Genomic DNA, 207,291 nt, shown 5'->3' on the forward strand with positions numbered 1-207,291 from the left:
TCTACTTTCGAGATTTTTACGCGGTTCGTTAGACGTTCAACGACGGCTTGATTTTTCCAGGCAAACCCGAGACAAGCGAAAAACGTGGACGAAACGGATGAATAATGGAGAACGAGGGGCGGCCAATGGCGCGCGAATCGATGTGTCGCGGATAAACATACATATAAAATTGACCGTAATAAACGTAGAAACGTTTTATCAGGTTTCGCGGCGCGGCGAATTGAATTGTAAACCGAAACGAATCCGTGCGGCGCGCTCTGATCCTTTTCTCTCGCTCTCTCCCTCGTTCTACCCTTCTTTGTTGCTCGTTGTGTGTTTGTCGATTCCTGGGACGTCGCTGCGCTTCGGAAAGCGAATATTGCACCGAAATAAACTGAAACAAATAAATTTTCGCCGTTTATGTAAATAACTGGAGAAGCCGCTGGTCAGCTGCGAATTACGAGGACAATCATAAATTCGTTGACACGTCCGTGTACTAGTATTGATCTCGCTGACGAAGTTACAACGTGTTACGTTATCGAGGATTATTTTATAATAGAAAAGAATGGCGTGAAATTGTGTTTAGAACGATTCGTCGTCACTTCGTTATTGTGTCTGATCGATCATCTGCAGTACAATAAAACGTTATGCAATTTGTACTACTTACACGCTGATTTTTCATTCCTACGGTTTAATGTTTTCCAGCACGAAATATTTTCAGTCATCTCGGGAAAATTTTTGGCGTGTTATATCCACAACAAAAATTGTGTATATGATATTTATATGTTGCTTGATCTCGGAAATCTAACCAGGAGAGATTCGCAATCGGGAAATTCAAAAAATTATTGAACTATAAGGATATGTAGAGCATATGTAGGGTTGTATTAGGTTGTCCGAAAAGTTTTTTTCGTTTTATGAGGAAATAATAAACGCGCAACGTTTCTTGTTTTATATTATTTTGTCGAATTACGTACGATCCATTTTGCGCTGTTGTGATAAACACCGCGACATTTCACAGACTTGGTTTTACGTTTACATGAAGGTGCACTGTTGTAAAAAAACACGTTGACGAAAAAAAGACACTTTCCGGACAACCCAATATTACGTAATCATTTTTCTTGCCCAAATTCGCTCCAAGGGGGTAAAATTGTCGCCGAAAAATTCGACTATTTTTCGATTTTGTGTTATAGCTCGCAAGTTATAACAGACAGAAAAGAAGTTCTCAGACAAAAGTTGTTTCTGTTAACGAGGGCTATTGTTTGGTAAAAGATTTGTGTGGACAAAAAAATGAATAATTCTCTGAAGAATTCGTTTTTCGACGAAAAATCTCAATCAGTGGTTTGAATAATTATGAAACAGCATAAAAAAGCAAATACTTTCTAGAAGTACAAATACAAGCTTTTCTGAATTGTGGCTGTGTTGTTGAATTGTGTCCCTAGACAATCGAAGAACTTCTCGATCTCACTGTACATATCATATGATATGCTGCACACGCAATAGGAAATACCCATGATGCACGCACACGTATGCATCATCTGACGCGAATGTGTTATGCGAAACGAGGAAAAACACGCGTACTTATGAATAAAACATATTATGAATTCTGTTTTCGCTACGACCAAGTAATAAATGATTCTACTCGTTGTTATTGTCGATAGTATTGGAGGTGTGTGATCGACTAGCGAAGACTCATCAATGGAGAAATATTAGGTAAAAAAATGTTAGTTTCTTTGTAGTACACTATAGGCATTTATAGACTAACAATAAGTATATCTTGACTCTGTAACGATCGCATAAAAATCGTTAGCATAGATTTTGCAATTATTAATTCTTTTACTTATGGTTACATTCAAAATTGTGGATAATGATAATAATGAGATACCTACTAATGACAGAGAAATGGAGTTACGTGATAGAATAAAAGATATGCTTATTAAATTGCATGGAAACGCTTCCTTCTGCATGAGAAGTTGCGAGTTATAATACAAAATCGAAAAAAAATCCGCGTTATTAGGGGCCAACTTTGCCCTTATAGAGTAAATTTGGACAGTAAAAAAAATTGCGTAACATGCACCTATATATGCTCTACATGTTCCTGAAATTTCAAAATTTTTTTACTTTCCGGGTTGAGAATTTTTTTTCAGTAAGTAAAAGTTTCTGGCTATTGTTAGCGCACACGGCTCAGCTTTGGCTATATTATTAGCTTGAAATTGTACGCGTCCTAAATTTCAACTATTCTTTTGATATCGCTGGAAGAATTGTAAGCAGTGGTGTAAGTAGTCATATTAAAAAGAAATAATAAGCAAACGAAGAACCAAGGCACAACAAATTTTTTATTATAAAATACACATTTCTGACGCGTGTAATAAATGCACCAGCGCATAACGTACACGCTGTACGGAACCTGTTAAAAGCAGAAACTCGTAACATAGATGGGAAACTTGAACAACAATTTCTCATACCATCTCTTGCGTAAACTTTCGTCTCGCGTTAAGCACAAGCCGGATGAATAAATCCGCGACACCGGATCCCGGTAAGAAGAGAATCGCCAATTAACAAGCGAACGTTGTTACGGAAATGGTTTTGCGTCCCGATTACGCGTGTCACGTTGCTTCGAATTACTGGACGATATTAGCAGGCTGACACGTATGCCGAGCATGTGGCCTACTATAAACATAATCGCGCGTGTAGATACTTGAGTGCATGCCGCGCGTCTGGCACTCGAAATGGACGATTCAATTGCCCCGTAAACGTGTAAGTGAGTCGTACAACGATATGTTAACTGTAAGGTTTGGCGCAGATGAGCTTCGCAGCATTGTTATAATTTCAAACCGGTGACGTTATGCGATTGAAGAAATTCAGATGAACAATACGATGTTGTTGTTTAGCACAGTCGATGCTAATTTGTAAGATTCTCGCTTTAACAATAAGTCAGTTAACAATAGTGAAAACGGTGAAAGGTTCGCGGATCTAATCCGAGTGACACAACGACCGAGTTCTCTCGTGACGTTTCGCGGCGTGACGCTCGTAAAAAGTCGCGGAATGCAAACGTTCGATTGAAAGAAAGGCGCGTTGATCGTAAAATTCGTGGGGAAACAAGTCACGAATGTCGCGAGGAATCGTTGGTGCAGCCATGAAAGAGGATAAACTTTTGCCAACAAAACAAGGAGAATCCGATGGAACAGTTCTCTCGTCGCTGGACTATTGGTGAAATGTTAATGGGCGAACGGGCGCGGCACGCGAAACAAATCAAATTTTATAACGGAGACGATATTTCGCGGCAGTCACGGTAGATTAAACGCACGAGGGTCGAATAAGCTGCGCGCGATCGGGCGCCCGTGAAATTGAGCTATGCCGCGATAAAATTCGACGCGAGTTTGGCCGCGATTAAAATCGATTGATGTTTGATCGATGACACGTTCAGAGCCAGAGCCGACCTGTGTCAGCCGGTACTAGTTATGAAATAGCGACTGTGTTTTATCGGAAAAATTCTCGTCATACTCTGTTAGGATCGGGTAATCGAATGCTAGAGACGTATCGTCGAGAGAGAAAAAGAGAAAGCTTGTTTTAAGGCGTGCCACCAACAAACGTGTTCACCGATCATTTTATGACCATTCCGCTATTTTGTCGCCCTCGATTATAGCTTGTAACAAACTCACGAACAGTACTGCAAACCTAGAAAAATATTTGATGTACCTATTGTACCGTGTTCAAAGAGCTTTGCAGTAAACGCCAACTGCATAGACGAGCTATAACACCTAAAACGTATAGTTTGTGAAATTTCATATTTTTACGAATATAATTTACAAAGTCCAATCTGTATAGAAATTTATTTCATCCACTAACCACTAACGCAAGTAACTGTATACTTTTGCATTTTTTAATTTTCTATAATTAAACGACAGTTAAAAAACGAACTGTTCGTAAACACCAAGACGTACAGACAAAAAGTTTCGAGACAGCCGTGATTCCGGTGTAGTCGTAAAAAGCAGCGAAGAGAAGGATTAGTTCTCTTCATGGTCGTAAGGTTTCCCTGGAACTGTAGTCCCTTTTCATCCAGCAGAAGCAGGAACGCCGGCGCGATTATTGTAGTATTTTCCAAACATGACCCGTTGGAGTCCCATAAAGTCGGCTTTCGTCTCACACATGGAAGGCTTTACCAAAACAAAGCCGTCTCTTCAGTCGAATTCCACGTTTTAAATACTCTCCTTGCGAGGCCCATCCCTCGTAGACGAAACTTTTCGAAGCCAACTGTTTCACGTTTCGTTCTGTTCCTCTTTTGGGATAGCAACCTCCGGCGCGGCAGCCGGTTGAACATCGACGACAAATATTCAGGTTCTCGTATACTCGTGTAACTGTCGCGATTTACATAGCGACGGGCTTGTCGAGGCACACGAATCGCGCGAAACCCTCGTAAATCTCCAGCCTGGCCGCGAGGAATCGTCGAAAAGACATAACGATTATAAACGCGCGCATTGCACGAGGCTGTCCCCGCGCTCGAAGGGACCACGAGCACCCAAGGGATGCATCAGTCATGACTGAACGCACGGCTATTAATAAAAGTGGTTAATTGCACGGCCAGAACAACGTCGCTCTCATCCAGACTCGCGTAGAAATCACGCGATTTAACGTTAGGCGTGGTCCCCCTTATAACATGGATTTTCATTTTCTCGGCCGTTGGGATTTTAAATCTACGTACACACGAGAATCACACGAAATTTTCTTTCATCGCGAACGGAACATTTGTACGTCGCTTCTTTGATTCTTAAATGATCCACGTGAACCGAAGTCAATCAATTTTAACGATAAGCGTAGCTTCTTTTTTATCAAATAAAAGTTTTCTTCGCCACTTGGTGACGGTTTTCCCCAAAGTTCACGTGGTCCAAGATCAAACGATTTTAACTATGAACATCATTCCCATTGTAAATAAAATAACGTGGCTTCCAGGTTTACGAGAACTGGGGTCACGCAATTTAATAATAGGTGAAGTTTTAATGTATTGCGAATCGTATGTTTCTGTAAAAATTAACAGTTTTTGACGTATACCTCAATTTTGTCATAAATGTTACATTCTAATCTCTTTGGTACAAGTTTCATCGTCATCGTTAATTTTAGTGTTAATGGCGGATGCGCTTAGTTTGAAAACTTACTCCATTTAGTTTCTAAGTCCACATAGACCAAAGCGATACGATAGTTACGATAGGCGTAGCGACCGTTTATCGCGAATGTAAGCTCCCTCTTGATTCGTTAAGCGAACCAGCTTGATCCGGATGCTTGTACGCGCGTATCCCGCGCGGACACTTTTTGTCCGCGCCAGTAATTTATCGTTGGGAAAGTATATTAACTGGCGACTCTCCAACTAGTGACATAGTAGAGGATTTGTTGGATTTGATACGAGCTGGTCGCGGTTTAGTCGTGCGAATAGTTTGCGAGGGTGGACCGACTGCGGAGAAGCAGAAGGATGCCCTTGAGGTCGTTGTTTTAGATAGGGTTGAACTCCAGGGCGATATATATCGTTTTTCTCCCGGTTGTCTCTTCATCATAACGCATAAGTGCAAATTCATGCGGTTTTTATACAGAGCGATACAAATTTAACGCAACTTTAAGTTTCAATAATTGCATATAAAAAATTGGGATTTATTCGTGGAATCGATATTTAATTCCCTCCTTTATGATGTGTTTAGCTATTTAAATGAACGTTAGCTGTTCGTTGTTTCAACATCATGTCGATATATAACATAAATCATTTTTATTCAATAAATTCTTGCTCTAAATAGATTCATTTAACAATTGAATTCACTGAACAGTTCTACAACTCTCGGTATAATTCTCTTCTATAAATCTCAGGTCAAAACTATAATTCCTATGTGTTTCGAGATCGTACGACAAGAGGTTAATTTCAATTAATTAAAATTCTACTGCAAATGCTGGAAAAAGACCAATCGCTTCAAATTACAAAACTGTATCCGCCAAATTAATACCGTATGGCGAGAAATCACACCGCTGCTCACCACCGCTATGATTTCGAGACCGTACCCTGTGTATTCTCCGGGGTGAAATATTTCTCGCCTTATCTTCGTTCATTTCCATCCGTATGAGAGGTGTGGGGTTCCAAAAAGGCGGAGCTGTCCGTGTTTCCACACGTGTCGGTCGGAACGAGCTATACTCCGGAACATGTGGCTCATCGTTCGCTTAAGCCGACACTTCTGTGCCCATGCATTGGCCAGTAACGTATTAAAACCGTAGCACGCGGCGTCGTAAACCGCTTCTTTTCGATTTTCCGTTGGGACCAACGATGCCTCGTTGCTTCGTTCTCGTTTACACGTTTACACAAGTATTCAGAGACTTGCTAACACTTTCTATGAATATATCATTCGTAAAAAAAACCAAATATGTATATAAAAATTACAAGATATTTAGTATTTAAACAGTCGATTATCCGTTACATTTAATGAGCCTCGATATTTAGTGGGATCATTTTTAACATTTATAGCAATATGCTTAAGATATCTGTTCATGCTAATTTTTTTCCAAATATATATTTGCGGTGAATATCTTGTAGGTTTTCGGACCAGTCTAAGATTCGATTAATATAATCATGACAATCGTGTCTCGTAATTGTTGTAATAAAGTTTCAAAATACTTTATATAATACCCACGGTATATACAATTATTGCATGGCTAGTGTTGGAATAGTTTCATGATCCACACTATACGTGTAGAACATGGCTGGGTCGTAGCTTGTCGTCCAATTGGAACAGCTGTTGTCGTTACCTTTGTTCCTCGCCTTTCTCGTCTCCGCCCCTTTCGTTCGATGAAATTAGGGAAATAAAATTTGCAGCTCGACACCGTGGCTGCAGGGTTTCCTGCAGCAAAGTGGCTCGGCGATTTAACGGTGGCGTTCTTCTCTTGTCTCCTGGCGGAAGCAACGCGTTAACTGTTCAATTTTCACCGTCGTCGATCGACTTTGTGCACCGCTCCAAGTTTTTTAATTAATTAGACCATGGAGAGACAACGAGCGAGAAAGTGGCAGCCGGTCGCTCCTCGAAGAAGGAGGCGACAGAGAGCTTAACGAACGTCTGGTAATATCTGGAAAAGCGAAGGAAGCCAAACAAAATTAACTTTTCACAAGGCGTTCGATGGTGGTGCACGTGGGCTGCACGCGATCACAGCCAAGGCTTAAGTAGCGCCGTGTACTTGTTCGTCATTCCCCTCCCAGGCTGCACCTGCGAAAACATCAAAGACATTGGGAAAAGGTTTTGTAGAGAACCTTACTGTCCCTTCCGTTTAATAATCGATCTACGAGAGTCTTCCTCCCGCACTGTCTTTCATTGCCAATTATCCGTCTACGGGCAAACTTTTTCTTGCTCCTCCTCGCCCTCAACCGATGTAAGATAATCGAAATTTTTGACACTTAAGCAAGCTATATAATAATAATGGTATTTACTATATAGTATTATTATATAACTTTTATCATATAATAATATCGTTTGTCCTATGGGCACAAAAAATATTCAATCACTTATACGTCCATTCGTGTGGACATTGAACAATTTCAAAATTGAACAGTAGAGTAGAGTTGATTATATTACAGTCATTTTTTAAACTTCTCTTGCAACTTACTATTATATTTATGATTTACATAAGTACATAATCATCTGCTTTTGAGAATCGAAAATCAACCATTTATGTAGATAATAAAATTGAGAAATTAAAAAAAAGTGGAATTGATCAGTTTGATTTTGAAAAGCATATATAATGCTTTGTCTTAATCCATTGGAAACCGGTAACGCATTCTATGCGTCATGCAGTATCTATACCATCTATCCGGTGACGCACTGTGTGCGTCATATAAAAAGATTGTCACGCTTAGTCAATACTAGAAGAACAGAAGACATTGCATGAAATTAAAGGAATGCTATTAATTCCGGTATAGAGGAGAAATAAATAATCGAAAATCAGAACCACGGGGGCTGCACGATCGAACTAACGTGATTAATGAAATTTCACAAATAGCAAGTTACTAGTCACCGGCATTAATAAATACCCTGACGGTTGGTTCCGGAGAAGTCGCGTGTCCTATCGGGCAGATAAACGAACGTGGCTTTAAATACTGGCGGAAATCAGGTTCGACCGTTATTAAATTTCCGAATGCGCAGACTAGTGCAATATCCCGGACGGCGAAAGGGTGCGGCGGAGGGTTGAACGAGCTCGCGCTAAAACAGCCAGGTGGGTAATATTGCCAACTTGTTCATATAGTTACGAACACGCGGCGCTGTTAATCACATCGAATTACAACACATGCAGGCAGTGCATTTTGAGATATGCGAATCTAGTTAGCCGACCGCTGGTGTTAATGCACGTTGCGCTGCAAGAAGGAAAATGGGATAAATGGGCGGCCGCGAATCGAATAATGCATAAACGATCGCCGCTCCCAGAAGATATTGCCCCGGTCGCCACTGTTTACATGGAAAACGTAACTGGAAATCGGTGCTGAATCTCGATGCTGTTTGCCGTTACGGAGACCAGACATTGACTGGCTGTCTTTATGGCAACGTTATATCATCATTATTGCTAGTCATGATTTGATAGGATCCGCCATCACGGATCGTAAGAGAATTCGAAATTCCTATCGTTACTTTATCCTTGGATTAGATAGAGTCAATCATTGGTTATTTGAAAGTTTTGCTTACTATCGTCACAAGATGGAAAGTTTTTCTTCAAATTTTCTACGAATATCTGAGATATTCGCGTTCTAATTTTCTGATGAAATTAAGAATTAATATTCTGGTTGACGTCATCAGTAACGTAAATCCTCGGCGAAAGAAGAATACGATAATCTTCAAGGTACGTAGAACGGTATATCGTTGATAATGCAACCTGGTATTTTCCCAAATGTTCCCATGAACATCTGCAGTCGCAGCGACATACAGTTCTCAACGTCGAAATACGCGGTGCATCACAAAGAACGAAAGGGTAGTAGGATTGAGATACGGATTTCCAACAATCGGCACAGTCGTGTAGCGATTCGATCTCCGACGAGGTTCACGGTAAATCCATTATATAAATAAGCGATGAAAAAAGCAGAGTCGTATAGAAAGCTGGCCCCGTGTTCCTTTGGCCCGTTTCCTCGGACCGAGGCAAAGGACTTGGGTTGGAACGCGGACCTGTCTACCGCAAATACACTGCTCCTCTCCCCTCAAAGGCTGGCCGGGCATAACTCTATTAAACTTTGAAATATCCTCAAGGTATCGAGCTTACAATGGTAGCGAAGGAACGCGTCTCCTGTGTCAGCGGAACCGCCACCCCCGGACCACCCCTTTCCCTCTTTCCCTTTCAAAACAAACTGTCACATACTTTCTGTATGGCAGAAGCTTTAAAAACAGCAATGAACTATGTTGCCGCTAGGGCAGAATCGGCCGAATGGGGAAGGCAAGGGCTTGCCGCGAAGGGGGATGAAAATAAAGGGCGAAGGAAGAAAGAATAGAGTGGGAGGGGTGGTCGCGGGAGGACAGGCCGCCGCATCGCGATGATAGAGAACCAAAGTATAGTCGTAGTGTACGTGGGTACACGAATGAATGTACACGTGTGTACATTCAGACGAGACGGTCGTTCGTGAAAGCACGAGGCTCGACTACCCCCTTTTCGCGTGTCACCCCTTGCCAGTGCAGGGGTTGCGCGATTTTATCTCCGGCATTCTTCTAGCCAGAGGGTCTCTGGATCCGCGGGCGGCTTGTCGTCGGATGTACGCACACGAGGCTACGTGCGTGCATCCGACGACGAAGATTCAACGCGCGACACGACATAGAATAAATGGGACGAGCAATAGTGTGCGCACACTTTGGACCGCTATCGTCCCACGGCTGTCTTTCAACCGAACCAAGGAAATCTCGAGACGCAGAGCAACCCCTTCTTCTTTTTCCTTTCTCTCCGTGTGTTGGCGATTTAAGCCTTATTCCTGAACGTTTGTCTCCCTCTTTTAAGTAACCCCCACCCCTTTACAGTCGATTCTTCTCCGTTTTAGTTGACGTATAGGTACCTTTTCAATTCTCCGTGGGCGACATCCGTCTTGCTGCGTACAAATATAAACCGAGCGGATCAACGATTAGATCTCTCATCTGATTAGTCTCAGGGACTGCGTTAAGGGCTCCAGGGATGCATGCACGCTCCGTTTCCCCACGAATCCTGACCCAGTCCTTCTATCCCGGAGGTGAGTCGAGATAGTTGGCCAGGTAAAGGACAGAGCTCATTGTCAACGATCATGGGACATGGTACTACGATCGTGCGACAGAGAGTTTAAAGGATCAAGGGTTGAAGCCTGCGGCTCTCTCTGAACGGGCCTCAAGGGAATCTCTTCGAGACGGAGCCTCACAGATGTTAATGCGATTTGCCGTAATCTTCTTCGATTCTCCAGACGACTGTGTTCATTTTTTTCACCTCGATTTTGTTCGCCTTCGGAGAAGATGACTTCTAGGATGGATCTTAAGAAGGATGCTACGCATCGGTCGTATTAGAGTCGCCGGCAATAAGCCTTTGGTTCTCACGAGTCATATTCATATAGAATACGAGGTGATTCATCTTTAACGGGAGAAATACCAGAAAAATTGTTTTCTTGAATATCTTTCCTGGATATATTTCTTTCATCCCGTAAAGAACAATTTACTATTATTGTAAAGAAAATTTCCACCGTAGCCGGCTTGATTTTCACGAAACGAACAAACAAGAGGTGTTCGCTTTTACGAGAGAAGATTTACTACGAGGAAGGCAGGCTTGTTCTTCCGGGCGAAAAGAAACCGTTTTGGGTTGCACGCTACAATTGCAACCGCGGTGCAATTGGAACGGCGTACAAAGCGGTACGAGGAGAACAGGAAGGAAACGGTGGCGAGGAAAAATTGTTGGCAACTTTTGATTTCGCGACATGGTCGAATAGGGGTGATGCGGATTTTTTCTTCTCTTTTCCACCGAGCCGCCGAGTAAATTCAAATTCTGCGCGATGAAAAACCGTAACCACGGACAAAGGTACCATTTACTCGCGACTGAGGTTTTCAACCATTCGGCAGAAACGCGTTTTACCGCCTTGTGCGCCGTCCTCGCGTCTCTCGTCCAACTCTTTCTGTCCAAAAGACGGAAAAAGCTCAGAACAGATCCTGAGAATTTGGCCATTCGTTCACCGAACCAGCTCCAACCTTGTTCTGTCTAATTAGAACTCGTGTCACTTCCCTTTGGATACTTCAGCCCTCTCCAATTAACCCTTAACTTGGCTGTAACTACATAGTTTGATGATCGTCACAGAGCAAAATCTGTCCAGAATATTAGTTTTCATATTCCTCTTGATGACAGGTATCAGAGTCGATGGAACAGTTGATTTCACTCTCCACTCTAAATTTACACGCAGATCGCGTTGCTAATAGGCAATCATGGAGAGTGGGCATCCCTCGAGCAGGGTGTATAAAATTTCAGCGCGAGACCGAAAGACAAATCAGTGTAGAAGCTGCGTATACAGCGGCACGTATCATCGGAGCTTGTAACCGGGAGCTGGCTAGAGGAGACTGAATAATGCATGAAGAGCGTTTCATTTTTCTATACCGCCGACCGATACAAAGTTTCTCGTCCCGAAGGACCCAAAACAAGCTGCAATCTCCGGCAGTCGATGCTTTGTAATCCCGCTGATTTATGGCGTCAGATTTCGACCAGAAAAACGACAAAAAGGATACTACGTATGCACAGGTAGACACAGGTATACAGTGCGAAGACGACGAGAAAGAAATGGCAGAGGCGTAAAAGGAAGTCAAAAAAAAGGAAGAAGAGGAAAAAAAGAGATAGAGAGAGAGAGAGAGGGAGAAAAGAAAGAAATGGAATAGGAGCAAGGTTGAACGAAACGAAAGGGGAAAGAATAAGACGGAAAAGTAAGTATGTCTGTTCGATGCTCGAGCACGATAAGCCACGAATCCTTTCCAAGGAGAGAAGGTCCTGCTGTGAGATTATCGGCTGAACCTCTATAGGGAATTCTCGATGACCTTGCGATTAGTATCGAAACTCGTGAATGGAAGAGATTTTAGCCACCACCTGCCGTGCCGAAAGGAGTCTAGAATCGGAGAGCTAGCGAAGAGAAACACGTCGCTCCGGACTCGCCGTTTTCAGCCTCGGGACAGGTAAATCCTCTTTCCAGCAACATCGAAACGAATTATCGTAGTCCTGCTGTTGTAATAATAGGGTTACAGATAAATGCTTTTAAGTTAAGCGCATTTGAAATTACGTGACTCCTCCACTCGCTGGAAAATATGCGACCGGCGATGCGTGCACGCGTTCTTTCACTGCCTGCTTTTTTCTTTTCGCGAAACAAGGATAAGAAGATCAGTAATACAACCTGAGCCATGTTTGAAACGTTCTGTGGTTACACGGCCAGTTGATTTTTAATGGAGTAAATAGAGGAGGAAAGACGTTTAAACTCCAACTTCCGATTTTTTTCTTGTCGCTACATTCGGATTACAAGCATGGAATTGCTATATATTCGACGAAACGCAAAAATTTGGAAACTTACTATGGAAACGCTATCTTAGGACACAGCTGTCCTGGAAAACTTTCATCAAATATTCGTGGAATTAGAAGAAATTATCATTGACACGTGGCAATAGTAATTACAATTATTTAGTAATAACATCAGAGTAATTAGCCGATCGATCGTGCACTTCCGTTCACCGAGCATGTTTATTCGATTCTTCGAGCATGAAACATTTCAAGCTCTTATATGCGTTAATGAATCCACGTACGAGTATCAGCTTCTCGTACAAACCGATAATTCCAACAATTTCGCTCGACCGATAAAACGATCGATATCGTCCGAACCGAAAGAAAAGGATGCGCAAAGTGGCGAAACATTGATGAAAAAAAGACACGATGAACCCGGAGAATGATGCTAATTGAGCGTTTAATAAAGACGATTTAGTTCCCTTTAATCCGGTCATGATAAACGTCACTTCGAAAAGAGTAAAGTAAGAGCGACGGTAATAAACGGATTAGAGAGTACTACGTATAATTGCGGTGGATAAACGGCAGCAATTAAGCGAATGCCGGGGAGGGCCATTAAGAACATATTATTAAAGAAGTGGTAAACGGGAGTGCATCCCGGTGACGCAATTAAGCGGCATTTACGTACGCCTCGTTGCTAAATATTTGCAAAGAAATAATTACAGTTGCGTCCGGTGGAAGACGAAGGAGATCGAATTAAGGGCGGGTGGGGGGAGGGAGGAGAAAGCACGAGGTGAAAAACAATTTCGCGGATGAATCTCCCGGTTTCTTTTCCCTTTCTCCTCTCTCTCTTTCGTTCCATTCTTTACTTTCGTTGCCCGCCGTTCGGTTCGTTCACCGCGTGCCGCTCTCACTTGTTCGTTTTCTCTCCCGTTTCGGGCTCGGCTCGTCGGAATGAAGAGGTTATAAGGCAAGCGGCGCGGAACGATACGTCATTCGTTATAGCTTTTTTCGATGGTCGATCTGTACTTTTTATCTCCGGCCACGTAATAAATTTGGCAACAAATTGCGAGAACACAGCTTGCCTCTCGGTCGCGCGAGCGAAGGCAACTTTCGGCCGTGACGAGGGAACGAAGTCAAAGGACGTAGAGGAAAAGGGAGGCGAAAGCGTCGAGATGAGCCACGAGGCGATCCGTTGCCACGGTTTAACCGGCACGTAAGAGCCAGGCATTCTGCTCTTGCCGCGATTAATGGCCGAACCGGCGCAGATGACGGCATTAATGGCAGAGTAAGTGTTCTAAACTGACTTGATTTTTGCTCGGAGACCCGTGTACGCAACAAGCACACGCTGATTCTCTAACCGGGCACGTAGCCGCTCGAACAAGATCGAACGGCTTCTTACCTTCGCCCTTCCCTTCTATCTCTTCACTCCCGTTTTTATCCTGTCGACCATTTTTTAGCGGCGCCGTTAGAGACGCGCGTAGACGCGTGTTTAAGACACGAACCAACTCTCGCTGGTTCGATTATCCGTGGTAACGAGCGGTCGGGACCAACTCCAGGCAAAGAGGTTTTCAGATAATCGATCAACGAAATGGAGTGAACAGGAACGTTAATTAGTACGAGGGATGTATATTTATTGCACGAGGGGAAGGTTGTCGAGTTTTTCGTACTCTATAGTCTTTTCCTTTCCCATCGACTTAAAACTGTTTCAGCACACGATTTTTAAGCTCTTTCGAGGTGTATGTCGCAGGAAGATGGGGGGGTTAGGTAGTGCCATAAGTGCTATTCAGCAGTATGTCTTGGCAATTTCTTGCACACCTAGAAGGAACTTGATGTCGTTCGAACAATTTCAAATTCAATGAGTATCTTTTCTTGCAGATGGTGAGTGTCGTTAGTACGTGTCACGCGCATGAAAGATTCCAAACGAGCTCGAAAATAGCGAGTAGATCACGTGATTCCCGTTGAATTTGCAACAATCCTAAAATCATTAGTCTTTTTCCCAGTGGTGATTCGTTAAATTTATTAAGCCCTATTAACACTGCCATCTCGTTTCACGATAAGCCACGTAACTTCGTTCCGGTGTAAGTCGATCGTAACGAAGTGCACACGCTAAAAAGCTGCTCATAAAACGGCCGAAACAATAAGAAATCTCACGGCGCGAGCATTGTTCTTCCTGGAATCCCTTTCTGGCGTAATTAGCAACGTGACTTCGCCCCTCACGACCTCGTTAGCCATTGTTCCTTTTCATATCAGGGATGATTAATGTCGACTAATCATAACGATCGATCTTGACGCTTCGGAGAGTACATTTAATTCTCTTAGACGAGAAACTCCGTTAAGACCAGCGTTGCACCTTACTCTTTTTCAACTTCCGCCTGTTTCTTGTCCTGTCTTCCCCCTTTAGATCCGCTTGTCAGTAATCGCGTGTCATCGCCAACTGTATCGTGAAGCTTCTTTTTGATTTACCACATAGTATCATATATATCATTTTTTCATATATTTCCTTTAACACTTATCTTAGTTGTTGATTTGAGTATCTGTTAACTGCTAGAATAAAAAGAATATCAGCTTGTAGATTTAACAGAAATATCTGAATGATTTGTTAAGCGATGGATTTCGGGCTGTACCATTCGGACGATTTAATACCATCATCGGTGAGTTTGTTTGCGTACGAACGATTAATTGACTCGTAAATCAACGGGATACGACAGCCTGGAAGTATCGTATGATTAAGATTTTTAAAATACCGGCTACACGGTACTAAGCCGATTAAGAGACAAGATCATTGTACGATGCGGTGGATATTGGCTTTTATACGAACATCGTTTTCTAATTGGATCTAATGGGATATTTGTAAAGCGTAATAGGTATCGATAAGAAACAATCGAGCTTCTAGATTGCTTTTGGTCACAAAGAATGTTATTAATCAAAGACTACGAATTTTCATACATTTACACGATAAATCGCGTTGAGAGGAAAACTTAATAAACGCAGAACCTACAGTTTCGTTTTAATGAAGTTGGATATCAGGTAGAGTGGCGACAATGACGGAGTTTAATCGTAAACTGAGCGCAGTAAGTGTTCGCCAGGAGTTTCATTTAATGCCGTTGTGACACAGGGCGGCGTTGGGTGGCGATGGTGGAACTAGACGAGAGAAAAAAGTAAATAAAAGATGAGAGCGAGTACGAATTACCTTGAATCGCGCTCCGTTGCGCATCGTCGTGTAATTGCATTTACGTAATTCGATTCTAAATCCTGGCAGATTCGCCGGCGTAATTAATTCTCCGCCAACTAAATAGAACATCGGCATCGATCGTCACGGCCACCGATCGTTATTACCGATCTCGGCATGTTACGCGCATACCGTGTTATTTATTGCCAATTAGGATTCTATCGTTCCGTTCCTTTAGCCAGGTTCGAATGATCTGTCGCGTAGGAGATGTCTGATTGCCACGTAATTCTGCGATCGAGTCGACTTGGAGGTTCGAGTGAATCGACATACAGTATCGTTGGAAGCGAGGATAAAATCTAAGGGAAAAGAATTTCTTTAATAAATTGCAACTCTGAAATTATTTAAGAGATTAAGTAACGGTCGTAAATTTTTTCTTTTAAGAATTTTTTATTTTTAGGTATCCAGTGAATATGTGTAACGTGAGCGTGTAAAATTCTCAGAAATCAAATTGGCTAATTTCACTTTTTATCTGTTTCTATATGAACGCGTGAAACGTGATAAATTTCCAAAGAAACGAATTATTTGCAACCTTAAGTTCATTTATAACAAGAAGACGAGAAAGATAATCGCAGATTCCAAGGAAATTCTTCAAAAATTTGAACATTTAGCACAATCTTCTTTATCTTAAATTACAAAGCTTGTCGACAAAGAGTTCCTATTACATGATACACTAATATACTATAATCCAATTAAAACGCATCCGATTTTCTGCAATTTTCTCGAATGACCAATTGCCTGAAGCTGACCTTTAAACTACAAACTGTCTCTTGACCGAGTACCTGTTATGGACAGCGTCACTCTGTGGTCTGTCAGTGGTCACTAGTGTTCACTTTCTCCGAAATCATTCCTAGTCACTACTTGACCATTGCCGCACACCGCGCACATCTCTGAAAGTATCTTTGCAATTCTAACTATTGTATCTTGTTATATTCTACAGTTTGGAATTTATTTGCTAATTTAAATAAAACTTCCAATCATTTTCTCTATATAACGTGAGTGTAGATTATACAGCAAGTTGTTTGAATATTCTAAATTCACTCGATAAAATCGGTACAAGGAAGAATGTAGTTTAATAAAAATGTCGTTTCTCGATTGAACGTGTAAAATTGTAGGAAGAAGGATAGGTTCGAGCTGCAATCTGCTCGGCGTTCAATCGATACGGTTCGTATCAGTAAACTGCCAGGTTCAATCCTCGCGCAATTAATAAAGCGGCATCGTTAATAAATAATACGCAGGTAGAAGAGAAGAATGGATATCGCGGTCGCCATGATTTCCTTGTCGTATCCCGTCACGAATAGCAGGTCGATCGGACCGAAGAAAAATGGCGGCAACAAATTGAAATCCGGATGGAAAAACGGAGCATAATGACGTATCGAGCGCTCCACTCGCAATATAACGAATTAATAAACGAAACGGAACACGAGATACGCGGATATATAGTCGATCGGTTGCACAGTGTTAAAAATAGTCGGGCAAAACAACACATGGACGAAATACACGGGCCGTGATAAAAACCAATTATACGCAGCGAACATGGTAAACCGAAAAATGCTTATTACCGGTCGACTAAAAAACGGGTTAATTACTGAACCATCCAGACAAGATTATCCCCGAATACGTTCCATAATATTTACGAATTCCGCTGTTTTCCTTGCCTCGTGTTACGGCCACTCTAGTTCTTTCGCTCGAATATTCGACGCGGCACACCTAAAATATCAATAAAGCCAGAACGGACGGGGAAACGAAGAAAAGAGAGAAAGAAACCAGAGAGGGAGAGAAAAAAGGGAAGCGATGAAAACGATAAACCGACCGTGATAAAGGTGGACAAGCTTCTCTTATTGGCTGGCAAGCCACGGGCTTTCCGAGCGGCTGTTTTTATTACCAGCCGCCACGCTATTGTTGATTATTAAATACGGCTAATAAATCGCGGTCTCAGCGAAAGGGCCCCCAGAGACTGTCGAACCGACAGCTTTCTTGGTTACTCGAGTAACCGGGCGTTAAGGGGAAGATCGATCGACGATTACGATCTACGGATCCGAGTCGCTACAGTTCCACATCGATATCTCGTGGTAGAAGAACGTGCGGCTCGTGTTATGGCCGCGAGTCTCGCAAGCTTTACAAGGCTGACCACTTTGTCATGGAGGGCGGCATTGACGTTCCGCGAAACGAGCCGACAATAATTTATAAGAAGGCAATGCCGGGCCGATGCGTGCCGCAATCATCTATGAGAAGAGAGCAGCAGAAACGTTTACCAATAGCATGTTTCACGGGGCGCTAATGACACCATGAATATGTATATACGCACCGTGGGGTGGAACGAGAGCGAGAGTGGTCCATCGTGGCCGTGTATACAGGGTGTCCTCTATCGTTCAACCGGCAACGAGAACGATGCTGAACGACAAGGGAGAGAAAATAGAGTGGAAGCTTTTTGGTCCGGGCAAAAGGTGACGGTCGCCTCGTCAACGGGATAACGAGCGCCGTCCCTTCCTCTCTCTCTCTCTCTCTGTCTGGTGCGTACACGGTTCATGGGAAAAAGCAAATAAAATAAAATATTCGCCGGTTGACCGGCCACTTTGTGCCATGAAAAATTGCATGCAGATTGCGTGACGTTTCGTGACTTTCCACGTGGATGAATAATTTATGACGCGGCGGATAAACCGTTTCTAATTAGAATGCAGATGAATATCGTTTGAACAATGTCCAGTAAATATTTGCGCCGAATAATCAACGGATTATGAGGGGTTAGCTAATTTATGCACACAGTATTTTTTCTTTTCTTCTTTCAGGAAATCCCTACTCTGAAATTTATACATCGTTTACGAAAATTTTGAAACTCAACGAGAAATATAATATTTCTAATTCTACGTATCTAATTCTTAACGCCTTCCCTGCAAACGACTCGCAGGAGCGCGTCTACGCAAAAATCACAGCGAAGCCTCAAAGCGACCACTGTCCAAAGCGGCGAGGTTGCAACCGGAAGGGTTTCTAGAGTTGAAATTGAAGCGGCTCGAAGCAAACGACACACCGTGTAGACAGAGTCGGGGAGATCAAGGGAGGGCACCGCTCGAAGCTTGGCTACGAAGGATCTGAAGAGAATGACGAGGAAGTGGGCGTGTCCTTTCTACGCTGTAAAACAAACAAGACCCGTTAATGATGCGAGCTGCTAGTTAGACGCAGGACCAAGCCAGTCGGCTCTTTTCGTTGTCTCTCTCGCTCTCTCTCTCTCTTCCTCGCTCCCTCCTTCCCATCATCTCTCTCTTTCTCTCTTTCTCCCTCTTCCTCTTTCTCTTGTCGCTTTGCATAGGAATTCGTTTCACGTCATTCACGTGCATTCTTAATACATCGCCCGAGGGTTGGTTTCAGACACGGCCCTGCTAACGTTCCGTGCTATTCCTAGCCGTTAACTGGATTTCTGTCCTGTTGGATCAGCCTCCGACGATGACTCGAAGCTTAGTGGTTTTCTCGGATGAGATTTAATGCGTGTTAGTCGAGTAAGGAAGAAGGATATATCCCGGGTATAAATTTCCTTGAGGAACCTCAGAGAGGATTCGGAGTTTGTTGAATAACGTGCAAGTGAAATAGAAATGTCGTGGATGTAGAACTGATATTCTATGAGATATTTCGTACCAAAAACAGTAGGACACCGTAACATAAAGCAATAGAAGGATAATTTTTGTTTAAAATTCACTATATCCAAACGTATCGGTACACCGAATGTGCCTGCGGAATTATTTAGCCTGGCGAGAAGGCGGTTCCCAAGCGGAAGCTAATCGTCCAGACGTCGAAGTTACCCGTTCCTCCGGATGAATCGTGTCTCTGCATCGTCGAACAATCGCGGTTACCGTAACTAGTTTGCGTCTAATTACACTGATATCGTCGTATAGACGCTCCATTGTTCCACATTGCCGTGAAATGCAACGTCCTTCATTTACTTCCGCCAATAGTCCCAGCTTTCAATACCATCGGCGTTTCAATACCAAAAATTTTCCAATTTACAGTCGAGCAATACTTCGATGAAAGATGACTATATCAAGCCACAAAAATTCTCTAAAGAAAAGACTGAAATCTCCTGAAAAGTCATCCCACTGGGAGAAGCAATAAAGGCTAATGGAAGACACATCACTGATTAAATAAATCGATATGGATATGTATATGTTAATACAATAAAAGCACACGAACTTCGACCTTAAATATCAGGGATGGATGAAAGGATAAATAACGAGTGGCGAAAAAGTATGGATGGGCTGGTTTGGAAAACTGGTGGCTGCTGGTGAAATAATTTAAACGAGGCGGCCGGCGATGTGCGTCGGTCAGGTGACCAGGGTTCCGAATTACGGCCGGAGCCGCGGTCGTGCTATTTATTAGCATAGTTTCTTATCGATTACCATATTCCCGCCATAAATTTCGATTAGAAAGCGTATCGTAAATCCTGGGAATCAGGTTATTAACCGACAGACCCCGGGCTGCCGACGCTTCTCTCATAAATCGACCTGCAATTTATGTAATCGAGTGCACTCGTACGAACGTTCAAGTAGTCGTTCACAACGCTCTTCTTAATATTCGCTGATAAGACGCGGCCAATAACTACGCCCCTCGATCTCGTATCGATGCTTCACGGATCGTTGCCTCGCTAGCAAGCAAGCACATAGTCAAGATTAGTATAACCACAACCGATACTATTCGCCGTAAAGTTGCGGCAGAGATCGCCGGAACTCCGGGCCATGTCATCTCCTGATCCAGATTAGCAAATTAATCGTCGCGTCGAATACGAGATAAGCCGATACCTGGATCTCTCCTCGCGTTTGTTTCTTATGGGTGTTGCTATCGACTTGCGAGTATAATTCAGGGGGAGATCTTTGAGGTGAAATCCTTTCTAATCTTTTTAATTTTGTAGAAATTGATTATTAGAAGGATATTTATACATTTTTCTACAGTGGCCACAGAAAGTATATTTATCGTTGTGATTAATGAAATTTAAATATGTTAAATTTTACATTATTTAATAATACATACTTTCATACGACTAGAAAAATTTGATTTTGATTATGAATAACGGTATATGAGAATACTTTTGGTAGACATTATTTTTATATTTTATATACATATTTTCACGCATTATACAGCGTACTTTTACGTTTTTAGATTTCCCATCAATTCATAAACACGTACCACCATTAACGATATTTCTAGAATTTCAATTTCTTACATTCTACTTCTATAGTCATAACTGTCCTGTCTAATGACGCATGCAATATAATTTCTTGCTAATAACACACGAAAACCCCGGATCGTCTACCTGCGACGTCTATTAACACGACACCAGCTCGTTCTAAAAAAAAAATCGTAGCTATTAGCCTACGCGTATAATTAATGTCGGCAAAACAACAATTACTCCGGCGCAATTACGCGCGAATGGCGAGGGCACACACGTGCCGGAAGAGGCGGCAGGCCACAGGGTAAGCGCGAAGCGGTCAGAAGAGCAGAGAAATAGAGATGGAGAGAGATGGAGAGGAAAGGGGCACGAATCGGGACTCGTTAGTTACAGATTCGCGAAACTAGATTAACTGACTAATTGTCTTGGCAGAAATCTCCGGTCGCTCGGCCTTGGTCCAGCTTGGGCACACAGGACTCTACGTTGAATTCACGGAACAAAGGCCGTCCAGGCGATCGTAATAATCCGAACTATGCGTTCCACTGGCCCCCGGTCGTGTAAATTCATTGTACGTTCCCTTCCATCCTCTGTTTCACGCTAATTGCGAGAACGCGTGTGTCTATTAACTCTTGCACGCGCCAATAGAAGATGATAAGCGTATTGAAGCGTTGGTTAAGTTCTTCTAGCAGGTTTAATACAAGCTATATGTTGGTCGCGAAGTTTTACCACAATGCTACACAACACGCAGCGTATTATCGCGCTGATTTTTCGCCGCTGGTTACCCTCTTACCATCCTGACTATTTTCCACGATAAGTTTTGATGGGACGCGTCACGTTTCGCCACGCTGATGACGGTACGCGGCAAGGTTTAATGAGAACGGCACCGGATTTCGCTGGAAAATTAGCATTTTTTCTGTTGCGCTTATTTTCTGTTATTAATACAAGTACACATGTACGCTTGCCGCTGCTAGAAATTTTGTACATACACATTCCCTTTGTGATCTTCCGCGATAATTTCGAAGTTGTTTCTCGGAAGAGACGAGTGTGGACCCAGTGAAAATTGCAAAGATAGAACTAATTAACCCGCCAAGTGTGTCCCCGTACCTCTGACCTGGTCGCAAAAGTAAAGAAACATAAAAAGCCCGGCGAATATCGTTCGTGAAGCGGCGAACGAAGCGAGTTTACCGCACAATGGTCACCAAGGGTTGCTCGTAAAGCCGGACTTTTCATTGGTCCTACGACGGTTTGTAAATTTATCGCTCGGCCTGGTCCATGGCGACGTCTAATCATTAGAAGAGAAGCTAGGGGTTATTTAATGAGGCGCGCTGTAAGCTTGCTCTCTCTCTCTCTCTCTCTCTCTCGCTCTCACACACACACTCTCTCTCTTCTCTTCTTCTCGATTTCTCTTCATGGACCATCACCGTGGCTCGATCTCGTTTTATACGAGATCCCTTTCTCGGCTCTTTGCTCGGTTCTCGTCTGTTCTCTTCTTTTTTCGTTATCGCGGAGGAACCGCTGTCAACGCTGACAAATTACGGCCGGACGCCGCGCCACTTCTCCGGAACGGATATTCATAAGGCGGCTGCGCGCGTACGTTCCGTGGAATTTGCAAATTACTTTTTCCACCGAGTCCGAGAGACACTCGACCTTCTGTCTCTCGTTGCCCCGACCACCGTGGAAACGTGGAGGAACCGACAGATCGTTTTCGTCTCGTACGAGCCGTCGAGCTATGGCCACGAGCATGCGCCAGGCACGGAGGATCGATCCTGATGTGCACGCGTGCCGTAACGAGCCCAACGTGTTCCGTGAGCGTGAGTCTCGGATCATTGATTGTTCAAAGGATCATCGTTTAGTATGCAGGAACCAAGCCAGTAGCCCGCTAGGTTAGGTGTACGTACATCTGCTTAAATCCGGCTTACGAATGTCAGTAACCGATGGGAAGGGGAAATGTTTGCCGCTGGACAATGGAAAACTCGTGACATCCCTCTCTCTTTCGTACTCGGCTCTTTAATTATGCACTACGAGCCGACTGGCGAACCTTCTTTTCGAAACGAAAGAACCAACTGTGGACGGACACTTTTGCGCTAACGAAGAATGATTATTATGGTGGATTATATAGAGAATTTAGGTGGGTTCGCTTTGTCGAGTAAAGTTTTTAAAAAAGTTTTACCAGCATGCTCGATTTACTTGAGAATCCGAACGATTTCCATGGATGGAAAGCGACTTGGTAGATAGCCGGCAACTTATAGCGTTTTCTGCGAATACGAACTTTAGATGAGCGAAGTTGCATCCGTAATAAAGTAAATGAGAGTAGATATAAGCGGGTTGAAGAGATAGGGGCTGTGGATGAAGATGAGCGGAATTTGTTTCGCGTAATTGTGATTAGAGCTTGGAACTGAATCCTCGGCAACTTCCTAAACGTTGCTCGCGTATTTTATACGGTCGGTAATCTGGTCGCCGGAATGGCGAAACAGGTTTTACCTTGCTCGTTCGAATGAAGACGTTTCCGGTACTTTCTGAAAACCGCGTGGACATTTTTATTTACTCATTTATACTCGCCGCGGAAGTTAGAGACCTCGTGGAACGATGTGCCTCGCAAATCCAGATTTACGGGAAAGAACCGGAAGGTAGCATTGAACCGAAAGAAAGTTGTGTTTTTAATAATGCTGGGATACTTTCTTTAATCTTCCGGAAAATTAAATTCTACTGCCATTTGAGAACTTCATTTCCATTAGTTATTATTTCGTCGCTAGAATACTTTCGTATTTATGTGAACATTTTTAAGCGCGCAACACAACATACAATGTGTATAAAAATATTTAAAATGTTCAGAGTAGAGGGATATTTTTATTTGTTAGGATATTTAAAGCGTATATTTACACGTAGATTATATTCATAAAAAATATAATAGTTTAGTTACATCGATATTTGAAAAAATTTGCCGTAAAAATGATTTACTTCGATGGAATTGTCATAATAGCTCGATAAGAGTACACTGTTTAATATGTTGCAATTCAAAATACAGCTATTCTAAGCTGTTTTAAATAATAACTAACATGTACTTAAACAATTTATTATTAGACACCCTCGATATCCAAGAAATATCAATTCAACTTAAAATAAAAATAGATAATTTAAATATTTTTAAACGATTGTGTAATTGATAATTCCGTATTTCGAAGCAATATTCCAAAAAAAATATCGTACTCCTAGCGAACAGGCAACATGAATCTCTACGTAAACATACTTTGAGTTGATGCATCGCAAAATTGAGACCGAATTCATTCGTGTTACAACAATAATACGAAACCTCCCCACTTCGACCTCCGGCTGTTATCGAATCGTCGACGAGGGCTCGCCGACTTATATACATTCAGTTTCGTGCGACGAGTCACAAGGGACGGCAAACGATTGTTAATTAGCGTCCGAAAAGAGCGACGATTTCACAGTGTACCGTGAGCGGGACCGTTCAACGAATCGCCATCGAAATCGATAATAACACAGCGCACGATGTTGTCGAGGGGGCGGGAGGACAACATCAAAGGGTGACGAAGAAGATTCAAATTCGCAATCAACGTGCAACGAATTGCGGGCGGTTGATGCGCAGGGAATCGCCTGTGCATAGCGTGTTCGCGCGCGTGTAGCACGCGGAGGACCGCGTTATTCGTGTTGGGACTTGCGAGCCCTCGTTTCGCATAGAAACTAGCTGGTTCGGATAGCGTTACCCGTTCTACGTCCCTAATTCGATGTCAGTGAAGTTTAATTCGCACTTTAAGTTCTTCGTGACGTGAATTTCAGCGGACCAGAGAATTCGAACCATCTGCGCCTCGGATGAACGATATTTCGAGTAATTAAGACTGTCTTCGAGAACCAGTATCAGTCTCCAATTACGCATTCGTCTCGGTAAGTCAAAAAGTATTATTTTTTCTCTTGGATCTTTTCACCTTTCCTGTCTCTCTCTTTCTCTTTCTTTCTTTCTTTTTCTCCTTGAGAATGTTTGAAAAATTATCCTGAAAGAGATGTTTGAAGTAAGGCGTAGAATTTTTCCATCGCTACAACGACAAGTCCAGAAAAGTCTGCTTGAGAAACACTTATTATTTTATACAGGCTTGTCTGTCGTTTTTAACCGGTGCATTTTCACGAGACACTTAACGCTTCTTACCTTTGGTCTGTAGATACTCGTCTTACGTTTCTCGAGCGGGTGAATTCTTTTTACGCATAGTTGTCGGGAGTTTGTCAATGATTCCTTTTAGAAGCTTTTTGTGTCGTTTTGTTAGGTATCGTTACGTTAAACGGGAAAGCTTAGGAAGAAATCCGTTTGACGTAGAAAATCGCCGATTACATAAATTTTCATTGCTTCTCGGCTTGCCTTTTCACGGATTTTACGACTACTTACGACCAGTTAAAGCGGAAAATCGCGGTAAACAGCGCGATCCCGATTTCAAGAGGACACGGGGAGGGGGCGACACAATAAATTGCAGTCGTTAGACGGAAACACGAATTTGCGTTTCCGTCGAGCCACGTTCCACCGTACTTTCGCAACTTTCTCGCTCTCTGCGCGTTTGCGGCGCGTCGCATCAATCACGATCGTTATCGCGCCGCGAAATTGTGCCGGCGCACCTTTGCAACGCGCGGAAATTTTCGCCCCGTGTTGATAAATCGCGTTCCCCGTGATCGATTCTACGTAGGCAAGCTGTTTTCTGCATTCGATTCGAAAGTATCTATCCGAGAAGAAATACAGGCCGATGCAATGATAACTCGATTCAAAATTTATTTCTCTTCCTATCGGTCAATGTACAATTTTATTCTTCTTAACAATTCTTTGCCACGAGTCGAGAAATTTATCACTGTGTTGCTTTTGTGCTACTGAGTGGTCGCAGTAAAATTCGAAGATTATAATTGATGAAAAGTGCGTGTTGTATAGGATTTGTTCTGCCGAATAATTTATCGACTAAGAATATTACGTTGTCTCGAAAGTTTCTTTTGTTTTAGAAGGAAATAATGGATGCACAACATATTTTGTTTTATATTATTTTATTCAGTTATATACGATCCATTTTGTTTTATTTCTATTATTATGATTATACATAATTCACTAATATTAAGTTGTCCCAAAAATTTCTTCCGTTTTAGAAGGAAATAATGGATGCACAACATATTTTGTTTTATATTATTTTATTCAGTTATATACGATCCATTTTGTTTTATTTCTATTATTATGATTATACATAATTCACTAATATTAAGTTGTCCCAAAAATTTCTTCCGTTTTAGAAGGAAATAATGGATGCACAACATATTTTGTTTTATATTATTTTATTCAGTTATATACGATCCATTTTGTTTTATTTCTATTATTATGATTATACATAATTCACTAATATTAGGTTGTCCCAAAAGTTTCTTTCATTTCATAAGGAAATAGTACATGTGTAACCCTTTTTCGTTTTGAGGTGGATTCAACGTGTAGGTTTTTTTGATAAGAAACGAGTGAATGAATTTGTAACAGTCAGTGTATTAAAATTCGTATAAATACAAGAGATAGTGTACGCCTCAAAGATAACAATTCAACTGTCCACGTTCTTACATTTATATTTTAGCACAAAAAGTAAAAAGTTCTTATGTAACTGTGGTTGAAGATTACAAATAACGGCAATAACAATCTGTCCAGAGTTCGTTTATCTTTAGACCTTATAAACCAAAACAATCGTTAGTGTTCAAAAGTACAATAATATGGGAATTTTCTGTTGGCTTTTTCTTCGCTCATGTGCCGCTGCAGTTTTATATTATTTTATTGAATTTTGTACGATCCATTTTATTCTACTTCTATTATTACGATTATACGTAATTCAATAAAACAATATGAAACAAACAATGTTGTATATCCATTATTTCCTTATAAAACGAAAGAAACTTTTGGGACAACCTACTATTAGTGAATAGACAAGTTACAGGTTGTAGGCTATAGACTAGTCTTCCATAGCTTTAAACTTATACGTCGAATAGAGATTACTGTCGCGTATAACATAGTGTACATTAACCAGCCTAATCATACCTAGATAATGTCTTAAATACAAACACACGAAACTCAAACGAGAACAGTAGATAAAACATGAAATATAAATAAAGACTTTCGAATTTATCGTGTTCGATATGCAACCGAAAATCATAGTTTCTATCCAAGAAATAGAAACTTCTTTTTTCCACTCTTCCCTGTGTTGAATCCTAGAAAAATCCTAATTATTTTTCCACATTCGGAGCTATTATCTAATCGTAAGTGTATCGCTGGCTCACTATACATCATTCGAAAATTCCATCGCAAGCAGAGAATTGGAAAAACAACGAGGCGTTGCTTGGTGGCGGACAATATTTCCGCCAACAGGTGCCGAACGATAATTACCGAAGTGGTAGAGCCGAGAGATGCGTGCGGAAGATATACGATGCAGATGTTTCGTTGGTCGGTTCGGCTGACAAAAAGAGAACACGTGGATCATCGACAAGGACAAGGGCAAGGCGGCTTGTCCATAGAAGAAGAGCAAGAAGCAGAAGAAGAAGAAGAAGTACTAGAAGAGAAAGAAGACAAGAGATCGAGGGGAAGAAGAAAAAATGGGCGGGCGTTAGTTTACGAGCAAAAGAAGAATGAGAAGGTTAGTGTGCTCCGGTCGGTGGTTAGAAAGGTGGGACGATGGGGCAGGTAGAAACGAAGATGGACCATGAAGAGACACAAGAAGGGGCGTGCGAAGGGGAAGAGCAGAGGAAGGAGATGAAGAAGAGGCGAAGGAGGAGCAACACGACCCTCTGCCGACCTAATGAGCTCCGAGCTCCGGGACTAAAATAATTATAGAAATTTCCTGCCGATGAACGAAGCACCTTAAGAAAGATTGCCTCCCATTAATAAGCCACAGACGTATTTGCCTCCAGAATTATAATCAGCCTGGTCTAACAGGCCGTTCGTGTTTCCGTGAAATTCGTGTGGCTGTCGTGGCTGGCAGCATAGGATCGGCAGCACGAAACGATTTAGTTTAGATTAATATGCTACGTCGGTGTTCTGAGTACCGAGAGATCATGGCTAGACGGAGAAAGATACAGAGGGAAAGAAGAAGAGGATAGAAAAGGAAAGAGGAAGAAGACTTCGCCTTTCGACTTTATTGATTTTCCTCTCTGCTTGTTCTTCGTCTCTCGTGTATTCGCTGTCCCCCTTTTTTCTCTCATTCCCCGTCCAACCTGCTTTTCTTGCCTCTTCACTTTCTTCCTAGTCGTTCGTGCACCAACTGGAAGAAAGTAGACACTCGTATAGGAAGAAGGGCCAAGCAGAAGTTAAACAGCGCGCGTAAATCGAGCACGAATTAGTCACGGTCCATTGATCAACGTAAGAATCGACGTGTCGTCGATCGATCGTCATGAAATTAGCGCTTATATTTTTGTAAGGCATAGGGAGTAGGTGGATGGACAGGGCAAAACGGCGTGGTTCAACGGAGAATGAGTGGTTCGTGGATGGTAAAAAAGTTTTCGGTTGAAGAGAGGGGTAGCTTAAAAGAATATTAAATCGTGAAGAAGTAAGTAGAAGTACCATTGTTGGAGGAAGTACTTGGGTGAAATAAAACGAGAAGAAAAAGATGGTTCATCGCGAATCTGCTAGTAGGTTCGTGAAGTGTTCATTGAACTTTTAAAGTTCTTTATTCTTCGTCGTTACACTACGGTTATTTGGGAATTTTGAGCATATAGATTTATCAATTCATTCGATATATCTCTTTTATCTAATTCATAAATTAGAGATTTCAAAGGTGAACTCGGTCAACGAGAAATAAAGTAAAGAAACATGTTCGTGATTGGACACCAAATATTGGCAGAAATGACGTTTCCAATGAAATATAACTCGTATAGACAAGGTGACGTTTTAATCATCTCGCAACATGGCGACGAAACGATCAACGAGAGATCACGTTAATAGGGCGCGACTTGGAACAATCGCGGTGAGAAAGTGAAAAGGTCGCAATTACGAGACGCGCGTGCAGATTTTCGGCTGTAATTAATTACCGGGCGCGAGTTTATTTATCGGTGGCCGCGTGGCGACGCGATAATTTTCTCCTGACGATTTATCCGAAATCCCATCCGATAAATAGCGAGCTTTTCGATTAATCGACCCAACATTTGCTCAGGCGTCACGCGTCGACTAAATATTTTTACTAATTAATACCTCCCCTTTCGTTTTTCCGCTTCAACGAGCCTTTCGCTTACAACGATCGATTCGCTCCTTCGGAATAACCAACATGCCAGATAGAAATTTTAATCGTAGAATTTAAATGGAGGTTTCCCTGTGGCAACGTTTATATTCCATGTTTGTTCAGGTTAACTCGACATAGCTGAAATCAATCTTTGAAACTCCTTTCCTCAACCTACATTTTTAATCCGGTCTGCGTTCAACAAAATCAAATCCTGCCCCAGTTTTAATTGCCAAATATACGCCGAGATACCACCATTGTAATGATCGTACTCGATATTCGTTTAATTTGAAATCAATCGATGCTCTAGCTTAGCATAATCCCTTGAAACTAGCTCCCGTTAGCTTTGTGTTTAATTCACTCAGTCGTTATTCAGCCAAATTAAATCCAGTTTCAACTCTAATTGCAAACTATTAACCGAAGTACACAGTCTGAAAAACCATACTCGATATTCGTTCAAGTTAAAACACTTTGACTGCCACGCCGAAATCACATGTTACGCTCAGGACGCCACAGTGTTCTAACACAGTGCACCGTTAGATGCAACATTCCTCCTCATTTTTTTTTTTTTTATTGATCTAATAAAAATGTTTAATTGTTCAGTGGGGCACTTTTTATTTCAAAGTATCTTCTATTTATCGGTTATATTTAAAATACCCTAACTGTCAATTTTCATTCAATATTTACAATCCTAAGAAGTTTAAGCGCTCCAGTCATCAATGACCACCGTGGCGTCACAGGAGAAACCGTGAGTGGTCACATATGATCCACGTGGTAGCCAAAGTGTTAATCTCCGATCGAAGGGCAATTTCTATGAAAAACTATCGACACGAAGCTCGTAGCAAAGATAATTGATATTTCCACGTCGTATTTCCACGAATCGGAGAACTGAAGATTGTTATAAATGTCGTTCACGATCTACTTTTTGTTTATTACAAAGAAACGTATTTGCTCGTAACGCTTAATTGTTTTTGAAAGTGTGCTTCGAAATGGGAATTGATCAAGGCGTTCGTTGAAGTACGATGCAACTTAATGTAGTCACAGTGGCAGTCAAACTAATCATTCCAGCTTGAAACTCCTTTCGTCGTCGTTATCCTTAATCCAGTCATCGTTCAGCTAAAACAAACGCAGTTTCAATTCATTCCTCTTCGCTAGCCAGCTCCACCGCGAGTTCCACCCTTCTTCATTCGCCGACCAAATCGTCTAATCCACTGCCCTTATTGAGATATGTATAATTTTGTGTGCTAGACTAGATTAGCCGCGTAGTAGTAACACACGTATGTGAATATGAGTGTGTGGAAGTATGTGTGTGAGCGGTGTCTCGAAAAACAGATGAATGTAACTGTTCCGTTGGCAGTCTGGTATGGAAGATGGTGAGACAAAGGAAGTGCTGAGACACGTGCAAATGCATACCAACGAAGATCCTGGAGATCGTTTATTAAATAAATCTTAAACTATTGTAATATGAATTCTATGTGTAATCTTAATGTTCCTTTACATTTATTTCGGCAATTAAAATCCACAATTATCAACAGCCCTATCAGTCAACTACCATCATTCAACTACCATCCCATCGATTGATCGAACGAAACGGATCATACTTTAACCTCTACTCGCCTTGTTCGCCGTCAAATTGGGCCAGGCTGTTCATCACGGGGGGAAGGGTTAATGATTCGCAAGACAGCCGCGCTGAAAACGGCCAGGCGAGGGCAGAGGAAGGAGCGCGAACAAGTTAGCGGCGCGAGGGGCGAGCTGCGAAGCGTATCGATTGTCGGCGAGATCATTTTTCACTGGAAGCGAGAAGCCGGCTGCTCGGGACAGGGAAAAGGCTCGCGAAACGTGTGTTGGCGCGGACCCGCGATTTGCATATGAAAGCCAACCTCGACTCCTGCCGCTTGTTGTCGCGCCGTTGTTTGATTGGCAGAGAACTCTCGCGTTTCATTCCATCTTCGCGTCTTGTCGTTTTCGAAGGAGCACCGTTGTCTAGCTTGTTTCGCCAGAAACGAACGAAGGTGCGACGACCGTGTTCGCGTGGCGACTCCTCGACTTGTCGAGAAACGAAGACTTGAATTCTTCGTGCCGGTTCCAGCCTCGCGTGTTTGCCTGCCGGCACCATTTGCATATGCACAACTCGGTGTTTCGATGTTCGTTCGATGTTTTCGGTGTCTTCTCATGTCTATTCCTCTTGATTGCGATTGATCTCGTTGCATTGGAATGAGAACTTTCTTGTTCAATACACGCGGTTACGTAAATAGGTATTATGCAATTAATTCGATTTCGAGCTTTGGGGCTTCGATTTAGAGATTATTTGGGCAAGAGTTTGTTATATCAGGTTATTCGAAAAGTTTCTTTCGTTTTATGAGGAAATAATAGACGCGCAACGTTTTTTGTTTTGTATTATTTTGTCGAATTACGTACGATCCATTTTGTTCTGTTGAGATAAACACCGCGACATTTCACAGACTTGGTTTCAGGCGCACTGTTGTAAAATACACGTTTGCGAAAGAAAGACACTTTTCCGATAACCTGATACTTTAAACGAGTAGATTGTATAATACTTGATGCCCGAAAAAATGTATACATTGTTGGATAAATTTACAAATCCACCGAAGATCCTTTGTGGAACTAAGTTAAACAACGCATACTTATTACACAATAAATTTACAATCCAACGATCCGAATCATTAAAAGTGTCACAACGTGGTCCTTCTTGGAATATGGAATTCCTATGAATATATCATTGCCTGTGTGAAATGTATATTTCAAAAAGGAAGGAAAGCGCCGCCAAGAAAAGGCTAGTCGTTGGAAGTAAGATAAAAGTTGCAGTGATGCCCAAGTGGCAGTGAAGCAGGAACGCGACCGCCGCGCCGACGAGGCAAGATACTCTGTTCATGCTGAAAGCTTCGGAGTAGCTTGCTGATATTTTTTTCACCAGTCGAATAAATCTATCTTCAAAGATGACGCACACAAGAAGATAGAAACTCTCACGTTGGAACTGAAAGTAAGTTGGACGTTTTTCATCAACAGGAGAACTGGGTCATCTTTAATGAGTTGTTCGCAACGCGTCGTGAAATTTAGACGTTTACCACGGTGTCGAGTACCTTCTCGCGACAAAAATTACTCCAACAGTTTGCGGCCAGATTTTTTAACCACACCCTGTACTTTCCTCGGGATAAATGTTACGCGCGTACGGTAATTGGCCCGAAATTACGCCCGGCCGGTTTATGGAGATTAAGATCGAGCCGCGCGCCGACGATCACGCTTCGAGGAGCCAAGAAGAAGAAGAAGAAAAACTTACCTCTCGAACAAGAAGAGGAAGAAACCTTCTCGAAGAAGAAGAAAAGCCTTCCTCTCGAAGAAGAAAAGGGAGGAACTCTCTTCCGAAATAAGAAGAAAGTTTCTATTAGAAAGAAAGAGAGAAACACGATGAAGTAGAAGAAGAATCGCCTACAGCTCGATACGAGGCGAAGATAAAACCAAGAAGAGGCCAACTGGTCGACGTAAATGCGATTTAACGGGGATTCGTAGGCAGCTCGTTGTTCCAAGCTACAATGCCGCGCAATTTCTCGTAATTGATCGGTGGAACGGCGTAAATGGCGTGATCTATGGTTTTGGAAGGAGAACTGACGCTCATCGTCGACTCGCGAATCGATTAAACGCGGCTGTTTTGCCCGGCGCACGTCTGATTTCACGCGCCATAATGAACGTGCCTCGCGAAGGGTTTGGCAACGTATCTTCGACTCGTCGCTGTGGCTACTTCGGAGTTTCTTCGTGTAATGACACAGTGTACAATATTGTAGAAACTCGTAGCACGGTGTTATCGATTTCTCTGATTTTCGTCCATTTTCATGAAAATGTGGTATCTTGAGACAATTACCTACTTAATTACATTTTCTATTATTTGCTTCAAAACTGGCAATATCAAGCAATTTTAAAGGACATTTTACCAGACATGAAAGTTTCATTGAAATTGAAACCTTCGAGTGAAAATATTATTGAGATATGTATAATTTTGTGTGCTGGACTGGATTAAACGCGTAGTAGAGATACTTGTGTGTGGGTGTCAGTGTGTGGAGATATGTGTGTGCGTGGCGTCTCGAAAACAGATGAACGTAAACTGTTCAGTCGGTTAACAGTCGGGTATGGAAGAAAGTGCTGAGACGCGTGCAAGCGTGTATCGATGAATATCTTAGAAATCGTCCATAAAATAAATATATAACTATTCTAATATTAATTCCAAGTGTAGATTTAGTGTTCCTGTAACATTATTTCGGCTATCAAGATCCACAATTCTCAACAAATATAATCTGGCATTAGATGTCCTCTTGGTACGAAGTAATCGAGGCTGATGGAAGCTGTTAAAGAAGATCGCTCGAGAATCTACGCTTCGTAGAATTTTACGGACGAATGTCTTACACGATTCTCATTCCTATTCAACCTGCCAGTCTCTGCCATATCTCTGGTGCGCGTCAGTTACCAGAAACCACCCGTCCTTATTGGTTTGGCCAAATTAGCAGAAGGAGGCCCGTGATCGTCGCAAAAACTCGTATCTTCATTCGTTTGAAGAACAACCGGGCCAGTCGAGCGTGGTTGCCAGGGTAGTTAATCAACGAACGAGGACGATGCATTAGCCGCTAGGTATAATTACGAAATTTGTCAAAGAACGTTGGTCCGCGCGGGTCTCGGCACGACCAAAGGAAAGAACAAAGGGCAAGATAGGAGGAAGACACAGCGGCATTGACAAAAGGGCGGAGGGGTCATAGGTCGTATCGTGGATATGAAATTCCTGCATTATCAAGGTCAAACGTTGGGGAACGTGACTTTTAGCGGGGCTGTTAGCCACGTCACGCACGACTGGCCATGATAACCGACGACACTGGATGTTCTCGGAAGCATCAGTCTTGGTACAATGTCCACCAGGCACCCGGAGGAAAAGATGCACGAGGAAAGAAAGAAAGGAAGAAAGAGAGTCCGCTTTCTCGTGCAGACCACGTCGGGCAAAAAACGATTAAGCCGGCTATTGACATTCCGGAGCGCAAGGCGGAACGCGCGGCAGATATCGTTTGATATCGTAAAATAAATCGAGCTTAAGTGATATCGGGCACCGAGACCGTTCTTTCTGTCTCACGTCGTTGCAAGGTACCATTCCATGATTCGATCCCGGAACTGGAATTCAACGGGAACGAATTTCGACGATCAACTCCCATAGGTTTTTCTCCTCGCTTTTGCTTCCAAGCTTCATCTCGCTTCTCTTGCTTTTTGTTCCTTTTGCCCTATCGTCGCCGCGTGCAACGCTAACGCTCGTAATTCGTTCTATTCGATTTTATCTGACTGTTGGATAATTATTTACACTGGTTAATCGACGATTTCACGTGTAATTACGTTTTAATTTTCAATCGTCGCGTTCGACTCGATTTCGACGAGTTTCGTGGCGGCTGGTTATGTCGGCTCGCGACTTCCACAACCGCTTGTCCGACTGTTGAATTATTGGGAGAACGATCGCGTCCTAGGATCGAACGACGAGGCTGCTGCAGCTCTATGAGGACGGAACTACCACCAGTCATGCGTACAACTTTTCCCGTTCAATTATTCAGAAACGTTAGTTTCTGTTCTCGTGATGTTCTCAATTTTACCAACCAGACAGGTAATTAGAATGGTAAACGACAAGCGACTTAGTTTCATCAATTTATTTATTACGCACAGATGATAAGAAAATCGTAAATTCCAAGAACGTTGCAGAAAGTAATACGTGTGTTTGTAGTTTCACCCCGAGTTTCAATCTATCGACGATGTCAGCATCCGTAAAAGAAACTTTAAGCGCAAGTGAAAGAACAAAACTAAAATACATAAATATAGTGGGCAATATCTGTAGGCATAATTCCTTTAAGAAAAATTATCTCTCGATCAAAAATTAAAGGAATCTTACCCAAAATTTTCTATAATATTACCATCAGCTTTCTCAATATATTTATCCATGTATTTTAAAGCGTCAAATTCTCGAAACTTCCATAATCATGCTAAAGCAATATATCAAAGAATATCTCCATTCTTCCAACGAAAGCGTTATACATATTTTCCCCAACTAATCACAGCATCCCACGGACCGCGCCAAAGGGGCGCATTAACCGAAACCTGCTCCAGAATCTCCTTATTACTCTTTTTAGCGACACTCACCTGTTATCTACCTGGAGCCATCCGGTATATCCTTAACGAGGAGCCAGCGTTGAAACCGAATACACCCGCGTACGTCAGAAGCCCGAAAATATCGTGTGTCCCTCTCGATCGACCAATCGCCTCGCAACCATCTCCCATTCCACCGCAGAATCCTCGTACCAGCTAAAAGGAGCTTTTTACGTTTGCGGACCGCGCGGCGTGATGGCGGAATGCAAGGAGCATCCAGGCGGCGTTACACTTGCTGTATGGTGGTTTCCGATCAGCTCCTTGTGTCTTGTGGCAGCATGTGCAACGAAGAAACAGCGAAAAAGGTAGGAACGATCGTATCAGCGAAACGAGTAACCGTTTCAACAAGGGGTAGGGATAGAAAGAGAGTGGAACGAGGAGAGAAGAAAAAAAGAGCGAAAAGAGGAACAGAAAGTTTCGCTACACCGTCGGCTGAGATATTACCGCCCGTAGAATCCATTATGCCAGGCAGCGAATCGTTTTCGTGCTTTTTCTTCGACAGACTCGTTCGACTTTATCGGCCTATCGGCTTCTAGAAATAGAGCGACGCCGTTTCACGGGTTTTTTGCCTGACTGTCGGTTCGATCGAGTTCCAGGTAGAGATTCGCGAGGAGACGAAGGGACTCTGAAAAGTAACGGATATTTATCGAATGGATCCGTATATTCGGTTGTTTACCAAAGGGAGCATAGCTTGGCTAGGGTGTTTGAATATGCAGGGTGGTTATAACCGTGAGGATAGATTTATGGAAATTGGATCAGCAGGAGGTGGAAGACTCTTCTAGCCGAGTTATCTAGGAATAGGTGAACCTTCCCTGCGGCGCTGAATTGCTTGTGGATTCCTCGGTTTTTAATTTGTTCGACGAGTAATTTGAATGAAAAGCTGATTTACCGTAGCCTCGTTCGTTGGTGCGAGTTATTGCGGTAAAATATTGATACTGCTCGAGTGCCTCGTTAGCATTTAGAGGAGATTTACCTGTTTCACGATCGTACCCCATATCATGAATTTAACACTGTCAAAATGACCAATTCGTAATTTTTCATTGAAATTTTGTGGATTTAATGGAATGCCTCGTACGTGTATTATAGCCATCGGTAATTATGACGTCAACTTTTTCTGTCGCTTAAATTCTCTGTCAGCATGCGTTTTGGAGTTAGGCTTAGGTTTTTTATATCGTTATGAATCGCTTTCTTGTTCTTGGGAGTCATACGGATCGACATTACACGATTCAAGATTTATGTCTAATATTTCGTAGAAACGTTATAATTTTAAAAGTCTAAACAATTTTTCTTAAAATACATTTTCAACGAGAGCTTGCTTTCTTTTTTGCCTTCTATTATGTATTTTACTTTAAATCGCTTTGGTATACATTTTATCAGAATACACCAGAGTACTGTTACGAAGCTCAACTCGTTCCGGCTGAACAACTACACAGTTCCGTTGCAAACATCTCCGGACCATTCCTACGAACCAAATCAAACTGCATCAAAGATCATCCGATCGATATCCAGTCTATCGGGAAAGGAACTGGAGCAATCTCGTCTTCCCACATGCAGAAGGTATCGATTTCCGTGTCCAGCGGAAGTATGTCACAGCGATAAAGCATGCGTCGCGCGCGAGCCCACCAAAACTCTAGGGCACTCGACGATAAGACCGTCTACGGCGTGGGTGCGTCGAATTGAAGTCTTAAATCGCGCAACTTCACGACCGTGACGGAATCGACGCTGTAAATAGGAAAACTGCAAAACTCAGGCTGTCCATCGCGGTGAAACGAGCCTGCCGACTAATGTTGCACGCTTATCGGCGCTGATTCTACTTTGACAAGCGCGGAGGATCGCGTTCCAGCTCGCGTAACTACAAACCGCTCCTTTTCTCTTTCCTCTTCTTCCTTTTATCTGCAACACATTGTTGCTTGTCGACGTTACAGGTATCACGGAGAAGACGGTTTTAGTCTCGTCGAAAGAGGCGAGAAGTCTCTCGCCGGTTAGGCGAGCAGTGATTGCTGGCGGTTTATCGAGGCTGCATCGGCCGTTTCGAAAAATGAGAGGTTGTAATGGAAGAGGAGCGTGAACAGATGTGATCAATTGGTTGCGAGATAGATGGTCGGCGTTCGTGGTGTTTTTTTTTAATTGGCAGATCGAGGGTTTAAGTAGACTGTGATCGGTGAGGTGAATAGGCAAATTGACTCTGATAGATTGCGCGCACCGATCACAGAACCGTGAATAGTCGGCCGATTTCAAGACAAGTTTAAACAAAGTTAAGCGTCCGAGCTTTATCGAATAAATGGGTTAAATCGTTAATCGCCAACTATTCGATAAATCTAATGAGATTACGGGGATGGCAGTACGCGCGTAGTCCACTTATCCGCGAGGAATTTCCGCAGCCGCCGTGTATCAAAGGGATTTTTGAAGCGCTTCGTTCCCGCGGGAATGCCTCGAATCGTTGGTAATACGCGAATTTCGAGAAACGCTCTGATAAATACGTCGATCGATGGGGTTCTCGAATCGTGTCAGCCTCGACAGAGAGAAAGAGAGAGAGAGATTGAGAGGGAGGGAAAGGGACAGGTCATGGAACATCGAGGGGCCGGAAATTACTAGATACCTTGGAGCCGCTAATGTTTATCGTAATACCCCCATTTTCTCGGTGGGTGCTTATTTTTTTCACCTCTCCACCCGCGTGTGTTCTCTACCTCCGCAAGAGAGTGGAACGATCCGGGTTGGTTCGGTCGTTACGATACGCCGGCTGGCAAATATGAATTATTAAATTTGGACAAAGGTTCACGCCTCGACCGATGTATACGAAGCACCGAGTGGTCTGCAATAAGACAACCGAATGCAGCCAGACTCCCTGTAATCAAGCGCAATCACGGCGACTGCTTATTTACACCTCCTGGGACCAGTGAAAGCTGCGTGCAACGAGCCACCACGATGGGACTCGTCTGCAAAAATCGTAAACACCGTGTAGAAGCGGACGAGGCACAAGAAGAGTTCCGGCCACGACTCTAACCGCCGCCGGACGAATTACTTTTTAGCCGTGCAACGGATCGGTATCCGACGCCCGTCGTTGGATCTCGTCGACCGGCAAAAGGGGAAGAACGTCCCGATCACCGGGTTTCGTGTTAGACGGGGAATCGAGGTTGGTGGAAAATTGCAAACTCTTGCTGAGTGCCGGTGTCCGATGGTGCGCGATTTATAGTTTGCGATACTATGGAGCATTAGAAAGTTGAAGAACGAAAGCATACGCACGGTGGTGGATCGAGAAGATAAGGAAGGTCGAAGATTAATTTTTGAATTGTAGGAAAGTTGAGCCGATCATGAAAATTTTCTTCCTCCCATTTCGTCTTGAACTTCGATGGCAATTTTCAAAGTACATGTCTGTTGGCGGATGAAGAGGAGGGTTTAATTTCTGAATTCTTTGAAAGCCAAGTGAACCGTGAAAATTTCCTTGTTTCGACTTGGACTTCAACGTGGATGTTGAAAAGTAACTTTCGTATTCTTATCTCCGTTGTTCCTCTTCTTTCTGCCTGTTCCTCCCTGATGCCTTTAATTTCGACGTATGCTGGTTGCATTTATGATTCGCCACGATGCGCCGTGCCACAACCTCGAACAAGAAACCAACCGGTTTTTGAAACAAAGAAACGACCGGTGTCGCAAGGGCACGAACCACACACCGTTGTGTCTCGTCGTTAGCCGAACAATGGTTGGGCTGTGCGCCGATTCAATGAATCGGTCCTTACGTGTTAATCGAGATTTACATCGTAACCGCGTAATAATACGCTTCGTTCTTGAATGGAGCGTAGTTGATGCCTCTCCGGTTTCAATGATACCTTCGTAGAGGAACTCTCTCTTTCTCTCTAGCCCGGACTTATGGACTTTGAAGATATTTTTAGTGAAATATAAAACGCTTCGATTCGAAGGTGAAGATATTCTTAAATTCCATGAAATCTTTTAACATCAAGTTCTTCGATGTTGATATCAAAATTCACATAATAATAATAATAATAATAATCCTATAAAATAGTTTTGTAAACCTTAAAATTCTATATCCAAATAGGCTCGAAATTCGATAGGAAGCGACGCGTCATTTGCACGAGACAAACCTTTCTATATTCACGCGAGAAGACCGCGCCAGACGATGAAGTTCGTTTCAGACAGAAGTGTATGTACGTATACGTCGACTTGGTAGTTCAGCCGCGATCACGAGCAGACACGGCCGACACGAAACATTTGTATCCGCGAATTACAAACTTTTAAATTGCTCGGATAGACGTGTAGGGTCGGACTTGTCCGTGTAATCCGTTCGACCTGTCGAAGATCGGTTAGTTGTTAGACGAGAAAAGGGGGAAAAAGTAGAAAAAGCTTGGCTTTCTCGGAGGAACCAGTCAGTCCTAGTAGTCGGCCAATCTGTCTGTCCCTGGCCCGGAACAAATTTTTTTTCTTGCTCTTCTTCAACCCCTAACCCGATCTCTCTCCGGTGAACCGCAAACTTTTCTATATCCGGTTCGATGGAGCACTCTTTGGCTCGATATTCCTTCCTTGGCGTTCGATTGAAATCAATTATACGTACGCCGCTGTGGCCAACTCTTATACCGATCCTTCTTTCACCGCTACCACTTCCTTTCGGTTGGTAACCATGAAATATTCATTTGTTTGCTCTGCTGCAGAGAGCATCGCGCGATGCAAGGAAACAACGCCAGATACAAATTGATATATTTACGATTTCATTGTAATACGGAAAGGAAACGTCGGAATTAGTTGGCAGAACATTTGCATTTTTAGTCTTTTAATATTTTCCAGGGTGGACGCAATTCTTGGTACAATTAGCGTGCGGAAGATTTTACGGTTTCAAGGGAGTTGAAACGATGAAACGACTCTTCGCCATAAAAAGCTTCGTTCTATCCTCAACGCAATCAAATATAAAATATAAATCTGACCTATCTTCAAGTTATTTTTCCAAGAACCGAATTCTTCAGCAGAAACTTGCCCTATTCGCTTATTTTGAATCGTGGAATTTTTCTTGCCCAGTTTCAACCACGATCATCCGGTTTACTATCCATAATTTCCAAAGTAATTACAAGAGCACGTAAAAGGATTTCAAGTAATAACGTTGCAACAGTGTGAAACGGTAGTCACTACACGATAAAGTGTAACATTAGTTTCGTTTGACTAACGAAGAACCCGAAGCATTAAAGTGTTCGCTGAAACCTTACAAAATTTCCACTAAAACCATGAAATGCCAGTACAATAATCTTCGACGCAGCAGCAGCTCTTCAGCTCTTCCTCGAAAATTCACGCAGAGGAAACTTACGTGTTTCCCGCGAGCAATAACCGTTCCCTACGTCACGAAGTTTGTCGGAGAGTGGTGGCCCTTGCTGCAGAGCAATAATTATTCGCGAAAGGAGGGGGCGGAATTCGCGAATCGAGCTCATAACTCAGACAGTTTGAACGGAGCAGTCGGGCAGAAGTCGTGTCTTGGAGCCCCCCGCGGAAAGTTGCAGATCTCCGGGCTTCCGGAAGTTCCAACTCCCCGAGTGACGTGCCCCGTCTGCCACGAGTCCCGGTTCTACCTGGCGCTGCGTTGTTTGCCCAAGACGTTTACAACGTGCCATGCGGTCGATCCGTTCGTCGACAAACAGCGCCGCGATAACGACGTCGACGATATATTGCTAATAGCGGATTCCGAGTTCCCAGGCGGATCAACGACCGGAGATTAATTTTAATGCCCGTTATCCGCGGCACCGATTTATGCGCTTCCTGTTTCTCCTTTTTGCTCCAACTTTCGGACACCAGGAGAATGAAAAGAATTGGTTTAAATATTAGACATGGAAGGTAGTTGCTCAACTATAGCAATACGCCGGAATTATATTTGCCAGAGCATGATCCGTTAAAGATAAGGATAAGGTTTGCGAACTGCTGATCAAACAGGGATGATATGCAAAAGGATAGTTTAGCGATAGAAACTTTATACCTCGGTGAAAGTTATAGTTTTTAGTAATCATTTAAGCTGTAGTTAAGTCTCTTATACGAGCCTTGCACAGGCCAAAGTGGTTAATTCCACTTGCTGAGATTTTGGAAATTTTGGAAGTTTTAATGAAAAGCACTCGATCGATGCTTATCGATATTAAATTATGTAACTTCGTAAGTTTTCTCTAATTGTTGTTTCGTACTGCTCATAGATACCGTATTTATCGTAACCTTACTTCCGTTTCCTTCTTCTGCGCTAGCTACTTTCCAATTGTCGATTGTTTAACCTTTCAAACAATTAGGGGAGAAGTCGCAGCATCTCGAACGGAACCCATTTATCTACTCGGTATAACAATCTAGACCCGAAATCATAAAGTTCTAGGTCCCGATTCACGCACGGGGTATCCCGCGCCGATAGCGAAATCCAGCGACTTAGTCCAGCTCGGGCATCGCAAAGACCTTAATCTCCGCAAAGTGAAAACTAATTTCCCGGCAGGCGATAAATCCGGCGTGACATCGGTGGAATTTTTGCGGTCGCGCCACGTTCCAACGATTACGTAACGACGAATCGATTTCGGCTCGAATGGAGGGATAATCGGGGCAGCTGTGGGGCTGGGATTAATTATTGAGAAGCAAAAGGTCGGCTGCTGGAAGGCGGTTCGCCGGTAGTCAGCAGTTCGTGAGCCATGGCACGCCACGTTGCTGGACCGATCTGCAACGCTCGCAGTTCCCCGCTCAGGTGCAATTAAATCCAAGAGATTCCAGGTTGGATGTGCTAGTCTCGATGACGAAACCCAAATATGCGCCATGTCGCGTCGATCCAACGCGAGGAACGGGAACACGAAACTGGGGATACGAAGTCGAGCGTGCGGGGATCGAACACGACTCTCGTGACGTTGGTCGACGAATTTCGGTTCTCGTTCGAGACGCCTACGCGACGAGACGGATAGACGTGTTCGCGCGACGACGACGCGTTCTTTGAAGTACCTTGTTATTCCTCCTTATTTGCGCATTCGTTTGTTCGCGTTTTCGAAGACTTTAGATTTATTGGAGAGCTTGTTGGAACGGAATTTACTGGAAAATTGTTGGATGACGAGACCTGCCGCATCGCATGACAAGGCTGCTGGAGATTTGAATGTGGAACTTTATTGAAAAATATAGCGGAGGCTTGTATCGATAGTTGAAAATGCCATCGTCTTTCTATCGCGAATGGTACGGGCAATTTTATCGAAAAGTGTATAAAACGTTTCTATTGAGAGTTCAAAATGTTTACTGTCGTCTTCCTCGTATCGCAACATTTTTCTACCATTCACAGTAATTTTCTTCCTGTCTCCGAGAAACAAAAATTTGAAACTAGTATAGGCAAGTTTATTGAAAGATATTCAGAACGTTTCTATCCAGGGAACAAAATATTGACATCTTTCCACCGCAATTTTCTTTTACTACTTAAACAAATTTTTCTTCCGTAGCAAAGAATCGAAGGCTGTATCTCTTTCAAATCACTCTACATATTTTGTTCACAACTTTGTAACTGAGGATTTACTACGGTACGAGAACGAAGTCATCTTGAAGCATCGCGTCGTCAGACGGGAACACGGCTATTAAATCGGCCCATTGTCTAGGTGAATATGCGAGCCGATTAATTACGGCAGCGTGATGCGATGGCGGTGCAACGTTGACATTTTCTGAAAGTAATCTGAGCCAAGCGCTGCGTAATGATCGGCGTGGAGGAATTTACGACCAGACAGGATAATAACTTTGCCCTGGTTACGATGAAGGTTCACAAAACTATCGGCGATCACTTGCATCCGCCAGTATCCGTAAAAAGAAAAAATGGAAAACTTTGGTTAGTCATAATTATGATGATGAATTTTTACGATAATTAATAGATATTTTCTCACAAAAACAGTTTTGATATTTAAATTGAACGGTTGTAAAATAGAAAAATTCCGAACGATCGTAATTCTAATCGTGTTATTTCAACGATTGTCAATTAGTTTTTCTACCACAAAAAGAACTTTGATATTTCATTTGGACAATTTTAATCTAGAATACAGTTGTAAAACAGAAAAGCTCGTGGTTCTAATCGTGAATTTTAATGATTGTCAATAGATGTTCTTTAGTAAAAAGTTCTTTAATATTTAATTTGAACAGTTGCGCACTTTCAACGTGGAATAACGAGATTTGCTCGCGAAGTGTCGGAATTACAGAGTCGAGGATACGTTTCGCGAGGTAGACTCGTGATTAATTACGTTGAAACGATAGGAATTAGATAATTGAAATTGACTTTAGCTGCTCGCCGGTTAAAAGCAATTACAGAATACTCGAAACGCGTCGTTTAAATATTTGTTTCGGAGCGCGCCGGTGGAAGCGCTACGTGCAAGCGAAGATTCCCCTCGTCGAATTATGAAGATTACACGGAAACGACGCTCCGTTTCCGGAAACCGTGTGCCCCGCGATTGAAACGTTCACGCGAAGTCGGCGCGCCAAGTAATAATTTTCTGCATACTTTAACGGAATACCAGGTTTTAGAGGTTCGGTATTAGAGGAGTCAGAATTTCTATGGGAACCGCGGAAAATGGGATACTGTGCGTGAAATTGTTCCTGTTATCAAAACCACAGAATTCGAAACTATACTAGAAACGATCAAGATCGAATTGGATTTATGAAAATTACCATCAACTGCCATTCTGCGTTTCCACATCGCTTTCAAACACTATTTCACGAAATAGTTAGTTCGATAATCGAAAAGATACCGGAATTTCTTCAAACCGAATCTTCCTTCAAATTCAGTTCATTGCGTTTAGAAATCGTTTCCAATCGACATTTATTTCAGGGCATAGTCGGTTTAAGAAGTATTAGAATTGAAGAAATTTTATAATTTTTTACAAATTCAAAGGTAAAATACCTAAAATACTCGTTAGAATATTTAGTTGATGAAACAAATGTTTGTCCAAGTTCTATGTCTTTGCTTGTGTTCGTAAAGATATAAATCTGCATAAAGATTTGCAGTCTATTAACGAGATACAATATCTACGCGTTTAGTTCCCGTTTCTCAAATTGATTTTTCATCGCGCGTAAAAATTATCGTAGTTGCATGTACCTTTGCTTAACTTTGAAAAACTTTGGAAAACATTCACTATAGACGCGTTCCGTATGAAAAGCGCCGCGAGAGTTGGCAACCATACAGCGTATAAAGTATTCGGGCTGTACAATACGCGAAATCCGATCGAATCGACGAAGGAGAGACACGTCCGACGGTATTTTATACGGCAAGACGATAACGTTCAGGTGGAAAAATATTTTAGCGAATCTAGCCAGCAGATCCACGCCACTTCGATCTCTACCTTGAATATTAATTCGGTGGTCGATTTATTCGAAGATCGATATCGAGCTGAGCGAAATCGCTTCTCGAAATCTAAGCGTTTTAGTTTCTAGCCGCCATCGATTCTTTACGGATTTTCTTTTTTCTTATGAAATCGTACAATTCGATGCCAAATCACGTCGTTGATACCTAAATGAAGATTTTACGGACGATATCACAAATTTCTGAAAGTAGTCAATTTCAACGTCAGATTTAGATTGGTTTAAAATGATCAAACCAGTTTAATCAGTTAAAGTGGTGATCCCGTAGTAGCTTGAATCTCAAGAATCTCCTCTTCTCTCACAGTAATGGAAAGCTGGTACACGTTTCTCTACGTTTTGCTTAATGTATTCCGATTCTTTCGCCTGTTATTTAACCTATTTACTCGGTAGCCGCGTTCCTTTAGCAGCTTACACTTTGTCAATCGTTTTTTTTTTATTCGCCGCGTCCGCATTCAGTCTCGTTCCGCATTGCTTCCGTTCGCATCTTGAAACGACGAAGAGAGCACAATTAGGTATTCTATTTCTGTGAACCACCTCACACCAGGAAATTAGGTTGCGCGTCTGAAAAGCAACGTCTCGTGTCGCATCTTTTCACTCCTCCTCGTTCTCCCGCTCTCGAGCTTTTTGTCTCGCGATACAAGAATCTTTTCTCTACACACACGGCCCTCTCTCTCTCTCTCTCTCTCTCTCTTTGCATGCATCTTAATTACTCGAAGCTTCCACAGCGTCGAAACAAGCCCGGCACTGTTTCTCAAACGCGACGAATCGCGCTTGCTCTACAATAACCCGATCCTTTCTCTCTCGTGGAAACTTTCGAATTCCCAACCAGAGCCGCTGTGCAACGCAATAAATCACTTTTACCCCGCGACAAAATACCGAAGCAGCAATCCCCTGTAACAGCAAGCGCGAATTTCGCTTGGAATATCAATATGCGACTCGCACTTCGCCGCCACCTTTTCGCGCCCCCCCGCTTTACACACAGAATTTTTACCCATTGTCTCCCGCGCGTGTAGAAATAATTCCGCGGAAGGAATAATAAAAAAAAGAAAAAAAGGAGAGCGGTGTAAAGAAAAAATAGAAACCGGGTGTGTGCCAGATTTTTTTATTAAAACCCAGCGCACGCTTCGAACAGCTTCAATTGTACCTACTGGCGCGTGTTCGTCTGCTGCTGGTCGTGCAATTATCGCGCAGCTGAAACATTTTAAAAGGGGAAATTGTTAAATTACACGAAGGGGAGGTGTTCGACGTTTAACCCAGTTTTCTACAACGGGCCGAGAGACCTGGTTTTTCTTTCTCTAGGTTATGCGCGTGTGCATGTATATGAAGAGTGTGGAGGAACAATACGATAGGTGATACTTTCTAATCTTTACCAGGAAACACTTTCAACATTCAGTTGCTAAATAGTTGCTAATGTGCCTTGATAATTAATTTCATGTTACCAAAATTGTGTTTTTATTTTTTAATCTGCCCTTTTTCCTCTCAATATTTGCACAGTAATTATTACTCATCATAACATTGCAATATCGCGGACATTAAAACATTGTTTGTCTTAATCATCATATCTATGGCTCCTATCTTGCAACTTTGTACCTGACAGATTTTTTCCATTTTCAATTGTATCAAATTTGTTTATGTCACAAAGTTTCATTAAAGTCAAACAGACGACAAAAATGTACTATATCGACATCGACTATATGTGTACGGTTATATGTTTAATGAGAAACACAGTACCGCGATAATAGAAGGATGGTAAAGGTTCGAAAAATGGACAGAGGTGAAAGGGTACGCGTGTAATTCGAACGGAACCGCGCGAAACGCTGAGCGAAAATTGTCGGCATTCGCGTAATATCCTGGCAAATTATAGCCCGCATCGGAATGGCCGCGTCGTTCCAGCGGCTTCGCGCAGCCGCGCCAGTATGCATACAATCTTAAATGCTTTAAGATGGAAATTAAGCGAAGATTGCGCGCATTGTGTAAAGCCACGTCGAGAGCTCTTGAATACATAATAGAACAGTGTCAACACCTGTTTCTGATTACTTTTGCGAACGGTTCTCTCTTCCCTCCTCACCGCTGTCGCCAAATTTCTTTCTCTCTGCTTCGCTTACAAATCGAACTTTGTCGTTTATCTGAAACTAAAAATGGAAATGGTCTCTTTCTTGCTTTTCCAACAGTATGGTGGAGTTCTAATTGTATCTACCGAGGAGGAACAACAAATTGACAGTGAAAAGGTATACTTTGATCATTGAGCGACATTTTTGTCAGAGACGAGTTAATTAAATCCGAGTGTTGCTAATTGGAAACAATCGTGTGCTTCATACAATCGCGCTGAAAATAGTTTTGTCAGTTTATAGGTACGTATACATTAAATTATCTAATTAACTATCTGAGAGTATAAAATTTGATTTACAAAGAGAAACGCTTGACACTTTGTCTCATGTCAACGAAACAATTACGATATCTTAACAGCTTTGATTCCCTTTTTATATTTTGCAAATAATCTTCGATCTTGAATATTGATTCCATAGTTGGTGGAGTTTCTCTAATCTACATAATTCGCTTCTTGTCGACGGTTATATGTGTCCGCCTATAACAAAACAACATCTCATTTGAAGAACCTCGGTGTCTCCTCTCATCGACAGCTAATTAGCTAATTACCCGATGACGTTTTCCCCAATCGTCGTAGCATCGTGTCAATTATTTCCGATATTATTCTTCTGGAGAAGACTTCGAAAACTGACAACATCGTCAGACGTACCAAAACCATCCACGTTCGACTGCTTCGTCGAAAATACTCAAACTAATCGAATCACTCCATCTTCGATCACGCAGCATCGATTGAATTTTTTTATTGGACGAGAGATCGGAACTTGTGAGAAAAACCATCTTTTCGTTTGTCACGGGAACTCTGGTAAGATACTGAAATTTCAGAGACGATTTATCTCCAAGGTAATGGAGCACACCCGTTATTATTTCATGCGACAGGCGTAACTCGATTTCGCGAGAAGCTGAGGCCTGCGAGAAGAAACCGATCGACTAATTCATTCAAATTGTTCCATCACGTGCAGCCTATTTTTCTTCGAACCCGTGGAAACGGGAACGTACCGTTTCCATTGTTTCGGTTCTTCCGAGGTTTCGCGAACGCTTCTCCTTCCGAAGATGCTTCGTCCGATAAATGTTCGAAGCAAAGGCTTAAAATACTATGGAAGAACGACCGTGAAAGAACGACGTGGGCGTAATGACCGCGCATTTATTGGAAATTATGCCGCGTTCGATGAAGAGATGCGTCAGACGTGCGCACGGGAAACTTCGTCCCTGATCATACGATTGGAGTAATTGTCAATCGTGGACACGAAAGTTAGTAGACGGTGGTAATTGTAGCTAACTGGTTAATCGATAGTTGCACATGCGAGTTTTGATCGAATGGAAGCAGAAAAGCAAGTTTGAAAAAGTTAGCGTAATTTGCTACCTCTTCTGCGAAATTCGCCGGAAGTTAAACAAACCAGCTACGCTTCGTGGAAATTTCTCAATTTTATGATCCTAGTTCGCGACTAGTGTTCAAGTTCTCAAATGAAAAATAACTTCCATTCGTCGTAAGGAGACGCCATAAACTATTATATATTTTCAGACAGATTAATCCTTCGAGGATCGAATTTTTTTAACCTGTACAGTAAATATAGCAAAGTAAATTGTACCTTTACCAATTATTGATGGTAGAAACTCATCTCTTCGCGCGTTTTGTTAAAAAAAAGACATAATTCTGCTACAATTCCAAACCAGTTTCACTAAGTACAAGTACATTTATCATTCGCTTAATCAACAATATATTAAACATAGAAAGATTAAAAAGTAATATTCGTAAGATTATCGGTTTTTCCTATTCGTCAATTTATACAATCGATCAACGTATCTTGTGAGTGGCTTGTATTAGTACAGGATATTGTGCCAATCTTATCGGTAGAACGAGTTACGACAAACCAAAGGTACTTTATTCCTTTCTATCTTTTCCGCGACGATAAACAGAAACGGACCGCGGCCCCGCTTTTTCGAATTCTGCCAATCTTCCACCGACTTCAATTAAACCACGAGCTCTGAAGCAGAAAAAATTCTTCAGCGGGAGCAAAACCTGCGCGAGGTTTTTCTCGTGAAATCACCTTCGCTCTCGGAGGAATGCTACCGTGCAGTCTCCGGCTGCCAACGTTTCCCCCGGTTGCTGTTCGTGGAATCGTTCGGCGCGCAATTGCCGCGAGACCAGAGCATCGCGATTAGCCGGGATGGTGCGCGCGCGGACGAGCCGACAGCAGGAATCTCGATCGACCAGGGCAAAATTACCAGCGGCTAAAGAGGCCTTGGCCGTGTACGAAAGTGTTAACTGGCCCGGGTAGTCCTTCATCGTGGCGATTTTTACACACTCCGAGGCGTGTGCGTGTCGAAAGCGGGGAACAGAGCGAGAAAAGCGAAGAGCAAGAAGGAAGGAACGCGACGGAGCCGCGCTCTCGCGCCGAGAGAACGCTTCTAGCGCGGCAAATTATTAACAATCAGGCAGGTGTTTGCGCGGTTCTCGCAAGATTTGCTAACGAGCCGGCATTTTCGAGGTGCCGACTCGAGGCATATAATTATATGCTCGCCTCCCTGCTCGTATGCACGCCTCGATACAGTCGGTTATCTATAGGGTGTTCCAATTACGTAAATCGATCGTTGGTTAGACCGGAGGCGAACAATCGTAGCCAGAGTATACGTGTTAGCCACGGAGAGGCGTCGAAGGTGCGAGCGTATTCGCGACCGGTAGGCAGAGGCGAGCGAACGTTTATCGCCGGACGTCGGGCTAACGTTACGGCCGTGGAATATTTTGTTTGAACGTTTCGGTGAATTAATTCGAAATTATTCGTATTCTTCGCGCCACGAAGATCTGGCTTCCTGTTGGGTCTGCCGATGAAAGCTCTGCCGATGCTATGGGTTCCTGGGAGCGATCTTATCGAGGATTGGTTACGTGATGAAATGGACTTCCTTGGCGGTTAACGAGTAATTTCGTCGCTTTTGTTTTGTTTTTTTTTTATTATTATTGTATTATTAAATGGGGTATACGACATTCGATAGCGGGCATTGTAAAATAAAATACAGTGGATATTTCCCAATTAATAGCACCGTGTGCAAAAAGAAATCGTTAATCTGCAACCGGAGCCAGGAAACGTTTCAAGGATCCTTTAGGACGCAATTGAAACGCCGCTCCATTAGCTTCTAAAACAATCTCTTGTACCTGGAACCGACGATACTTTGCGTCCGCAGAACCAGCAAAGTAACACTCGTAGATGGTTCCCTTGCAAATCGTTTCTGTTCACGTCATTACCACGAGGATCCTACGCCGTTGGCGGTGTCGAGAATTTTCTACTGCCTCGAAAACGGTGCTATTCGACAAGCGTGTACGAGTTCCTGGATTGTGGCTAGCGGTGATCGTGGTTTGGTCGCGGAAAACTCGAGCGAAATGCGACGTAGGCATCGTTTAACTTAGCCACCCTGTAGATGAGGCGGCTGAATGGCCGCGGCGTGAAACCGGTGGGTATGATTACCCACTTTAGTTAACGATCTTCGCAGCCCCGTGGCTGTTCCGTAAGGTCAGAAAGAAAACCGCAAGAAAGAAGCAAGAAGAGCCGAGCGAAACGCCGGACCTTCGAGAGCAGCTCTCTCGCATCCGGCCTGGCAAACACAGCTCGAGAATTCCGAGACGCACGAGACGTCTCGTGATGATACGAGCATGATTTTGATGTGCCACGACAAATGGGTGCTACACCATCGATGGCTAATCGAAAATGAGGAAATTTTGTTGAATACTACGACGATTGAAGGTTAAAGCCGGTTGCTGGACAAAGATCGTTTCTTCTTTGTTGCGATTGAAAAATGCAGGATTTTTGTGTGGGGGAATTTCGTTTAGTCGAACAAATGTTTAGTTGGTAGTGGATTCAACGAACTCGTATCTCAAGTCGTCTGCTGTCTGAATCGAGGCGACTGAATCTATTTGTTTGTACATGAGACAGCATCGTGTGCACGAAAAATTGTGAACGGAGGAGAGGAATCAGTGAATTCTTATTATATAAACAGCTTTTTCTCCGATAAGTTTGTATAAACGAAGTTCCACTGTGCTTAAATATTGGCGAAGTTGTGATTAAAAATTGAAGATTCGATTTGAACATTCAAATCAATGTCCTGCATGATTAAAAAACAGATAATATTTAGATTCCGAAGAAGGAAACAACTGTGTAGGAGATGGTAGGAAAATATCCTTTATCGAAATTGGTCTACTAATTTTGAACGATCCTGTATAACGCACAAGAATATTCATACCGTATAATATATCATCAAGCACGAAGCGAAGATGCGAAGGAAGGATTCAGACGTGTCCCGTGTCCTTTCCAAGAATCCCACAGTGGCTCGAACAAGCCAAAGGATAATGAAGTGCATACATCGGAAGCGTGCACGGGGTGTTTTCGTATCTCGAAAAAGTGAGCGGCAACACACAACGATAATGTTTAATTATACGCTCTCTTTATACATTATACCGCATAATCCTCTGGTATACTCTTTGACTCCGCAAGCTACCGCGAGATCCTTTCTCGGTCTCCGGGAACGCTTTGACTCGGCGCCAGTCTAATTCCGACTGTTCACTTTTTGATCTCTCTGTGATTTCTCTATAATTACATTATCGCGATTCTGTGTTGCAACCGGCATACACACGTTACCCCGAAAATCCTAAATAAGAAATTAGAAAAATAAAATAAAATTCTCTCGCAACGAATCAGCCAAGTTTACGCGAAACACGTTCGCTCAGAAGCTTTTGGAGCGCGAAGTGTGTTCGACTTTCGGGACGCGGCGACATGGTAAATATCTTCGAGTTTCGCCATTTTTTCACCTGCTTCAGAGAGCAAAAATTACCGGCTGAAAATTAACGCTAAAACGCTTTACCCGTGTTCCATCGACGAGGTAAGAAGTCGAGAGGGTCGCGTTATTCGACTTTCCTGCTCTCCATCACTCTCTATCTTCCTCTACCACGTTCTCCCTGTTTCCCATCGTCGGAAAGGCTTCAATTAAGAGAAGCGAAAAGAAACCCGTTCGATCGAGCCGCGGGAATAGCACGGGGAAACGCGAGTTCGAAAATAGAAAGCTTAATGCGACGACCGGAGCGAACATGGAATTTCAAGCAAACCAACGAACCGCGCAAACATTTGTGTTGTCGTAAATAAGTCGACAAAGTTTCGAGGAATATTTTGCCTTGCTTTTTAGCTGCAAATTTAATTTCTTTCAGCAAAACCGAAGACGCAGGAAATCGGTATCATTTTTTTAGAATGCTAATCTTGTTTTTCGAGAAATGTTTTGCAAAGTAATTTAAGAGCAGTAGATTCCAAATGTTTGAGAGCGAGGTTGTTAGGAGAAAGATGATTTACGAGGGAGGAAGGAGGAAAATAGGCGATATTGGGATAACGAGTGGCGGTCCCTTTGGAAAAGAGTCGTAGCAAAAAGTTGAGAAGTCGCGTAAGATTCCATCCAAAAGTAGCAACTTTTTTATTACGGCCACCCGCTCCCGAAGGACGCAAGTTTCGACGATAAAGAAAAACTCGCTGGTCTGGCGATCGACACGCGTGGAAAATTCGAGGGTTACTTTCGATGAAAGAGTGTTATTATCGGACGTCATATCCGAGGGACGAAATATCTCGAGAACTGTCGGGAAAAATAACTATAAAGAGAATTTTCTCAGATTCTTTATTTACAGTAGTCATATATAACAACGCTAAAAAGAGGTTCGAATACAGCGTTTAAAGTATCAAATAAGTACAGAAAATGATACTTTAAATTTCGACTTGCTGTTCAAAAAATTTTATTAAGAATTTTAAGACAATCGTTTCTATTTTCCATCGATAGAGGAAGATACCATAATTAGCTGTAAATGAGACATATCTTCTTTCCAGAAAATTTTCTCCGGACAAACGATCGGTTCATTCTTCTTCGTGATGTTGAAGATTGAAGAGTATAACGAAATATTTTCTCCATTTGTTTCTTATACATCCCTCCACATGTTATCGTTTTTGCCCTACTTCTACAATCCCTCAACCTATACCAACAAAAAATTTGCCATCAGAATTCCTATTAAGGTCTTCCATCTAAGATTTCACGAACTAATTCTCGGAAATTAATTCATCTGGCAATACCTTCGTCGAAAATCGTCTGTTTCCTCTCGGCGTGATGTATTCCTTTCCGATGACGTATCGCTCGTGGGGTATAGCAGGCGTGCAAGTTGACGCGAGTACGCGACACCACGCTCGATCTCCGTCGTATTTCAGAGCAACGCGACAGCGAATATGCAAAACGCGTGCATGTTCGTAAGCGTGAAATTACACGGCGTATGCACGTTAGTAAAGCCGAGTGAGCGTAGTACAACTGCGCGCGAGGTGAAGAGGAAGGCCGAGGCTCGCGATCAGCGAGCTCGGCCACGAGCCGAAAACCCTTATTTTGGAATTTCGTAGCTGCCAGCAACGGCTCAATTAGCGTAATAAAGTGGCTAAATGTGTTGCTGGAATCGCCTACTCGATGCGTACCAACTGACTCCTTTAGACGTATACGAGTATGTACATGTGTAGAGCGATCGATCCAGCTCTTCAGATATTGTCAGGCAATCGATATTCTTAGCGCGAAGTGGTTTATGCGGATGATTTGAAGAAATCCGAAGACTGATGTATCTGTAGGAAATGACGGATAGAAGTAGGGGCGAGTAGAAGGAAAGCAGGGGTGAATATGATTTCTCTAAGACTCTTTTGATGATTCGATTCTGGATATATTCGCTTACTGCTGATTCTTACTTTTCTCCATCTTTCGTTATTATTTCCAGTTAACCTGCAGGTCTTCGTATACTCTATGAGGAAACCATTTTTAATAGGAGAAAATGCTAGACAATTTTTGTGGCAAAGTGGTATATTTTATGTTAAGACGAGTTAAAAATACTTTACCGTTGCGTCTGTGGTTAGAAAGTAAATACGCTATTGTATGGCGTTACAGACTTCTGCGAGTAAATACATTTTGTAATTAGATAAAAGAGAATGGGAATTCGTTTGTTACTTTGCACTCCTCTTGCACATAACTAAAGATACTAGATAAAACTTGTATAGTGCATCGGTATTTTTGTTGCAATTCGATCGATATATTTTGCACTGGATTTCCATATAGCCAGATCTGACTGACGATTCCCATACTAAAACGTCACGTTCCATTAACATTTCACGGTTGGTTTGCTCAAAAAGGAGTGGAAACCAAGAAGCTGGTTGGCCAAGTCCGTTCGCGTAGGATATCTTCCGGGTCTCTTTCAGGTGGCTCCGATACGACGACTTTGAATGATAAATGTTTGGCGCAGCTTGCGTACCGTGACCTGATGCACGCCGTGTATACGCGTGTACATTTATTAAATGAGATTTATGCGGTTAAAGTATGGAATCGGTAAACGGATCGCGAATGCCGTTGCCGCGGCGCAGTGGGCTGGGCTTTCAATGGGGGCTTTCGAAGAAAAGCCCCAGCCCTGATATCTCGCGCTCTGCTCTTTTAATACTTTATGGCGCTGCGACGTGGCGCGAGCATTTACATCGAATACCTCGATGGCTGTGTGTTCTCCGGGAAAAACCTGGACGCCTAGGATTTTTTCACGGATCCTGGCGAGGTCGTTGAATCGGACACCGTCGATTCATCGTGGCGGCGTTTTCGTTTTTCCACGAAAAAACGATCCCTCGTCGCGCGTTAATCACGATCCGTGTCGTTGACGAGGAAAAAAGTGGAAAAGAAAATGAAAATAGATCGGAAGTAAAAGTAAACGCGTTACGTGTCAATTAAACGTTATTCTCTCGCCGAGACACGGTTTTTGCCCTTTTGCTCGCGTGTTACACGCCCGATAATTAATCCTGTCGATCGAACAACGTTTCGTATAATTTTATCATTACATTCGACTTGATGCGTACACTGGCATGAGACGCATTCGACGCTAATAATTAAAATCTCTCGGATCAGCGAACCGAGGGCGGTGGACCGAGCTTCCAGCATGGAACGTCCCGTGTTATCCACGCGATTCGACAACACCTTCCTGCTGAAATTCTGTTACCGATCGCCAACGCTTTTTCCACATCGACGAAATAGACTGAACGATCGCGGAATAGACTGAGTGAGATTAACGGCGGCCAACCGAATGGAATTCCTCGCGTTAACGTTCGATTCCTCTCCTCCTTTTTTCTTTCTCTATTTGAGAAATGATACAGTTTTCTCTTTTACACTATATACGTCAAGGCTTAAATAAAAATTGTAAAATAGTTTGAGAGAAGAATTATGCATATTGATGGAAATATAAAACGTGTAACTGTTGACGGAATTATAGGGATTGTTACAAATGTAAGACATTGCACAGGCGTGAAAGGTATCTTGGGATCTACGTGGTTTACGAATCGAATATTACATACAAAGCAATTTCCTTTTTTTCAAATAACAAAGAAAAATAAACGCTGGAGAGAAATTCGTCGAAGCATCGCGCAATTGCCTGAAATCCGTCCCGATAACGGCATTATCTACGGCTCGTTTAATTAAACGATCCGATAGGGTCGGGGAACGGAAAAGCTCGCACGATTTTCCGGAAATTAAAATAAACACGAGGGTTCGGTGTCTCGCGTTCGTCCACAGGAAAGCGTTTGAAAAATCAATTTTCGATCCACCTGCCCATAGATCTCTCGATCCCAATACCAGAAAAAGGGAGAAAAAGTGGAGCAAACATAGAAGAAACAAACTAAAAGTGAAAAATTGGCTTTTGATGCTAAAGCTACGAATATCTAAAATGAAAACCTTTCGTCAAAGAAATCAAAACAAGAGATATATAGAAAAATATATAATGTATTAATAAATCGCTGTAATGCCTGCGATCTATGCAAATTTCTATGAACACTTACAAAATATGGGGGGAGAAATGATATTTTACTAAAGATCACATTTTATCTTAAAATCTATACAATCTGTCTGGAAAATTAGAAAAATCACGGATTTCCAAAAAATTACATTTTATCTGCTCTGTCAATTCTAATATTAAAATAAAAACTCTGGAGACTTTCGATTTCTTCCAAACTTCCAAACGTCCCATTGATGAATTAGAAAAACAATGATACCACCAAAAATACAAAGACTTCCGGTGTTATGAAAAAGTTACAAGCCACAGGGCGTGAAAAGACGAATCGCGAAGGCTTTACATGCGATGCATCGATACGAAACATTCACGAAGGAAATAACTCGAGGTGTATGGCGTCGCTAAAAGTCTCGTGTCTGGCATATTAATGCGTTAGAGATATGCCGGTTGCACGAGCCACTCGCCGAATTGTTGCGGTGTATCCTGGACGTGAAACGGAGAGGAAGGGGACATGACAGATATTGAAGAATCGCGATCGACGTCGAGGACTTCGATCATTCAAGGTTGCTGATCTCTTGCATTAGCCTGGTCGTTTCATTTCTTTTATCTCACACGTACGTATGTCTAGCTACACGCGTGAAGTTTGATCTTGTTTGTATTTCGTATTTAATCGAGTGTCCTGTGATTTTTTAAAAAGATGTTGAAATATTTGTTTTCATTTTTTAATGAAAAGGTAAATAATTTATTTGAAAACCGGGAACATGAATTTATTTCATTAAGGTTAATAGAAAAAATAAATCAAAGGTGAGACAATATCGATGGTTTATGACGAAATCAAAGAGATAGTTCGTTTTTAATCGACGCATAATTGAATTATGATATCAGAAAGTAAAGGGTTACAAGTATAGCAACGGCTTTTGTTATCGATGTTATATTTAATTTAACCCGTTTATACACTAACCTCTAATTATTCGTAAAATTACAGTCATCTAAAATTTCATTTACGAATAATCATCATCGATTAAATATAGATAATACATTATTATCAACTATGAGATTAACTAATCACGTGTCCATAATCAGTATACATCAAAAATCGAAGCGAAATTTAGAAGTAAATTCGATAACCGATGAAATCTGAAATCATAGCATGAAGTGATGGAAATTTCACGTTATTAAACCCTTGTTAAAGCGAACATTCGTTTACGTTGCCACTGATTATCGATAGAAAATCGTTGATCGTGTAACGTCAACGAATATCTACAACCGACTCAGGAAACCTGAACCGCCTTACACACGACACCAACTCCTAAAACAAGGGAATATGAATTCGGCACGTAGGCATAAGATAAACGAACATCTAGAAGGGCTGGGTCTTGATCGAGGCTTCAGTCTTTCGGTAATGGTCTAATCGCAAACTTGTAATCTTATTATAGAATGAAGGTATCTCGAACTCTGGTTCAAGAACCTAACATTTTTTTATTATTATTTTCCTGTCATTTTTTTTACGTGACAATCGCAACGTTACGTATCATTAGTGTGATTATCGAATTATTATCTTTACATTCCTATAGCACGATCACATTATTATTCAAACTTTTTAAAAAATACGTAACATCTGCGTTAACTTCAAACGCTCTGCCATATACGAATCCCTCAAATACCAAGTTGATATCATTTTTTACGAACTTTCTAATTCACGAACACGCATCATTTGTTTCAAAATAATACAAACTAATGCATTTTCCAACTTTCATAAACTCGTCCCCGACGATATTGATTCTACGGGGAAAAAGTAGAAAAATAAGCAAGGGAAAAAATGAAGAGTAATCGCGATGCAGCGATTTTCCAGTCGATCGGACCCTCCTTTGTATTGACTTTCTCCGATCTGGATGCGCCGGAATAAAACGATTCCGCTCGATTCCGCGCCGGCCATTATTACAGGCTTTTGGGTCCAATAACTCTTCGACTCTCACTTGTTGCTGTGGCGGCGTCGCAATGCCCTTCGCCACAACGATTCCCCTCCCTTCCTCGTCTTTTTTTTCTCTTCTCCCTCTTCGTTCCCCTCTCGTCACGATTTTTCATCGTCGAACGAGCAACGAAAGAGCGAAACGAGAATCGATTGGATTCTCGCCTCGTAACGCGAGAAACCGGAAGTTGGACAGGACCCACAGAGAAATTCGCGGCGGCCCTTTAATTGCGCCGTCCTTCACCGCTCGGAAATGAAAGTTTACGAGTGAGGTTCCGGAGAGTTATACGAAGCTGCTGGCTCGCGACGTAATAACCACGCTGTAATCCCCGCGATCCTGTTTTTCCGACTGCTTCCTGTTCTGCCTTCATAGTCGGAGACGCGGCAAAGTTTCGACTAGACACGCCAGGATTAACGTTGAACGCTTGAAAAATGGGCGAGGAGTTTGGATGGCGCGTGAAGAGTAGCTGTAATTATTTTCTCGAGCGTGTCTTTCTAACGTATGTTACCATATAGTTTGTTGCTATGTCGATTCGCAATTGTCCAAATTTTACAATATCGTACGTATGCCAAGAGTATACGAGAGGTGTTCTTACTAACTGCTTGATCTGACACGAAAAACTTGTTGCCAAAATGTCGTTGAATTTTGAAGTTACTTATCATGTTTTCTGCGATCTTTGTACATGCGCGCTCATAAGCTGCGATTAAAAGATTATCTCTTAGAATTTACCTTGGAATTTCTGATTATTTATACGATCCTCTTTTGATAAATGAGTCATCAAAATATGTACGTGACATTCGTTTTTCGATGTATGGGATACCTGGACTTCGTAAAAACGTCATCAATATAAAAATGATTGGAATAATCTATTGGACTAAGAATTTTACCAATCTCGATTCTAACCACGAAACCTGTTCTCTACAATAAACTGGCGAAAATATAGAAATACTTTTCCTGGAGATAGTGAATTATTTATTCGAATCGTTTCTCTCCAATCAAAATAGAACGAACATTTTACGCCAGGCAGTTCGATAGATCGCGATATTTATCCGGCATCGTGGAAGCGGCCACGATTCCTGGTGAAATATTTAACAAAGAGGAGGGTGGTATCGTGGAGGAATTAATTTTTCAAAAGAGTCGATTAGGTAGCCGCTTCATCTCCGTAAATGCTATAAAAATTCCAGGATGGCCGGCCGGCCGGCCAGTTCGATAGCCAACGTTCTCGATATCGCGACCCCGGTCATCCATACAAATCGGATTTTACCAAATTGGAGTACAATTTTCACGAACGTGGCCTCGAGTTTTCGTGCGCGAAAACGCTTCGCGTGAAGGGTAACATAGACTACAGGCGGGGTAGGAAGGTGGAAAAAAGAAATGGAAAATGGGAAAAGACGCTTCTACGCGAACTACGCCGGATGATGAAGCGAATCAAGTAACGGTGGTGGCTTACGTGCGATGCAGCCTTAAAGCATCGGGCCAGCAAGCGAGTTTCCTGGAAACGCGTTAGCAACGAAACGTCTGTGCTTCGAATTTTCAAGCGCCGCCGAATTACACCTCCGTCACGGAATCAATGGTAGCTGAGAAAATACGTAAGCGATGACAACGAGGAGGAACAGGACGATGTTGTTCCGCGCGTTCACAAGCTCGCCCGTGGGAATTCTAATTTATTCCCTAGAGGGCCGGAGAAACGTTCAGCAAAAGGGTAACTAAATAGCAGGTTCTCGCTAGCTACATCGCAATTGCTCGAGATTAGGAACGGTCGATTCGCGAAATGTGGATCCTTTGCATTTCAACGAATCGTACGTCAACATCCTAGACGTTATATAATGAAAAGTTACTATAGACCAACTAAGCGAAGTTTGCAGTTAAGTACTAAGAAGATAGAGTTGATCGAAAGATAGAATTTGCGAAATGCGAATCGTTTGCATAATAACAAATCGTAGATCAACATCGTTGATGTTATCTAATGGGAAGTTAATATATTGTAAGAAGTTTAGAATAAAATATTAATTACTGGCCTTGTCGATAGAATGTTGAAGTTGATAAAATAGTTACAATTTATTTAATTAATTGTAATTTATTTAAATATATGGAATCTTTATCAATTAACAGAATTAAATAATTATGTGGCTTATTATTAAATAATTACGAAGCTGGGAATAGAATATTAAAATGTTATATAAACACTTTTATCAGATCGTTAATACGAACATTACTTGGCTGACACGAAATTGAAAAATGTACGGAACACATTAACAAAAAATTGAAAATCGTAGCAGCTAACTGCTAATTTTCATTGTCCCGCTTATTGTCTCGTGTCAATACATTCAATGTAGAACATTTCCATCACACTGCACCAAGTATTGATACAGATATTTTATCAGGACGCCAATGTAAATGGATAGTAGGTCCAGTTGTGGAGATATTTGTTGGTTTGGTGTTATAGCTCGCTGCTTATATGGTTAGTATAGGGGTAGTTGATTTGGAAGTGATTGATCTAATGCTGCTTGATCCAGTGCTGGGTGGTTCAGTGCTGATTGGTCCAGTGGTGCTAGATCCAATGCTGCTTGGTTCAGCGCTGCTTGATCCAGTGCTGGGTGGTTCAGTGCTGGATGGTTCAGTGCTGATTGGTCCAGTGGTGCTAGATCCAATGCTGCTTGGTTCAGCGCTGCTTGATCCAATGCTGGGTGGTTCAGTGCTGATTGGTCCAGTGGTGCTAGATCCAATGCTGCTTGGTTCAGCGCTGGTTGGTTCAGTAGTGGTTGATCCAGTGCTGGATGGTTCAGCAGTGGTTGGTTCAGTAGTGCTAGATCCAATGCTGCTTGGTTCAGCTCTGCTTGATCCAGTGCTGGGTGGTTCAGTGCTGATTGGTCCAGTGGTGCTAGATCCAATGCTGCTTGGTTCAGCGCTGGTTGGTTCAGTAGTGGTTGATCCAGTGCTGGATGGTTCAGTAGTGGTTGGTTCAGTAGTGCTAGATCCAATGCTGCTTGGTTCAGCTCTGCTTGATCCAGTGCTGGGTGGTTCAGTGCTGATTGGTCCAGTGGTGCTAGATCCAATGCTGCTTGGTTCAGCGCTGGTTGGTTCAGTAGTGGTTGATCCAGTGCTGGATGGTTCAGTAGTGGTTGGTTCAGTAGTGGTTGGTTCAGTAGTGGTTGGTTCAGTAGTGGTTGGTTCAGTAGTGGTTGGTTCAGTAGTGGTTGGTTCAGTAGTGGTTGGTTCAGTAGTGGTTGGTTCAGTAGTGGTTGATGTGGAATTGCTCGCGTCTCGAGAAGGAAAAGCGTAAGCGATAACCTCCATCAGAAGAGGCCAACCTGGTTTTCCAATGCCCAACAGGACGATCGACTGTTCTCCAATATAACCTTTTATAGGAACGACGTTTATTACCTTCGAATTCAAGTTGATTACACTGACGAATGAGATTACGTAGTTGGGTGGTGCAGTTACGTCAATCGTGACTGTGTGACTGACACCTGGCACTGGCGGCTGAAAATAAAAAATACATATATTACAATTTCCAGTAATTAATATTTCATGTTAAAAGCAGCAGCACTCTGACTAATAGCAGTTTCAGATTTTAAAAATCTTGTTTCGATTCGAGTTACTGCAGCTCAAATACAATTGAATGATATTAATTCAACGTGGATTAAATATAAATCTATTACTGTCATTGCTCACCTTAAAGATGGGTCGAGATTGGACAAGAACATCACCAGACATACGTATGCCAAGAATCAAGTTGTTACCCCATGCGGAGGCAATCAGCGATAAACAGGCGAAGAGAAAAACGAAGGTACGCATCTTGACGATTATCTTCGGTATTGATCAGTTCGATCGATTTCGTAAATCTGCCGTAAAACTGGCGACGACATCATATATAGTTCCCCCTTATCAACAGTCGGACACGGTTCCTCGAAGATCGGACAATCCGTGTTAAGTAAAGATATATCGCTGAATCGTGATAACAATTTACGTAACGATATTTGCTTATCATTGTTTCATCGGACACTTTTCGAAGGTGACTGATACTTCTAACCATCTTCTTCTTTCTTTTCGTTGCACTTCGTCCTGCTGTCTTTGAATATACTTTTTGTACAACAAAAGATAGCAATGCCGATATTTTTCCACCTAGAAGAAAAGAGAAACAGATAGAAGTAGGAAATGGAAAAAGGCAAAGGTAGATTGTTTTGTTCAAAGATTTCCTTTACTTAAAATATTATCCCCGGGGTTACCTATACTTATATATTTATCTTTTGACATGTTCGGTTGATGCTCGGCCTTATTTAATCACAAAAGAACATATAATTTACAACATAAAAAGTGGAAAATTTGTTTTTGGATTAACGCAGAAGTCACAGCTAAGCTTGTGTAATATGATGTGCGATTTTTATCTCCGGAGGCAAACACGGAGACTCATCGTCCTAGTATTGTTCATTGTAAACTTATTGGTGGATCTAATAACCCGAAATATATGCGATATATGGTGAACTTTGCAATGAATTAAGAGTCACTTTTGAGGTTGTGACGTCGAAAGATGACAAGGCCACATATCCTGCTTATCGTAGTTAAAGAATACCAAAAAAGAGAGAAAAACAATATAATTGAAGAGCGATATTCGAAATTACATAAAATATGTAACTTAAATGGAATATTTCGACAAGCGCGGAATCTAATTAATAGAGGCTTGTCAGAATGATCGATCACTGATAGGGAAGCAATAAGTGAGATATATACATCCTGCTTCTTTTTTATCGCAGATCGCTTATACCTGTTACTTTTCGCGATAATCGATTCTCTCTCATTCTCTCTCATTGCCTTACGATCTCCTCTGATTATAAGTGATATTTTCAATATTCTAACTATCAAAAATTATCGATTGAAACGCTGCTAATATCTAAGAAGTAGATCTAAATTTTAATACAGTTCAATATATCTTAGCTTCAATTTAATACAATATATCTGACAATTTACTTAATCCATCATTTCATTTTCGATATATGTCCCCCAGGAAGCTCCTCATTTGCAAAGAAAGAAATTCTGGAATTCGTAATTTTCAGTAATTTTAGCGTAACAAAAATGTAAAATATTCTTAAGCCACAATTTGCTTGGAAATCAAATTTTGTTATCGACTTTTCCGTCGCGTACAAAGAGAACGAATACGCGTTTAGTAATTTCCAAATGATCGAACGCCGACGAATTCGTGGATATCGAACGGAAATCGATCAACGTGAACGCATTTTGTTTATTTCTTCGACAAACTTCCGTTTACGAGACGCTTCTTAAAATTCAGTTCTAACGCTCTGCTTAGAATTTGTATTCACGACGTCCTCTTCGGCAAACAGCGGCCGATCGGTAGCGTTCCGCTGATCTTTTCAGCGGTTAACTAAGGCTGTGCTCCTTAACTAGGCATTAATTAGTTGCACCTATACTACGAGGACGTGACTTGAAGAATTTTTTAACGTTATCTCACACAAACTTTGGGTTTCCCTTATTTCATGAAATTTATTAAAAAAAAAAAAAAATAAATGACGAAACAGAAAATCAATCCTATACGTACTTAGAAGTGTGAATGACAATCAGTAGAAGTAATATGATAAAATAATCAAAATGATAAAATAATCGTCAAGGATCTCATCTACAAATTCGAATTAATCAATTAATTTTAATCTTATCTCTATTGGATATTCGGTTCGATTAAGTTTTCGTTCTTGAAATGCTACCTAGTTTCTTTTGTACGATTAGAAGCGTTACCTGAAGTAAATCACCCTCTCATCTAACAACTAATACATTTACATCGAGCCATATCACATTTTCCAATTGCAGAACAAATCAAAATATCGTTTCATTAGTGTAGAAGCAGTTGTGCACCTACTACATATTTAGCGCATAGTTCAATTTTTAAATGTGCTGGTGATCGCTACGAGTAATTGCAGTGAAAAGTGTGTTTTAAAAAGTAGGTATTTCGGTCTAGACTGGCATTGTTTAGATATCTTTTGGATATCAGTAAATAGCAGAATCATGTTAACCAATAGAACACTTATTTTTAAAATATTAAAAAATATTATAGTAATTAAAGAAAACTTATTTAAATTTCAGTTACATAATGGAATATAACTGACGCAATTTTAATTAGTTTCAGTCAAAAATAATGCTGGATGTTCTCGGATTATTACTGAATGTGTGCGCAAAATCTGATACAAACGAACCACACAGTTACTTCGAAAAAAATCCTAAAAGATATATAAAAAATGGCATTCTAAACGAAACGTGACAGAAACAAAAAACAAAAAGGATTCTTTAAAGTTTCAAATTTGTCGACGACACAACGATTAATATTCATCGTGCGAAAAACATTGCTTTCTAAGGAAATTCTCACCCTTTTGAAAAATAATCGAACAGAAGCAGAAGCAAATGCAAGAAAAGCGGAAGCGGGTCTGTCCCCGTAAATCTTCCTGGCGAGGGCATTAAGACCGCTGACATTTTGGCTCTGTGAAAGCACGGGAAACGTGTAACCGATGTTGCAGGTCGTACACGCATCCCCGTTATTACGCGTGGCACACGGGCTCAAAGCGGTCGGGCTTGCATAAATCTCTGGAGAAATTAAAGTGCACCGCTCGGCCGCTCTACAAAACGGAATTGTGTAGCCGTATGAAAGAAAAATAATTTGTGTACACCAGGAGTCGCGGCACCGTATTTCCCAGCGTTACCAGGCGTCCTTCTATCTCTAGTAATCGGTTTTCGTGTATTCAACGTACTCGTTGTTCGACGATACATAGTGACAAATATCTAGCTAAATTTTACGTTGAATAGGAAATACCGGGACTTCGGATTAAAGGAAATAAAGTATGGTAAAATATTAATCGCACTGTTTTCATCTTGCTTCTTATTTTATTTAAGTTTTTTTATGCTACTGTTAAAAATTTACGATCTTTATATTTTCTATGCTCTGTATATGATTTTTGAAATATATCATTCGTAAGTGTTCAACTTCCATGGTGCAAGAAGTTTCACTATGTAGTCCCTAGTCGCTGGTTCGGTGGATGTAATGGTTGATTGAGTGTCCTTAGTCGGTGGCTTGGTGAAGATAGTGGTTGATTGAGTGCTCGTAGTCGTTGGTATGGTATAGGTAATGGTTGATTGAGTGCTGGTAGTCGTTGGTTTGGTGGAGGTAGTGGTTGATTGAGTGCTCGTAGTTGTTGACGAAGTAGTACTAGTTGTTGTGGTACTAGGGTGTTTGGAACGAATAGCGAAAGCGGTAACCTTCATCGCAAGAGCCCAACCTGGTCTTCCAGTAGCTAGTAAGATCATCGAGTCTTGTCCAATATAACCCTTTGTAGGTCTGATGTGTACTACCCTCGGATTTCGATTGATTGCACTGACGAATGAGATCACGTAGCCGGGTGGTGCAGTTATGTTAATCGTGGCTGTGTGACTGACACCTGGCACTGGTGGCTGAAAGTAAAAAATACATATATTAAAATTTCCAGTAATTAGTATTTCATGTTAAAAGCAGTACTATTCTGACTAATATCAGTTTCATCGTTATTATCACTATCAGATTTTAGAAATCTCGTTTCGATTCGAATTATCGCGGCTCATAAACAATTTGTTACGTTGCGTGATATAAGCCGTGCGACGCCCCTCGTTATTTGACCGCTGACCGTTATTCAGATCCTCAATAAGCCTAAGGACCCACCATTAACTTAGACTTTTAACTTAAATAGTTTTAGGTGCGCCTATTCATCTTTAACGTGCAAATCCTTAATTCCGTAAATGTTTTCGATTTATGTATGTAGTATCGTGAGCTGCTTAGCGCTGTAGATGTCGCTGCTGGGTACGCCGCTTTTCTTCTCATTTTTTGTATCGTGGAAGAAAAATTGGACTCCGTTCATCGGGATTTGAACTCGGGTTCCGAACGTTCGCAACCTAAGGCGCTAACCACTGCGCTGCCGTCGTTCTTTTTTTTTTTAATGATGTTTATTTAACCCAAGATACAATTTTAAATACATTTTGGTATTCACAATAAACTGTGAATTTTGGTAATGATGTGTTAGGCAAAGGTACCGATACGCGACGGTACGACGTAGCCATACTACATTATGCGTCGGTGTAACCACTGCGCTGCCGTCGTCCGACACTGGTTAGTGTCGAGTGGTGGTATTTGCTATCGAGTGCCATCACAAGCCTTTTTTCCACGATACTACATGTATGGTCCTTAGAAAAGTCCTTAGGTTTATTGTGCGTTCTTAGAAACTATGGAAAAAGCTGATAGTTATATAACGGGGAAAAACGTACATTTACCTAATGGAAAATGCTGGGTATTTCCATGAACAAGGTCACCCGTGAGCCACGTTGGTAGAAGGCTTCCTCCTCCTATCTTCATTCATTAACGCTGGTCATAACCAATGGGTATCGCGGATCGTTACCCTCACTTTTCATAACGAAAAGTGTGAACAACGAATCCGCTTCCTCCGTTCAAAAAATACCTACACACCGAGCTTTCCTCCTCGTAATTACACGAGAACGGAAGTTATCTCTCAGTTCTAACAGACTCAACACCTCAAGACTTCTTCGACGACAACATATCTACCAGGACTCGAGCTCTGTCTTCAGATCAGTCATCATCTCTACAGTGATTCTCTGATCTAAGAGTAATCCATTTATTCTTCACTTACATCTTACGCATAGGCGTTACTATCTTGTGTCAAGTTGTTGGAAATACATAGTTTATAACCCTGTTAATCGCAGCGTTATACCACTACAACCACCCCTATTATCTCAACGGAAATCAAGGGATCGATCTGTTCGCGGCATCGATTATTACAATCGTAATGGGAATTTACGACTCCCGTTGACCCGTTTCCTCGCGAACGCGTCTCCCCGCGACTGGTCGAAAATACACGATTGAATGATATTAATTCGACGTGGATTCAATATAAATCTATTACTGTCATTGCTCACCTTGAAGATAGGTAGAGATTCGACAAGAACATCACCAAGCAGACGTCTGCCAAGAATCAAGTTGTTACCCCATGCGAAGGCAAACAACGATAAACAGGCAAAGAGAAAAACGAGAGCACGCATTTTGACGAGTATCCTCGGTATTGAACGGTTCGATCGACTTTTCAAAAGTCGCAAAGCTGGTACCTTTATATATAGCTTGCCGCTATCGACAATCAGAGATCATTCCTCAAAGATCGGACATTCCATGCTAAGTCAAAGATGACTATCGCCGAGACGCGACAACAACTTGCGCAACTTACGTTCAACCTTTATGGTGCAAGAAGTTTCTGAGATTACATATCTCATTGGATGAAGATAAAGGTCACTTGAACGATAATGATTTTAATTAGACTTGTACGATATATTTGTTCTAATTGTCTCTGTTTGTCTCTGATGAAATCAATTTTTCCGCCTATAAACGGCAACAATGACAAACAGAAAATTTATTCTGACACTTCCGAGCGTGTGAGTAATCTGTCAAGTCAGCAGGGTTCGAAAGACACAGGTTGGGGAAGATTCTTTAACGAAGAACGCTATTTCGAACGGCTATAGCTGATGGAGGCCGGGTACATTTGCATGAAAGCCCCGTCAAACTCCGTCAACCATCGTCAAGATCTTCGTGGATGTTGGGGTGACGCGACAGACTTACGAAATTCTTCCCTTCGCGACAAATAATCCAATCAAGTCAACCCCAAGATGGTTACAAATTTGGAAAGAAAAATATGGAATTATAAAAATCTAATAAAAATCTTCCTTAAAAGAAATGTTATAAATATATATATGTCGGGTTAAGGTTGGAATTTTGGGCGTTTAACGAACCTCCACTCGAATTTGTCATCGCGGTTATAGCTGATATTTGTTGGTACAAATGTGGTTATTACAAGTAATAGCGGCGATCGGATGGTCGAGATATTGATGACAACGAATTCAGGTTCGATAACTAATCCACGGTCAACGGGATGACGAATGCGATGTGATACACGTATGACTCAACGTACAAGTAAAACTTATCTGAATGAACTGATCCCGCAGTCCAAGTGGAACTGCCCTTATATATTCTTCTCCCCACCTCTCGGATCAATCTTTGTTTTTAAAGAGAGTTATATAATTATACCATACCTCTGTTAGGTACACGTCCCTCCCGTGGCCGTAGCTACGTTCAGTGACCCGTTATATCACTTCGAGCCCAAGCCCATCGTCATAAAATCGGATTAGAACATTAAATTAATTATTATAATAAATATAATATAATATAATTATAATAAATATAAATATATTATAAATAATAATTATAATTAATTATTTCTTAGTTTTATTACTTAAGTGTAACTATAGTAAAAGTCTGGACTAGGGTATTGGAGTGTTTCTCAACATTCCAAAAGGGAAGCCCCGATGTCCTTTCATCTCCGACATATATATGTCGAGTTGTCTTTAAGGTTGGGGGCGTGTAACGAATCTTCTTTTGGATTAGTCATTGTTGTTATACAACATAGATGATATTTACTGGTACAAATATGATTATTACAGAACTTGACAAGTAACCGTGACGATTAGATACTTGAGATACTAATAAGAATGATCACAGGTTCAATAACGAATCCACGGTCAACGGGATAGCAAATGCGCTTTCTTCCAAAATCTAAGTCGAACTGAACTTACTTGTCCGCAATTCAAGTATACCTCAACTTACTTGTCCACAGTACAAATAGAACTCAACTTACTCAGTCCAAGTGGAGGAACTGTACTTATATACTCTTCTCTGTAGCTCTCTGCACTCCTCGGGTCAATTATATTTTTAAGGAGAGCTATACAACTACTCCATAGCTCTGTTAGGTAAAAACGTCCATCCTGTGACCGTGGTTACGTTTGGCGACCAGTTGTGTCACTTCGAGCTCAAGCCTACTGTCATAATTCTCGGGCAAACATAATCGGATTAAATCATAAACAACTACTCCTAAGTTTTATTATTTAAGTACAGCTATAATAAAAAGTCCAGACTAAAGTATTGGGGATCTTCCCAAAAATTACAAAAGGTCCCGATGTTCTCTCATCTCCGAGATTTATATGTGGGATAGTGTGACATCAGGGAAGGACGTGGCGTGAGGGATAATTGTTTATTAGCGTTGTCAAGATATGTTGACGTTGTCAAAGAGTGTTGTGAGCGATGCCAAGGTATGTTTAAGAAAAAAGTGAGCATGGGAAACATTGTAACTAGAGTTGAGAGAGTCAGAGTTGAATTTATCGTTGTCGTGTGAAGATCATTGTGTTGTTGTGTCGTAGAAGTAGTGAGTAACGAATACGTGAAACGGGGTATTATATTCGATTTCGTGTGAGTGCAAACGACATTTATATAAAAAAGAGAGAAACGAAAATAGTAAAAGATAAGGATATCCTCTCTCTCACTTGTCGATCAAGGAATTCATTCAATCGATTTGCTACTCGGCAACAGTATTGGTAGATAGATTAGATTATCAATTTGCTTATCTACTAAGTCTGCTTCATCCTTACTCGTGATAATCGTTGTAACGTCAAACATAATCAATCTAATTAGCATTGCTAGTGACCGTACAATCTACCTTAGTTAGAGAATTGCACGTTTCACTTCCATTTTCGTAGGGAAAGAGCTGGCTGGTGAAACACCAAAGGGTTGGACGTTTTCCCGGTTATTTTCTGCCTGCTTCTCATTACGCCGGGTCGCATTAATCCGTCGAGTTTCCGGCTGACGACTATTAAAAATCTTGCCGGTGTAGTCCGATGCGTAGTCGAGTATCGCTCATATACAGGGTGAAGCAATAAGTTTGCTCACTTACCGATACCGTCACTAATTTTTCCAGAAATACAAAAACAGAAAGAAATGGTATTTACTATTGAAAGAAAATATTTCTTTCGTATTAGTAGGTTAGTGATAAGAAAGTATTTCTGTTTCTTCTTTTCTATCGGCAAACTAAAATTTTGTACGAGTAAAGCAACATCGGAGATGCTGAGATTATTTCTGTGATTTTTTAAATATAAAGAACAGGTAAGAAAATTGTGCGATATCAAGGAGAATATATCTTTAATCGTCATGTGATCGAAAGCATACCGAAGATTATTTTCGAGATTTTTAAAAATTCGACATATGTGGAAATAATTCTTCAGAAAGTATTCAGGATATTTTGAGGTCTTCGTCGCTATTCCTACGAGTACAAAAAAATATTTCTAAAATTATACAATAAAATACAAACAACGAAACACCGAAGATTTTAACATATCCACCGTTATGTTTGCAAATAGTTAATCATACAATAGAATATTTGTCAAAATATGGTACTCCATCGGCAATTTTTTAACAAGCGGCAAACTATCGAAGATTATAAAGTCGTCTTCCTTTTTTTCTAATCGATGTTGTTCTACTCTCGGCAATACCTAGCATTTAGGCAACCCTGTATATAGCCACGCGTGCACATGCACGCTCGTACCGGTAATTACTCACGTCACGTGGCGACGCGCGACGTGGCGCGGGCCGTTGCGCTTTTTCGTTTTAGTCCCGGCGGCTGCCTGTTGGCGTGAAGAGCTGACAGAACACGTAGGAACATGGTAAACCAGCTTAGAGTGGATAATATCGGTCAGCGGTTTTTTATGACCGCCGGACCGGAGGAAAGTGAAAAACGGAGGGACGGCACACAACCGGGGGAAATGCTCGAGCACGTGTGCATACATGAAATTTTCAGCGCGACCGGAGTGATATTTACGAGTAGTTGCGCCAGGCAAACGGACGCGAGACGGTCACCAGGCTTTCGTGGAATTTTTAAAACTAGGATGCACGTGGCGTTTCGTATCAGGTAAATTTTGATCAACGTGATTCTGTTTTATTCTTCTCGTAAAGAAGTACACGTGCATTTTTTACGCTTCGATTTCAATTCGGGGAGGTATCGGTAATTATCGGATTGAATTTTGATCGAGACTTCGATCGAAGTAGAATCTCTGCTTCTATTTCTTTGAGACACGCGTGACATCACACTATTGCTTGCCAGTGTGCTACCGTGCAGTGCTAGAAAAAGATCCTCTGAAAGATTGTTAGGATCTGAATAAGAAAACGTGAAAACTGGCAAAACTATTATACTTTTGGTAGTAATTTATAGACTAGATGAGCATGGTTTCCAAATGGTGTTAAACTTGTCCCTAGATCTTGAACGTTAAGAGAAAAGTGTGAGAGTATTGAAGAAAGAGTAATTGATATAATAAATAATAATATAAATAGAATAGAATAAACGATAGGAATAAAAGAATAAAATAAAATATTTAGACAGGAGTATTGGCTAAAAGTTTCAAATCTATAAATAAAACCATATATCATTCTTTCTCATTGTTACGGATAAAGGATTCAAATAAATCGAGGAATATTCAAAAACCCAAAATACTGAAGAAGTCACGTCACGAAGTTATACTACCATAATCAAGAGAGTAACCTTTGAAGCATCGATCGAATCAAGGGTCAGCCTGGAAATCCCATGAACGCAGCATCGTCACGTTGTGAATCGAGAACAATCCTGGCGAAGGTAAAATCCTCGAGATCTCTTCTTTCATTAAGCGACACGCACGTTTCACGCACGGTCCCTTAATTATGGAGTGCGGCGCGATGAAAAGGACCGAGGGTGTCTTCCAGACGAATCTTCGGCTTAACGTCGAACGTTTTCCCAGGACAGAAAATCGTGATATAATCGCACGACGTGAGTCGCCTTGATCTTTGTTCGTCGAATCTCGACGTTGTCCCTCAGAAAGAACTCGATTCGTTCCACGAATCGTCTATCCAATCGTCAAGTTTTCCACTCTCCACCTTCGACTGCGTCAGAACTCGGAATGCTGTAATCGGTAGGTAAAGGGGAAGGAGCAGAAGGTTGGAAGAAAGAAAGAGTTCGATATTGAATTTCTCATTCGACTAATTTCTAAATTAGGTAACTGTTTAATTATCTATAACTTCGATTCTTTATACGAAGAGTTCGTTATCGAATTTCTCAATTAAATAATTGTCTAATTATTTATGTCCCTGCACCTCGATTCTTTCTTGGCATTCCGACAAGCTTATCGAGCGACCAACAAACGGTTCAATTGAGCATCTAATGAAATCGACTGGTAGAACGATGTCATCAAACGAAACAGTCACCTTTGATCCAACACCGCGAGCAACCCTCTACCTCACCGATGACGTCGATACGAGCTCGTTCGTCATCATTACCGCCCGCACTGCTAGTAATTAAAACTCTTGCCGGTGACAAACGAGCGTGAACTGATTTTTCTCTGTGAAGGAAGATGGATCGCGCGCGATCCGGCCTCGAACTCGCGGCCCTGCCATTGCCCGGAGAATTATTACAGCCGATATGATTTCTCCTGCTTCCGAATGCCGGGAATTCTCGACGTTGGCCGCATTTGTCAAAGCTAATCCGTAATTCCCGGCGAAGTGGGTCGGTCAATTGGGAAATATTGTAAGTCAACGCTGACGTCGAACGAATCGACGGGGAGGTAAATTCGAGACACGTTCCTAGCTGGATTAGATCGCTGCCAGTTTTTTGCTGTTCCTCCCTCTTTCTCCTCTTCTCTTTGGATCTGTCTTCCTGTAAGGAAATCTAATGACAGCCAGCCGAGTCGTGCGTGAGGGTCCAGGAAAGGAGTTTTGTTTATTGGACCTGGCGAGGGTTGCTGAGGATCGCGTGAAACGTTACGTGGAGATAAATTTCTTGAGCGTGTGCGATTCGCGAAGAATTCGAGAGAAATTCGAGAACTTTGGCGAAAGAGAATTATTTGGATTGTGAAATTCACTTGGTGGATTTATTAAGGCAAACATAGCACGAGTAGTTGGCGATTTCGGAGATTAATTTCAAAGTTCAGGGTCCTCGTCGAATATTAGGACAGGTATAACGACGCGCTCGTCACGAATGTTTCCATAAACATGTCAGCATCGTGGCAAATATCGAATATCGATCAGGGAACATTGGTCCGCCGTGTTTGCGGTCGAGTCGAGCGAGGATAATTAATTCAGTACCGGGTTACGTTTACATCGCCTGGCCGCGGGACGTTCTTTCCCCGATGACGACCACAGATAGATGCCATTTCTCCGATCACTAAACACGCGAGTGCTTTATGACCACGACACGACATTTAATTTTATACGTATGTATAAATTATTTGTTGTACAATTTATTCGTTTCTTCATAGAATTGAACTAGAATGTCGAAAGAACCAAATGCATTAAAGTACTATAACATTAATCGTTATACCTAAAAATAACAGGTAGATAATACTTACATACGAACTGCTCAGGCAAAAACATCCAACCTAATTAAATAAAATTCTAATTACGTCGATTTTATCAATAACGCATATTTATTTTGTAGAAGCCGCAAACAAAAAAATGTATCGAAATTTGAATCTCCGTGTCCTTAATGGACTCTGTGTATACTTGCAATTTATTTTTCCATGCAGTCTCGCACAATAAATCAATCAGATTATCCTCAACACTCGATCTGATGATTTCCCTTTCAAAAACAGCTTTGACGAAGTAATCCGATTTTCCCACCATTTGGGAGACGACTTGTGTTCAGAGAAGTAGTCTTTCCTCCTTTCCTCAATTCAAGGCCACACATTTCTGCCCGGTCTATCGAAAGCCATCGAGCATGCCACCCGTGCGTGCACAAAGTTCGCCAGTCGGTAAGCGAGACGCGTGATTTCGAGAAATATCGTAGATTATACATCAGCGTTTCTCGTTGAATGGCTTCGTGTTCAGTGATTCGTGAACCGCTATCTGGTCCACGTGACCGCACGACCCTTGGCCAAACCAGCACAGTGCCCCGATAATAGTTCTAACCGTGCAACTATATACGTATGGAAATGCCAGTACCTACGCAACCACGTGTACACGGTGTTCGCGAATTTTCTGCTAATTTCCCCATTATTTGCACGATCTCGTAGCCATTCAGGCGATTAAAATTGAAAACAACCCCTGTTCGTGGGGAAATCAATTTACATTGACAAATTAGAAGAAAATCCTTATCACGAAACAATGAAAATAATTGAGTGCGAGACACGAAATATTACAGAAAGGGAATTGTTTGATATGAAGGAAGAAGGTTAGCTTCTTTTCTATTTCAACTATTAACAAATAGTATGATGTTCAATGCGAATCAAATATTTTAGAAACACCCCGTAGCTACGAGTTCGCGTGTGTTCACCTGGAAACGCAAATCGATGCGCATGCATATGTATATGATGCGGTTATTATTAGATTTCGATGCGTAAAGGGCGATGGTGTTCCCCGTGAAAATGGGTTTTCTCCAAATCCCCGGATAGCCGTTACCTTTTCTCCACGAAACGAATTCAGCGCCTCAACAAGGATGTTTCTTCTATCTCGAGCTATCTCTCAAGTATAAGACGGGATGGTGCTTTTACACGAAATTCTGGACCAGGACATGTATGCACGTACATTGTGCCACCGAATAGAAGCAGCGGGGTTAACGTATCAGACTTGGCAAAGATTTAAAGGACCACGCGTCGCTTTTATCGGTATAAAATAGAATCGAGCGGTTCGGTTATTGTTTGATATTCAATTAAATCGCCAAGCTTCGATGTTTACCCGCGGATGAAAGCGGTGAATTAAACGTGCGACTGTACATGTATCGATATACGAACCCAGTGAACAACGAATCGGTCATGTAACAGTGGCGCGTTTCAATGTTGGCTTTGAGCTTCATCCGAATTCTCCCGTAACTCAGGCAAGACTACAATATCGTCGAAATAAAATCAAAATGGGGAATTATCTTCAGAAAGCTGTTATGAAACTTCTTCGAAAATAAATTACTTATTTCCGTGAGATTATTCATTACAAGTAGAGTAGGTAAATCGTATTGTAGAATCTAAACGAGATAATTCAGTCGACACGTGTATCGATAAGGTATAGCGATTGTATTAAGGCATCGAAACGATTAAACGCATAGAGAATCAGAATGAACGATATACGACAAACTTTCTCATCAAAAAACTCTACTTTATCTCGTCTGCTAGCCTCCATTGGAAATCCTTCATTTCGAAACTTCCACTCGAAACCAACACCAAGCTTGCTCCATCGTTCTCTGTAAGCAGCGCTAAATTAAAAGCGATAGCAGGCCAGGCGTAGCGTGAACGCGAGAGAAAAGCCCGCATTCGTATCACCGTCCGTGTGCACCCGGCCATTTCATTACCGCGAAATGGACAAAAAGCGTATCTGCTTACGGAGGCGGTTCGGTTAAGATCGATGATCGCCAGTGCAACGCAGTTGGGATGATGCATCGGGACCGGTGACCTGAATCCGTGAGATTAAAGGTTTCCGTTTGGCCATCGGCCGTAGTCTCCGCTGGGACGATACAATTTTATCGACTGCTGTCTCGCTCTGTGGCGAACGTTTTTCTGCATTACGCGGCCGCACCCCACGGGGCATAGTGCTCGGCGAATCTTTGAGCCGCTCTCTCGCAGAAACCGATCGTTCTCGCTCGTTTCGTGGATTCCATTGTTCAATTTGCGCGGCTTTTGTGCGCTCGTCGCCGTTCTTTCGACGATCCCATCGCGACGGAAAATACTCAACAGCAACGAGAGGAGGACAGAGACACGCGATCGTGGTCGTCGGCGAATCGTCGTTGAACGAAGTGTTTCGTTAATTGTACGAGCCGGAGGTCGAATCGCGACCTGGATATACTCCGATTCCCCGCGAACGCTGTTTGGGAACGTCCTGCACTGCCTGGGGTAGGTATGGAATATGGAGCTCGCTATTATACCGTTTGAAACAACAATCGGGAGACCAAACTGGACCGTGTTCAACATTCAAACGGACAATTTCCATATATTCGTTTAATGGTGAAAGATGGTGTTGAATATCGAGACTGAACATTCTATTTTTTCTTCCTTTTTTTTCTTTGAAGTTTTATTATTTTTATCTATTAGACTGATCGATGTACTGATAGGATAGTGGTTATCGCGTCTCTTCAAATGATTGCTAATCATGTTTTTTAAAAAATTTGTTCCTTTTGCGATTAAATAAACATCGACGAAAACCAAGATACGAACTCACTGATCAGATTCGAAAGCTCAAAAGTTGTCAGTATCGTAAAGACGTCAATGAAATAGATGTCAATGAGATTGTAATAATTAGAACACACGCAGACAATCTTAATGTGAAATCTGCTGACAACGCGTTGAATTTAAGAATCACTCTTTTATGAAAGATAAGAAGTCTGACTTATATTTTTTACCTGTCAACGAGTCAACGTTCTTATGTTTCTTACCAGTGCGCTATCTTAAATGCCAATGCTTCCTAGCGAAGAACAGCAGTTAGTGGCTAGAATTCCAATATTCTGATCTAGACGAAGGTCCGAAGTTGGAAACGGTGGGTGGAAAAAAATTCGTTCCTTCGATTAGTGTTTCGTGGAATTGGGAAGGTTTATGGAGGTAAACGTGGGAAGAGGAATACATTAAGAGCGAACTTCAAACTAGATTTCTCTTTTAGGGTCTTCAGAAGTTTTAGGATAGGAAACGCCCCCTGTCAAATCTTGCAGGTTCCGTCTACCTGCAGCTAGCTAATATACAAATGGTCAGACTTGCGTGGTCACGCACCAAGGAAACAGCACGTAAAGTTTGGTCGCGTTCGAACCAGTGTTTGCACCCCAGGGGACGTCGCCGAGGGTTTTGAACAGTCTGACAGGTTCAGCGATTATTAAATTGTGGAACAGTGTTCGGAATATTCCGTTAATAGTATGCTATTATTCGTCGGACAAATTTAAATGTATCTTGATAAGTTTGTATAAAAGTAAATCGAATATTAAAATTCATCGTTTGCGCAATGGAGACCATTTCTGTAGCGATACATTTTTTGGTTTATCAATACATAGATCGACCAATATCGACATACTTAAATTTTCAATATCGACTGAATCATTTCTATAGTATCAATCTACACAAGTACATTATGCTATATCTTACGAGTTTCTTACCTCGCCAATTCACATATTTCAAATTGTGATGCAATACGGAAATCTGATTAATTTGTATAGCAATTGATATAAAATAGCCTCTAAGAGTTTATTGTCTTATTTCTTCTTACAAATTACAAAACACTTTCTATATTCCATTATCATTAACCTCGTATTTTTACATAGATTTGCATCTTGCCTTTCCAATGAAACTAGTAATCCAAGTCGTTTCTCGAGTCACGGCATGCTACAAATTTTCTTACATGATATTGAAAGATGGCGTATGCGACTATCTGTGTATGTGTAATGTATAAAAATCGAAGGATTAAAACAAATTTAGGAGAATACAAGAATGTATTTACCTCTGTATTCGTCCCTCTCCTCCTATACATTCTCTTCTATTTTTTTTCACTCAGAGAAGTCTCCTCCTACCTCGCTCGAACGATTCAGAATCTCGCGATTCCCGTGAAATTCGAAAAGGACTCAGGGCAATCTCCAGCCTGCTCCTTGCAATGATATCTCGTAAAACGGAACAGAGAGGAAAGGTGGAGGCATCGAGCGGCCGGCGAGTCTCTTCAAAGAACAAGCGAAAATCAAGCACGCGTGTATCAATCTCGAGTGCCAATCTCGACGAGAAGCCTCTCTTATCTTCCTACCTTTGATATCAGAGGTCCGCCGTATGGTAGCGATGCTTTCTCATCTTTGGACTTTCGTCTGAAGCTGACTAGGGGTCCCGTATGTAGCGAACCCTCTCTTCATCTTTCTCGCTTTCTCCCCCTACGAGTTTAATATCCGAGCTTGCAGATCAAATTTCTTGCGTGTTTCCGTGTTGTCGAGGATTTCTTCGCCCGGCAATTTTACCCGCCAGTTTCTACGCGATTTTTTCACCTTTCTCTCCTTCCCCCTTTTTTAAGGAGAGGAGGACTAGAGGGTACTTCGTCACTTTTGGATAACGTGACACGCGAGTATTACGTCGGCTGAAAAATTTGAGGGTTCGAAGTACCTACGTATCACGTTTTATATAAAATCGTTGTTAAAGGTTGTCGTAAGTTGTTTGGAAGAATTTAGGAGTTGCAGTGATATTATATATAGTGCGGAGGTGAAGATTTTTATATAAAATATTGTCGGATTGTTTAATTTCACAGTTTCTGGTATTTCCACCTGTTTAAGTCAGACTGAAGTTAGAACTTGGGATTACGAAATAAAGACTGGGATATAGCTAATTATTTATACAAAATAATCCTCAGATATATCTCGCAGATACGAGGTATCTGTATCTTATGAACTCTTTTTATCTGGTCGATAAAATCGATGGAACGTAAATCTAGAAGTAGCAGGTACTTGCGCACTCTCAGGAAGGCCAATATCTGATAAGGCAATGGAAACGTAATCGGTAAACTTTCTAACTGATCTCCATGTGACGAGGCTTTCGAGCTGAATTGGAAATTTCCTTGTGCTGGAAACTTTGCTCGTCGAAACGTCCACAACTGACCGCGAATTCATTCGTTCCGAATCAGAACACGCACGCTTCGCAACAACAGTCGTAACGTTTTCGATCAACCGGCGAATCCACTGCAACAGCTAATAATTCCAAGTTTAATCGCTCTGAGAGTGAAAATTCTTCAAAGTTCCGAACTATCAGAGATCTATTATTCCCTCATTATTTAGTCTAGGTTAAAACGCTGTGAGCGGTCTAGGATGGGTGACCGCTCCGTGAGGCGTTGCCTAGGACGAGACGCGCCGAAGCCATTTTTTCGCCCTGGAGTTGGGCCACTCTGGGAAGCTGGATGGTCGAAGCACACAAGGCAAGCCTCCCTTGAATATCAATAAGGAGAGACAGCGCTAAGGGCAATGGCCCCCTAACGCCAATTCAATAGTCAGGAAGTATCAGGACTGGCTAGAACATGAGAACGCGAGAAGGGGTGCAACAGAAAGTTAATTCATAAGAGGTTCCTGGAGCACCCCTATCATACGCGTAGGATAGTCATCGTGGAGTTTTAGTCGGTAGCAGTCCGACACTACTCTGCTGTTACGCAATTATTGCAACAGCGGAGTGTCTATGAGGATTTCTCCACGTACAAAAAAAAAAAAAAATAAAAAAAAGGTTAAAACGCTCTATGTACCATTCTAGAACCGAAGCAAACTGAAACTTTATCATTTCCTTTGGCGTGGTCTCTCTTTTTCTTCGTTAAAAGAAATATCTTTAGTCGTTGATTCAACATAACTTTGCCTTAACTCATCCTATAGCATACCGAATATATTTAATTATCTCGATCACGTCCCCACAAAAAAAGTCCAAACGTTCGACAAAACAAATGCAACGTAGAGAAGAACAATGGGTCGTAAAAGATTAAAATTCTTCGACGAAGACAGTTCACAAGGCCACGAAGTTCGCGAAACCTTCGTGTCCAAGTGCAAAGCCTCCGGTCGAACCGGAAACGAGCAATTGTCGCGAGGCGTTCACGCGGTTCTTTCCGCCCTTTCTCCGCCTAAAGTGGAAGAAGGAAAGGGTCGAGGTCGAGTCGTGGCTGCATGAAAATTCAAGCGTCCATCGACGCAACTCCGTTCATTAAGTCTCGAACCCGCGTTGCTGCGTTACGAGGTCCGTTATCAGTACGATCCATAGCCCGTGAAATTACGATGAAACAGGGGACAGCGCCTTGTAATTTTACGACTCGCGGCCTACTTAACACCAGGACACAGGCAACGTGCGTTTCTCATAATCGTTCGTGATCTATTCGCGCTATTGCGGAAGGGCTAAACGATTACCACCGGTCGACGGGGACAAAGTCGTGCAGGAGAATACAATGCTCGTCCGTTGCACGATCTGATACACGACCGGCGACAAAATGACGGGTCTGTTTCGTGACCGGCCGACAAATGTTCTGAAAAACGGACAGGATCGTTCTGCGCGATGAACGACCGGCTGGGAACGTTTTTGCCACACCGACCACGGTGCGGTGTCCGTGTGTTTTGTCCGCGTGAAAAAGTAGATGTAACGTGGCTAGGAAGATGGCTGTTTCCGGAAAAAGTGGATCATTATAAGGTCTGCGAACAGGGATAGATCTGTTCTTAATTTGGAAATGATTAATTGTTCTCTTCCTTTCTTTTTTCTTTTTTTCTCTCTGGTTAAGCGTTTGGGATTTTTCTTTATTGATATCGCACTTCGACTATGGGCGTACAATATACGAGATATTCAAAGTAAAGTGCTCATTATAATATCGGAGAGGTGAAATTAATTTTCATAGCTGCAAAATTTGTTTTGTTTCCTATAGATGTGTTTATCGCTCTGTTTTATCAGTAGCTCTAATAAACTTGTATATAGTATATGAGAGTGCATATAATTTTTAGTATGCTTGTTCACAATTGAATATTCTATTTATTAGCTGCTATTTGTTTCACCAACTATTTAGTCGCATTACGTTTCATTGTGACAAAAATTTCTTTCATTTGAAACGTTAAACGTATTCGTTAGTTTCTAATTTATCTTCACTTGAATAATTCATTTCTTAATTCTGTCCCCGCGATTAGACGTTCAACTGCATTCTCTTTCGCTATAATATACTGATTGGTTCGAAAATCTGTTTTACACGTTTATTATGTTACAGATTCCGGTAGATGTATTCGGTGCAGATCCGGTAGATGATATGAAAATTCACGGTTTACATCGCCAACACAATTCGCACTTAACCACCGTTTCGAAAACGATGTCACAATGTCGATCGCATTTTTCTCCGCAACGGCGAGACGCGGTGAGTTAAGAGTGAATTATAACGGAGTGGAAAAACAAAGGGCAGACCGACGATAGGGTCGAGGGAGGGAGGGCGTCGAGGCGTGTACAGAGTAAAGATCCCTCGCGAACCTTTGTTTCTAGCTGGCTTGTCGCCTGTTTGCTTCCGCGACAGGAAATTAACAGCTCGGTTCCGCTCTCTACGCATCCCGTACCGTATTGTTCGCCGTGAAAGTAATCTGGGATTTGTCACGCTCGTGTGTGCCCCGATATTAGACAATCGTGCGACGACTCGACGATTCGACGATCGCTTCGCGACAGAAATTCACCGATTCCTTTGCAAGTTAGCGTGTTCCGTAGCCGCAATAATTCTCGCGAGTAAGTAGCAATTAAGTTCCGACAAGAACTTCCTTGTAATTGGCGTTCGGAAATTTCGCTACTTCGTCGCTTAGTAGTTCATTGGAAACCAGATAAAGGGATGATAAACAGAGTTTGCCTTGTTTTACAAGATCCAAGATTAAAACGGAACTGCGTGAAATGGAATAAATTCCGAAGTGAGAACGTCGTCGGTTAGGAAAATTGAATTTCAACCATTGATCGAATTATAAAAAGATTGACATTTTTACGTACGTTCCGTTAGAAATAAATTTTGGGTAGTTAACGCTAGAACTACCACACCAATCAAATAGACCGGTTTTACAATTCTATTTTAAAATTCCCACTTCATGTTATATTTTCTTTGCTCAATAATGTAATGACTTTCGCAACGATAACTAAAAGAATAATAGAATGAATTTTATTTTGTTTTTTATGTATTCGAACACTTATACCAATACCAGTCAAAATGACTGCTACTTGTCAAAGTGTAAAAGGATCCTGCAATCTGTTTATCGAAGCCCAATTAACTAGTTTCCTCGTTTTACGCAACTTTCCACACGTTTTTTTAATTTTTACCGCGTATCATTCAATATGATGATATCAGTTATCAGGAAAATTCCGGATCGATCGCCAGATGCTAACACTAGAAATACCACAGCAGTCAAAATGACTGGTTCTACAATTTTATAAATGTGTCAACCTTCGTTTAGGGATCATGGTCCCAGGTGAATTAATAATACCAAAAATCTACTACGTAACATGGAATTCCTTTTGTAAGAAGGTAATAAATCAATAAATATAAAAATATTCTATTATTACGTATTTTTTAAAGACCAATCATCTCGACTGGTTTTGGTAGAAATAGCTTCGTGTTAACTGTCGGTAGTTCTAGTGTTGATTAATTTTCTTTTTAAATTAGACGTAGTTTAGATATTTAACGTTTTCTTTTTAAATAAGACGGTAGGTAAGATTCTCGATAACGCAAGATCTTTGAAACACAATGTTAGTTCTTCGATCTAAGGTACTTTTACGCCAATTAACGATTCAAAGACTCTTACACCATGTATCGATTATCTTGCGACCAAACACTCTTCGGATCAGCAACTATTAATAACGCCATAATCTACGCACAGACTTGTGTTTCAAGCCAATAGACCGTAATAACGCGCACAACAACAACGATGAAAAATAACCGTAGCTCAAAATCTAGACGTTTCGTTTGTAGGAACAGAAATAATTCGAATCAAATTTATCGTACGACGTAAAGTGTAATCGTTAGATTATCTAGATTATCGCAACGTAGTTCCTATCGATTCAAAGCGAGGCAGAGTCTCTTAAATTCTCTCCCTCAGATTCGTAAAACAAATTTCACGCTACAAGAAAGCCAAAAAGCGCGTGTTACATTGGGAAAATATGCCGGCTGCTGGCCAAAATGACTGCGACGCGTTGGTTCCAATCAGATAATGGCCAACCGGCCGTAGAAAAATCGTGCTGGAAAATTAATCGTCGCGTTTATATCCCGTTTAACGTCTTCCTGGACGAACGAACCCGCGTTTGGCACCGTGTCAGCCTATCTTGCCCCCGCGTATTTTCATTTCAGATGCGTATTCCACGAACAGTCTCGATTCGTGGTTACCTTCCACAAAAGTATTTTGAAACACGGTTTTTAGATTAGGGTAAGTTTACAAGAAAAACAGAACAAATGCGTTTTACGGCAGACACGACGGAGTACTTCCGGTTAGGGAATCGCACGTTGCTGGTAGAATTTTGGGAAATGTTGACATGAAATTTATATTTCCTTTCATTCACGCTTTTACTGTGTTAGACGATTTGTCTCGTCACTTGGATTCTTAATCTTTTAATTGTAATAATTCCTTAATTTATGGACTCGTATGATTTTAATGTCATGATTTCTGTCATGATGATTGTCTTTATGATTGGACATTCAGTCGAAAATTATAGAAACTTCTAGTTGGGGTGGTTAGAGGTGGAAGGTTAAGCTCTTTTCCTTCTAAGAGATGCCGCGAAATTTGACGATACTGTAAAGAAGATTTGTGGTCTGTGAGATCTTCTAGATCTTCGCAAGTAGAAGCAAGAGTGTTAAGGGAAAAACTTGTTGCACAATAGGCAGCTTTGCTCTCATGAATCCATCACGGGGCGCCATGCTGACAGTTAATGTTTTTAAATCGCAATATTATCCTTTCCTTTGCACGCGATATCATGCGAGTACAATGATTTTGAAATATACTTTCTGATCAGCCATTCATGAGACGCGGCAACTTACACCTCACAGAATATAAATATAAGAAAATATTTTCCATAATTCTTTCCTTCTTTTTCCATAATTTGGAAAACTGAATTCCATAAAGCTTGCTCCTTATCAACGCCGCAAAGTAATAACTAACATTATTAACTTTCGCGTTTTTCACGTTAGTACAAAAATATCGTGACACAAGTTGCTTAATCTCCGATCGAAAGACAATTTTTATGAAAAACTAAGCTCGTAGCGAAGATAATTGATATTTCCACGTCGTATTTCCACGAATCGGAGAACTGAAGATTGTTTTAAGTGTTGTTCACGATCTACTTTTTGTTTATTACAAAGAAACGTAGTTGCTCGTAACGCTTAATTGTTTTTGAAAATGTGTTTCGAAATGGGAATTGATCAAGACGTTCGTTGTAGTACGATGCAACTTAATGTACTCGAACTATAGGACAGATACGGAATTTTAATCCCGCAAAGTAGGTCGATACCGGGTGAGCAAGTTTTAGAGTTATGTATTCAAAGTGAGCAGTTTGGTGTCGGGACCTTTTAGACTTGGTTCGCGAAACGGACTAAGAATTTATTGTCGGCGAACAATAAGAGAACAAAGTTCCGTTGTTAATTTGTGAAAACATTTTGATTACTCATTACTTTACCAGATTTGTACACGGAATATTAAACACTGGCATAATAAATATGCACGACGAAAGTATAATCGAATCCAACCGAAGAAATAACAATTAAACAAGAAATTAATTAAAGAACAAAATGAAGTAAGAAATAAAGAAACACGTATCCTTTGATATTCAATTTAACGTTCAGCTTAGGGGAATCAAGGATTATGACTGGAAAAAATAATAGAAAATTAATTAATTAATTGATACATTCGGTGCATCAAACATAGGATGATTCACGAAAGTATTTCAATACTCATAGAATACTTTATGAAAATACGAGATTGTGTAAATTTTAAACGAATCTGAAATATGTATAGAAATTGCGAGATATTTATTGCAAAAATTCACTTTGCAGAGATGACCGATTCAACAGTAAATTATTTGCTATATTAACCTGTTTCTAGCATGAATCTATTTCTAGACGCCGACCATTAAAAACTGAACTGATAGCAGATTTTAACGAGTTATAGTAAGCTCACTTAATATCCTACTGTTTCAAATAATCTTACGCAATTTCTCTCGCAATAAATTCATTACATTTACAATCTCCATTAAATTTTACTCAAAGTCAACCGTACGACCACCAAACAAATTATCAAATCTTCCGCTACGCGAATCTTAGTTGATTTACTATGGCCACGAATTGCCAAACAGAGAAGAGTCACTCTCGCAAACAGTCGGGATTATCAGTAGCAACGTTTGCCAACGTTGGAACACCCAGTAAAGAAGAGATCAGTCTCGTTCCGTGAGTCTCGTATACACGTACTCGTTCCCTTTGCAGCCGGTGGCGCGGTTTCAGCGAGCTAATTAACGTAAACACGGGGCCTTGGAGTCCCAAGAGGAAAGTTGGAGAAAGAGAGGAAGCCGGATGTTGGTCGCTTTGAAACGCTCACCAGCTACTTGATCACTTTTCGTCGAGAATGGACATCAGAGACGAGGTGGTTTCTCCTCGTGAAATTTTTTCCTCGGATATCTTCCGAGAACCAGCCTCTTGATTGTCACTTCCGGGGAACGTTTCACATCGTAGAACACGTTCCGGAAGGATGCAAGAAATTTGGACCAGATTCTCAGCTCAATGTAGGTACTCGACGGTTTGGTTAAGGCTTTTCTTTGTTTATTAGAGGATTTCCAAGAGACAGAAGAGCCGCCCTGGCTTTTGATCTTCCTTCTTTGCTATCCTCTGTTCTGTTTATGTGCCACGATTCAGGGGAACATACTCGGTAAACTGCAGTTGCACGATGAATGCCTCGTGTAAGAGAAGAAGATACATAAGTGTGGTAGCAGTGTTGGCTTTTAGTGAACAGCTTTTTTTCATGAATGAGGTGGTTTTTTGAGGAATAGGGCCATTTACGTTTCTAGAAGAGTGAAAAAGAAAAGAAAGATGAAAACCTTTGTGGGGTGTATGATGGTATAAATATTCAAACCCTCTGTTCTCTATAGATCAATTTTCCTTAAACTTTTTTAGCAGCATTTAAAAATATTTTTGGAATTGTTACTAGTTTTACTACAATTATTATATCTATTATGAAGATATTCATATTATCGCTGGATAGAGTAATTTCTCATACAAGTGCTTAAGAAAAAATACGTTTACGACAACACTTCAATCATGAAAGGAATATTTAAAACAATGTAATCAACATACACTGCTATGATTTATAATCCGCAATTAATATCCGCACGTCCTTCCAAATTAAAACTGACATCGAACCCTCAAAACCTAACTATAAGGAGAGATCAGGAAAACAAATATATCGTTAACCCTTCAACGATCAGCCCTTGAACAAGGAAACTATCGGTTCGCGAGTTTGCTCGACGGTAGAAACCTTGCTGGTTTCCGAAATTCCTATTGTTGGTCGTGTCTTGACGACGTGGCTCGTATAAATCCAGAGGGAAGAGGGTGATGGTAGACCGCCCCCGTCGGGTTTCACGCGTTAATGCCCCGGGAAAGTGCGGAGCTGAGGTCTGAAACAGATTCGTGTGACGAGGGTAATGAAAGGTTGCCGGAAAACACGAAGGGACCTCCGTCGTGTTGATGGAAAATATCTCACCGCGGTGGAGTGCCTTGATGGAAAGCGTTCCGCTGGACGATCCTTCGTTGTCTGACACGATTTTCGGCTTGCAAACGGAAGAAGGATAACGGCGAGAATGGGCGAACCTCTTCTGACCCATTATTCTTTGATGCTCTCGAACCTTTTTGCGTTACTTTGTACTTGTTTCTTAAATAGATCATTCTCGTTCTCTCATATTAAGCTTCCCACAAAAACGGAATCCCTTTCTGTTATAATTAGTTACCAGTAAATGGTACAAACGATGTCTTCAGGTTGTGATCGAGATTGTCATTTTCTATGCTGTCACATTATACATCGTTAACAGTTATTCGTTTATTTTTATAAATTCGGTTAGTAGTTTACTGTGAGTGCAAGTGTATTCTGAAAAATTATCGATACGTATGTCATTAACAAGAATTTCCATCGGGACAAGGTTCGCGTGTGCAAAAGGGATTAAGGAATTGTACAAGGAAACTTTAATTATCATTTATTCAGATTATATTACGGAATGGTTTAAGTAGAAATAAATTCGAAACCTATAAGAAGATTAATAATATTAGTCGAGCTTACCTCGTATTCAAGTAATCAAGTTCTCATAAAGAAGGATACAATAATTTCCCTACCGATTCAATAGAATTATTCGTAATGAATTTAATTGAAGACAGTAAGTTATTAAATACTGAAATATTTATTCAAAAAGTTAAAGTTTCCACGACACGAAAATTGATAATGTCGATACAAGAATAGAGCTCCATATGGTATCGGTGGATCGATTACCCAGATCCGGATCGGTGACTTTTCGAAACTCACCTAACCTCGTGAGGCAGCGCGCATCGAGACACGTCTATTTCCAGAGCTAGCATACCCGGTGGTAAATAATGGAAAGGATTTCCCTTCCGACGACACGTCTCGTGTCTTCATTTTACTTGGAAAACCGACTGGCTCGATCGATTTCTCGTCGCCGTGAATCGGATCCCGCCGACAACGCAACGTCTGAAATCTAGGTCGGCCGCCTCTTATCGAGCTTTTTTTCTCAAGAATCGACGGAATTGAAATATCTCGGGGACTTAGGAACATCATTTCGATCCCAAAAGTGGGCGAATACGTTGCAAAAAGTTCCTTTTCACTTAAGAAGATCAGCAATCGAGTCGCAGACATAATCGCCAGTATTTTTACCGAATACCGTAATTTTATTAATCGTGGAAATTTTTATTCTCAATCCTTTTTCTATTGTGGAACTTTCTGGGGAACGCATTCATAAGACAAAATTGTGATTTGTATGAATTGTGTTGGGAATCGGAATCCTTTTAGAAATCTCGGTTTTCACGTCTCAATCGATAGTTATAACGTATCAAATGTTACAATATCTGAGGCTCTTAAAAAAGAAAGAAACCTTCGTCTTTTTACGTTTATAAAATGAATCGAAACTTTATAACAATTCCGCCATATAATTAGAAGATACATTAGATTCCACGTTGTGTTTACCACAAACGCGTATTAGCAATTTTTCCAGGAAGCTTTTCGATCATAAGCGATATTATAATTGATGAGGGTCGGAAGGAAGCTGAACTGAAAATTTAATTACACTATGTAAATAAATATGTTGTTCGATCTAATCGTCAATTAAATTCCGCATGCATACATCGTTTTCCACGCACGCGTAATTTAAACTTACCCAGCCATTGCGATTCGATTACATCCCGCGCCGATATTTTACGGGTTTAATTAATATTTCGCGAAAAAGAAGGAGACACGAAATGGACGAAGGGGGAGTGGGAAGCAAGCAGGAAGTCGTCTATTTCAAATTGTATCGATTCGAATAAAGTTGGCCGTACGTTGGCCGCAGCCAAAATTATGTTTACAACTATCGGACGCAATTTCCGTGGAATAATTACGGTTTAATCGATATACCAACACGACCGTAGCCGAAACTTTTCCCGCGGACGTTCCACGCCACCATCGTATTTGTATTTACGCTGACGCACAATTAATAAGCGTACGTCATCACTTTTCACGCGGAACGTCGAACGTCGATACCATTAATTGGCCCGAATTCCCTTTGACAAATTGCCCTCGTCACTCTCGTTCGATTCTCCGAGGTAAACGATCCTGGAATAACGGGCAACTCTTTTCGTTCTTTCGAAATTCGATCTTAATGCTTTTTCGATAACAAAATCCTGAATTTTTCACGTTTTCTTTTTTCTTTTCGCGACATTTTCATTTTTAATTCCGAACTATTTAACTTCAAGCGAAATTTCAAGGTGAAATAGAAATGTGACGAATCTTCTAACCTTCCATCTAGCACATTGACAGAACGTTTTTTGACAACGTTTCGACATTTAAGCACGATATGAAGTTTCTTCGGTGGCGTCAGTCGGTCGAGTCTGGGGGATTTACGAGATTCGGAAAGAATCGCTCGCATTATCCAAGCACTTTTACGTTACCTGACCATCTGTCTCGGGCGTACGCGTCATAAACGCGAGACCTTACCACGCCTTCTGCCGCGTACGAATTTTATTATACATCTTATGGCGCCATTTGTTGCTGGGACCTTTTTATTGGTCACGGTTCGTAGCACTTGGGAGACTTGTTGCGGAAAGATTGAAATTGCATGGATGTGGATGAAAAAGCAAATTTCTAATCTTATCGTCTACTTCGGCAGACATTTTCGAGTTCCGAAGAATTCTACGTGTTGATTTTGTTACAATCGTTTACGTGGCGAATTTCATGGCTGAATGAGCTACTATGAGTCACAGTGCGTATCGTTTTATGAATCATATTAAATCTTTTTTTCGACTAGTCTATCATGATATCATAAATTTCTTAGAATCAGATAGAAAAAAACAGTATCGTTTTCTGAGAAAATAAAATTATTTTTAATTAATTCGAGACACTCGAAGAACCAATATTCTCTGCTCGTGATTATTCGGTAGTCAATGCACGTTGCTTGAATGATTAGAGTTTGGAACACATACCGAGTAACTTTTATAAAACGATCGATTAAGATTTCTCCAAAGCGGGAAGAAATAGGAAAAAGTCGATCGAACAAAAAATACACCGTTCCAGAAGAGAAATCTTTTCATGTATACGGCGACGTCGTAGGTGGCGGCGTCCAGGTGATCTCAAAGCTAACTCAATCTTCTTCAGTGGAACCGTATATTTTTTATACACCATCCTATTCATTCTTTATTTCTCTGAAAAATCGTATTAAGATACTTGGATGGAAAAAATGTTTGGTTTAAAAGACATTTTAATGTTAACGTTGAAAAACTTATCGCATGAAAGACAAGGAAAACGTAATCAAGAAAAGTATATACCGCGCTGTCTTTCTAACAACCATCTGTCATCCCCAAAAAATGATATAACGGAAACGAAAGTGCGCATTGCTCGAATAAAGCAGCATATATTTTACAAATAGCAAGAAATCCTTACTCGTCTTTTACAGCCGAAGTTAGGTACAAACTTATGTAATAAGAAATGCATCGTTCGAATAATTATGAGCAGTAGAGTACAACTACATCACTCACATCATTTTCAGCAATAAATTACTACCAACCAACGTTTTACACGAGAGACACTATTGTCAGAATAAAGTACGTACAAAACGTATGTAGGCGAAATTCGCGTTCCCATTCAACGTTTCATATTCCACGGAATGAAAACGTTCTTGTAACGAGGTCGTATTACGAGTCAGTTCTCGAGCGTGCACACGCGTTCGTTTGTCAGAGCCACTCGGCGAGTAATATTGTCGCGAGCTCTTCGCCGATCGAAGAACTTTTTAATCTTACCGCGGCGTGAACGAGCAGATGCTTTCAAGCTTTTTGTTCGACTCGACTCAACGCCGGCCCGCCTCGAGCTTTCGATCGAGAATTTTTCCTCTTTCGCCGCGAACTTTCGCTCGAGAGATTTCGAGCAGCGCCATTCGATTTTCCTCTTTCCCCTCATCTTCCTTTCTTTCCTTTCTTTTTTACTCAACTTCCTTCTTCTTCTTCCGAATGGCGACGTATTAACGACGAGTTAACCGAGATGAACTTCTCGCTTTTTTCATCCGCACCGTTTAATCGAGTCGTGCCACCTGTCTCGCACAAGGAAGCAACGAGCGTCTTCAGCTTCGAACAATTTACACTCTGCTTTCTTCAATTCTTTAACTTGGATTAAAAATACCATAGGAATATTCCGTACAGAAATTGATGTAAAAGAAGACCTTATCAGCGGGTTGTTCTTAACCATTGAGTTATGATTTCTTTAAACATTTCGACCTAACGCCGGGTCGTAACTATCAATCGAATCTCGTATTCGGTTCTTGTCGTTCTGACATAAATAATCGTACAGTGTATTGTTTGAACGATATCGTATGACAAAACCTATATATGTGTGTACAAGTGACGCCTCGCACAAAGATTCTCTCCAATATCACCGATTCTCAATCACAAACAAAACCAAAATGGACCTACAAAGCAAGAAATCCACAAAGGGATCCATCAAATCCCTTAAAACCTTGGTATCGTCAAAGAGAAGGAGGATGCACGTGTAGAACAATATCTGGAGAAGCGAGGCCACGGTCTGATCTCCGGTTTCCGGCTGCAATCGAACAGGGCAGCTTTCGTCGAAAAGCGGAACGTCAATTTCCTCGAAGCAACGGCGACTAGCGACTGTCCATCCATTGCAAGAAACGCCTGAGACACGGAATCTTGCTCTGGCGCGATTTTCACGCTGGATTTGTCGATTCCGTGAACGCGTCGATTGTTTCATCGCGTAAAAAGTTTTTCGGTAGTCGGGCCAGCCGAAGTGGAACCAGCCGCCAGACACCGGAAGGGGAGGAATGCGGGCCACTGCGAGACGGGAGACACGGTTTTGCCCGTGGAAGGAAAAAGTTCGGCCCGATTAAGTCGAAACGAGCGACGCGAGTCGACGTCTCTTTGGCTACTTTGCCCCGAGACGTCGGCGAACTTTCGGTTCGGCGAGGAAGGATCCCGGAAGCAACGACGTGGCGTGTCTCGACGAGAAATCTCGCGTCCAAAGCATCCTCCAAAATGCCGTTGCGCTTCACGGATTAAAAAACTTCCGGCCCCGTGTAAACGCTTGGAATGACAAGTTCTTGCGGCCGACCAGGAAAACTGGCTTCCGTGCTACGCTTGCGAATTAATTCGCCGATTAATACCTTGACTCGTGCAAGCTCAGTCGTTTCTGCTTAGCCAAATGTTTCCGATATTGAACGAAATTGAGTGTATCGCGAGAAATTGGATGATTTACGGCATGTTGCGACGTAATATAGAAAGTTTGTCACATGGGAACTCGGTTTACGACACAAGTTTATTCAATGTATGAGGAGATGAGCATTGTTGGAGGTTCTGTAATTTTACTTTATGTTCTTCTTCGCCGCGTAATGATCGGATAAATCGGATAAAGAATTTCTTAATTTTCATAGCAGAATATAATCGAAGGGGATTCCATTGCGATGAAATCAAACGATTCATCGAAACGGAACTCTGTGATTCACCGTAATAAAGACGCGTGAAAATGACTTTGTCGATCATCATTGAATAATTTAATAGCGCAAGAAACCAACTCTAATTCCATCAGATGACGTGGTTGCAGTTGTAGAGCATATTTTTAACAAGACTCAACCGTCAAGTTAAGATTACCAAAAAAGACTCGACTATTGCAACTACTCGATCAATACCAGTTATCGAAAGTATTGAAAATAGTAAAGCCATCATTCACATCACGAAACAGCACACATTCACATTCCATTTTCAGTCCCCGAACTTTTACCAAATCACTCAGCCATCCAATTCATGGCAACCCCTATCTCTAAGAAATAATCTGCCTAAAAGAGAGCACAAAAAAGCTCTGTCTCCTCCCGTTTGTATAAAAAGAGTCGATGCGGGAGGCTGACAAAAAGCGGCGATTTTTACGCGATGACTAGCCCCATAGACGAGTAAATTCGTCAAAGGCGAAGGCAATTCGGCCGTGTGTTCCACTCGTGGTCGAGCGAACTGTGCAGTTCACAACTCGAAGGCCGAATTTTACCATGGGATTTTTTCATCTTTCGAGCGCAAACGAAGCGGCAGTCGCTTTCACGAGGGCGATTCTCGTCTTGACGCGGCGCATGAAGAGCCTACCAACGTTGAGGGATGGAGACGCTTGTCTTTCAGCTGCGTTCTCGTTCCGACAGCAGAATTCCGGATAGCCTGGACGTTGAAACGACGTGTCTGCAGAGATTTCGTTCCGGATACCCTTCCCGTAACGCTCGAACAACTGGGTGGGGGCGAGGAAACGCTCACGTGCGTGCACCCGCCGGAATCGGGAGCGATACGCAACCTCGAGGGTGAGGCTTTGTGCCAAGCGTGAAAATGTAATTTTTAGCGCGACCTTCCCTGCTAGCGTGGTTACCGCTCGTGGAATATGTTTTTGCCGCTTTACGCTATCTAAAGAAAAAGCTGAAAGGAAATGCCGAGTCTAAAGACAGAGATCTTTTGAATTTCTTACGACGTTACGGAGATGGTTTTCATCTGTTAAATATAAAAATGAAATTACGGAATTCTATTTATTTAACTATGTCTATCTTTGTAACAAATTTGGAAGAGCAAAGATGCATAGATTATATGCAAACGTATGTAAAGTATGAAAAATTGCAACTATTTTCACAGAACTCTCCTCCCACTTCTCAATCATATTCGTGTTCGTAGATATCTCATACGCACAACACACATCCTTGCCACGCGCAGGCAAATTTCCACGTGGCACTGTGCATCCTATTTCACCTCGTTACTTCTCTCTCGTTGTCGATACTTTGGTATACAAATTCGCTCGATTCTTCATCGTTCATCATCCACACGAATCTTCTCAAGTTCACCAAGTTTCGACAGTAATATTTTTACATCGCCTTATTGAATTACTGCAGACGGTAAAACACAGACGAGTACCTTCAGGAAGCTCCACTGGAACCAGGAACCGGAACAACGATCGTGAAAGGAGGATCGGTGTTTTCGCGGTGCGGCGACACGCAGATCGGCGCAGACCAAACACGGAATAATACACAAAGGCCGAAGCTCGAACAGAGGGTTGGAGGGATCGCGTTTTATTTACAGCGTGCGCGTGTGCGCGTAACCAGCGGCATTAATTGCAAAATCCCGTTTAAGTGTTAACGTAACGTTTGCTTAGGTAGGGAAATTTTGGTCAGAGGTGCACTTAGTCGACGGTACATACGGAATTTAGTTTCTGTATCGCGTTACCACGGTAACAGACCTGGCCTGACCGTATCCCGTTCTGTATCCAGTCCATCCTGCGGTCGGATAGGCCGATCCCCTCTGAGTTTCGGGATGACGTCAACAGAGAAAGGCGGATACGAGAATGAAACGATGAAAAGGGACGAGAAACGTGGACAGAGAGACAAAAGGCAAAGGGACGAAGACAAAGACGCGGCGAATGGGACTAGTTACGAGTGCGCCGAGATAGAGAAACCGAAGGGAACAGAGACGATGAATCGTTGCGGAAACTCCGCCGGGAGAAAGCGTTCAGGTAAAATCGCGAGAAACTGGACAGTTTCCTTGGCATCCGCCAACAAACTCCTCGTACCACGGCTTCGTTCGCTCTTTCCTACCTACGAGTTTTCCCCGTGCTGGCTAACGGTAGACTGGATAGGGTGATCGCTGCCAAAAGGGTGGGAGAACACAGGATGAGACAGAGAGGTCGCGTTAACGCGATAAAACGACGCTGACGCGAATTATTATGCGTCGCAGGTTGCGATCTCTGGTGACGGGGGTGGATGAGAAGGAGACAGTGTAAAGCGATCTCGAGATGGGGACAATTGTTTGCATCGTTCAACTTGGCGAAAGTATGATAACGATCCGTGGTTTGAGGAGACGAGGAAATTTAGATGCAACGAATATTATGCGTTTATATACGCGGAATTAGCCAATTTGAATAGAAAAATTTACGTTACTGGATAAATTGAATTTCTGATAAATGATATAAAGCGAGCTCTTACAAAATGAAACAAATTAATTCGACCAACACTTTTTCATCGTACACTACTACGATGCTCGAACCAGCATATCTGTATGTTATCTTATCTAGCGTTCTATCATGCTCGATAACCTCAGTGAGCACTAATTGCCTGAAGCCTCACATGTTTTTCAACGATATTTGAAAAAGAAACTTGGCGTTCTGTCTCATGCTGCGATCTACCACCTGTACGTACGTAGATTTTGCCTGGTTGGCTACGAATTGCATACAGCCAGGTGCCCTCGGTGTCTAAGAGGCCGTAACGTAAAACGAACGGTTGCACGACCGTGCACGACGAATCACGGAACTGTGCACGAGTGCGACACGGTATTTACATTTAATAGAAAATCTCTCAACGGCGATCCTCTTGCACAGGGCGATGGATCCGTCGTATCGTAATTCAATAACGCTGAGTGCGCCGCGCCGGCCAATAAGAGTGGCGTGCAGTCGCTAGAGGAAATGCATACCGATCGACGTTCTCCTCTTTCGGCCTCTCCCTCTCCTCCATTTTCGTTTCGCATCTCCCATTCGGCCCTTTCGATTCGTTTTTCCGCGCGTACCCTCCCGCAAAACATATCCGGCCTGTATCCTTTGTTCGCGTCGCCATAGGCGAAACAGCAACGCCTGATGGGTTTAATTATGATTAATGCCCGTTGCCGGAATAGATTCCCTCTGGTTATTTCAAGGTGGATCGAAGGATTTTTACGGGGGATCCTTTTGTTCCGTCGTTTCCCCCGAAACAACGCCTGGAATGGGAGGCTAATGGACCGATGCCTTTCAGACCGTAATGAGAGTTTAATTGGAGTAATTGCTGCCCCCTGTTTCGTTCCCCGTATTGTTTCACATTGTTTGTGTAACTTTCAGAACGCGTTTATGAAGTGTGAATCTGCTTTTCATTCGATTCGCGATTGGCTGCCTGCAGCGCGACCGTGGCAAGTAGAATTACTACGTCATGGGTCAGACAGGCTGCGCCACTGAACGTCCATTAAATTTCAAACTCCTGCCTCTACCTTCCTTTTCACGTGTATTCCAGTCGTGGAAAATATATGTTCGAAAAATCCTTGTTTCCTTATTTCTCGCATACGCAAGATACTCCATGGCAAGTTTTACACGTTATACGAAAAAATGTTGCGAACTTACTTCGCTTTGATGCGTTTTTGAGATTTCAAAGCGATCTTCGGTCTCTGAAAGGGTATTACGTTTCTCCCTTTAAGTAAACGCGTAGTTTATTCTCTCACGAATTCATCGATCTGAATCTACTGATTTTTCAAAATCACCTATGGTCATCTATTTTAAATGCAAGATTTGTTGAAATTCCAAACGCCGAATTACTCTGTGTCATCTTAAACTCGTTCCATTAAACCGTTATTAGACATCGTTTCGTCTGATCGTAATTAAACGAAGAACGTAATAACTCGAAAATGAAATACTCGAAACTTCTCCGAGCGGCGCGATGTTAATCCAGTAGTTCGTGTACCAGAGCCAACGGAATAATTCACGAGAACGTCGTGCCAATACGATCAAGTCACTGGACGATTTTAACACGAGGATCGTTCGCTCGCGATTAAGAACAGGTACGAGCAGCTCGATGCTTGCAAGCGGCGCCGATGAATTTTCCATCCAGCAGACCGTCACTGTGAATTTCGCGGCTGCGAAATTCTCGGCCGCGACGCGAACGGAATTTAACGCTTGACGCTTTATTGGATACATCTTAGCGACCGGGATAACGCCCCGTTACGCCGAGCGTAACGCGTTCTCGTGACACGTTTCGTTCGTTCGGCATCGAGAACGAGTAGCAGAGCAGAGAGCAGACAAAGATAGGATTTTCGTTCTGGCGGTCCATAAAACGCGGCAGAGAGGCCGGCCAAGGTGCCCGTGCTGTAAAAAACTATATAATACTCCCGGTTAATTTTTAAAGCACCACTTACGCCCGGAGGCGAGCCCCGCGCTGGCGGAAGTTTCGTTATCCCCGCCCGTGAAACACACCTTTTTTAATAATGCTGTAAAAACCCTCTCAACCTCGCTGGGAGCCTCTTGGAAAATTACAATTTTCTCTCTCTCTCTCTTTCTCTACTCCGTCCAACCTGTTTCTTTTTCCACCCTCTCCCCTTTTCTCGTGCCATCGTGTGTATCCAGCATGTAATGATTCGACCGTCTCGTTTTTCCTTTCTGCCTTGAGAGCTTCTAACGTTCGTAATCGATAAAAACAAGAACGAAGGACGAGTACGTGGGCGAATCGATTTTTACCCTCTGCCTTGTAACAATGTTTAACGGTGATTTTTTATTTTGGTTAATTGATAGGGGCGTTCGAGTCGTAGATACTTTAAATTCTTCAATTGTTTATCAGATCATTCGTTGGTCAGGTAATTCTGTAATCACAAAACTAGAGGATAATGAAGGCAAATTAATTTCGAAAGACTGGCGATTCGAACGAAGGATCAGGTCATCTTTATCGAGTAAAAAGTTGAAAGTCTTGCTAAGTATCTCATACTTACAGTGTGTATGATATATTTTCGATCAAAATTTGAAGATCTTGTTAGTAACTTATATAAAATATCGAAGATAGAATATAATATAGTTAGAAATTATAAAACATGCAGCAAACTTAAAAAGTTTTAGAATTTTAAAAATTCGTAATCCATTAAGCGTCGTAGTTGAAAATTTACAAAATTTTTCAAAAGTCTCACGTATCGAAGCATATTCGAAACGATTCGAATCTTTCAGCTTTCAGCGTTTGAAACGTTTCAAAGCGTATAACTAACTGTATGTCAAAATGTCACATGTTATTTAGAGAATAGTGAAAGTAGGCGGAAATGTTCTTTTTATCACTGCACGAACGTACGTTTTAATAAATCTTAAAAGGGAGCGAGCATCGCTTCGGCTGGCTATTAGCCTTCTTGGAGGTAGCTCCGTTGGGAATTACTGAATGGCGTGGAAGTAACGCCGTCGAGTTTCTACTTGTACAAACTTTGCCTAGTGGAATGCACAGAAACGCTTAGTTAAGCAGAAATAAGGCCCTAAACGTTGCTGCTAGATTAAATATAAACAGCAACGAAGAAGGTACAAACGAGCCCTGGCAAGGATTCGCTCGTTGCTGCTACTTGCTACCGGGGCTTCCTTTCAGCCTTCGTCTTCGCAGAATATTGTGTCGCTGCAATAGTCGCGACCCATCAAAATTATCTCGGGAATACGATTATTATGCTATTTTAGCCAAACGACTCGGGAAAGTTTGACTAGGAAGTCGTTCGAATGCTCGTGAATCCAGCAACTATTTTAACCAATATAATTTGTAATTTTGTGTATTCCTAGATTCATTCATAAAAATAATTTCTGTAAGTTTATTTATTAAAGCAGAAGAATGTATACAAGGCTTATAAATTCGAAAATAAACTTTAAAAAATATTTCCAACGTGATCACTCTTCTCTGGCCTTAAAATGGCGTTATACAATTAGTTTACGTTCTGAGTGGCTTAATCGTATACCTTTGTTAGCCATTACGATATTCGACGTTCTCTAGTACTTGGTAAATATTCGTGTACGTCTTTCTTGGATAGTTTATTTCATTTTCCAACACTGTTTGCCCATGTAATCGTCATTTAATCATCTCCAACCTTTCTCCCGTTTATTTTCCACTCGACACTTCGAAGAAACACGAGTAGCGATAAAAAATTCATGGAAATTAGGATTCTTGACAGGCAGATTGCGTAATTAAAAGTTTCCTTCCGTTCGAGAACCTTTTAAAATTAATTGGACAAGTTTCCGGAGTTGCAGCCGGGCTGGGAACAACGAGGAACCTTGGCCACGACCATCCCCTCGTTGCGGAATACATAAATAAAGAATCGTTTAACTGCATCTCGTGTGAGCCAATCGTCCGAATATCGTCGCAAGGCGCTCGATGTATCGAGGTAAATTTGAAAAAATACGATCGTTTCTCTCCAATTTCTAGCTATTTCTTTTTGCGGAACAATTTTTTTTATTTAAACGTATAAAAAAAACCTCTGAAAATGCAGAGTAATTGCGAAAAATTTATTCTACTGAATACACTTTGCTGTATAAAAAATTTAGTACCTTCGAATGTGAAATTTGAGATCTTTCAATTACGCTAAAACGTACGCTGGATTTTCATCGTTCGCTAATATTTACAATAAGATAATAGTAATTAAAATCAAAAAATCAGCAAAAATATACTTATCACCACGTTTCTCGCTTATGATCGTCGAATATAAAGAAAATGCCGAATACGAGAAGATTAGGGAATCTAAGAGTTCGATAGGTTTCCGCATTTTGGTGGTGAAATTCCGTGATATTTGAGAGCTACCATTGAATCGGAAAAGCGTCGTGTAATTCCTACCGACGGGAATAATTAGTTCGCGCAGAAATTTCCGCTTAACGACGAATCGATGATATCCAACCGACCTGATTAGCACCGTCTCCTCTTAGTTTCCAAATGGATGCTGCTAACTCGCCGTAAATATCCTTCCGCGGTAATAAATTACTTTCACCTATTCCTATATCCAGCAACGTTTATTCCCAATATAATCCTTTTGTAGTATACGATCAAAATTACGTATTAAATATCGAGTTTTATAATAGAATGACTTTCAAGGCATTTCAGTTATCTGGACAGTCTTTCCGCATCTTCATCCAAACTAGCAGAAAAACATTTAAGAATCCTTTTTACTGTGTTGTTCAAGGTAACGGAAATAGGATACTCCAAATGGACAAAGTGCCTTACGCTGTATCCCAGGCTTTCTTTCATTCCGTTCGATTGGACTGTTAAAGAAATCGTGAAAAAGTGTTTATACAGACCATGTTTCTCCAGCGTTGCTCTCTACGTTGTCGGTCCTTTTTGTTTTCCATCACACAGGCAATCAAAGATGAGTCTGCTGTACGTTTCAAAACGCGTCTGAAACGACACTAAGCGGAAAATGATCGATCTCCTCTGTTCAATGCTTCAAACTTTAAATCTGAATCTCGATGATCACTTAGTTATTTCGAAACAAAAAAATAAAGGAAGAATAATTAGGACATTAAACGGCGAATTCCTTAATTTTCTGTCTAACGAGGACTCGGAATACGAAGTTAATCCATCGGAGTCGTCGCCATCTAATTTCAGCTGAAATTTGTTTGCGAAAATCAGCAGAGTCGCAAATCCATCGCGATCTTGGTTGATCGATCCGCGGGATCGAACGCGACGCTGTAACTCGTGGGCAACGGACGATCAATCAAACGGTATCGGCGCATTATCAGAGTTAAATTAGCGAAACTAATTTCACCGTGAGCCGCATTAACCCGATAGCAGGTCGGACAAGGTAAATACTGGGCCGTGATTGCGCCCGGTTAAGTGTACCTGTACGCCTTAACATAGGCTTCCAGCGTGTTTAGAGCACGCACTAATTTGCCATCGACCGCTTTGGGACCGCTGTTTATACTGTGTCCGCTTCTCGAACCGCTTACAAAAGCTTTCCTTCACGAACGCTCGAAACATCGTTTGTCTCCTCGCCAGCGGCTCGAAATATTCCAACAGGAACGCTGTGTCGAAAGAAAGCATTTCACTTTTTGAAAATATTTAACAAAAGAAAGCAACAATTTAACAATGAACCGTATCACAAGAAACGTAAAATGCAAATGTTTAACACTTTAGAAACCCTTGTGCGCTTTTCGTTAAAAGGAATCATTTGATCGTCGTAGCAAAAAATATTATAAACTTATCATTCTTGGCTATGAGAGTGAAACGACAAAATTCGTCTTGATCTTTCTAAATGACGATACTATTGTTCCAAACGAGAAGATTTTATTCTTACATCGGCATACTACACTCCATGCTTCGTTATCCTCGATTTTCTACTTCTCCGTTTCCCATTACGCAACAGAGGCATCGGATAACCAATCTCGCGTATTCAATTCAATCGATCCGAAGTATCATTTTTAGATATTAAAAAAAAAGAGGCAAAGGTAATTAAACGAACAAATAAATAAGCATGTAATGGGTAGGAAAAAGGGGCAAAATGGAAGCAGAGAAAACAGCAGAGGAGAATTTGAACAAAACGACACGGAGTATTCTATTTTCATCGCGACCATTGAAATTAATTTTCCATTTCGCGTTGAACGCACGAATTAAAACTAGGGCTCGTTCGAGTTTCTGATCAGCAGCGTTTCACGGTCGTCGATGATTCCTTTTCTTAGCGTGCGTTGTCACCGTGTAGAATAATTTTACACGGCGATCACCTTCGTACAAGCAATCCTTTTTCAAGATAAAAATAACTGCGGCGATTCAACTCGAGCATAAAGTCGCGACAAGACCCGGTGTGAAACGATACCATTAATTATAGCAGCACGACTGACTGAACGATTGACCGTGCAATTTCAATAATTAAGTCGGACGATTAAGCGAATAATTATCGTGCATTATCATTCATTATTCTATCGAGCGTCCAGTCGCGTACGTTATCAGGTATTGATCCTACTTGGCCCGAAGCAGGTCACATACCGTTTCCAAATGTAAAGCTGGTTAATTTACGTAATGGAAGATCAGATGAAACCGGACACCAAACGTCATAATATTTCGATAATGCATCCGGCATTGGGCGCGAGTTTTCCACGCTCGCAAAACGAATGGGAACGAAAGAAGAGAGAGAAGAACGACGATAGTGTGCTCCATCGAGGGCTATGATTCCGCGTGCGCCAGATATCGATCAGTCGCGAGCATTTTCATTAAAAATTCGTCGAGTTCTCGCGGTTGATATTTAGCCCGATTCTCCATTCTAAACGCGTCTACGTCTGTTTGATCGAAATCGAATTATTCGGCCGGTTTTCGTTCATCGTATTGTTACTTGTTTTTCATTAATTGTAATTTTATCGCTAGGGGGAAATGCAGCTGATTACAATTGGATTAGTGTATAGACGAGAAGGATGATTCATTTTAATTACAAATGAATAAATATTCAATTAGCCGAGCTTTATATATACACGCGAAACAACGTTTATCGTGCCTTTTCCGGTTTGATCGCGGTGAAATATTTTATGCAATATACATATATCATATGGTAGTTTTTTAGAAAGTCGAGATTTTTCAATGCTGCTTTAATCAGTCGGTAAATGGAAACATCAGCGAGGATGTTGCGCGAGACCGATGACCTTGCTGAATGATTTTCCTCCGTGAAAAGAGGAATTCCCTTGCCGGAGGCGCTGGCAAACTTCCTCGAGGGCAATCGAAAGTTTGAAAGCGGAGGGCAAAAACAACGCGGCCCTGAGAGCGTTTCCGGTGACCTTGCCGGGGCCATTTGTCTTCAACTGGCGCGCCGGAACTTTCAATCAAATCGCAGCATTTGGAAACGCCTTCGAGGGCCACGAATGCCTCTATTTTGCCGGAAATCAAACATTTTTCTGCGAACCGTTTCTTGGAACTTTAATATCACGCTCAGGAGACGCTGCTATATTTCGATGTCTGGAATAATTGCAATATTGAGAGAGCAGTTTCTCTAGAATTTCTTCGTAGGATAAATTCGAATAAAATTGCTAGGAACAGGAAATTTAATAGAAAAGTATCAAGCGATCGCAGCAAATGATTAGAAATGGTGTACGTCAAGATTTTTAATATCTCAATTTAGCGACGTATCTTAACTTTTTAAAGATACCATCCCCTTAGCGTACTATACTTAATTAACTTATAATCTTACTATTTTATGAAAACAGTGGACTGGCTTACATCATTATTAATTTGCAATTCTCCAAACGACGAAAATTACATTGTCGACGGATATATTATAGTTAACCATCTCCGCTTTATGTTCGTACCGAGAAAGAATCGCATTAGTCGTAGAACGATCCAATATTCCTATCTGTCTTCTTTATCTTTCTCGCATACCTTAAAATCCGAACAATACCAACCGCCAAATCTAAAGAATTATCTCTCGTCACATGTTCCCCTAAAAAATCATCAACCCCAATTTCTCTCAATGATCGTGCCGCAGTTAGAACCACGCTTAAACGTGCTACAAAGCGGAGATACGGCCAAAAAAGTTGAAACGCACCCTGAAGCATCACCTGACGGGTGGCCGGTACCAGTGACATGACAGTAGGTCCCGTTTTCAATCGCAGAATGACAAACGGGACGACACGTGGGGCATGCGTTTGATCGCGAAAGGGGCGAGACGTAGTCGTGGATAGATAGGGTGGATTCAGAGCAGAAGGATGAACGAGATGATCGTCGGAACACGGTCTTTTGTGCTTGTTTCTAAGGTCGACTGACTCCATTGCCGAAGGACAGCGACGAGGAGCCGTCGGAAAGCTTCTGGCCTCTCTTTGTCGGCGCTTGGTCGTTCACCCTCTTCCTTTTTTGAAGCTCTTTGTGCCTGTTTAATTATCATACACATCGTTTGAAGAGAGGAAACGGGGGAAACAGACGAGGGGATGTTTAGAAAGTTTCGGGAATTTGTAGACATTGATTATATTTGTCTTTTCTCGTATTCTTAGCGGGTATGGGTTATCAGGTAGGTTTTAGGTTCTGAGTATTTCCTAATATTTGTTTTATCTTTTTTATTCGTTGTCCAAATAGATGGAAACCTTTGATTGTTTTGCTAAGCAATTTTATTGCTTACAAGCTTTCTACATCGAAATGTTACCAAACGCTACCACTAAAGGACGATAATGAAGGAAAAGAGATAAGAACGAATAAGGTTTAGAGATTGAACGTGTTTAGATGGTCGAACAACCCTAGACTATGGGTTTCCTGAGGAAATGGCCACTCGACACCTGGCCGTTATAAAACCTATCCCCCTATCCTGAGTATTTCGACTTGCCATCTTTATCACCTACGTCTTAACGTAACTCTCGAATATCGTCGTACACGGTCTACTCGGCCGAAAGTTTACAACTATGGGTATCATTACTCTTCCCTGGTCCTTTTATTTTCACCGAGGAATCGTTATCAGCCCGCACTGTCCGCAACTTCTCCACGCGCTGTGTTGTTTGTTCTGTGTCTCGCGTAGTCCCACGAGGTGGAGGGAAGAAGGTGAAAAACAAAGGGGCAGCAGAGAAAAAAAAAGAAGAGCAGAGAGAAGAGAGAGGAACTTTATTATCCCGGCTAACTCCTGGCAAATTCGTTTATTTGGCGCAGATAGCACAGCCAGCGCAAAAGTTTCGGCATTAAGGACGCTGATAGCAATGCGATGGCTGGCTGTTTTTGACGAGGAAACTCGTCGCCCGATGGTCAGCCAACTTTCTGCCGCGTGTCTACTTTAACACACGTGCAATGTCCTTTTTTTCGAGAAAAATTAAAAAGGAGAATAAATTCTCGATATACTCAACACGAATGTAATTAAAGTTATCGTAACTGAAGTGATTGGTATTCTTGTGAGATAACGAGATCGCTAGGTGACCCTTTCGTATTCGTGTTAAATTAAGATAAAGAAGAGAAAATGAGAAAGGACGATCTGTAAAGGATGACAAAAGAGGAAAAGAAAGAACGACGAAAAGAGTTGATAAAGAAAAGAACGACGAGATGGAAGAGTAAAGGTTAGAGAGAGTTCCATCAAAGTTATGTTCCTTCGACGCTTCGATACAAAAACACGAAGGATCTACAAGATTTCGTCATCGTATAAGAAAAGCCAAACTAAAAATTCCGAAATGTTCTAAAAATACAGAAAGATACGAAGGATACTGTATCAAAATGACGTGATTAGAGAGAATGGAAAGTGGTCGTTAGCAAAGTTTTGCGGAAAAATGTGAAGCATTATTTATAGGATTTTGTCGCCATACGAGAAGAGCCAATTCTAAAATACAAATAAAATAAAACAATTCTAAAATATTCTAAAAATATAGAAAAATATGAAAGATGGGCATAGAAAGATTATGAAATTAAATGATTAAAAAGAAGAGAAGATGATCATCAGCCAAGTTTAATTAAACTCGATGAGATCGCGCCCTCATCTTGGTGGCTGTTCCGATCAAACCGACCTTAATTAACCGGTTCGCGATTTTTGGCAAATTTACAGCCTCGCCAGCATCGTTCGCAATTACTCGCGCATTTTCCTCATTCACTGGCTGTAACTCGATTGATTCGAAAACGCGGAATCGCCGGAAGGACACCGTTGAAACGGACCCAGAGTTCGTTCTCATCTCTGTATCTCTCTTTTCCTCTCCGCCTCTCTTCCTCTCGCTCGTTCCGGTCTTAATTCATTCACCGTCTGCAGAATATCGCGTCGAAACTCGAGTAATTCTATTAACGGCGGCCAAGAATGCGAAACAATTTAGCAAACACCCGCCAGACGTCCGTGGACCCGGCGTATAAATTTTTCCTTTTAATAATACCGACTAATTGCCGTCCGGTAACCGGAAGCCCGTAGCGTTCCCACCTCTAGCCGCATATTTCAAGATTCCCAGTTACTCCCAGCTTCAGGTTATTTTATCGCGAGGCACGAATTCCTCAAGTTTGTTCCGTTTCATTAGAGCCGTTCCTATTTTAGGGGATATTTAGGAACTTCATTTCTAGATCTCCTACTTCACTTTCCTTTGTGTTTTGTTGATAATGCGATAGTAAATTGAGATAACGCGAATCGAGGAGTTTATGTGAGATAAACGATACAGATGTCAAAGATAAACATTTCTGGTAGAAATAGAAGATGCATTTTTATTAACTTTCGCACTTACATCATTTATAATTTAAACGCTATGAACATTCAACGTTCCCCATTTTTACAGATTCGAAGGAGAAGTAAAAGGTAAAATATTTTTGTGAACGCGTAAAATTTATTTATTTGTGTATTATACTTTTATTTTTTAAAATCAAAGTCTAATTGACTTTCACGAGGATAGCGCTGCTTTGCGATAATTCGAAACACTGCGATAAATTATTTCAATGTTTATATAATTTCTTTCTCGCCACATACCGTATGAAGTTTTTCGCTAAAAAAGAAAAGTTAGATTTTGCTGTTTCATATCATTTGCTATTTCACTTCTAATTATAATCAGTTTCATGATTATCGTAAAATACAGTCGTTTTAATGGATTTTCGGTTAGACATAGTTAACACCAATAACGACCTATTAGCCAATTTAAGAGTATAACCGCATCAGGAACAATTTTTAAATTTCTTACTCGAATTTTCATAACATTTTAGAGATAACGTGATCGCTATTATCGCAGATTTTAATCAATTTCCGATTAGGCGATTAATATGGATAACGTCGTAAGAACATGACTTATCGAGAATCATTTACTAATGCCTCAGTGAATTTCAAGTAGATGTCATTAGTTAAATTGGTAGCTAGAATTTGTGGTTGTACAAACGGCGTAGTTTCTGGAAATCATCTCAAGCTACCGCCGGCATTATAACCAGCTTCATCAAGATTTGAGGACACGACATCGATACCAATGCGATGATCGTTTGCACATCGCCCTCCATGGAATAATCCGGATCATACTACGAACTTTGATGCGATGATTTGGGTCACGTTAAGCTACACCATTTGCTTTTGATCGAATTTACTGTTCGAATTAATATTTCTTCCATTTGAAGATCACGCGACAGATATCTGATATATCCACTTTTGTTAGTTTTTTAATTTTCATGTCGCTTAAGTGGCTGAAAAAATATATTTTAATATGAAATAATTGAATAATAGATTATAAACTCAAAACATTTTTCTAATAAAGAAACAATATTTGTTTAGTTACTACGTTAGCTTAATTTAATTGATAACAATCGATGTGACTCTCGAATCTTATTAATATTTTTTAAATAATAGAATCGTATATTTAATCCCGAAAACAATTACCAAAATTGTTTTGGCGTGGAGTTGCTTGACAACGTATCGATTTTTTAAATTGCTCTTCTATAAAATACGAGAAATATGACTGACTTATCATGTTTTTCTCTCCTGTGTCTCTCCATTTGGAAACAATTAATCGTGTACGAAAAAGGTAAACGACAAACTTTCGTTTCCCTTGCTAACTTCTCTTTTAATCTTCTCTTTTAACACGTCGATATTGGCCCACATTTTACATTCCGTCGCGCGACAGAATTTCGATGCGTCGCGCACAGCTCGAGAAAAAATCCAATTGGCCCCTGGACAATGAATGAAAAAAAGAAAAAAAAAAGAAGGTAGAGAAAGGTACACGTATGCGACCACGTATATATGTATGTCCAGGTGACTGTATGAGAAACGTTACGTTCACCGTGGGAAAATGTTCGACAGTGGCACGCCAGAGACACATAAATTGTTCGTTTCCCGCGGCGAGAACGCATGAATTTATAAACAGCAAAGCGGCGTCATTATTACGGGAAAAATCATATAAATCTTAACGCGTGGTCGAGTATCGTTCCCTCTGGACTGACTAGTTCTTTCATCGTCGAGAATCGCAAGATAAAGAGATGCGTTACAGCGAACTCTGATTCAACCTTTGGTGAAAGGAAAATACACGTAATTTAGATTTATAACTACTGTTATATCTAGATTTTATAATAATAAACGTAAATAAATTCATAACGTATGGTCCAAATAATTCATTTTGTCAAATTAATTATACAATACAGTGTTTATACGGGGATTAAAACGATATTCCTCCCTTAATTTCCATTTGCCGTTTCCGGAATTTTAACGATTATAAAATATATTCCACCAGGTGTACGAAGTTCGAGTATTTTTAATCTTTCAAATTTAGTCGATACTATACATTCTTTAATACATCCATATCTCTTTGTATTTACCGTACGTAAGTTTAAAGAAATCGTCATGAAACTTATCGCACTCGCGCAGATTACACAATCACCGCTCAACTCATCAACTTGACCGTATACCTGTAATAGCTACTTACAACTTCGCAGTTTAAATACTCCATATACTCTCCAAAATCATGTCAAAGTCATGCGCGACGCACTCCTCATACCGAAACCCGAACAACTCTTCTTCCAAATCTTCCAAATCTAACCTCCCATATATTTTCCAGGTCACCAGAGCTACCAGTACCATAATCCCGAAAAACGACTACCGCTGCGAGGCAGTAGAAACTAGTAGAAACGCCAGACCTATATTCAGAAAAGTAGTCGAATTGTCTCGGTGGTCGCAAAGCTACGGGAAAGAAAACGACAGCGATGAGTTGGCTGCAAGAGGGTTGCTGGGCGGAGTGGCTGCAAGAGGGCCAATAAGGAAAATGCCTGGTCGAATGGCGGAGCATCGTGCTCCGCTACACGGGCCATATAAGTGTCCGTCCCGGGAGAAGCCGGTCGCGGTACATCAGATAAGAAAACCTGGTCTCGGAATAGAACCCTATTATGTTTGCTATAAGTGGCCGTGGCCAAGGCTACGAGGAGTTGCGAGAGCGGCTCCTGCAGGCGGACCAACAGGGAGATAAGAAAAATGCCTGGGCTGGCCCTCGTCGTAACCGCAGAAGTTGTAATTATACAGTGATATTACTACCGAAAAGAATGAGGGACGGCGGAAGCTGGTATACGTGGAAGTGGTGTTCCCGGAGACCGCCGGCATTTTACCCTGAATCTGGATGAAGATACGTCGTCGCCAGATAACAGCCGCCACGAGAACGAGTATTTATTGTTGGCCTCAAAAGCCGGTTAAAGGGTGAGTCGTCCATGGCATCTCAATTAACGAGGAATTCGTTGCATGTTGTCTTGTCGACCGGCAGCCAATGCCTGTCTTGCTACCGGACACTGGTCCACCAGGTTCCGTCTCGCTTACTCCTTCCACCGCGATTCGTTTTATGGCGTGGCCTGACGAAAATATACCCGGTCGATTGGTTCACGCGATACGCGCTGCCTCGAAATCGTGCCACCAAGAGATTCTTTTCGAGATCCAGCACCGCGATATTGGCGCTGAAGAATTGCGCTCGACCGTCCGCTGGAACTGTTTCGGTGTAATTGGACTCGTGGAAGTGCAGGTTTGTCAGATTTCGAACGACTGCTACGAGATATAAGTAGACTCGTAAAATTCTTTCTGCGATGGGTCTCGCTTCGGTAATTAAGGTCTGAAGAAAGGTGCAGGTTGTCACGACTTCGAGGTGGAATAGTAGTTTTATTAACGAATATAAATGTTCGATATACGGATAAGAATGGAAGGAATACGCTCTTTTCATTGAAATGGGCCATTCACGACTGCCGATATTCTTCTTTCCTTCGTATGATTCCTTACAATTTCCCTATGATTCATACATCTACAATACGTACGTTTTACAAGCTTTCTGGATTTGTTCTTTTCAAATGAAATAATATATTAGACGAAGACCCGTGTATAAGTAATATCAGCAAATTTTAGATATTTTTAATCGTATAACAAGATTTCACGTTCACATAAGTAGATTTAGACACTAGTCGGACACTAACTAGACTCTCATTACGAAGTTCCACTGTAATCATTTAGATAACCAAAGACAATTTTGCAACATGGTATAACTTCACTATAATGCAGCGACAGGAGCTTACATCTCGATTTAAAAATACCATTTCATCCCAACGCTGACAATAGGAATCTCGTAACTAAAACTGGCAACGAAGGTTTCCGTAAAACAGTTCGAAACTTTACAGCAGCCAACGATCTCGCGAGCAAAAAAGAAAATATGGAGGTAAAGCGTCAGACGTACACAGAGTAAATAGTTGGTTCGTCTGGTCGACCAGAAAGAGAGATAGCAAGAGAGAGAGAGAGAGAGAGAGAGAATAAACGCTGCGAGGTAAATGCAGTGGCGCGCGGCTGCAAGGAATTGCGGGTTCGGGTCGCTTAATTTAAGCCGCGGAAAAGAATCCCCCCAGTCGTGTCTGTAATTTGGTTAATTTAATTAACAACGGGTTAATTGCTGGCGCGGCGCGGCCGCTCGTTTCCCTTTCCTCTGTCCGTTCCACCGGCGTTCTTTTGTCATCCTGGCACGTAGCAATTTGCGGGGTCACCGCGCGGATATAAAGCGTCACGAGAACGCGAGTTAAATATCGGGTCCGGATAGCGATTCCCGGTTACTCGAACAATCGTAATTGCGCGTATTGCACACGAAGAGGGTTCAGAGAGATGGCCCGGGCTGTTAAACAAGAGCGCGAGGCGATTACGCGCTCGGCCAGGAAGACAGAGAAGCGGTTTTCTGGCTGAGCTCTCTTAAATCTGATTAAAGATACCGGCGACGGGGAAGAAGGGCGAAAAGGAAAATGGGTATTTATTGTTATCTAAGTTCAACGAAAATGAATCAGTCTTACTGTGTTTCCTTCTCGAGAATTACCACATCGCCCGCATTCGCACTCGTCCTCCTCTCTAATCGCGGAAACCGCGATACGTAGAATTTCTTCCGTGTAACGTACCATTTAAGCTAAGATAAATTTACGGGGCTAGTTAAACCTCGTCCGATTCTTTCCGATTTCGAGATGCTGCTCGTCTTGTTGGTGCTAATCGGGCATAACATTTAACACAGCTAAATCGACGATCTTATGAAAAATAAATGAAGCAATAGATCGATGTTATTAAAGTAAAAGCTTTTAACAGCGAATAGGACAAAGTATCGATAATAGATTGCATTTCATAAGTGTACATTGGTTACTTATTGGTGCTGATATATTATTTGAAATATTGGCAAGCGATTAAAAGCTATTCCGCGTACCTCTCGCAGGCGGAGATAAAACGCAATGATAGGAAAGTAAGTTCAATACATCGATTCTCTGGTTGGGGAGAGAATCGTATCTTAGCTTCGCTCGGACAAACTTTTGATTGTATTCCAATTTTCCATCCAGATACTCTTTTTCTAGAATATATCGCATGACTCGCACAAATACAACGATTCCTATCTGCCTCACACATGGGAATCACGCATCATGTACTTTCTACACCAAAAAGATTACACTTTCAATATTCCGATTCACATTCTACAATCTACATTCTACGATCCTAATACCTAATAAATAACATTTCTCACAATTTCCATTAACATCCATGCCGAAACAAATACACTTTCAATACTCAAACTAGCATTCTTCAATAAATACGTAATAAATAACTATTCCTATTATCACCCGACATCATCCCCCTTTTTCCCCTCGAAACTGGGAAAAACATTTTATCGATTTCCAAAGTACACCCTAGACTGAATGTCCCATCGGTTCCAGATTCGTGCCACGAAAAACTCGAAGGAAAGTCGCTGAGGCAAGCGTCGGATCCTACGATTTCATCCTTTTGCTCTATATAGCGTAAGAACCGCGCGCAGGGCTGGAAATCGTCTTACTTTTGACACTGAAAAATATAGTTCTTGGATATATGCGTCGTCCGGACATAGGAGGCCGGATCCACTTATCAAACTGTGCCGTAGTAGGATGAGTCAGTGGCGACCCAGGGGGACGCCAGACCACGCAGTTCATGATTGTGTCACCGATATCCGTGACCGACATTTGCAAAGCGATTAAGGGATGTGCCGCGATATACAGTCGCCGACAGAGGTTCCGCATGACAATCGTCGTTACGCGAAGAAGCCCTTCGTGCCAGGCAGATTATCGTGGAACTGAAGGAAATGGCGTTGATGGTGGGACTTGACTTTGTCAACTGAAGCGCGAGGAGAACCATTGTTACGTAAATACGTAATACAACGGGACGGTTGAATCGCTTGCTTTATTAAAGTTCGGCTCATCGACGACTTAATCGACGACTCACTGTCTTCGCAGCATCGTCCCTATGGTGTAACTTGTAGGAAATTTGGGTCGCTTGTTCGTAGCTTGTCGAAGGAAATCTGGGATATATTAGAACGAAAAAGTATAGAAAGAGGAACGGTGGAAATTTTGACAAGAGGATACAGAAAAGATCTTTTAGATTGAAATGTAATAGTTTAGTAGAAATCAGAGGAAGGAAAGATTAATATACGAATAGAAGGATATATGTAGTAGACTCCTGAAGAATCACATTTAATTATCAACATTCTTAAATCCTGTTTCGTATGACCGATGTTAAAAAAAGAAAAAATTTTCGATAGTCTTAATACGTAAGTATCGGAACTCCACAATTCCATCTGTTTTACAAGCGGCGCCCAAATTTCACCCATTTCCTATTTAATCGACCGTTAACGCCGTCATTCAGTCACTCTCAACGGGGCCGAATTTTCACCGTTAGAAATCCCGAATTTCATCCACCATTCACACCCTTCGATTTCCCGTCTGGTCGATGAAAAATGTCACGGCAGCCAAGCGTCCCGATAACTTATGGCACGAACCGTCCCTTGGCAGTTATGGGCCGCGAACAAGCACGGTTACGCTATTGGGACCCCGGAAGCGGTCGGCTACGTCCGACCGTGACGATCGGGAACAGCAACGATAGTTTTATCGAGTAACTTCCATTCACCGCAACTCCCTTCGCGTGATGGTTGCGCTTTTTCCTGCAAAAATCCGCGAGGATCGAGTTTTCATCCCCTTGTGCTTAACACAATGGCGCTTGGGTCGTGAATGCCCGGGTCAGTATTCTTTGATCCTCTCGAACGAGATTTCCACGATGGTCCAATTTCGTCGCTTTCTTCGTTGAAACGCTTGGAAATAGGGGTGAAAGGGGTTAATTTAGACTATGAACAGAGATTTAGTATTTTTCTGGGATTTTTATATGGGAAATTTAAGTCGACGTTAATGCCGCTGGCTCGAGGGAAACTTTACTATCTTCCTCTATTATGTGGTTCTTTCTGTTAGAATATTTGGAAAATGAGGATGGAAGAGGTTAATTTGAACCACGGAAAAGGATTTAGTACTTTGCTGAGGTTTTTTCATTGGATACTTATCTCGTGAATTAGATAACATTCATGGTTGATGAATGCTATCTCTACCATTAGTACTTGACAAAATTTGATTATGTTATATGTAGTTATTATAGCATAATAATTCGACTATGTGTATCTGATATGATATAATCTAAACTATACGTAAGAAATAGATTTAGAAGTTGGAATGGAATTACAATACGCGAGAGGTCTTGTATTTCCTGCGCTATCTAGAATAATAGTAACATCAGAAACACCGATACGTGTTCGAGATGTGGGAGTACCGTGAGCTTCGTAAAGTTTGTTACGATCCAACACAAGTAGTCCGCTGCCCTTGTAGCAACGGATGTAATACGGTTATAATGTTGTACAAATGTTAATACTAAAGGATCAAACGAAACTGTCGAGTCACGGGCCGTAGTCACGGACAAAAGGATCGTGTCGTTTAGTGTACAAGGGAGAAAGCTTCCATGCGGTTATCGCGATGGAAACCCTGCTCTGCCTTCTCCTTCCCATGAATCATAAGTAACTTTGGTCCAGCAGATGTTGCTTCGATTTCAACTTCCAATGTAACTATGATCAATAATACTATAATTTTGAATGCTTTGGCAGATAATCATTTTTCAAAAATAATTTCAGATAATTAATTTTTTTACTAGTATCAATGCGATATAATTCAGCTTTAGGAGAAATGAAACAATAGAGAAAATCAAACTATAGGCAGATGCGAGAGTAAAATATAGCGTTAAATCAAATTTCCATGATTATACGCCTTTTCTATTCTCCAGACAGAAACCATTAGCAAAACGCGAAATACTGGAACAAAAGTCAGCGCATGCGACTACAGAGAGCTATCGTTTGTTAAAGAAGCACTCTATTTGCCATCCACAATACCATTATTAAAATTCGTAATTAAACATCGCGACGGGATTATACGGTCGAAGCCTACAATGTTTCACGTTTCATGGAAACAATTTCACCCAGTTTCTCCCTCGTTGCACGTTCTCCTCGCGTATTTGTTACCGGATATATTTACAAAGTTCGGCGAAGCACGTCGTGTATAATGCGTTTTGTGCGCAACTTTGGTAATGCCGCGTTTCGTCATTTTCCGTGGCTGGTTGGGCCACCTTTCGAGAAAGCTAAAGGGAACAGCAACGACGTTGGAAAGAGGCGAGGATCGAGAGACAGGAAGGATAACACAGTGACATAGTGTCTTAATCTTGCGAAACAAGACACTGATTCGATGTAATTTTCGATAGCATAATGACAGGAGTATAGTATAGAAGAATAGTACGATGACAAAAAAAGGTAGCTATGGATCCTCGTGTGTTCGAGAATGAACTTCTCCTGGATTTTTGCCCTCGAGAACCAAGAAACTAGTAGCACGTAATTTTCGTAGGTCCACTAGAGACTTTTGCTTCGTTTTTCTCTTTTATCTTTTCGTTCGTTCTGTTGGGCTTTTTCAGGCGTTTGCCTCTAACGATCGCGGAAGCGAGCTTCGATATACCGTAAATTTTTTCACGAAAGCCTTATCATTTACAATCACGAACCATCGCGCCTATAAAAACCCGATGTCCGAGACAGACTCTCGTAAACTCGCAATCGCACGACCCGGATTCTCGATTGAACCCATCCTCGCTGCTGCGAGTCAGAAAAATGAATTTTACGTTGCAGTTTCTGGCCCTTCTCCTTGGAATCAGAGTATGGTGTTGTCTGAATTTCTTGTTTCTTCGAAGTAGTCTTAAACATATGATCTATCGAGGATCAAATTGGGACTTACAAAGTCAAGGTTTTACTGTGATAATTTATAGACAACACAAGTCAATGCAATTTTGTTTAATACAGTCTGAAATTCAGATTCTCAGTACATTTCTTTATGAGAATGGTGCAATGTTAACAGTATAACCGGTGCATTTTTGATGTTTTGAATAATATAGTCTTCTTCCTTGCGTTATATAGTTTTGTAGATATTCAAATTTGGCCTTGTTATTAGACCGATCAGTAGTCTTAAGTCGAAATAGCGAGGACAGAATCGAAGAACGTATTTACAAGAATAAGAGGGTTAACAAACAATTTAAATTTCACACGTATTGTTAAAATTGGATCACCACGTCCAGCAACATAACTCACCTCTAACTACATTTCGAAAGAACTCGTGTAACATTCCAAACGCGAAATCCTCGGTCCAAATGGTAGTCCGTAAGATAATCATCAGACAGTTAATCCAACCTACTGGACGAACTCGACGGGGCGCTGCATCCTGGCGTTCAGATCTACTCCGACGATTAACACGCTGACAAAGGCTCGTGCACTGTGGATGAGAATGGATCGTCGCCGAGGAATGTCGACGTGGAGGTTTATTCGTTCGAAATGAGATCGGAATCCCCGGTGACCCGTGGCTGAACCATGTTTCGAGAGACGAAAAGTCGCGAGGGAATCGAGCTAACATTCCAGATATTTTCACCTGCGTCGCGTCAGGTGTGTCCGGTGAACGGGCAAGAATCTCAGAGGGACACGCGAAGCCGCTTAAGATCGGTTAAGCCGCTTACCAAAGCAGACTACGTTTCCAGAAACTCAGACTTACAAAGCGTAGGCGTGTACATACACCTTGGCGAACTGCGCTAGGCTACGCTTTTCGACATTTTTACGTGAAAATGCTGGAGTTGATGGGCTGGCACGCTCGCGAAACGCGGATATGTAAATACTTTTCCTGATACCGAGACGGCTTACGCGATTTTCCGGGCAGAGACGAGGAACTGCTAACCCTTCCTCACTGGGTCTATGCGCGCACCGTGAATTCGTTTACGGTAAACCCACGCAGATGTCGCGTCGTGGCAAAATTTGCAGAGTTGAAGTCGTGGTGAAAATTACAGAGCTAAGCCAAAGAAATGATTCAAACGAGTGTCTTAATGCTTAGAAACAGCCTCATTCATAAATTCCTCGTAGAAAATGTCTCTTAAAAAACGTTATCTTCCACGGCCATTTCTATCCCCCAAAAACCCCGAAAAATGATTTCCACGAGTAATCCGCTGTATTATTGGAAGCCCAAAAAGCTCTACTTTCGATCGACTACAATTCCACCGGTTCGAAACAAACTTCCATTCTAAGGGACACGGAACGTACCGCGGAAGCGTGTGATATAAAGCATAGGAAAGGGGATAGCGGAAAAAGCAAAGGTAGGAAGGGTAGGTGGAAGGTAAATGAATGGAATCTCCTGATGAGGGCCGGAGTGGTACTCGTGGCTGACATTCATTTTCCGGCTCTCCTTGACGCCGCGTACCCTTCGTCGTAGGAAGCTGGGCTACAAAACACCGAGTGTCGCGAGTTGCCGTCTCTTTTTTTCCTGGTTTCTTTCCACACCATCCTGTGTCCCGTGGACACTCTCATTTCGCCACTCTTTCCAGGAATCCGAGCAACGTGAAAGGAGCAGATATCAGGGCAAAGGGAAGAGAACAACGACGAAACAGAGCGCAGGCAAATTGTCGGTCTTTTCAGCATCGGTTAGGGTGGAAGTGCACGCGACATAATGGAACAGGGGAGGTTGGAGTAGCCGCGGAGAAAAAAGGGCTGTTGCTGTCCGCCCACTGGCCGTCGTTCCCTGATGCTATTCGTGTCAGTCAGTTAGTCTTATCTGCCGCGACTGTCGATCTGGAATGAAAAGATACGGGGATACAATGACGACCTTTCCCCGTGAAAAGCAGTTGGTCACGCGGTGAATAAGAACATCCTCCTGCCACGAATTAATCCGATTCGTCGATGCTTCGTGACAGACTGACCTAGGGAAGTGTGCTTCACTTGCTGTACAAAAGAGTAGTCTTGGAATATTTCAGTGGGAAACGCCTAGCCATGACGTTTGGACTCCAGTTAGATCGAAGATTAGCACGCTCCGGCCCGAATGTACCATTGCTGATATTTCCAACATATATGGACATACATTACCATAATATTATGCCCTGTCGTATATGAACGGTTGGAAAATACGGACGAATAACGCGTGGTAGTAAACAAATTACAAATGCATACAAACAAATTGAATATGAAATCGACACTGAAAGTATAAGCAGTAATAAATATGCTGTTATATTATACGATATGATATCGTATATGTACATAACATGCATGTGTAGCCTGATTGAAAAATCGCGTAAAAGAGATAGACGATAGGGAAGATATTAAATTTCGACGCACAAAGTTAAATAGAGTTTGTTCTTTTAATTTGATCTTTTAATTTTTTAACTATTTCGCCGATTCATAGAAATTTCTAACAAAAGTACAAAGAAGCGTAATCTCGAAATCTTTTTCAAGTTCCTTTCTTTTTTAATTTTAACGACTCGAACTACTTGAACGTCTTTTACAACTCAATGATTCGTTCAAAAATCTTCCACGCCTCAACTATACTGTACTCTCCCAGATTTAGAGATTTCATACACATAATATCGAAGCTCCTCTAATTTAATGTTCATCGATCCTGCTATTTTTATTTCTAAGAAATTTTTTAACAAATTTCCTTGATTTTACAGCGCATCGTATGTGTGTTTACTAATCTGTTTAGAGTATATCGAGCGTAAAGCGTTTGATGGCAACGCGGCGGGCCACGGTGCTGGGAGGGTTGCCGTCTCGTGGCGCAACAACGACGCATGGCCCTCCTCTGTCTAGGGCGTTTGTGTGTACGTTTCCCTCGGGTAAACGTCATTTTCTTGAGATGTGTATAGAAGTCTCCCGCGAATGCACGTTGAAACATTTCATACTGAAGTAACTCTCTCTCCTTCACCTCCTAAAACCACCGCATGTAAACAGCTTGTTGGGCCACTTCAGCATTAGCCAATGTTAATAAGGAGCCAACATACGCGAACTGCAGCGCTGAAAAATAGTATTCGGGGATTTAGGAGCTTACCACGCTTCCCTACCTTTGCTTAGCGGTCTCACAGAATTTCAACTTTACGCTGTCTAATAATTTTCTGCCATGTGGTCATACGTTCCCCCGACTACGTGAAAAGAGAACCGCTTTACATAGATCCACCCTTCTCTCGACTTAATTACCTCACAAACGACATACTTCATCCTTTAAAAAGTACTCGAATGTTCAACGTTTACGAAATTTGTTCGTAGGAATGTGTAATTATTAATTGTTTGATAAATATTATGACAACGGATAACGAATACAGCGATTATATAGTCTTATGATATGTTCAATTTTGACGACTCTTACAAATCAACGAATAATTCAGAGCTCCTTCACACCTCACTCACGCTGCATTTTTAAGAACAAAGACATATTTCTGTTACGCGTAGTGAAATTTCCACACGACAACAGACATCACAATCTACGTATACATTCTCGAAATTAACCCTCACTCAGTACCAATACGTTAACCTAAGCATAAGCTCGATTCACTATCACTTGACGCAAAATCTTCCGCATTCGTTCACGAAATTACGATGCCACACATATTCTTCGTTTCCTTCTTCGCTATATATTTCCTTTGAACTTCGAGATGAGTATCACGTCTGTGTTCGGTAGGATCGATCGAAGTCGGGATTGATCAGAGAACAGCGGCGTTTCGAGATGGCGTAATGACCAAAAGAAACACACGAAGGATTCTTTTTCGTAAGGTGAACGCGGTGGAGGCTCACGTGTCTTGGATGAGCTGAAACAAGTCCAGGGTTTCGGTTGCGACGTACGGAATAAATTGGCTCGTGCGCCGATCGAAATTCTCAAGAACGAGCGGATCGGAAATGGGAATGACGTATAAAGGAGCCAGAGCACGTAGGGTCAGTTTACCGGGCCAGGCATATCCTGTACACTCTGAAGAATCTCCGGCAAATCTTGTGTATGTCCAGCTCGTCACATGACCCTGGCCAAGGCCTGCAGTTGAATACTGATCGGCCTCCTCAGAGACCCTGAAACGGTTTGTGTCCCTTTGTAAAATCAGTAGCAAACCTTTCAAACCGGCTTTTTTGCTCGAACCATCGAGAACGCAGCCAGGAGCATCCCGTGGCCCTTTATAGTCGACGTTCCTTTTTGTCGTCTTTACCATTCACGTTATGTATCCTCGAGCAGCCGAGATGCGTCCAGATCGTTACGTTTCTCCTCTCCGTTGCAAAGGATAAGAAAAAAGGCCGCGTTTTCCGCATTAACGTGCCTCCTCCGCTCTTTTACGACCAGCACGCTCGCACGGAAATAGGAAACATTTCTGTCTGACTTGTACGTATTTTTTCTTCCTTGTTTCAGATGGTACTCCGGGACGAGTGAATTATATTATTTATCACAGAGAGTTGTGTCTTTGATGATTTTTCGTAATCCTCAAAGAGTCACGGTGCATCTAAGAGAGTGTCCAGTGCAGTGTCACGCTTGAAAAAATTAATTAAAATAAACTGAAATATAATGTGTCCAATAATTGTTACGTTGCTCCAATAGATTTTTGGTGCAATGTTCTTCTATCCCTTTATATTTTGTATCCTTCTCGGTTTTTCGATCCTAAATGAGCCCTTTTCATAAATCCTTGGTTTCTGCGAAACATCTAACAATTCCAAACTTCTAGCTCGTAATATAGAAAGATTTAGCGCAACGTATAACAGCCACTTTATTTTTTGATTTCACACATATCCGTCAAATCAACCGCTGGAAGTTAAACGATATATAATGCGTAAGTACGAAAAGACCCAGCGGATAGCCACAGAAGAAAACTTCTAAACCCTAGCAATATATAACCGACCGCGAGCTATATACATATACCTGTAGCAAGATTTCCCATTGCAGTGTATCAAGCACGTTGACAGGTCGATCGAACGAAAAAGCAAGATTTCGTCGATTTCGTGTGGAAGTTGTTAAGGCTGATCGCACGTTCACTGTGTGTACCTGTTTCATCGATTCGTTTCGTGGCCGTGTACCGATCAGATAAGCCAGGTAGCCCGATCTCCGCGGCAGTATCTCCCCGTGCTTCTCATCTGATTCTGACAACTTCTTTTACTCCCCCCGCTGGCTTCTTCCCGTCCCGATGTCTCTTGCATTCAGGTGGACACCATTTTCCAGCCATCCTCGTTCAACCTCTGTATTCTCTTTTCGCCCGTTCCCTTTCCATGGCATACCGATCTCGTTCATAAAAAATTCCCTCTTTCGAGTCTACCTTTCATCTCGGCACAGAATCTCTGCCGGATTACCACGTACAGCACATCTGCCTTCTAGCGTCGCGGAAATATACTTTAATTTACCGGCTGTCAAAGCGTGCCAGTTCCTTCCGAGTCCCCTTATCAGTGTCCTGTACAATTCTATCCAATCCCGCCCATTCGTGTGCCTCTTACGTCTCTTCTCTTCTCCTTCCTTTCTTTTTCTATCGTCGGTCCTCCCTTGCTTTTTGCCCTCTGTCTCTGCCACGACGACGACGACGACGACGACGACTCCTTCGCCGCACTGTCTTTTCCTCCGCGCGCTTTCCCGAAACCAACCGTCGTCCCCTGAATATAGATTTCCCTCTATATATATACAAGGTGACCCGTACAATCTACATCGAGGGAAATTCCACGCGCAGGGACAAGTCGAATTTGTGGGATAAAATTTGTTTGTCGGAAACTTAGTCGTCGAGGAAATCGAAGTGAACTCCGCTAATCATCAACATGAATGTCACTGTAACTTTCTTGTTTAAGTTCTCGTTGTTAAGAAAATAGAATTTGAACATGCTCAGTTAAGAATCGACCAGGTATACGCACGCTTGACAAACGCTCAAACTCGATTTTCTCGAAAACGGAGCGTTATACGAACAAAGTTTGTTGTATATTTTCGACTTATTTATGCACTATCTTATACGGGACACCCTATATATCATATATATAGATATATCTATATACGCATAGCTAGACGCTAGCCGCCTCTCTGTCTCGCGAGTTAAAGCAGACGTCACCTAACGTCACCACGGTAATCTATTTACGTCAAGGATATCGAGATAGCTGTACCAGACGAGATTAGCTTCGATCCAACCTTCCCCTCCCTCCTGCCCTCTGTTTCCCGCCTCCACGGTCGGTTAATTTCATTTTTGGTATCGTTAGCAGCTGATCGCGCGCAAGAGGGTCTGTCTGGGCCCCAGCATCCTCCCTCTTTCTCCCATGGCCGCGATACAGTTTGTAATTTGATGGCTGCCAAGGGAATGGAATTACCGCGTCTTTGTGAACGAGACTGGCTTCAGCTTGAGAGTAAGAGTACCAGATAATTCTGAAAATGCTTCGCACCAACGGGACGTGCGTTCCTTATCTGCCGCGAATACTTGATGAGCCATTACCAAAAACCAGAAGAAGTTGGAAAGCGAGTCGCAGGAATGTGACGCAAGAGGATCAAAGTGTAAGGAGATTCTGTGCACGGAGATTTCCCAGGATTGATAAGTCAACCGGGATACCTCATCGAAGAAGCTGAATGGGATTCGGGGATGTAGACAGGGGTGGTTTTGAAATATTAAAAGGACGAGATGAAACATTTCGTTCACAGTTGAGATCGAACGGCTAATTGTTGTAAAACCATAGAAAAGATCATGGGCTTAAAACTTTAGAATTTCTAACGATTTAATAACTTAATTATGACCTTGACTTATTTCTTCGAACTTCGATCTATCCTTACGCAATTTTTCACCATTATACTGTACATCCCTTATCAATCTTGTCGTCGCAGATTTCGTACAAGAATTTAGTTTGTAGTATCGAAAGTCTTCTTCCATCTTCCAAAGATCTTCCAGAAAAACAACATTTTAGATTCCACTGCTTCGAAATTATTAAAAAACAACATCCACAGTGCATCGTTCCTTTGGAGTAATCAGTACAGTAACGATCCCTGGAGCAACTACAACAAGTTGCAAATTTCCCTAAAAAGAAACTCGAAGAGGAACCGATAATTTAGATATCAGACTGCAGTAGACGCTCAGCGCGACTATAGCCGTTCATCGAGGGATTTCTCTCTTTTGCTGGCGCGCGCATCTAAGCCCCGAAATTCACGCTCCTGGAAGTGTCTCTCGGGCAACCGCGGCACGTTCTCCAGACAGACATTTCCTCTCGAAGCACGTAGCGTCTCGTGGCCGTGCTCGAAGAATATGCACGTTCAAGCGACATACGAGTTCCCCGAGCTGGTCTTCTCCTCTCTTCATCGGCGAATTCGCGCGAGAAGCCTCGCGAATCGCACAGCCTGCGGGCGATTTCTGTACCATAGCGATCCTCAGTAACGTTCCTTCCTTATACGCGGAAAGCTCGAGAGTCTCTGTCTTATCTGTCGCATTTCTCATCTCGATTCAAACACTTCGCCTGCCTCTCGCCTCGTTCCGCCCGCACCTCTTTCCATTTCGCTCTCAATTTCTCGTGGAAGGGTCCGTTCCTCCACGCTTCGTTCGCCTCGTTACGCTAGAACTCCTCCATTTGTCTCTTTTCAATCTCATCCCCAGCCTCTGCGACTTCCTGTCTCATAAGTTTCTTTTCTCTTCATTTTCTGCCGGTTTCTTTTCGTCAAATACTTCAAAGAAGGTATCGCGGTGGGTAAACAGTCGTTCGTCGGAAAAGACAGGCCAGCCATCGGCGAAAGGATTTGAAAGACGACATCGTTCCCGTGGCTGCGCAATCATTTCCGCGACACGATTCCGCGAAACGAGCGCGCGTTGAATGAGATCGTCCATTCTGATTCTTTGCACGAGCTGGAATAACAGCGAGATGGCATGTTTATAACGTTGATTGCGCGTGGAGGGTCGGAAAAACTGAGGACGAGAGGAGGAGCAGTGAAAAAAGAGGCGCGTGTCAGTGAAAAGATAATGGTAACGATAAAGAGAGGATGTGAGATAAGAAAGGAATCGAATGATCGCTAGAAGAACAGCTTAATCTATAGCATGTTTATAACATCGATTACGCGTAAGAAGTTTGCAAAACTAAGAAAGAGAAGAATTCTAGAAGAAGAAACGCATATGGAAGAGAAGAAATCAGAGATAAGAATGGAATCGAGTGATCGATAGAAGAACAGCTTAATTTATGGTATGTTTATGACGTTGATTATGCGTAAGAAGCTTGCAAAGCTAAGAAAGAAAAGAGCTCTGGAAGAACAGACGCGCATGGAAGAAGAGAAAACAGAGATAAGAAAGTACTCGAGTGATCGATAAAGGAACAACTTGGTCGAAAATAAGCGAACCAAGGCTGTCCGTGAATCTTCCAGCTCTATCGTAGTCTATTCTCAAGGCATCCAGAATTATCTGTCCGTTTTTCAGCGGATACACGCGCGATTCCTCGCGGGGATGTAGTGAAATTGATCGCCCCCGACCCTGGTTTGTTCGTGGCATTTCGAATCGTTTGTAAATTGAAATTTAAGAGAATTGCCTTGCCTCTCCGCGAAGAAAATTAGACGATATCGTTTGAAATAGACAGAAAAAGAATAAAATTCGGAATAGAATTACAGCCGAGTTAATTTACACGGATTTTTCGGTTCGATTCGGATTGAATGGGAGATCGGTTATTGCCGGAACGAAACTGAAAAGCGTGTTCAGATAGAGTAAGGCGAAGATCGAGCGAGTATAATCCTAATATTCCCTGGACCATCCATTGTCCGGATCAGGAAGTTGTTCGCGGATAAAAGCACCACGACTCGCTTTTCGAGTGACTAATCACCGTGACTTAGCTCCGGCTTACTGCAACTACGCGGAGACATCATAAATTTCCAGCGATTCTCCGCGGTACAATCGTTGTCGTAGAAATTGAATATCGTATGCATCCTTGTATGGTGCGCTGTGTAACGTTTCGGCGATCTAGCGAGAAAACTGTCTGCGCCTAAGTATCAATTTCTGGTAGTTTTATGGGATATTCTGCTAATACGAAACGTAATATTTGGTTCAATACGTTAAAATTAAATATCTCGTGTATATTATAAAAAAGAAACAACTAAGTAAAATAAAAATAATTAATATAGTGATATAATGTGTAAAAGGCCTAGTTATGGGTGATAAATCAAGAATTTAGGAACATCATAAATTATTTTTTACAACAATTTGTATGTTTTCTAATGAAATGGATATCATTGACAGACAAACAAGTTTTTGAAAATTGAATTCTGTCTTGCTTGATTACTGATTTGTGAGCGTCAATCGGAAATTCTTTTCCAACAAATACTTAATAACGATATTTGTCATCTGTATTTATATATGCGTTTGCTATAAAACAATATATCGTACAAATAACGTAGCCGACAGCGCTTTCGAAATAAAATTGGGACGTAGTGGCAAAGCTTTTTGCAAGAACCGGGCCAGAGCATCTGTGTAATTAAAGCTTGGCAAGGGATATTTTCACACTCCCCTTCGCTTCGTAATTAAATTGTTTCACAAATTAACAAACTTCCCTGTGTCTCGTCCGATGCTGATAATAATACGAATTTCACTCGTCACTCTCGCAAAACCGGCGTCGACAGTTGGAAAAACGAACACCATCCAAGTTCACACGGAAAATGAAGTCAAAGGGAAATTCATTTTTACCGGATGCCTTATTCTCTATTAATTTGCATGGAACTTCTCTTCGCACCCTTTCGAATGTATCGTTTATAAAATGAAACATGAGTATAAATTTCACTGATTCCACCGTTTTTAAAGATTCGTAACGAGAAGTCGAAGGGCAAAACGTTAAGTCTTCGAATACTTTGTATCTCAATTTTGCTTTAGTTTCAACGAAGAGGAGAATTTGTAATATCTCGAGACTATCGCAATATACTTTAGACGTTACAAAAATATTTAATAACGAGTCTTTCATATTCCCCACAAATTTAAGAAACTTTCCAAGGATAGGAAAACACAGTTCAGCCGAAAGTGATCGAAAGAACGCAGGTCTCGGTTTAATTACGACATCGTTGCCCAACGACTTTTAATGGTTACGCGTGTCGATCGATCGAGGACGTATTGATCGCATCGTGAACACGACCGGAACTCGAACGGTGCACCAACTATCAATTATGGAAAGTTCGATCCAATCCCGCGTCTTAGTACAAAAAGCTGGCGTACCTCGTTTCCAGATGTAAATGCTGCCTTATCGACCTAATTACAGTTCCAGGATTTATATCGTACGAAAACGAACCGGCATCGCACACCACGATCCCTCTCCTGGGCATACTATCAGGAGTCCATAATTCGTTCGCCTTATCTCGTCGATAGTAATGAATGAACTTTTAACATTATTTCCCCGACGAGGATCGGGAGCCAGACTTCGTGCCACCATCGTGTCGATAAAACGCGGTTTGCTGCGCTTAAACCCTCGACTTTCGCAGAACGTAACGGTGCTAGACAAAACTCACGATACGTGGCTAGAAAACGTAGGATGAGGAAGTAAGGTGAGGATGAAGACTGTAAGAGGAGAGAACGGTTTGTAGGGTTACAGGTAGCAGGAAGACGTGAACATCGAAGTGTCATGGCGTATGCTTGGATCAGAAGCCAATTCTCCACGTGCGCTCTTCCCTTCTTCCAATTTTTACTTTAAAATGAGAATCTTCTTTGCTTCTATCGAGGTTATTATGTGTACGTGTACTTTTAGATGGATCGGTTTCAGCCTATGGTATTTCGTTCTGTGATTATTTTCCAACCAATGTACTGCAAGAATATTTTAAATGTGTGATACCTGATTGCTTAATCAGGAACACTGACATTTTTTTGTCTTAGATCGTCAAATAGAAATAATATTAATAAATAGTTCATACGTGGCACGAAATGAGAAAGGTTGAAAATCGCTGCTTCAATAAAATTTGCTGTTACTAAAATACGGCTGGCTATTCCACGCCTGGAATTGCACGGCTCTTTCACCAGAAGCGTCATCTATTGCCGCGTTTATCAGAAAGCTGCACGATTAAACATATTCATTTCTCGGAGCTATTAACTCATCACATTTTTAATATTCACCAACAAATAGTCTTTAAACACGGAGGATACGAAACGTTCTGCGCGTCGATTTCCCTTGTTTCCCATGAGGCACGATGGGGAAACAAAGGGAAGGGAAGCGCGGTGTCCTTTCAGCGACCGGAACAAGGGGTTTTCTGTCAGGAAATGGGGATTCGGGACCGTTCTTTCTTGTCTTCGCTTCCGCAATTCGGTGGAATCGGAATCGGTCGGCGGGACGGGCATCGGTGACGAAACGATTGCACATTGGCACGTTATCAATGCGATTTACGCGCGAATTCTGCGCGGCAATCTCATGGCGGCCGTCGTTTTCGTTCTTCCCGCGTGCGCTCCATTTATCAAACGCCGACAAAAATTGGACCGGCGGTTCTCGTTAAAAGCTACGAGCGTAAGTACGGACCCTGTTCAATAAACTATGATTTTTATGGGCCGAGGTTTCGATCGTTTCTTGGGATATTTGAAACGACATTTGGATCTGTTCGATAAAATAAGGAGAGCGGAACTGTTCGAGAATGTAATTGCTCGCGGTTACTGACAAATAATCGTTTCTCCAATAACGCTGATTTATATATATTGGTTTAATTCGACTCTTTCACTGTTTCACCTTCTCGACTCATGAATAATTAATGTAATTATTTGAAAATAATTTTGTTGTGAATTATAAACGTTTAAGTCTCGCTGTGTATTTGCTGAAGCAGTAATTGACAGTGAATTTGATAATTTTCCGAAGTTCCATTAGAGAACAGATCTATCTGGTATTTCTGGTAGTTTTTGGTAATTCAATTAGGAGAATGATCTTTCCGCTTCGTCTGGATATTTTGGGGGAATTTAATTAAAAGAAAGACACGTGTCGAGGAAAGGGATTAAAATATCTATTATTTAATACAAGGTTCGTTCCCTTAAAGAATTTTTGTTTCCATTCTTGGCAAAGAACAGCTCAGCTTACGTGAAGAGTGTCTGGTACACTTCATAAAATTTCGCAATCTCCACATTTCCTTTCTAACCTCTCTCTCTCTCTCTCTCTTTCCCTCTCGGACACGGCGTCTCTCCCTTACAAATTATGGTTCATTTTAAAAAAATGTCTTACACGTTCCTCGGAATGTCGCAATCTCTATATTTCTTCTCTCAGGACAGGCTGTTCGCTCGCGACTTACGATCCATCTGAAATTACACCTTCGTAATACGTTCGTAATAATATGGAAAACTCTGAAAATTTAAATTCTCTTGAATCATTAACAAACCAAAAATAATATCTACAAACATTCATCGATCACTTTCTCCGTTCTAAAGATTCGAATTTTCCTCGACCATTAAAAATCCGAAAGGAAGAAATATACACGCTTTTATCAATCGCTTCCTCCATCGTTATTTTCTACGTCGTACAAATCCAGATGTGAACAGCTTTAGAAATTCCTCCCCGATCGTTAACAATCCGAGAAACACAAACTTGCGAACTTTTACCAACTATAATATTTTTCGCGTCATATTTTTCTCTATATCTCACGAGTGCAAAGAAAACAGCATAAAAGTAAAGCAAGGATAAAGCAAAATGTTCACAACGCTCGTGACAAAATATACGACACACGACTCCGGAATAAACGTCCCATTAACGTTCCCCAAAACGCCATATCCTACGTGTCATCCTAAAACCCCTTTACCATTCACCCTCGAAAAATCTTCACGCTCTCGCTACCTAATAATTCACGATCCGAAAGGTCTTTGTTTTTTCTTCATCCTTCATTCTTGTTTCCTTCTATTTTTCCCTAGTCGTCCGTTGGAAACGTACCGCCAGGCAGGTGCCTATTCCGGATTAACGTCTATTGCCCTGGAACGCCATTACTTCGGTGTTGCATATTTCCCACAGGGCTCAACGCACGTTGCATTCCGGTGTTGTTGCCCGGGCGGAATCGATACCGCCCATACATAACGTATAAATCTGTCTGGTTGATACATAATCACGAGCTGCCATAAAAGTATAATGTCCCGTGCTTGTTGCACGGTTTATCCAACAAGGGCCGCTCGTCGACGGGCTTAACGAAACAGAATGGCGGTGACGGTCAGCGTTCCAGGCGACCGTTTTCTTCCTTGCTCCCGCAAGAACGCTGACAAGCTTAAAATTGCGCCGCTGCCGTACGACGATTTTTGCTCGTGCCAACCCAGCCGCATCGCGTCATTTTTATCTCGACGATGCCTCGTGAAATTGCATCGTATCTCGCGGAATTTTCATCCACCGTCAAAGATTAAACGCGAGCGTCGTCGACACATTTTGATATCGAACACGCACTTTTCGAAACCTCTGTGCGTGTCCTATGATGGAGAATCGAGTTGAAGGATTAGAAGTTTCATTGGTTTACATTACATTGGTAATGGGATCATCTTCCAGTCGAGTCTGAAGAATACTTATTTTATAATTCAATGCACGACAGGTCTGTATGCACGATACATCTCGTCGATATAAACAAATTACTGTGATGAATATATTGTACCATTACCATTTGTCTCGATATAAATTTCATATGTGAAAAAAACGTGCTGAAGATACAACTACTTGAATGTTCCTATTGAGATATGTATAATTTTGTGTGCTAGACTAGATTGGCCGCGTAGTAGTGACACACGTATGTGAATATGAGTGTGTGGAAGTATGTGTATGCGAAAAACAAATGAATGTAACTGTTCTGTTGGCAGTCTGGTACGGAAGATGACGAGACAAAGGAAGTGCTGAGACGCGTGCAAATGTATGTCGACGAAGATCCTGGAAATCGTTTATTAAATAAATCTAAAACTATTTTAATATGAATTCTAAGTGTGACCTTAGTGTTCCACAATTCTCAACAGTTCCAAACGTGAGTTTGCATTATCCGAATTGATAAGAAGGATGTAATAACTGGTCGATCTCTATCATCAAAACTGTTTGTCTGTTTGTACAATCTTATCTTCGTTTAGATACAAGAGATTTTAACGTACTCTAAAAATCGATCATCTGCATTTACAAATTAGAGGAAGAGCGAACGGAGTACGTCTGATTCTCAATCTTTCTTGGAAGGGATCACCACCGAATTTTCAATTAATTCATCGTTTCCTTAATCGATCTACTCTTAATCCTCCGCCACTCCATTTATTTCGTTCCGCTGTATTGATAGCCACCTTCTCGACTCTGCTTATACCTGATACAATACTGGAATCTTAAATTCGGTTTCGTTTTCGCTAAAAGCTTCAGCAGCTGCGACTTTTCGAGACGCTAGTTTCTTGGTTTTTTGGTCGAAGTTGCCAGAGACTCGCTTTAACGCGACGCGAAAGCTACAGGTCCCAACGGCGCCGTAGAAAACGCGAACTACTTGTCCCCGGTTTAAAATTTCATTCGTTTGTACACTCGGTATTATTGCCAGAGACTACGGTGCTCAAATGTTGAAGAGACTCGGAACAATAGAGAACCCGGACATCTAAGACAAGCTGGTCGGTCCCAGGGGCTATCAAAGGCTGTGATCCTCTTTGCGTTATTCGTGTGTTTATGAATTTACGTGTGCTTGTTAGACGCGTGTTATTAACGCGGAGGAACAGGGGAAAATCTGTTGCTACGGGAAGTTCCGTTTTTCGCCAAATTACTCGCAAACACGGTTAATTAAAACTCCTTGCAAATTGCTCGCGGACAAAAGTATTGCGACCTCGTCTTAGCCGTTGTCCGGTTCGATCCCTTTAAAAGCAGCGCTTTCGCCAGTTTCAAAGAATCGATTAAGTGAAACAGACCGTCGAACACTGGACGAGACGCTTAAACTCTCAGTGCGCGGATTTTTCTGCGTTGATATGAAAGAAAAAGTGTATAAAATGTACGCGATATGGAAAAATATACAAACGGAAAGATGAGAGAGATTATAAGTTGTATCTCCTGTGTTTTATAGAAAAACAATTTTAAAACGCAATACGTTTTCAGAAAATTTTCGTCGCCCTTGATTTTGCGATTAAATGCACATTATTGTCAGCCTTTCGAACATTTAAAACATATCAATGATATTAGTTTTCATTTGTAGTCCTCATTTGTAATTGCAGAAAGAAATCTCTGTCTAGGCCTAGGGCTTACTCTTTCGACTGTACCCAGTGGAATGTAAATTTGCATAAGTGTCTAATGATACTAATTACGAACGATGATTAAAAAAAAATTCAATTTCTACGATAATTGACGCATTAAAACGACAACGAGAGGCTGAATGGAGAAAAAGCCGTGTGCAATGCAATTCAATGAGGCTCGAACGCAGCGAAAGAAGGGGAATAGGGGACTTTAAATTACAAAGCGCGGGTCGTTACGAAACTGGCGTTGCTGATAGGTCCTAATTAGCGCCGCGAAAGTATACAACTATGCCAGGGTTTTTTGCCGACGCCGTGCGCCCGTTACCAAAGTAATGAAGACAGGGCGCAAAGTTAAAGTGGAATGTTCTACTGTGCGGAAGACTACTTAGTGACAAGTGATCCTCGAGAAGGAGAGCAAGAGGAAAACATTGTTAATTTCCCTTGCAGATTCGAGTGTTCCACCCCCCACCTCCCTCCACTCTGTCTCTTTCCCGTTCTCCCTTAGCCTTGGCCGTGTCCTTTTTCATCCTCCTTCAGACCGGCTATCCTCTCTCCGGTCGTTTCAGAATGCCGATTAAATTAACGTCGTCCTCGTGACGACGGAACGATCGCCGCGGACACTGGGCCAAATCGAATTCGAGCGTAATACGCTGCAAAGTGGCAAGACGAACGTCGTTCCGCAACTACGTTCGTTCGGTCAAGAGTCGTTGAGTTTTTGGATCCTTCACCGACGAATGACGTGATGTCGTTAGAATGGAAGAAAGAGATTGGAAAGATGGGTGAATAAAAGAGAAGAAAGGAAGAGGAAGAAAATAAGGAAAACAAGGGGGAAGAAGATAAAAAAGAGAGGGGAAAAAGATGAAGGAGGAGAGGAAGTGGATGATGTAAGATAAGAAAATTGAAAAGAAATAAAGTAAAATAAGGGTATGGAAGAAAGAAACTGAACAAGAGCAAGAAAATAGAAGGAACTGTACACATCGTGTATTATCATTAATTTGAATAATCACAGTATTAACACGTCGTTAATTGCACAAGCTACGATCGAACAAATATTGCTGCATAGAATCTGAATAAATAGAATATTCCCATAGAGATCAAATAAAATTGCTGGAGGCTGCAGGTCTCGAGTTGGATTCTTTTCTAATTAGCTGGAACGAACTTGGCTAGAGAAATAATCGTTAGCGGCGCGGCCGATGCGGCCACGAAGAATAAAGGGTCAAGTCGCGAATAAAAGGTTCCGGTGAATCGCCTCGGTGAGATAATTACGAGCCGCGCGATATAATCGAGAAAGGTTCGGCCTCTTTTTAAGAAGCGCTCTTAGCACGTGCGGTTAATGACTCGGCCATCTGAAACCGTGAATATAATTGAGGCAGCCGTAGCGCGGAGCTGAGTCATCCGGCCCTTTCAACACGGAAATTTCCCTTTGAAAAGCCTGGAATTTGATAGGAGAACTCCCTGGCGCGAACTTTCGCCTGCTCGATTGAAATATCATTCGCCACAATGACGCATCGTTCTCGTCTTGTTACTAGCAAGATGTATTGTCTCGCGTATCTTTATTAGAAAACCTGGTCATGTTGGATCGTAGACAGAGTTTTTATTCGCGAGAAATAAAATATAGTAAAAATACGAATTTTAATAGTGAAATAGTAATAATCGCTCTCACTTTCAACTTTTCGACGATTCGCATGAATCTGTGCCTCGTTTCTCAATTGTAGCTCTTAACGACTTCACGCGACACACATTCTTCCCACGTACAGTCAAATGTGCACGTGACTCTATGCATACAAATCACCACGAGCATTCTCAACATCGCTCCTCACTTGCTGTTGTTCCAGTACTCTGTGTTATGATCGCTTCTGGTCTACGCAAATTTTCACTCCTCCACAATTTACATAAAATTATTCGTTGGAGAATAAATATTTTTACGCGTCAATGATATCAATTCCTGCTTGAAAACCTTCGTCTTGGACGATTTAAAATCCACTGCTACACGCGATTCAAATTTCCCATTAGCAGTTAACCCAATTACCGGGAAACGGCCGCAAAATTCCAATCAATCAAGCGAAACCAACACGGAAGCCCTTTAGGCCACACATTTGATCGACCAGCCTAACCAACCTCTATCTCTTCTCCACAAAAACAAGAAGATGGCCTACTAAAAAGGAGAGAAAATAAAAAAGAGAGACAGTCTCACCAATCCGATCTCCCTTTATCCTTTTTTCCGTGGAGTCCAATCGATCTTTGTAATCCATGGGATACAGGTCGCTAAATAGACGTGCATAGATGGTAAATCCCATCTAGCCTTGAAGCTAGACTTGGCGTACATGCCTTTAGCATATAATTATCGCGTGTATCTGGCCTATCACGCATGGCTACACTTGCGAACGAACGCAACAGCTCAGCCGGACCGACGGGGTGTTAAAGCATTAGGGGATTCCCCCGATCTGTCTGATGATCATTTTATATTAGCCAAGGGGAATCTGCATGACAATGGGTAGCCCCATTGTGTGATAAGCGCTTCACACTGTGCAACCCCATCCATATGTTAATATTCTACTGTGCTTACGGCGGCCGGGCAACTCGTGAAACTGAATTATATGTACGCGGGAGCGCGTGTGATGCACCTAACTCTCTTCCGCCACCCTGTATCTTTCCCCTCTTATGGGGAGCATTACGGTGAAATCTCTTTTTTTTTTTCCCTCTATAGAGCAAAGTGGGGTTATTTGAGTCAATGTGATATTTCAGTCATGTTAAGTAATTTGCATTGCAGTTTTTGAACGATATACTTCTGACAATAGACTGTTTAACTCGTTACAAGCGATACGACAAGTAGTGAAATGTATCGTTCACTTTCATTTGATAGTTCCTTGATCAGATATATCATCAGATATACTCATTCGAAAGTAAAAAGTTTGTTCAAGTAATGTGAGTAACCTTAGTTATAATTATCATAGAATGTGTTACTTTATTTATACAAATTATTTTATCGTTTCTTCTACAAGTACTCGCTCAAATAATATAATCCTACCATAAGATTATTCGAATCATTTTCTTGTTTTTCATATTTTCTCGAACTGTTTCCGGTGTACATCGTATTTTCTCATTTCTACATTATCGCTTAAAAACTAATAGCATCTAATACGGTATTAAAAAACCCTATCTTATTATACGTTAGCCTGTATCAATCATGTTTGTTTCTATTCTATTTTATCCGCTTCTGCCTTCTGTTTGGAAGTTGTCTTCCTCTTTATCGTTCGGTAGAGACTTCCGTATTCGTCTTCGGAAGAAAGTTTCGTCTGTGCTTTTTAAAACGCCAGACTTATTGCTGCCTATGCTGGAACGTTAATTGGGGATTATCGGGAGAACGAGGCCTTTCAAGGGTGAATACGCTTCAGCTAGGCCGTCTTTGCGGCGTAGAGGCCTCGCGCAGGTTTCCTGGCGACGGGAATTTGAAGTACGCGGTGTCGAGAGTCAAGCAGCTGAATTGCGAGACGACACAAAGAATGTCGTATACATCTTTGACAACCGAGCGATTGCGTCAAGGGTTGCAACACAATCAAGAGATTAACATAGATCATAGTGCGTTTTACCAAGTGTTGTGGTATTTGATGCTTGATGGCATTCAATACTTGCTGAAGAGAGAACATTGCAGACGAACCGATAGATTCGAGACGAATTTTAATTTTGGATGAAGCTTCATTTATTCAAATATGATCCTGCAATCGAAGCGAGAGATATAAAATATTTTCTTCCGTAACTTTATATCTTTTGCTACGTAGTGGTCTCTCGTATGCTTGCAACATGTCCTGATGATTAATCGTTTGTGTATTTAATGCTTATTTATCAACGGTTTGATCCCACATCAGTCAAGGATTAAGCCCGGAGTAGCCAGGAAACCTTCGCCAAGTAGCAATCTCTTCGATAAGAAGTCCGATCCAACAAAGTTGCCTGATACTTTTTATGCAAAAAGAGCGACTGTCAGACTTTTAAAAGAAACACAATCCAGCTTCAAATTCTTGCGCTTATTGAATGACTCGCTGTCGATCGCGATAACGAAGCGACACAATGCTTCGTTAAGCGGAATCCAAAGCAAGAGACGCACGCATGGACGACGACTTATTGAATTACTTGGCACGCACGGGAAACGAAGTCGTGTAGCTGTGATTCAAGTAACGCAAGTGTCCCCATAATTTACAAGCAATCAATAGGATGGTAATGACAGCTTGATAATTTATATTCATATGGCAGTAAAATTGAGACAGTCTCTTCGAAGGACTACTAGTCATGGCCAATCGATAACGCTGTTTGCAATATTGATGTTCATGGATCTAAACCTTGAGCGTATTTCATGGTTGAGCACAAACAGTAGCTAGGCATTGTCGTCCGAGCATTATCATCATCGATCAACATTTTCAGTATCGATCGTATCTTGTTAAAATTATTCCAGATACTTCGAACTGGAAAGAGGAAAAGAAAATAGGTTACATAATTATCAGAAAGAAATTACAGTGTGTGAGATATATATAGTTTGATATTCATTTGTTGAAGTTCGCAACAGTGTCCGAAATTCTAGTGAATTTTCACAGCACGAGTGAGAACTTAATGGCGTGAGAGCCATTATGAAGATGGTTACCGAAGATAGCGCAGTGAAAATTGCGAAATTTTAATGTTAAATTACTATACTAACAGAGATATAACGTCGTATATCGAATGTCCATGCGTGTGTTTTGACGTTATAAAAATGTAGATTTGTGTTCCGCTGAAGCCAGGTTATGAGGGAAAAAAACCGAAAAAAAGAGCTGACTATCGTCAGACGTGGCTCTAAACCAGTTCCGAAAAACCTACGCGTCACCATACACTAAATCCTCGAACAAACAAGAGCATATAAATCCCGCCCTTATCCGCTACAAACCAAACAAAACCGCATCAGCCTATTTGCCGAGTCCTAAAAGAAACTTGGGAAATCTCCGCGCAACAGGAAGAACCATTTCCACAAATCTTTCGAGACGTCTTCCTTCGCATCGTCGATTACCTCTTTCTTAGGATCAACGTTCCCTCAGACAGCCACCGTCTTAGCTATAGTGACGAAGAGAAAAAGAAGTGAAGATCGAAAAAAATCCTCTTGGAGAACCGTCCTCCCTAGGCGATCGTCTACGGTCCCCAGTTGGCGTAGCCTTAATTTCGGCCGAGGCAGACTTTTCACTGAAAGGGGTAGCTGTAGTGAATTCCAACGCCTCGTAAAAGGGTTGGTTGGGCTGTTAACGCGCGAGCGTCGTCGCCGGCGTGGCGTTGAGCGTCGCCCCTTTGACAACGGCCAATAACCCTCGTCTCGTTTCGGTATCGCGATTCCAAAGGCACGCGAGCATTCCGCAGCGTCGCAGCTCGCCGCGTCGTCGCCTATATCCGGCGAGAGAAACAGCCAATCGAAAGGGGGAGAGAAACGCGTCGTGTTACTGCGATCGACCGGCTCAAAGGAGAAATGTTAATTTCGCCACGGCCACGATACCTCGTAGAACGTCGTCAGAGGGATTCCGTAGCTGTTCCCAACGATTTTTCCAGAGTTTTCTGTTACGTCGTTCGTGTGGTAAAGCTATACGTCGGACGTAAAAGGGGAGAGACGAAAGGTTTGGGAATTTGGTCCGCATGACCTTTGTTCTTTTAAGCTTATTGGAAGATTCCAACACCGAAGCAGTGTATAACGATGCATCCTCGAGTACTTGGGTAATTGTTTGTCAAATAAATAGGTGGAAATTGATTTTTCGTAAGCCTTTCAGTTTGATGTTTGATTATAGAGTTAGGTGTAAGAAAGAATTGACAAATTTAGATTCTCATTTTTTATCATATTTTTTAGTAGATTTATACTGAAACTGTAAACGCAATGAAAATAGTAAATTCGTAGTTTTTCATACGAATTTTACGAATCTACAATGATACGCTTTTTGGAGATTTGAGTAATGTTTGATAAATATGATTTTCATATCACCGAATCAGCATATATTTTGATAGAAATTTAGTACAAGTTTTATATTACAGCTGTCACCAGTTCGCCATTAACTCATTAAGAGCCAACATTACGTTTATGCATTTCTATTTCAGTAGTTAATTTATGTTATTGAATTTACCGTTCGGGCATTAACATGCTAGCAAAATTGTTGGTTTCCAGCGGATTTTAGATAATTTCGAGCTAGATGATTTTACTTGCGAAAGATTCGAGCGTCGTAATCGGAGGGAAAATAATTTAGAAAAAGTGGAGGCCCGGGGAGGTAGGAAGCCAGTGGCGTGTAAACCACGTGATAACTTTGAAGAATAGACAAAGTGCCAGTTACCCGTGTTCAACTCTTTTTCTCGTACGTTCCTCGCTATCCATCTGTGTTGTTATTACATATAATCATTTTCGATAAATTTAGTCCTTTAGAATCGATTGAAAGTTTCAAATGACGCGACTCCAATTGCCCGAGCCCTTAATTAAATTTTCCAATCTCCAATGCGGAATTAATATTTCAAAGAATTTATTAAACCCAAAGCAATCCCGTCAACATATAAATTAACTTTAATTCGGTATATTTATAAATTCACAATTGTAAAATCTAATGACCTATCGAAACGTACTAACCGGCTTCGAAAATAGACGAGACAGAAATAACCGGTCGGTCCTGATATAAACGCGGATCGACCTAATTCCTCTATTAATCTGGAACATAAATCGCGACAAAACGGAACGATTGGTGGAGTGAAAATCTGTATCGATAATACAGAGCTGTGTAGAGCAAAAAGGAAATCTCGTGCTCGATACCGGAAATTCGCAATAGCCCGGGAACTAACATCGATTCCATTCCACGCGGGCCATTAGATAATTGAGCTAAAACGAAGAAACGAGCGAAGAAAGCACGATGTTGAGGAGCATTTGATTGGTCTAAGAAGGATTTTCGCTGTGGGCCAGAGACGAAATGAAATCGTAGCTAAAAACGAACTGCTTTATTGAACGAAACAGCTTGCAGTAATTGCCAAATAGGAAGTCAAAAAGCTTGCTTAATTCCCTGAACCACTGCTGGTCCAATCTCTTTTTCGTTTACCTTGAGAACGAGCTGATCCTTTCGATAACTCGTTAAATTCCTATAAATCTTCCCTGCGATTAATCGAGCTTTTCAAATCCTAATAAACTGACTCACACGAGAACATTTTCACTCACTCACTCATTCACATTCGCACATTTTATAAACCTCCAGTACTTACCATATGCTTTAAATGGCTATTCGTGCTGTATTTCAATTTTTTAAATATATATCAGCAGTAAATTATCTCGTAAATTTCACGTACAATTCCAAATTCGTTTCAAATTCTATCAGCAATTATTTGCTGTCACTGTGGTCGTGTCTCATCATTGCGTTAATGGAATTTCAAAATACTTCATAATAATTTGCACAATAAATGTACACGCGAAAGATATCCGTGCTAAATGATCGAATACTTTTGTGAGCCATTATATGACTTTATCTATCTGTTATAAATAGATAAACGTCGACAAAATGTTTCATTCTAGAAAACTGTCGTATCGATGCGTTCGTCGAATCGAATTCGTGTCTTCTCTAGCGAGTAGCAACATCACGACGTCGTTTGGAAACTCGAGAGCGTCGCGGAATTGTTATTGACACGCTAAAGCAATAAAAGTTTCTTACGGTGCAAATTTTCGCAAGAAACTCTTCTACCGTCGAATGATACATTCGTCCGACTTGAAACCGCGAATTTCGTATCTTTTTTTTTTTCCTCGTAGAAATCGAGAAACTTCGGAATGGAAGCGATCCACATCCCGCGTTTCAGTAACTTTCGCCTACGATATAATTTCTCGGATACGCAACTCTGAACCATTGTTGCCGTGCCGGTACAAGGACGTCGATAAAATTTTTATCTCGCAAACTTCTGAATTTTTTTCTTTTCTAAAGTTTTTCGATAACCAGCAAATTCGAACGGAGAAATTCAGAAATAATGACGCGGCGATTTCTGTAAGTTTCGCCAGACATTACGGTACTTCGAATAAGAGTGTTGTCAGTAGAATGGATAATAAATGACGTTAATGTCATTGGAGAAGATATAGTGAGATCGTTAGTGATAGACAATACTACCAGTACCTATCCTTAAAAGCATTTTTTCTTTTAAAGCTTTATCAATTTTTCAAAATGTGCAGCATCTTCTCATCCACGATCATCCTACACAATTCCCTATTTTGTGCATATTTTAAATAAACTTGACGTATCGGTTCGTAAATTAAATTAGCAGCCTAACCCCAACCAAAAACCTTGTACACGATGAAACAGCATCTTCCGTAGTTTCGATCAAATTAGCGATCAACCGATGTTACTAGTCAGTCTTTTAAATAATCTTTTTCACCAAGTATCGCCATATACATCTTCTGTTCCTCCATTGTTCTTGTTGAGATTATTCGATGTGTAAACAGAGAAAACTCGTGGATAAATTGTAAGGCAGAAAATATATTTAAATAGAAGTGTAATTATAAATAAGAATACAATTTGAGCTGATCCAAATCCGCACGCTAGTTGTGTTACCCAATAACTGAAAACCCCGAAGCCAACGTCGCCTGTCTACTGTTTATGGTCTGTCTTCGTCGCAGTCTTTTGTCTACACGCTGTCGATGGCTTCAGTGCTTGAGAAAACTAAAAAGACCAGATGTAGAGTTTTCTTAGAAGTGGTAACCACTTCAACAGTTCTCATTTCAATTTTTGTTCTCCGTTTTCTTCTTCTCTTTCCATGCGAAAAAATCAACGAACACTCGCGAAGAAACTCGCGTTTCCGCAGTCTCGCGTACATCTTGCTCAGAAGGGAATTGTTTTATACGAAAGAAGTATAACGCGGGAGAATGTACAAACCGCTACATGCAAAAGCACACGCGACTCTATTACAGGCGCGCGTAAGTCCTTGCTAGCTGCAGAAGTAAATTTTACTTCGTGCCTTCTAAGTAAGTTTAGCTTCCGTGCTACGGATAAGTTCTGCCGCGGGGGCTCGCAAATTTTCCTGCAATTACGCGGACGCGCGGATACCACCCGAGCTGGGAGATGCACGAAACGGAAATGCAACGCGTACGCTTGCCGCCTCGACCGGTAATCAGGATTAATTTCGATTCTTTTCTCTCGATGCTGCGTGTTAAACTTACTCTTGCGTTCATGTTGCGCGTCGCCTGTAACAATACAACTTCGAGATCGATGGAAATCTTTAACCAAGTTGCGCTGCTGCAATGCAGCTTTCATGGATTGCAATGGGTTATTCCAGAGAATTCAATAATTTCACAGAAGCAGGGAATTTTAGTTTGCCCTCAAGTGTTCGTTACTTCTCTGTAACGAGATTGGTTCTGCTCGATTTTTTAGTTTACAAATTTTCTGTTCTTACGACGAACGGAACGATGCTTCTAATTCTATGCGTTTGCATATTTTTTGCGAGGAAAATTGTGTATAGAATTACGATCGAATATTATGATTTAATGAGTTCCGATATAACAATTTAGTTCCTTTTTCTTTCCTCTTTTTTTTCTTTAGATTTTATGGTCATGTTGAAGTTCAGTTTGAAAATTCCAACGTGGTTGAATTCTCTCCGTATTGAAAAGGCAACAAAGGAGTAGAGATGTCGATCATGCACGAAAAATGTCACGATCAAAACGGTGATCGTTTGAAGTCATTTCCCGGAAAATTAAAAGAAAACTGGCGCGTCGAAAAGAACGTACGTGTATCGCTATCTACCTGTGTTGTCAGAAAGGTTGTAAATATATAGAGAGTTTCGTAATAGGGCAATCTCACAAGCGTTTATTTGCACGAACCTTTATGCTCGTGACAGTCAATTTTCACTTTATACCAAAGTGTATCTTGTAATACGAACTTGGCCAAAGCGAAAAATGTTCGAAAACTGTATATTCTACGGAATTGTAATATTTTTCCTTTCATATCAGCTATAAAATATTCTATATTTAATATGTTCAAAATTTTAATATTTCTTCATTCGCATCAATTATAAAACATCTGCTCGATCTTGAAAAATCGAAGTATTGTAATACTTTAACAAACTAATAATATATAAAAACGTTACGTCAATTATAAAATATCCTGTATTCTATTATATTCAAAAATTTCAACACAAATCGATCTCAATCTCAAACAATCTTTCTCCCCTACTTCGCGCCTCGTTCAACTCGTAAAACGTTCCCCTATAAAACGTTCTCAGCCAGAGGATGGCACGTCGCCACGTTGCAAAAGGGAATAGAAACTGGGTCGAGCATCGAAGAAGGACGTTCATCAGCATTGGAACGATCGTATGGATCGACAATCGCTGCCAAAACGTTTCATCGGTTTCCATCCGGTCCGAAGGGACGATTCAAGATTGCGCAACGTAGAAATTTATAATACACTGCCGCCATATTGTATAAAGCTGAATTAAACGCTGAATTTCGAGATCATACGTATAAGTAATTGCAAGATTTTCGCAGTGTGCAATGTTACACCGCTGATAACAATATCCTCGACCGTACAAAAATCACGTTTTTCGTCTTTCTCGCTCTTTGTTATTCTACGACTATAATTCGTCAATTTTTGTCATTCACCACTCTCTGATCCACTCTGTCTTTAACGAAACTTTACAAAATTTGCAAATTTCTCTCTTTGCTCTTGCAATCTGGCGTTTTCTTCTTTGGAAAATAACACGTACGTTCTTCGCTTTCGTAACACGTTAGGCTTCCCATATGCCTTACATAGCATTTTATATAAATCTTTAACCACTTGTCACATTCATCCAAGTACAGCCTTTTGGACTCTATTAAAGAAGGATAAGGAAGGATAAGGAAGATTTACTGATAAATCCAATAACACACGATAATCTCACTTTTTATTATCACATTACTACAAACAGAAAAAACATATTACGCGCGAGATACAGGACGTATCTTCACATGTCACATTCTCAGATCGTCTAATCGCTAAAAAAACGACTACCCAAAGCATTTCCTCGCTAAAATTAGCCCTGGAAAACCACGAGAGACGAGACGCTGAAAAACGTGAGTGGAAGAATCCCAGTGGCGAGGGAAGCGATCCCAAAGGCGATCGTTTTTCGCCGGTGTCGCGCGTCTCCCGGTTTTCCGTTTTAATAAAGCGGAAACGTTTTTCTGCGGGGGCGACGAGCAAGATAGCGGACGCGCCACGTGCAAAGAGAGGGTGGACTCCTCGCGTAGTTTCGCTGAATCGAAGCCGCGGCTGCGTTTCCACGGGCCGTAGACGAAGCGCCCTCCGCTAGCGCCAGTCTCCTGTAACCGTTTTCAAGTGTAACGCACCGGGTCTATGGACAAAAAGGTTGTGGAGAGACGCAACGCGCGCTGCTGTGTAAAAAGAAAGCGAAACAGGGGCGGGAAAGGTGGAAAAAAAGGAAACGCGGAGAAATAGACGATAAAAAAAAGATAAAAAGACAGAAAGGGATGAAAGAGAGGAGGTGGGTGAGTTAGAGAAAAGGGGTTGGGGATAGTGACGCGTTGCGGGAAATTGCGAGAGAGGGTACCGTAAAGGTGTTCCTTGCAGTGTTGCAGAAGCGTTGAATGCGTCTAGACAGTTCCACTTCATGCGATGAAAAAACACCGCAAGCAGCTCGCGTCGATGTATAAAGTTTCGTTATTTACGACCATGAGCCAGTCCCACGCATCCTCCTGGCCCCGCGTTCTGTTTTTTTTTTTCCAACACCACCCCCGCCCGCTTTAGATCTTGTTCCCTATATATTTCTACGAAAGCTACGAGGAGCACGATGGTCGCATTCGGTCGGCTGTCTAGTCTGGACTCTTCAAATGACATTGAAACTGATAGCAAGTTTGCGAACTCCTCGCGGTCTACAGGAATGCTTCTCAATGGTATTCGGGATGTAGAATGGAATTTATAGGTTTGGGGTAATTATAGGGGAATTTTAGAAGAACACAAGAATTCTTCCATCTGTCTCGTCGTACTTTATATAGGATCAATGAGTTCGAGTAAGAAACACGCTTGAATATATAAGCGAAACGTCACATTTCATCTAACGCCTCTTTGCTCTATCCTTCGTTTTATTATTCTCGTCTTTCTATCGTTTGCTGCGTCTTTAAAACTCTAACATCATCATTATGGTATGATTTTGGTTTTTTGGTAGACTACCGTGTGATGAGTTGCATTTTCGCGCCAATGTTTCCTGAACATCACAATTCACTTTTTCAGGGCAGATCGAAACCACATCTCATCGTATATCAACACCGCGAGAGATTAAAATGTAATATTCAATATCAGGATATTTTAGAAGAACTATCATGCACGTACGGATTCACAGTGTTGCAAGATCCACTTAATCGACACTTACCTTGAGTCTTATACTCTCAGCAATCTCAAGAATCCAGTACGTCTCTCGCGACGAGGTTGCACGACTCCAAGATTCCTCGCGAGCTAACAGCGTGTTCCTCTCGCGATACTTGGTCCGCATAAGTCGCATTTTTATCGAGACCGCGCAGACTACTCGGTATTTCGCTCGAAATCGATCTTCTTGCTAATTCCGTTTTACCTCTTTTCCTTGTCTTCGCTCGAAGATCGTATCGCCGCTCTTAAGCTCCATTCGCATTATGGAGGATGCTATTAAAAAAGAACAGCTCCCACGGACCTTGATCGAGTTAATCAAGACGTCAGTTGATAGAGACGTCGATTAATTGATGCGCTGCCTGGTCCTGAGGCAAGCTCAGTGACGCGCCTGTTAACATAGACGTTGATTAATCGTCGAAACCCTTAATCGATACGTCCCGCGGACTGATACACGCGTCTAGGGGCGAGAATGATCTGCCTAATGGCGGAAGGGAGAAGAAACCTCGGTGTATTATTGACGGAACGTACTACGGATAATAGAGTGTCTTTTGTTCGTCGATTATTCCCTGTTCCAATAGATTTTTCAACAAATGCGAACAATTATCTGAAAGCTTAGAAAAAAGAATGATTTATTAAACACGCAAGAAGCAACGCTTTTGAAGTACACGTACGATATATACGTCATCCAAGATAAAAATTGCATAATTTTATATATTCATAGAGTCCGCGTGAAAGAAAAAGAAGGCTGTTAACTCTTTCAACACTGTGAATCCATACGTGAGTTCCGAGAAATTATTCATCACGCGCTATAAATCTACTTATGTGATAAATAATTTTGTTTATCGCTGATAAGGTTAACTTTATTCCTCGAAAAAGTTAACTTTCAAGATATCAAGCAGAATGTGTTCCATAATTGAACATCTACCCTAATTCTTCCATTTCTTTCTTGGAATCCTAACAAACCTGTATCACTCGATATTAACTGAAGCACAGCTAAAAACGGCAGAGATTCATCAACCCCGAAAAAGACACGTTCATCATCCACCGGATCTCTCAAACAGCCCCATGAAATCACCATCCATATCGCATAACCAAGGGACGGAACATTCGCGTATCCTTAGGCCATCGTTATAGCTTGAAGCGTGATTATTGGGTTCGATGGAACGTAACATACTCGTCTGGTTTTGCTGCAACAAAATAGCGGTCGTGATAAATCTTCGGAGCGAGCACGATGAGAGGAGAGCTTATGCAAAAAGCGGCAAACAGGCAGGATTAATTAATTCTTCTGCTCCTTTTGAGAGCTGACTAACAGACTCTCGTGTAACAGACGTACCGGCGTGTTGCGTGTTCGTTTCGAGAGAAAGTCTGTTTTTCGTTGCTGGCAAGCAGACGAAAGGGGTGGGAAGAGGAAAAGATAGATGAAACGAAAGAGAAACGTGGAATCGCGTGGAGCACTCGGCCGTGCCGTGCGTGAAGTGTATGCGTTGGACGTTTGCGGCTCCCATCCCAGTCGATACGAGATCGTCACTGGCCACGTGTGACGCGATCGCTTCGCCGCGAACACGCGACTGCGGCCGCGTGCGGCGGATACCGCTCGTTAAAACCGCCTTTTCGTGATGGATGATATTATTTGAGAGTTTAGCGACGCGTCCACGACTACCCTGCAGACAGACTCAGTCGTTTCTATTTTGTTCGGAACGTAGAATGGTTAGAGAATATTACACGGATGAAATTTGGTTTTATATTTTAAATAGGAAATATGGAATCATAGAATTTTTTCAAGCGTATTAAACTTACAGGGGAATAAATAACTTTTAGGAAAATGAAGATTCGCACGTTCGAGATTGGATCTGCGATCGTAGTTGATCGCTTTAAACGTAACCATTTTCCCAACAAGTTTCCCATTGTCCTTTCTCTTGTTTCGTTTCTATAATCTTGTGCTCCATAACTCGTAGTATACTCGTCGTAGAGATCATAACCTTTCCGTATTAAATACAAACTGTATTTCACAGCGAAACCATGCACAGGCCATGGACAATTATTCGTCGGGTCAACGTCCTGATGCAAACTCCTGAATCGAGAAGACGAATGATTCAGTAGCTCGACGTCCGTAGGAAATTTCGACAAACACAGTCTCGTTACACATTCTTTTTTAAACTGCACAGGCAAACAACCGCGTCAAACGAGTTCGTACATTCGTCCGCTAATTTAAATTGCCGTTTCGCCGACGACGAGTATTCCTAGGAGTAATCAAGCTCGACTTCGTACGAACGAACCTTCTAATTATTTTTCGCCGATTTAAAAATTACACGCGACGACCTCGTGGAATTTGTGCTCACCAAACGTCGCGACACCCTCGCAGACGGGAAATCCTCGTCCCCGTCACGACGTCGATGAAATCGACGATACGAAACGACACCCCGTCGAGCACTTTCGCCTGCTTTCAGTCGCTTAGCAGTGAGCTTTCGCGAAGAATATCGACGAGTCGCGATCACCCTCCTGAAATTTCATCGCTGGCGAGTGTGAAAACCGCGGTTCCGCCTCGACGGTGGCTTCCGTTTGTCGCGAAGGTTTTGTCGACGGATGTCTGCATCCCTTTTAAATGCATCTTTCGATTTCTTACGATATCTTGAGAAAACTTGCCTGTGCGAAGGTTCGATCAAGCGTGAACTTGCAAAATTGCAGAAAATATCAACCGCCGTTTTTAGTTTCTTCGTCGTTATGGGAATGGAAATTTTGGATGATTTAGAGCAGATGATTGTGAAAAACAGAAAGTGACTCGTTGCACTGGTAGTGCATTGCATTGTGATGCGTTGTGTCGCGTTTTATTTTCCATTGTTATAAACTGTTTAGGATTATTTTACTATATTATATTTTTGATGCAGAAATTATTTCACATCCCCGTTCTATGTATCCGATTTATGTAATTACTTTTACTCCAACATGATCAAACTTACTACGTAAAGTAGACAACGCACGAAATGGAAAATTCAAGAAGATCGAAACGTTCCATGTCAGTGTCAATATCACAATAAAACGCACGGAAAGATTATATTTGAAAGCGATAGAAACACTCTGTACTCAGGACAACGTTAGAACGCATGGCTGACTTGTTCACCCTTCATCGAATGACCAACATCCGTATAAAGACAATTTCCTTTCAGTCGCTGGTTCCGATGTCTCAAGAATCTATACTCACAGCACCATTTATCTTTGATCTGCTCGGCTGAACCTCGCGAAACACACGGACGGCTCGTGTGACGGACGATCTCGAGGACGACGTCTCGTGCCGTTCTCCATTTTTCATTCGTCGAATCGTATCCAAGCAGAAACACATCACTATGATAAAAGCCCTGAACAATATCTGAAAGCTACAGAAACTCTCATGCTAGATAGTTATTTCACTATTATCTGTCCATTATCTCTCTACATGCAACAAAATAATAAAAGACAGCAAATTGAAAATATATCAGATATAGATGAAAGATCGGCGGTCTGGAAATCACGATGATTTCCATCAACTGAAATATTTAAACTCTTAAAAATATCATCCCTTTATTTTCATAACTAACTGATGTTTATCTCTTCGTGATTTGAAAACACGTAACGAACTTTTTATAATAAGAAACGCCGAATATACTGCGATTCCTAGTTCTCCATTTATTGACAGACAATAAAATTCCAAGATGCAATTTCGAGAAGCAAGTTAAAAGAGCAAACAGCCGTAGGAACGAGAATGAAAGAAACAATAACAGCGGAAAAGTGTAAAGAGGGAAAAGACGAGGCGGTTCAGAAAACCGGGTTGATCGAATTTTTCCCAGCACTTTAGTTCATCATCCGCGGGGGCGCAAACTGGCGGAACGACATTACCGGAAATGTAATACCCATCTTGATTACAGAGCGGCCGTGGGGCGTTTCCGTGGTGATGCTTTCCTCTGTACTGCCCTGCCTACGTAATTTCCATCCGACGACGAAACCACCTTCTTCTGTGGGGCCTGTTTCCATCGTTGGCGTCGCGTTGCACGGACTTTTCCCTTTATCTTACGACGTGCCAGACACTGACATCATCCCGACTCTATCCGTCCCATTCTACCTTTCACATTGTCACCCCTTTTTCTCATTCCGTCTTTCGTACCCGTTACACGCATCGTCTACCTCAACCTCCCCACCTTATCCAATCCCCGTTGTGCTTTCACGCCCTCGGCACTTTCCTTCCTCCCGTTCCGCTTTCCAATTTATCCCTTTCGCTGGCTCCTACTTCTCTTTCTATCTGGTCTCTTCCGAGATATTAAACCGTAGTTCTGTACCTTTGATCCGGCTGCGCAATGTTCGCAGAGCCTTAAGCCGGAGTCCCGGCCTGCTTTCTCTTATCATCGATTGTTGCGTTAATCGACGACCGAATCACGATTACTGTTTAATGGAGAGGAATATTTCGCTATATAGACGTTGGCAGACAGCCTCTGTCTTTTGAGAAAGGTTGGCGAAAGGGCAGTCGGATACAGTTCGATCCTCTGTGAAATGAACGGGTTAAACGCATCTTGCTTATTTGGGTAATAAAAGTATATTTTCCGGAAGACTTAACAAACGCAAAGTTCCCTCTTTGTAAAAGTAAATTACGCCGAAGAAAAAGAGAATTGTAAAGAAACGCGGTGTAATAATATTATACTATATTATATTATATTATAATAATAGTTTTCGGAAACACTTTTGAAAGCTTCAAACGTGAAGTTTCTTTTTCCTGAAGTAAATTAAGTAGAAAACGTAACGATTATAAAGAGACGCTTGCTACGTGTCTGAAAGAAATTAATATGTAGTTTATTGGTAAACATATTGATCCATAAAACAGCATATGAGTTACGTTATTTACGTTTTTCCATAATATATTATTTTGTTGCTTGGTTATTAATGGATCAAAATACACAATAGTAAGAAAAAAACTTGTAATAACCCACATGGATCTAAGATCCAGCAATTCCTGTAAGAAAGCAGCCCCTAACAAGCCCCAATCTCACCCTTAAGGACCTTACTTATAACATGGATTTCCGGATGGAGACATTCTCGTTCAAAGTGACCCGAAGTCAGAGGGCTGAGCAAAAAGGACGTTTGACAGTAGGCGGCTCAGTAGTATGGACGCGCGTCTGCGGCGACTCAGTAGTATGGACGTACGTCTGCCACGGCGTACGCAAAAACGCGTCTCCCCTTCCGCGCTGTCTGAATCTCTGCCAGTAGCCCTCAAAGGAACTAGCTTAAGCTGGCCTGTCTGTCGCGTTGAGCTCCCGGTATTACGCGAAAGCGATCCAAAATGTAAAGTCTCCATGGGACAACGAGGAAAAGAGGAACTCGTAGCGAGGATACAAAACGAAATTGACGTCGATTAAAAAACGATCCTTGGATAAATAAAAAATATTTGTAATGTTTAACGAAGATGTTTAACGCGAAGTCGAAAGTAAAAATCATGCGTATCGATGTAACAGTATTTTCATTTTGTTTAAACCGAGGAGATATTTTTCAATGTTAGTGAAATCTAATTGATTCGAAAATTTACCGAAAAACGTGAAATTCGTCACGAAGATCCAATTGAAACCGACGTCTAAACGAATAATCTAGTTGCTGATGTCGATTCTCAAAGACTCGCAGATCTTTCAATAATTGTTCCGTTGAGGATGAAAGCGAGAGGAAGTCTCGTAGACCTAACTGCGAAAGAGGAGAGAGTTATAGAAGGAAGTAATTTAGCCGGCGAGTAAATATTGGCGCAAACAAAGAGCATCCCGAGGCTGAGGAGCTTGCGAACACGGATGAGTCGCGCTTGCCTGTACGCGCGATACGTATGTATATTACTTCGGAATCGTTGCTAAGAGAGTGTGGAAATCCTGCTGGCGTTCCATCTCTCGTCGTGGGAATTTTGAAGGAAACGTAGATAAGGCAGAGGCAAACGTTGACTTATACCACTGGACAAAAATATCGAATCATTGCGTGTCTTATATGACGTAACAAATGAGAAAGAAGGTATTTCAGAATTCTTTTACCATAGAGCGAGCTTCTCTTATCTTTTAGTGAAAAACTTGACGAAGTAAAGAATATTACTATTCTTAGCGGATTAACAACAGAACTGTCAGAAGATTCCATACGACAGATTCTCCATTTAGTCAAAATAAAATTTAACTTTGTCCTGAATATTTAACTTCACATAATACTAGAGTCATCAGAGCGGTGAAAATAATTTTGAATGGAATTTTACTGCAATTTTCATCGAAATGTTATTTATTCACAGCAATATATTTCAACGGATTTGAGTGATTTATTGCTTTGATAAAGGTACAATTTTATACTTTAATCATTGACGTTTTTATTCCCTACATTTTACGTTTCGTTTCTCTAAAAAATAAACTATATTTACATTATTTTACATTTACATGCAACTAAAGATTACACTTACGTGTACCAAGAACTAAAACCAATCTAACAATAAATAACTAAAATCGCTTCAACTATACTAACTTCTAATTTCACGCTTGATACATAGCTACACGTGGAACTCTGCTCAAGAAACCAAATCAACAGATTAATATTTCCACAACGCACTCAACACACTAAGGAATCAAGCGGTGCCTGGAACCGCGTAAAAGAGGAAAATCTCTCGAAGCGTTTTCTCTGGTGTTCCCTCCGGTTGATTCGTAACGAGATAAGCGGGTCGAGGCTTGTTACGGTCGCCTGAAAAAAAAGGATCCATTTGTAGTTGAAAGTTAACGGAGAGAGGAGGTGGGTGCGGGATCACGGTTGGGAGGAACGTTCCATCATCCGTTTCCCCGGGCTGTGATAAAAACGTGGCCGTGAAAAGGGGCAGCGGGCGAAAACAAAAGCGGCGGCCGCGTAAAAATGTTGAGTGCTAAGAACGAAGTGCGAAACCATAACGGCAGAATGAGATCTCGGGTAGGCGGCGCGCGACAGCCAAGGCTGCTGAAACAATGTCACACAGCCCCTCGGTGTCTGGCCTGCCGAAAGCTAACGTAGAGAGGATCGTGCGAGACAGCCGGAAAGGACGAGCTGGAAGATGAGAGGAGCCAGAAGTAGACGACAACGGCGCCGACGATGACGAGAAAGCTGGACAAAGGAAGAAGAAAAGAGGAAAAGAAGGAGACGGCGGGGAGGAAGCTGGTTAAGCCGGTGGCTGGATATTGCGCAGTGACGCAAACAAAAACCACCCAACCCCCAAATCCCTCTTCCTGCCGGGTGCGTTCTCTTTCAGAACGAAGAAAGGTCGTGGAGGTAGCCAGTCAGCCCTTGGATCCGCGTCGACCGAGGATGAACGCCGCGCTATCTTCTCCGCAAAACATATAAACTTGGGCAGCAGAAGGCAAGAAACTTAATTCACTGGAAAATACACAACAGATAAAGGTCTTTTCAGACGTGGTTCGCGGCTAGCACGAGGATAGAGAAAGGATAGCCGGTTGGTACTGCCGACAAAACGACTCGGTCGCACGCTACTCCCCATCTTTTTCGCTTCTTCCCTCTATTTCTCTTCCACCTCTATTCTCCAGTGTTCTCTGTACCGCCTCTTTTATCCTTCTTCTCGATGGTGTCGTCTAAATAAGGCCGGCCAAGCAAAAGGCGCGGTGTCCGACACTACGTCCACTGAACTACTCGCCTCCTTAATGCCCTACGAATAATCGTAAATATTTTCTATGTCAAGCAGCGGTTTTACTCTTCTTTTGCTCTGGCGTCGCTCTCGAAGCGAATCGCGCTGGCGCAAGCACGATTTCTCTCTATTCTCTCGCTCCAGTGTTGTATAACAGGACGCGAGGACTGGTTGAAAAATTTATTGCAATTACCGCGGGCGCGCGACGCGATGCCCGCTATTACTGTATCGTGCTATGCTCGTCGATGCCTATAATCCGTTTCTATGGCCGTAGCCCGTGGCATACGTCGAGCCAGCGACTATTCACCCGCCATTTGCCCTAACATTCCAGCGAATTGATCGCGCCGCCTGCTACCGACCAATTGCTCGATTTGCCGGACCTGGCCGGCAACTTTATGTCCAGGATCGGCGTCGTCTGATCGACCGCCGCCTTTTCTTCGAGCTGCAGCCTCCGTCGAGACATTTACTCGCCCCGTTTAAACGATCGTTCCACGATCACGCTTCGTTCTGAACGCGGAAGGAAACGCGACAGAAACAGCCGGCGAGAATCTCGCGGTCCGAATCCCAGCGCGGTGTTTTACGAGGCCGCGACGAATGTAATGCGAATTCGCGTCTCGAGCACCGCTTTTGCTCCTCTATTCCCTCGTAAACAATAGGAAGCAACGTAAAATGGCGCACTACGATGAGCGCTTAACTCGAACGATTAACCACTCGAGACGAAGCCACTGAATCCAAGAGAGGATGGGAACGTTGTTGCGGCAAGACGCGAGCGTTATGAGTTTTTAAGGCGAACAATCTCGCTCGTTTCACGGATATTCCAGAGAATCTCATTCTGGGTTGGATTCTAATTACAAACTGGAAAGCCTGGCGATTCCTCGAGGCTGGAGGCGGAGCTGGATCGCGATCGACGCGAGCCTAAGCGAGTCTCTGCGTTTTGGTAACAGGCGGCGTGCAACGAGACAGCAGGGTCCCCGCGGTTATTTCTTGGAAATTAGGGACACGCCACCAGCAAGATTTGTCGGGCTGTATGCAAAATTCGTAGCCAAAAATCTCTCATCCGGTAACGTCTGCAACTGCTCGAGCAAGTTTTAGGGGTTGCGACGTTAATTTTACAGGGAAATTGCGAATGCCGTTAGAACGAGGACAAATTAGGAGTTCCAAAGAAAAGAAATTAGGAGGTATTTAGGGAGCCAGTTCTTCGTATAGAGATAAAAGTTTACGTAACGTTTCAATGTATAAAGTGATACGTTTTTTTATCGTTGTGGAGATAGAGAAGGAAGAAAAAGATAAAGAAAAAGCAAACAAAACAGCGCGGGTTGTAAATTTTCAGGCAGGTGATTCGGAGAATTCGCAATTCACCGCGAAAGTTCGGCGTACAAAAGGCGCAGCGGAGCGTTTGCGACGTTGGGAACCGAGAGAGGTTAAACTTACGTGAAATTAATCCAGAGCAAAAGTGTGCGAGCGAGAGGGAATCAGACACGGAACTCTCAGGCGGCTTGTTATCCCGCGGATGAATATTGTTGCTCATGTGAATACACTAAATAAATTACGACGTTTCAGGAACAGCCGTGGAACATAATTTAATCACATTCCGCGGAAGTGAATATGGAGGTAACCCCCAAATAATTTAATTAAACGCTAAACACGCAGATGTAACGCGGCGAAACGCAGAAAGCGCCGCACACGCGTCATTGTGCTCTCGCGAACGAACGACCGATTGTATCCACGTCGTCTCTTCGACCAAATATATTCTCGAATTTCGCTGAACAATTAACCCCCGAGACACCTTTGTCCTTTCATTAATGTTTTGTGCACCGCAATTTACGCAGATATTCCAACCTTTTGCAACAAATATTCGGTACTTGGTTTCTTTGGCAAGCATTAGGTAGCTTTTCATTCTTCATTCGTCAAGATTTAAAGTATTTTTGTGTCTTTTAAACACGTTAAACAGCCGTAGATGTGTGAAAAATACCGTAGAATACTGTTTCGAGAAGGATTCAAGTATTTAAAGATCAGAGGGGAAGAGCGTGATAAGTTCATTTTTGTTGATCTTGTGACTTCCATGCAGCCTGGTAGCCGTACGGGAGTACTTTAATACAACACGGTTGAGAAGACAAACAACCTGTCAAGTCCAAAGATGTAAGCTTTTAAGACTAGATGACAAGTCTACGAAGTTTTCTAACAAATCAAGGAGACGTTACTACAATGTTCAGTAAAGCGATAAAACATACTTAAAAGCCAATGAAAACTTATCTTTAACAATAGCTATAAGATTTCCTAAGAACACGTTTAAAATAAACTGATATCCAAGAAGCTTACAAAGCACATATTTAAAGACACGTAAGAAAGAAACAAACCGTTAAAGTACATAATCCTGTATTATTACAGGATTTCATGAAAGCGTTTTGAACTTTAAAATAGCTCTCCTATAAAGAATGAAAAATGTCTTGTCGTTTTTCGCGTGGTCTTCGTTCGTAAAAGGGATAAAGCATGGCGAACGGTAGAATAATTACCGCATGTTGTTATCGGCGATGAAAAGAACCGTCTGCATCCACCATTTTTCAACAGCTGTCCAACAGATCGATATAAATTAACGAGAATTGACGATACTCGAGGCGAGCCAGTCGTTCGCCAATAAGAGAAACGCGTATGATCGTGAAACACACATACCGATCGCTTCAATTTCACCGACCCTTCCGTCGAACTTCAAAAGCTTTCGCATTTTACGTCACGCACCGCGCCGCATCGCATTACGTCTTCCTTTCTGCCGCGTTCACAACGAGATCAAACGAAACGTTGGAATTCGATCGAGCTACCAACGACGAGGGTTACGCTTTCCGGCATTTATTTGCAAAATGGGTCGACCTCGGGTTTGGAGTGGCTCCGAGAATTACTGCAGTGTCGCGAATAACGTATCCGCGATACTTTATATCCCTCTTTTGGATATCGACACGGAGGATGAGGCAAAAGTCGTTACAGGAGAAGAACTGCCTCTGTGAAAGCAATACGGCTACAGAAAAGCAGTTACGGGAAAAGGTAATCGATTATGATGTTGAACGAAACACGCTATTATGTTACGAAATGGAATTATATTTGACATTTATATAGGGTGCAAAAAGATACGCGGTATAATAGAAGCCAGAAGTTGAGAATTTAATGTAAAAGATGATCGGGTATAAAACGCACCGAAACAGGATTACATTTAAGGACAAGTTATAGATGCAATGTACAGGGTGTAAAAAAAGCACGCAGTACAACTATTAGAAGTTACAAGTCGAAAATTTAACTCTGTCATCTTTTGTAATACATCCAATCAAGGTTTGTTATGTGTTATGTGTCTGCAACAAATTTGTAAATTTCAGTATCTCAGAGTACGAATAATCGTTATCAGCATGAAAACGACATTTTGTCTTGCACAAAAATTACTAATTAGTACCAATTTTAAGCTTTCTTTTCTCCTTCATTGCATCGTAACATTATCGGATAACGATATCTCCATCAATTGCTAGAACGAACATTGGTCGAAATTCCCTGTCGATGAAATAATAATTCAGCTGTACATGTAAACAACGCTGTAACGAAGTGCGTCGGTTCGATTGGCGATTTGCGAAATGAATTAATCGCTGTTTACAACAGCACGCGGAACGATAACGGCCGTTTCCAATCGCGCGCTTCGGAACATCCACTCGTTGTTATTTTATCTATCGTTTAATCAAGACGCAAACACGGCTAGAAAACGCTGCGGAATCTCGAGCGGAAATATAATGCGAGAATAAAAACAGGAGTAGATAGCCGATAAGGGGGAAGCATGGTTCGTGCAAAAATTATTCCACCTGATAACCCTGAATTAAAACAAGAATACAAAGTTTGATAGTAATGTTTGCCGGGGATTTTTAGTAAATGCCTGAAGCTGGCTTGATATGCAAATGTGGACAAAAATTCGCGGTAGAGCGACGCGACGAAAATGGCGGGACAGTTTTCCGACCGAACGGTGTGAACGCCGCATTATCGTTCCTCGCGACGCAGATACGCGCTTTTCCGCGCGTACACTCGCGTTTATTCGCACAAAGGACGTAGAGCAGCGATATACGTATACACGCGCATTCAACGTTGGCTTCCCAACGAGATCAAAGTCGAGACAGAATTTTGCTCCGGGGGTCTTTAACTCGAAGTTACGCGAGGATCGAGGAGGCCGCATTGTATAATACATACATGGGAATTTCGGGATAAATAGAGAAAATGGATGGGAAAGGATCCGCAGGCATTTCACCAGTGATATTAAAAATATTTTTAATAATACGACAATGCTACATGATTCTCGTGTTCGTTGGAATATCTACGGTGACTCGCGACAGTATTTGAACACAGGTAGCACAGACAATTTTCATGCATATATTACGTAACTTCATTAGCATTATAATAAAGCACGACTGTCGTAATTATATTAACAAAATTTGAAACCAATTTAAAAATCTATAGAGAAGCTACAGGATAGTTAATTATCCTTTGTAAATCGTATTTTAACATTACACGCTGCATTACTTTCGATTCATTAGCGTAAGAGGATAAACTTCAATTTGTAAATAATTAAAAATCGAACCTTTCAACATAGGCATCATGGAGTTTGAAATTCGTAACAATATTATTTTCAACATTCTACTATTTTGAAATTTGCAACAACGTTGAAGATTATCATGGGGCTTCTCTGATGGTACCGTACGGAACGTTGGAATGCTATGAGTACGTTACGCATCCCTCGTAAGCATTCTATAGAGATTTCTAAATTCTCAACAATGTTGAAAAGCGTTCCGTACTCTCTCTCTCTCTCTCTCTCTTTTTAAGAGACCTATGATGCCTTGGTGTCTCGTTAAAATTCTCCAGAGCGTTTCTAAGTTTCGTAAGACAATTTAAAAGTGTCAACATTGTCGCAGAGTACATAATGGTCTTCCTGATGGTCCCGTGAAACTTTAGAACCTCGTGGAAATGCTTTATACTATTCCCAAGTTTCCTAATACAATTTCGATCTTTTCAGTAACGTTGCAAAACAACGTGCCGTAACCCTTTGTATCGCCCTTCTAAATCTTCCACGGCCATAAACCAAATAAATTACAACGTAAAGTGTGAAATTTGAAGTAGAAACGTTATCCGGTCGAACGAAAGAGAACGAACGATATTCTCTCTGTCTGACTTTAGCCGAGTCCTACGCTCGGCCCGCCGGCGTCACAGCTGGCTTGCGCATAATTTGATTCCCGGATTATTTGTATTTAACAAAAGCCCATTTCCTGACGATATTCCACGGTTAAACGTTGCATCCGAGCTAATTTACATCGGTACGGTTGCAAAGCATTGCGCCAGCCAACTGCAAATGGCACAAAGGCCGGAAGGATCTCCGGTGAAAATAATAGTAACAAAGACTGAGAGGCTGAGTGTTAATGCAATTCATGCTCGAAAGTTCGTGCGTTTGAAATTCAATTTATCGGCCGTGTCGCGCGATAATCGAATGAAAATTAAGGGCGAGCGACAAACGGATTGCGAATAAACGTATTTCCTAATGAAAATAATAATACTCGTAACGAAGGAAAAGAGTTTGAGCGCGGGCTAACAGTGTGACAAGAGGAACAAAGGTAGAGAAGGTATGAGTGGTAGGAGAGAACGAAAGAGAATGGAATTATTAGCGTAATTTATGGGTCACAACGGTGCGCGAAATTGAACGTGCCACGGGACCTTGTGCTAGTTATAATTAGCGAGCCAGAAATAGGAGAGGCCATCAATGTTCTTACGGCCATTTACCGCTAATGCAACGTTACCTATGTATATAAGATGCTGTCAGCAAGTTCGCTCACGTTGTGAACGCTCATGCTCGAGAAAGTAAACTTTTCTCCAATGAAAAGCCGTTACCTCTAATGGTCACGCCGCTGGAGCAAGCTTTATCATCGACAGCGCGTTGTCACCGACGATCTTCAAAGGCGGCTCGTCGTATCGACGATGATACTAGGGGCTGTGCGGCAAGTTATATACCCGCCCGTCAGACGCGATCTATTAACTAACTTTCTGATACAATCAGGTTTTATGGAAAACATCTTAAAAACACCTTAGAAACATCTTGGAAAAGAAGCTTCCTACCGCTCGCTCCATATAATTTCTTCGTTTATTCTTTCCGTTTGTTACACATCTGCGTTAACTGAATCTTTTAAGTCTACCATTCTTCGTACCTTATTCGGGCTAACGCAATATAGACAATTTCGTTAATTTGCATTTTTTTAAAATTCCACGTACACGAAATAACAGATTTTAAAGTTTTATTGTAAAATATATATATTTTTAATATAAACCGCAAATTTTTTTGCCGTATTTCGTTATTTTAGTGAACAGCGAAAAAAATTTAACTGGACGGTAAAAGTATAAACAGCGTAATGTACGCTAGGATCAAAATATCAGTACATCAGTGTGTAATGACCAGGCATTTCATGCATATAAAAGCTGAAATATGACAGAAATATCATACTTGTATTATACTTATCTATTACATAGGCGTTATAGAATAACGCAAACCATTAATTTGCTTTCGCTATGGAATAAACGAAAAGTCGTGGGAATTGAAGAATTGACCTAACGCAATATTATTAAAATTATATAATACAAGTTAATTAAAACGATATAATACAAGTAAAATGCTATACAGTCGGCGTTAATTTTGTAAAAAGCATTCATGCGGTCATAGTAATCGCAGAAGAAAATAGAATGAAAGCCTGCATTTTAACAAATTTGATAACGCTCGAAGAAATTCCTTGACGTACCCTTTTTACGTAGAAACAAACGAATACGCCATATACAGTTTCGTTGGTGGTTCATTAATGCCATATCAATTATCGGCAGACTAACTACCTTGAAAAGTGCCAATCGAAAGAATGTGAATGATACAACAGATATGTTACCATTTACCCAGGGCTATCCGCCATATTGAAATCAAAACTCTACCGAGAGATTTCCGAATTCGACGTTTTATGGATATTTCGCTCGTTAATTCGATCTCTTTTTGTTCTTTTGTCAGCCATCCAGGAATAATAGCGATCGAAGCGAAAGGTATTTATTCAACGAGCCTCGACACAATGGCAGGGGCTGTATTACGCGTTAAGCGACCCCCATCCAGGGGTTAAGAAAGCGCGACGACCCTTTTTTCCCTCGCCTCTCCCAATTGAGATCACAGTTGATCTATTTTAATGGCGCACTTCTCGCCCGAGACACTCTTGAATCGCCTGGAAAGAGATGCTAAAAGACGGTAAAATTGAGAAGGGCTGAGAAAGGCCGGAAACACGTGGAGAAAGAGAAAGGGTAGGCACCATCCACGCTTATTTCTTTGCGCGGCATCCCCCTGAACGCAGGTCAGGGTTCTTCAGCCCGAGGACCCCTGGCGATGAATCTTGGTACACCAAGTTGTTACGTGGGGGACACCGTCGTGTAAATTCAAAGGAGCTTTCTTAGGGTTGGCGACTGTTGCGGAGATAATTAAGGGTGCAAGGAAGCTCCAATTATCTCCATAAAATTGATTGAAAGATTTTTCGTGTTTAAGAAAATTATAGGATAATAAATTATAATTATAGGATGAATATGGAAAATTATAGGATGTATAAAGATTACAAAGTCATGAAATAGGTTTTTTGCTTTCTTCGAACGTAAGAAAGCATCGTACATGGAAACAAAGTCAGTGTAAGAATTCTAAAATCGTCAAATAAAATGATCGTACGTTTGTATTTTTACAATCGTCGATGAAGGCTGCTATTATGTTAAGGCGCAGAATGCTTACGTATTTCTCCCAATTGCTCTTATATCGAGGGATTATCAACTACGCGCCTTCTTCGACAGCAAAAATCATCAGACCGTAGAAACGAAAACACAAGAAATTCGAGATCAACATGAAAGAAAATTAATTTCAACTTCCCGATCTCGTTTCTAGACTGGGAAACTCGAAACCATCTTAAAAACTCCCTAACACCGAGCGTCGAGTTACCTCGAATAAGGAACCGAATTCATTTACCTAGTTGCGTACACAATGTCGGGATTATAAATAATTCACGCATCTAAATTTCCATCGTAGCACCACACAATGAACAAAAAAAAAAGACGATAAAGTATCTAACTGGAAAGTGTACAAAGGAACCTCAAACGCTGCGTCGAAAGTTCGCCAGGTCCCCGTGAATTCTTAAAATTTCACTGCTCCTCGGGGTGCTCTCGAAGGGACGGCACTGCACCGGCAAGAAGAAAGGGGTGGAAGCGATGGAGCGTGACGGTGGTGGTGGTGGTGGTGCGTGTACACGTCGCCAGTGTGCGACGCCCGGGGCAGGCCATTAGACGGCGACAATGCGCACCCTTTTCCCGACTTTTATACGTATTTCCGCCATTACTGCGCATTCTATGTCGCAATAAATTCTTTCTCCGTCGCATTAAAATTCTTGAAGGGCATTCTGAATACTTGGCGCGGTGCAACGATATTGATGTCCCTCGCTGGGAACAAAACGGCTGCGCAACCTCCCCCTATTTCTCTTCTTCTATCGTTCGTATCGGCGTAACACCGTTTCGAATCCGCTATTTGCCCCTCCTCGTCCTCGTTTCTTCCTTCTTCTCTGTCCTACACGATAAGTACTCGAGTGAGCAGTGTTTCGGAAAAGAGTACGCTCGGTACTGTGTACAATCACGAATAGAAAATGGAGGAAGGGGTGCCATTAGCAGGTACAGTGTTAACTTTCGCTCGTGCCAACTGTTACACATCGTGCTCTCTGTCTCTATCTTTTCTCTCCTTTTGCTCTGTGTCAGGTGTTCCCAGGCGACGACACAGCCTTCTGACGGCGAGAGCACACGTCGATTGTGGGCTAAACTGCACGCTGAATTTCTAACGCGGCCACTACTCGCAGAAATGCGTTCGAAAAGGGTGTTCTTTGTGCGAAAGGGACGCGCCGCGGCCCCTGCTTTTGTACGCGATGAGAACGTGACGAATTTCGAGTAAAAGCTTCTACATTCGTTCCCCATTGCCGTTCCACGCTCGTTCCTGCCTTGTGTACCTTTTACGTGTTTGCTCGCGTAAGAGCTTGTAATCTGTACTGTTCATGTAAATGGAATTGGGTCTTTGATGATTATACGTATAATTTCTGACGTTATGATACTCATGTGCAAATCGTAATGGCCCGGCCTTTTTCAATTTGCGACAGTACTTTGCATTTTGATACTTTGTTAAATTACACCGCCGCTTTTGTATAATACCACTCACCAGTATCCAGATGCTTCCTCTCGATTCGCAAAATTAATCGTTAAGACTAAGTACAGTACTTACTGCCTGTTTATGCAATCAACAAATTGTAAATTCAAATTTGTTGTTAGAACATATGACGATAATATGTTTTACTATTTGCTACATATATTACTACCATCTACCATATACGATTTAAATACTTTTGCTTCAGGAATGATTTATGATTCTGAAATGAAAAGATCTGAAGTAACAAAAGAACCTACACAAAGGTTTGGCAATTACAGACACTAGTTTTATTGTTACCTGTTATATTTTACAAATTAAACTAATATGTATAAAGAATAAAATTAATACAATTCCATTCATTTATAATCCTCTAACTAAAATACATCTGATAAAAATAAAGTAAATATCCAGATACTATTGAACAGTTGTGTATAATCCAATATATTTATTTCTCTCTTATTCGATAACGTGCAAAAAGAAAGAAAATAGGCTGATGGTCTATGGCTTGGAAGGGATCGTCGAGTCTATAGTTTGATATTTCGTTACTTTCAACGGGACACGAGACGAAAGATGCTCCAATTAAACCGAAGTTTACCGAGAGTAACCCAGCTTCCTATAAACGGAAATATATCGGCACCCTCCGTGGAAGTTGCACGTGACTCATTCTGTTTGCTCGGTTATTTAAACCGTCTTTGCTTAAACCCCACCCACGCCGCGACTCGAAAACTGTTAACGTTTCCTGAATACAAAGCAGAGTTTCTCTTGTGATAGAAGATAGAGCAACAACGAGTGGAAATAGCAATGTAGAGTAGCTAATCTTCCTCGGAAGGGAAACGTTCTACCGCAAAATTTCATTCGCGATCGCTTAGCTTTGGAAACAACGTCTTCAGACTACGAATAATTCTAATTGTTTCAACAGCAGCTGCGGTGAAAGTACAATCTAACCGTACAAAAATTAATCCATTAGAGTTTGAAATTTTCTTCTTATTCTTGATAGCAAATTCGTCTGGAAATAATCGAAATTCCAACACCGTTCGGCTGATTAGAAAACGAGCAGACGATTTAGGAGATTCGTTTAGAATCGAGATGCTATTTATGTCGCGACGCCTCGATCTTAGACTAGAAAAGAAGGCAACGAGCTTTGCATACTGATGGGGACGCGTTTCGTTTCATTTCGAAGAAAATTGCTCGCAGAGTTCGCCAGAACTCTCACGTGACGTCGTTCCGCCGTGTAAATCGTCGAATCGACGGTCGTCGAACGAGCAGAGAATTTCGAGGAATCAACTCGCAACGAGTCAACATCCTCGAAACATAAAAAAAACTGACCGATTAAACTTTCCACCCTCTAACAGGAAATTGTTTCGCCGCGATTTTAACCATGCTAACGAACATTGAATTACTTAATTTCTCGAAAGCGTTTTTGTTCGAAAATTTCTTTGCGATAATAACAAGCTATTATAATTAATACTCGAATTTGACGAATATTCTTGAAACACAGCATTATTCGCGAAACTCGAGTATCGCGTAGCTCGTCAGACTGACAAAACCATCGGTAGATCGAACACTTTTACCATTTATTCTGTGAAAGCTCTCAACCGCTCTCCACTCGTGCCATTATCACTCGTCGTCATAATTTTTCGAGCACAATCGTCAACAAATTACATCGAAAAATAATGTCCACCCATTCACGTACTATGGTATTTCATTTTTCTCTAACCATCCATGGTTAACGCCTTCTTTCTCAATTTATTCGAACAATCTGCCGCCTCCACTGAAATTCCAGCGAAATCTTGTCGTCTCTTAAATGACGCGACGAGGCTCGCGGTTCGTTTCGTCCTACAATTTACTCGGCCATTTAATTCTCGGCCAGTTTACACGAGAACCGGTGTCCTTTTATGCGACGCCATTGACCGCGAAAACGGCGATAAAAGCGTTCTCTAGCCGGAGCTCTCGCAGCGTCTGGCAGGATAAATAAATATTGAAGGAGCAGACCAGCAGCAGCAGTCGGGGGATCAAAGGATCAAAGGAAAAGAAAGTCGTGGAAGAACCGAGACGTCGGTGGCTGCGAAGTCCGTGCTCGATTAAGTGGAGCTCTCTTCGTTACTGTCAGCCGTAATTAACAATGTACATCCGGAACGCTTAGAAGATAAATGGTAAAAGATTATCCCTAATTATGCCGCCGCCCCTATCCTTTCTTACCCACGTCGAACTTTCATGCAAATTCGAGTTTAATTAAATATCGATTGACGCGACCGAACTCGTTTCTTCTAATAACATCGGAAGACAAAGTTTCGAAGCTGAACGGCTAATGAGATTCGAGAGACTCGTTCGTTCGTTCGTTCGTTTTTTTATATGCTTTTCCTTCTACCACGATTTCAGTGGTTTGCTTTGAAAATACACGGAATATAAGAAGAAGAAAAAGAAAATGAAGAAAGATCGTCCGTGAGACTAATTGATTAGGGCCAAGGTTCAGGGATGGTCTTCATTGGGTAACGAATAATTGGACGCGATGAAACGCCAAAAAACTGTGAATGCTTCGCCTCTTTTTCGAATCTATACGTATATCCCCGTGTATGGAAGGGTATTCTACTCTCGAACCAAGGGGAATGCTTTCATCTCATAATTACAGCTTCCTTTGTGAGCCCTTGACCCGGAATGTAAATAAGCCAGGTCGAGCCGCCTCCAGGCTACCATTTCATTTTCGAAATAATCACGCGTATTCGCCATTGTATTTTATATCTGACGCTTGCCAATTTTCGTCAGTCGTGCCTCTTCGAACGAGGCTATTACGAAGATCACTTTATATTCTAGATTTTAAGACTATATTCATCGTACCTGAAATTAATCGTTTAGTTAAGTTGCTTGTAGGAAGGTAGCGTAATATTGTTAGAATGTTCGCGCAATTTCATATTTTCGTGGGCATAGTTAAAAGAATAGCAAGCGAAGATTCGTTTTATCTATTCAATATTATAACCAATGCGTTACTTTGTATATTTTAATATAATTTGGCGTATTACGTCGTGCATTCTGTATTTAATATTTTCCATAAACGCACAGACAGCTATTGCAATTGATTTTGTGCTTTTCCGAAGTTGAATTAAAGCTTCAACTCGTCTACGGAAATTTAGAAATTTATTTAGCCAATTGAAACAACATTTTTTCGGCATATTATTTCGTTCTGTTCGGAGAACAAATGCGATGATTACTCGAATCGAAAGTAAAGCTCAACTATCGCGTTCGTTCGACTTGGTCCGAGGTTGAAATTTAACATGACCATTAAGCAGCCTATTACAAATTCCAACGTGGACGGCGTTTTAATTTTCATGAAAAATGTAATTGCTGTCCGGCACTGGTTCTCCAGGATCAGCTGAATTTACAGCCGACCAAGTTGCCGGAAAATTGGCCCCGCCATATGCTGTTATTCGCACGCAGCGAAAATATCTGTTGCGGCTTTCCAATAAAAGCGCGATCGCGCGCGAGCACCGTGCAGAAAACGAGAACGGGGATGGGAAAAAGAAACGAGCGGGGAAAAAAGGAGAAAAAAGAGACAGGAGGAGGGGGTGAAACGCACGCGAACCATTACGTTGAAACGGGTGAAAACACGGTATTCGTTTAATTGTTGCGAACGAAACAGCATGCGTCGTGAATTATTGTTCGTAAACAACGAGCACAAATTACGTTTCGTGCACTTTATTTCGCGCGCCGTTACCTGGAATCGTTCTGCTTTAAGATGATTTAATAAAAATGTTAAAGAGAAAAGAAAGAGAAATCACGACGATGGATCGTACGATGCTGTTCCACTAATACAAAATCGACGCTGAAACGGTTGAAATTGTTACTACACTATAGAGATCCATTCGTAGTTTTTTAATCTTACATATATAACTTATACAGGGTGATTGGTAACTGGTGGTACAAGCGGAAAGGGGTTAATTCTACGCGAAAAAAGAAGTCGAAAATATAGAATAAAAATTTTTCGTTTGAAGCTTTGTTTTTGAGAAAATCGACTTTGAATTTTCGCTCGGAACGCGTGCGGTACGTTATGACGGAGCTCACTGTTGATCGTTGTCTCGATGGAAAAATTGAAAGAAATAAATTTTTATTCTATATTTTCGACTTCCTTTTTCGCGTAGAATCACCCCCTTTTCGCTTGTACCACCAGTTACCAACCACCCTGTATAATACAGTACTTAGTTGTTGGGCAAACGTATCATATAACGTGGAAGATAGTTTGGAAAAAATTACGCGCGCTGCGAAATATTATTATAAAAATTCTATGATGACTGAGACAAACTACAAGATAGACGTTCATGATAGTCGGCCAAGGGATGGTTAATTGGACAGCTTCGAGCAGCCAGACACTCGAGGAACCGAAGTCATAAGAATTAATTAGGGTCTCCGTAAAAAATGCAGGTAGTTGTTCATCATTCCGCGATCCGTGACGATGACGCTTAACTTGATTGTATCTTTGCGCTCTAATTAATTTTTTACTAACATACATAAACATATGTGTATCATAAGGAGATCCTGAATTCCAAATTCTAACTTATAATTACACGTCTGCACGAATTATTGCAAACGTTAGATCGTTCGATTTGCCTGAAATGAATAAACAGATCGGAATAATACACAGATCTCAGGAACGTCTAAAATATCGAATATTTGAACGGGCGAATAAAAGTGTCTAAAAGACTCTCGTAAAGCATAACTCAGTTTTGATTCAGTCTCCACAGAAACGGATAGAGTATCGCGAACGATGCTGGATGTCACTGCATCAATCAGTTCCGGACGCTTTAATTTAGAAGCTCGCTACATCACGAGAGCTACTACATATTCAGCCACGGTGTATCGAAGACTGCTTCTCTATAATTATCTACTAGACAGAAAAAAGAAAAAAGAGTGGCAGGATAAAAGTCGAAGCAGAGTTTGAACACGATATCGCGCGTACAATTTTCCACGAGGAGAACCGAAAGAGACAGAGACGAGGATACATTTTCAAATCAGTGGGGGCTAAAAGCGCTCCCCTATTTTCGCTCCTCGACGAAACGCCTTCGATAACAGACCGGGGGAAAAGCGACGGCCAGAAACGAGCCACAGACTCTCCTTCCCCCTTTGCCCCAGTCCTTTTTTTTCCACCCCCAACGCCGGTTTTCCACCCTTCACGAGCCACGCGTAATACCTGTTTCCAATCACGGAATTCAATACGGACCCGATATGCCCGCACATCCGCGCATCTCATATGCAATACCGGATTAATTTACATTCCCGGGGCTCGTTGATCGACGAAAAAATAAACGACCAACGAAATGAAAAAGCAATCTTCACGCGACAATGCGGCGGGAGTTGTGTGTCAGCTTCCTGATTGCTCGTTGACTTGGAAAATCAACTGTACAAATTGCCATCGTTCCGCGGGTAATATATGGTTTCCGTGGTGACGAGCATCGCCGACACGTGAAGAAATCGTTTGCGATATACACTGCTGGCAATAAGTATCAGGATGATAGCTTATATTTATGTTTAATATAAATAACTGTATAGCTAATATAAGTTGAAATGAAATTTACAGATTTAGTATAAATTGAATGTGAATCGAATTTCCACTGCTTTTATTTCTTTATTATTTTATCGCACATATTATGTTATTCGCTTCACACAATAGTTATAAAAAGTATTTGCGCATCATAGTAAATATTTATTACAGCATTTACTAATTAATTAGAGGTATATTAAATTTCGGATCATTTAATGGTACTTTGGTATAGTTAAAAAATGTAATGCCACGAAAATGAAATGTATGGAGCCTCGTGTAGATTACGTAAAAATAAGAAAATAAATTTCGGGAATTTAATCGATAATTCTTCGAACGATATAAAAATATACCGTGACACAATGTACAGGATATAGTCTCGATAATTTATGTTGATTAGATTTTAGTTTGCAGAGGAGCTAATTGCGGGAAAAACAAACTGGAAGCTATCAATATGTACATAAATCATGTACGTTATAACTACGTCATTTACATCTCGACACGATATCTTTGATCTTGTTAATCAACAGTATACTCACGCAAACATCCGGACGAACTTCTCGAACCGGTAGATCCGCTTAAATTTTAATCGAACCACGCAGGTTCCGCTTCCAATTTCAACTACTCGATCTTGGGAAACAAGTATAACTAGCTTTACGAAGCCGTAACTATTTCTAAGTTACTGCCGGCATCCAAACGAGCTATGCGATGTCATTACGATGATGCTATAGAATTTGGCAGGTCTATATTCTTAATGATACGTGCAACGTGATTTCCCTGTTAGAAATATAACTATGGTGCATTAATAAATGATATCTTGAAACTTGGAAAGCAGCTAAAGCTACTTAGAAGCGGTATTTAGGGTAAAAAATTATCAAATGATCATAGACCAAGGAAAATTAAAATTCACGTGTACGTATTTATTTAATTCCAAGCTAGAGGCCATGAAATAGACTCGATTTATTGGGTTTGGCAACTAAGCGATTGCGGCTTTAAGTAACTAAGCTTAACGACAAAATCCGCAATCACTTAGTTGCCAACCAAATACAAATTCAAAGTTAAGATTTTTCATTTATATTTATTTATGCTTCCTTGATTAATCTAGACAAGATTTAGATGGAGATCTCTACTGGGATCTAATCAAAGTACTCTTTAATTATGATCTACGTATACGAAATAAACGCGGCAGGTTCCCGGTTCCCAGCGTCGAAGCAGAAAAGTCGATCTACAGTCCATGGTCCAGCTGCCAGAGGACAAAAGCGAATTACCATGGATACAATTCATTAGTATATTAATAGAGAAAACCGGTAGGCGAGACTGAGGGAAATCGGTCGCGATCGCATCGCATCCCCTCGTTAACTCGATTGAAAAGATCCCTTCCCTCCACTTCCACCTTTTCCCATCGCTGGTAATCAGCGACCGGTCGTTTTTAATCGGCGCACGTTTGCCAATTAAACATTAAAATGCGTCGCAATTTCTGGCGCGTCCTGTTTATTATTTCGTTCGCGTTACTTTATATTTAACTCGATCCCGTGGCTGATTGTTTTTAGCGGCGACGCGCCGATTAACTCGCGTCAACGAGTTCGTCGGCTGGTTACTGGTTTTGCCATCGTTATTTGAAGAAAGCGAACCATAAGCCAAGCGTACAGTGATTGGCAAAAGTTCGCAACCAAACTTTATCGTGTTGCTCGGACGTAGCTTTTAAAAATAAAAGTGTTTCGTATGTCGACGTGAAAAGTATTGCGACATGCAGTCCTGATTAAACTGTTTGTAAGAAGAATTTTATTGCGAGTATAATTTGAGTCGAAAATGATTTTGAGATTGATATTTTTGAATGAATGAAACGCTGTTACAACAGATATAGTTAATAGAAGATAAATTTTCACTGATATATTAAAGTTACAATTTTATATAATAGAATATCAGAACATTCTCGCAACTACTCGATATCAAAGAGCATAATATACCGCCTAAAAACGGCAACCGGCGGAAGATCGTTCGATGGAAGATTGGAATCTGATATAGGAAGAGCTCACGGTCTTCGAGTACCTGTCTACGATCCGCTATTATTCCCTTACATCTGCAGCGTAACAATGGTTGCTGAATCCTATCAAGATTCAGCAAGTGGTTCGCTGCCCAATTAGAACTTGAAGTACCCCGCCTATAAATAATTAAACGGCACAATACCATAGCGAAAAGAGAGCCAAACCAGCCGAGCCAAATCCAGTTTCACGATAAACCTCGTGCACGTCTGGTAATGCTCGGGCGTGCTTCACATTCTCTTTAAAATATCGGCCGCAATTAGCGATAACGGGTCCCCGATAAATAATACCGGTGACTTGGAGTACGCTGGCATCGCGCAAAATTGCCTTTCGATCGATGAATTTCATTATGTCGCATAATTTCCATGCCACGCTCCAAAGAGGTGGAAAGGGGAAGCTTATCTTGCTGCGCTGATGCAGTCGCGAAGCACCCAGGACAACGACGACGACGACGACGATGACGACGATGACAACGACGAGAGAGATTGTAAAGTGTGTAATTGCCGGGACAATTATCGAGGCGATCCACAGCGAAACGAACGATCTCTCGTGTACCATCTTGCGATTATGAAACCAGAACGAGAGACACCGAACGAAGTTTCGCGGAACTCGTCCGTCGATTCCCAAAGTCATTATACATTTGCAGTAGACGATGCTGCCTGGGAAATTGTATTCCGCTCCTTTGTTCTAATAGGAAATATTCCGGAAGCTGTACGTATTCTTGGCGCAGCAATCCCTTCTTTTCGTCCTCCGCTTTGTCCGCCCTCGTCCCTATCCATTACCGTTTTTCCCGGAAACACGAAACTGGGTCTCGGCTACGTAGCATAAACTACATTTTCGTACCTTATTTACATGATCATGGAGCACCTCGTCTCTCGGCTGCATTTTGTATTCTTCGCGGGGCAGCTCACTACCGGTGATTAAGAGAAATTCTGGGATAAATCGAGGCGGTTTCTCTTTCGCGCTCACAACGATCGATTGCTACAGAGGATGGAGATAAGGTTCTTAGAGGAAGAATCGAATAAAATAATTTTTTAAAATAGAAATACTGAGGACAAGTGTCTTTTTTTCGTAGAGAACTGGAAGAAATGGTATATTTTTAAAGGATTCGGGATGAGAGTACTCGGGAATTTTATTCAAAGATACTTATCAAAAAATCGAGAAAAGACCACAAATATTCGTCGAGTATGGTTAATAACAAAAATTAAAAGATTCTTAAGAAACAATAGATGGTTTTTTCATATAAGAGAATTTCCAATCTTCTTGGAAAGATATATTTTATCTTCTACAAAATTCATTGCAGAACATGAAGAAGGAAATCCTTGGAGGGAGATTATGCGAATCGAATAAAACAATCTTCTGAAATAAAGAGAAGATCGAAGACGGGTATTTCTTTAGAGAGAAATGAACTGTAGTTTTCAAAGGATTCGAGATTAAAATATTCTGCAGTTCTATGTAAGAATGTCTACCGGATTTCATAAAATCTTTGTCAAATATGGTTAATGGTAAAATTAGAAAGTTTTTAAATAACGATCGATCGCAATCAATAAGAATCCTCTTTAATGTAAGGAAATTCATTTCCTTTCTATCAAGTTCGCTCTCCGCGAAGTATCTGGCGCAAAACTAAAATCACTGGGATCTGTAACAAGCGATAGTTTCTGAAATCTACTTTATCATTACGATAAAACTCGGTCGCCATCGTTGGTAGAAGAAAATCAATCAGGTTCGAGTAGAACTTCTGTCCCCTTGTCTTTCTTGATAACGCGGAAACACAAGTTTTCTACGTAGAACAGCGAAACTTGTTAAGATATCGACAAAGATTGTATCATAAGCGTGGAAATTACATTTGAAACTAATTGCCGTCGACTTCTTTAAAACTTGTTCATGCCAAATCCGAAGAACGTCCGAAACTCTTCGTTGAACCCCAAAACAGAAATAGAACTCTCAAAGCAGACTTGCGGTTAAGACGAAATTAGCCGCTGTTCACGGTGAAGCAAGCCAAACTAGGGCAGAAAATTTGTCAGCCAGGCAAAATCGAGAAATTAACGCCTTGCAACCCTGTAAATTACAAGAATTCTGCGCCCCAAACGAAACAATGAACCCTTGCAAATTAGAATTCCACCAACGTGCAGAAGCAACACTCGAGGATGTAAATTATAAGAACTGCTAATTACGATGGTCATTGTGAGAGGACCGTTACAACGACACTTCAAAATTATTAGAAGCCCTGGGTGGCACAAAAAATATTCTGCAACAATTTCAACGCACCGCGGATTCTTATACGAATTTATATTTTTTTGGACGCAACTGAAAAGGTAAAACTTAAATAAAAATTCGTTTCACTTATTCAAGATTGTTGAGGTTATTCGATGTGTAAACGGAGAAAACTCGTGGATAAATTGTAAGGCAAAAAATATATTTAAATAGCAGTGTAATTATAAGTAAGAATACAATTTGAGCTGGTCCAGATCCGCACGCTAACTGTGTTACCCAATAACTGAAAACCCCGAAGCCAACGTCGCCTGTCTACTGTTTATGGTCTGTCTTCGTCGCAGTCTTTTGTCTACACACTATCGATGGCTTCAGTGCTTGAGAAAACTAAAAAGACCAGATGTAGAGTTTTCTTAGAAGTGGTAACCACTTCAACAAAGATTAAGACCAGTAATCTACTTATTCTGTATATATTCGTATATCGTACGCATTCTGTGCATTTTTACGTTATCACGTAAATTTCATCTACATAAATGCATAGAAATTCTAATTAGTAAATTATATTATATTATTGACATTTCGTATCCTACTTTGAACATTTCCTATATTTTCTTCTATTGTGCGCCTTCTATCTTCTTCGTGCAGCTTTAAGTTTCATATAGGTGCATAAAAATCCACAATTTCATTGTTATTCGTCGTTATATGTTATTAATATTATCTGCGTCTATAATTTCCATCCTAAACAACGACCCCATAAAGAAACGTGTAAATTTCGTTTCTGAGACGCGCAGCTCGCTCGAGCTTTCTTCTTCTGGTCGAGATCGTCGCGCCAATCGTTACGTCTTCGAATATAATCCGAATAACCGGAAACTCGGTTTTACGCTTGCGTACGCGTCACCGTGTGCCGCTCGTCGACGTCGCTCTTAAACGAACTGCGATTGTCATGGATGTTCTCCGGGCTTGGTACATACGTTCCGCTCGATTCCCGCGTTACATATATGTATATATATATGTGTATACATATATGTGTATTTGTATATATATATGCATACGGCTCTGGGCCGCGTTAACACGCGAACAATCAGGTGTACACGAAATTTACACGGGTGCGCTTAATGTGCCCGAGCGAGAGGAAACCAGCGTGAAAAGCTGTTTGCCAAGCCCCATTGTCGTAGACACGGGAGTACGCGCGCGCGTTAAATATTACGTGTGCACATGCACACGATGGCACAGGTGTAACATGCACCAATCAGGAGCTCGCGGATAGACGCTGTTTCCGGGCAGCTGCTCCCACGAGCGCGTCGTATCCGCTCGTGGAAAGAATTCGCCAAGATTGGTGCCTCCTTTCGCTGCAGATTGGAAGGTAGGAGAAGGTAGGGTGATGAAGGAGGGATCGAGAGTTGGAATCGAGAAAATGTTGGACTTTAAGTAGGCTAGAGTGGTCGTTGAGAATGATTTTGGAGTTGAAGGAAGTTTTGCGCTTTGATGAAGTTTGGGATACGTTGGAAGAAAGTGGGAAACTCAAGGAAACGATAGGTTTGAAGGTAGGTTTGTGCAGGCGAAGGTGATTGTTCGGAATAATTGTATAGCTCGAAGTTTCCGAGTTTTGACAGAGCTTATATGGTATAGAGCAAGAAAAAGCGAATGAGTGTTGAATCGGAATGGACGAATTGATGGTTTTCGTGATGAATGGCCAAGGGTGGATGTTGTGGGTAATCTTCAAGTCGTAAAACTACGAGATTTGATGAAAGTTAATTAGTGGAAGGAAAAGGAAAATGTGACCTAGAGTCCAGAGGAAATAATAAGTTTAAGGGTGAGTTTGAGTGGACAGGAATAGGAGTTGAGGTTGGCATTGGAGTTGTAACATTATAAGGTTTGATGAAGTTTGTGCAGTATTGCGAACCTCTAAACTTTCTGTTGCTCTATAAACTTTTATTTTAGTAAAACTAATTAAGAATGATTAAAATCATAGAATTTTCTGTTTCGTCGGAGGTCGGAAAGAAACAAACTACTTTGTTAATTAGAACTCTGATTGAAAGAAATTATTAGAAATACAAAGTTTGACCACTTTAAAGGCACAAGGGCTACATGAAATATATTTTTCACAATTGTTGCAGATGGAACGAAAGAATTCCCTGATGAACGGTGGAATGAAATCGTAATTGGATGAAACTCCTTTTGTAGCGGCCACTTCCACCCTCCACTCCCCTCTATCTGGCCATCATCGCCCCGTCTCTGTCTGCCTCTTTGGATTCTGGCAAGTAAATTGCATTAATTAAAGCATATGCGAAACACGCCGGTGTCCTAATGAACTGAATCCGGGTAATTAATCGTAACGATACATTGTTATTCGTGACAGACACAGAAGCCGCTGTGTAATTCTTACGCGTCCGCGATCGAAATCGGATTGCAACGGGGCGCAACGGCCGCGCCAGATTTAATTAACGACATTAACGAGAGAAAGCGTTGACGTAAGCGTTCTTTCAGGACTGTGGCCAGAAATCGCAGGATTTAAAGCTTAATGCAATCCATGATGAAACTTTAAAAGCCATTTTCCAGATGGTATTTAATACACTAGAGAATTTCTGAAGCTATTATACCTGTATATTTATCGATTTTCTCTTTTTATAAAAATGGAAGAGAACGAGAGAGTTTTAGTTCTAGCTATGGATAAAACATTCGATTAAAACATTAAAACGTAATATATCTAATATTGTAGTATGTCTAAAGTATGGATTATCTTGATCTTTCGAATGTTAATAGAATTAAAAATTGCGAAAGAAATTGTAATTTTAAATTAGACACGACAATAGCCAGAGATGCGACAAGATACGGCAAGTCAGGAAAAATCCGAAACCCAAGCACGTGCGACAAAAAAGTTCCACAATTGCATCTACGATACTTTTAAAATACTCTTCGCAATCTTGTAATTCCCGTCAAAACTAAAAGCAAGAAATTCCAATTCTAAGCACGAATAAAACATCTACAAATCCAACAAAATCCGTGAAATCCCTCGGCTGCTTTTAAAGTACTAAACAATCTCCGCGACACGACTGTAACAAATTATCGAGATTTTCCAATTGTCCATAAAATTGCAAATAAAACGAATCGGAATAGAACGAGGCAAGAAAAGAGGAAATTCCAATCTCAAATATCCACGAAGAAAATATCCAAGAATTCATCGAAATCCACAAAGTCTCTCGAAAAGGCGCGATACGTCCCGAATAGAGGTGTTTTAATTTGGAAACGTTTCTTCGCCGGGTCCGTCGAGCACGCCATTATGATAGTCCAATTACGAGATATTGCCTCTCGGAGTTGAAGTGTTTGAGGAGTGCTGGTCGCGGCGGCGGCGGTTCAATAGGCACTCGAGGAGAGCTTGAAGACCCTTTCACCGTTCGAGTCCTGTCCGATCGTAAGTTATGAAACGCTGAATTTCCTAATTAATTCACCCTTCCGACTCTGACGAGACGAGGCGAAACGTTCGGCTTGCTCTGTAGCGTGGCGAATTTCTTTGTAATGTTATTTTAACGAGGAATTGACCAGGCGAATTCTTAACGAGAAGCAATCGCGTATGGAAGAGAGATACTTATTGGATTTCGTTTAACTCGCCGATTGAGTTGGCTACGAAGCACACGACGAGTTGTAAACCGTTTTAGGAATAGATACACGCAAGGAAAGGTATCAAACGAATCCTTTATAGCAAAGAATGGAGAAATTGGCTCGGTTCTTTGTCGGTAATGTGAATGACGCGTCAAATTTGGTTTCTTTATGGAATATTCTTTACTTTTATAGAAGAAGCGCGATCTGTACGTTTCGTTTTATCAACTAGGTATCACGTATCACGTTTTTTTTTGTTTGTTCAAAATACACGTATATTTTTTTTAAACTCAAATATAACGTTCAGAATAATTAAAAAATACTTCGAAGGATTCTATCGTATCAAATAAACAAAAAACTCCTATATTGTGTTATGAATTCCTACGGGTCAGTCATCGAAAGACATATTGAGCTACAAAAAGGATGGGTACAAAAATCGAAATAATATAATAAACGATTCTTCAATCGTTTTGAATAATGTGATAGCCTTAAAGACGAATCTTCAAAAATATATCCTATATATATTTACTACTAACGATAAGATTTACGATACATTTAATGTCCCTGTATAGTGATACCTGGAAAAAATATTCCTCAAAGACCTACGAGAGTCATAAAAAATGATATACAATACGTTAGCCAGGCGTATCGCTGAACAATCTCTCGTCGAGGTAAAAAGCACGGCAAAGAACTCGTCGTTGAAAAATGCATGCCACGATAATTGGTCAGGTATTCGCGAAGCATTCCACGACATTCGCCGTACGCGCAGATATCTTTTATGCAGGGCGTTTCAACTTTCTTCCGAGGGCGAGTCGCACGGAAACAGCAAAGTTTTGAAGATCTGGATCAGCTTGAGATGATCAGGCAAAGGGGAGAAACAGTTAGGCTAGGAACTCGCGATCGGGACATTCCACGAAACTCGAAGAAGGCAGTAGAATTCAATTATAAAACGTTGAAGCGCGATTGAACCCTGAATGCTGAGGAATTTTAACAACGCCACGTATTTCGACGTAGTGGACGCTCGATTCGAAAGCGCCTCGAGGAATCAGAGTGCTAGTTTCGCTCAGACGCTTTCGTCCTTCGCTTCCCTCTGCTATCGTATCGTTTTTAATTTCTCTGCAATTTTCTCTCGCCTCGGTGAACATTCGTATATCTTTAAAAAAACAAAACAAAATGTAGTAAATGGTAGGAAAGTTGCGTAAAAATTAAAAGAACTAGAAACAATCTCTACGTTACTCGTCGCGCGATAGTAACTCTGGTACCGTAGCAAGGTTTTCTCGTTCATCAAGAAACATCGTAATCGAGTTTGCACTTTCTGGAGAAAAAAAGAAAAGAAAATGTGAGATTGCAAAACCAGAAGACGCGAATTCAGTTATCCACGGTGAAAGAAAGGAGCTCTGTCGTTTCGAAAATTCTAGGAAATTTCATTTCTGGGATGGAATACTTGCAGTTAACGAATGACTGAAAGTACCCGGGTCAGAGCTGGCTTATCTCGTGCCTTTCCTGCGGCTGGAATATACCTGTATTATTTCCATGGTTGGCAAATGATTATTCAGAACTCGTTTCACGATGATTATTCATGTTATTCGTTTTGCATTTCCAGTATAATTATATGTATACTCGTTCCTAATGGTCTATTTGCCGATCCAACATTTTAAACACCTGCGCGAGATGATTATTGAAATATTCGAATAATTAATTTTCCACTTGTTATTGTTGAAAACCGTCTGCGGTTCCATTTCACATAAAATTTATCCTGACACGGGTAAGAGCGTAAAGCAGCAATGTTTAATCCTAACTGATTATTAGGTTCGTGCGTATGAAATGTTTCTCCGAAGTTTCAATTTGATGGGATAATACTGTTCATTTAATTTTGTTCGATTAAATCGATTACAAACACATAAACGGTGTAACATAGAAGAGGAAAAATTAGATATAAATCGCGTGTATTTCATTTGAAAAATCTTTATAATAGAAATGTGGAAAACTATTTAGAATGAAACAGCCACAGCTGCATTCCAAGAACCAATGACTCTTATTAATTTGGGATAACGGAACTAATTAATCGTCGAGAAAGTACATTGAATGGCGTGAAAATTAGTTCGGTTAAACGGTCAATAAAGAAACCACGCGCAACAAAAATTTCATTTAAAATAAACATTTCATACGCGCCAAGTTAATAGATGAAAGATTTAAAACAGCAGCTCCATATTTGCATATAAATTTTAGCGATCAGTTCCTCGAATAAAAGCACTGCGTGTAATTAAATCTAAACGAATGCCAAAAATTTCTCTCGTGAATTTCCATCGATCTCAAATAAAACGAAAAATTCCTGTTCGAATTCCAGTCACATAATTTCATCGCAGAACATGTATTGTAACGCAATTATCGAAGCTTTCGGTCGGAATTTTTTTGTGTTTCGATCTGTATGCACATGCAGATGCGTCTTTGTGTTTCGCGAGGTTTTCTGGGTCGCGCGCAATTTGTCCTCTCGCGACACGGAAAAACCAGATGTTGCAATCTGCGACCCCCTCGTTTCAATTTCACGAATATCGCCAGGTTCTTACTCGTGCGACCTGAGTACGCGAATAAGCACGTCTGATCCGTTTCTTCGCTCTGTTCCACACCTTTGTCCATTCGCTGTGCGCGAAACTTTCGCTCCAATGTCGCTATTATTAAAACTCCACCAACCTGGTTCATGCGAACTATGGAATCGAGCTTCTGTCTACAGACAAGCAAGTTGCAAAGTCGTTTCGAAAGACGGTACAGGCAATTTTCAGTGCAGGTGATCCTAGCGTTGAAATGTACAAATGGATATTTTGTGGTTTCATCGGAAAAATATTTGAACACTTGTGGAAACCTACTTCGAATATATCGTATTATTACGTATAATTAAAATTAGGGACAAAATTAGAGATGCTATTTGTGAATCACGAATGATCACGTTCGTTTCTAATTACAGTGAGATTTCACAGAGATTTGTGATTTTCCGTGATTGCTTCTCGTTCTCTCAAACCATAACCATTCTTTACGCGCGTCACACAACCTGTATACTTTGTATTAACGATATCAAATGAATGTTACGACAGGAATCGAAAGGAGGAATTGATATTTTATTCTTTGAGATATCGATTCAAGATAAAGAAAAGAAAAGTAAATTATTTTCTACTTTTAATATTACAGTTACAAAGTAAATTTACATTATATACAGATATTTTTCTGCAAGCTATATTGTAGTGTTCTACAAAAAATAATTCGATCAAGATCAAGAATTACGACCATAGCGAGCAAATCTACTCGAGATAAGAAAATCATGTTTACGGCCGTGATACTGGTCACTATGATTTTATAGTTCATCTCTAGTTAAAATAGTCTAAATTCCAAATAGATTTCTCATAGTTTTAATGGCAATAATAATATAAGGGCACGTATATATGGTGTAAAATATTTAAACATGAAAATTATGATAGTAAGGGAAAGTTTGAAACGTGACCTTTTTGTAGAAAAAGACGAGATGAGATGAGAAGAGTAGAAACGGTTTTTTCAAGGAATAACATTTGAAGGAACAGTAGCCCGGTTCTAAGTAAAATAAATACCATCTTTTATTAACGCAACATAGAAATCTACGAAGCGGTACGGATTGGTTTCGACGAAACATTCGAATACATGTACATGTACTTACATATGTACCAAATATGAATTCGTGAAATTGGCGCCGTATGGCTTACAGCAGAGTCGCTTATGGTGCAAATCCGAGGCGGCTGCAGACCATTCAATAATCCCGATGGAACTTACATTTTGACGTTACATTTCCATTGTTACTGTTTTATTGTTACATCAAATTCTCAATCAAATTTTGCCAATCCGAGATTAGATTTACATTACTACGATCCACAGATATTTCGATTTCGATTAGGTTGATGCATATGCAACGTCGTTAATTTAACCATAGATTTAATTGAAATAATTCAATTAAAATAATACGATTAAGGAATTGTTCGGGCTTCTCCTTTATAATTTCTTTATTCTGAAACAATTTACGCGTTGAAAAGTTATTCAGGTATGCGTTTGAAAGGATGTGGCTATCTCCATTCGTCTTCTGCGTGTCGCTTTACATGCAGAACCCATTTATTCATCTTTATTTTTCCAACTTTCGCTACGTGACGAATAATCATAGAATAGCTTTACGAGATTTCATTTGAAATATTGCCCCTCTTTCTGTTTGTCGTGGATTATTTTTCATACAATCTCTCTTAAAATATTATCGTCTTCTCTTGATACTGTACAACTCAAATATTTAACCATAACATGGTCCGCCATGATACCACCAACGCTCTACGTTCAACCGACCGAAAATTCTCTTCCCTTTATTAACTTTCAACTCCGCTATTGTAAAAAGCATCTAATTAGAAAGAATGATTGGATTAACCTATGAAAAAGCCACTTTCCACGTACGACCACGTAATCCTATACAATCCAAATATTTAACCATAACATCCCCTTTTCCAAGATCTGGCCACGACTCAGCGTCAAACCGACCCGAACTCACGACGAACGTTAATCGAATCAAGTATCCCCAAACAGCATCAAAACTCCATCAGCCTGAAAACCGGAGACCTGGCCGAATTACTCGGCATCCCCCTCGAGTCGGACGACTCGCCCTTTCCGCTGTCCCGCAGACTCGACCTCGGAAACCGATGCGCCTTCCCTGTACAGGCAAACTGACACGGTTGTCAGCCGCAAAGCCCGGTTCTTCCGTTTCTTGCTACGGGAAACGCGACAGGGTAATTCTCGGGCAGAGGCGTCTCCTGTTTCGCAGATTAATATATCGCGACAGAAAAGGAGGGAAGGAGGGATTTGGCGTCGGTGGCGCGGCGTTTTCGTGGTGGTGACGCAATCAAGCGGCCTCGGCTCGCGGCTTCTCCGTCGGGCGAACGCGGCGTGATTAATTAATCGCAAATGTCGTATCGAAATTTCCGAAATTACCGGATGCAGTTTGCGTTCCGGCGCGGAGCACCTGGCGTTAGGAGGCAGCGTCGATCAACACACAGGGAGAGCAAGAGGTTGCGAGCGAAGAGGGAGGTCTGGGAACTTCAAGGGTTTCGCCAAGTCGAAGGAGGCAGGAGTCGGAGCCAGCTACACCGGAATCCGGGCGCGCGCTTAAATATTAACAGTGTACTCAACGGATACATTAGTAACGCGGGAACAACTTGTATATATACACGCTATACAAGAGCGGAGGTACAAGAGAAAGAGAGAGAGAGAGAGAAAACGAAGAAGGGGATACAGGAAGCGTGTACAAGTGTAGGTAGATACAGTTTGGATCTCCTGCTCGGTTTTACCTAACGTCTAGACTCTCGACGACCGTCTAGAGGCGGTTGTGGGAGGTTTAGCCGAACGCCTTGTGTGACGGAGTCCTGGGTAACAAGAAACGTCAAAGGAACTCTTGGCAGCGGCTTAGAAACCAGTTTGTGCGCGCCATCGGAAACGTATACCGTACAAATCGACAAATAGCGGTGCTTGGGTAATCGCTGCTATCGAACATGTTTGCTTTCCCTTTACGTACGCACGTTCGCGACCCGAGAGTCCGTGAAATTAAAAATTCGTCAGTCAACAGGAATAGATACGGCATACTTTTATAGAATCATTTCGTTTGAGATTCGATTGAGAGATAAGACGTATATGATTCTTCTTTTCCTTCTTCGGTTTGTTCCTTTTGAAGCGTGTTTAGGTCGTGGGAGGAAAGGAATTGGCAAAATGTCAAAAAGCGAGGAAAAGCCGTACGACATGAACTAAGCGTCGCCCTCGAAAATGCCTACAAATTGCACGCAGTCTCTGAATTATACAGACGGTTTTGCGTGCACCGTACACGAAGTTTTGTAGCTATATAATTCAGTTATCATAAGCTATGCCGCTTAAGTTACTACCACCGCCAGATGTCCAAAATTGCGGTACACGCGTGTATATTTCGCGGCTGGTTACGCTTGCGCCGCTACGTCTCGCGGAGATGGCTTAATAAAACAAGCAGGGATCCGTGCTCCCGAATAAAATCGTCTACACAGCCGCATCTACCGGTTTAATTGCAACTACTAATATTGCCTTAATCAGCCGCTGCTACCGCGACTCGCGACCATTCCCTTACGAATATCTCTCTTCCTGCGGCACGCGTTTAATTGGCATATTTAACGCCACGAGAAAAGCTAATATATCTGACCCTTGATGTCTTCTCTGTGTTTCACTAATTACCTAGAAACCCTCCACGTAAGAGGACTTTATAAAAAATTTTACGAAAAGAAGATGTTTGTGCATTAAGATTTGAAGCTGAATCTTGAATCTTTTCTCTTTCCAATTGTGTTTTCCGCGGTCCTTTCTCTTTCTAGATATTGGGAAATTTATCTTCCGTATTATTTGAATAGAAAAGTGTCCTCCAAAGAGTACGAAAGATTGAAATACGTAGAGATGACAAACACTACTAAAAGTTACGTAGGACAATTTGAAAAGGCAACAAATATACCAAATGTATCAGGATTCGAGTAAAAGAATCAGGATTAAAGCAATGGCGCTTATGTATACAAGAAAAAACGAACAACCAAGACAACATCGATTACCGAGCAACAACTCAAGAAGCATCAGCGCAGCGTGAATACACGTCCGCATCTTTTTGCAACGATTTTTTACCAAAGACACTCATCAGTGGAACGTATCACCGGAACAGAACGTTCCCGCTCTTCCTTTTTTCTCCCTGACAACGTGAGACACACGAGTTACGCTCGACGACTTTCTTTTTCCCCCCTGTTCAGCAAACGACGTTGAAACGAATTTCCGCTAATTGCCGGTTTATTGGCCGCGCGAGAGCTGCGCGAAAGAATGGAGACGAATTATTTCAGCCAGGCCGGCACCGACGACCGATCGTTATCCTGTGTCGGTATTGATTTCATTAATACCGCGAACCGGCTACCTGTGTGACTACCGCGCCGCGAAACAACCGGCCGTCTCATTAAGCCGGGCGACGACCATTTTAATCTTTCCACTTTTATCCGGTCTCTGTGCATCCCCGGCGAACGTCACCGTGACGTTTCCCAAACGAAACACGAAACGCCATTGGCAACGGTGACAAGCGTACGTCTATTCGAGTTACACACCAGAGTCCAGGTTTAATCTCATTTGCCGCGGAGCTCGATGCGAGGATCATCCGGGAACACGGTACCGCGTGTTCCTGCCTCCGTCGCCTTTTCGATCGCTCCGAATATTGCACAGCACCCGACTAACGGGACAAATACCCCGTGAAGAGAATGACATCCTTGGAGGATGACTGAGATTGTATAAGAATAATAAATTTAATAGGGACATGTCGGATTTTGGTGAATTTTTATTAGAAATTGGGGGATGATCGTATTTAGTAAACGAACTCTGTTACTAATTTCACGTTCTTGAAGGTTGATCTATTAAGGGTAGGTACACGATACGATATTTTCGAGTTAATTGCAACGATATATCGGGTTAAATTTTCCGGCAGATTTTATGTTCCGGACAAAAATTTCGTACTTTTTCAATGAAACTCTCATCTTTCGAATTAATATTTCATTTATGATACATATATCTTCTTCGGTTATTAATATACTATAGTATACTATTCTGTGTTATGTAGCTATTACATTAATACAGGTATAGTTACAGGTATTTCGTAGCTGGAATACTAAAATTTATTGTAAAACGTTAAAACATATTGCGTTTATGTATTTACATATCGTATGCAGCTCTCTTTACTATGCTACATGGCCAGTCGAATATCTGCATTTTTTTAAGTTTTATTTTTATTAAAGAGATCAAATATTATACGAAGGAATAAAATATTTTTTATCCAAAATATCGCTATATCGTCGGTTGGAAATCTGTACTTGCAAAGTTCGATTTTCACTGGAACTCGAGTTGCGTTTAATATCGCAAACAACGAAATTAGGCATTTTTTCGCTAATATGTCGCAGAACTTAAGAAATTTGAATATGTAAAATATAAAATATTCCGTGGAAGGGTCGTAGATAGAAGGAAAGTTTCGAAACGTAATGCACCGGAACCACATGTGGAACGATAAGTTGCATCACGATACGCGGTATACCAGAGGCGCACAGATTATTCCGAAACATTTGCGTACGAGTTTCGAGTCGCGAGCAGCTACTCTAAATTGCATCAGATCCCGGCGTTTTGCATGAACTCGCTGAGGAATCAGTTTAGCTATATATTCTGTCCCCATACAGTTTTCGTTACGCAGTGATTCGAGGTGGATGGCTACAGAATCTAATTTTGATGGTAACACTTGGTCCTAGTCCAGTGGACATTATTTTAACGAGACTAGAGATAATTGTCGTGATATTTATAGAGAAACGTCAAAGCAAGACACTTTGAGATACACTACAATTGGAACTTCAAATAAAATTACTCAACAAGAGACGAAATCTAATTGTAACTCCAAACATAATATCTCGACGCACATCTAAACCAAATAATCAAATGTCGCTCAATCATAAACCAGACAAAACTTGACATTTCTAAAAGCTTTATAAAGTCAAAGACCAGTCAACTACCGTCTAAATCTCATTTTCCACTTGCACGAACTTCCATATCTGCACTTTTAACTCTAATTGTCCGTCATTTTTACTATTCGATTAATCAACATTTAACAGACATTATCTTTTACAAATATGTATATATATTCTAAGAATATCTTTACAATTTGTAAAACCCTTTCAAATCTCAATTTCTCCTTTGACAATTTTCAATTGGTATTAATCATCTACGTATTTCTAGTTTCCTCCATTTTCCTCTATTATAGATAAAATACGAAAGTTTACTTGTCATCATCGTGAAAATACATCAACGTCGAACGCGTCACGTCGTCTATGAAACTTCGTTTCATAGGAGAAAATCATAAAATTTCGATGAATCGTTCAATCGCAAACCATAATAATTTACAAAATATCCTGGCGCCATCGAGCTGCTGCATTTAGAAATTAACGAAACCAACTGAGCCTAATATCATTAACCGATCGTAAAATCTGTAAACCGGTCAACTTGCCCGTTAAAATTCACAAATTTGACTTTGATTAGCCATGCAATCACGTTGAATCATGATCGAAAGTATCATCGACGCGGCTAAAATCCACTGCGCGCGGACTCGTTCTGGAATCTCGACGCGCGGGAAAGAGGTACGCGACAAATGGATAAATCGATTACGTTAATCCAAAGCTATCGACCTGCGTTAGGGGTTTATCTGTATCGATTTCAGGGCGCAGATAGAGAACAGAGTACGCGCACATACGTATAAATAATGCCGCGCACATTAACAATCGGTAATAACATACGTGCCTCTGAAAGCTACATATGGGAGAGGGGCAGCAACCGAGGGACGCAAATATTAATGATCGGTCCCCAATGAACTAGGAATACATAATGCCTATTTGCATGACACCCGGACCACGCCAAGCTTAGTTAATCATTCGCACGCTCTGATGTTTGCTGATTCGGCATTGCCTACACACGCGTTCCCACAAATCAGCCATAGGACTCGCTAATAAATCGATGGTCATTTAATACTTTATGGAATTACTAAGAATGGGTCCCGTACGGAGTGTACTTAACTGATTTATTTTTGTCCCTAGTACGTTCTCTCCGAGATTCTCTCCGATCGTAGGTCCCATGTTGTCCCATAATGAATTTTACAAAGGAAAATTCGAATCGAGCTGAAACAACGATCAACAGATTGAAGATTTTTATGAATCTGAGAAAAATTTAAAGTTGTTGCATGGAGTATGCAAGTATATATATTAATACATTTAAAGTTCAATAAAGTAAAGTAAAATTTGTGCCTAATTTACGCTTCTTTAATTATGTTCATAAACATATTGCGACGGTTTGGTAATTTCTGTGCCAAACATTAATCGTGAATTCTAGCGTTAACATAAAGAAATTCTGGGGATATAGGGTCGATCGATTTGACTTCTGGGTCAATCAAGAGGCAACGTTTAATTCTTCGCGTGTATTAAATCGCCAAAATGTACTAGAAACTGATAATCGAATATTCCAATAAAAATTTCAATGTCTTATTTTACCACTTAGCTTTACCATTGACGGGTACGATTGATTCATGAACAATCCCATTCTCGGAATTAAATATTGATCTGCATTGTAATCGATTAAATTTATATAGTATCTCACCCGAAATAATGAATCTTATGAAAAGTGCTTGCAATTGAAAGTTCATATCGTGAGAAATTAACAATTAAAACGTAAATACTTGTCTTCTACCTCACGGTAGAATTACTGACGAAGAGTAAAAATATATCCGACAAAACATTTTATCCTGTGTTTCGTGTATTCCGATCTGAGTAATTATATCGTATACGTAAACGCGTTCGTATCACAATCGAACAGAAATAAACAAAACAAAACAGGACGTCGGTACTATATCCGCTGTTTATTCTGCATTCGACTCACGTAACGTAAAGTAAACGGAAAAACTGGATGGAAATGTTTGCTGACGTCATTAAATATTAATTTTACATTAATTTGCCCTCGCGTTACGATTCGTATTTGCAAATCAGAACGGAAAAAATATCAGTAGTTAATTCTGCGCGGCCGAAACCAACCCTCTTTCGTCTATCCAGCTCGATCCTCCATATTGAGATAGATCGAAAAAAGCCGGTTTGATGCATTATAATTCGTTATTGTCGGTTGACAGAGCGACAAAAATATCATTTCATTCCTCGCGTGAACGTCGGTAAACACGAAATGGAAAATTCCTGTTCCCTTGTAAAAAAGAATTTGTCAGTATTTACCATTAATATTGGAAAAACGACTGTGTGCTTCCGCTGATTTTAGCATTACTTGACGAAGATGCAAAGGAGAAAATATTAAATACGCGAGGGGTGAATCTCACAAACGTATATAGACAATTATTTCACAACGAATACAAATTGTATGGAGGCGGTGTTAAAGCGAATAACATCAAGAGAAGTGAAACTAGAGGACGAAAGGATAGGGAGAGGGAAAACAGGATAAGAAAGGAAAAAAAGAAGGAAAGAACGAAAGGATAAAGAAAGAATTTATCAGTTGATTGCATTGTTCGCTGCTTATACTCTTTTCAGGATGAATTATATCTCAGTTTGTAATCCATCATACAAACATCATAATGTCGTACGTATATCAAACTTATCGCGTATGTGCATCACCGTGTGAATAATTCGACTTAATGTTATAATTTACACGCAACTTCACTTCCACTAACTGTAGCTTTTAAATAAAAATAATTGACACACAGTAAAAGCTCCTGTGCAGTAAATAGAGTTTCAATTGTATTCAAGGTCTTTTTTCTTACCATTTGTTCGTCACGTTATGATCAAACGTTCATAGAACGAAACAACGTTCTAACGAGTGAAAAACGCAGCGATAACGATCGCGAAACACAGGTTGGAGGCAGGAAACGGGGCCAGAAATCCCGGCGATTTGCACGCGATCGTTCGATTAGTGCGCAGGGACGCGCGAATCTCTCGCGAGTCCAGCGTACCATTTTCAAAAACGAGAAGCTACGAGGGCCGGGGATGAAACGAACAAACAAATCGAAGAGGAGACGCAACAATCGAGAGATAGGACGAAAAAAAAGAGGTAACAGTAGTAGAGGACGGAAACGAGATCGAACATTTATGCGAGAACAATTGATACGGTTTTCGGCAACAAATTCGATAACGTGTATCACGAGCGCATGAAGTGGCGTTATGCGCGTGGCGTAATGGCCATCGAAAACGGTACGAGGGAAAAGTAATCGCGCCCTTTTTAATTACCTACCCTCCGATAAAAAAGGAACAAAGGTGTAAAAATATTTACGAACAAACAGAACGACATTGAGAGAATGTCGACAGCTTGTATCGCTATGCGGAAAATTATTCATAAATGTTTTACTTGACAAAATGTCGAGTCACGCTACAACCGCCATCGTATTTGCTTTATTTATCCTGACAAAGGAAGGAAGGAAAATCACTCACGTGCAACCCTCGTAAGTGTAGAATTTTAATTGGCCCACGACCATGCAATTAATTCCGTTAGCTCCGTTATTTGTGAGATCGACGCCAGTGCCGATTATCGATAGATATTTGTCTAACTTCCATGGAGAATAGCTGACAAAAATGTCTTTCTGTTTTTTAGTTACTCAACTGCGTATGCAGTTCGATTTCCCCTGGCCATCGAATTAGAACTATATGCATGCATATTGTCACTTCTCCCGCTGCAATGTATACGTATATTACGTCAGATTGGTGGACAATTGTACTTGATTGTCTGTTATCAAATACGTAAACGATCATGTGCACACATATAGCAATGTGTCTATAAAATACAAGAGTGAAACGTAGAATGAAACGTAAAAATTCAAGGATCGCGGCAAGATAAATTAATACCGACACTCAACCGGAGTTGTTAAAAAATGTTAAACTTCAGATAGAACTACAAGCGGCAAAATCTAAATCGGATTGTTGGACGTCCGATTGAAAGTACTCGTCCACGGTACCCGAAGAGGCCTCTTCGCGGAGAACTTTTCAACGTCCGGGAATTAGCTCGGCCAAAGACCATCGGACTGAAAAGCCGTGCACGAAATTCCAGCGAGGGCTCGTAATTATTAACTCCACGGGCGTAATCTCCGTGTCGTAGAGGGAAAACAAAGCGAAAGCTCGTGGTACAGGGGTGGAAAACAGACCGGACTGGACGATCAAAAGAACTTGGTCGGCAAACGGAGGAACGATGGTTAAGTAAATCTTTTAGCTCTCCGGGAACCGCAAGAATTCCTCGAGTCGTGGCCAAGGGAACCACAATTTTCGCCGGTGAAAGAGAGAGAGGAAGACAGAAAGAGAGGGTAGAAATAAAAGAAGGCCGCAGTGGTTGCTCGAAGAAAAGAGCCGCAGGACCAAGCTACAACGGGGGTTGGCTAGTCCAGAACAGATGAAACCGGCCCAGGTTTCAGAAACTGTACAGCTCCACGACTTTTCTCCTCTTGTTCCGTCGAGACGCGACGATTTACGTAGGACAATTTTCACGTTTCGCCGTAATGGCGGCCGATGGTAGCCCTGAGGCAGTAAGAATAGCCTGCGCTCGTGAGAGAAAAGTTGCGTAAAACGAAGCTAACGGTCTCCACGTCGGCCTCCTCGTCGTTGGAAAGCTAAAGCTTTCCCGATGCTTTTGATGTGGTCTTCTGAATAGGACTCTCCACATACGTCACTCGGAGTCTCGTTTACCGTGGCGCATCCCATGAGAAGCAAGAGAGCTTACCTGGCCCGGCCACTTTGATGCCATCCGATGGGGACCCCGGGTTTGTTAGAACCAGCCACTCGTTTGATGTGGCTAACCATATTTACCGTGAAATTGAACATGCGAGAGGTGAGGAGCCACCCCTCTCGTTCAACATTTATGCGCGTCTTCGCGATTTTTTTTCCGCGAGGATCTTCCTCGCGACTGAAGTTGGATTACTGCATGGATGTGGAAGGATGTAAATATAAGGGAGGAATTACCTTGGTGTATATGTAGCGGTGTAGGTGTTAAATTTGCAAGAATGTAATTATCTATCGCGGGAGAATCAACAACGTGAAATTGGAAACTGGCGGCAACGACCACCGTGTACGTTCTAGCACGAAAAAGTTTTCCAGCGAATGGCGAATTTAAATCAACGATGAGAAAGTAGAGACTTTGCTCTTTGTAAAATATACGCACAAAGAGGTGATTCTTTTTTCACGAAATGACAATAATTCGATGATCGACGACTATTTGTCTATAAAGAGTCAAATAAAAATTAATGAATCAGAAATATAGTGGAAAAGGATGATAACGATTGGAGAAGGATCTTCTGATCTCCGAAACTCGTTGACGGTAAAAGAAGAAAAGTATTCGTATGCTCGTGAGACCATGGTTCGCGTATGGAAAGAACAAAATCACATTTTTACAAATTGCACCCTCGTAAAAGTTCGGTTTGAAGAAGCAAGAGTCCACCGGAAACGGCGTCGTAAAACGTAGACCGAGCCGCTGACACCGGATACCCGAATGAAATTCCGACAGGAGGGCGCGTTACCGTTTCGAAAATGCTTTCTTAAATCCGTGTCAACGACGAGCTTTCCACTGCAATGGACGGTGCACCTGGCAGTGCCGATACGTGGCAACGCCCGTGTAACGAAATCTTCCTTCTCTCTCTTGGCGAGAGTTTTATCGGGATCAGTGGCGCTTTTTCTGGATCTTCGGTTAGCACGGTATGTTTCATTTCACTGCGTCGATTATGACGCATAAAAACGCCCAACCATTAACCCTGCCGGATGCGTGATAACGATTATTGTTGCTTTCAAAGTTACGAGCCCGGCTCGCCTACCAAAAGTCTTCTCAGTGATTCTCCACTCTGTAATTCCAGGGGAAACGTTGTAAGAAATTTTATAGATTTGCTTTTTTTTCTTTTTAAAGAAGAGAGACTTATATTTAGTACCCGATTGGAGAAAGGAAAGAGCAGGGTTAATATTTGAAATTAAAATGTCGATTAAAATCCGATGTTCTTTCTTTAGTACAGTGAAATTTTATTACGGTGTTGTATCGTGCTTGAATTGCGTTCGTTAGTGTTCGTAAGAAATTGAAATTAACTCTCGTAGAGAGTCAATAACAGTATTTTTAAGCACGGTGTTCCCGAATATCGATGTTTGGTTGAATCAGGCGCTTCCCAACAAGAAACGAACCAGTCGAGATAATTGAAAGATCGTCGCTATTTGCTTACATATTTTAGTTTAATGATTATTTGAGCTTAATCTTTCTCATATTATCACACAAATAACATAAATAATATCATCTAGCTATTGTAGATAGGATATATCGCTACTAGCCTTTGGAACCACAAATCTTCATCATAAATCTTCCACAGTTCAAAACCTTCCTAAATAAAACCGATCGCCACGAAAACTTATAAATTAGTAAATATTTTTCCACGTTGAGCTTTCACCTCTGAAAGCTCTAAGCCAAACTTTTTGGTGTAAAACCTTTGAAGCGGTAGCTTTCCGACGTGAAGCTCCCAAAAGTGAAAGCCTTCGATCCCAAGCTTTTACCACAGCAGTTTTCCAACCTTGAACTCGACGAACTCCGAATGTTGGCAAATTTTCAGTTTCATCCTTCGAATTCGCTTTCGGTTTGAGTTCTCCTATTTCTAACTATCGTTCGAAGTGTATGCCAGTGAAGCTTTCAGAAGCGCGGGGCTTTTCGAACTGAGCCGCAAGCAGCTTAGCGTCTAGTTGTTTCGAGGCTTGGATCGATAGAACGAGCCCCGTCCACGACCGAAGACCGAGAAACAGCAAGCCATTAAGCGACTAACACCATTACGTGCTTTTTCTCATGAAAATCACGGCTGACCATTTATTTTCTTGCCCTACGTTTGCCACACAAGGGAGAACGAACGATCCCATCCACTCTTTCGCGAAAGTATCGTCCAGATAATCGCGTCGAATTATCGCTCGGTAGTTTCCTGCCACGCTTTACGCTCGTTAACCTTTTTCTCATCTATTGACAAGATATCTCTCAATCTGAATTTCATTCGAATTTTCAAACAAGATGTCCCATATATTCTTCGACGTATGTGTACGTAGTAGGCAAACTGTCTCTCAAATCTTTTACCGTCGTAGGCTTTCGGTAATTATGAAAAAAATTCTAGTGCACTTATCAATGTCTGTACTACGTTACGCAATTGATTGTTAAAGTGCACACGTTTAGTACTTTTCTCAAGAGAAAGAAAAATCCGGAGAAGTGGAACTTAAGGGTGAAATTTCAGTTGAGTCACGAGATGGATCGTAAAATAGAAAAATTCTCGAAACGTTACGTCCACAGAAGCTTCATTTTCCCTTTTTTTTTTTAAGACAATATTTATATAGTCCGAAAAATATTCTTGCTGCTGAGAACAAAAGAAGATCGCTCACCATATTAATGGTTTCACGTTAATCGATGATCTGTGCGCAAATCGTCAATAATCTTTGAACGAAACAATATTGAAAAAATACATTTCTAGAAAAAAGAAACAACTTCAAGTATTCTTATATTAATCCACAAAAAGGAAACATTTCCATTTGATAGACACCTTAAGACCTTCGTACTGTACTGTATGTTATTCACAAACATGGAAGGATTAATGCGGTGTAGGTGAAGCGAGAAGGAAATAAGACAAACAGATCTTTTTAATTAACAGAAACCAATCGAAATTCGAACGCGTGCACAGGTATACAGATGTTGGATAGTGGGCACGTAACAAAATATCCTTTGCCTGGGAAACCGCGGAGATATCGAATTTCCGCAGAAATAATATGAGCCGGGACAAGCTGCGGCTCGTGTTGTTATTGAATTATAAACCCGCTTTTCCTCCACACCACGCACAATATCGCGATACCGTGGAGGGTAATCTAATAATAGAGCAAGAATAACTATTATTATTAGCGTACGGTACTTGGTTCTTGGATAGATCATGCATGCAACCTAGGAAATGTAATCAAACCCGTCCGTTGATGGATCTGAAAATCTTGGAATTTAGGTTGACGTCTCACGATCGTCATCCATCATTCGATTAACATTGCTTGCGAATTAACGAAGCGGTGCCTAATTCAGCCTTGTAACGTTACCGGCTTAAGTCCCGTGGCAAACGTACAGCTGAAAACCTTAACGTGTCAATCTTCTTGCGATTCGTTTAACCCAGATACGTCCAGAAGCCAAAAAAAAAGAAAAAGAAAAGAATCAGTTCAAAGTACTTAATTTTGTTTCGTGATCTCTCAACATTAATATTCCTTTAAAAGAATAACGTAGAATTAATGTTCGTAGAATTAATTAATAGCAATCGAATTTCACTCGAACAAAAGAGAAATAAATCTTGAAGGGAAAAAGTTACGAAAAAATATGGAATATTTCTGAGAGTCGAATTTCCGAGATTAGAAAAATGTCTAAGTCGATTCCTCAAATCAGAACAATTTCGTAACAAGAATGAGATAATACGAAGAACCGAGGAAAATCCATAAACTTGCTCCTGCAAATACGTTTCTTCTATGATGATAGTAGGCAGAGACTCATATCGTCGTTGAGAACACAGACAGTTAAGCGAATAGCAAAAGATTCGAACGTTGAAGAATACAACTATTAAGGACACATTAAAAGAATGGAACTATCGACGATTGGATAGAGGGGCCATTGGCGCACGGAAATGGCCAGGGATGGGGATAGAAACGTGAACGGGGAACGTTTTCGGAACCTTCGATACGCGACGACCGGGTTCCGGGCTATTAACCATCGAAAAAGGGGACATTTATAATAAAAAGCCATAAACCACAGCGAGGGATGGCGAAATGCCACTGCAATTGGTAGGATGGCGGAAGCTAACCTGTCCGGGGTGTCCCGTGGAAGTACAATGGCCGGTGAAGGGGCGATTTCGAGGCCTAGTCTGCCAAGTGGTGACACAGGTATAATAATTCGGACCGGTCGGTTAGACCCCGACATCGGTTAAGTGGCCACAGATGGCTGAATACGGCACCTCGATGCATTTACAGGCCAAATGATTCACGCTGCAGAGGATGTTCGACGGACTTAATTAAGCGGAACCACTTGCATCCACGCCATCGACAGACGATAGTCGCTTCCGGTTTGCGGCGAACCGCCTCTAGGGGAACGTCTCTTTCGAGATGGACACGTGGTTCGATGGTCTATGTTCATGTCAGGTTGCAACCGGCTGTTTTGTGATGTCTTTCTTCGCATGGGTAACGCGGAAATTACATGGGGCGAGGAAATAATGACAGTTCGTGAAAGACCTTACGAGGATGGCGAGAGATTTGACGTATGTTTAAGGATGTTTTGAGAAACTGATTCTCACGGATGAAGTATGAAAAAGATTGACAGTTGATGATAGAGGCTATATAAGGGTGTTGAGTGATTTAGAGTAGGATGTTTGAGAAGAATATTCTGGGGATCTGATTCTCGTGGAAAAAGTGTTTGAAATATTGACAGTTGATGGTAGAGTTTATATAGGGATGTTGAGAGATTTGAAGTAGGATGCTTGAGAAGAATATTCTGAAAATCTGATTCTTACAGGGAATATGGGGAGAAACGATGCAGGTTGGTGAAACAGTTTGCGTATGAGGACGTATTGAGAGATTTAGAATAGAGTGTTTCAAGTGTATAGCGTGAAAATATAATTTTTTCATTTTCATGTTTCGATAAAAAGGCATTTAATGTTTAGGATTTTTTACCACGGCAAACTCAGGTCAATAAATTAAGGCTGACCAAATATCATTTGCATTATTTGGGAATTAATGTAGACAGGCGGGAGAGGACTGGCGTTATGCAAATCACGTGGTGTTGTTGGGGGAGGATTTCGTTGTAAATGCGTTATAATGCGCTTTGTTTAAAACGAGAAGCTATCAGTGCATATTTCCAGGAAATCCGTTGTAGAGGTATGGGTACCGGTGATAATTCTAAAGAGTATAAGCTCTCTATAACCGAGTATCGATCAATTAAGCGCGACGAACGACACTTAAATGTTCCGAGCCACGTATAATCGGCCCACTCCATTTCCGTTAATGAAAATTTAATAACCGATTTAATAAACGGTCCAAATCGAGCGATTTTCATCGTGACTTCCACGACGACACACTAACGACCATCGGCGAGGAAACCTCGAATGGTCCCAGTGGTCACTTTAAATCGGCAGTTCCGGCTTTTTCGAAAGCTCTGAAAGCTGACAGAATGCGGGGAAGGAAACAAACGGGCAACATAAAACGAGAAAGAGACGTTGCTCGACGAGAATCGAGGAAAAAACAATGACGATTCGGTTGCAGCAGTTCTGCAACGCGTTAAATAAATATTCATAAGCTCGCGGCTGTCGAATAAATTGCGAGTAAACAGTCAGGTGGTTCCCACGATATGGAAAACTACTGGCAGTTCGATCTTCCGTGACCATTTTTCGAACAATCTGTGGTAAACTTGCGCTGTTTCGTTTGGAATATACGGCAGGTCCGCTAACATTTTGGATGTGTATAATAAAGCCGAAAGGAATAGCGTTAGAGCAGTTCGAACGACACGGATTTTTATTTGGAGAGATATGGATAAAGTTGGATGAAAGAATTTGAATGATTTTAGATATCAAGGATCTTGAAAATCCACAAACAAGCTATAGAGCAGGATGTTTATGCAGATTTGTGTTTACAAACATAACTAAAATTTGAAATCAAAATAAACTAAATTTGTTTCATCCTGGAGATATTATAACGAATAATTTACTTTGTATATTCTATATTTATATATTTATGCATATATATGCTTATTTAGTTTTGCACTTTTGCAATTCAAATTTCAAATGCATAAATATCCGCAGTCTATTCATAATGATATCACCTATACAAATACGGATCTTGTGCATCCCATTTTGCTTATTAACTCTTGTGTTTCTAAAATAATGCAATTCTGTTATACCGAGCCTTGCAATACAAATTTTATTCCAATCTTTTCATACTTTTAAATGTCTGCAAAACGATCTTACCCAGAGGATTCTTTCAGATACTAATTCTTTCACTTTTAAACACGTCCTCGGCAAGGATTTTTAATAAAATTTTAAAAACGTGATTGGATTCGCGACATTAGCTAAAAATTCTCGATCGAACAAAACGAGGTGCGGAGATTAACGAAGAATAAAAGGGTACACGCGATTGAACACGAACGACATCGAATTTTGCCACCAATAAGAGCGCAATATCAGCCGGAAGCGGGAGGCAAAATAGCGAAAGCAGAAGGCTGCGACTGACTGCCGTTGGACGTGGCGTTAAGTAGCGACAATAACAATAGGACATGGCGTGGAAAGAACGTGTAATGGGAAAGTAGATAACGTGATAAGTGGAAATAAAACGCGGGCCGGTCAGTTGTGTCCTTTTACACGGTTATTATCGTCGAAAACGAGGAACCGTGCACGCCACTTTTTCTACAGCCTCGTCATTCTGAATCGAGTCTCGATCGGTTCTTTCCACGTAATTATTTTCCAGATATTTCAACATATCGTATTTATCGTGCATCCCTCTAAGTGTCTGACAATTGTCTTTTTTTTAACCGTTCAATAGCTTGAAAGATTTTCAAGATAACGATGTATCCTAATAATAAAAAACTAGACTCGGAACATGGTCATTTGTTGCTGCATGATTTAATTACATACAATTCTTAATACGAATACAGATATATTCGTAAAAATTCTATGATGCAATGAACACATTGTTGAAGAAAAACAACAATGGAGCATATCAGAGTTTCGTCTTTTTTTTTCTAGAGAAAAATGAATATCGACGAGAATCGTTTCTGTCAGGTGGCCTTCGAACGTTAAATAAGAACTAAAACTTCCTTTCTATTCTCACAGTCCTACGCAGAATAATTTTAAATATTTATATAGGAAAGATATTGTTACGGTAAAAGTAAAGGTACCAAGGTTCGAAAATACTCAGAACAAAGTACCATGATTCACGATACGATTTTATAGAATTAATTTCTCGGATAAATGTTCCCATTACAGGCCATTAAAGCGCGGAATAGCAGAAAAGTTCACAGCCGACCGATTCCATGCGAGAAGTCCGCGATGACAAAAATTAGTACACCCATTAAACGAATGGGATCGGTTAAAAGACCGGAGAAAAATGGAATGAGCGCGTGGCGTGGAGAAATTTGGAATTTTATCGAAATCCATCGAAGCCACTCCAGAGGGTGAAAAGGTAGAAACGGGTGAATTTTTGTGCGAGAAAGCACCGTCTGCTACCCCTAGCACGCGCGATCGACCGTCTTCCCCATTCATGTGTCACCGATTCGCATCGGTAAATTGCGGCGATTCGTTCCGCACATGTGTCCAGATCCGATGTCCCCTGTGCCGTGAAAGCTACTTAACGCGATGATCGATATCCTTCCGATTCAATCCGTGAAACGCGATATATCATAGCGAGGATTCGCCACGCGAGAAGAAGTTAATCTGTCACAATGCGAATTCATCCCCGTGCGACTTACACGTGAAACGATACGGTCCCTGTGTAATTACGTTTTCCACTGGAAATCTAGGATAGTTTGCTGTTTTCTCCAATCGTGAATCTTTTAACAGAAAGCAAGAAAACTAATTAACAACCGGTGAAAGCTCGCGAGAACTTCAGCTGAATAGCAATGAATAAATTAAGAGGGTAACCCATGCCTGATAACGAAAATCATAGATATCTTCAGCAATTTTTAAGTGGAAACTCGCGAAGCGTGTAAATTGAAAATCAGGTTGAAATGATTTATCGTGCATATTTGGAACGACATAGGTGTATCTTTTATTCAACAGAACATCCGCGCTGCAGCTGTTTCACGGTAAGAGGCACGCACGCTTACTACCACACGATTTAAGAACAAAAAACGATGAATTGTTATTTTTAATGAAACATACGTGTACGTGAATATTTAGACAAATGGATTCTTATGCAGGTGGTGAATATTTGGATGCGAAGTCTCAAAAGTTTATACTAAATAATGTCGATAGCATATAATTCGATATATTCAATGTAATCTGTGTTATAATCCATATTCTTTAGGACATATCGTATGCAAAATATCGCAAAGTACGCGATAAAGGTCGTAGACATTTAGATAAGTGGCCATTTGAAAATCTTTCGACGTAAGAAAGTTCCAACGCAACCACTTTCTTTCAAAAAATACTCAAGAACACCTATGATCTTCACGCGCCGTTGGAAGATTCTCAGGATGATTTCTCGCTTCGAACGCGTAGTTCGTGTTTTCCGCGAATTGTTCATGGAAATCGTCGTGAATCCGGTGAGTATCGAAGAAGACGTGCACGACGATGGAACGGCGCGGAAAGGAAAAATATCACGGTGGTCTAGGGACCGGATGAAAATAATTCAAGTCCCGAGGGGGCCCTTCGCTAAAATTACCAGCCTGGCCGAAGTATTAAACTTGTTAAGATATTTAGAGCCCTATGGAGATTCGCCGTGAATTACGACGGTAAACGGGCGAAAGGCTGCGTAAAATTTCAAGGCGTCGCCGTAGGAGCTTGATAAAAACTCGGCCGTTTCTGGCCGGGGGCCACCGCGAAGAATGGCTGTCGCAGCCAGCGAAAGATCCCCTGTTTCGTTATTTAGGGACAAAGCCAGGCCACAGAGATAACTTAAAGAATGCAAATTTTAACGCAGCAAAAACCTTGAAACTGTAAAAGGTTCACGAGCTTTTCGTTTATAAATTTTTATCTAAATCGGTCTGCGATTTAAATTTCGTAGGGCTTTCGACGATTTTAGATTGGGAGGATCAACTTTGAACAAATGGAATGTAAACAATAATACATATGTAACTTGATGGAATGTCATCAGCTGTTCGAAAGGGAACATTCTCCGCGCAACTTTCGTGGATTTAACTCGTCGAATTGTAAAGAGGATTGCTGTAACCATGGAGGGGATGGTATTGTCATAACGCGAGCAGCTAAATTCGAGACCTAGTTCTTAAGATTGAAGGGAAACTTTCTCAAAAAATGATCGTGAAAATATATCTTCTGAAAGTTGGAGATATTTTTTACGAACACGCATGATCGAATTTATATCAGGCAATATTTCCTTGCGATATCACTGCGAGAACTTTGGACGAGGAATAGCTGGAGGATGCTGTACGCGCGAAAGTGATTCGAGCGGAAAATAAAAAGCATTTGTTCGATGTTCAACGTGACGAGGGTGAGACATAGCTATGTTTATAGGGGCGCTGTGATGTTTCAAAGGAAACCGACTGTTAGAAACATCACGTATATAGGATGGATCTTCAAACGTTGCGATAAGTTACGAATAACCTAGGCGCCTGATTTAATGACGAGTTTACGGCCTGGAATATATAACGGGCTTAGTCAGAGCTCAGTTAAACGTAACTTCGCAAAATGAGCCACACCCCTTGCTCTCCAGTCGTATTATCTGCAACCACGAATTATGCTCTGCATATTGGCTGGACAGATATTATCTTAATCCTACTGTTATTCCGATCATTTTGCTTTTATATTAAAATATTTCTTAACAATAAAGAAACTATGCACAGATCGTTGTGAACACGTACGATTTCTCGTATACTTGAATTTTTCTCAAATATTAAACGCTGTTTGCTCATTAGAATAAAAATGAATAATAAATAAAAGTCCGCGATCACATAGTAGATGAAAAATCATTAAAGATGGAAATAATTCTCTATTATTAAAAGCATTTCTTCGTTTCACATCTGTTCTGATTATTCGAAACGGCGTCTAACAATTTACTCTGGAACGAAACGGAATTAAAGGAAATAGAAATGGAGGATTGAGCCGGGTGAATATGTATTCATTTACCGGGCAATATAGTTCTTGTGGAGTATTTTGTTACACAGAACTCTGGTATTTTTTCGTTATTGGAACGGGCATCGGGAAACGAGGAGGAAAAGGGGAAAAAAGAAATTGAATAATTTAATAACACGGAGGGAAAACAACGAAAATAAAAACTCTTCCTTTAGAGGGAACCGTGCTCGCGGAGTAGGTGCATGATTTTTTCCTTTGATTTTTATTCCGTCCTCTCCTTTCGATCGGTGCGCGCGTTCCTTTCGCGCATCCGCTTATGGAGAGCTGCACTCGAATAGCGGGAACAAGGCAATAAGAGTCGAACGAGTTAGAAGAAGCAAATTGAAAAATTTAATGGCGTATCGAGAACGACGCAACGGATGATACGGGACGACCTGGACGACCTGGAATGCTACGCGAAATATTCTGCCGCGTTTGTCTCTTTCTGTTCGCACGGAACGTCGTTATAGAAACGGAAAAAACGATAATCGTGAGAAATTGAAAAATGGAGAGCCGGCAGGGTGCATATGCGGGTTGAATGGAAGAGAATATTGTTATATTAAAAATCTAGAGGTACATATATTCCACAGCAGAACAACAAATAGAAAAACATGAAACAAAAAATATACGGATATTCTACGATGTAACAGAAAATATGTTTATCTTTTTATTGTTCTGGCTGCAGATATTACAACGATAATGTCTATCCATTAACGAGAACGAAAATTTAGAAATAATTCTGTAATATGAAACTGTACAAGTTCTGTTTTCTCTGTTGACGATATTTCAATCGTTATTAAAGGATTACAAGAAAAATTGTATAGACGTAGCAGAAAGATGGATATTTATCAACGTTCTATTCTATTTCCCCCGATCTCACACTGACTCAGAATAACGAAATGCTTGGGGAGCAAAATTCATCGAAGAACCATCTACACAGGAATATCATAAAATTAGATCACCGACTGTGAGGTAAATACGCTTACAAATCACACGAAACCAATCAATTACTCCGAACTTAAATCCTATAGTTTCTCAAAACTTGAACGCTAATCATACATTCTAATATTAAAACTAAGAATTATTAATACAGTTCGATCTCCAAGTGGATCACACATGTGTACGATAATACACACAAGTACGTACGTTATCAAAAAATAATAATCATTATCAAAAAAAAATAAAATCCCCTCGTAAACGAGAAAGTATCAAATGAAGACCGTCCACCATATCCGTCGACCATTTCCGGATCAACAGCGTCCATTTCCGTGGACAGAGTCGCCAAGTTCCCTCTAACCAACGGTGGTCGTCGACGTTTTGACGAGCGTTTACCGTTCCAGGTTAAAACCTCACGCTTTGACCCCGGGCTGGAGGATGGGTCACCAAGGAAGCAGACCGTAGACAATGAGAAGAAGCGAGTTGCTGCACCGGCGGTTGGTGGAGGAGGGACGAAGAAACGGTAGGAGGACAGAGGTGAAACGTTGAGAAAGAGAAAGCAGAGAAACCACACGGGTCGCGGGTAAGCGGTAAGTTTCTAACGAGAAGCATTAGCGGAGTGGACGAGGCGACATCAAATATGTAGATAGCGCTACGGGGAATTTCTCCGGAGAACAAAGTTGCTACAACGTAGCTCCGGACTCGGAAACAGAAGGAGGTGAATCTAAAGGGGGAACAAGGGGGAGGGAGAGTGAAGCCAACACGCAGAGAAGGGAAACAAGAGCCACACGGAGAGAGAGGAACGGTCTTGCCTCATCCTTGGAAGGCAGCTCGCGACATCAGACTCCCTTGTGGTGCGCTTCCAACCCTCCGTACGTCGGATAATAATGGGAAAAGCTGGCGAGCTACGGCCCCCTGCACCGTAGCACGAATTAAGTCTGCGGAAACGCCGCCGCGTCTGGAATTGATTAACCTTCGTAGTTCACGAGACCAGCGAAACCCTCGTGCGTGCTGCACGAGGCAGTTTGGATGCCCATAGCCTTGAAGAAACGATGGATTTCATAGCTATTGCGATGTTTCGCTGATGTTCTGGGGATTCGAGGTTTTAGGAGTATGATAGGGGTCGTGATATAGTGAGGTCGTAAGATTAAAGTCAATAGTCGAAGCACAGTGGAACTTTGTTTATATAGGGTTACCAGGATTTGGCGTGGATCGTTTTGGATTTGTAATTATGTTTAAGGTTGTCGAAAAGGGATCGAAAAGTCTGAGAATTTTGTGAGTGAATGGTCATAGAAGCTGAAGAAGAATATGTTGTTTAATTGCGTAGAAACAAGGAGAAGATACATACGAATATTTTTCTACATTTATTCGTCATTTTATTATGTAACTTGAAAATGAAGAATCTGTTAAGGAACAAACATAGTTCGTTTAATTGGAATTTTCTGATTTATATAATAGCCTGATTCTTAGATAATGGATTCAATTAACGGGAGGTTATTTAATCGGGCGTTAATTGGAACGAAGTTAGAACTTCACGATAGATTGTAACTATATCAGGGCAGAGAAATTGCTAGAGGAATGGAAGAAATTTTTTATACGCAGTCAATGTAATTCATTGTTACGATTTGAGTCTTCTGGATCCTCTAGAAATCGTATCTGATCTTTCACCAGCATAGCTTCTCCGTGGGTTGAATGACATATTGATATTGGTCTATATCTGCTGGATCTCGATATTTATATATTTATATACTGTGCTCATATCATGGAACATTGATCACTAGTACGCGAATATTTATGGGAAATTTATACGTGCAGAAATATACAGAATACACAAATGCAAAGATATACGAAATATCCAACATAAAAACATTCGTTACAATATTTAGTGCATAAAAAAAATTTCTATTCAGATTTTATATTTTTACTACTGTTCATAAAAATATGAATATGCATAAACATCCGCAGTTTATTGATCACCAATCAGATTTTTAATTGGCCAACAAAATAATTTTAAAAAACAACGTTTAACCTACTTCGTGCAATATATTCCCACGAAAAATAGTTACATTACAACTTTTTTCGTTTACGAATTTCTTGAAATATTAGTTGCAAGTAAGTGCAACATTATTAATCACGTGTCGTTTAAAGTTCACAGTCCCAAGATACAATCGACACTGTTACTCGATAATTCAATTTATAACTTTAATATATCGTGGTCCATACTATGCTATAGTCCATTTGATATTCGATAAATTTTGTAATCCAATCGTATCGAACGAAATCGTGTCTTCTAGCTTATGATTTTTCGGCGGACATTGTTTCAGCGATTCAAACGACGAGGCTTCCTATAGTCGTTATCGCGGCAATTTTCAATTCTACCCTTTTTCGTCGCTGCCCCCCGATGACTTCATCAGAGCGTGGAACGTAACGAGATGATGCGCCGACACAAAAATGATCCATGTAACGTTATTCGCGTGCACGGCCACGTAAAAAGCACAGGACCATTTCGATTCCGTTCAATCGTTCATAAAGCGGACCAGTTTACCGTATCACACTCTACGCGCAAATGATTTTCCCCTGTATTTAGGAAAAATATTGTCGTCCCGCCCTGCATCGATGTTTCACTATTTTCCAACACGGATATTCCCAATATCAGCGTCCCCTATCTTTTCTTTTTTTTCGTTTAAAATAATTTACAAAAGTCCTTAATTCCCTCAGAATGGATTGAAATTTTGTTTCGTTCCGAAACTTGATTAACAGTAATGGATTTCGAATTAAAACAAAGGATACCTACACCGAATGTTGTATGGCGAGAGCGGAACCCGTAAAACTCGGTGGAAACGAATGATACGACGTGCAAAATTCAGCAACTTTTTCAGGAAAGACAGACGAAACTACGAGAACGGAGTAGTTTTTACATTAGCACTAACCAACCGGTTAGCGAATGATAATGACAATTTCCATGAGAGAACTTACAATCAACCTCGAACATTGCATCGCATTATGCGGTATTGCTAACTGGGGAATCGTCTAATCCAAAGTTGCCAGGCCAGATAGCGGAATTAGTTAATATGTAAAGCAGTCGGGGCTGTTGGAAATTCCAGAAATTCCGTGTCGTCCCGGAGTTTCGCTTTTCGCTTCAAACCGGACCCTCCCCTCCCTCGCCTCCTCGCGGCCTCTTTTCTCCGTGATTTTGTTTGCATTTCAACGTTATTCCCGTTTACGAAAGCGGCGACGAGCCGTTAAAAATGAAACCCGGTTAGCCAGGCAAACGTTACACCTGAGTATTTAACTATACATTAAACCGCGAGCACGTTGAATGTTTTCCAGTCTCTCGAAACCAGCTGGCAGCTTCATTTATCTGGTTTTTCAACAACAGAAAAATAGTAAAAGTAATTCTTCCCGAGAGGTAGTTAAAAATTCCTTTTGATTAATAATGGAAAATGGTACAAGTTGGAATAAGCACACGGTCAGAAATTAACATAACCTTTTGCCGTATATAACCTGGAGGTACATTTGATGGCAGCGGTTATAGTTTCGACCCGGTAAATGAATATTAGATTTGTGACGGGGATTAGCTTGAATTTGAACTTCAGCTTCGGCTCTTTTAACTAAGAAGAATTTATATGAGATTTAACAAAACGTTTATGATATTTGGATATAAGGTACACGTTTAACATTATTTCACATTAAAACTGACAGAATTATTGAAATCACCAAATTCTATTATTTTTTTTTTTTTTTTTTTTTTATAGAAATTTTTCATAGATTTACAATTGGTGAATTTTTGAGTATCAGGATGATTTTCAAAAATTTATTTCTCTCCTTGCATTATCGATTATTCGTTTCCATTCCCTTAACACAAATTTTATACTTCAATCGCCAATAAAACCCGAAGCAGCTGTTTAAAAAATTTATCTGAAAAAGCAAGAAGGTAAACGTTTCGACGGAAATCGCGAAAAAAGAAAAAAATTATCGCAATTCCCTATATTCTATTTAACCTTTGCTCCCGAAAAATCAGTCAGTTAATAATCGTCAAGATTCCGCCAGTGTATTTCCACCCTAAGAAATATTCCCTCCCTAAACATCAACTCTCTCTCAAACGATCCATCTCGAAAAAAGCTCGGTCGATCGCCTCGATTACAGATCGTCATGCAATTAGCGCGCGAATTCGCACCGGCGGACGTGAAAAGTATTCGCATCGTGAGGGTGTCGAAATCGGGCAGAGGGAGAACGTAGAATATAGAGGGGTGGAACGTGGCGAGGGGTAGGAGACAGAAAGAGGAGAGAAAAGAGTGGAAGAGATAGGGCAAGTGGCTGGTACCACGTGCTGAATCAAACTAAGCGTAACGTTTTGGGGTTGCACGAGGGCCGAAGTGTAACGAGAGCAAAGCTACGCGGTAGAAAGGGGCGGGCGAAAGGTGGAGAGAGGAGTCGGGACACGGTATCGGTGAAGTATGGGGGCCAGAAAAGGGATGCTCCTCTCAGCAGCTTTCCCAGTAAGACGGGGAAAAGCGAGGGGTGAGAAAGGGCTGGCAGAAGGTGGTTACTCGCACAGGGAAAAGACGGCGGGACACACAGAGAAGGAAGAAAACGATGGTGCCCGGGACGGAGAAAGTTTCGGTGTATCTCGCCACGTCGTCAAGCTACTCGCCGGCTGAATAGAACGGAGGAACGAGAACGAAACCCGACACGTCAGCCGCGCCTCCACTTAAGGGAATGGAATTTGTCAACGGGTTCCTCGAGACCCGTCGTATAAAATTCAAATGGGCAGAAAAGGGTCAGCGAATCGACCACTGGCTTCTAGTCTTCTTACGTTCACCTTCGAAAGTTTTAGGGCTCTCGTAATGGTCGACGCTTAATTCCGATCGACTTCAGCCGAGAGGATGGACGATGGTTGTACAGGGGAAGAAGAGTTATGTAGAATAGTGAGAATGGTGGTGAAAGAATGGTGGATGTTTAAGATTGTTTTAAGAGATGTAAGAGAACTATTCTTTTTTAGTACTTGTACTTGATTAAGGTTACAGACAGTTAGGGTGAGAGGATTTTTCTTTAGATTATATCTGAGAATACTCGGGAGAAAATTTTAAGATATTCTATTATGATCGTACTTTTGCATAATTCCAGGGAGGGAGAAGCGAAGTTGAAGAATATTTGATTTACACGATGAAAGGGAATTGTTGATTGTCTTGAAGAAGTATAAAATTATTTATATATTAATAATGTATAATATGTTATATTGTGTTTTAGTTTGAGAAAAAACGGATAACTGATACAATTGAATAGCGCAGACTGTTTCAGATTTTCGTGACGAGAATCAGTCATGGTTAACGTTGTTAACTCCTGAGAGAACTTTCCCAACGAGGAAGAAAAAAATGGAGAACTTTAATGTGAAAATCGCCAAGAATTTCTAGACAAAGCTTCTTTTTAAGCGGAAAAATCATTTTTCAAGTGAGTATTATTTTTTATAATTAAATGTCCAGCTTCATGCTGGATTAAAGGCTCCTCTTTCTTTGTGAGATAATCACTTTGAAAAGGTACGTGAAGCTTTCCAGTTATCTACAGTCTTCTGCTGTCGGTTCATCCGGGAACAGAGATTTTAATTAGTAGGTAGACGTCTTTACATCCAAGCAACCAGCCGGACTATTAATTTCCTTCTCGTACCCGTTACTCGCAATTAGACGTCTAACCCCTTAACCTACAACTACGGGCATAGCCCGTAGTACGATGATCGGGCCAAACGTAAATATTACGGGCATAACCCGTAGTATATGATCGGACCAAACATAAATATTACGGGCATAACCCGTAGTACGATGATCGGGCCAAACGTAAATATTACGGACATAGCCCGTAGTAGATGATCGGACCAAACGTAAATATTACGGGCATTCTCGAACGTAAATCGTAGGTTAAGGGGTTAACCTTTCGTTTTCGATAAACAAATTGTCTCTCTATCGATTTTGTCGTCCCCTTTCTTCTCGCCCTACTGGGTTAATCCCACATAATTTATGAACATGTTCATAACACCCTCGATGGGATTCACGACGCGTATAGCACCAATAATAGACCTAGAACTTTCACACGATAGAATATTAAATTTGTGAACGATAGAGTTCTGAATATTTGTGACCCAATATTATAGAAATTTTTATTACAGTATTTTTAGTATTGCTAGAACTGTTCTGAAATATAAAATGCACAATGTACATATTACGTATAGCATAATATATATATATATACACGATATACATTAAATACGATAGAAAACAACGCAATGCGATTCAACTCGACGATCATTAATTAAAAATATTCTAAAATCCAATTAAAGCTTCGAATCTCTATGCATCTTTCTCTCGCATCTCTGACACATGAAATCCAATCACCTGCAATAACCAATCAACGAAATTTCCATTTTTAGAATATTCGATAATTACGATAGTCGTGATAGTTGTTACCGATTCCATATCGACCCGCTTTAAACAAAGTTCACAAACTCCTCGAATATTTAAATAACGATCCAGTTGACTCTCTTTCACCGCCATATACACATTTTAAAAGTGGATCGAAAGAAATATACGAAGTTCTCGTTCTCAATGCAGTTAAAGTTGCTCCATTGAAAGTGCCAGAATAATTGTCGGTTAAAGAGCCTGAGGCGATTATTAATGCGGAAATTAATAACTCGGCGTTGTTAATTACCCCGGCGGGTCGTCGAAGGAAAGATGGAAAGTCGGTCAACGGGGTTGAACGTCGATGAACAATATTTTTCGGATCATTTTCGGCTTCCTCCGTTTCCCTTAGTTCCTTGTCGTCTTTCTCAATGGCCAAACAGAGAGACCGTTCCCTTCCCTGCGGGAGAGATCGATCCGAATATTCCATAGAATCCTCTATATCCGCAGACGGTAAACTACTTTCGACTCTTTTTGCCCGGACTGAAAGAAGAAGAAGCTGGGGGAGTTGAGAGGCGGTTGGGAGCAGGTCCAGGAAGCTGCATTCAAACTCTGGAATATATATATCCCCCCCTCCATCTCTTTGGCATCGGGAAAACTAACGAGAGGGCATTCCAGGACTTGGTTTAAGGAAGTTTATTTTCTTAATACTGGGCAGGGAGGGGGGAAGGCGTGCATCAGTCTTCCGGTTAGAGTCGCAAACCCGGCATTCAGAAGCTTCATTAGGAGAAGCGAGCATTCAGAGGCCATTTGATTCCTCCGTTGGTGAACTCGCGTGACCCCCTGGCCATTCTAAAGGTTTAAGAGTATCGGTGTCTTTTTAGAATTTCCTTCTCCTATTTTTTTTTTCTCTTCTGCTCCTCCCCGGTCTTCCTCTTTTTCGTCTTATTTTAGTTCCCTTTTCGTTCGCTAAGACCACGTAACTTTTTCGAGGTAATTTTATACGGGGATGAAAGACGCATTGGAAGACGCTCTCGTAAAATTAGTTTCTAGGGGCAGAAATTGTTATCAGAAAAGTCTTACTGCTCCAATAAACCCTCACTGAAATTCACTCTTTTTTATTGCACTTTGAAAATCTTTGGAAATTGATACGACGTTGGAAAGTTCGATCAGATGAATGAGTGGATTCGCCTTCGCGTTATCGTATCAAACGTTTCACCTTTAAAATTAAGTAAAAGACCAGACATATCGTTTTGATTCACCAACGCATTGGCGAAAGTTATTGTTTTCACTAATAAATATAATTATACATGAGCTTTTAATTATACAGAAAGACAATTATTATTTTCTGATAAATTGTTTAAAATAATAGCCTAAAGTTCTCTTCAGCAATTCTTTTTAAAGTATGCTTGAAGGGAATATCGAAAAAAAAAAGGGGAAAGAAGTTGCGATGTTTCTAGTATTAACTTCCAGAGAAGCAGCAGAGAAACATCACAGAAAATAATTCTACGCAAGCAAACATCAAGAAGAGTAACCATCGGTAACCGGGATCATTATTTAATCCCATAAAGCAACCAGGCTTTTCTCGGCGACTGAACCTACGCGAAGGCTTTAGTTTTATCATGGCGATTGCGTTGGAGGCAGTCGCGAAGCGCCACTCAAAGCGACGTCCGCTCCATTTAACGCTCACCTTATTGACCTTATGCTTAATATTAACGAGGCGACGCGACCAGCCTGCTGGACACACATGTAGTTACGTGTACACGGAGCATACAGAGAAACGTAACTAGCCTGAAGGCCGTTAACCTCCTCATTTGCACCGCTTTGATCCAACCCTACTTTCCAGCGTTTCCCCTCTTGTGACCCACCGATCCGGCCGATCGATTCTCGAAATCGTCCTACCATCGCATCGCCCGATTTCATGCTAACTAATGTTCCTGACCCCAACCAGGCGCGATATAAAATCAAATCGGTTAAACCGGATTGATTTGCATAAATAATTGCGCACATATCATCAAGACACGATCGAAACTGGCTAATTAGTAGAACGTTCCAGTGTAACGAGGCCGCGTCAAGGTGATTACCAACGACGTTGTACGAGTTAAGCCGGACACACAGCAACGAGATCGGCCTTTATCTCGCCAGTGGAAATGGAATTATGATCAGACACAGGCGTTACTAGTCGAAACTTTGAAGTTGCGCTGCAGCTGGGGATCAACGGTAACCATCTTCAAAGTTTTCTGTTTTATTAATATAGAAAATGAAGAGTTCCGTTGTTGACTCTGGAACTTGGTACAGTCGCGTACTAGCAATCGGGAATATGAGATTTCGGTAAATAATTGAGATGAGAAGAAGAAAGAAATATCTATCGATAACGACGTTACAACCGGAAGAAATACGTAAAACGAGAGAACCTAGGAAGTCCCGCATAAACCGAGTGAATCTCAAAGTTAGTCTTGGTAGCCTTTACATCAAACTGAAAGGGCGAAAGGCTAGAAGCAGTTTCAGGTCGACCGCGTTCCACACGGTAACTCCGGTAACGGGAACGAGATTACACCGGTCCAGTTTGTTTCCAGTCGAACTTAAATCTCGATCCGAACGAACTGCAGGTATTACTAGAGTTTCACCAGGAAATTCCTGCGCGAAAACTCGGTATCGGCAACGTCACCCGGCGACCTAGAAACAATTCCGCATGGTAACGATCACGGAATTCTTTCATGCAATCGAGCGTCAATTTTCTACCCGTAATCGATCCTCGCGAACGGCAAACGAGAAATAATCGCGACGATCCAGGCCAAATGTGATAAAAGAACGTGGAGAAGAATATCGGGCGAAAGAGGAAGAGACAGTTTCATTACGCGCGGCGCGGTTACGCGGCCACCCCGTCAGGGACCGGATGACAATGCGAACGGAACGCGCAAATCACCCCCGTGGAATAGAGAACGGCCCGATTCGTTTTAACGACCGTTAACCGGACGAATGGAGAATGCGATGTTACACTTGGCGATCGTTAAAACTTAACGAAATCCAGCCCTCCCATCGCCGTGCCCGCGGCAGTAGAATGGGCCAGTATGCTGTCAGCCTGGAAATCGGGGTCAGCCATGCAGGGGAAAAGGATATAATTGCGCCCTTACTCGACGAGACTGAGTTACAGCTAGATAACCCGTGCTAGTTGTAAGTGGAAACTCTAAAGTCTAAAGCGGGGTGCTCGATAGAGAGTGAACTGATAGTTGTAGCTATCGATAGAGTAACGGTGCATAGTATCGTATAGTCGATGAGAAATAAATCATAAAACAGATTAGAAGTTAAAATTTGGATTTTTGAGGGATTGAAATAAGGAATTTGAGACGTTGTAGGGGATAGAAGAAACTTGAATCTCGTTCAAAGGATCGATACGTTTGGGATACGGTCTTCTTTTATATTTAACGCTCGAACCAAATCTGTTAGAATTAACGAGTTCTGTAATTATTATAAATGTATAGGTGTTTTGCAAAATTAATGTTCATTTTTCTTGAAGTAGGAGCATGGTTATATATACTTATCCATTTTCATTATCCTATTTAATTATGATCGTCTAAATGTAACTTCAGCATAAATTATGTTTGATCGCCAGACGCGTTCGAATATTTCCGCGTTTTATCTACGATTTCTATCGTCCATCGTCATAAAAGAAACGAATTCTAGCGAATTCCAAAGAAAAGAATTGCAACGAAGTAAATATAGAGTCATAAGGAAACAAACGTCGTTCTTCGTTTTTCGTTTAATTAACTGGCAGTTGAATACAACTGCGAGAAAAAGACACAAGATAAAAGAAACAAACGCTTGCTTGTCCTCCACCATATGCATCAAGCTTTTTCAGAACCCGTTCATAAGTTGGTGTTATATTTAGCAGCGAAAAAACCAGGAAGCGTGTTCTTTCGTAAAATAATTAGAATACACCGATTTTGCTTGTACCAAGAACGATATCTAATGAAGAAAGAACCAACGATGTACCAACTCTGTTCCATTTTCATTTCAGAGTTGCAGAGCTTTTCGTGTAATTAAGGTAGCGCGTGGATGCAAAGTTTTCACGGCTGTAAATTAAATACGTCACCTGTGTGCATTAGAGTTGCACATCAGAAGTTTGAAGAAGCCACTCGGAATGATACGAGCTCGTTGTTGTAACGAAACGAGCGTGTGCAATATGTAATAAATCGTATCTAGTTGCGCGAGTTGGAAAGTATCGTGACGAAGATTCGCGTGGTTAGTCCCAGTTTGGATCAAGGGACATTTCCCCTGGTGAGAATGTCTGTTGGCCTAACCCCCTGGAATTAAGCCTTTGGGGCTGAAACTACGAAGGGTTGATACATGGAGAGCTGGAAGGTTTTTATTGCCCAGATCGTGAACGGAGAATTGCGGCCTGTGTATCATGAGGGTGACAATGGGAACCTCGATGAGTATGTCGTTTTAAATTAAACCGCTTTAGCGATGCATCAATATTAGGCTCGTTCGGTATTATTAATAAAGATCACGCGACTTGACATTTTTATTAAGTAAACTTAATATTCGTGATTTGTAAGCAACGTTATTTTCGTCATATGTAATATGGAATTAAACCTTCAACATCATTGTGGATGAAATTTCACTCATCTGAATTCTCTACTTTCCTACTTTTCGTTTAATGCTAAAGTGTATTTATTCGCCTCGTTGGGTTTCTAAAATAAAAATAAAATATAGTGAAGTAAAATTTTATCCATGAAAGCATTAAGATTATAGATTTTCTCCTGGTTGATCGACATTTTCCATAAATAAGTATTGGCAGAAGAAAATTTTCTCTCCCTTTCTCTGCCGTTATATACACGACGATATCGATCGTTAATAATAATACAATAAGATACAAATTAACTTTAATATAGAAAAAATATCTAAAAAATTAGTGTTCTAGATAAAAGTATTCGAATTCTCGGATGATCGTCATTCGATGGAGATTCTTCTTCTATTTGAGGGTCTGTTGTCAGCGTGAACAGCTGAAACTTCCGATAAATCCCATAATCCGGCATGTCACATTAGAAATACGAATTTCTCGTGTTGGCGTTGCAACGGCACACGCTTTGCCGAGAGGAAGATTGCACTTTTTTTATATTAGAGGGGGCGTTGGAATCCCGGAGCTTCCAAGTAACGTAACGCAGACAAATTACACGTGGCAAACCATCCCTTAGCCCGTTCTTTGTGTGCGCACGTGTACAGACCGCTCTATAATTGGCGATACGTGTGCCTCTCACCATGGGGTGATTCCTCGAGCGGAGGAGCAAAACGAACAACGTTTAGCTTATTTATGACGCCATTTTTGGGATTGCCCGCTTAAACGCGCGGTCTATGATCTCTAAGGCGTACTGGAAAACGCTGGAGGATCCCTTGAAATCAACGAAACATTCCCGTTGCTGTTATTTAATATTCAAATAACGATGGGGATTTTTGTTTATGCTGTGATTAATCTTAATGCCCTGTCAGTGGCACGAGTTTGAATTAAAATCCATTACGACATTTCCGTACATTACGAAAATTAATGGTAAGATGTTTAAATCTAAAATATAGGGTGACTGGCAAAAATATTTGCTATAAGACACTAGTGTTTACACATGATTAAGATACATTTCATACTGTATCAAACAATGCTGTGATTTCTAAAAAATATATTTCGCCAGTAAATGTGTTTTAATTTCTACAGAAACGCAGAGTTGTTTCAAACCTAGCTAACAGAATTATTACATATTATACATGTAAGATATTAATGGAGTTTCAATGTAC

The 207,291-nt window shown here is 41.3% G+C and overlaps 3 protein-coding genes across 3 annotated transcripts; 1 reads left to right on the forward strand and 2 right to left on the reverse strand.

Annotated features, from left to right (window-relative positions):
• The first annotated feature begins 24,181 nt into the window (after positions 1-24,181).
• Positions 24,182-169,713, forward strand: LOC117230142. Its single transcript, XM_033487265.1, has 4 exons — positions 24,182-24,734; positions 80,019-80,162; positions 106,468-107,096; positions 169,317-169,713. Exons 2-3 carry the CDS (start codon positions 80,058-80,060, stop codon positions 106,870-106,872), a joined length of 510 nt encoding a protein of 169 aa, XP_033343156.1. The 5' UTR covers positions 24,182-24,734; positions 80,019-80,057; the 3' UTR covers positions 106,873-107,096; positions 169,317-169,713.
• On the reverse strand, positions 59,894-61,405 carry LOC117243606 (salivary glue protein Sgs-3-like). Its single transcript, XM_033511248.1, has 2 exons — positions 61,115-61,405; positions 59,894-60,922 (listed from the first exon to the last, which is right to left on the reverse strand). Exons 1-2 carry the CDS (start codon positions 61,235-61,237, stop codon positions 59,894-59,896), a joined length of 1,152 nt encoding a protein of 383 aa, XP_033367139.1. The 5' UTR covers positions 61,238-61,405.
• Positions 64,406-66,520, reverse strand: LOC117243607 (cell wall protein DAN4-like). Its single transcript, XM_033511249.1, has 2 exons — positions 66,398-66,520; positions 64,406-64,888 (listed from the first exon to the last, which is right to left on the reverse strand). Exons 1-2 carry the CDS (start codon positions 66,518-66,520, stop codon positions 64,406-64,408), a joined length of 606 nt encoding a protein of 201 aa, XP_033367140.1.
• Positions 169,714-207,291: the final 37,578 nt, after the last annotated feature.

Source organism: Bombus vosnesenskii, unplaced genomic scaffold, assembly GCF_011952255.1.
Source record: "Bombus vosnesenskii isolate JDL3184/JDL3185 unplaced genomic scaffold, Bvos_JDL3184-5_v1.1 scf7180000013266, whole genome shotgun sequence".
In the NCBI taxonomy this organism is placed as follows: Eukaryota; Metazoa; Arthropoda; class Insecta; order Hymenoptera; family Apidae; genus Bombus; species Bombus vosnesenskii.

What these genes read in the sequence shown, in the direction of transcription:
- LOC117243606 (XM_033511248.1), bottom strand. Translation starts at nt 61,237, where the DNA reads ATGCGTACCTTCGTTTTTCTCTTCGCCTGTTTATCGCTGATTGCCTCC. An exon ending in AATCTCGACCCATCTTTAAG is followed by an intron (nt 60,923 to 61,114) that starts GTGAGCAATGAC and finishes TTTTATTTTCAG; the next exon opens with CCGCCAGTGCCAGGTGTCAG.
- LOC117243607 (XM_033511249.1), bottom strand. Translation starts at nt 66,520, where the DNA reads ATGCGTGCTCTCGTTTTTCTCTTTGCCTGTTTATCGTTGTTTGCCTTC. An exon ending in AATCTCTACCTATCTTCAAG is followed by an intron (nt 64,889 to 66,397) that starts GTGAGCAATGAC and finishes TTTTACTTTCAG; the next exon opens with CCACCAGTGCCAGGTGTCAG.
- LOC117230142 (XM_033487265.1), top strand. Translation starts at nt 80,058, where the DNA reads ATGAAAATTCACGGTTTACATCGCCAACACAATTCGCACTTAACCACC. An exon ending in CTCCGCAACGGCGAGACGCG is followed by an intron (nt 80,163 to 106,467) that starts GTGAGTTAAGAG and finishes TATATTTTCCAG; the next exon opens with GTCACCAGAGCTACCAGTAC.